At 44.5% G+C, this 246,226-nt stretch overlaps 7 protein-coding genes across 15 annotated transcripts; 4 read left to right on the forward strand and 3 right to left on the reverse strand.

The window, feature by feature from the left end:
• Positions 1-10,063: 10,063 nt before the first annotated feature.
• Positions 10,064-23,335, reverse strand: slco1d1 (solute carrier organic anion transporter family, member 1D1). The gene is made up of 15 exons (XM_077004748.1): positions 23,276-23,335; positions 22,158-22,214; positions 19,975-20,116; positions 19,666-19,798; positions 19,374-19,495; positions 18,759-18,905; positions 18,178-18,276; positions 15,910-16,170; positions 15,384-15,548; positions 14,967-15,162; positions 14,254-14,419; positions 13,247-13,431; positions 13,087-13,151; positions 12,858-12,975; positions 10,064-11,414 (listed from the first exon to the last, which is right to left on the reverse strand). Exons 1-15 carry the CDS (start codon positions 23,279-23,281, stop codon positions 11,195-11,197), a joined length of 2,082 nt encoding a protein of 693 aa, XP_076860863.1. The 5' UTR covers positions 23,282-23,335; the 3' UTR covers positions 10,064-11,194.
• Positions 23,336-23,955: 620 nt separating this feature from the next.
• On the reverse strand, positions 23,956-54,579 carry muc5e (mucin 5e). Its single transcript, XM_077004749.1, has 43 exons — positions 54,476-54,579; positions 54,290-54,322; positions 53,891-54,116; positions 53,461-53,590; positions 53,102-53,165; positions 52,826-52,911; positions 52,402-52,591; positions 52,190-52,309; positions 49,744-49,864; positions 49,506-49,641; positions 49,336-49,413; positions 49,166-49,235; positions 48,943-49,074; positions 48,688-48,837; positions 48,463-48,557; positions 48,249-48,381; positions 47,785-48,028; positions 47,399-47,439; positions 46,818-46,906; positions 46,223-46,377; positions 45,858-45,996; positions 39,243-39,341; positions 38,774-38,968; positions 38,280-38,522; positions 37,557-37,713; positions 37,069-37,179; positions 36,779-36,920; positions 36,663-36,691; positions 34,707-36,566; positions 34,376-34,579; positions 33,030-33,283; positions 32,391-32,577; positions 31,510-31,714; positions 31,063-31,241; positions 30,474-30,543; positions 30,178-30,287; positions 29,188-29,219; positions 27,986-28,136; positions 27,761-27,798; positions 26,117-26,224; positions 25,965-26,004; positions 25,620-25,728; positions 23,956-24,607 (listed from the first exon to the last, which is right to left on the reverse strand). Exons 1-43 carry the CDS (start codon positions 54,519-54,521, stop codon positions 24,448-24,450), a joined length of 7,161 nt encoding a protein of 2,386 aa, XP_076860864.1. The 5' UTR covers positions 54,522-54,579; the 3' UTR covers positions 23,956-24,447.
• Positions 54,580-58,559: 3,980 nt separating this feature from the next.
• On the forward strand, positions 58,560-105,222 carry slc2a13a (solute carrier family 2 member 13a). The gene is made up of 10 exons (XM_077004752.1): positions 58,560-59,427; positions 65,610-65,769; positions 70,165-70,373; positions 91,672-91,780; positions 100,348-100,511; positions 100,923-101,043; positions 101,702-101,827; positions 102,061-102,179; positions 103,158-103,310; positions 103,760-105,222. The coding sequence occupies exons 1-10, from the start codon at positions 58,866-58,868 to the stop codon at positions 103,984-103,986; spliced, it is 1,950 nt and encodes a 649-aa protein (XP_076860867.1). The 5' UTR covers positions 58,560-58,865; the 3' UTR covers positions 103,987-105,222.
• Positions 105,223-105,643: 421 nt separating this feature from the next.
• redic1 (regulator of DNA class I crossover intermediates 1) lies at positions 105,644-113,549 on the reverse strand. The gene is made up of 15 exons (XM_077004753.1): positions 113,292-113,549; positions 112,005-112,044; positions 111,773-111,914; positions 109,693-109,822; positions 109,546-109,609; positions 109,112-109,255; positions 108,715-108,821; positions 108,426-108,544; positions 107,809-107,881; positions 107,644-107,686; positions 107,279-107,309; positions 107,119-107,204; positions 106,700-106,840; positions 106,181-106,610; positions 105,644-105,983 (listed from the first exon to the last, which is right to left on the reverse strand). The coding sequence occupies exons 2-15, from the start codon at positions 112,032-112,034 to the stop codon at positions 105,760-105,762; spliced, it is 1,764 nt and encodes a 587-aa protein (XP_076860868.1). The 5' UTR covers positions 112,035-112,044; positions 113,292-113,549; the 3' UTR covers positions 105,644-105,759.
• Positions 112,849-123,131, forward strand: abcd2 (ATP-binding cassette, sub-family D (ALD), member 2). The gene is made up of 10 exons (XM_077004751.1): positions 112,849-113,998; positions 114,208-114,388; positions 114,712-114,833; positions 117,416-117,587; positions 118,728-118,822; positions 119,991-120,136; positions 120,574-120,719; positions 121,592-121,676; positions 121,764-121,889; positions 122,199-123,131. The coding sequence occupies exons 1-10, from the start codon at positions 113,054-113,056 to the stop codon at positions 122,413-122,415; spliced, it is 2,235 nt and encodes a 744-aa protein (XP_076860866.1). The 5' UTR covers positions 112,849-113,053; the 3' UTR covers positions 122,416-123,131.
• Positions 123,132-127,010: 3,879 nt separating this feature from the next.
• On the forward strand, positions 127,011-154,112 carry LOC143514027 (kinesin-like protein KIF21A). 9 transcript variants are annotated; one of them, XM_077004754.1, is made up of 36 exons: positions 127,011-127,327; positions 136,061-136,283; positions 137,225-137,407; positions 137,894-138,043; positions 138,554-138,685; positions 139,070-139,237; positions 139,950-140,065; positions 140,196-140,391; positions 140,775-140,964; positions 141,292-141,355; positions 141,465-141,653; positions 142,686-142,733; positions 143,193-143,268; positions 143,459-143,567; positions 143,794-143,985; positions 144,193-144,392; positions 145,094-145,201; positions 145,334-145,402; positions 145,586-145,731; positions 145,822-145,966; positions 146,236-146,430; positions 146,592-146,693; positions 147,565-147,730; positions 147,881-147,901; positions 148,637-148,694; positions 148,878-148,932; positions 149,017-149,210; positions 149,320-149,445; positions 150,048-150,080; positions 150,470-150,606; positions 150,727-150,901; positions 151,026-151,190; positions 151,367-151,484; positions 151,856-152,026; positions 152,967-153,166; positions 153,284-154,112. In XM_077004754.1, the coding sequence occupies exons 1-36, from the start codon at positions 127,287-127,289 to the stop codon at positions 153,339-153,341; spliced, it is 4,719 nt and encodes a 1,572-aa protein (XP_076860869.1). In that variant the 5' UTR covers positions 127,011-127,286; the 3' UTR covers positions 153,342-154,112. The 9 variants fall into 9 exon arrangements, with proteins under 9 accessions (XP_076860869.1, XP_076860870.1, XP_076860874.1 ...); XM_077004755.1 differs by having other exon boundaries at positions 143,797-143,985; XM_077004759.1 differs by lacking the exon at positions 150,048-150,080 and having other exon boundaries at positions 143,797-143,985.
• A 4,706-nt stretch (positions 154,113-158,818) lies between these two features.
• LOC143514028 (copine-8) lies at positions 158,819-239,673 on the forward strand. Its single transcript, XM_077004764.1, is given in 21 exon segments — positions 158,819-159,124; positions 179,348-179,388; positions 181,762-181,808; positions 185,458-185,561; positions 189,383-189,422; positions 195,996-196,046; positions 196,048-196,073; positions 209,568-209,631; positions 210,326-210,429; positions 211,615-211,719; positions 213,155-213,196; positions 215,281-215,356; positions 216,380-216,433; positions 216,719-216,780; positions 226,880-226,926; positions 228,281-228,462; positions 230,421-230,548; positions 232,558-232,660; positions 233,799-233,856; positions 234,488-234,561; positions 236,578-239,673. Coding segments are annotated over 21 exon segments (1,695 nt in total). The 5' UTR covers positions 158,819-159,026; the 3' UTR covers positions 236,767-239,673.
• The last annotated feature ends 6,553 nt before the right edge of the window (positions 239,674-246,226 follow it).

The raw sequence follows: 246,226 nt of genomic DNA on the forward strand, positions 1-246,226 counted from the left end.
TCTCAAACTTCTTTGAGAAACCGCTGGATATGAGTGAGACAAGTATTGCTAATGTTAGCAGTGATCAGAGTTCTAGCAATGAAGATGTGATCACCACTGGCTTAGTGTCACCTGTCAGTGACTATGTACCTTTGCAGACCCAGTCAGGTGCAGAGCAGGAATGCCAGCCCTGCCAGGCTACCACAGACCAGCAGCAGAAAGACCATGAAAGGAAAGTTGCAGATGTGTCAGACCCACAATCAGACCAGCCAGCTGCATCGTGTGAGTGTTGTTTTTCAAATGAGGAGGAAAGGACCCCAACTCCTGGTGTGAAACGGTCAACGACTCTGCTTTATGGCCCTGCACCATTACCGACCAAGCCAAGTCAATTCTTGTTAATAGAGGAGAAACTGCATTTCAAAACAGAAGTGCTAAGTACCCAGCCTCAGTCAGGGATCGAGGCATTGGGGGTACCAGTAGGAGCTTTACAAATGCTCTACTCAGTTGCTCTCTACCCAACGGGCAAACTGTGACTAGGCAGTGGCTACTTTACTCTCCTTCAACTGGCTGTGTGTATTGTTTTGCTTGCAAACTGTTTTCCAGTAAGCACAAAACTTTTGTTCATGGATTTTCTGACTGGAAACATTCAGAGCGGATTGGTGAGCATGAGGGGAGTGTGGAGCATAGGGCTTGCATGCTAGCATTATATAATCGCTCCAGAGGCACAGCAACAATTGATTCTGATATTGTCAAACAAATTGATGCAGAAAGACAATACTGGCGGGAAGTTTTGAAAAGAGTTGTTGCAGTCATCCAGTTTTTGGGGGAGAGGGGACTTGCTTTCAGGGGAGATGATGAGCTATTAGGATCAGCCCACAATGGTAATTTTTTGGGCATCATAGAACTCTTAGCCAAATTTGACCCATTCCTAGCTGAGCACCTCCAAAGGTTTGGAGGTAAGGGAAAAGGTTCTGTGTCCTACTTATCATCAACAGTGTGTGAAGAATTTATCCATTTGATGGGACAGAGAACAAAGCAGGCAATTGTTAATGAGATCAAAGAATCAAAATACTTCTCTGTTATAGTTGACTCCACTCCAGACCTTGCTCATGTGGACCAACTTACTTTTATTTTCAGGTTTGTTAATAATGACGGACATGTAGTTGAGCGTTTTCTAGCTTTTGAGCCTATTGAAAACCATAGTGGGGACAGTTTGGCACAGTGTGTCGTTGCTATGGTGGAGAATCTGGGCCTAGACTTATCCAACTGTAGGGGCCAGTCATATGATAATGCAAGTAACATGTCGGGAAAGTACAATGGAGTCCAAGCTCATCTTAAATAAAGAAACCCTTTGATTTGTTATGTCCCCTGTGCAGCACATTCACTGAATTTAGTTGGTGTCAATGCTGGGACAGTAGCCCAGAAGCTGGACATTTTTTTGACTTTGTACAGGCAATGTACACAGTTTGTGCATCATCTACACACAGGTGGGGAAAGGTTTTCCATGATACTGATATCAAACTCACACTGAAATCACTGTCATGTACTCGATGGAGCGCACGAGCTGAGTCAACTAAGGCTCTTTGGAAATATTATGCACAACTGAGAGAGGCATTGAATGATATGTCTAAAGATATGGAGGAGAAATGTGTAACTCGAAGTGATGCCTCTGCACTCTGTGACAAATTGGACACATTGGAGATGGCCTTCATGGCATACTTCTGGGACACAATACTACAGAGGTTCCAAGCCACAAGCCTGCAGCTGCAGAAGCATGATATTGACATATGTACAGCTACACAACTTCTCTTGTCTTTACGAGACTTTGTGGCAGCACAGAGAGATAACTTTGAGGTGTTTGAAGGGGCAGCTTTAAATGTCACCACTGCTGTCTCCCAAGAGTACAAGCATGACCTCCAGCGTACAAAGAAGCACAAAATTATGTCTGATGATAGTGCAGAGCCAGGTGTAGCATTTAACAGAAAAGACAAGTTTCGGATCGAAACTTACAATGTTGTCATTGACAAACTTGTGTCCTGTCTCAACCACCGTTTGAATGCATATACACACTTAACTGAGCTATTTGATGTTCTTTTCATGGCTGACAATATGTCCAACAGTGAGCTCACTTTAAAGGCTAACTCACTCGCTGCAGCATATCCTTCAGATCTGAACATGAGCTTGGCTGATGAATTGATACAATACAAATCATTCATAACAGAAAAAGAAAAACATCCTAGTAAAATGCTCAAAACCATGATAAATTTGAATTTACAGTCAACCTTTCCAAATGTCTACATAGCACTTAGACTTTTTTTGACTGTGACTATCACAAATTGTGAAGGGGAGCGTTCATTCTCCAAACTGGCTCGTATTAAGAATGAACTCAGGATTAGGATGCGCCAAAACCGCCTGAACTCACTGTCACTTCTGGCCATTGAATCAGATTTGGTCAGACAGCTTAATTTTGATGAATTAGTGGATGACTTTGCAAGAAAGTAGAAAGAAACATATATAAAATAGACTCTTGAGTTAGGGTTAGTTAGTGACAGGTTGTTTAATGTATTAATTTATTTATGTTTTTGGGGAGGGGCGGTGCGCGGGGGGGAATAAAAAATGCATGTGAAAAAAGTATATAATAAAAAATGTGTGGAAAAAAAAGTGCGTGTGTAAAAATAAAATAAAATTGCGCGTGTGAGCGTGCGCTTGTGAAACAAAAAATAAAAATAAAATGCGCGTGTGAAAAAAAGTGCCCGTTTAAAAAATAAATAAAATTGCGCGTGTGTGAGTGTGCGCGTGTGAAACAAAAAATAATGCGCGTGTGAGTGTGCGCATGTGTGAAAAAAGTGTGCATGTGAAAAAATTATATAAAAAAGTGCACGCGTGAAAAAATATATAAAAAATGGCTGTGAAAAAAGTGCGCGTGTGAAAAAAAATAAATAAAATTGCGCGTGTGAGTGTGCGCATGTGAAAAATAAAAAATGTGTATGAAAAAATGTGCACGTATAAAAAAAATAATAAAATTGCGCGTGTGTGAGCATGCGCGTGTGAAACAAAAAATAATAATAAAATGCGCGTGTGGAAAAAAAATGTTTAATGTGCGTGCGCGTGTGGAAGAAAGTGCACGTGTGAAAAAAAGGGTGCGTGTGAATAAAATATATAAAAAAGTGCGCGCGTGAAAAAAAAAAAAAATGGCTGTGAAAAAAATAAAAAATGTATGTGAAAAAAGTTCGCGTGTGAAAAAAATAAAAATAAAAAATGCGTGTATGAAAAAAGAATTACAAAATAATAAAATAAAGTGTGTGAGCATGCGCATGTGTGAAAAAAATGTGTGCGCGTGTGTGAAAAGGGTGGGGGTAGGGGGGGGCCCTGTGCAACCCTTTGCCCAGGGGCCCAGACTATCCTTAATCCGTCCTTGTCCCCCGCCGCACCGGACCTCAGGTCACAGGTATCTGCCAAAATTGGACCGCGCACAAGTTTAGTTGAGTACCCCTGCTCTAAACTCAGCTGATCTTACTATTAAACTTTTTAAACACCAATTTCAAACATGACAAAACCAGTTAAAACCTTGCTATTGACAAAAAGCATATGCCACCAAACAGCTAATTTATCTAATATTTAAAAACATTAAAATGAAAAATAGTTTGAGATCAACTGTAAACCAGCATGAAAATAATTCAGTTTTTTTAAAGATGATAATTACCTCAAATTATATTTAAAAAATTACCATGAAAGAGTTAACAGACCGTTCTGCTTGGTGTAAACTGTGTTGTGCGCTAGTTGTGCGTCTACAGAGCTAAATAACTACATTCCACCTTACAGAGACTAAGAGGAGATTAAAGCCAATGAAAGAAAAAACAACAAACGCAACACGTTATTTTATCCTTTTCTGACAACATAGACGACGTTCCTGTTTAAGTCTGTAGTGTATAAAAGCTCTATTTTACATGTGCTCTACTGCAGGGTTTTTCAAACTCTGGGTCGCGACCCTTGGATGGGGCACGAGCCAAAAAAAATGGGTCGCTCAGAAATAAATCTTAATATATTTAATAAATTATTATATTAATGGATTATACTTTTATACTGGTATGATGGGAAACCACCTGGGAATACCAGGTGCTGTAAGCTTTTTTTCTTCTTAGCAATATGTTCTGCATTATTCTAAGCTGAAGCTCATTATGCAAAAAAACAAAAAAAGTTTTGCCCATTAACACACAAAGAGAAAGAAAAGAAACGAAAGTTTATTTGTCAGGATAGTTTTACTGGTTGTTGTCCTAGTTTGTTTTCTGATTTGTCTGGATAATGTATGCACTAACTCACTAATGTCTGTCATGCCTCAAGCTATTGAACCCCTTGCAGTGTTCAAGCACCTGGCCATGCAGCTGAAGTAGCAAGACATATTCAAGTGAAATAGATATATAGGAAACTTTAGCCGGTGCTTTTTTCTATGAGAAATGAGATGAGAAAATAATGAGAAATAGAACTGTTTGGAAGAACTTGTTTAATTTATTGAAGAAGTAGCTTATTGCTGTAAATCCTGAAGCTGATCTTATGATGGTGGTCATGTCAATTGACCAGTAGGATGTGGTGGTGTTTTTCTTTATAGCTGATTCTATGATAGGCAGGGTGAGCGAAACAAAAAGGAAGCGATCATGCCAAGTCTCAGGGATAAAGTATGGTTTAATAGAAAAAGTGCCAAACCAAAACCCGTGACTTAATCCAAATGAAGGATATAATGACCAGCGGTCAACTGGTACAAAGACAAGACATATATAGACAAACAAACGACCATCAGGTGAGACGGATCGTGGGCTCCGCCCACCTGAGGAACGAACACAACACAACAACAACTGCCGCTGTAGATGGAGGCGACCGGTAGGGGACTTTCTTTTTTCTCAAACGGCGTCCATTTTTATCGATACATTTCAAAGAGAAGACAACAGATGTTATAAGTACTATTATTTTCTGTATATGAAAATGATAAGACTTTAACAGATGATCGATCTTTTGGGGACACAAATTTGTCCACCATCTTGACAAAGTCCTTATTGGTGGCCAAAAACTTTATGCAATTACGGGCATGGAACCTGAGGATACATGTTTTTAAATTACTCTCATGGCTCATTGATCAATTCTACGTGTTGATGGACACAGCGCTGACTCCAGGGCCATAGAGAGCAATGGAGCTGTCTACCTCACTTCCTGTCCAGCGTCCAGAGCCAATCAGCTGATGGCGGACAGGAAGCGCTCCGTGAGGTCCTTGCCCGTGAGCAGTTTAGAAGCCCCCTGCAGCTGAGCGAGGCTTTTGATATGACACGCTGTAGTCTTCCTCACAGTGGCGTTTCTGTGGCTGGAGGATTAAAGTGAAACACATAGTGAGAAATACATCTGGAGTTTGCAAGCACATGAACTCTGCTTCATTCTTACAAGAAAGACTAATGAATGTTTTGTCCTGCAAATAAATTGTTACTGCAAATCACTCCAGACTGCCCACAAAACTCTACTGTACTATAAATGTACTTCTGTCTTCTACTAAAAGCCTCTTTTGACAATGCTGTTTATTTTGGTGGAAATACTGCATGATTGTGTTGGTGAGGTGATCCTACCTTAGTCCTCCGGCCAGCAGGGCATGAATGGACCTCCTGGCTGAGCAGCTGTGCACCATGGCACTGAGTGCCAGGCCCACATCCTCCCTGATGAAGGCGCTGTTCTCACACGCCTTGTGCAGCAGGACGAGGGCGGCTTCTGCTGCCTCGGGGTCCATGGCCCTCCGCAGGTAGGTGAACATGTGTGCCAGCGTGGTCATGGCAGCACGTGAAACCATGGAGCACATGTTCTTCACCTGAGACAGTGGACACAGAAGAGAAAGACAGAGAGACAGGCAACCGTAAGCCTCAAGTTCCAGGCCAGGCCTCCACACCAATCTTATGACAAGAAATTCCTCTCTAAAACATTCGAAATTGACTATTCCACAGGTCAGAACATCCAAATACATAAAATGGAGCGTGTCCAGTTGGGGTAGCAAATGGTGAAGCTCATTCTCAAGCGCCTTGGCTATGATTACAGAATATTTAGTTCATAAGCAGGTTACTCACCTCCTCGAGCACGGCCAGGCACACGTTGTGGAGATTGGCCAGAAGGATATTGGCATGGTGTTGCACCAGCGAACGCACCAGTTTGAGCCCATTGATCTTCTTCTCCCTGTTCCAAAACACAGTGTTAGAACACGGTGTACATATCTGGTGTTATCACATGAGTAATGCTAAACAAGTTTCATCAATAAAAATCAACACATAAGCTATAGGCTATGTATTCCCTGTTAGAGTGCCCATTACTAATTATTTATGTTTATATTGCCAAAGCATGATATTTCCGTATTCTCAGGCATTATAGCTCTGTTCTGGCTGGGATAGCTTAGTGTAAACTTTGTTTGCTCGGTGTGAGGCAGACTGTCGGCTGGAGTTTGGTAAAAGCCTACCAGTCCTCATTCTCCAGCAGCTGTAATGCCTGGCTGAGGCCCAGCTCAGGTCTGGCCAGAGGCTGCTCCCTAACCAGTCTCAGAGTCTCTGCCACAGCCCCTTTGCCCTGGCTAATTTCTGCAGCTCTAGCGGTGTCCCTGTTCTCAGCAGGCTTGTAGGATGTCGCCAACCCCTGGCTGAACCGAGCCGCCTTCAGGCCGGCCTTGCCGCTGGCCGGTTTGCTGGGGGGTTCTGGCCGCTGCTCCTGACCGGATCCTGCTACATTTGGAGCGGAGCGGTTAACTATAGCCTCACAACACGCCACTGTTATTTAACTTTCATTAATTGTTTCATTAACTTTCTGTTTCTGAAGCTCTACTTGCAGGTTTCTTGTAAATATACAGTATTATAATTCATTACAGAAAACATCTATATTTGAGATACATGGGTAGCTGAGCATGGCCCCCGTGTTGAGCTTTGCTACTCCAGCTGACGATTTCCAGGAAGAGAACTCACCTGGCACTTCACAGGCCTTCTCCACAGGCTTGGCCCGCTTGTACAGAGTCAGCGGTCTGGGGAGCCTGCTGGGTTTGGCTACCGCTGGTGGGGGCACGGGTGTCCGAATAGCGGGCATGAGATCAACGGGCGTGCACGGGTGCTCCGGCCTGAAGGGAGACAGCTCCTGTCCGACAGCAGCCTGTGAGCCATGGATTCTGCGCACTCTCTGCGGCTTGTGCAGCGGTGCGCAGTGGCTCACTGAGGATACAGCAGAGTGGAAAGAGCCACTCTGACCGTTCCTCATGGGCTCCAGTCGGATGTTGTGGTTGATCCTGGTGGACTGGTGGAATGACTTGCCACATACTCGTTTAAGAATTGCCTCCTGTCTTTCTTCTTGACGTAAACCGATTTCCATCACCTTCTGAACACGGCCCGCCTGCAACTGCCGCTGCTCTCGCTCAATCATCTCCAGCTGCTTGGAGGATGAGATTATGGGGTGTTGCAATGGGCGGTCCCGCATGTAATCCTGAAGTATGGGACAAAACACAGAAACCACATGTAAATCATCTTATTTAAATTATTTTAAATAAATCCCTGGTTACATTTACATATTGCACACTCTATAAATTTTTTTATGATTTCCGATCACATATTTTACACCTGGATTAATTACACCTAAATTATATATAGAAATTCATTTATTCACAATCCTTTTTTTTAAACATGGAAGATTTTAACTGTTTAGATACAAATGTGTAGGTCTAAAGACCAATACATTAGGCTACATAAATAATACAACATCCAAACACTTGAATTAGTGCTCTCATTTAACGTATCCATTCAGACTACATCGACACGCAAAACAGTAATCACACTGAGGTATGACACAATGTTGAATAACCAAATCATTTTCATCATGGAAAGCAGAGTGATAAATAACATAAACAGTTATTTGAAGTAGGGTACCTGTGTGGATGCGCCGCCGTTGCTGCTACAATCCGACTTGTAATGCTGCTCAATCAAATCTCGGAAATCCATTTTGAACCGTAAGATGATCTTTAATTGCTGTCGATGTCCAACAAATGATAGTTTCTGGCTGTTGGAAAGTCCCTTTAGATGTGAATCCATGTGACGTCACAGTCTCAATTACCTTGTCGACGTAGTTGCGTTTGTGCGCAAGAATCTATATTAAAGTAGGCAGACTAGCGGTCACTCAGAGGATGTCTACTAAAATGTCTACTTGAAGTGCACCAATGTCTCATTCTCCCTTCTTAAATGGCTTGAAAAACAAAGTGGCAAGCATTTTTACAAATATGCAAGGACCTGGATGTGTGTGTGTGTTTTTTTTTATTTTTTACTAAAATAGCATTCAGGAAGTTGTGTCCACTTAACAAAATGTCAACAAGCTAGCTTGATATTCTGAAGCTACGCTTGTAAGCAGTTTGAGAAGTAGGCTATTTATTAATTCAACATGTGGATGGATTGCTAGGTTAGCTAGTTCACGTTATGCAGTTGAACATCGGTATACCTGTAATATAATTAGTTGGCTTGAAAGTTATGGGAGGTATTTCCTGCCAATAATAAAACTAAAATGAAAACACTAAAATGAAAATGAAAATACCGTTTTGCCATTTCTTTTTCCATACATGTGTGAAAATATTATGACAAAATTAAAAATAAAATGAAATCACTTAATTTGCTATTTAATTTTTCACTCGAGCACGGGTCATATGTGACAAATATAAAATGAAAATTAAAAAGGAGGATTGGCGCTACCTGCTGGTGATTTTCTTTTTCATTTTCCACTTTTCATTTTCTTTTTCCACTTTTCATTTTCGTTTTCAACTTCACCAGCATGCAAATACATGTAAATGAACAGTAGGCGGAACTACAACTACAGTACCTCCCGTGAAATAGTGATGGGATTTTCGGCTCTATTTTGAGATGCGGCTCTAATGGCTCTTCTTACTGTGGAGAGCCGGCTCTTTCGGCTCCCAAACGGCTCCCCATATATATATTTTTATCGGATCGGGGCTAGAAGCTATCGGACCGGGGCTAGAAGCTAGCGAACCGGGGCTAGAAGCTAGCGGACCGGGGCTAGATGCTAGCGGACCGGGGCTAGATGCTAGCGAACCGGGGCTAGAAGCTATCGGATCACGGCTAGAAGCTAGCGAACCGGGGCTAGAAGCTAGCGAACCGGGGCTAGAAGCTAGCGAACCGGGGCTAGATGCTAGCGAACCGGGGCTAGATGCTATCGGACCGGGGCTAGAAGCTAGCGAACCGGGGCTAGAAGCTAGCGAACCGGAGCTAGAAGCTAGCGAACCGGGGCTAGATGCTAGCGGGTAACAGATAGATGCTAGCGGACGTACGTGTACTCCCAGCCGAGAGCTTGATCTTTCAAACGCGGACAGCAACTGTTCCACTGAAACCGGCTGGGAACAGTAACAGTACTGGGAACAGTAACAGTACTGGGAACAGTAACAGTACTGGGACAGTAACAGGGAACAGCACCAACTTTTAGCCGCGAGCTTCCTGCTATGTAGTCTGCAGCAGTGAAATGCTGTGGCTACACACAAAGATGCTCCGTATCACAAAGTTTTCCCCTTCATCCCTCCTAATTGCACAAACCCATTTTCTTTTCTGCTCGTCGTCAGCCGGAAAACCATAGAAACTGAGATACGACTGTTTTTGCTTCGAGATCGAGCACCCTGGTGCACTGCAAAAGCTCTTGTTATTGGACTCTGCCATTGTTTAATGTGTAACGGAAGTAACTTTACCCTGCAACGAGAGCTTCCGGAAGAAAAAATGCGGAAGTGTGAAAAGGGCCTATGTCGCTGTGTGCTGCCCTCTCTGGATTTCACGGGAGGTACTGTAGTTGTAGCTCCGCCTACTGTTCATTTACATGTATTTGCATGCTGGTGAAGTTGAAAACGAAAAAGAAAATGAAAAAGAAAATCACCAGCAGGTAGCGCCAATCCTCCTTTTTAATTTTCATTTTATATTTGTCACATATGACCCGTGCTCGAGTGAAAAATTAAATTGCAAATTAAGTGATTTTTAATTTTGTCATAATATTTTCACACATGTATGGAAAAAGAAATGGCAAAACGGTATTTTCATTTTCATTTTAGTGTTTTCATTTTAGTTTTATTATTGGCAGGAAATACCTCCCATAGAAAGTTACCGGATCGAGGCAAACAGTTCCCGGAACACACCCTTCAAAATGAAAAAGTTCCCGGATCCTGTTCCGGCAGGATCCGGCTCAAATTAAGCCCTGGACTGATCTAAATAAAATGATCCTGGATCGGTCGATTTAAATTGGCAACAGGCAGTGAAAGCTAGTAGGTTTGTTGTCAACAGCGCCTCCTAATGGTCACATCATGACACTGTTGCGAAGCACTGATGAATTTAACACTTAATAATGTTTCTCTGTGGGGTTTAATAGCAATGATAAGATCCTGTACACATGGACATGAAAATGAAAGTCAGAAAGAATGTCTGTAAAATTGTACAGTTGGATCCACCAGTCTGTAGATTGGGCTCTACAAATATACAGCAGAACCACGTGCTTTATATACAGGTGTGTAATGTGACCAGCATTCACTATGTCTCGTTTACTTACCTGGCCCCTATAAAACAGTAGAATACAACAAAGACAACCGCAAGCTAAAACGATCAACTTTATGAATATATATCACTTTTATGAACTTATATATCACCTTTGTGAATACCATGACCTGAGCATTATACTCTTTAAATCAAAATACTAAGCATAAATGTGCTAGAAATGTCCTTGCACTAAACCATACAGTATGTAACAAGATCTGTGCTACTGTGTTCTGATACTAAGGTGTACATATCTCAAAATGATGTAGGTCTTTTTTTATCAATAATGTAACATTTTTGTGTATGTTTTGCATACTAACATCCATATTTAGTATAACATATTTTCTGGAACAGAGCAAAGCCCCTGAACATTTGCATACTAAAACCTAGATTAGTTTTGTGGCTATTTCCTAACTGTCTAAATGTGGTGAATGTAAGGAACAGGTAGTACCACAAAGTGGCCAGTAGGTGGTGCATTTGTTGCGTGTATGGCATTGTCATATATTCTCCCTGGACTATACGCAGCATTGTAAGGCATTCACCTCTACATCACAAACTGTACACAGTTATGTAAGATTTACATCACACATACAGCATCACAGTGGCCTAAATAGCAGATATGCATTTGGTATATATGAATGAATGTGATATATTTATATAGTGGTCTCCCTGTCCAGTTCCTCTTTGCACTTCACGAAGGCCGAGGAGGCGTTTCCGTTGCTGCTGGCCGTGCCCTTGGACTCCTGTTCCATGGCCTTGGCCTGGTCTTTCAGGGCCTGTCGCTTGTGTCGGCGGGACAGTCGGTAATAGAGCAGACCCCACAACACGTAAGACAGGGAGTACAGGCCGTAGATCAGCCCCAGGAATCTTGCTCTGGAGGGCAGGAGATTGATATTCAGACAGTAAACACCTAGGCTATGAGAGTCAGTCATTAAAAGGTATCAGACTGTCGCTTAAAAACACACAGTGAAAAATCGATTATTTATTTGATTATTAATGGTATTTAAAATTTTAACCTAACATTTTATCTAGAAACTTTGGGTGTCTAGATGATCAGTAAGGGTGCGATAAAAATCGTTTTACCTTGTAATCACTGTAGTTCATTTTAAACTACATTTATGTCTATCAATCTGGCAAAATATACACTATATTGCCAAAAGCATTTGCTCACTTTCCTCGACTTACATGAGCTTAAGTGACATCCCATTCCTAATCCATAGGGTTCAATATGACGTTGGTCCACCCTTTGCGGTTAGAACAGCTTAAACTCTTCTGGGAAAGCTGTCCACAAGGTTAAGAGTGTGTTTATGGTGATTTTTGAGCACTCTTCCAGAAGGCCAGGCTCTCTGTCTCCACTCTAATTCATCTCAAAGGTGTTCTATCGGGTTGAGGTCAGGACTCTGTGCAGGCCAGTCAAGTTCATCCACACCAGACACACCATGTCTTTATGGACCTTGCTTTGTGAACTGGTGCACAGTCATGTTGGAAGAGGAAGAGGCCAGCTCCAAACTGTTCCCACAAAGTTGGGAGAATGGAATTGTCCAAAATGTCTTGGTATGCTGAAACATTAAGAGTTCCTTTCACTGGAACTAAGGGGCCAAGCCCAGATTGTGTAAAACAACCCCACACCATAATCCTCCCTCTACCCAACTACTCTTGGCTTGGATGCAGCTGCTCAACCATCTAAACCCATTCCATGAAGCTCTCTGCACACTGATCTTGAGCTAATCTGAAGGCCACATGAAGTTTGGATGTCTGTAGTGATTCACTCTGCAGAACGTTGGCGACCTCTTCGCACTATGTGCTTCAGCATCTGCTGACCCCACTAACACCCCCCCCCCCCGACCCCCCCGACCGTTTACATGTCCTAACTTTGTGGCCGAGTTGCTGTCGTTCCCAAACACTTATAATACAGCTGACAGTTGACTGTGGAATATTTAGGAGCGAGGAAATTACACTACAGTTGTTGCACAGGTGGCATCATATCACAGTTCCACACTGAACTTCACTGAGCTCCTGAGAGTGACCCATTCTTTCACTAATGTTTGTAAAAACAGTCTGCATGCCTAGGTGCTTAATTTTATACACCTGTGGCTATGGAAGTGATTGGAACACCTGATTCCGATCATATGGATGGGTGAGAGAATACTTTTGGCAATATAGTGTAGCTGTTGCACAGTTAAAATGGAGACAATCATACCTTGTCTATTTGTCTTGTTTTTAAAATTCCTAAGCACATATTTCTTGCATCAGTCTTTTTCCTGCCTAAACAAACTAGTTTTTGAGCACATTTGCAAATTATATGCAAACATTCACCTAAAGGCATCAGAGTCATAGAGTCGACAAGCCCCTCGTCCCCCACATTGCTTTGTGCCCCATTTCAGACACGTCCTGTCAATCAAAGCCCCGAAATATATCGGAGGAGGAATTCCACCTGAAAATGACACAAAATTATTTGAAAGGTTTCGCCTGCAGCAGACCCTATAAATGGTCGTTACAGTTTTATCAAAATAGTGAGAGTGAGTGAAAAAGGCGTTTCTCTCACCCAGGGTCCGAACTATCAGTGTCTGCATCCCCAGAGCCAGAGACTTCAGTTCTGGCTGTATGGACCTAAGAGGAAAAAGGAAAACAAAGAGGTTTTCTCTAATAAAAGCCTGAACAGACAGGCGACAGCCATAGCAACGTTTCCGCCTGCACCATCCTACCTGAGCAGAATAATGCACCCGGGAGTGGCAGCCGCAGCAGAGATAAAGGCCGCAATTACCGACACCCCCATGTAGATCTTGAACATGTAGTCACACGAGCCGTCCCGAGGACACTGGCCCAGTACCACAGACCTGTTGATAGCTGGCATGAGAGCCTCTCCAACACAGGTGCAGTTGTGGAAAACCTTTACAGAGAAGAATTCCAAAGAATTCGGTGGTAACCACATTTGGAAGGTTTGTTCAAATATTACTATACTACCTGCTGTAACAAGAAGGTTATATTATTGTATCTGAAATTAAAAGGCAAGGCAAGTTTATTTATATAACAATGAGAAACCAATGAGAACTAAGTGGAGGAACTCATTCATGAAAACTCTGGGTTAATGTAATAATAATAATAATGTGCCATATTTGTCAATTGTGATTTTTCACTGCAATTGTCCTCCACTTTTTACCCATCTGTGCAGTTAGAACACACACACACACACACACACACACACACACACACACTAGTGATTACTAGGGGGCTGTGGTACACACGTGCCCAGAGCGGTGAGCAGCCCTAGCCCGGCGCCCGGGGAGCAGTTGGGGTTAGGAGCCTTGCTCAAGGGCACCTCAGTCATGTCCTCAGGTCTGGGAATCGAACCCACCTTCCGGTCACAAGACCAGTTCCCTACCACAAGACCATGCACTACTAATGTACTACGTCCATCCAAAAATATTCAAAACAGTTAAACCATTGAAAACATATAATTACGATGACTAGACTATGAGTTATTTTAAAATCTAAATTCAAAAAATGATTAAAAAAATTGCTGTGCTGAATGTGTCATGGTGTCACGGTTAGTTCCCCTTCTGTCATTATTCATGTATTTGTATTTGTGGTTATAAGTACTTGGTGTGATTTCAAACAATCCTGCGTTACACATGGACTAAATAAAGATTCTTCACATTTTTACTATAACAACCCAATCCTGGTCATGGCAACCCAAGACAGGACAGCTCACCATCTCTTTGCCGGCACCCGTGACGCTCTGGCAACCGGCGAGGCAGGGCGAAGAGTAGGTCAGGCCGTTAGAGGAGCACACCGGGTCCCAGTGCCTCAGAGAGCAGGAGCAGACGGAGTTACACTGGGACAGCAGGCTCTGCTGCTCGTACGACACCTGCCGAACACTAGGAGAAAAAAACATCGCCGAGATCTCAGAACCGAAATTTCTTGCGCGGCTGCACGAGGCACGCAACAAGTCCGCTAAAGTGTTTTATGACTCATTGCTTTGGGCACTTGACCAAGACTCTGTCTGGCCAAACTTCACTAGACCACAACTATAAAAGCCTCCAGTCTGTAACACAATAGAGACAGAACACAATGGAACTGGTTTTACTGGTCTAAAACCCTATAACAACATTGTTTACTCCTGCATCTGCTTTTTACATTCCAGTATGAACAGGTATATATTCCGCTATGAATACATTTATACATAAGGGATAAAGACATCGTAGAGATATATCGAGAAAGTTCCCAATATATTTCAAGTTTGTTTATTAATTAAACATTTGTCTGTCTGAGCATTATGCTTCTGAATTCACTACAAGGGAGTAACAAGTCTATGAAGACAGACACTAAGCAGTCACACAGTGACAAATCATGAATTTGGCCACCCCCCAGAGTGTTGTGAAGAGCTTGTGGAGTCAGACAAGCAAACAGCAGGACAGTATTTACCCCTGATAAGACACAGTGAGTCCGGCCACATCAGAGTTCTCACAGCTCAGGAAGTACTGGGTGAGAAGCAGGATGAACGAGAAGAAGGAGGAGCCGATGCAGATCTTGACTGCTCCAATAACGTTCAGCTTGAACCGTTTCATCACAAACCCCCCCATGATGATCCCCAAGGCCACCGCGGGGAGATTCATGGTACCTAGCAGGAGAGGGGGGTAGAATTACTAGCACAAGCACTCTGCTCCAAGACCAGCTATGGAACTAATGGAAATGTGTTCACATGCTGGTTTTAACATGATTTAAATGACGAATTCAAAGTGATTCAAAGTTCCACATACAAAATGACAATGACAAATGGAAATGGGGTTTTTTTTTTTGTCAGCGTACAAATCAAAGGCGTAAACACACGTGCACACGCACCTATCAGGAAGATGGCCTTGGATGCCGGCTGGCCATAAATCTGTTCCATGTACTTGGGCTTAAACGTGATCATTCCGATGAAGCCATTAACCTGTATTAGCCCCGTGCAGATGAGGAGAACATAGACCGAGTTGCTGAAGAGTCTTCTCAACGATGGCAGGAAATCTGTAGAATACCAGACGACAAGATGAACACACAGTTCCTCTTTTACGGTACACTTAACTGAAGTTAAGTGAAGTTCCTGCAGTGCATAATAAGAGAAGAAACTGGTATAGAGTTCTTTAAATTACCTATGAAATCTATTTAAAAAATAAGTGTACATGATAGAACATGTAATAATTAACTCTGTGACACAGTGTATAAAAGGGAGTCATTTTCAGATCCATAAAGCACTTATAAAACACGCTTTTTCAATGTGAGTATACAAATTCATTTAAATTTGTTATTTAAACTTCCAATCAAACGTAAAAATAATGTCATATTGAAACAACTTTCTACAAACACGTGAAACTTCTTTTGCAAACACCTTTGGCCAGGGTAGACATGGAGTCAGGGGCAGGTTTTACAGATGATGGTATGTTGTTGCTCTCTGTGGGGATGAAGCCATCCTGTTCACCCTCGGTGTCTTCATGACTTCTCTTGGCATTCTCCTCTCCTTGCTTGGACAGTGACCTTGGCAGGAACCAAAACGGAATACCGGCCAGTAGCATCACGGCTCCAGTCACAAGGAAGCCAAGCCACCAGGCACCCACCCAGCGAGAGTCTTTATAGGTGATGGAGATGGTGTCTGTGGAGAGGAAATGTAAAATAGGGTTCTCCAGTCCTGGGGAGCTCAGAGACGCTGTCAGTTTTCTTGCAGATTATCATGAACTTGAAAATACCATGAAAAGGTGTCTCAATGTTCTACCAGTGACAGCTACAATCTGTATTTGTGCCTTTCATTATATAAGATAAAGCACACTTACAGGACCCATTACTACATGTCCAGTATAAATATTAGAATGATTAGAAAATCATAGTAGGTATATAACAAAACCAGTCATAACCTCTGTTTTAGAGATAGAAGCAGAAATATTCAAAGGCAACGGCTAAGTCGCTGACCTTTAAAAATTGTTTGTGCAGAAACAGTTATACAAAAAAAAATGTGGGTTAGGAGTTACAGACAGATGACCTTTAAGACATTGCATACAAGTCGATAATCAGGATGTTACGAATGAGCAGTGAGTAGAATGAGGTGGAGAGGAGAAAGAGATCTCTGACCTACTGTCCATGAGAGATCTCTGACCTACTGTCCATAAGAGATCTCTGACCTACTGTCCATAAGAGATCTCTGACCTACTGTCCATAAGAGGTATCTGACCTACTGTCCATAAGAGATATCTGACCAACTGTCCATGAGAGATATCTGACCAACTGTCCATGAGAGATCTCTGACCTACTGTCCATGAGAGATCTCTGACCTACTGTCCATGAGAGATCTCTGACCAACTGTCCATGAGAGAACTCTGACTTACTGTCCATGAGAGATCTCTGGCCTACTGTCCATGAGAGATCTCTGGCCTACTGTCCATGAGAGAACTCTGACTTACTGTCCATGAGAGAACTCTGACTTACTGTCCATGAGAGAACTCTGACTTACTGTCCATAAGAGATATCTGACTTACTGTCCATAAGAGATCTCTGACCTACTGTCCATAAGAGAACTCTGACCTACTGTCCATAAGAGATCTCTAACTTACTGTCCATAAGAGAACTCTGACCTACTGTCCATAAGAGATCTCTGACCTACTGTCCATAAGAGATCTCTGACCTACTGTCCATAAGAGATCTCTAACTTACTGTCCATAAGAGAACTCTGACCTACTGTCCATAAGAGATCTCTAACTTACTGTCCATAAGAGAACTCTGACCTACTGTCCATAAGAAGACTCTGACCTACTGTCCATAAGAAGACTCTGACCTACTGTCCATAAGAAAACTCTGACCTACTGTCTATGAGAGAACTCTGACCTACTGTCCATAAGAGATCTCTGACCTACTGTCCATAAGAGATCTCTGACCTACTGTCCATAAGAGAATTCTAACTTACTGTCCATAAGAGAATTCTAACTTACTGTCCATGAGAGATCTCTGACATACTGTCCATGAGAGATCTCTGACTTACTGTCCATGAGAGAACTCTGACCTACTGTCCATGAGAGAACTCTGACTTACTGTCCATAAGAGATTTCTGACCTACTGTCCATGAGAGATCTCTGACTTACTGTCCATAAGAGATTTCTGACCTACTGTCATTAAGAGAACTCTGACCTACTGTCCTTTGCAGGATACATATCACTGCCTGTAGCTAATTCCTAATGTACACCATGACATTTCATGCTAAAACAAATGAATTATAAAATACTAGTTGAAAGTAAATTTAATAGCCACTAAACTGACAGGCATGGCTTCTAAATATCAAAGACATTGCTACTGTATGTGTTATATGTTTTGTAGCAGTGTTTCAAAATCTAGTTCACAGAGATCTCCCAGATTCTGGATTTATTTCAAACTAAACAATTCAATAATGACCACCTCCAAGTCATACGGGACGGGGACAATAATTCTGAATAAGTGAAACAGTTTCCTGGAAGCTTACTAGGTTTGAAAAGACTGTATTTATGTCTGTTTCCATTGACGGGTTATATTTGATTATCTTCTCTCAAATTATCTTTTTGTGCACCTGCTAGTCAGAGATCTTAGGGTTGTACTGCTGTGTTTGCTGCTCTTTTGGTAGTGGTGAAGGAGTGTTTACCCAAGTTCACTGCGCCAATGTCCACATAGAGTTTAGCACAGAAGGAGCCCAGCATGAAGCCGAACATGGGTCCAAGGATCCCAATGGTTTGTATGCATGCTGTGTTTGGAGTGAGAGGGGCAGAAAGAGAGTGAGGTATCAGTCATTACAAAACCATCGTTTACCACATCCCCCTGTACTTAACAGCTCCAACAGCTCTCAAAGTTCAAGGTCTACCAAATATTTTCTGAGAACAAAAGACACGGAGAGAGATAGAGACAGACGCTTCAGAGACAGATAAAGTGATCTCTATTTTGCTAGTACCAATGCTTTAAATCCAAACTACTGGTAAATGAATGAGCTCTGTCAGATAGCCTTGGCAGTGCTCCAACCCTAGTGCCAATACAAATAAAATCACAGCAATATGTATAATAAATAATAAATAAAATAAATATCCTTTGGCACATGAACTCTAATAGACACAACATAGTTACCTCAGGCATTCTAAGTCATACTATTATAGTACAGTAAGAATGGTAAGGGTGCCCAGTGTATCATCAGGGCTTGGTGCCAAGGGGAATGTTCATCCATTTCCTTCATACCAAGGTAGAAGGCTGTGTTCTCCTCTCTGGCGTAGTCGTCCAGGTAGGACACACCCAGGGGCATGACCGGAGTTTCTCCGATACCACGCAGCATGTTACCCAGAAACACATAGACCCACAGCGAGGATCCCGACACTTTCTCACACTCTGCAGGAGCAAAGGTCACATTTAGGCAGCTCCAGGCATGAACCCAAGACAGATATCAGGTAGCAGCGTCCCACACGCCTTTCAGTGATTGTTACTAAAGTCTTTTGGGCTTAGAAAGTCACAGGTCATTATGATAAGAATTTGTGCTTGACATTGATGGGTTGCTATGTTTATCCATCATTAGTATATCCATCTACCAGAGTTGTATAATCCAGGTTCAGAAAGTAAAAGTCCTCACCAGGATTTTGCTCAAGCTTGCTAGATTTCTAATTAGTGCAATCCAGGTAAAAATAGTGGAATCAACACAATCCAGGAAGCCTGAGCAAAATCCTGGTGAGGAATTTTACTTTCTGAACCTGGATTATACAACTCTGCCATCTACATGGTTAGTTATCCACAGATGCATGAGCAAAGTAGATTTTTAGGGAGTAGCCAATATAATAGCTGGGCAGGCTTGTTGTCTCTGACCTGCTTGAGTCATTGTCACGTGAGGGTCCATGTCTGGATGGCTCCCATTGGCTAGACATGGTAGAATGGTCTCAGACATATTTGATTCAGAGAAATGTGATATTGTTGTCTCATATTTGTACCTGTTTAAACACAAGTTAAAGCTCTTGTCTAGTAAAGCACTGAAAAAGACCTATCAACCAGTCAATATATATATATATATATATATATATATATATATATATATATATATATATCCTTAGAATATTGAATATATAGAAATAGTTGTGGTTCCACTTGTATTAGAACTTACGGTCCTTGGAAGAAGTGGGGAAGAGCAGTGATAATGGAGGAGGCGGCCATGATCAGACAACCTCCTCCTATCAGCCTGGGTCTGTGGAGCTTCGCCCCAAAGTAACTCACAAATGCTATTACCAGCAGGTTACCTACAGGAGCAATGAATAAACCGGTCAGTTACTGACATAAGATGTCAGACTCCAGCTTGTCTTCAGCACAATAGGCTGTATGTTCTTGGGATTTTGGCAGTTACAGTAAAATGTTCTGATCAGGTGTGATAGTGTATCGAGGTACTACATGGATGAAAGTGTGTGTGCCCCCTTACCGATCTCGAAGCTTCCATCAATGACGCCTATCAGGGAGCTGGGGATGTCAAAACGTCTCTCAATCTGTGTGACTGAGCTCTTCATGTAGCTTCCCTGGAACGCTTTGGCAAAGTAGACAAAGGACAAGGAGAAGAGAAACATCTAAGACAGACAAATGTTCACACACACATACACGCACACACACACACACACACGAATGCATGAGACATTAATACGCACGAAATATCAAGTAAACCTCTCTGTGGGGAGAGCTAAAGTAATCAAGCAAAAGTAACCTGCACCCCCAACCATGTAATCCTTATTGTGTGTGGGATTATATATATATATATATATATAAATTCTTTGCCAAAAGAATTCATTTACATTCCTTGACTCACATATGAGCTTAAATGACATTCCGTTCCCATTCTTAATCCATAGGGTTCAATATGACATTAGTTTGTTGGTCCACCCTTTGCACTTAGAACTCTTCTGGTAAGGCTGTCTACAAGGTTTAGGAGTGTGTTTATGGGGATTTTTGACCATTCTTCCAGAACCACATTTGTGAGGTCACATACATTTACATTTACATTTATGGCATTTGGCAGACGCCCTTATCCAGAGCGACTTGCATTTTTATCTCATTTTTATACAAGTGATCAATTGAGGGTTAAGGGCCTTGCCTAGGGGCACCTCAGTCATGGCCTCAGGTCTGGGAATTGAACCCACGACCCTCCGGTCACAAGACCAGTTCCCTAACCACCAGGCCATGACTACCCTGATGCTGATGTTGGACGAGAAGGCCTGGCTCTCAGTCTCCGTTCTAATTCATCCCAAAGGTGTTCTATCGGGTTGAGGTCAGGGCTCTGTGCAGGCCAGTCAAGTTCATCCACACCAGAGGAAGGGGCCAGCTCCAAACTGTTCCCACAAAGCTGGGAGCATGGAATTGTCCAAAATGTCTTGGTATGCTGAAGCATTCAGAGTTCCTTTCACTGGAGCTATAGGGCCAAGCCCAGCTCCTGAAAAATAACCCCACACCATAATCCCCTCCACCAAACTTTACACTTGGCACTTGCAGTCAGACAAGTACCGTTCTCCTGGCAACTGCCAAACCCAGACTCGTCCATCAGACTACCAGATGGTGAAGCATGTTTTGTCACACCAGAGAACACACCTCCACTCCTCTAGAGTCCAGTGGTGGTGCATTGCACTTGGTGATGTATGGCTTGGATGCAGCTGCTCGACCATAGAAACCCATTCCATGAAGCTCTCTGCGCACTGATCTTGAGCTAATCTGAAGGTCACATGAAATTTGGATGTCTGTAGTGATTGACTCTGCAGAAAGTTGCTGATCTCTTCACACTATGCACTTCAGCATCCGGTGACCCCACTCAGTCAGTTTACGTGTCCTAACACTTTATGGCTGAGTTGCTGTAATTCCCAAACACTTCCATTTTCTTATAATACAGTTGACAGTTGACTGTGGAATATTTAGGAGTGATGAAATTTCACGACTGGATTTGTTGCACAGGTGGCATCCTATCACAGTTCCACACTGGATTTCACTGAGCTCCTGAGAGAGACCCATTCTTTCACAAATGTTTGTAAAAACAGTCTGCATGCTATGTGCTTAATTTTATACACCTGTGGCCATGGAAGTGATTGGAACACCTGATTCCGATCATATGGATGGGTGAGAGAATACTTTTGGCAATATAGTGTATGTGTGTGTGTGTGTGTGTGTGTGTGTGTGTGTGTGTGTGTGTGTGTGTGTGTGCTCGCGCTTGTGTGCATATGTGTGCCCATGTGTCTGTGTGTATACATACAGTACATTCTTAAACATATGCCAATAAAGATTATATCTCTGATAACTCAAACATCTTTGCAACAACAGACCTCTCAATTATTATTCTAGCAATTGCAATACAGTTTCTGTTCATTCACATGAGATTTGCTGATTTGCTCAAACTTCAGTTGTGGGTTAGAGGCCAAGGTCAGAATGAGATGTTTACAGCCAAATATGAGACATTTATCTAAGCACAAATCCCACAAACAAATTTTTAAGAGATTTTATAAAAATAAAAATATGGCCAAAAGATAGAGACTCAACTTTACAAAAGAGAAAGAGACTAATCTTTACAAAAGAGAGAGACTCACTTTTACAAAAGAGAGAGACTAATCTTTACAGAAGAGAGAGACTCACCTTTAGCTGGGAGCAGCATGGTTGGCCTGGTGTTTTCTTCTCTTCACTCATGATGCCCTACAAGTGAGGGAGAGGCGTGTGGGCGATGAAGACCGTGTGGGCGATGAAGACCACACACTTCGGCTGGCACGCTTTGGCCAGCACTGCATTTTACGTGCAAACATTCTCTCTCACTTTTTTTAAAATCTCTATTGTTTGATTCAGTACAAAACATGTTGAAGGGAAGAGACCCTGTGGGCTTTTCAGGAAATACTGCACATTTCCTGGAAGAGGAAGGGTGCTTTGATTTTGAAGACCATGTGCATTTCCTTCAGTAAATATTGTGTTGATACTGGTTTGATGATAAAGACAATGGCTGCTGCACTAGGAGTGGTGACGAGGTCTTTGTAAATGCTTGTGTTCTTGTGAGATTGTAAATAAGTATCACTAATCATAGTCAACAGATTTTATTTTGAACCAAAAGTATATAGAAAAAAATTGAAGTAATATTATATATATACTACTTTTATGTCAAGTTTATTTAATAAAAATAATTTATTTTGTAATTGACAGTTTCTACAGTTTGTGTGTCATTTGTGCTCTTCCCACAGAGTGCGTGTGGCAGGGACAGATTTAATAAAAAAATTATATATATATAAAATAAAAAATTATATATTTAATAAAAAAATTATATATATATATATATATATATATATATATATATATATATATATATATATATATATATATATATATATATAATGTATAAATGATATTCAGATATGCATGTTTGGTTTTTAATGCATTTCTCAAACAGATAAAAGTTCATACTTTTAGGTAGTTTTTAAAACTAAAAATGAAAAAAATGTATTTAGAAAAAGTATATACATAGACAATATAAACAATAATATAAATAAATGTACTTATTGCAAGATAAATAATTTGAAAAGACATTTTGATAAATTTCACAAATTTGCATACTTCCAAGAAATAAATCTAACAGTTGCTACCTTTGACGTATCTAATCGCATAAACCTTTTAATATTTCACATTAAGCTAAAGTTCTACTGTCATACGTATAAAAATAAAACAAATTTTGGTCTATTGACATAAAGACAGAAAAAAAACAGACAATTTACCTGCATTCAAGATCCAGTTCTTCAGAATGGAGTTAATGGAAGCTAGATAGATAGAGAGAGAGACAGAAAGAGTAAGAGAGAGAGAGAGAGAGAGAGAGAGAGAGAGAGAGAAGGAGGGGGGGAGGCTTTCAAAGTGGGACTTTGCACCAGCATTTAAAACATGACCCCTGTATCAGTAACCCAGCAGCAGTGATGTGAACTTCTTGATCATGTCAGTTGATTGCTTTCAACACGAGGGGTTTTCATAGAGACGGAACATCCCACAGTGCAACATGTTTTACAGCAGGTCCAGGACACTGAACAAGCCAGTTTAATATAGATTATAAACATACGTGTTGTGTTTTCCTAGGTGTTGCAGTGTCTCTTACAGCAAATAGATTGCTTGGCTCATTCCAAGGACATGTTGTTATAGCTTTGCTGTGAAGCTACTGGAGACCTTTCACTCTAGTTCAAATATAACTATCTGCTTTTATACCAACAGACAGCACTGCAGTTCAAAGTACTAGTACTGCAAGAAATTCTGGATGTAGACCCGACTAAAGGAACCTTCCGTGTCTGTTGAGATAATATATACTACTATAGAACTTTTCTAAGATTATGTTTGTGTGATGGCTCTTTTAAATGACCTTATTTACATTGACATTTAAAATGAAATGACTATGATACACATTTATGTGATGTGATTTTAATTAGATGATTTTAATTAGATGATTACATCATCGGACACAATCATATAAGATCATTTACAATCATACTTAGGAAATGTGCATGAAACAAAAGGAGTTTAAAATAGAATACAAGAAAATGATAATAGGTGCATGTCATTTGAAAAAATCAATGCTGATATTGAGGAATTTATCTCTTTTCAGTACTCCATGTTATTTAATGGTAAACACATGCTGTGTGTAAAATACCAGAAGGTTTTTCAATTATCTTCAAACGCACACTTCCTGATTTAAATCTGGCACATAACAGTGGGAAGCAGTAAACCTCAGATATCACGTAAAAGGTGGTGCAGGAAACCAGCTAGAAGCTACAGTCACTATTAGTACTAAACAGTGAATCCAATAAACAATACGGGCAGTTCCATCAGGTCATAGGTCATAGGTCATAGCTGTGAACCATGCAGTTCTTTCTTCACATTAAAGTAAAGCCTCGAAGGCTCGGGGACGTCAACGGTCGGACTGGCACTCGCAGCCGGTGATGTGTTTGTAGGTGTAGCTGGTTGTAGCTCCGTTGCAGCTCAGGGACAGCTGCCTGGTCTCATAGCTGCTCTCCCGACAACACCGCGTGTTCTGTTCCAGCTGCAGGACCTCTCCTGATCTCACCCACCTGCAGAGAAGCAGGACACCAGCACAATACGTAACACGCGAGAACATTAGATCTGGAACACGTGGTGAGCTACATATAGTAAACAAACTGACGTGTGGTATGTGTAAATATTATTTCACATAAGATCTATCACCTCAAGAAGGACTTTGCAAAATGAAAGAAAATGGTTATATGAAAATATATGAAAAATGTTATTTATTCCAGTAACTTATTTATTTAAAAAAATATTAATTTAGTAAATTTAATTGACTGAAATAGAAAAATAGCCTAATGAAAAAATTAAATGATTTAAAAGGGAGAAATGCATGATAAAAAAAACCTCATAATATATGCCTATATAAGTTATAGTGCAAGAGAACAGAGGTTTAAAAGTGACTCTATTTGGTGCATATCTAAGTTTGTCTGTGGTTGGTACTAGTTATGTGTAACATAAGAGCTAACTGCCACATCACCATTAGACTCTACAAGCTGACCTTTGACCAAGAGTTGTACCTGGGTTTTTCAGAATTTAGTCAATTCCACAGCTAACTGGGAGGCAGTTTGGACATTTTGGCACGGGAAGAATGCATTCAGTAAACTCCTGAATCAGCAATCTGAATCAGCAGCTATTGAATAATCCTTCTGGTGAGTTTAGCCATGAGAGGATCACAGCAGTCAACACTGCTGGAGATGAAACATGTACAAGTTTCTCCAGATCTTGTTGGAGCATTAAGCCTTTGATTGTAGATATAGTTGCTGAGATGACAGAAAGCTGCTGTGGTGACTTATGATTTAAAATGATTTAAATGTGGCTGGTGTGTGTGTGTGTGTGTGTGTGTGTGTGTGTGTGTGTGTGTGTGTGTGTGTGTGTGTATTGGTGCCCATGTGCACATCTGTGTCTGTGTGTGTGTATATACGCACAGGTCCTAGACATGCACCAATCAGATTACGTTACATGAGTGACCCCTCAAAAAAACGGTTTTGGCTCTGCATTTGGCTCATCAACTCTACATCCCTCGTTCGTTTCACTTACATGGAGTTTGACTGGCAGAAGCCTTCACAGATGGGCAGCGTCACTTCCTGTTTGCAGTTTTCCACCGTCACAGACATCCTGGATTCTCGGACCGAACAGGCTGTGTTGCCTAGAATGGTACACAAGGTGAAGTGAGTGCCTCTCCGAAAGGCATCCGGGAAACCCCGTGTTATCCACAGAGGGTTTGCATTCAACCCATGCATGTGCCTTTAAACAAATCTAGCTCATTGAGTTGCTTAAAGGCTGACACCAGCCAGTTAACAAAGTTAGTCGCACCATAACTCACACCTTTATATATATATATTTCAACAGAAGAAGAATAGGACATGTTAATAGTTCACATACATGAATAGCAGCAGTGGTGCTCATCCCACACGCGGAGGTCCTAGACACGGGCCAATCAGATTACGTTACACGAGTGACACCCAAAAGCTCACATCCAAATAGCTGATGCTAAGAGCTAACGTCGCACTGCTGGTATGTTGTGGCGGGCTCACCTCAGGGCAGCTCTGTTGTGGACACACTCTCTTCTCTATTTCAGTGCCTTCACTTGTACAGCGTAGAGTAACACAGGGCTGCAACAGGTCGGTCCAAACATCCCCCACCTGGGCCATCCGTACAGACAGCATCAGTATCACCATTGCACACACATTTCCAGTACTACCACACCATATGACACATGGTTGCAAAATGAGCCTGGACAGTGCAACTTACACTGATGATGCATTGTGTACAGAGGACTCTAGATAGTTACACTGATGATGTATATTGTGTAGACAGGACTCTAGATAGTTACACTGATGATGTATTGTGTACAGAGGACTCTAGATAGTTACACTGATGATGTATTGTGTAGACAGGGCTCTAGATAGTTACACTGATGATGTATTGTGTACAGAGGACTCTAGATAGTTACACTGATGATGTATTGTATACAGAGGACTCTAGATAATTACACTGATGATGTATATTGTGTAGACAGGACTCTAGATAGTTACACTGATGATGTATTGTGTACAGAGAACTCTAGATAGTTACACTGATGATGTATTGTGTACAGAGGACTCTAGATAGTTACACTGATGATGTATTGTGTAGACAGGGCTCTAGATAGTTACACTGATGATGTATTGTGTACAGAGGACTCTAGATAGTTACACTGATGATGTATATTGTGTAGACAGGACTCTAGATAGTTACACTGATGATGTATTGTGTACAGAGGACTCTAGATAGTTCCACTGATGATGTATTGTGTACAGAGGACTCTAGATAGTTACACTGATGATGTATTGTGTAGACAGGGCTCTAGATAGTTACACTGATGATGTATTGTGTACAGAGGACTCTAGATAGTTACACTGATGATGTATTGTGTAGACAGGACTCTAGATAGTTACACTGATGATGTATTGTGTAGACAGGACTCTAGATAGTTACACTGATGATGTATTGTGTAGACAGGACTCTAGATAGTTACCCTGCAAGCTCTTTACCCACAAGTTTCTGAAATGTTTTTGTGTACTTTGTTCAGTTACAGTACTTTGCCAACATCTTAGGTCACCATTAGATATTTTTTAGTAATGGTATAATGATCATATATAATTAATTATTAACACAAACAGAATATACAGGCAGTATGCCAGAGACCCAGTTTTCTGAGCAAATTGTCTTCTACAGGCAAAGAGCCATGTTTAATTTGCCCTCAGTTGACTAAGCCCATCTTGGACTCTTTAGGGGAGATTGTCCTGAAGATTTGTGAAGATCTTCTCGTACTGTTCCACTCAGGTTCCAGTCCATTTAGGCTTAAGAGAGGCAGGTTCCTGCTATTGCTCAAGAGTAAGTGCAGGTCACATGAACTACTTGCCCCATAACCTATAGAAGCTGATTTTGAGGGGGGGTTCTTTTTCTTTTTTTTAAATACTGTATACAAATTTCCATTATTTTCTTCTTGTATTCTAATGAAGAGACTGAGAAATAATTAATCACTGTGATTATACTATTACTAAAACAAAAAATCTAATGGTGACCTAAAATGTTTGCACAGTACTGTATGTTAAAGTATACTGACAGAAGGTCTTTGAAATACATTGCAGCAGCAGATAAAAATAGTTTGAAACTATGTAAAGTATTTCCTTTACCTTGTATGCCTTTCCATTGTACTCACACGTCTTCTCAACTGTGAGACAAAGAAATATACAGTCTTGAAATGTACTTAATCCTGCCGTTAAGGGGAACGGCCTTTGAACATGGAATCAAGGACGGTTTGTTTGTTTGGCACTACATGTTTTTATTTTTGTAAGGTTCTGTAATACTTCAGAGTTTAGCAGTTCATGCGGCTTAGCAGACAGTGAGTTTTTTGTTACCACATATCTGGTTGTTGCAGCAGTCCGAGACCAGAGTGGAGTTTGCACTACATGTGGGGGTTGGAGTTGGAGGTTTTGGCCAGCACTCTTCCGTCAGGGTCTGGTTGTTACATGTGCATATGAAACAATTCGACTCCCATGTTGCTCCGACCTTAAAGACAAGCCAGTATATAAGACTTTACTAAAATGAGCGTGAAATGCAAACACTTCCTGTGACTATAAGCGAATGTTTTCCTAGCACTTGGGTTAATCATGATTTCACCATTATGTTTTTACTGCATGCGTGTGTGATTGGTGGGGGTCGTTAGCGGACTTTGCTTGTTTGATATTAATGGAAATTTTTTTTTAAATAGGTGATGTTTTTGGCCATGGTGGACATTTCCATAGTTTGAATGATGCATTAGTAATATTCTTTTGTACACACACACATTAAATATCACAAATCTACCTACATGCATCATGAATCTGCTTACATATATATTTAATGGTTCTACTCCTGTCTATAATAAAAGTGAAGTTTTAAAATTATTTTAATAGGCATTTTACATATTCTAGTTTTCATTTTGAATCTACCTTGCACATTTCTTCCAGTTTATATCGGAGACTTGTTTCATTTTGTACCCTTTTATGTGCAGGATGGTCCTAAAGCCCTCAAAACTTTAGATAATAGAAAATCACCAGGCCCCAATTTGATAGCTCCTTACTTTTTAAAAATAGCAGCGGACTTTGTGGCTGAGGCTCTTAACAATTCTTTTTAATTTAACAGTGGAAAAGAATTGTATTCCTTCTGTATGGAAATCAGTTTTGTCCTCCCATTATTAAAAGGGGGTGACCCTGGAACGAACTTGGGTGAAAGGGCTTTTGTCTACTCTGCACCTCATGCATGGAACTTGTTACAGAAAGACTGGAAATTAACTGAGTTAATTTCTTTGAACACTTAAGTCCAATCTGAGAGTTTTTGAGGCTGATTTTATGACGTGCACTTGTTTTTCATAGGGTGTTTGAATAATTTTGTCTTATGTGTAAAATGCAACTGTGTTATGTGTTTTCTGCCCTTTTGGCTCGGTCTCCCTTGAAAAAGAGATTTTCAATCTCAATGGGATATTTCCTGGTAAAATAAAGTTAAAATAAAAAAATTAATGAAACTAATGATACTGTAACCTCTGTTTCAACACTACATTACAGTAGGAATCATATCTCACCGGCATGGGTTCCCCCAGTGGACCTTTGCAGTCTGACAGAAAAAACCAAAGCATGTGTTTATACAGTCATACATAATAAAATATGTTTGTACACTGGTATACAGATGCCTCACACTGACATGTTGAATCTGGTAAAACTATTATAAAATGTTTAAGAGCTAATCTGCACTTAATTTACAGCATATTGATATAGGCTATATGTATCTAGAAACTAACAAATTGGATTAGAAATGAAACTAGGATAAATGCAGTATATCAGATTTAATCAGATTGTCCTTATGTCTGTGTTGGGTAGAAATCATATAGCTAAACCTTTTCAGAGGACTATATACGATCTCATTTGAAAAAAGCTGCCCAATTTTGTACATTTGCAAATCTTTTGCAATTGATAATTGCCTGTGATGACACACTGTTGACGTAAAATAATTGTCTACTAGTTTCCTAGGTACAGGTATAAATTGTCATGATTTGTCCCTTCCTGGTGTCTGATTACATAATTTCTGTCATAGTTTCATGTTTTCTATACTATTCCACGTGTTACCTGTTTTGGTCCCCCCCACACACACAGAGTCTATCTGAACCCATTGTTTGTCCCAGTCTGTTGTGTACAACATTATTACAGTCTGTAGTGTGTTCTTCATCTTGGCATGTTTCTGCTTTGCTGTTTTTACTTTCTGTTTTCATATGTATTCTGATTCTCTTCTTGTTAGCTTTATGAACTTGGACTTGGAGACCCTGAGTCTGGATTTATAAATCTTGCTCTGCTCTGCCGTTGCCTCATTACCCAAGATCTTAAACTGGCACCTGACCCATGGGAAGGTCCTTATAGTGTAAAGAGTTAAACAGTAAGTAAAACTTAATCTCATCACCAGCAATTCCCAGTAGCAAAGATGCACAATCAACATTGCAATCCATGCATTTGTACAAAAAGATACTGAAACTAGATGCTTTTTGACTGCAGAGCAGACATAGGGAAAGAGAGCCACTCACAGGTGCATTCAGAAACACAGAGCTTCTTGTGTCTTTCTGCAAGAATCTGGTTGTCTGGGCAGAAGCATCCAGATTGGAAATTGTCCAAATCTGTCCCTGCCACACGCACTCTGTGGGAAGAGCACAAATGACACACAAACTGTAGAACACCTGTAAATTTGATCAATTACAAAATAAGCTGTATGTGTACACACACACACACACACACACACACACATACAAATATAGATAGATAGATAGATAGATAGATAGACAGACAGACAGACAGACAGACAGACAGACAGGTAGGCCCTGACCCGCCTTGGCAGACATCATTTGTGGAGCGACGACATTCATCAAAATACATCCCCTCCGGACATGTGACATCTGAAACACAATCATTCTTTTTTCACTCATATATTAGCATAGAAGTATCTAATAACTTTCATTAACCCTAATTGAACCTAATACATACATTGTTTTTTTTTCCTGTCACCTGTGATACCTGAGCAGGACACTAGAGGGCCTTGTCTCTAGAATTTTGAACCTGTTTCCATGGACACAAAATCATCACACACACCTGCCTCATGTTATCTAGCTTAGCCTCACCTTTAAATGCCTCCTACCCTTACTCTTAGTGTGAGGTATCACCAGTTTCACAGCAGGGCTGAGTAGTTTTTCCACTGCCTTTCTCTTTATGTGGTTTTGATTGGTTTCTAGCCCCCACTTTGTCCACACTCTCACCCTGTTATTGGTGTTTTTACATGGCTGCCTCATTACTACAGACTGCTTATGGACTCCTCAAACCTGCCTAGGTCTATGTTGCTACAAACACGGGACAGAGTGAGAGACTCTGAGGGATTTTCCCTCCAGTTTTATGCGAATGGATAAGACCAGCGTCCTTACCACAGATCCCATTGGTGAGGTTTCTCCAGGAGACACAGACGCCCATCTTCTTGCAGTGCTCCGTCAGGCGCTCCAGTGGTGAACAAATGCTGCTCTCAGTCCTGGCCAAGCAGTAATCAAACCTGCAGTTCTGCACCAGGGCCTCCATATCGATATTCTCGCCACATTCGAGAAACAATCTGAGATAAAAAATAGACAAACCATGACCAAAAAAACCACACAAACCATGACCCCAAAAACTACAAAAATAAAGAATAAAAAACAAATCTGTGGTTCAAATACAATGCGGTTCAATACCAGCACTGACAATAAACACAAGCTTCCAAAGCAGGTTTGCAGATTTGTCATTTGTAAAGTGCCCCCCCCCCCCGAACAAAATGCCCCGCCCCTCGATCATGCAGGGCCCTCTTGACACCTTGACCCCAGGCGAGGGTGCGTAGGCCTTACTCATGCCGCAGGAGGTCACAGAGAGGAGCTTCGCAGCTTGGTGGGGTGGGGGGGACGATGGAACCACAGGGGACGTTCCTTGGGGCATCGGCACAATAGGGCTTTGCCGGGTCCTCTTCTATCCAATCATACGCAGTCTTACCACAGCAGTCATCGTTTTCTACTTTACCGCTCCTGCGCACGCATGAGTCTCCCCCACACACGCCTGCAATCCAGTAACATAAACAATACGTTGAAAGGACCCCTCAAACATAAACATAACCAATGCAGTGTAATCACTACTCTGGTAGCATCATACAGTACATAACTACAATAATACACAGTACAACATTTCCATATACTATGTTATGGTCACATAAAATAAACTCTTATATTGTAGCTAATAAATGATTTAGCACAAATCTTATGCAATTTAAATTATGCAATACCACATATAGAGTGCAAGATGCAAGAACAATGCACAAAGGAGGCACGGAATCCTGAGGCCACCAAACCGAACTCCCTCCTCCACTTGGCTACGCAGAGAAATTCTCTCCATAAAAGTTATGGACAGAATCGGTAATAAAGGGCAGCCCTGGCAAAGTCCAACTCCCACCGGGAACCAGTCTGACTTACTGCTGGCCATGCGAACCAAACTCATGCTCCGTTTGTACAGGGAATCGATAGCCCATAGCACCAGGCCCTGTACCCTACACCCCCCCCAAAGGAATCCCCAAGGGACACAGTCGAATGCCTTCTCCAAATCCGCAAAACACATGTGGACTGTGTGAGCGAACTCCCATGCACCCTCTAGGACCCTCACAAGGCTGAGAAGCTGGTCCAATGTTCCACGACCAGGACAGAACCCACATTGAATCTATAGTAAATTGATGGGCACCCACCACACTGTCCCTGAGTGTTCTTGTAGAAGAACTCCATTGCCAGAATGACCTCGAGTGTGTTGTATGGACTGAGGGAGACCCGAGAGCGGATCTTGTCGATGAAGACGGAGACCTGATAGTCCCCGCTCTCAAACCTGATCCCATTCTGTTCGAACGGTGGCTGCACCACAATGTCATTCAGAGTAGCCTGGAAAACACATCAGAGGAGGTTTGAATGAACCCCAAATCACGTGTCCTGATCCATGAACAGAAATCCTACCTTACTCCTTTTTAAAATTATAGATAATATTGAATTTCTTGATTCAGACTATTTCCTGATGCCAAAGCACAATGTTTTATCATAGATTGCTTATCTACTTTGTAAAAGTTAAAACTAGTCAGGCACTGAAACTAGAAGCTGATGTCACTTAGTCTTGGTCTCATTGTGTGTTTTGCTGGTTCAAAGTACATTCAACGACATTGTTATTATTCCATAGATATGAAACAAATGCCCAAGAAATACACAGAAATGGCAGTAGGTAGGTGGGTAGGGTAGACAGGTAGAGTGCACTGTATATTAAATCCTTTAAACAAAGTTTAACAAGCAAAGAGAGATGAAGCAACACTGACCATTATATTCAGCCATTCTCCTGAACCTACCTCCACTGTGGGCTCATCACCATTTGGAGATGGAGTCACTTGGAGTGTGACTATGTTGTTGAGGTACTTCAGAACGATGCCCTTGGCACAGGATCCAGATACCAGAGAATCACAGAAGTAATTATCGACAGTGATGCTGAGATGGTGACGTGGGTTTATCTCCTTCACCAGCACATAGGTGCAATTGTCCACAAAGTCGAAATCAGTTCCAGAAAAGGACACGTAGTGAGGGTCTCCATAGATGTCGCATTGACCTGTGTGATGGAAACAGTGAAACACTAGGTGTGGCACAATGATGGATCCAATGGTCATTACAGCTAATGTCAGTCAACAAATCAAGCTATGACCTCCTTATATGTTCCCTCAAGCAGAAGATCATGTGATTGTATTTGAGGAAGCTAAGCAACAATTCTGTCATTAAAATTGCTCAACCTGGAACTACACTATCCTGCATCTGCTCTCTCCTAGAACTATACTTTCCCAGATCTACGCTCTCCTGGAACCACACTATCCTGGATCTGCATTTTCCTGGATCTATACTCTCCTGGATCTACACTCTCCTTGAACTGCATTTTCCTGGATCCACTCTCTCCTGGACAGAGGTGTCAATTACAGGTTCAGAAAGAAAAAGTCCTCACCAGGATTTTGCTCAAGCTTGCTAGATTATCTAATTAGTGCAATCCCAGTAAAATTAGTGGAATCAACACAATCCAGGAAGCCTGAGCAAAATCCTGGTGAGGACTTTTACTTTCTGAACCTGGAATTGACACCTCTGCTCCTGGATCCACTCTCTCCTGGATCCACACTCTCCTGGATCCACACTCTCCTGGATCCACTCTCTCCTGGATCCACACTCTCCTGGATCCACACTCTCCTGGATCCACACTCTCCTGGATCCACTCTCTCATAGTTAATATGTTCTCTATTTGCTATTACTCATCCGCTGTGATTGGTTTTTGCACCCTGCCACTTTCATATCTCCTTCATGTCTCCAACACTCCTCCAAACTTCAGCAGGAGTGGTCGAGCCTGTGATCCAACCTGTATATATAAAGCTTATATATGGTGTATGGTATGGATGGTATTTAATAAGCTTACAGTAAAAGACACCCAGGGAATCATGTTTGGGATATTCTTATTGTTATTTCTTTTTATTATTTTAATAAGTTATATATGTATATACCGGTAACTATATTTTTATTATTTTGAATAAGGTATATATAGTATTATGAATAATGTAATTTGTAATATGTAATTTGTAATTACAAATGTAATTTGTAAGATATCTGAGTTGGTTTGTAGTTTTGAACAGAAAGGGAATATCCCAATGCATCCCGGTGCACTCACAGTCACACTGCCAGATGTCACAACAGCCCTGCTCATCCTTCACCTGCCGCATCAGGTCACGGGGGCACTGAGGAGTGTCCTGAAGTGGACATGTTACAGGTATCATCTCGATCACACCATTCCTGCAGGTTTTCCTGAAGCAATCTTCTGTCCACTCTGTACCACTGGGCCAAGTTTGGTTTCTCAACCGGTCCATGCAAAATGCTTCATGCCAAGGAGGAGATTCGGGAAAAAAATACATTTTTTCAGTCTGGTTAAATGCAAGTTTTCTTTATTTATGTGAAAAATTTGATGTAAAGGATGTAACAATAAGAACTTTAGAAGTACATACCTGGAATGTCAATGTCAATTTCAGGTGTAGTTATATATTCAGTTGTTATCTCTGAGGTTGAGGGTGTTGTGGTTGATATCTCTGGTGTAGTTGTAATAGTTGTAGTAGTTGGAATATCAATGTCAATTTCAGGTGTAGTTATATATTCAGTTGTTATCTCTGAGGTTGAGGGTGTTGTGGTTGGTATCTCTGGTGTAGTTGTAGTAGTTGGAATGTCAATGTCAATTTCAGGTGTAGTTATATATTCAGTTGTTATCTCTGAGGTTGAGGGTGTTGTGGTTGGTATCTCTGGTGTAGTTGTAGTAGTTGGAATGTCAGTGTCAATTTCAGGTGTAGTTATATATTCAGTTGTTATCTCTAAGGTTGAGGGTGTTGTGGTTGGTATCTCTGGTGTAGTTGTAATAGTTGTAGTAGTTGGAATGTCAATGTCAATTTCAGGTGTAGTTATATATTCAGTTGTTATCTCTGAGGTTGAGGGTGTTGTGGTTGGTATCTCTAGTGTAGTTGTAATAGTTGTAGTAGTTGGAATGTCAATGTCGATTTCAGGTGTAGTTATATATTCAGTTGTTATCTCTGAGGTTGAGGGTGTTGTGGTTGGTATCTCTGGTGTAGTTGTAATAGTTGTAGTAGTTGGAATGTCAATGTCAATGTCAGTTGTAGTTATATATTCAGTTGTTATCTCTGAGGTTGAGGGTGTTGTGGTTGGTATCTCTAGTGTAGTTGTAATAGTTGTAGTAGTTGGAATGTCAATGTCAATTTCAGGTGTAGTTATATATTCAGTTGTTATCTCTGAGGTTGAGGGTGTTGTGGTTGGTATCTCTGGTGTAGTTGTAATAGTTGTAGTAGTTGGAATGTCAATGTCAATTTCAGATGTAGTTATATATTCAGTTGTTATCTCTGAGGTTGAGGGTGTTGTGGTTGGTATCTCTGGTGTATTTGTAATAGTTGTAGTAGTTGGGATGTCAATGTCAATTTCAGGTGTAGTTATATATTCAGTTGTTATCTCTGAGGTTGAGGGTGTTGTGGTTGGTATCTCTAGGGTAGTTGTAATAGTTGTAGTAGTTGGAATGTCAATGTCAATTTCAGGTGTAGTTATATATTCAGTTGTTATCTCTGAGGTTGAGGGTGTTGTGGTTGGTATCTCTGGTGTAGTTGTAATAGTTGTAGTAGTTGGAATGTCAATGTCGATTTCAGGTGTAGTTATATATTCAGTTGTTATCTCTGAGGTTGAGGGTGTTGTGGTTGGTATCTCTAGTGTAGTTGTAATAGTTGTAGTAGTTGGAATGTCAATGTCAATGTCAGTTGTAGTTATATATTCAGTTGTTATCTCTGAGGTTGAGGGTGTTGTGGTTGGTATCTCTGGTGTAGTTGTAATAGTTGTAGTAGTTGGAATGTCAATGTCAATTTCAGGTGTAGTTATATATTCAGTTGTTATCTCTGAGGTTGAGGGTGTTGTGGTTGGTATCTCTAGGGTAGTTGTAATAGTTGTAGTAGTTGGAATGTCAATGTCAGTTGTAGTTATATATTCAGTTGTTATCTCTGAGGTTGAGGGTGTTGTGGTTGGTATCTCTGGTGTAGTTGTAATAGTTGTAGTAGTTGGAATGTCAATGTCAATTTCAGGTGTAGTTATATATTCAGTTGTTATCTCTGAGGTTGATGGCGTTGTGGTGGTTGTCACTGGTGTAGTTGTATATTTCATTGTAGATGTATATTCTACAGTTGTTTTTTCTGGGGTTGATGGTGTTGAGGTGGTTGTGGTTATCACTGGTATTGTTGGAGTGTCTGGGTGATATTGTGGCGCAGCGATTGGTACAGTTGCTGGTTTTGAGAATCTTGTTGTAATTTCAGGGGGACAAGGACCTGTGTAAAGAATTGGACAAATGCAAATGCAACATCCTCAAATAACAAAGGTGACATTACATATAAATGTTTATGGAATAAAAAATTACAACTCACTGCAAACAATATTGGCCTCGGTGCATTTACTATGGTAAAAGAAAAAAAGACATAATAATGTGTTTTTATAGGTAAGTTACATTTATTTTAGCATGGTAAATAAAACAACTACTAACCAGCATCCAGTAGGTGTAGTCACTGTATCACCATGTCCAATTATTGTGCTATTGAAGTAACAAGTGCACTTGTCCAAACTGGAGCACTTTCTTGTGTTCTCGTCATAAAATGGCCTCTCCGGAGGGCACCTTGGGTAACAACCTACGCCAATATAACAATAACCCATTTAAATCCATTCTTCATTACCTTGATAAAAATGCACATTTAATGCAATTTTAATGCTTTCTGACACAACAGGAAGGAATGAATATGGAATGAACTGAAAAGACAAACCATGAAGAATGCAAACCTTCAAGTTTTCCAGTAAAGGGGTTGTTTTTCCCACAAGTCTTGATCTGACCACATGGCTCATAATGCCAGCTGTACTGGCCCTCTTCATTGTAATAGTCACAATACACCGCTGTGGAGGAAAGAACACAAACATGTAATTTTGCCTGCACCACTAGGCAAATACTGAGAGAACACATTACCCCACAAACCAGGAAATAATTTCACTTTTACTGTGCTATACTTCTGGGAAGTTCTAACTTGGTTTGGTAATCATCAATGCATCCTGTATTTCATTAGTCTGCTATAGCAAACCAAACATACTCAAGCTTAGCTTGTGGATTCTTTGTGGAAACATTTAAATTATAACAAAACATTTTGGTTAGTTGACAAAAAGTGTCTCCAATCAACTTCCATGATGGGTATATTCTTGCAGGTATATTCTTTTCTACTGAGGAAGGCTAGTGCCTTTAAATAAAAGTTATAATAATATTGTTACAGGGTACGTACGGCACAAGTCTGGAGTTCTCCAGTTGATACAGATATTTTGTGTTGTGCAGGCCTCAGCATACGCAGCCACAGCTGTGCAGAACCCCAGAAACTTCCCCTCAAACTCGCAGGAGCAAGACTCCAGAACACACGCCTCATAGTACGGATGTGGATCCTCCTGTGAATTAGGGGAAGTCACCAAATTCAGCATCTGTTCTGAACACTACACCTTGCAAAAGATTTTGTAGGTTGCAACATTGCTATGTTCAGTACAAAAGCCTAATAATTCTTAGTTGTGTGTGTCTGAATAAAATGCCTACATGAACTGTATTTAATAAGCAATCCATTTACAGATCATTTTCCACACAATCTACAATAGGCTAACACAGTTACAATGTCGTACACCCCCTTAATTTCACACCTGTACATTTAGCCACATAAGAGTTTCCCTGCTTTGCCAGACATTCAATTTACGATTCACACCTGATACTCAAGCAGATGTTGTAACACAGTACTACTGGATTACTACTGGATTACTACTGGACTGTAGTAATGTCATGTAAATCCAAGGTACAAAACACAGCAGGGTTTAGTGATTTACCTGCACCAAAAAACTTAGAAACCTTACAATTAACTGATGTGTTCAAATACTTGAAGGAAATCCTGAAATTACTTCAACCCCTTGATGTAAATGACCAAAGATAAACATGCCAAGCCATGAACAATGTCATGTTGGTACAGAACCTTCAGGTGGCAGTCTTTGAACGTGTCACTGTACAAGATCATGCAGCGCCTCTGGGCCCAAGCTGAGCAGTACGAGTGACGCTGGCAGGGAAACACCGGCAGGGTCACGTCCGAGCAGGGAGGGACGGCTGCCTTCCAGCTATTCCCAAACTCCTGTGTGCTGAACACCAGCGAGGAGCTACTCGTCAGCAAGTCGTTCGTCACCTTCCCGTCGAAGTTGCCACATAAACCTCGAACTTGACCCTACCAGTCCGCACGCAAGGGGAAACAAAGCCAAAACTCATGAATACATTATCACGGAAATCCTTAATGGGTTAATACTTAAGTTGTTTAAGGTACAATTAAACACCAATGAAACACACGTCACCTAAATAAACAGTTCCTGGTTCATTTTGATAAAAAGGGTTGATAGTCTCATCCCATTGAAAACTATATTTGGTTGTGATGTACAAGGACTTGATGTGCAAGGAAGACAGAGAAATACAGCTGCTTACTTTCCACCTGGCATGCAACTGTACTTTGACTCTGGTGTGCCTGTCCCAGAACAGGGTGAACCCCAGCTCGGGCACTGAGATGATGATGTAAAGGCCCACAGTATGAACAGAGTACAATGACTGTGTCTGGAGATGCCAGCCAGCCTGCATCTTCTGGGTCACGTTCATATCACGCAGGGTTAGAGTCACTTCTTTCTGTTTAACCATGTTATAAAAGAAAGGAAAAATTTTGATTGACAGCAATTCAAATATGGCATATAATCGATGATTTAACAGATTAAACTTCATATGAGAGCAAAACATTTGCAGTTAGCAATTAAAGTTTTACTAGTTTGCAACTGCCAAGCTTGTAACAGGTTGGAAACAGAAAATGAATCAATTACATGTGCATCAGAAAAATCAGGAAAATACATTTAGAGAAAGAAACTTTTTAATCAAAATTAAATACGATTCTGCATTTATTTGATACCTGAAGCTCCACTGAGACAGAGCGTGAGCAGGTCAGTGCTTCATCGCAGCAAGGAACACTCTCCACTCTGACAGCAAAGAGTCCATTTTGACTGGCATCCTTATACACAGACAAAGTAATCCATATTACTGTAGGCATAGTCAAATACCACTATAAATTAACTAAATTCACTTTTGATTATTTAGATCTTTTTTTTTTTTACAAGGTCAACATATACCAGGCGTACTCAACTAAATTTGTCCGCGGTCCAATTTTGGCAGATACCTGTGCCCTGAGGTCCGGTGCGGCGGGGGTGGCGAACGTAAGTTGTTGAGCGGGGGGGGGGGGGGGTGCGCGAACGGTGGAGGCGTTTATACTTTCGCGAGCGTCACTGCAGTGTTCTCCGAAACGATAGGCGTTTTGTCCGAAACGATATGTGGTAGAAACACCCCTCAAGACAGGGGAATGAACATTTACCTGACCAATTTTAATGTTGCTATATGTTTCAGGTTTGAAAAGTGCTGGAATTTAGGTTAAAGTACTTTAAAATGCTTGAAATTGTAACTACTTGGTTTCACAACAAATATCTGTCTGACTGAATGGTTCTCTTGTATTAGGTTAACAAATACGAGCCTCTTGTAATTCCAGGACGAAACATGAGAGAACGTGAAGACGTGAAGATTGTGTCAGGGTTCGACCCAGGCACGTGACTCCTGCTGCCACTAGGCGGAGCCCGCGAGCTGTAACCAGGGGCAATCAAGCCCGATAGGTTGCACCTGTTCTACAGCCTATTTAAGACAAGCGACTTCAGCAACTCATTGCTGAAGTTGTTTGTTGTTCTATGCACACACAGCCCAAGCCAGTTTTCTCTCGTCTCCGGACTTCCTCTCGTTTCTCTAGTTCTCCTGTTTCAACCATGAGTGTTCTCAGGTTGTTTTTTGTTTCCTTCTGTCTTTTCCCACTTTGTTCTACGTTGGTTTGTTCTCCAGTGTTCTGGTTAACAGATTGACAGGTACCAGGTAGAAGCTATAGGTCTTGTCACCATAGCTTCCTCTTTTGTTTCTTATTTTTTTCCCTTCCCCTCTGACACGTCGAGTTTGTCTCCGTGTACTTTTCGTTTTTTCCCATTTTTCTTTTGTGGACGCGTTGTATTTCTTTCCGCGTGTTTTTTGTTTGTTTTACTTACCTGGTCTTTGCACACGTCGAGATTCTCCGTGTTGTCTTTCTGTTGTTTCCCTCTGGGGTTTTTGTTTTCAATTTTTCCCGCATTCGCGGAGGTTTCATTTGGCAGTTTTTTGCCGTTTGTTTTATCGGGTCGCGTTTGAGTCCTCACTACGTTTAAACCAACGCGTCACCGCCGAGATCGGCGGCGAGGCGTAACAGAACAACTTCAGCCTGTTATGGACTCAGCTGACCCGTCAGCCGACGAGGTGCGGAATGCCCTCGCTATGCAAGGGCAGGCTATCGGTAGGCACGAGCAATCTCTTCGGGAAGTACTTACCCAGCTCCAGGCTATCTCTCTCACGGTTCAAAAGCCAGATCCGCCCGTGACAGCTGCCAGCCCTCCGGTTTTCTCCGGAGCTGTGGGGGTGCTTGCCGATTCCCGTACTGAACCCGCATTGCCCGCTCCGGCACGTTATAGTGGTGATCCCAACGAGTGTAGGGGGTTTTTATTACAGTGCTCTCTGATTTTCGAGCAGCAGCCATCCCGTTTTCCCACCGAGCGTGCAAAAGTGGCTTATGTGATGGCGTTGCTTTCAGGGAGAGCACTGCGGTGGGCTACACCCGTGTGGGAGAATCAACCCGAACTCTGTTCCTCTTTCGAACGGTTTTCTAGGGCTATGCGGCAGACGTTTTTTCATCCGGCTTCTGGAGGTATTGTCGCGTCTAAACTGTTGCGTTTACGACAGGGCAGATCGACTGTGGCAGAATACTCATTAGAGTTCCGCACTCTTGCAGCAGAGAGCGACTGGGGTTCAGAAGCACTGGGGGCTATATACACAGAAGGTCTAAGCGACGAGATAAAGGATGAACTGTCCCTCAGAGAGCCACCCAGCGGTTTAGACGACGCTATAGAACTCACAGTTAGGTTGGACAATCGGTTACGGGAGCGCAAACACCGCCGTTTGTTCGCTCCGTCTAGTATTAAACCAGTGTCTCCTGTACTCAAGACTGCTCAGGGGAACAGCGAAACTTCAGAACAGCCCGTGCAGTTGGGGCACACTCGCCTCTCTCTTCAGGAAAGACAAACTCGCTTACGAGAGGGCAAGTGTCTCTATTGCGGCCAGGCTGGTCATAGGATCGCCGAATGCCCCGAACTTCAGGGAAAAGGGCAGACTCGGCAAGTTAATGGGGTTGCACCGACGGGTCATGGTGCTTATGTCCCCAACTGCGGTCTGATGCCCCACGTAGTAGTCTCATGGAGGGGTTCTGACGAACACCGGGTTGTGGCTCTCGTAGACTCGGGGGCCACTGGTAATTTCATCGACTCCAACCTCGTAGCTTCCCTCTCCGTACCTCTGGTTCCCTTAGAGAAACCTCTCTCAGTGTCCGCCGTTGACGGCAAGATGCTCACTTCAGGTGATGTTACCCACCAGACTGTTCCTCTAACGGTTACTATAGGGAACCATCACGAAACACTCACCCCTTATGTCATCGCTGCTCCTAAACTGCAGCTGATTTTGGGGTTTCCATGGCTTCAACGCCACAACCCTGATATTGACTGGCTCAACCTTTCTATCAACCGATGGAGTAAAGTATGCGAACAGTCGTGCTTGGTGCCATGCTGCAGTAAACCCGGGGAGAGACCAGAGGAAATAGCAGGTTTAGAAAAAGTCCCTGCTGTTTACCACGACTTAAAAGAAGTATTTAGCAAGCGCAAGGCGGGTTCCCTACCCCCGCATAGGGCCTGCGACATAGCTATCAATCTCTTACCTGGCACTACTCCTCCTAGGGGGCGTTTATTTTCTTTGGCACTACCTGAACGCAAGGCTATGGAAACCTACATTCAGGAAGCGCTCGCTGCGGGTACTATCCGTCCCTCTACCTCTCCCGCTGGTGCTGGTTTCTTCTTTGTAGGAAAAAAAGATGGGGGTCTCCGTCCTTGTATCGACTACAGGGGACTTAACAAGATCACCATCAAAGACCGTCACCCTTTGCCTCTTATGTCTTCCGCCTTCGAGGCCCTTCAACGGGCAACGGTTTATACTAAGTTAGATCTCAGGAGAGCGTATAATCTGTTGCGAGTCAGAGAAGGCGACGAGTGGAAAACCGCCTTCAATACACCCTCTGGTCATTATGAATATTTAGTCATGCCGTTTGGACTCATGAACGCACCCGCAGCTTTCCAGAGGTTCGTTAATGGTGTTCTTAGGGAGGCTCTGGACGAGTACGCCTATGTTTATCTCGACGACATCCTGATATATAGCCGTACCATCACAGAGCATCAGCAACATGTTCGCCGCGTTCTCCAGTTGTTATTAGAGAATCACCTCTACGTTAAACTGGAAAAATCATTGTTCCACGTCTCCGAGGTGGCCTTCTTGGGGTTCATAGTCGCTAAGGGTCACCTGGCTATGGACCCCGCAAAAATCAAAGCCGTTACTCAGTGGCCCGTGCCCACGTCCGTTCGTTTGGTTCAACGCTTTCTGGGTTTTGCCAACTTCTATAGACGATTTATCAGAAATTTTGGTTCCCTTGCTGCTCCGCTTTCTGCCCTTACTAGTAAGAAGTTGGGGAAATTCACGTGGACCCCTGAAGCCCAGAAGGCGTTCGAGACGCTTAAGGGTCTTTTTACCAGTGCTCCGGTGTTGCGGGTTCCTGACCCTGAGCTCCCTTTCATTGTTGAAACCGATGCCTCTGATTTGGGCGTTGGGGCGGTTCTCTCTCAGAGAGTCGGGGAACCGCCTAAGCTGTACCCCTGCGCCTACTTTTCACACCGGTTCACCCCCACGGAAAGGCGGTATGACGTAGGGGACAAAGAACTCCTGGCCGTTAAAATGGCCTTAGAGGAGTGGCGGCACTGGCTGGAGGGAGCTCGTCACCCTTTTCTGGTCTGGTCTGACCATAAAAACCTGACGTACCTCCAGCAGGCCAAGCGTCTCAACGCTAGACAAGCAAGGTGGGCCCTGTTTTTTAGCCGTTTCAATTTCACGTTGTCATATTGTCCGGGTTCTAAAAACACTAAGCCCGACGCTTTGTCTCGGCAGTGGGAACCTCCTCATGTTGACAGTTCCCCGGAAACCGTGCTTCCCCCGGGGGTTGTAGTGGCACCCATCAGGTGGGGTATAGAAAAAACCGTGCAGGACGAACTCGCCAATGAACCCGGGCCTAGTAGTGTTCCTCCTGGCTGTCTTTACGTCCCCTCGACCGTCCGGCGCAAGGTCCTCTTGTGGGGACACACTGAACGTTACGCAGCGCACCCTGGCGCTAGGCGGACCGCCGAGCTCATAAGAAGAAGGTTTTGGTGGCCAGCTATGGATCAGGAGATCCGTGACTTTGTAGCCTCCTGCGAGGTGTGTAACCGAAGTAAGGCGCCACGCAACAAGCCTAGGGGGTTGTTGCACCCGTTACCCACACCCTCCAGACCGTGGTCTCATATCTCCCTTGACTTCGTCACCGGGCTTCCGTCCTCTAAAGGACTTACCACCATTCTCGTGGTCGTGGACAGGTTTTCCAAGTTTAGTAAGTTTATCGGCCTGCCCAAACTGCCCTCCGCCCGGGAGACCGCGTCTCTCTTGCTCATCCATGTTGTCCGCAATTACGGGTTCCCTCAGAACGTGGTGTCCGATAGAGGTCCCCAGTTCGCCAGCAGCTTTTGGAAGGCGTTCCTGTCCCTTCTCGGCGCCTCCGCTAGCCTGTCTTCGGGTTTCCATCCCCAGTCCAATGGCCAGACCGAGCGTGTGAACCAGGACCTGGAGCAGACCCTCAGGTGCCTGGCTTCCACTAACCCTGCGTCCTGGGCTGACCACTTGTTGTGGGCCGAGTACGCCCACAACACGCTGTGGCATTCGGCCCTGGGCATGTCACCCTTCGAGTGCTTGTTCGGATACGCCCCTCCGCTGTTTGCAGCCCACGAACAAGCCGTGGCTGTGCCTTCCGCTGTGGCTCAGTTTCGGCGCTGCCGCAAGGCATGGTCACGGGCCCGTTCGGCCTTGTTGAAGGCATCCTCCGCCTATTGCCGCAGCGCCAACAAGCACCGTCTCCCTGCGCTGTCCTTCCGTCCTGGGCAGCGTGTGTGGTTGACGGCTGGAAACTTACCGGTTCGGGGTGGTACTAAAAAACTGGCTCCTCGCTTCCTGGGTCCATTTAAGATAGACCGTCGCATCAACCCGGTTACCTACCGTCTGGTTCTCCCTCCGTCCATGCGTGTCCACCCGGTGTTCCACGTGTCCCACCTCCGACCGTACTTGTGTGGTTCTTCTCCCGCCCCGGCTCCTCCTGCGCCGCGTATGGTTGGTGGGGGTCCGGTTTACACTGTGCGACGTCTTTTGGACGTCCGTTGGGTTATGGGCCTGAAGAGCGGTCTTGGGTCCCCAGGGCGCGCATCCTGGATCGTTCCCTGATCACCTCCTTTTATCGCGACAGGGCTGTGGCCCTGGGCCCGCGGGGACTCGGGCCCAGAGGGGGGGGTTCTGTCAGGGTTCGACCCAGGCACGTGACTCCTGCTGCCACTAGGCGGAGCCCGCGAGCTGTAACCAGGGGCAATCAAGCCCGATAGGTTGCACCTGTTCTACAGCCTATTTAAGACAAGCGACTTCAGCAACTCATTGCTGAAGTTGTTTGTTGTTCTATGCACACACAGCCCAAGCCAGTTTTCTCTCGTCTCCGGACTTCCTCTCGTTTCTCTAGTTCTCCTGTTTCAACCCTGAGTGTTCTCAGGTTGTTTTTTGTTTCCTTCTGTCTTTTCCCACTTTGTTCTACGTTGGTTTGTTCTCCAGTGTTCTGGTTAACAGATTGACAGGTACCAGGTAGAAGCTATAGGTCTTGTCACCATAGCTTCCTCTTTTGTTTCTTATTTTTTTCCCTTCCCCTCTGACACGTCGAGTTTGTCTCCGTGTACTTTTCGTTTTTTCCCATTTTTCTTTTGTGGACGCGTTGTATTTCTTTCCGCGTGTTTTTTGTTTGTTTTACTTACCTGGTCTTTGCACACGTCGAGATTCTCCGTGTTGTCTTTCTGTTGTTTCCCTCTGGGGTTTTTGTTTTCAATTTTTCCCGCATTCGCGGAGGTTTCATTTGGCAGTTTTTTGCCGTTTGTTTTATCGGGTCGCGTTTGAGTCCTCACTACGTTTAAACCAACGCGTCACCGCCGAGATCGGCGGCGAGGCGTAACAGATTGGGCGTTTTTTAAATAAACAACCATTAAATAATGTGATAAAAAGCGAATTATTTCGAGTATATGTATAAATATTTAACTTAATTATGTTTAACATGCTGGGAAATATTGAAATGGACCTTGAAAGTGACGTACAAGTGTTTTAATTCCACCTTATAAAGGTGTATGAACCCTGAAAACGTTGAGTACCGCCAGTTGAGTACCCCTGACATATACTGACTGATATGAGTATGTGTGATATATTAATTCATTTGTACCCATAAAGGGTATTGAATGACTTCAGTGGTACCGATATCACTTACCTCAACCAGTGTGTACTGACAATGGCCATCAAAGTGGTACCATTTAGAGTCAAATGTGTTGTATTCTCCATTGCCAAACACCTCACAGACCCCTGGGCATGGTTCACCTTGACAGTACCACTTTCCTCCGTTACAGACACTGTGAAATGAACGATCAAACCATTTATTGCTCACTTACTAAATCACCACAATGTAATTTTCCTTTCTTCCTTGAATACCATAGCACAACATCCAATGAAAAGCATTGCTAAGGACAATGAGAGTCGGGGAATCCATGTGAGCAAAAATAGGCTAAATTGTGCATTTGCTAATATGCTAACAATACATTTTAGATGTTGGGTATGTTTATTAGACAGTTAGTTCACCAGGATTTGCAGTTTGACTCCACGCTCTGCCCTGATGAGTAAACAGCCCCGCTGAATTCACATGTGCATTTGTCCCCAGTCACACAGTTGCCCCAATGGTCCTCATACTGGCCCTCTGGACAGTAACAGCCGCTGGTGCAGTTCTCCTCAGAGCTCTGCGAAGACACAGGCGGCCTCTGACACAGCCTGACACAACCTCTAACACAGCCTTGGACAAAGCTCCCCTTACTCAGCAAAGATACTTGTATAAAGATACTTTGTAAAGTTTTCTGCACCTGTGCAAGGCGAGTTCCTAGAGTGCAGTCCTAACCGAATTAACATGCAGCCTTTCTACAGCATTTCACAACTTTACCTCCCCCAGTTAATGGCTCTGGGTTATGGGCAAAATATCATAATCATCGCCATGATGATGCTACCTACTGAAACTGTTATATGCTTTGCTGCTTTTAGGTATGTTAGAGGACTCATTTACATATTAAGGCCCTCTGTTACTGCCCAGCCAATACTGGCCCCACATTCACGCTCTTTAGGGCAGAATGCCCTAAAATTGGTCAAAACAATTGGTCAAAATTGTTATTTTGACCAAAATACATACCAGTGGTTGGCTCAGGCTTTTGCAGGTCTTTTGAGCAGTCTTCACCGATTCTTGGGCACAGTACACACATACTTTTCCCTGTGGACAGTCTAGAGACCAAATTAAAAGACACAAAAGGCTCAGGATTATGTAGGACCATGTGTTAAAGTTAAAGATATTCTAGACTTTTCAGCCCCAGAAGTATGTAGCAACAGTTCCTAGCATATTATGATCCACTGTTGGTTAAGTTTAGCTACTTCCAATAGCATTTTAAGGCAAAGAAAAAAGTGAGTCTATTTATGTTGCAATCATATAGTCCAGTGATGAGACCACTACCGTGTAGTTTTACTTTCTTTTTCTGATCATATTCCTGGCAATTACCCTCATTTACACCCAAAGACTATTGCATTTAAATTGTCATCGATTACGGTGGATTACAAAAAACATATCACCATGCATCTTTAAACTTAAAAGTACAAATAGATTGTAGTTTTATACAAACAACCCTAGTCAAGCATGCTGGTTTACACTGTATAAATAGTCATCATGGACTTTTTACAAAAATGGCATTTTGAAACAGGGTTAATTAGGAGCTACTTTACCGCATGCTTCAGAACACTGGAGGTTTCCATTTTCACACATACTGCAAGACAAATATGTGCATCATTTACATCTATTCAATATGGAGACATTTCATTTCAAGTGTAACAAATATGTATATCATTTACATCTATTCAATAAGGAGACATTTCATTTCAAGTGTAACTTTGTAAATTTTTTGTGTATTTGTGTTGCACAATGCATATGTATATTTAAATATTTGAATATGCTACATCGTGCTCCCTTGGCTTTAGGGGGATTTCATCCCATTTCAATAAATAAATACGGTACATTTAAAAATAAATGTAAACTCTTCCGCCTTCAAATGTCCTGAAAGCATTTCTTTCAGAACGCCTTCTTTGAGTACGTATATGTCCGTAGGCCTTACCACTTCCGGCCATCGATGACGTGGTGTCCTGGTGGTACGGTTCCCCCGGGGTAGCTGCAGGGGCAGAGGGCGCGTGGACTGCACTCGCCCAGGGCGTTGAGGTGGGTGCCTGGCAGGCATCCGCACCCCTCCACGGGGTCTCCCGGAGCTTCACAGGTGGGGTCGGGTCCGGAGATCGAGCGGCAGGTCCTGTTGCAGGCCTGCATGGTGTAACTGAACCTCAGGTTGCCCTTACAGGAGAGGCCTGTCACACAGAGAAGGGCCCCCGGGGGTCTTACTTTGATGACAAAGCCCTCCTGCTCATAGACAAGCTCCTCTGAACTTTCAGGGCCTTTAAGTTCACGCTGACAAAAGAACTCGCACTGAACGGAAAGTGTCAACATATCACTGTATACTGTGACAACATTCACGCTTTTGTTTTACGCAGGCACATACGCGCATGGTCCAATCAGAAATGGACTTACTGCAGGACGACGCTTTCCTCCAATCACCAACATCAATCCCCTGACTGGCACAGGCTTTGGCATAGTTGCCGAGGGCAACACACAGGCATTCCTCTAGTCCGGAAGTACACTGGCAGGTCCTTTGAGAACAGGCCTGTAAACACACCGGCATACATATTAGTGTAATTTCTACATCTAAACCTGAGGTATCAATTAAGTATGAATTTAGTCGAACCTCAACAAAGCTGTTAACAGGGACATAGTCATGGCAACTGGCAAACACGCCGCTTGTGTTTGTCAACTGACCACACTTCTCTTCAGCAAACAACGCTGCACAGAAATGATGACAGGGCTCAATGCCAGGATCGTTACAGGTAAAGACATTGCACGTCACTCGCTATTGTCTATATATTTTATATACGATGAAATAGGAGCACTGGGCAAAATGCAGCAGCTGTACCGTTGTTGCTATTGATGCAAATGGGAAGGTCGTCTGATTTACAGTCGCCCACAGCCCAGGACAAGGCAAACGGCCGAGCAGAGTTTTCTACAATGCTGCTGCTCGTGGTGAAGTCATCTTCTGTGTTATTGTTGTAGGTTCCACAAAGACCTGTCATGATATAGAAAGCACGCACACACACACAAAAGAGCATTCACATAGCGATTCATCATTGTCTGCCTGCTCTGTATAACAAATGGGCTTTGTTGACAATACCTTTAGTCCTTTCAGTTGGTGGCAAATACAAGTAAAATTGAATTTCGGGAGAAACCTGGACTTGCATCTTCATGCCAAATGATGTCTGGACCAGGACGAACATGGAGGATTGCCAGGAGACGATGGCATGTTCTGGAAGCAAACCAGTCCAGTTACACACATGAGAGGCTGAGGTGACCACCTCTGGCCCACTTAAATATTTATCTCCATGCTCTGAACCCACCAGTCTGAGACAGGTCGGTAATTCCGATGTCACCAAGTTTTACACTGTCTTTAGCAAAAGTGTATCTCTCCTAGCAAAGAGCAGAGCATCGTTATCAGTTGTTGATTGGCTGAGAAACTAACGTATTAATTTATGTGGTACAATTGTAAAAAAGAAGTGGAAAAACATACATTGTACACATCAAGGTTCATTTCTTCTATAGACATGTCCGTCTGCGAGAACTTGATGGTCACGGTCCAGCTGAGTCCCTGTGAAGTTTGATACAATGAAATAATCTAATCAGATATGGAATTGCATGACAAGAAAAGTGCTTTTTTGGACGTGCTGAACTTCCACCTACCCTCGCGGCCACGTACGTGCATTTCCCAGGCAGAAAATATTGTTTGCCGTCAAAGGTGGTGACATGCTGGCCTTCAACGATGCACCGAGGAGGACAAGTGTTAGGAGTACAGGCCCACTTGCCGTTTTTGCACGTGCTATGACACAGAACAGCGGCACGCCGTCACACAGGAGACCCATATCAAGGCAGAGAGTACGAATGGGAACTACTACTAGCTGTACGAGGGATTCATTCGCACCATGAAAGGCACTTGGAGCTGATGCTTTGCCCCGGGGCGAACGTTCTCTCCCCATGCACGCACGGACAGTCCTTCACGCTAACGGCGTGGAAGCCATCGACTCGATCGTTCAGGACCATGCCTGCGAGAGAGCCAGAGATCAGATTTAACAGAATAAACAGGAAAGGGATGATCAGTGTTTGAGAAATGTGTTGCTCAACACTGTGACTGCACATCAACCAAGTTATATCGCCTTATATTTACTGTACCGTAATAACACAACGTAATTGTATCAACAACAAGAGTACTTGTACTACTATTTGTCACGGTACAGCCCCTGACCCCTCCCCTTTGGGCGTGTGTTTGTCGTCTACGTCTGGACGTCTGCGTCTGTGTATCTTCGTGGGTGTGGATGTGTCTGAATGTGTTCATCGGTCTCACCTGTGGCTCGTCTCATTACTCGGGGCTCATGTGGTTTTGTCTATTTAATGTGCGTTCGCGCAGTGTCCCGTGCTCGTCTTTGTCATGCCTCATACATGTGTATGTTTGAGGCAGTCTAATTAAATGTTATATGTGCACTGTCTGCGCTATTTTTTGTATCACAATAAAAGTGACGTTTGTGCGAAACGCTGGATCTGTGCCTCATTCGTTGCCCCGCGCCCAGCGTCACAGAAAGACGAGCCGACCAAGAATGCCAGGATCTATGACCCGTGCCAAGAAGGGGAAGGGGCCCAGCAGGCACCACCTTCCCCTGCCCCCCGCCGCGAGAACCCTGTGAGCCTCGAGGAGATGCAGCAAGATCCCGCAGTTGCGTTTTTGCTACGTCAGGCGCAGGCTACCACGGAGGAGGCTATGGCAGAAGACCTGCGCCAAGCAGCACGGCGGGTGTGGCGAGAGAGACACCTGCCTTCCTCCAGAGACCCCTCGCCTCTGAGAGTCGCCTCCGTTGAGCTTTATAGCAGCGGAGAGGACAATAAGACTCCAGAGGGTGAGTTCGAGGAGGAGGAAGGGTCAGAAGAAGAGGAGAGCTCCGCTCCGTCCGTATACTCGGCTCCTACCGAGTATTACGGCAAGGGTGAGGAAGAAGACGTCAGCCCTCCTCCATCACTGTGCTCGGCTCCCATCGAGCCTTACGAGGATGAAGTGAGTCCTCCCCCGTCCAAGTACTCGGACCTCACGGAGCGTGAGGACGAGGAAGACAGCCAGCCACCGTCTGAGTACTCGGACGGTGAGCCGTGCGAGGAGGAGGAGGACGTGAGCCCGCCTCCCTCGGAACTATCCGGTGAGACCGTGAGAGGGAGGAGAGGCCCGAGGGAGGGCGTTTCTCCGTGTTCATCAGAGGAGAGCGCAATGGACTACTCTCGGTGCGAGACCCCAGTAGGGCCCATGAAGTGGAGCTTAAGCGGTGAGGAAGAGATGGAGACGGAAGACTCCGCTCACACTGCCAGACCAGGGGAGCGATCGCCGAGAGAGGGCGAAGTCCTCGGAGAGGGGAGAGCGAGCGTCGGCAGACCTACCCTGCGGCGTGCTCCCCCGAGGGTTTCCACAGAGACCTTTAGCGCGCCCACCGAGAGGGCTGCAGGAACGTCCGCCAGCCACGCCGCACTCAGCGGAGGGTTTGCTGCAAGGGCGGGAGTAAGACCGCCCACCGCAGCGCCTGCAGCTCCCGGAGCGTTCTCACCTCTGGCAGCCCTTCTACAGGCGCGAAGCCTGGCTCCGTTTGTGTGTGTGTCTGTGCCTGTGTTCGTGTCCATCCCTGTGTATCTCCCAAACCCCCTTTTCCCTTTCGTACCGCTGTCTATTAATGTACCTGATTGTGTTTTCGTCAACGTCCCGTTGTGTCTGTCTAACGTGTTTTCCCCTGTCTTCCTAGGCAGGGTGTTCTAGGCTGTTCGTGGCGGACTCTCCACCGAGGGCGGTCATCTCCCAGACGCAGGACTGAGGGCTCCGGATCCGCCCATCAGTGTGGGTTCGGGGCGTTCAGTCCTGTTGGCCCCCCCGGGACGGGTAGTGCCCTTGATGGGGGGCTCTGTCACGGTATAGCCCTTGACCCCTCCCCTTTGGCCATGTGTTTATGTCGTCTACGTCTGGACGTCTGCGTGGGTGTGGATGTGTCTGAATGTGTTCATCGGTCTCACCTGTGGCTCGTCTCGTCATCACTCGGGGCTCATGTGGTTTTGTCTATTTAATGTGCGTTCACGCAGTGTCCCGTGCTCGTCTTTGTCAGGAGTCATACATGTGTATGTTTGAGTCAGTCTAATTGAATGTTATATGTGCGCTGTCTGCGCTATTTTTTGTATCACAATAAAAGTGAAGTTTGTGCGAAGCGCTGGATCTGTGCCTCGTCCGTCGCCCTGCGCCCAGCGTCACACTATTACTACCAGTACAACTAATATCACTTCACAAAACATTTTGCATTAATTATAGCCTTAGTTAATGTTAGATCTGAATATAAATATAATCTGACCTGCGGGTGGCAAACATGTGCTGATGAGGGAGTCTGAGTTAGCCTGGGGGTTGGAGCAGGTGGGCGGAAAAGCAGAACCCAGCTCCTGGTACTTCAGGTCTCCGGCACAGGAAGGTTGCTCTGCGGAGAAGTTTGGGTACGTGTGTTTGTCTTATCACTCGAAAAATTACAGGAGTGCTCTCATAACGAGCTGTGATGCAGGCTGCACTCACTACAGGAGGAAGTCTGTTTCCACCACGACCAGAGCTGAGACTTATTCCCACAGAGGTAAGCGAGCTCTTTGATGAAAGCACACTTGGCTTCGACGTGTACGTTGGGGTACATATTCTGAAGGCACAGCTGCTGGTAAATGTTGTAATTTGTTTTCAGGCATTCCCTGGCGAAAGAAAAGAACTCACAGTCCTGGAAAATGAAAGCGTTAACAGAATTGGTTAGCAACTTCGCTTACACATAACCGACTTTGTGAGCTTTCTGACAAGTGAAGGCAAATCCTTCTCTTTAGTTCTGTGATACTTAAGTGAAAAGCTTTTTCAAGCCCTCGTGAGTCACCGGCTGGTTTTGGTCTGAATGAATGGCTTTCAGACCGATTCCTGTTCTTCAAGAGCAAAAGTGTTGATTTTGTTCAGGTTCACATACCTGTGTTTTGCTTTGACGTTTAATATCTTCAGTCACACATGTTCCATCAGGGACACCATAGGCGGATACAAGTTCCCATAGATTTTCTGTTAAAAGCAGGTCAATACATTTAATGCTCATAAAACTGTATGAACTTCTAAGAAACATTTCTAAACTTAAGCAAAGTCATTGTTTCTTGATATGGTGCATATTCACTGTTCACAAACACAGGTGACTCTAATCAAAGGTTTTTGAAAAGCTTATACAATATTTTTAAAGTTGTTTATTTTATGTCACCTGTACTGTTTATTCGGCCACACATTCCTGTCATTCCATTGACTAAACTCTGGTCCAGCTGAACCTAGAATTGAAGTGCATAACCAAAAAAATTTGTCCCCATATGGTCAAACACAGGATAATAACAATGTTATAAAAATAAAGAGAACACAAACCCTTCCATGCTTTTATGTAGAAATACATTTTGTGATTAATAGACAGTAGATGCAATACAACACTAATACAACAACAAAATCAACAACACCAAATTTTTGATTTTGTTATTCAAATGATTGTTACATGACGGGATATCATATAAGAGTCACTTTTAAACTGTACAACGACAAAAATCAGTAAAGTTTAGTGTTCTGCCAACTCACCCAAAGTGAACTGATGCCCCCAGATGAATTGGACCAGGTGACAGAAAAAGGCAGAATTTTGCTTTTAAGCTTGATGTAGATGCCGTATCGGTACACATGCTGATATGTGTGGTCATAGGGAAGGGTAATGCTGAAAAAGCCATATTGTAAAGTCATATTTATAAGAAAATATTTCAAGATGAAATTTTTATATTTGCATTACAAAGGTGATAACAATTTGCTACAGTGTCTAATTATTTTCCAGAAAATATGTATTAGCAAGAATGAGCAACTTGCTGTGCAGCTTTAACTAAAACTTTAACTTTAATAAAATTGAAATTTTAGAATTTTAATTTCTGTTGGTCCAGATATAATCCAGATATAAATCTGTCCCTAATCAACTGATGGCATAAAGACCAAGATTGTGGTCATTTTGAAGGTGAAGAGGTACCTGTTTCCTTCCACACTGACCACGCCGTCCTGAAGAATTGTAGTGACCTTATTGACCATGATTACTACCCTGTTCATCAGGCCAGCCGGTCCACGCTGCACAGAGATGGAACAGTCCACCCCAGAAGACGTGAACCGGGTAAGCGTGAAGGCGCACGTGGACTTCACGTGGAACAGAGTCCCGTTGAAGGTCTGAAACACTCCACTCCCGAAGGTCTTGCATAAATCTGGAAAGGCAGAGAAAGATCACTCTACAGCTAAAACACCAGACACAACAGACATGGCAGTTTTAAGGTCAGAGGGCAGACCTTAAAAATAATATTTTTAAATGTAATATTAATTATAACCAGTGCAACATACTCAAACTGTTCTAATCATTTAGTACCATGTGACTACTTACTGGGGCCTGCAGCTGAGACAGCGTAAAATTGGCCTGGAAGAAAAGATTTCAGTGAATATTTAAGCACCGACTTAACATAATAACCAAACATCTAAACATCTTATAGTTCTGTAGTTGAAGACGTGTGGCTGTCACTTCACAATGAGGAAAATCCCAGCACCTTTAACAGACGCAGGAAGTGCTTACCAGAGAAGAGCCCCACCAGTGCTAAAAGTGCCCTTGTGTTAGCCATGTTCTGAGCTGCGTTCCCTGACCACCACCTACACAACACAGGTGTGGAGGGCTCCTTCTCACCGTGGCTTTTATACCCTGACCCAGGTCCTTCTGGGGAAGCGTATGAGGAAATGAACTTGGAATTAAGTATTCAAGTCTCTCCCCTCATTAATTCAGTGGAAATCCTAGACCGAATCCTGTAACACATAATCACCTAACACCTGAACGTGGAAAATCCAGAATCTTTGTGCTGGGGCCTCTCACGATACACCTGTGCATTGTTCTTGGAGAGCATATGCATGTTATGATGGCGTACAGAGCTTCCACGAAAGGAGCTTGGTATCGTTAAGGAACACGGATGTTTGTGTGTGACTGACTTACATGTTTGCAGAACATTCAAATTAAAGACAAAGTAAACAGGCAAACAAACAAACTTAAAAAAATATTTTAGACTAATTGTGTTAGTCTTTCTCATGTGGCTTTTTTGATCAATTTATCTGGTCCATTCTGTATATCAACCAGACCTTCTATTAGACACTAGGCACGCGTAGCTTGGAGTGAATGATTTTCAAGGTTTTCCAGTGGTTCTGCAAAATATTAATAACTAAGATGAAATGAAATGTCTAGACTGTTGAAGATAAAAAGAAGGTAATGTTTTTACGTGTTTTTTTTATAAATGGTCTTTTAAAAAAACAATTACCTGGTCAGTAATTCACCAAAAACGCGCCAGCAAATCTACACTCCATGTCTCAGTTCACTGGCACTAACTTAACGGTTAATATCTAAAATGAATGAATAACAGCTCTAAACCTCAAGTACCTTCCACACAAAAAAAAGGAATTTTGAAAACTCTCTAATTGTGATTTGTCTTTAAGTTTATCAGCACCTTTTATCTGGATTTACTGTTTAAGCACATTTTAAGGCATTCCATCTAATGCATTCTTTCTGATTAACATTTTTATTATTTCTTATAAAATTTCTTCTATAAAGGGGCAGCCATACTCTAGTGGGGAGGGTTCGATTCCCAGGCCCTAGGTCATGACTGAAGTGCCCTTGAGCAAGTCTCTTAACCCTAACTGCTCCCTTTATGTACTTTTATTCAAAGTACACACATTTGTTTACTACAAATGGCACCGATTCAAAACTGAATTCAAATATCACAGCCGTCGTGAGTTGATGTCAAATACATGGTGTTCAGTTGTTACAACCTACCCCACTACCGGGGTAGGTTGTAACACATGCTGGGGTAAGTTGTAACAATTAGACAAAAGAAGCAAAAACAGAGGCCACACCATGCAAAATGCTTCAAAAAGAGTTTTTTGGAATAAAATAATAAAATAAAAAACCAGAAAAATGTCTCTCTGTATGACTGACCATAACTCGTACATAACTCATATCTACTTTCTGTTTTATTCAGGTGTGTGTGTATGGAGGGGGGGGGTGTGTGTGTAAATTAGTGTACTAGAACAAACTTATTTAACAATATGTATGCTTAATGAACACTAATACAATGTACCTGTGTAAAGAACATGTAAAATGTGTGTGTGTGTGTGTGTGTGTGTGTGTGTGTGTGTGTGTGTGTGTGTGTGTGTGTGTGTGTGTGTGTGTGTGTGTGTGTGTGTGTGTGTCTGTGTGTCTGTGTGTGTGTGTGTGCGTGTGTGCGTGTGTGTGTGTGTGTGTGTGTTACATGGCAGATACCATGTGCCTTCACAACTGATCTGACTGACTTGTCCTTCTTTGTGACCTCATCAGATGCTTCTTTTAAAAACATTTGCAGGCACACCTCTGTCAGTCTTTCTTTAAAATGATTAAAATCAAGAAAGTTTTCTTAGTTGTATGTAAGGTGATGGTTGTAACACGTTTTAAAGCTGTGTTTACAACCCACCCCACCCCTGTCAGCCAATGTTTAACTAGTTGTAGTAGCGAGGGGATTTGAAATTAACAGGGGAAAAATGCATCACAATTTACCTGAGAAACTACAGTTTAATGTAATATAATTCATATGGTTTTATCTGCAATAGTATAAGTACTAAACAAAATATAGTCTTGATTCAGTCTTGATTTACTTTCTCACCTCAAAATCAGTTTTTTATCCATGGAATCTGAATGTGCCTGTTTTCAGCCTTGATATTCACCATGTAGGATTAGGGAGGAATTGGGTAAATACTGGAATGATCATATGACTCCTATGACTCTTATCTGTGATCGGTGGAATTGATGGTGTTACAACTCTCCCCATGTTACAACCATACCCGGTCTCCCCTATAGCTATTGTATGCCAGCACCATCACCTCTCATCAACGTGCTAGTTTTTGTTTTTGTTTTTTTGTTTTTTTTCAAGAGAAATGGAAAATTAATAGTACAGTCAAATTCAAGCAGGACTTGTATTGAAAGTAAATGGCGAATTACAGTAATGATATTGTGTCATCACAGCCCCAAATTACATTTAAATTCACACAAATCGTCAGAAAAGATAAAACGTTGACGAAGGTGGTTGCATGTGTAGCCAGCAGATGGCGACAAATCCTCCCTTTTGTCACGCGGTTTGTTACTCGCAGAGAGGATAACTATTTTAAGCTTAAAGTGTACTATGTTTTCTTTTCAAATGGCCCTTGAATAAACCATGAGAATAATCCTAACCTATCACTCGCGTGTCTGTCTCACTCTTTCATCTGGATTTTTCCACTGTTATATGTCATGAATGACTAGTCAGATAATCTTATTGGATTACCTGAATAATCAGACAACGAAACCAAAATATGCAGTTGTATAGGCTAATAAAACCAATGGCTACTTGACATTTAGTTTACATTAACCAGGCGTACCACTTAAAACACGCGGATTACATTTCCAGACCAATAATGCACACAAACTAGCTGTAATTAAGACACAACTACTTTAGCAATACCAACGTAAGCTCATTAAATATATATATAAAAGATATGAAGTAAAGCCAGACCCACAAAAGGTCACATCCTTGCACTTTATATGTTAAGAGTTTTTTGACGTTTCTTAGTATTGCCAACCCAGATTAAACTCACCAGTTAATCATCCAATTTGAAACAAATGAACGGCAGCGGATAAACCATGACTACGTACAGTACAGCACCTCCCGAGCACTATGGACCCTGCTTTAGAGGGTCCAACTCATCACCCCAGTGATCATTGGCCTTTTACCAAACCCTGTGTAACGGGACTAATCAGCGGCCATTATGAGAACCGCTCCTGAAGCCACTCAGACAACCCAGATATCGATCCTGGAGCGACGATGGACCAAACGGGGGATGTGTTGGACCCATTATAGCACTGTCAAACCATTATTCTTTTGAAAACAAACAAACAAACAAATAGAAATCCATGCAATTACAAATGTCTTTGCCGTTGTACTGAATGTTATTTCCTCATGTAAACAGTCACACTGTGTCGTAGTGGATTTGCCTGTAATTTGCACTGAAAAGCCACCATCTAATACCAGCATGTAATTAAGAAAATGCCAAAAAGCCCGACTGGTTCCTGCATCCTGTTAAGACATTGAATACCATTTAAATGCATTACCACACCATGCTTTGCAAACCGACGTGGATACAAACATTGCTGACAAACACTGAGTAAATGAATGAGAAATATACTAAATGTGAACACTGAATAATAAACAAATTAATATTTGCTTCGACTATCTACAGGTACACACATGCAAGTTTATCCAGACAATTCACGTTTTTCCTGTTAACATCATACGGGAAATCTCCATATAAAAGTGAAAGAATATTGACCAAATATCATACAAGGACATGACCGAGTTTAGTATTTATTTCGTTTTTCGTCTTCTTGACAATTATGGGTTTATATAAATGCATATTAACTGGACTACAACCTATGCAGGCATACAAGACTGGCAAAATATGTAACATACGTGGATTAACATGTCATATTACATCCCAGATAGTATCTAACCAAGGTAATACCGATGCCATAGAAGTATGAATCACAACATCAAACTGCATCCCGTGTTTGGGAGCACAGATAGAGCGCGAGCACGAAGACACCCGTGAGAGACGCTCCCTTCACGTCACAGACGCGGGTGATGACGAAGGCGGCCGACGCCTCGCGCGCGCGTCTCGCGCACCTTCGCTCTCTCATCAGCACCGCGCAGCGCCCGCTCGGACCACAAGGATGATGCTGGATGCAAGATGCGAGTAGTGCAACTCAGTAAGACACAAGTAGGAGAACTGGCGCTTCGAACATAACCAGGCAGTAAAAGTGCGAGGACACAAAGCCGCCTGATAAGACTTTTTTTTTTTTTCAAATTAAACCACAGTTCATCCAGTTCGCAACTATTGGACATCTCCTGTGGGTTTTACCCATGTCCCGCAAATCCACCGACAATGATTACAACCTTCGTAGCATGAACAGTCTCATGGGCGAGCGCAGAAAGAAAGTGAGCGACGATGGAGAGCGCAGCCTTATCAAAGCTCCGTCCAACGCGAGCATCAGCAGCCAGAGAGGAGCCACCACCACCACCACCACCACCACCGGTTCCTCCGGTTCCGCCGGGGACTTGGAGCGAGCCGCCCGCAAGCAGTTCCAGCAGGACGACACGCCGGCCTTCGTCTACGTCCTGGCGGTCTTCTCGGCGCTGGGAGGGTTCTTATTCGGATACGACACCGGGGTGATGTCCGGGGCCGTGCTACTGCTGAAGAGGGAGATGAACCTCACCGCGCTCTGGCAGGAGCTCCTGGTGTCCGGCGCCTTGGCGGCCGCCGCGCTGTCCGCGCTCGCAGGCGCGTCTCTCAACGCGCTCCTGGGGCGGAGGGTGTGCGTCCTGCTCGCCAGCTCCATGTTCCTCGCAGGGGGGGTAGTGCTGAGCTGCGCTCCCGGTAAAGAGGCTCTTCTAGTCGGCCGTGTGATAGTCGGCCTCGGGCTTGGTAAGGAGCACTTTTAAAACTGGTATGCATGAGAGTTTAAAAAAAAAAAAGAAAGTTAGACTGATGAAGCCTTATTATCCATCACAGGGCAAAGTTTATAAACAAGTCAGACTAGATTTCTAACGTTGCATAATATTATAACTACCCAGCTATGAAATGTAATAATTTATGTTAAATATTCTCAATATATATCCAGATATCCAGAGAGCTAGAAGCGCCTTGTTCAGCCCTGTGGAGGGGTGGAGTATTGCACTTAATTATATTTACACTCTACTACCCTATAGTTATAGCCAGCTGTAGGTTTTTACTAATATATCTAGGTTAGTTGTAGATAAATAATGTCTCTGACACGGATAACGATCGACAAATGACACATATAGGTCGATTTATTACCATAACGCTCAATATGTACTAAAATATGTATGATAGGTAGCCTATCGCGATCACGTTTGGCTATGAATATCTATCTAGCTGATATAAAAGCGTACTTCTGCATTAATACATTGGACAAACGGCGAAAATGAGATATTTGAGATATAGAGATATTAAACATTGCAACCCGGTAAAAAAACAAACGTTTTTGCGCAAAGTTCCCAGAGAAACTGGATGTCTGCTTCAGCTGTTGAAAGACGTGTGTGTGTGTGTGTGTGTGTGTGTGTGTGTGTGTGTGTGTGTGTACATTAATACATGTACACCTCTCTTAGAGCTTGTTGAGGTAGTAACTGCTTTACTGGAGTTGGCATTAGATACGTAGTTAGCTACATAATCAGAATAAACTACAGACCGTTAGCTAGCTTGCTAACTCTCAGAGTTTGTCTTAAAAAAACTTTTTTGGTGATTTCAGAGGAGAATTTTAAAAAGTCAGCTAACCTCCTCTGGTGTAGTAAACCATGTTTTCACGTTTTCTAGTCATGTAATATACAGTATCAAAATAGTGCAGTCTATGTTAATTGAATCTTATCTTAAAGGTGGTTAATAGATTGGGTTCCGTGGTTCAGTCCTTTTTTGTCTTCTGCATAACATTAAATCAATTAATCTATACCAATGTCAGTAATATGACCCAGTGTATTATTATTGATGACTTTGCATATTCTAATAGATGAAACTGACATCACAAAAGTTTCTTGAGAAGACCTATAGTACTGGACCTTTTACGCATAGGCTACCTTATGTCTCAAACATTTGAAACCTGCTAAATTTAATGGTTGTTTTTTAGTATTAAGTGCCACAGGAAGTTGTAAGCTGTATTTTGCCAGATTTTATGTTCTGTGGTTTTATTCCATTGTTTAATTGGACTAATTACACATAACATCATGTGTTTGATGACATATTGCACTGTGCCTTCAAAGTAAAAATTCCAGGTCTGTAATTAAGTTCTATATAAGTAAGCAGTATGCTGTGTTCATTCAAGTGATACATCTCATATAGAAAGGGCCTAAAACAAATCTTGACCCTGAGAATAACCTGAAGATGAAAATAAGATGAGACTTAATGAACTCTCCTTGAGTTAGTGTCAATTTAGCAATATATTTTTTTATCACTGAATACTAAATATAGCCTTAATTGTTTCAAATCCCAAATATTAATTACAGAAAATATGACTTCTGTGGCTTGTGTCCATCTCTCAATGACTCATCCCCCACAGAGGGAAAGATCTCACTTTTACACATTATGTTGGGTAACAGAGAATACTGTTATATTAAACCAAGGGAACGGGAATTCTTTTTTGACTGAGATAAGCTAATGTGATATACACCAACACTGCATATATACACTATACACTAATGCGATATCAACTGATTTGTCAGTTGACATCTGTGTCCAATCAAGCATCTGAGATAGGTTTTCCGTTTTCCATCTTAATATTTTGGGGCGTGTTTCATCAGTCCACTTTAATCAACACGTTGACTTTGATGAACAAATTGCTTAGCATTTTCGGTTTCCAAAAGGTCAACCCTGGCTCTGAAAGGAGGAAATGTCATACCTTTCCACGGACTCTCACCACTGGCTTCCGGTTTGAGCGTTATGGCCCAATTATTTGCGAGCTGCCCTTTTGTGGCTGCACACCAGTGGACCGGGCCGTGCTGATTCAGGGCTACTCCAGTCATGAGAATTGATGACCTTTCCCCCATCCTCATCGTTTGGCCTGAAGATATCCAGATAAAGGCACAGCGAGGCATTTAGAGTTCATTTACCACACAGCTCATTTCACACTTCACTCATTCTGCAAGCTCACGTAATAGTTTCTTCTCCATCATGAGTTGTAATGCTCCTCGGTGTCTCCAATTACTCAGGCCGTATGAAAGCAGCAAATGACTTTTGCTCAGTTTCCCGACTCTAGGCGGAAGAAAAACAGCATTTCTCCCTGGTCCCCAGCCGTGTATAAAGCAATGGTGGAGGTAGGTAGCAGGGAGAGGTCATTAGCTAGGTGGATGGACTTTTCCCTTATGGCCCAGGGTAACACTCCACTCCTTCAGTCTCCCACTGTTGAACTAAGCTCCAGTAGGAGAGCTCTGAGGGGCTCTGGCAGATAACAAGAGATCACCATTGTTCCCCCCACAGCACCACTTACTTCTCACAGTTCTCACAGTCTCACAGTGGAGGGAGGAGAGATTGTAAATTATCCTGAGAAGTACAGATATGGGCAAAAATATTTTATTAACTGTGCTATATAAGAAGGACCAATCTATCTATTCCTGAACAGATAACATCTGGAGATGAACAGGCTTACAGTAGATGTTTTTAATTGTAGGATTACCTTAAAATAGACAAGTCATACAGTCAAACGGGCTTGTGATAAATCTTCCAGCCTACCAAAAGAAAACATTTAAACAATCATGACATTTGTCTGCACAGTTTTAAAGACACCAAATTCCAGATGCAGTGTATTTTATAGTTTAAGAAGTAAAGTCAAGCTTTTTGGTATACCTCTAAAAGGCTTTTAAAGAGGAAAATCATGGTTAGCCATGTTAGCAACATATACCTTTCAATGTACTTAGAAACATTCTTATGTATTTTTAACACTTCAGGCCAGTTCTACTTTTGTACACCACTACCCTTGTTCTACGTTTGGAAAATTAGGGGCTGGGCTAATGACTAAACCCTGCATGTCATTATTTGTTGATCCATGGTACTTGAGTCCATGAGTCCCGTGGTAGTTGAGTCTCTTAAAACAAGCATAATGGCATTATTAGTAATTTCCCAAAATGTTTTTCTCCATAATGGTAAAAATCCTTATTTCTTTTCTTTTTTCATCTGTTTTCCAATTTCAGTGGTTCAGCTGTTAATATGTCAAAGGGTGTTTTAATGTCTTCTATGTTTTTGTGAACACATTTTAAATAGTGATATTTACTTGCTATTCTAAAGCACTGTGCTTTAATATACAGTATAGGTCATTCAGTGTTATGGGTAGGAAAGAATAACAGAACATAATTAATTGAGGTATTGGACTCAAACTCAAATGAGAGATGCTTGTGCATTTGCATGTCCAAAAATCAAAGAAGACTTTGATTTGGTGCTGTTTAGGGTGTTGGATGCCAGATACTATTAACATGTCTCATTTCTATCACAAACTCACATATGCCAATTATTTCCACAGTTTGAAACGAACATCTTGTTCATTCCTGATTGACACAGTAAAGCCACATCGGTTAGGCCCAACACTTCCTATACTGCCAGAAGTTTCATTAGATAGAAAAGTCAGATCCCTTCCCAGATGTCCACTGGACATGAAGGCCTGGTAAACGTAACAGTTGTAGATTTTTCAGTGGAGGAGCACGTCTCCACGTACGGAGACGACGCTTTTTCAGAAGTCTAACTAAACATCAATGGGGGCTGTCGTCTAAGACTATTGATTAAACTCCTGTGAGCAGGCAGCGAGGGGTTCCCATGGTAACAGGTACGTTGTCTTCTGGGCAACAGGAAGCAGTGAGCAGAGGGGCTATTAATAGACCTTACAAGCAGGCGGTGATACCGTGGCCCTTGTCGGATAGAAAGCACATGCTGTTTGTTCTCCTGCGTAAATATCATGTAGACGTTAGATGTGTCACACTACAAGGCTTCCTGCCTACATCTTTAGCAGAGTCTTGAATCAATTGGTGCTTTGTTGTTTTTCTAATATTCAAGTGTCCTTAAGTAACATTAGCATGTATTACCATAATACGGCATCTCTGCACTCTAATGCGCTAAGAATTTCTAAGTTACCTTTTTTTTTTTACTTGTAGAACATAACCAGAAATCAACCATTTCTCTCTTTTGTTGCTGCTGAGACCATTACCTATGCTATTGTGACTTCCAGAATTGACTAATGTAACGCGGGGCTATATGGACTTCCTGATTGGGTTTTGAACAGGCTACAACACGTGCTGGATTCAGCTGCGAGGGTGTTAATGCACACTAGGGACACTTGGAGCATATTAGTTTGATTCTTCAACATCGTCGCTGGCTCCCAGTACTGTATCGCATTCAGTGCAAACAGTTTGTTTTGGTTTTTTAAATCTATGAATTTGCCCTGTGCTGTATTGAAAGTTTGCTGCAAGCATGCTCTCCAGCTCGGAGTGTTCGCTCCAGTAATATTCTTCTGCTGAGAATTCTCTCCTCTTCTCTGGTAACAGAGAATTTTGTCTTGATGGCCCTATGCTGTGGCATACCCCCCCTTTTAAGTTACATCCTCTTTAGCATGTCAAAGCTAGTCTCCAAACCTACCTCTTCCAGTTTGCCTTTGCCTGTGGGTGAGATCAAATTGAGATTTTTAAAAATTCTGTTTCAGTTGTTTTATTTTTTTTTCCTCTTACTCTTGTAGAGTGTCCTTGGGTGTCTAGAAAGGTTCTTATCAAATAATAGTTATGATTATTATTAATTGGCAGAGGATGAGCAGGACTGGTTGGCCTGTCATATCACATTGCATAAATGTTTAACAATGTGTTTCAGCTCATGTTAAATTAATGCAATTTACTCAAATTCTTTTGTTCATTATCCATGACATACAATTTTCCATTCACAATAAAATGTGCATTTTTACCTTTTTCTGAGAACCTTAGAATGAGTGAAACATCAGGCACTTCAAACTATACACTGACCTGTGGAAAATCATACAAGAAACTATTTCTTATAATAAACTTATATTTATTGTTCCCAATAAAACCATTAGTCCAAATCATAAGCATGCTATGTTGTAAGCCAAAAGGTTTAGAGCCATTTTGTGCATTGAGTAATTCGGTGTAAGTTCCATCTGTATGGTTGTGTCAGTAGCCCTGTCAGTTTGGAGAGGAGGGTGCATTGTCATCTTCGTGACACAGTATCAGTGCTTTAGAAATTTATGGTCAGGTGCATGACTAGATTAGTAAATCGAATATGATTTATTGATCACCTCAATCCCCTGTGTTCCTTCTCATAAAATACTATCCATTCAGTCCTCATCTCTCCAACCAAATGACATGAATTTGTAGTAGCCTAGCCTTCGTAAGAAGAGATAAAATCCCATTTCTGCCATCACCTCCAGGTAATGGCTTTGCTTTTGGGATAAATCACGTTTATATTTCACTGGGTCCTTGCACTGTGCCCTCATAATGTTTTTATGTGTTTGCTCTCAAAGATAGCCTTTCATTTCATTAAAATAGAGGCCTAGGATTTAGCTGGCCACTGTTTGCACATACGTTACATGTCTGTATTAAACCACAGAGGTTCGTCTGAAAGGTATGGTATATCTTATATACCCAAGGATTCTCAAATAAATCCCCCTTCAATTTCAACAACTTCAAATGAATATTGAAAGTAAACACCATTGACAGTTTAACACCATTGGACAGGTGAGACAGGAACAGGAGCAGAGGGTTATTCAATAAACTGGTGAATGTGAACGGATGAGTGGTTGTGATTTGTGATCGGTGGATCTTTTGTTGACTGACAAGGGGGGGGGGGGGGGTGTGATAATACAATATAATAAAATATAAATGGAACATGAAATATTTAAACTGCTTATTTAGATCACTCGCTTCATTCTTTCTTTCCTAAAGGGGAAATGTGCTTTCCAGCAATTCCTCTAGCGTTTCAGAAAATCCAGTGCTGGTTCCATCACATTGTCATTCAGAAATCCCTGACCGCACACTTAATGAGCACATCTCCAGTTAGAGAAGCACTCTCGCACATATTTTACATAAATTTCCATCTCTTCACCCATGCAGGTATTGGCTCCATGACCGTGCCAGTGTATATTGCCGAGTCTTCACCCCCACATCTGAGAGGACGGCTGGTCACCATCAACGCGCTCTTCGTCACAGCAGGCCAGTTCGTAGCCAGCCTCATTGATGGGGCCTTTAGCTACGTACACCACGGAGGCTGGAGGTTTGGGCTCTTCAGATATTCAGTGATTGGAGCAGTTACTGTCTCGCTTGCTCTGTGCTAGAGCCAGTTCTCTTGGGTTGTATGTGTGGAATATTGTATAGGTGGGAAGTAGTGGCTGATCTCAGGTCAGACGGGGCTGCTTTTGGATGAATCTTATTCATTTATGACTTCTAATACTTCCTGTCTGGTTTTCTTAATTTCATCTTTGCATGCAACTTCACACTCTCTCTCTCTCTCTCTCTCTCTCTCTTACCCCTCTTCCCCATAACCTCTCTTACCCCTCCTCCTCTCAGATATTATATTGGAGTGCTTCAGGTGATTAACTGAAAAATTACATTCAAGTTGAATCAGTTTTAGGAGCCACTGTAATTTAAAATTATTACCAACTAAATATGCAATTTAACCAACTAAATATGTAATTTCTTTTCCATATGCCACATTTTTTGAACAGTTTCAGAAGTAACTCCAAAGCATAGTAGCTTATGTACTTCTCTGAACACAGTGCTTTTAAAAAAAATAAGTCCCATTTGAATTAACATTACCAACAAATGCCTGTTTTAGTGGCTGAACGTTGAAATGAATCATGACTTTACAAATGCCTCTTATTGTCAATGTTTTATATGGTAATCTACATGATTTTAGGGTATGCCTTATTTAGAGGAGAAGGAAAATGAAATACCTTGAAAGATCCTCTTAGAAAATAATTACCATCTTGTTGGCCAGAGTGAGTGTTATGTTCTTTATCCAACATTGCTTTGAAGTTATGCTACGTATGTATTTAAATTTCACTTAAAAATTGAAGTTATGCTACGTATGTATTTAAATTTCACTTAAAAATACGATGCACTTCCAGCGTTGGCGGATTAAGTACACAAATCATGTGATACATGCTGCACAAACTGCTAAAGTGAAATGCAGAATGCAGAATATAGTTTAGTGAAAGTGGAAACGTTTTAAGAAAGAGCAAACGAGAGAGCTGCACACAGATGAAATTCCCCCCTCTTACCCACATGACCCAACCCATTACCTCGCAGTCCTGAATACTTCATCCCCATCTTCATGTTCCTCATCAGTGTTCCCTCCTTTCCAAATATGTAATTTCTCTGTGACGGGCAGGGAGTGCGAACGAAAAAGGAAGCAAGTCTCAGGGAAAAAGGAGGGATTAATGTATAACGTGCGCAAACCAAAAACCCGTGACACGATCCGAATTAAGGATATAATGACCAGCGGTCAACTGGTACAAAGACAAGACATATATAGACAAATAAACGACCGTCAGGTGAGGCGGATCATAGGCCCCGCCCACCTGAGGGACAAACACAACACAACAAGACAACTGCCACTGTATACGGAGGCGATCAGTAGGGGGCCCGCCGTCCCGTGACATTCTCATCATATAAATGATTTTGTATATTTGTGTTCATAAGCATTAGAACTATAATAGTATGTAAATATTATTCACAGTATTGCAAAAGTGTAAATATTTGTCTTTAAACAATTTTTTTTAAACTTTGCCAGACTATTCAGTGAGAGATGTATTTTCTCACAATTTCAACCAAATACATGAAGATCTACTGTTGTTCAAAGCTGCAGACATGTAGAAATGCATGCAGTATGTGTGCAGGTAGTACATTCACTATCATGCATACAGTTAGCGCATTCAACTTATGATAGAATTCAATACTGCTATAGTCAGCTGAACCTTTGGCAAACCTAAATATAATGCCTAGTGTCAGACAGCCTGTATGTTTCCAGACATCAATTTTGACATTAGTCATTTTTTTTCAGAATGTAATTGGTCACGTATTGATGAATAAGTGAGTGAATGTCCTCCTTAGAGTCGAATTTCTAATATCAGATGTGAGATTTGCTAATGTGATTGACAAGCCTTTCATAAAACTCACTTACTCAAAACTCCTCAGTGCAGAAGCTGTAGATATTTTGGCTTGATATGGAAGTCACATCACACTCCATCACCACAGTGGTTACAGACATTTGATTCCAGTTGAATACTGTAAATCTGATCCCCATTCCAGTTGTTAGTACAGGAGTATTTAACATTTCGCTCCTCTACCCCTTAGGTTACAACTGTAGAACACTTGAAAAAACAACTTAAGTGCAGTAATACATTTTTAGTGGTGTAATGATGCAATCTGCACATGATACTGGATTCTCGATACTGGATTCATGGTTATATTTTCTCATGCTATTTGAAACTAAATCAAAAAACTTTTTCTGAAGTGTAGAAACAGTGCAAATAAATCACATTTTTGTTTACATTTTTTAAATAAAAAATAATATCTTTATTCCCTTGCAATAAAAAAAAAAACATTTACAAGTGTAAACAAAATGTAGCTTCACTATATATTAAATAATTGTGCAATTAATTGAAAATACAAAGAAAACTGATATCAAATGTGTTGGTTTATAACGTGATATTGTATTAAAATGTCCTATTGTAACAGCTGTGCCATAGGCCAAGACCTTTAATGTTCAAGCAAGGCAACTGCATTAGATGGCATAATAACCAGAACTCCATATTATTTATTGCCACGATGTACATTTCTGCATCGCGATAAATTGGGTCATGATGCATAATTACACCCCTATAAAATGACATATCCTATGTTACTGTTTACTACTGCCTCCAATAATGTTTTATCTAATGTTTTAGCCTACATGTGACTATTTTGGATGTTATACCTGTAGCTTATCCCATATGAATCAGCCAGAGAAATCCCTTACAAATTACTCGACCTCACCTGGGCTTTACCAGCTGGAACAGAACCTTCTTATGAGGGAATATAAATCCCTTAGAAGGGTCTGGCTCTAACCCTGGTGAGCTTTCCCTTGTGTGTGTGTGTTGTGTGTGTGTGTTGTGTGTGTGTGTTGGCACTCCTTCCCTCGTAGTGAAGCCAGATCGAGGCTGCCATGCTTTGCGGTGAACGGATGAGTCGTGCGCTAACAGGTCCCCCTAGACGGGGGGGTCACAACTTGGAGTGTGTTGTACATATCAACCAGAGAAGCTGGGTATCTCGGAGCATGGGAGTTCTCCCATAGTGGAAGTAGCCATGCTACATCAGTACCCCAGTGTCATAACCCTGGCCAATGATAATGCCTGCAACGACAAACATGGATATATAGGCTACATCTGTATCTCATACACAAACACACACACACACACACACACACACACACAAATGGTGTATAAGACATGAAGTTCTGCCCATTACTCTGAAGTAATCTCAGGTGTATTACAGGATTGGTAAGTGTTTAGTGGCGAACGATATACACCTGCATTCCTCTCCTTTAACTCTAGTTTTCACCGTGGGAGAGGAATACATATCACACGAGATCAACCTTATCCGAACACCGCCCGTGGTTTATCAGCTCCGTCTACATCTCAATCCAGCACAAAGCCCCCACATCATGGGGGATTTACTGCTTATCTGGAGCCCAAAAAGAAGAGGGAGAGTGTGTGTGGGGGGGGGGGGGGGGGGGGTTGAAGTCTCAGTTCCTTGTGGAAACATTCCAGTTGCGAACACCACATTGCTCTCTTGTTACAAATGATGATGGTCTGCTGGATCTCAGTAGAATTTACACAGAAATTATTCTTTTTTTTATTGGTTTGATTAACTCCTGAAGTGAATATTGCACCTCCAATAATATTGGAATGCAGTTCTAATTATAATTTATTTAGATTAATAAAGCAGATGCTTATGGATTGTTGCACAACAGATGCTTTGGTTTCTGTCTAACGTTATCTTTAGTTTAATTGGTGTTTAATTAAGTGATGACTTGTTGGCGAAGTAGTGTTGAACTGTGATTGGCCAATATAAATGAAATGATGTTGTGTTTTTAAATTGTACCTACTCTACACAGACTATTTTTGGTATGCACTCTACATAAACGTTCCATGTACCAACTCTAGACGTGTCAATTCAATGAGTTTCTTTGAACACTGGATACTGGGTGCTCATTATGCTCTCTGCCAACAGTGGGTGCAATGAATTGTTTGTTGAATCTGTTTAGAGTGGTACTTCTGTGGACGACTGCAATTACAGGATTCATCAGAAATTACAGCCTTATTAGTGAACTCTTATTGGTGCCAAAGGTATGATAAACTGTATAAGATTACAGAGAAATGTAGGTTCTACAGAACAGATTTGGCGATTAACTTCCTGGTGAACTCAAAACAATTTTATTTGACTTTTAAAAGAGATCCTAAATGAACGATTTCCTGTGGGAGCGTGTCTCTTTCTGGGCAATGTACATCATGATTCATGACTTGGAACTATCTCCTCCTTCTCAGTCTCTCTCTCTCTCTCTCTCTCTCTCTCTCTCTCTCTCTCTCTCTCTCTCTCTCTCTCTCTCTCTCTCTTGGTCTCGGTGCAGGTACATGCTGGGTTTGTCAGCAGTGCCTGCTCTTGTACAGTTCCTGGGTTTCCTCTTCCTGCCAGAGAGCCCACGCTGGCTTATTCAGAAGGGTCTGACCCAGAAGGCCCGGCGGGTGCTGAGTCAGATCCGCGGCAGCCAGAACATCGATGAAGAGTACGACAGCATCAAGAGCAGCATCGAGGAAGAGGAGAAGGACTGTGGCGGAGGTGAGAAACGTGCGTGTGCGTAACACGCACACACACACATACACAGACACTTGTACAATTTTTCCCCCAAATCACTCCATTCCAAGTTCTGAACCAGTTAAGCCATGCTTGTGATGTTCTTCAAGTGCTCTCTCCTGAACACACGAACCGTTTTCCTGGTTTGATCATATGTCAAAGCAAAGGGTTAAAGCAAAAGGGGGTCATGCAGGAAGGGCAGAAAGATCGAGAAATCGAACAGGGCCCGTGCACACCTGGGCCTGAAGCAGGGTTCAGTGGTGACGGAGCTATTCACCCTCAACCCCATCCTCACAGGAGGCCACGTGCTGCTGGTTTTACATTACACTCCCCTCAGTACACTGAGACACAGAGCTCCTGCATCCAGGCCTGGATGATCGGCCTCCGACAGAGGGACACACGATATGCATCTTTTCAGTACAACATCAAGACTGGCTTAAGATAAACCCAGAGCAACAAACAAGGGCAAGAACAACACGGAGAACTCTTCACCTGTTTGAGTCAAACGCCGTCATAACGAAACACCCTGGAGACGATAAATCAGGCTTTTTTCACTAATATCAACGAATGGCGTCTGATTAAATAACGGAGCGGCACGCCGCCTTGAGCGTTTCGATCAAGCCGAACACAGACGTGACTTTGTACAATGGGCTGCTGATAAGTTGGCCAATTGCTCGCAATCTTGTGTTCCATCCCAGTCTAAACCCATCACATCGTGCACACTGCAGCCCTGACAGCTGTCTGGCAAATGGATCCGATTGTGTGCGGCGCAGACCTGATTTGAGCGCAGCACTTTGAAACAAGGACGATTTGACTGTCTCGAAGACCAGACCAGACTCCAAAGCTCTTCCACTCTCAACTGATGAGGAAACTGTAAGCCAAAGACCCGGGGGGCATGAGACACAGACACTTACACACACACGCGCCGTGGAGACAGTGACAGATACACCTCACATCTCGTATGTGTAACGCCAGTGGCCGTTTGGATTAAATCTCCACCCAGCGTCTGCCTAGGAGTGTGTGTCAAACCTACCCACACCTGCAATTGCAAGTCTGCTGTTTTCTTCTTATCTAAAGGTACAATTACATGTCCAGAGAAAAATATGATGTCGTGTATGTCAAAACTGAATATTCTCACATAAGTTAGAATGTGATTTTAGTTTGACATGGGGACCTCCTTGCTGGGAAATGCTCCTTAAAGTATAGCACACAGTGATGTATGTAGGTGGCAGAGTTGCCAAGGTGAACAAAATATGTATAAATAAAATATGTATAAAACATTAATCAACATTAATTATCAATGCCAATTTTGGCTTTTTAATCACATAATATAGTTCCCCTTCTTCTCCCCTGGAAGTGTAATTACTAGGTTTGCTTGAAGTTGCAGTTGAGAGCATCTTTGACATTAGGGCCCAAGATAGTGTAGACATGCCCAATGGAAAATAGAGAGAAAGAGAGAGAGAAAGAAAGAGAGGGAGGGAGGGGTGGCAAAAGGGTGATATAAAAGCCAAGACTGGAAAGGACTGTTTTCCTGCTTTCCTTATCTTCTATGATGAGAACTCAATTACCGGTCTAGAATCAATGGCACAAACACAGTTAATCACAGTTACTCATTTTCAGATCGCAGTTAAAGCATCTTTAAATAGGTTCTATAAAGATACATTTGAAGAATGAATTTACAGTGTCTGTAAATTGGTTTGGCAAAACGGAAGGCAATCTCCCATTGGAGGAGACAGGCTCTGTGCCTTATTTTGGCTGATATAATTTAGCGTCATAAACAATCTTCATCTGGGTGATGATTCATTTCATGGGCATCTGATCTCTTTGTGGTTTAATGATAGAGTCTATTTATATTTTTGATGAATATAGCATCTAAATTCTGGCCCTTATATTTATTTACCACCAGTCAAGAAGCACTTTTGAAGCTTGCATAGTGAAACACAGCGACTGAAGAGATTGTATTAGACATTGTTCATGATTTAATGTATTAGGCAATATTAAAGATTGTTTTCATAGGGAATTAATAGGAATTAGTGAAATTAGAGTGCATAGTCTGATGACACTGGTTTTCAGTCTTCTTATGTTGAGTTTATGGGAATGTAAACCCTGCGTGTGGTGTGCATTCTGTTTACTCAAACAACAAGCTTTGCATTTCACACCTTTCTAATAACCTAATAACCTCACGCTGCCTTCACCAACATCATCATTCTTTCTCTGGAAACATTTGATAGTTTTACTTAGAACTTGCTGTAATTGAAAATTAAGATGTGGGAAACATGCTCTTCTAATCCATTTCAGCTAATCTAATTTAATCTTGTTTAAGATTATTGTTTTCTGATATGCTTTTCTTCTATTTACCCAAGAGAGGAAAACATGTTTTTTAAGAACATATGCCTTGTTTCCTGTTTGCATCTTTTTGTTTTTTTTTTTTTTAGATTATTTTTTTCTCATGACGCACAACTTGTCCTCTTCGGTAGATTACAGGAAGGGGCACTAGTAAAAAATAATCAAGCATTTTTATACTTTTGTCTATTAACTTCCCACCAATGGTTGCAAATAAAATGCCAAGGCTAATCACCAGTTTACTAGAAACATCTACTTTGTACTGACACTAACTGAATGCTGCATTGGGTGCTGCTGTATTATAGGTACGTTGTATGGGTGTCTAAGTCCTACCCTGTAGTGCTACATATAGCATGGTAGTGGGTGTTGTGTGCTAGTGGGAGTGTATCAAGGAAAGTCAAACTCAAATATATTTATATTGCACTTTACACAACAGCCACTGTCAAAAAGCGGCTTTACAGACGTCTGAGTCCAAGCCCCGAGTGAGTAAGCCAAAAGAAACGATGTAAACGTACAAACTTCTTAAGAGCAAAGAGCAAACCTAGAGATAGATAAATGATGATGATGATGAAGAATCAAAGGAGGAGCCCATCCTCATCTGATCAAAACTAGGCACAACAACAGCAACAGTGTAAATAATGTAAGACCAAATAAGTAATAAGGAGAAGTGGGCAATGGAAGACTACGTTTGATAGGTGTAGGGTGTCTGAAACCCACCTGCTGCAGGAACGGCCCAGGAACGTCTGTCCAGGGCTCTGGAGAAGTGGGAGGCTGGGGTGGAGATGGAAGCAGACACAGTAGCTGAGACAAGTGGAGGCCCAGCACCAACACGGGGAGTAGATGTACCTTCTCAGAGAGGGTACATTATTAGACATACTCAAACAGTGATGAACAGATGTGAACATCTCAACATCTCAACATCCCAGTTTATGCTAACATTTAGTGCCACAAACCCTAGAGATGTAGAGAGGTAATTAATAAAAACGCATGACTAAATGAATACGTTTCTAGGGTTAAATATTGAGACTGAGTCCCCAGATACCAGGAGGTTATTCCATAGTGTAACCCCACCCTTGCGTCTGTCACTATAAGACAGTGTTGAGTATCACCTAAGAACCAAGGGTTGGCTTCACATGTAGGTTCAATGAGGAGACTGCTGTGAGTTACCTGCCTAATTACTGAATTAGGCCTGTAAGGTCCACCACAAATACCATACATACGCAATAGACTGATAACCTGAGAGAAATGTATTGACTTAATAAAGGCATTCGCAACACAATGAAAATTAAATTAAAAAATCAAATTAAGAATGAGTACTGGACAAAAAAGTAAATAAATAAACAAAACAGAATTACCACATCACTTGTATTATCTACCCAATGTTAAATTTGCAATACACAGATATTTGTATAATGACAATGTTTGAATCCTATTTGGCCAATTAAATGTATTTTTTCTTGAAACAAATAAAATGTCTGAGATCTCAGGTATATAAAAAATGAAATAAAATAGTCCCTTCAGTTCAAAAATCACCTGGGGTACCCAAATTCCTACCGCCCTTTTCCACTGTGAATGTCCGAGATGGGTATTGCAATGGAGAAGAATATGAAGATGTGGATTGACTCTTCCCTCCCAAAGGCGAGTGGCAACGGCGAAGATGCAGACTGAAGGAAGCAGAAAATGGCGGAAGAACCGGGAACCCAATCAAAGGACTCAAAAAAAAAACCAGCCGAGAAATCTGTAGCTCAAAAAAAATATCCAAAATCCTACGCTGTCCTATTTGGTCACAGATCGATCACCTTCTCTGGGTCAGCGTCTGATAAATCGCCGAATTCCTAGGTGTGACGAATTCTCAGAACTATTATAAAATTATATTGAACTTTTCTTGCGTTCAGCAACTGCATCCACAATGCGCTGACAGAAGGAAAAGAAAGAAAAACTCACAGACGTCTATCATCCCTATCAATTCGCGCGCTGAATGCCCACGTGACAACCTACAAATCTAAATTAAAGTAGACATTAATATGTACTGCTGGCATCTCTACTCAAATGATTCCCTTTTTTTTCTAAAAATAATGAATTTATATTTAAAGGGCCATGGTCTTTTAAACTACGTAAAGCAATAAAAAAATAAAGCAGAAATAACCTGGGGCTCAGAAAATCCAGGTTACACCCTCCCCCTCTTACTGCATGAGGCCCTGCATGCACACTAAACCCTACAAGAGACTTCATGGGGGGTACTAGACACTGGACCAATGAGATCTTGCAGACTCTCAAAAAATGAACTAAGGGCAAGGATCAAGGGTTTCCCCAGTTCATCATACAGTTGTGAACAAATTTATTCAACCCCCACTGAAATAAAGTGTTTTGGCCAGTTTGACATTGATTTTGATCATTTCAGTCATCTTATTTACAATTATATCAAAGAGGCACTTATAAATTAGACAAACATAACATAATATTTATGATGGAATAACCACAAATGTCTTTACTGTGCTCACATCATTATCAGTTTTATTCAACCCCCTAGTGACATTATTTTTTAGTACTTAGTACAACATCCTTTTCCAGTTATGACAGCTTTCAAGCGTGAAGCATAGCTTGACACAAGTGTCTTGCAGCGACCTATGGGTATCTTAGCCCATTCTTCATGGGCAAAAGCCTCCAGTTCAGTCACATTCTTAGGCTTGCGCACTGCAACTGCCTTCTTTAGGTCCCACCAGAGGTTCTCAATTGGATTTAAGTCTGGTGATTGCGATGGCCACTCTAGAATGTTCCAGCCTTTCATGTTCAACCATGCTCTAGTGGACTTGGATGTGTGCTTCGGATCATTGTCCTGTTGGAAGGTCCAACGTCTCCCAAGCCGCAGGTTTGTGACTGACTCCATCACATTTTCCTCCAAGATCTCCTGGTACTGAAGGGAATTCATGGTACCCTGCACACGTTGAAGCTTTCCTGTACCATTAGAAGCAAAACAGCCCCAAAGCATAATTGACCCCCCGCCATGCTTCACAGTAGGCAAGGTGTTCTTTTGTTCATAAGCCTGGTTCTTCCTTCTCCAAACATAGCGCTGGTCCATTGTCCCAAACAGTTCTAATTTAGTTTCATCTGACCACAGTACACTGTTCCAAAACCTTTGTGGCTTGTCCACATGACTTTTGGCATACTGCAGTCGACTTTTCTTGTTCTTTGGAGTCAGCAAGGGGGTGCGTCTGGGCGTTCTGGCATGGAGGTCTTCGTTATGCAGTGCGCGCCTTATTGTCTGAGCTGAAACTTCAGTGCCCACATCTGACAGGTCTTTTTTCAGTTCCTTAGCAGTCACGCGGGGATTTTTCTCCACATTACGCTTCAGGTAGCGCACAGCAGTCGCGGTCAGGATCTTCTTTCTGCCACGACCAGGTAACGTTTCCACTGTGCCCTTTAACTTGAACTTGTGAATGATACTTCCGATAGTGTCTCTTGGAATATTTAACAACTTCGCAATCTTTTTATATCCATTGCCATTCTTGTGAAGAGCAATAACCTCTTCTCTTGTCTTCTGGGACCATTCTCTTGCCTTCACCATGCTTGGAAACACACCAGTAGATGTCTAGAAGGAGCTGAGTATCACAGTCCTTTTAAATCTGCCTAATTGGTGCTTATCATGCTTGATTGCTGCTCGTTGACATCCACAGATGTTTTCAATACCTGATGGAAAACACTGGAATGAACCTCTGTTCTTAGGAGTGGTAGTCGTAAAGGGGTTGAATAATTGTGTCAATGAAGAAATCACAAAAAGGCCATTTAATACTTTATGACAAAAAAAATTGATGCTATCTTAGTTGCATTTAGTTCTTTAACAAGTCCTTGTAAGATTTCATTATGAACACAATTACAAATGTGCACTGAATTCCATAAAACCCTTCGCAGCATTGGGGGTTGAATAAATTTGATCACAACTGTAGGTGAACTTATGTGGAACACGTCTTTCTCTGCTAGAACGCCTGGGCTCGGGGATGTGCTGTTCTTGAATGACACTTGTGTCCTCTTCAGGTCCTCGAGGGACAAGGTCATGGTCATGCTGCTGATCAGAGGGGACTGCCTCACTTCCCTTATGACCCGGTGTACTGCTTCCACTCCTGTCCCCTTCTGGTGTGTCACACTTGGGAATGTCTACAATGACATACTCCCTGGATTGGGCAAAAGGTGACTCAATCAGTTCGGTGGATTGTTCAGGACTTAACTGTTCAGATGTAAACGAGTGTGGGGTGTTAAAGTTAGGGACATTTGGTTTCAATGGGGTTGGAAATTGTTTCTTGGGTACATATGTTATTTCCTGAATAAAAGGGTCATGAAAAGTAATTTGCGTGGGTGCCTCGAAAATACAATCAACCTCCTCTTCATCTGTAAAATCCCCTTCTGAAACATCACATTCTGCCAAGTGTTTTTTTAGCTTATTCCTTCTCGAACCTACCCTCTTTGCTTTATTTGGCCCTGGCCCCTGCTCTGGAGTTTCCTCAACAGGCAGAAATCCACAGGGCAAAAGCAGGTCTCTGTGGAGAGTTCGATGCGGCCCACTGCCCTTCTCGGGCTTGACAACATACACAGGGCCACCATCGATTTGTTTCAGAACAACGTGAACTGATCGCTCCCACCTGTCGGCCAACTTATGTTTCCCACTAACATTCCTCACCAGGACCCGGTCACCTTCGACTAACTCAGCAGCTCTGACTTTGACATCAAACCGCAGTTTATTCCTTTCCCCTGCTTTCTTTGAGTTTTCAGCCGCCAGAGAGTAGCTCTCATGGAGGTTTCGACGCAAATTCTGCACATATTCTGAATGTGTCTTATGGGTCTCGGTAGGAGGGCCAATGCCCAAGATGAGATCAACTGGAAGGGTCGGCTGCCTGCCGAACATCAACTCGTAAGGGGAGTACCCAGTTGTGTCATTCCTTGTGCAATTGTACGCATGCACAAGGGGTTTGACAAAATCCCTCCAATGTTGTTTGTTCTTTTCCTCCAAGGTTCCGAGCATGCTTAACAGGGTCCTATTAAAGCGCTCCACAGGGTTTCCTTGGGGATGATAGGGTGTAGTACGCACCTTCTCTGCCCCAATCAGCAAACACAGCTCTTTGATTGTGTGGGATTCAAAATCCCTTCCCTGGTCACTGTGAAGGCGACTAGGAAACCCATAGTGGACAAGGAAGTTTTCCCACAGGGCCTTAGCAACCGTCCTGGCCTTCTGGTCCTTAGTTGGCACTGCCACAGCAAACTTTGTGAAATGGTCAGTTATGACCAGAATGTTCCTCATATCATGGCTGTCAGGCTCAAGGGACAGGTAGTCCATGCAAACCAACTGTAATGGGTAAGTTGTTTTAATGTTGACCATCGGTGCTGCTCTCTGCGGTTGAGCTTTCCTCCTGAAACATCTTTCACAGGTTTGGCACTTCTTGTCAATGGATTCCTTCATCCTTGGCCAATAAAATCTGGCTCTAGCCAGACTTAGCACACGCTCAGGTCCTAGATGACCAACTTCATCGTGTAGCCCATGAAGAGCTCTGTCTCTATATTGCGCCGGCAACACGAGCTGATAGACCACGTCTCCTCGATCAAGACACTTCCTATGGAGGATGCCATCCCTAAGTTCAAGCCTTTTCCACTCTCTAAGGAGCAACTTGACCTCTTGCGGCTCTGCGCTTACAGCTTTGAAGCTGGGCTTTTGTGCACCGCCCATTAAGGTGATGACCTTCTGAATTGATGGGTCCTCCCTCTGTGCCTTATACCAGCATTCCTTTGTCATGCCAGGCAGGGTTGTTTGGCCTTGGCCAGTAAACATTTCAGGCACAGACGAAGCATCTGTGGCAAGCGACTCTGCAAGAACAGGGAGCTGCAGTGAGATGACTGTATGACGTAGACAGAGGGCAGGAATTACATCTGTGGGGATCTCCCTTTTCTCCCCCTCTAAAATGCGCTTCGCCATTGCCTCAATCCTCTCCTTCTCCTGTAGGAAGTCCTCGTCATCTTGAGGTGGGGCCTGTGGACGTCGAGACAGACCATCTGCATCACTGTTACTATGTCCTGCTCGATACTTGATATTGAACCTGTATGTCGACAGGGCAGCCAACCAACGGTGTCCTGCCGCATCGAGCTTAGCAGAGGTAAGGACATAAGTGAGCGGATTATTATCTGTCAGGACAGTGAAATCAGTACCGTAGAGGTAATCATTAAACTTTTCACAGATTGCCCACTTTAGAGCCAGGTACTCTAGCTTGTGAGCTGGATAATTTCGCTCACTCTTTGACAAGCCTCTACTGGCATAGGCTATCACGCGGAGCTTTCCACCTTGCTCTTGATAAAGAGCAGCTCCCAGACCCTCACGGCAAGCATCCGTGTGCAGCACGTATGGAAGCTTGGGGTTGGCAAAGGCTAGGACCGGAGCAGATGTTAACTTGTCAATAAGTGTTCTGAAAGCAGACTCACACTCAGGTGTCCACTCTGCACTGAAGGGAGAGCGAGGATGGACACAGCTCTTTGGCCGGTCCCTCTTGTAGACTTTTACCTCTCTTCTTGGCTGGATAATATCCAACAGTGAGAGAGTTGAAGGGCTTGGCGATTTTAGAATAGCCCTCCACAAAACGCCTATAATAACCTGCAAAGCCCAAAAAACGCTTTAGTTCTTCTCTATTCACAGGACGAGGCCAGTCCTTGAGAGCAGAAATTTTTCCTGGATCAGTGTGGACCCCTTGGGCATCCACCACGTGACCAAGGTACTTTACTGATGACTTAAAGAACTGGCACTTCTCAGGTGACAATCTTAGGCCATAGTCCTTGAGTCGGTGTAGTATCTTCATGAGTCTCTCCTCATGCTCCTCAAGGGTTTCTGAAAAGACTATAAGGTCATCTAAGAACACAAAAACCTCACTCAGATGCAAGTCTCCAACGCACTTTTCCATGAGGCGTTGGAAGGTGCTCGGAGCATTGGTCACACCCTGCGGCATGCGGTTGAATTCATAGAAGCCCAAAGGACATGTAAATGCTGTTTTTGGTTTGTCCTCCTCTGCCATCTCCACCTGATAATACCCTGACCTGAGATCCATCACTGAGAACCACTTTGCCCCACTCAATGCCGAGAACGTCTCCTCAATATTGGGGAGGGCATATGCATCTTTTATAGTGCGGGTATTCAGCTTCCTATAATCGATACACAGCCTAATCTTCCCATTTCTCTTCCTTACTAACACCACTGGTGAGGCGAAGGGACTCTCTGACTCACGTATGATTCCAGCATCAAGGAGCTCTCTGAGGTGCTGTTTCACAGCCTCCCTATCACTGGGATGTATGGGCCTCGGGCGCTCCTTAAAAGGCGTTGGGTCCTGCAAGCGTATACGGTGTTTCACAGCAGTTGTATGACCCAAGGAGAGCTCATCAGCAGCAAAGACCTCTGGGATTGAATTTAGCAGGTCTGAAATTTGTCGTTTCCATTCCTCAGGCATAGGGGAGTCATCAAGATTGAACGCAAACTGCTCACCTGGAGTCTGAGAATTAGTGGCAACACACTGCATGGAGTTTAGGGGCATTGCACTCTGAGCAGCAGATATCTCACCAATGACACACCTCGGAGGCAGAGTGACATTGTGGTCTGTTATGTTTCTAAAAGTAACAGGAATCTTGCTGGAGGCCTTACAGGTGATGTTTATAAGTGCACACTCAAGGAATAGCCCACCTGGTATGGAAAAAGATCCAGGGGGTTCAAGGACAAAACACGTGCTTGGATGCTCGTTCCCAACCCTGACATCCCCAACCACACATAGCTTATGCCCTGCTGGGATGGTGACGGGATTTCTCCCATGCAACTTCACAGGATGAGGTTGATTTAGACTTTTGCACATTTTGGCAACATAATGAAAGAGCAAAACGAACTGGTCTGACCTCCTCTGGAGGCTCGGCCTGTCATGATTCATCCCACGCTGATAAAGTTGCAGCAGAACATTTGTGCCAACCAGCATTGGGACTTGGCTGTTAAACTGGCACTCGGGGACAACAAGCGCTAGGGTAGTTAGCCGCTCCTCCGTACCAGTAACACCATGTGGGAAAGTTAGTGGGATCTCAATATAGCCCAAATACGGTACAGATTGACCCCCAGCCCCCTCAATCTCGAGCAGATGACAGATGGGCTGGATAGGAAAGGACAACAGATATCTGGAACAGAAAGTCTCTGAGACGGTTGTGACCTGGGACCCGGTATCAAGAATGGCTCGGCACTCTATGTCCCCTATGGAGACTGTAGAGACACAGCGAGGGCCGATCAATCCGGAAGGTAAGGCATTGGGAGATTCATTACCGCTCCCAGAGGCTTCAGTTTCAATTTCCACACTGTGGATCATCGCTGCGGGACTTGTCTGATTGACGTCCTCAGCTCCCGCTCGTCCCACTGCAGGAGCCTCTACAAGTTTAAAGATGATCCGGCGCCTCCTTGTCGTGCCCAAAACCTGTTACGTTTATCTCGGAGCTCTGCATTCTTTTTACGAACAAGGCCAGGGTTAGGTTCATTGGTGCATTTTACGGCAATGTGGCCATCTTCTCCGCACTTAAAGCAGAACCATGGTTTTGGCTGAGTGGGAGTTTGGGGTGTCGAAGGACTTGTGACATGGCCAGCTAAACTTTCACCTCGTAAGGGTGCTTCCTTCTTTGGTGAATCACTCAGGGGCTCTTCACGCTTAAAATCTTTAGTCTCCTTGTGTATTAGCTGTGCAACTTGTTTCCGAAGTTCTGCAACTTCCCTTTCAATCTTGGAACTTACATCAGGCTTTGTGGGAATTATGGCAATAGGTTCCTCATCAAACACTGGTAGACTCAAGACTGAGTGAACATGTGCTGCAGCTTTTGTACTTCCCAGATGCTTTTTCATTCGGTCCATCTTGGCAGCCCGCCGATCCTCCTCTGTTCTCAATAGCAACAGTAATTCTGGAAAAGACGGGGGACTAGTTTTCCTGTGCTCTAGTTGGAGGCCAATGATCAAACTCTGGTCCCAACATCCTCTGCAAAACTGCCTGAGTAAATACTTGTCTGATTCACCAGGTGAAACCCCCCCTCTAGAGATGGCTTTGGTAAGAAGCGTTTGGAGACGGTTCAGGTAGATAGAGGGCTTCTCCCCGGAATTCTGGTTTGAACCCAAAAATGTTGCAAAGAGCTCTTCACCATCCTCTACCACCCCAAAAGCAGATTCAAGCTGAACGAGGTAAGCTTCAGGTGGTGCATTTGTTCCAAGTGGCTTGACCACATCAGCTGCAGGGCTGAGCAGACTCTCCAAAATCCTTCTCACCTTTTGGGAATCCGATAGTGAAACATCCTTGAGGAGAAGGTCTACCTGGGTGCGCCAGGCATCATAGTCAACCTCGCCATTTGGCTTGGGAAACCGCCCAGAAAAGGTTCTGACTCTGCTCTGACTAAAGTTAGATGGTGAAGCTTCATTACGAATGAAATGCTCAACAATAACTTTCTGGACTTGAGGTGGGTTGATGGCACTTGCATTCAGAAATGGAGAGCTTGTAGGGGAGCTGAGACAGGGAGCATTAGGAGCTGGATCAGAACGGCTTGGCTCAGCATTGTCAGGGTGATCCCCATCAGTTGTTCTATTGTCGCTACTGGGTGTAGGAGTATCTGACAACTGGAGGTGAGTATCAGGGCTCGGGAGGGGGGCAGCGTCAGGTTGGACTGGTCCTAACTCCCGCTGAAGCATATGCCAAAAACCAGCTTTACTTCTCCCAGCGAGAGTGCTCAGTTCGGCTAAACATCTCTGGGCTAACTCTCTACCAAGCTCCTCTCGACACATCTCGCGAATGGTTTTAACATGCCAGGTAATGTTGGGATCACCAGGGCTAGGTACCTGGCCAAGGTTTGCAGGATCGAGCCTCAAAATTGACCGTTCTGATGAATACTCTACAAGGGCTCTGGCCCTCGGCTGATCTGGCACGTCAGGAACCCTGACTATTTTTTTTACATCTCCATTAACCTTAAAGAAGTCGATTATCTCACCATCGGTGTACTGTTCATCTATGCCTGTAATGTAAAGGCTACTAGGTCCATGTACATCAAACTGGTTGCACAGATCCATTTTATCAGGTGTTAAGGTTTAACAATGGTTTGGGTCTATCTCAATAATATTTTGACAATGGGTTGAGTCTAAGCTCCTGCTGTGTTCCTGCACATCAATTTTTTTTTAATTATTATTAATTAATTAATTATTATTTTTTATTTTTTTATTTTTTGAAAAAATCTATTTGGGGTGGGACCTAGCTTAACTGCAGCAGTCTCCTGGCTGGCTCGCCACTTTGTAACCCCACCCTTGCGTCTGTCACTATAAGACAGTGTTGAGTATCACCTAAGAACCAAGGGTTGGCTTCACATGTAGGTTCAATGAGGAGACTGCTGTGAGTTACCTGCCTAATTACTGAATTAGGCCTGTAAGGTCCACCACAAATACCATACATACGCAATAGACTGATAACCTGAGAGAAATGTATTGACTTAATAAAGGCATTCGCAACACAATGAAAATTAAATTAAAAAATCAAATTAAGAATGAGTACTGGACAAAAAAGTAAATAAATAAACAAAACAGAATTACCACATCACTTGTATTATCTACCCAATGTTAAATTTGCAATACACAGATATTTGTATAATGACAATGTTTGAATCCTATTTGGCCAATTAAATGTATTTTTTCTTGAAACAAATAAAATGTCTGAGATCTCAGGTATATAAAAAATGAAATAAAATAGTCCCTTCAGTTCAAAAATCACCTGGGGTACCCAAATTCCTACCGCCCTTTTCCACTGTGAATGTCCGAGATGGGTATTGCAATGGAGAAGAATATGAAGATGTGGATTGACTCTTCCCTCCCAAAGGCGAGTGGCAACGGCGAAGATGCAGATTGAAGGAAGCAGAAAATGGCGGAAGAACCGGGAACCCAATCAAAGGACTAAAAAAAAACCAGCCGAGAAATCTGTAGCTCAAAAAAAATATCCAAAATCCTACGCTGTCCTATTTGGTCACAGATCGATCACCTTCTCTGGGTCAGCGTCTGATAAATCGTCGAATTCCTAGGTGTGACGAATTCTCAGAACTATTATAAAATTATATTGAACTTTTCTTGCGTTCAGCAACTGCATCCACAATGCGCTGACAGAAGGAAAAGAAAGAAAAACTCACAGACGTCTATCATCCCTATCAATTCGCGCGCTGAATGCCCACGTGACAACCTACAAATCTAAATTAAAGTAGACATTAATATGTACTGCTGGCATCTCTACTCAAATGATTCCTTTTTTTTCTAAAAATAATGAATTTATATTTAAAGGGCCATGGTCTTTTAAACTACGTAAAGCAATAAAAAAAATAAAGCAGAAATAACCTGGGGCTCAGAAAATCCAGGTTACAATAGCATGAGAGCTTTAAAGGAAAAGTCCCTCTCCCATCAGTCCTTCTCTTTATTCTGTAGTAGGTACTAAAAAGAGCCTGTTCTTTTAGATCTACACATGGCAGACCATAATGCACAAAAGGATCTTTAAGGTGGCAGCAAGATCTTATTCAAAGTATTTTATAATCAATACAAATTTGTACAGGGAGCCAATGCAATGTAACTAACATAAGAGTAGTATGATCAAATGTTCCAGTTACAGTAAGAACACTGGCTGCTGCATTTTGACAACTCACGTTTGTTTATGCACTTAGTGGTGAAACCAGATTATAAGGCATCACAGTAGTCCAATATGGAGGCAATGAATGCATTGCCTAGCTTTTCTACCCTGTAATGGTGTATATTAAAATAGTACATTTTTAATCTTTGTAATGCTCCAGAGGTGGAAAAAGAATATCCAAAAAATATTAACGTGATTAAGCAGTATGACAGAGCAGTGCTGATAGACTTGTCGTCAGAAGTTGACCTTTAACAAAGAGTTGATAGATTGACACCAATTGTGCATGTCAACAGATGGTCTATAGTCTATAATTGTTCACCTACAAGGTGTTTCTAATAAATAAAGATTTTTAATGAAGGCGGTGGGTGTAGACCTAGTGGTAGATGCCAGATAATTTGCCTGAGGGCCGACGGCTCCCTTTGGGGTCTAATCAAAACCTGCTACTGGCCTCCGCTTGCAGTGGTGAATGAATAAAACCCAAACAAGCGTTAGCAGAGTTCGCCGTGTGACAGAGCAGCCAGATGAGACACGGTTAATTAAGCAGCTCTTTGAATTGCCCTCATCGGCTTTAAGAGCGTGACCACGAAGGCACTTGCGCACTCAATCAAAAGCACAAGCATCTGCGAATTAGGTGCGTACTGCTGAAAATTTTCACAGATCACGCCATGAGAGGGGAACCATGTGGCACGGAGCTCCACTTTGCCAATCCTACTTTAGAGATATTTATGAAGGGGTTATTGGCAGTGGGAAAGAGCTTGCTGGCATTCATTGTGCACCCAGAACCTTCCATCACACCTGGGGCTCGGGCAGGTGTGAGAAAGAAATGGATTACAATGGCTGGATGGATTTACTTTAGGACACTACAGTTTGTGATGGTTGTTTGAAGCACTGCATTGCAATGGCTGCATTTTGTGTATTAGTACTATAGGCTTGACTTGAAGATTTAAGACTCTGAAACAGGTGTTCATCTCTGTGGTTTCTGTGGTTAAGTGCTGTCAGTAATTATGGAGGCACCATGTCCAGTGCTGATGGGACGTGATACTCGGGGTTGGTTTTCTAAAACTGTCACTCATACTGCTGAGAGAACGCAGTGCATTTAAAAGTAGCAAGTCTAACTCTGATTCTATGCACTGACGCAGTCTCCCGCCGACCAAAAGGCAAGTAATAATTAAATTTGTGGGTCTACCTAAGGTATATTTTGCTAACGCTTGCGTTGACGAAAGACTTAATGATCCAGTTCAATCTCGAAACCTGAAAACATCAGGGCCAATTTGATTGTGCAGTACTCGTACTTACTGCTAGTTATTATTAGCTAACCAGTTATAACAACTGTGGCCCTGCTAAAATGTTCAGCTCATCTGTTTTTACCACGCTGTCTCTGAGCACAGGGATAATGTTACGATGTTTTGTCCATTCCTGAGTTTTTAAACGGGTGTGATTGTTGAGGCTCGTCATGTTTTCCTCTGCATGGAGCCATGGCAGTATTCTCCCATTCAGTTCTCTTCTGCAGGCTGTTAAGACTCAGCGTCTGATCTTGAGTGTGAATCAGACCCAATTCACTCTGCACAAAGTGGAGCCTTGTCTGACCTGTCAGACGCGTTCCACTCAATCAGTTTGGGCTGAATCAATCGATTTTTTTCCCAGTGCCATGTGTAAAAAGAGGTGATTATCTATTTATTTGTTTGTTTACCATCTGCATGTAAAGCTCAAAGGCTCTAAGGTATATTTCATATACTTCATATTTCACATACTATAATATTTCATATAAAACATTCCTGAAGTACCGGACTATTCAGCTTTCTATACCTTTGGTGATGAAATTCTCAGTTTCAGTACCCGTCCTGACATTTTTATTTAGACATATTCTTTTTCTTTCTCTTTCTTTGAGTCAGTCATAAAGCAAACTATTATTTCGTCTCACTTGGGGAACATTTGTGCATTGTGTTCATCCTCTATTCAAAGCAGCGTGTGCAGTCTAAAAATGTTACCTTAACCTACGTTCCCTCTTCTCGTCCTGGAGTTCACAGCTGCGGTCCTCATTTTCCAGGAGCGCGGTATTCATGTGTAGTTCATTTCCTTTCCAATGTGCAGCGAGGTTGTTGTGTAACTCAAAAGTTTGTGTGCATGGAGATACATCTGTATTCTGGTTTAGGGTCTCCAGTACTGAGACTGGAGGTTGTCTGGCAGGCCGTGCGAGATGGATTCCTGATTGGCTTGTGGCTTTTTTTCTCATCTTGCTGGGTTCAGCTCTGGGAGCAGTGCACTATGGGGAAAGTGAAGCCATGTCACAGAACACATCAGGTGACTGCATCTTCATTCTCATGCTCAGATGATTAGAGATTGAGAGGGAGAGGCAGTATTTGAGCCTGTACACGTGTCTGCGTGGGTGCACATAAGTGCTTATGTGCTTGAGCACAATAGCTGTCTCCCGAAACTTCCATTTCATACAATAAAGGATAGAAAAAGAGCAAAAGACCCTGCGGGTTTTTTTTTTATTTGCATGCTTATTGATATGGAATGAACAGAGCATTATATAGCAGAAGCCCCATCATGTTCCTGGCCGCCTGGGCTCATGAGTAGGCCCTCCGCCTCCATCCCCCACACCTCGGCAAATATAGGAGCACGATTAGAAAGCCTTTCCTTCCTCCCAGGACTGCAACCATTCTACCCAAATCCCAAATGCCCGGAGGGGGGTGGTTGATTTGTTATATGGTGCTGTAAGGACGCTTGAATCAGGTGTCTGTCTTTTTCGGGGGGGGGGGGGGGGGGGGGGGTATGACAGAGCAGGATGATGAGAAGATAATGTACTTGATGTGACCACAAGGGCATTAGCTGAGTGGATATCCCAGAGGAGAATCTGGACCGAGCTTTCTCAAACTTTTGGTTCTCTTAATGTTTTTCCGTCGAGTAACGTCCCTCATTAAAGAAGGAATCCAAGTACTGCCTACAAGCCTCCATCTCCCAGGGGCCACAGAAAATCTAGGCATAGATATAGGCGCCAGAAACTGGTCTAGAAGAGTTTCAAATGGTTCTGTTCTATTAGAAATTCTGTTCAATTAGAAATTCAGTGGTTCTACCTTTCAGGCGTGCAAATTTGAACATCAAAAGCCATAATTAGGCTGCTGGCTTCATGCTGTCTTTGCTATGCATCTAACATTACACATACAACACATACCCTGAGAGCAGACGCAGCTGTACACATGAGGCCCCCTTTGACAAGATGCCCGGGAGTCTAAAATGAAGATAATAACTAGAATAGAGAATAAAAAGAGAATAAGTAACATATTGCAGGGTTAACTGACCATCTGCTAACACTATGGCTCCGGTCACTTTCCAATGGTTGATTGCTTGAAGTGGTTCTGAGGAACATAGACGTACAGTACATGTCTATGCTAACATCCGTCCTACATCTCTGTTATTTCATACAATGGTATTAATAATTTAATTTTAATTTAATTAAAAATGTAATTATAAAAATTATAATTATGTAAACATCTGCTGTATGTGGCAACGTGCAGCCTGTGGCCCTGCTATTTGCTAAAATTGTTGTACTAATTTTATAAACAGTAATTATAAAAAATAATGTTATTACAAGCAAGTTACTTAGGAGTTTGAAAATGGTTTAGTCCTGACTGTCAATTAATTCACAGCGGTACATGCATTGCATAGGTTACACAGATTAAAAAACTTAGAAGAGATTTATTTGTGATTTTTGATAGGAACCTCCTGCTAATAAACAGCATGCTAAAAACATAAGAACATATATATCAGGGATGTAAAAAAATAACAAACACACACAACAACACAAAGCTAATTCAGGGTTAGCATTAGAGTAAATGAGAGCCATGAATGCAAATTCTTAGCATCATTTGCTACCAGTGTGTAGTGGTCATATTTGCCCTTCTCTGCTATTCTTGCTATTCATAGCACATGTCTGGATTCTCACCTCCCCCTCTTTCGTCTTCCCTGTGCCTCCCCTCCTCTTTCTAGACATCCAGCATCACACATCCCTCTCATCACACAACAGCTGCTGTAAGTGATCACATGACATCTATCCAACGAGTGAATCCAGATGAGTACAAAGTATAAAATCTCAGTCTTGACCAACAGGTTTAAGAACGTATAGAGATGAAGGCAGCTAGGAGAGACAGGTACCGAAACTTCACATGTGTAGTTTTGTGGATTTGTAGTGTCGCTGTCACACAGTGTCAAAAATAATGTCAGTGGTTTCACCGTATGACGACAAGATAAAAGGAAGACATTATTCAAGAGTGGCATTTTCCAAAGCCTGGCAGGGAAGAGGAGGACCTAAGCTACCAGAAGGGGGTGGGGGTGGGGTGGGGGGTGGGGGTGGTGGGGGTGGGGGTGGAGAGAGTGCATACGCCTCATGGGTCCATCTGTCTGCCTGATCCGCAATTGCTCGCTCGCGGATCCTAGCAACCGGTGGCCCCCCGAGCGCCCTGAGACAACGAGACAGGCGCTGCGGTGCATCCGTGGGGAACAGAGGCGAGTATAACAGAGCCCATCTGAGCCCAGAAAGGGTGCTGGGCCAGCCGGGGTTCGCTCACCGATACGGTCCTTCGTTCTGATCGATGCGGTGGCCGCGTTCACGCAGAACCAGGGAGAGTTCTTATTACAAGCCGTAAATAAGGGGGGGGGGGGGGGGACCCGGTGGGGGTCACGGCCCGCTCGAACACACGTGCGGCTTGATGGATGTAATTGCATGGCCCGTGGAGTACCCTTCATCGTCTGTACACGGGGCATCTGTTAACTTCATAGACAGGTATTGATTCCAGGAATTATATGGCCATTATAAGCCCCGCTTTAATGACAGTGTGACCTGCAGCTTTGATGTACTTGTCTGAAGAATGTTGACCTGGAGTTGATCTGAAAAGCACCAATCCCCACTGGACTTGAGCTTAATATATAGAACGGCTTCAGAATGTGAGTGGAAAAAAGGGATTCACGGCAGATTACATTGGGCTTCAGTGCTAGCAGTGCTCGGACACTGAATAGAGTCACTGAGGTCATCAAAAGGGTCAATTCATAATTCTAAGTACTGACTTCATAGATCTTGGCAAACAACAAAAAAAAAATTACAATTTACAATTGTTGTTGGAGGTGCACAGCTGTGAGGCACTACAATGTTTTTTTTTTTTACTGGTGACAATTGCATTCACTGGGCTGGTGCTCTGACCTCACTTTGCCTCTGTTGCTCCGTGTTTAATAAACTGTACCTCTGACATTCGAGCATTTGAGCAGACGGGATCAAAAAAACGCTCGCGGCGTTAAAATAGTAGTGAGGGGTTGCCATGGAGATGAACAAGAGCAGATCTTCAGAAAACGAAGTTATACATTTAGTGGGTATACTGTAAGGATGTGCTCGATCGCGCTCGCCCCAACGGTCCTTCTGCATCAGTCTCGGACCAGACGCTGTCGTCTGGAACGTTCCTTCAGCGGGCGAGAGCGGTACCGGTCCCGGATCAGCAGTACGCGATAGCCTGTCAGCACAACAGCTGCTACGGTGCCACGTGCCACGGCCCCGGTGAACGCCCTCCCCTGTTCCCGCTCTGATTGGGTTAGGATAAGGGATGTGTGCACACTTGTAGGTAGCGACCGCACATCTGTGGGAACGAAGTTATTGCTCCATTGTGAGCGCCAGCCCAGGGGTCGGTCGTCTGTGTCACGACAGTCCATGAGACCGGGCTTTGGGGCAGTAATCGAATGAGGGCCCATCACACCTGCGGCTGGGCTCCGAGCAGTCAATACTCACCACGTGCAGTATCTTTGGTGACTCCGACAACGTCACTGTGCTGAACCACAGCTTCTCCCTCATGGGGGGTTTGGACTTTCTGTTCACTTCTTATGGATGCTGTGATGGCAACAGTAAAGATGGTTGAACAGGATAATGGAAGGAGTGATCAGAGAGTGTCCATTTGTGGGGGGGGGGAAAAAAGTGTACGAAGATTGGTGTGAGGCATCAAAACCAAAAGTAATGTAAACAAAACATTTCATATTCATCTAAGGCCTTTGAAGAACTTCTCACTGCTGTTGTAGGGTGAGTGAATGAAGAAATGGAGAAATGACTGGCTCACAATCTCAGTGATCCCACTGAGGTCTTAATCACATCTAGGGTCATCTGTTGAGGAATGAACGTTTCTTACACCGTTTGATGTGTTGATGTGATGTGCCCGGTCCGAGGTCCCTGTTCCTCATGGTCTAGTCTGGAAGCTTAAGACGTTCTCAGATGGGCCGCCCACTCACAGCTGTTACCCACAATGCAGTGCCCCTGCTAAACCACGATAGCCTGCTCTCCTGACCGCCACAGCTTTCAGATGGCTTGACTTCACAACACAGATGAGGGTCGATGCTCTGATAGGCATACGGAAATTAGAACAGTGGTTGTCACCCCGCCTACGACACCGACCATTTCAACGTTGCTAAATGGTGACAATACATTTCAGGCGAACAATAAACCGTTTTGCATTAAAACACCTTTAAATGTACCTTTTTGCACCTTTGTTCTGTTTGCATGGATCCTGAGACGGATTTGAGCATATTCCTGTGTGCCACTACGGACGGCAGCTCAGAAAGTGGAAATTAGTGAGCAGGAAATTCCGAACACCATTATTACAAAAGCAATGAAAGGAGTGGAGCAGCAAGATTCAATCTCAGAGGACAGTTCCTTCACAAAGCCTTCATTCAAATTATCTTCACTTTTAACTAAAACTGCCTGGGCTCTTGAGAAGCTCTGAGAATTTCTCCAGGCAAATGGGCTGTCTTTGTCTCATGCCGCTGAACTTTGAATTAGTCTCCACGGAAGCTGCTTAGTCAGTAGTCTGAGCTTCTCACAGGTGCCCCAAGAAAACATCGACGTCTTCTTCTTCTTCTTCTTGAGAGAAAACCTGTCTTCACATGGTATTGAGCAAAGTAAATAAGTAGGTAATGAGTAACATGAGAAGATGTAAAAAGATAAACATATGGTGAGATGGAGTACTATTATATTATGCTCAGCCTTAATAGAGGAATTGTGGGGTTGTGTTGCAGAAATGTTGGACGGACCTGTTTTGAAATTAGTAGCTATACATTTTTCATCTGTGTTCGCGTGTGTGTGTGTGTGTGTGTGTGTGTGTGTGTGTGTGTGTGTGTACGTGCGTGTGTGTGTGTACGTGTGTGTGTGTGTGTGTGTGTGTGTGTGTGTGTGTGTACGTGCATGCGTGCGTGCGTGTGTGTGTGTGTGTGTGTTATCCTCCCAACAGGGCGTCCAGTGCTGTGGTCTATGCTCTCTCATCCTCCAGCGCGTCGTGCTCTCATCGTGGGCTGTGGACTTCAGATGTTCCAACAGCTCTCCGGCATCAACACAGTCATGTAGGCATCACTCTTTCGCTCTCTCTCTCTCTCTCTCTCTCACACACACACACACACACACACACATTCACCTACTATGCCACACAAGAAGCTAGCATTGCGCGCTCACAGGCATTGGGGTCGGGGGTCAGGCCATTGGGGTCTTACTCACAAATGTTTATTTAACATAAAATACTTTCCCTTTTATGAGTTATGTTGGGTGGTGTGAGCAGTGTGTCCCCCCACAAATGAAACTTACATAACTCATACCATACTTCAGATAACTCCAAAGAAGACTTTAGCCTTGGAGCAAACACAGTTGTGTTCATTCGCAGGCATGTGTGTGATATACGCTAGTAGTGGGCTGTGCCTATGTCACAGTTCACACACTTTCACACACTCCGTTCGTTTGCGTAACCTCTGTTCATTTTGCTGCCCCACCTTATATGATGAGCTACTTCTCAAAAGCCGTAAACGATCTTGGGATGTGTGCCGTTGCTTGGCAACCTCTCGTGGAGCAGGCAAAAGTGTTTGTATTCAAGAGAAAGCAAAAATGTGTGTGCGCTGGTGTGTGTGTGTGTGTGTGTGTGTGTGTGTGTGTGTGTGTGTGTGTGTGTGTGTGTGTGTGTGTGTGTGTGTGCGTGTTATTTGCTTCAGCTGTCATTCTGTGTGGTGAGAAGGTTTTATCTGACCTCTGAAAAGACCCAATCTGACTGTGGGTGTCTGACCCTCGTGTGCTTTGACCTAACGAGAGCCGGCTGGGCTGTTTGGGCTGTAATAACACCTATAACAGCAACTGTGATTTTACTATTATGGTAGAATTATGTTATGTGACACACAGAAATACACACATATTAAACTGTACAACACCAACAGAAATGTCAGCTACACTTATGAGGTCCTGCTTCACCGTTTCCCTGCTGTTCTGTTCTGAGCGCCTGAAGGGTGTTAGATGGGAATCTCCACACGCTAGCGTCCCAGCTCAGCTGTCCGAGAGACGAGCTTGTGTGTCATGCCAGGTCTCCGGAGGCCGTCTGCAGAAGCGATGTCTGCTGGAGATGTGGATCTGAGGTAGCGGCTGGAGATACGTTTGATGAGCCGTCACAGGGCACACGACCTCCTCCTGTTCTCTGTGCGGAAAACTACAAATGTTATCTAAAGATTATATTTCCCTTAGTGCTGGACAGCGGGCTAAGCTGTCCGTCTAATGCTCTCTCACACTCTCTATCTTACTTTTTTCTCTCTCTCTTTCTTTTTTGTTGACTGCCTGATGTCCATTGTTCCTTCACTTGTTGACTCACCGGTGTCTCAACAGTGTCTCACCAGTGTCTCACCAGTGTCACCAGTGCTTGGCTGGGGAACAAGAACCTTAACCATAACTCTAGCACCACCTTTTGTCCACATATACTTTTGAGTCTTGGTCATCCCGAGGTTTCTTCCTAATCCCCACCACCATAGGGGAGTTTTTCCTCGCCACTGTGGCCTCTGTTGCTCATTAGGGATCTGGACCTATATGATTGTAAAACTGCTTTGTGACGTGTTGTGAAAAGCGCTATATAAATAAATTTGACTTTTACTTTGACTTTGTCTGGTCAGCCTGAATCACGCATACATGGCTCACAAAAACAGCAGACTCATCCTCGTCTGGTCTCCTTCTCTTCATCCTCGTCTGGTCTCCTTCTCTTCATCCTCGTCTGGTCTCCTTCTCTTCATCCTCGTCTGGTCTCCTTCTCCTCATCCTCGTCTGGAGGAAGGCACAGCAGGCCCCCCTTTATCAGCGGACAGCCGGCTTATCTTTACCGAGGCGATGGCGGCTGATTCCAGAGCGCCCGGCATAATTTGGCTGTGACGTAGCTGGCGTCTCACCACGGGTGGATGACCGTGCGCGCCACACACCACTTCCACTCCGTTCTCCTTACCTCCACCCGAGGCGTTAGCTCCACCACCCCACCACCTTTTCATTGTCTTCATCTGTCCGGCAGCACCTGGTAATCGGCACTTTCAGGCCAATAGCAAGGGGATGACACGGAGAGGCCTGTACCGGCTCTGTCAGCCTCGTTGCATTGTGGGTAACGGAACCGCAAGCCTGTGTGTAGTTCTGTGAGGGTGTGTGCACACTTGTGTTTGCGCATTTGCGTCTTGTTTCGTGTAATGTCTTCAAAGTACAGATAAATATATCGTTTAGTCTGCTCGATGCCGTTGGGGTCAGACCAAAGGGTCTTTCTGATATCACATGCTATGTCCTCTCACAGCGTGGGACATCTCCTCTGCTCTGGTGAACCCAACTCCGGAGGAGATCTTAAGGCTAAATCATTCCAGGACTTCACCACTGCACAAAACAGAGCGTAGAGATGTTTGTCACATGCTTAACGTGATCACAAATGATCACATAAGAAGACTGAGCCTGTCCCTCTGTGCTTCTCTGATGTCCTGATGATGGATACCACCGGGAAGCGTTATGTTTGATGGAACTCGCTGGCCAGCTGCTCTCGTGGTCATGCCGTGCACCAGCACACGGTCAGTAGCTGTTGCTCTGATGTCAGATGTCCTTTGGCGTGATCGTCCTCTTCCTCCTCTTCATCTTCCCCTGCTCCCCCCCTCCCTCCCCCTCGGCGTTCCGTGTCACACTGTCAGTTGCTTTCTGTTAAGCTGTTGAGTAAATCTGCAAATATGTGAGTTATCAGCGTGGCATGTGAAGTATGGCTATAAAGAATTGTATTTCGAGTATCGATTTTAGTGTATTAGCAGCTGTAAATCTATACGTTCCTTCCGCAGATTGCGGTCAATCCGCAGTTCCGCAGACTATGTTTCCAACTGCTTGAGGAACTATAAAAAACCTATAAGCCGATATATGTTAATAATGCAAAGAAAGTACTAAAGCAAATCTTGAATTTAGTCGAGTTGTTTTATTTATTTACTCAGCTTTTGGATAATTTGTGTGTGTGTGTGTGTGTGTGTGTATCTTTATTATTGTTCTATACTACGGATAATGACTTTAGTCCTCACTGCGATGGCAGATTGGAACATGTGCCACTGCAGTTTGCTCAGTAAAAGCAGATGCTTGCTGCGCCTCTGGTTAGACCACATTGTCCTGGTTCCCCTAGTGGGCCGGGCCCTGAGCCAGCTCTCTTTGGGCTATTATTGAGCACACCGGGTCTGGTTATCCTGGCCAGCCATTTGTGGCGACTGTCACTTTTTCCCCCAGCTTTCTGCTGTGGTGTTATCAGCACAGAGCCATATGTGTGAGTCAAGGCGCGCGCTGGTATCTCCTCAGAGAACTGTAATGGGGGGCTGTGTTGACGGAGCTGTGGATTCCGGTGGATGGAGGTACCGTTTCTCATCCATGGCTGTAGATTGCGACGAGGCGTCTTTGAGACGGTGTCTGTGTCTTCTAAGTGCATTTGTATGTGCATGTATTGCGAGGTTTAGCATTGTTTAACTCCACTAATGTGTATGTCAGTGGAAATGCCACACATACCACGCTTGTGTGTGTGTGTGTGTGTATCTGTTTATGAAGGTGCGTGATCTTAGTGAAACTGGTGCAGATTATTGTTCGTGTCTCTGCGGTACTCTCTAGCATCTGTGTGTGGTTCTGTGCTCATTCGCTTTCATTAGAGAAATGGGTCAGTTCCCATGGGGGAACTACTCTCTCTCTTTCTCTCTCTTTCTCTCTCTTTCTCTCCTTTCTTTCATGCTCTTTCTCTCTTTGTTGTTATACGAGTCCCCACATTCATTTGCTCCGTATATGTGTAGACTGTTCTTCTGCTCTTACACCTGGATTAAGTGCACTTTTCACTGTCTCTCTGTCTGTCTCTCTGTCTGTCTCTCTGTCTGTCTCTCTCTGTCTGTCTCTCCTGAGTGTTCAGGTTGTCTTTGTAGTAGATGTCATCAGCTAAGGCTGAAAGATTTTAGGGAGAATGTAATATTGAAAACATTTTTACATATTACATTGAAAATATATTTACAATACACATTTACACTTACAATATTTAAAAATAGAGGTAAAATATGCCCATATAAGAATATTCCTAAATTGAGCTAATTATCACTCTGGCAAGGAAAGAGGGAACTCATTGTGCTGTTGAAGTCCACTTAATTTTACATACTTAAAAACAGGCCATAACTACTCAGACCAAATAAGTTACATTTATTGTATCATGCAAATCAAGTACAAATTGCTCTTCTGTAATTAGTGTGATTGGTCAGAAGGCACACAGCACACACACAAAAAAAATCGTTTGTTTGAGGGCGAATTTGCATATTGCATATTGGAATAGCCAGTTAACATGCTCTATTACGCAGCCCTGTCACCAATGATCTGTTGGCGTGACTCATAAGATCTTTTTATTTAACTGCACCTTGAAGGAGCAGCTGTCTGCTGAGATGTTAGCCATCACTGTTAGATTCCCTTCCGTCTCAGCAATCGCATACTCACTGGCTGTAGCCTCTAACCACTTCTAAATAAATCAAGACCTTGCAAACGTATATAACCTTCGGCGTCTGCAGAAGAGGAAAACAAATTAATAAAACGCAGACTCTCAAGGCCTCTTCTTCATGATCAGTATCTCCTGTCACGCTTGTTAAGCTCAAGAATGCCAAAAAGGTGCGTTCTAGGGAGATTTGTTCAATCGTCGCTTAGAAAATTATGCCCATATATGTATAATCATGCACACGGATTCACACGCACGTGTGCACGCTGGTGCGCACTCCTTCACACACAAACGTTCACACGTGGTCATCGTGACATTTCATGCTAATCAACCCCCCGCCCACAGCTCTGGTCCGTGATGACTCATTGGGGTTCTAGTAATTGTTATGCTTGGCCCAGTCCTGTTTGGGTTCGTGCCTGTGAGTGTGTGTGTGTGTGTGGAGAGAGAGAGAGAGAGAGAGAGAGAGAGAGAGAGAGAGAGAGAGAGAGAGAGAGAGAGAGAGAAAGGAACCTAAATCTCTTGCTCTCTTGCTCTGCTGCTAGTTTGGGGAGCTTCTCAGCCAAGTGCCTCTGGGCGGTGGGGTGGGTTGCCGTCTGTAAGGGGGGCGGGGGGTTGACAGGCCAGTACCAGTGTGAGCTCTCCCCACCACAGAACGCTCTGTACCAGACGGCGGTCAGACCTCACCACTGTGCCACAAACAGGAGCCATATGGGCGTGTCGGCCATCACAGCACCACGCGACTCGTCTCCGTCCAGCTCCGCCCCAGCCCGGCTCTAGACGGGCATCCGCGTGTGAAATATCAGCTAAGACCAAAAGAAAGAAAAAAAGCAAGAAAGTGCGTGGTCTCTTAGCGTGAGATCTCCTGGGCGCACATGTCTGACTGCACGTTCCAGCTCCGGGCTTTTAATAGGCTCACCCGTCTCATCCAGACACTCTCCCCCTCCCCCTGACGTCTTCACCGCCCTTTCACCCTTTCACACACTCTCTCGCTTTCTGTCTTCTCATCCTGTCTTTCTCTCACTCTCCCTCCCTCTCTCTTTCATGTACACACTCTCTCTCTCTCTCTCGCTTTTCCTGTCCTGCCTTTTGCCGGCGTCCGCTGTTTCATCCCCTCACGTTGACACAGAGGGGTGTGAAGGCGGCGTGTCACACCGCACCCGTGTGGCCTTTCTTCCCGCCGCAGGCCGTGATCCGAGGAGGTCTCTGGTGCCACGGCCGGGGGTCGGCACAGGGGCTGTTCATTACGCCATTACCACCTCTGAGCTGTGGACCCGTACCCGCAGGGTGCAGCCCGGCTGCCTGGCTTATTTTCCTCTACCCGCTTCATAACAGACCTTCATTTATCATTACCATCGACCAAGACGTAAGTAAGAAACCGCTCACGTCCACATCGTCCATGTTGTTGGGCTCTTCAGTCTCTTTCTTTGTTCGCCGGTCAGAAAAGCAGCGTGGCGAGGTGAGGAAACCGTGTCTGCTTGGAGAAGCGCCGGGGTCCTGGTCTGACCAAGCGCGCCGGTGAGGGCCGCCTCCCCACAGGCCGAGGCAGAAAAGCGGCCGTCGTGATTGGCCGATAGACCCTCAGCACGCTGCTGGCTTTCCTAATGGATTTCTGCACCTCCTCTAACTTGTGACTTATTGCCAGTCTGCTTTGGGCATGTGGGACAGCCAATTAAAAAGTGTTTTTTTTCCAGTAAGAAGTTTGATCTGACAGCACCCTGACCCACAGGATCAGGAGCTGAGGTTTAAAACCCACAGCTCAATATTTCTCTGTCTCATGCTCTCTCTCTCTCTCTCTCTCTCTCTCTATTTCTCCCTCTTGAAGAGGTTTAATAAGGGTCAGCTCACAGCACTCTAAAGGCTGGTTTAACACATTGTGCTTTGGAGAACGGCTCAAACTGAATGGAAAACCTGGTAAAGTCACAGATTTTTTAAAAACAGTAGGTTGCTCTAGACCGTTTGCTCGTTGTCCGTGAAACAAGAAGGTTGGAGTGGTGAACAGCAAATCAGGAAAAATCTGGCATTCTGTAGCTGTACGTTCAAGTAATATGCTGCCGTGCCCCAACACAGATGGCAGCCAAGAACCTCACATGCTTTTGTAACTGAAGGGATTCCTTCATGCAGTGAGCTCACCCGTGTTTGGTACGGCTCTCAGCCTAACCCTGCTGGCCACACCCCAGATTCAAAGACTCATCCCATCCACCCTCTATCTTGCTTCCTTCCCTCTATCTCTTCCTCTCTTGCGCCCTCCTACCCTACTCTTCCTCTTCTCTGAATGCACATCCACTAAATGCAGATTAGCTCAGCAGAGCCCCCCCGTCCTGGAAGCAGGTAAACCAGCCGCTGTAATAGAGATAACCAGAGCTAGAGTCACCGGCTCGTGCCCCTTAGATACAAAAGAGCACAAAATAAAGACAGAACTCCCCGCAGCAAGGCTCATTCAGGGACACTTCTTCACCGATTCGGGTCTATCCGCTCCCAAATTGACACTTCCCTCCGGTAGTGCGTGCTTTACGTCACGTCTCCCACCTTTACGGTGCGTAAAGCACAAAGCCCGGAGCTCGTCGGCCACCCCGCGGCCCTGTTTCGCGGGCGACGGGAGCCGCGAGGAGCTCGGAGAACGTCGAGGCGCTGGTCTTCTATCCCGGGTCGAGCTTGGCGAGGCTCGAGCGAGGCATCTGGAATCTCGCCTGCTCTGTGAATGGGAGTTTCCGCAGTGGAGGCGGTTCAAATCAGCTCCCTTTGTTTCCTTTGAGTCTTTGATATTCGAGATCGCGGCGTGGTGCCTCGTTAGCCGTGCCGAGGGCATAGATTTACCGCATTCAGCCGCCTTTCAGATCCCGCTTGTTGCACTTCTAATGTACAGTATTTAGTTTGTTTCCTGTGTTCCAGGTTTGGCTTTCTGAGGCTGAACAGGCAGCATCAACGTGTTTTAGCACGGAATCCGTTTACGGAGCTGTTTATGAAGCTCTAATGATGCAGGAACATTTGACCTGATGTTTAACTCCCAGACAGCCTATGTAGATATCCTAAGACATACCAATGTGTCTTAAGATGTACCGATGACTTCATAAGAGCACCATTCAAAGTAATGATAGCAAACACAAACAACATCTAAAAACCAAAATGCATTTTAAAATAATTACGTAAAGATAAGAAAAAAAGAAAGAGTAAAAAAAATGTTTGGCTAGTATTATTTGTCTTGCATAAAGAAAAGGTGTGTGCACGTCTCACGTATCTGAAGGACGGAAAACAGAATGCAAATGCGGCACTGTTGGGGAGGAGGAAGTCCTTTGTCACTCTTAATGAGCGTTTTGCTTTGCTACTGTTTCAAGCACACAAACAAGGTTACCTCCTGTTTTTTTATTCCACACTTAACCTGCAGATACTTATTTCATATTCACAAGACGTCAGAGGAGAGCAGCAGGTGTGTGTGTGTGTGCGCGCGCGCTGTAAAGACATCCACTGAGCTGCTTGAAATCCCTTCTCTAGGTTCCCATGGCATTATGGGCTCTGCCCGTTGTGACTCGGAAAACCGTCAATACCATAAGCAAGGTATTTTAGGTCGCTGTCAGGTCTAATGGGTAATCAGTTTGAAGAGAGCGCGCTGGATACTGTGGAGAGGGTACTTTAATTAATGGGGATGGATTGACATCAGCGTGATGGAGGTTCCTGAGTTTGATTGCGCGACCATTGTCTGATTGGCTAGCACTTGGTTTGAAGTGGCTCTGATTGGTTAGACAAGTTGGGGAGAGGGGGAGGATCCTCTCTCTAATTAGAGAAAACGCTTCCTCTCTTTCCATTTCAGTTTAAAATAACTGGGACTGCAGACCTGCAGTTAGAAAGACACATTTAAAGGTTTCTCAGGATACTATGCTGTTAAACTGAATATGCGTTGCTTAAAATAATCTAATGTTTCATTATATGATTAAATGATTTGGTAATTTAATATACTTGAGTTTTTTTTTCTCTATCATGTGCACTTGATTGTGTACTGCTCAAGTTCAACCATAACCACAGAACAACAAACATCCACATAAAATGCAGAATTCATCCCCTTCATCACTGATTCCATTCAACACCATTTAACACCGATCAGGTTCCCTGATTCTCCTCACAAGGCCACAGTGACACCAGGAAGCCGTCTTTGTCTGTCCGCAGGTACTACAGCGCCACCATCCTGCAGATGTCAGGAGTGCGGGACGACAAGCTGGCCATCTGGCTGGCCTCGGTGACCACGTTCACCAACTTTGCGTTCACGCTGCTGGGCGTGTGGCTGGTGGAGAGAGTGGGTAGACGGAGACTGACTCTGGGCAGCGTTATCGGTGAGGACCCCGCGCGTGCGACGCCAAAGCCTGCCGCGCGAGAACGAACGTAGCTTTGCAGGTTAGCCATAGGTCGGAAACGTTGCCTCATTGCTAAGCAACCACGAAACTAAGCAGAAGCCTTGGTGACTAGCTAGGAGACAGGCAGCAACGAGGAAGAATGAGTGAGTCAGAGCAGCTGTTTGCAGATTGGAGACTGGATTGCATCTGCATTCATCTCAGCACAGGTCCATTATTAATCTCGGGGTATATTACTCGTGCGCTGCCATGAGTTATTCAGCAACCACATTAAGCCTAACACGAAAAAGTCCGGAATGGAAGTCGGCGTTGAGGTTCGTAATGTGTTTTTATCGTCTTCGTCGTGGGGACGCGCGATGCCTGCGCCATGCGCTACTCTCTCTGTGTCCGCAGGCACGTGTCTGAGCCTGAGCCTCCTGGCCGTCGGCTTCCTGCTGTCGGCCCAGCACTCACCCCCCGTCACCCTCCGCCCCAGCGAGCCCTCCCTGGCCAACTCCAGCTGCACCTCCTACCTGTGAGTCGGTGCCGTGGGTGTAGTCACACTCCCACGCTCAGGTCCCAAATAACATCCCAACACTCCACACTGACAAGCTGTCACCTCCATCACCTCCGTCACCCAAAGATACTTGGCAAAAAACATTTACTGGGGGAAATTTTTTTTTGTCTCGTATTGCCCTCATGGAAAATTGACGGCAAATGCTCGAACTGAGTGTATTCTTAGTAATCCGCGTATAACACAACTCTAATCAAGGGATGATTAAATGGTGACTGGTATCAGGGGTGCTGGTGAACACCTAAGACTGTTGGCTGGGAAGGTATTGCAGGTTAAGCTTGAACATCGTTTATGAATAATTCACTCAAAACACATGCAGGTTAATCAGCTCTCCAACCTTAATTGGCTTTACGCTGCTACACCATCATCAGAAGGCAGCATCAGCCTGAACACAAACGAACCTCCACATACAAACCTCATCCTCAAACGAACCTCGTGCTCAGCTCCGCGGTCGTAGCAGAGGCCCGTGCCTAATGGCCGCGCGTGCGTTCGTAATGTGGGGGTCCGCGTGTATGAGCGCGCTCTCTGTAACGCCGCTGTAATAAAAGCCTGTGCCGTGCTTTTATAAAAGCCTGTGCCGGGGCTTGTCTCGCGTTCACAGCTGGTCTTTGTCCTCCAGCTCGTGCGAGCCGTGTATGCTGGACCCACTCTGCGGCTTCTGCTACCGGGAGAACGGCACCGCGGTGGTGGCCTCCTCCTGCGTTCCGGTCGATCAGGCGTCCAGCGAGAGGGCCGCGTGGGGCAGGTGAGTCATATTTACAGGGCTAAGTGAGCCAGTGTGCATTACTGCTTATTTCGCTTGGTGGAACTCCACAGTGTGCCACACGTATCCTGTGTGATGCACATACTTTAAAGTAGACACATCCCCCCCCGTGTCTTGCAGTTATTTTAGTAACGTTTGCAAAGCAGTGACTAAAGGATCTTGCACGCGTGTGGCTGCGAGCTTAGACACCAACATGTGCTTCAATTCTGCTACAGATGCTCCAACACAACGGAGGCAGCGGACCACAATCTGTGGGCTTATAATTTCTGCCCCACCTCTTTTTCTTGGCTGGTGCTCCTGGGCCTTATCCTGTACTTAGCTTTCTTTGCTCCAGGTAAGAGGACCAAAAGCAAAGGAACCAAAACCCAGATCGGGTCAATAAAGAACCAAAGGTCCAGATAAGATAAATACCAGTGGGTTTCCCGAAACGGTCGTAGCGCTAAGTACTTCGTAACCTCGTATGAAATGTACAAGGTTAAGAAGTACTTAGCGCTACGAACGTTTCGGGAAACTCACCGCAGACCTGTAATGCTGGGGTGATGGAGGCTGGATGCAAGTGGGGACAGTCCAGCGGTTTAATGAACAGATTAACAAAATTAACAACAGTACACAAACATGAAACAAAGACAATACCAATGCTAACCAAGAAGACGTAATAACACTAACAGAAGACACTAATACACTGAGTGGAATAAAGACATGAAAACAGCAAACTAGCAAACCACATTCAAACTCATAATACTTACAACCACACGCACAATCAAACAAAAACAAACCAAGAGAAATAACTGATGAGAACAAAGAAAAGAAACACTAACAAATAGAAAATACAACAACAATGAGCATGACAACATCTATAGAGACAGGAGTGAAGTGCTAGAAGCATAAGCAGAGCATTAAACTTTTAAACATGAATACAGGCAATGATTAATGAATGGTAAAACACAGGACTGAAATATACAGACAACCCAAGAACCACACGAGACACACCTGAAGACTATGATATGATATTTTTTAACGAATTTCAAAATAAAAGCACACAAATGGGAAAACAGGAAACAAACCAAAACAAGAGGGGTTGCCAAGGGGACCAAGGCCCAGATGAGTTAAATAAAGGACCACGGCCCAGATCAAAGGACCGAGGCCTAGATCAGTTAAATTAAGGCTCAGCTCAGTTCAGGACCAATACCTAGATTACTATTAATGTTCTATTTATTTATTTATTGGTAGGTGGGGTTGTTTATTTGTTTACCTAAATACATTTCTTGGAATCGTGATTACTTGTTACAATAGGCTGGTACTGTTTTTTCAGGAATGGGCTCAATGCCGTGGACTATTAACTCTGAGATTTACCCTCTGTGGGGCAGAAGCATGGGCAATGCCTGCTCAGCGGGGGTAAACTGGACCTTCAGCGTACTGGTGTCCCTCACATTCCTTCATGTGGCCCAGCACCTCACCTACTATGGTACAGTGGAAGCAGGAATCAGCAGCACTACAGGACACCATAACCAGACGCCACACGTTCACTGCCAGCTCTGATTACCACCCCTGTAAACAAAGCTTTGGGGGGGGGTGGGGTGGGGGGGCTGTTAAAATGAAGTAATGTTAATACTTTGAAAATAACAAAAAGAAGCTTATTATGCACATACGTAAATACCCCCCACTATGCACTATTATTTAATTTATGTATCTCATACACTTAATGAAGAAAAGTACACCTATACAATTTTATTACACTGTGATGTTCACAAGAATAAAAACAGCTTTTTCTTTAGCTCCATATTACATATTAGACTATATTTTATGCTAAAAGGTTTTTTTCTTTTTGTATTTTGTGTTTTGAGGACGCCATTCAGTTTGTGTTTAAAAGTCTCTGTTCCCATTATGGAGTGAGCTTTCTTTATTACCTTGCAGGTGCATTCTTTCTCTACTCGAGCCTGGCTCTGCTGGGCGGCCTTTTTGTTTACGGCTGTCTCCCTGAGACCAAAGGCCGCCGGTTGGAGGAGATCGAATCACTGTTCGAGAGCCGTCTGTGGTCCTGCGGTGCCTCGGACTCCGACGAGGGCCGTCAGGTGGAGTATATCCGGGTCAAAGGTTCAAACTACCACCTATCAGACAACGACGCCTCAGACGTGGAGTAACTGCACTGTGTAGCTCGGAGAATGAATCCTTGCTCCGGCCCCCCCGTACAGGGCAGTCGAGCAGGGCGGAGAGAGAGTCAGTCTTCATCCTACCCCGACCCTGACGGGTCCATCTATGCCAGTCAGGTTGCATCTTATGCATACAGTAGCCCACGTTGCTTGAAGGAAAACGGGAGTGCGTTTGCAGAGCACGCCCAAGCACAGTCACACGCGTGCACGCACACGCTAACACGTAGTTCCCCACTTTTGGCTGAGGTTTTTAAGTACACAGAGATCTGTAGTATGCTGACAGATGTGGCATCAACGTTTTTGTGCTCATTCCCATGATACGAGATATTTGCTGTACAAAACATCAGTCAAATATGACAGTCTTACATATCAGTCGATATGCTAAGCTTCCTGGCAAACCATTTGCACCACAATGTGGAGTTAACCTCTGTAAACATACTCAGATTTGAATATAATCCATGGAGAAGGCTCAGCGGATGTGCGATAACCCCTGAAAATGTTGTCTGTGGTGAGCTGGAGAGTAGATGTGTCTTTTGCAAATGTTAAGGCCCTTAAACATGTAGCATACCACATATGGGTTGTAATCTTGTCTTTTGACTTGGACATCAGTTCAAGACAGCCATTACCAAGACATTACAAGTAGGCTTTAGCATTTTCAGCTTAGAGTATTTTAGATTACCCAAAACAGTTTATAGTTTAATAATGTGCAATGACCTCTCTAATGTTCTAATTTTACCAGATTTTTCATCAACTTGTCTCTTGCAACCGATTGTGTCCCATTGCTAATATGAAACTGAGTTTACCCGTTTTTTTTCTTTGTTGGGTCTTCCTTCATAGCCCTATGTACAAATGACATTACGTTAAGTAGCTCTTGTCCATGTAACAAAGTGGAATACTTGTTTCAAGAAGTAGCATTATATCCAATGTTATGTTTAATATTGTACTGCTGTCAGTATACACCTTGGTAGTCAGGTACACTTAGGTTTGTGCCAAGCTGACTTGTTGTGGCTGTGTGTGTAACAAAGCAGTCGATAGACAATGTAAAAGCAACAATATCAAGCAAACTAACACAAGTACTTTTTTTTTACAACAAGCTGTTTAATGGCTGGTGACGTGACTACACACATCTCGCCTTTATGTATTATGTGTTTTTCCTGTTAGCACAGATACATGATTGTGTACACTGTTTCCCAGAAGGAGAATCACACTGTAGACCAATGGTTTGGTAGTGTCATTTTAATCAAACATGCTCATTACAGTTTGATTGTGGCATTAAGAAGACAAATACAGTAAAATACATTTTGCCAGTTTTTTTTCATGTTTTTAGAATGTACTTGACGCCGAAAGATGCTCAGAGCTGACAAACGACTGTGTTACTCTGAACAGATGCATCTATTGTTTCTAGTGTGCATTTTTTCTATGTGTAATTATGTTTACTATCTAAAACAGTGTTTCTACAGGCAATGCAAACATAGTGAATACAGATATATGTATAGTGTTGTACAGTCAATTTGATTAATGTTGCGCTAAATGTTTTGCTAGATTTATATTCTATAAAACTAAATATATTCATGACATTTGAGAATTTAAATAAATCGTTTCAACCAAGACTTTTGTATTGTGCTGTACGGTAAAGAAGTAGGCCTATTCCTCAAGAAGCCATCATGACACACGAGATTTTTAATACATTTCTGAAAATGCAAATCGGCAACAGATGCTAACTCCTAACATACAAAGAAGGGCTCAATCTCCGCTGGCGGGCTTTCATGCGTGCTTATTTCTATACTTCAGCATCAGCAGAATGTTTGCGATTTCATGGAGAGTTTCGGTCTCCTCAGAGACCCAGTTAGCGCCTCTCTTAGCACCAGAGCCATTGGCGTGTTCCTCTGTGCCCCCGACACTCCTGGTGGGGTCTGGATTTTCTCTCCCCTGCTTGTGACCTTCACACCCTCCTCTTCCTCCTCTCGCTGCCGCGTTCTCCTGAGATTCTGCGGATGGAAAACGCATCTTGCACAATCTGTGCTATTTTCCATCTTGAACAAGTGGCCACATTCAAATAGTAAACTCATAAGGTATGATTAAAAATGTATCATGCTCCACTGAGATTCATCATGTTCCCACTAGTCATTTTAATAGTTTGGAGAATGTGTTTCATGCAGTTTCACAGGTGGTTAGTTATTAATACCTGGGGCACTGGCGTGAGAGGACTTCAGTGGGGATAAGAGTTTCTTCATGCATGCTTGGTTTTTGGGTGTGCATGAACTTTCTTGTCCTGTGATGGCTTTGTGTGTCTGCTGTTTGGTCTCTCTTGTGGGTAACATCTTCCAGGGCGTGTTCCACATCCCTGTGTGTCTTTCTGCCGGAGCACACCGAGTGCCATTCAGAAGACCTTCACAGCTGTAACCAGTCTGCCATCTAGTGGTAGCAGGTTGCCCTTCATTACACGTACCACGAGCTGTGAGCTCGGTGGAAGTATTCGTTTTGTGTGCTTTTAAAAGAGAATCCTGTACTACAGCATCACAAGAAGCTGAAGTGGAATTAGCCACAGTTTGGGTCCCTGTGTCTTGGGTCCTGAGAGATGCTTTGTCATATATTCCAGCATTTGTAGCATCTGTCTGCAGTCGAGAGAGAACAAACAGACTCTCGTCTCAGTCTTGTCTCTACATACCTTTACCCTGTCACTGCCAACACAGGTAGATATTACCTGCTGTCTGAATGGCCCGACTGGAGAGAGGCTTGATGTAGCACTCATCACTGACCAGAACGGGCTTTCTGGACTGTGCTGACATTGGCATATACGCATGAGGGGAGCACTAGTCCGTATGCACTGCTCACGGCCCTCTTCCTGTGACGGCAATAACACACAGCATGGGGACGCACAGGGGCATGCAAACATGCACAAAGCAGTGATTTTAAACTGCTAAACAAACTGATAAAAAAGATTAACCGAAAGAGACATCGTAAAACAGTAAAAGTAAAGTGTATATAACAGACAGAACCAAATTGTACACTCAAAAATGTTACTCTGTAATATCTGTCAAGTCCAAAACAATTATGGTATCTAGAATCATGTAACAATTTCCCAAAAGCATTCAAGAGCTTGAAAAGAGCTTCTGTAATTACATCATCTGAGCTGGCACAGCCCTCCCTGAGCGAACAGTATGGCGGTGATTCAGAGGTATTCTTAGTGTCAATTGTGTGTATACCGCCTGTGGCAACAAAGTTAATTTAGTCTCTTTTCAAAATCAGATCAGCACATTACACATAAGAGTAGAAAACTCACATGATCTGCAGTCGTCACGTCTATGTATCTGCTTCAAAATGAGGATGAACAGAATATAAAATATAAGCCTTAACAATATATTTTCAACAAAGAATGGAACTTTAGTAGTGTGTACCACAGGGGGCAGCATGTCCTAATACACTGAGAATGTTACAGAGAGATGACTGTCCAGTGACTGCAAATTCTCCCCGATCCCAGATGCATTTACAGGTAATATACCTGTGTTCTTTTTACATCTGCATGCTCTGAGTGTGCCCATATGGACATTATAAATGTACACATATATGAGAGTGAATATATTAAATAACATGCTTGAAAATGTTTTGGTTGATTATTAGATGTCTGCAAGCAATACCCCATATTACCTGAGGTGAGAAATCACCATTATGGTCTGTGCTGCATAACTCACTGAAATCACATTTAACAAATAACCTAAATTATGACAGATCTATTAGGCCTACAGATACAACCACATGCACTTTTGTAGTGATAAAATGGCATTAATACATTGAATAATGCAGGTTACTAACTGGGCTGCGGTGAGGAGAGTGGTGGGTGTCTCCTTCTGAAGATGAATTCTGTGTGTTCTCTTACTGAAAATGTCTGCAGTCATGAAAAGGAAAGAACATTCTATATAAAACTTCGGTTTTATTTTAATGCTAACTGGTCAATTTTATTTTATGTATGTATATACATAATGCTTGTGTTGCTTTAATTTCCTTGTTTTAGCCACGCCCCTTGCTGATGGGGCCATCACACCTTGCTGGTGCTTGCTCGTTGATGTATTTAAACCTTCGTGACAGCCATATACTTTGTCGGTAATCGTTCTCACATTGTCCTGCCTACGCGTTGTGCTACCGCTTTGGTATTTATACGTTTTGCGTTCTGTATTTACAGTTTATAGTTCGTTGCTCATGTTTTACTTTGCAAACATTTTAAAACTTTCGACAATAAACGCTCCTCTGCTTTTCAACTCCCGACACGTGCACAAATAGTTTCATAATTAGACCTACTGCTGTGCGTGCACTAATTAGCTCATCCAAGTGATTAGAACTAAATGTACACTTATTTGCACTTCATTTGAAAATCTTGAAAAAAGACCCAAACGCATAAGCAAATCTAAAAATATGGTGATCTACATTAGCACCTTCAGGTCTGAACTTTTCGCAGCTGAACTCTAGGAAAAGTGACTCTTCTTGATGCTTATGCTTTTCTATAGGCTTCTGAAGGTACTCTGACTCCATAAAGGGCATGTTGGTTTCTGTGCTGTTGGAGAGTATGATACAAAACAAAATAACATGTGAAAAAATGTAAAAATGAAAAAAACAATCTATCTAATAAACAATAATTTAAGATGTCCAGAAAATAAAAGTTGCAGGCACTTGTTTCCCTTCTTCACAAGCTACAATTAGACACTTGATTAAATTGTAAGATACCTGTGTAAGCTGCTCCCAAACTGGACTCCCATTGGTGGGCTGGGTTGGGGGGTCTGTGTTTGAAAAGACCTAGCTGTACAGGGGTCATATTCACATACCCCCTCTGGCTGGGAAGAAGGGAAAACTACAAGTTAGGTACAGATTTTTAAGATAAAGGTCTGCCAGTATATAAACTTAAGACATCCTAACAAATTTACCACACTAAAAAATCAGTGATGAATTATGATGACAGCTGGACACACACTGACACCATAAAAATTAAAGTTGTTATTAATTTACTGATTACAAAGTCTAGGACCTACAGACATGTTCCTCCCATAACAACTATTTCAAACCTGAATCAAAATAACTGAATGAGAAATCCCTTTAACTAATTCTAAATATGTTTTCCATATACCTGAGGTGCATTTGTGCAAGAGGACGTCCATGGTGATGGGCAGGAGATACATGGTGTGAGTCTGGGATGAAGGTTATACGTCTCTGAAGAGACTGAGGAAGCTGAAGAGCACAGACTGAGGCTACATTCCTGCAAAGGGGACATCTTAGACCAAATAAGACACATAAGACACGTTACAAAGGGGACATCTTATGTCAAATAAGACACATAAGACACATTACAAAGGGGACATCTTAGGTCAAATAAGACACATAAGACACATTACAAAGGGGAAACTTAGGTCAAATAAGACACATTGGAATATGTTTTACATGCTTCATATAGTGTGTGCAAATTACCATAGAAAATGCCAACTCATAACAAATCTGCAGTGTCCTTGCAGACTAACTTAAATAAAACTCAAAACAGGAGAGATTTTGTAAAAAGACTCTCACCACCTTGAATTTGTACTCTTCAAAGAGACTGCTTTTTCTTTTTTTCAAACCTGGTATATGGGGACTGACAAAATAAAAAGGTTCAAAGTGTCATATTGCATTATAGGTTGTTTGACTTTGTACAGTACTTGGAAGAGTAATGGGTACCTGCACTGTGATTGGCTGTTTGCCAGGTTCAAGGCTGATGGAGAGCAAGGACTCATTGGCAACTCTAAGGGCCTCTGACTCATAGATTTATGTGGTCCCTTTAAGTCTGCCTGATGTATTTTAGGTTTACCTAAAATGAAAAATCATGGAAAATCATATATATGATTGGATGAACCTAGAATGCACTATAACCTCTACAGTTGAACTTAGTGTGACCTTCTCTAAACGTTTGAATGCACATGTCCAACTGTTCAAACTATTCAATGTTTCAGTACTTTTTGCACAACTTAGCTTAGGCCACTGAGCTTAGATTGTCACAGAGTGTCATCAGCAGGTTTCAACAGAGATACAGAGACTGGAAGAGTCACAGAAAGTCATAGAAGGGGACGTCCTTTGGCCACATCCTACAATGATGACCGCTTCACTGTGAACAGAGCCCTGTCGAACCAGATGATGAAGGCCACACAACTCCAGGCACATTTAAGAAAGGTGAGTGTCATGTCAGACCATCCAAAACCAATTACATCACAATAGTCTGCATGCTAGACCTACACCTACAAAAGTACGTGACCACACCACCAAGGACAGACATCATCGTCTGGCATGAGCCAGGGAGCATTTATGTTGTACAAGAGACCTGTGGGCCTCAGTGCTGCTAATTGAGGTATTCAATTCAATGTTGGAGACATCAAGGAGAGTGCTATGCATCCGCCACTGTTGTCACCAGACAAGCGTTGGGGTTGGTGATGTTACAGTATGAGCAGGTGTGTCTCTAGTCAATACAGATCTTGCACATCTTCATGGACAACAATGTTCCAGCTCATCGAGATCGTATCATTAGAGAACGGCTGCTGGAGACTGTGGTACCTCAAATGGAGTGGCCTGTGTTTCTCAAGACCTGAAGAAGAAGTGGCCATGCCATGCCTCACCAGACACTAAGTCGACTTGTGAACGGCATGAGATGTCGTTGTCGAGCAATCGTTGATGCTCAAGGACACGTGATGACAAGTTATTGAGACATTTTTGTTGGGGTTTACCCACCTCTGTTGCCTTTTGTTTCAATAAATTGTTTTGAGATGAAGAAATCCCCATTGCATGCTTCTACATGCCATACTTCCATGATACCACAGTTGTATGAACTTGTTACATGTTCCATAAATTTCACCTGAAATCCAAATATCCATAACTTTTTGTGAGGTGTATGTGTAATATTGTGTGTGTGTGTGTGCGCATATATACAAACACACATATACACACACACACACACATTTTATATATAGAAATGAAGATGAAGATTTCAGGTAAGTGTACTTGTGTACAAGTGTAATTGTAGTGAAGTACACAAAGTTTCCACTGTGATGTGGTTGATTGTCTAGGGCCATCTTTACACAGCCTGCATCTGAGAACCTACATAGTATGATCCCAGCCTCTACTGATCTTGTATTCAGAGCTTGTTCCTGTGTTGCTATGAGTGCCTCAGTACCGTCTTTAAATCCAGCCCTTTCCGGCTATTGGTAGGATTTCTACATATCACGCACTCCCATTATTTACCGATGATACATAATGCGCAGGTGTTTATCCTGCCATGATGATTCCTGCTCCACTTCATTCTCAACCACCTCAAGTTTCTGCTTTGTGAGGTATTAAGCACTTCATCACTTAAGGCCATCCTCCTGGCATACTCCTGGATCTTGGATGTTTCATGCTCTGATGGTCACTAATCCTCGTCCCCCTCCCTTCTCATTAGTATAGTCTCAGCGTGCTGGATTTGGGATGAAAGCCCCGTGCATTGTGAGGAGTTTCCTTGTCTTATTGTCAGTGGCTTCTATCTCTTCTTTTGGACAGCTTATTATGTCAGCAGAGTATCTGGTGACTAGTAGAGCGTAGGTGTTGATTGCCCAGATCTTGTTCTTCCCATTCAGCTGACTTCTTAGGACTTGCCTCAGTCTTTCAGTCTTTCTAGGTATTTGGCTATACCTGCTTTCCTTGTGGTCTCATGATTCCCTGATTCCCGTTTGCCACTGGGCTTCCAAGGTATCCATGTACATACATATACTCCATATCATATATTTACATTTACCAGTGTGTTCCTTCTTGAATGAAATTTGGTTTACAATAAACATTGTAAGCAGATCCATATTGACAGTATTGCCTTCCTTGGGTGATGATGGTGGTCTCAGGTGATTCTGTCTTTTCTGCATTCTTCTCTTTTCAAAAAACTCCTTGAAATCAACATAACATACTGTCAGCAAAACACCACATTAAGTTTAACGTCAAATAAGTAATTGGAAGAATACACGTGAATTGGTTACCCTTTGTTTTTTTGTGTCACTCTTTTTCATAAACCGGCTCCTGTGAAATAAAGGTAACGTTAAGTCAAGGGCTCCGCAGGTACAACTAAAATGGCGTCTGCTAGCCGGACAGCTAACTCGCTAGATAACGTTAAACCTACTCTAGAAATACACAGGGGACGCTATCCTGTTCAGAAACTTACCGCGAACCTCCCACCCAGTTCATGTTATTCACTGCTGTTACTTGTTTACCTTTAAGTGAATAAATATAACCGTTATTTCGTGTTATTTCGTCTTTTCGTGTGTGATCTAACGATCCGTCGTTAAGTGTCTCTACCGTTTTACCGCCACACGGTTACTCATCACGAGCGCGCGGACTGGATCTGAAGTAACACGTACAATTTAACGATTTTACCACCAAAATATAAACACATTTGTGCCTCGGTAAAAATTACATATGATTTCTTACAAAAAAGTGGATATCCATGGTTGGATATTTAGTAAAGGTTGTAACAAAAATATTAATCAGATAAATGTAGCTATGTGGGTGTCCTGAAATAAAGCAGTATGCCACTTCGGCTGTAGTAAACTATTGTTTTTAGTCTCCTCGTCTTTTGCGCACCTATGAACGCGTCCATCCCCGAGTTATTAATCTGTGATTTTGCATGTAACCTTTTAATGAGATGAGACAATTATATAATCTGATAACTGTCACTTTGTGTTTAATTGAATCTGTAATCCGAATGGGCACATTATTAAATGCATTAACAAATAAAAATATTTTTTAAAAACGAGTTAGCTACGATTTTAATCCATACCACTGACAGTATTATTTGCTGTAGTCAAATAAAAGGCGAAAGCTGGGCGCCGTCACGTCACCGGCGCACCCAATCCTCTCAGAACCGCAGCAGAACCAGGTGACCGGGAGACCCAATCCCCGCGATGCTGGCACATCCTCGCTCTCCCAGTACCGGTCTGTAGGATTTGTGAACCAGAAATCGAGCAACCGGATGGATGTGGTTTAGAATTACGGCGGCGAAAACCGATTTTTATCTGCCAGATACACAAAAATGAGCACCATACTGCACGCAGCGTCCAAGGTGAAGTGGGACCGGAGCGCAGCGGCGAAGCGGGCCGTGGTTCTGCTGGCGGCCGCCTACGGCGTCAAGACGCTGCAGCCCATCATCTACAGGCGGCTCGGCAGACGCAAAGAGCCCGAGAACAATACAGCCGGTAAAACGGAGCAAAACGGACTGACATCGCCGCACAAACCTTCACCGGAGCCCGTTTCTGGTCACAAGAGATCACCTGGCGTGAACGCGGAGTTCTTCAAGCAGGTGCTGGAACTGGTGAGAATCGTGTTTCCGAATATTTTGACCAAAGAGCTGGGCTTGCTCTGTCTGCACTCCCTGGCTCTGGTTTCGAGGACGTTTCTGTCTATTTACGTCGCCGGCTTGGACGGGAAGATCGTTAAAACCATCGTGGAGAAGCAGCCGCGCAGCTTCATCATCAAACTGATGAAGTGGCTCCTCGTCGCCATCCCGGCCACGTTCGTGAACAGCGCGATCCGGTATTTAGAAGGCAAACTCGCGCTCGCCTTCCGCACCCGACTGGTCGACCATGCCTATAAAACATACTTCACCGACCAAACCTATTATAAAGTTAGTAATATGGACGGGAGGTTGGCCAACCCGGACCAGTCGCTCACGGAGGACGTTATGATGTTCTCGCAGTCTATTGCGCATCTGTACTCCAACCTCACCAAACCCATCCTGGACGTGATCCTCACGTCCTACACCCTGATCCAAACCGCCAGGTCCCGCGGTGCCAACGCCACCGGCCCCACTCTGCTCGCAGGACTCGTGGTGTTCGTCACCGCCAAGGTTTTGCGGGCTTGCTCCCCGAAATTTGGGAAGCTTGTGGCCGAAGAGGCGCACAGGAAAGGGTATTTGCGTTATGTGCACTCGAGGATAATCACCAACGCAGAGGAGATTGCTTTCTACAGAGGGCACAAGGTGAGTGTGAGATCCGTACAGGTGCGCCTGCGGGTTATTTGAGATGTGATGCGAACGAGATGGGCCCGAGCACGCCCAAACCCTTCACACATTAGTGATTAGTTGTCATTGACGTTATTAATCGCACTAACTGTACCAGTTTTTCACTCTGTACTCACAGAACCCTTTTGACTACTGTCAGGTATGTTTTTTTTTTGTACGTGAGACAGGTTGAGAGGCGACAGCTACAGAAATGCTACGAGGCCCTGGCCGAGCAAATGCACCTCATCCTGTCCAAGCGCCTGTGGTACATTATGATAGAACAGTTCCTCATGAAGTACGTGTGGAGTGGGAGCGGGCTGGTTATGGTCGCGGTGCCCATCATCACCGCCACCGGCTTCGCCGACAACGGTAAGGAGCCTCGTGAACTTAAGTAACCTGTAAATGGGAGGAAGCCATAAGCTTCACTAGCTTCACTAGCCACTAGCTTCACTTCATGTTTGGTGAAAGACACCCATGGATCATACAGTAAGATGGCATGCACTGTAGTCATCAGTCATAAAGAACATACGGATAAATCCTCTGATGATTCCCTCACAGACTACCTTGCCAGTCAAATTGACAGCCAATCATGCAAAAAATTGCACGTTTAAATGTTTGATAACAGTAAGACTCTAACACTGAAGTGTGCACTTTGGTGTAAAGCTGTCTGAAACTTGACTCCTTCCTCACAGAACTTGCTGACGGCCAAACTCAAGTGTTGGTGAGCGAGAGGACAGAAGCCTTCACAACTGCACGTAACCTCCTGGCCTCCGGGGCTGATGCCATCGAAAGGATCATGTCATCCTACAAAGAGGTAGCAGTTATACACACTGTGGTGACTTTAAACTAAAGACAAACAGGTACAAACCCACTCAAGATATAGTTTGTTGATGTTTACTATCTAACAGCAGCTACAAAAGGAATTGTGCAAAAATACTTAAACTATGATAAAAGCTCAAATCCCTGATTGACAAAATGATGTGATGAATCCTTTTCATTGTCACTGGAGGCTTAGACTTTGACCCTAAAGCTGGCTTGTGACAAGAACTGTTGTAAAAAGCGCTATATAAATAAATTTTGATTGATTTTGATTGAAGAATGACATATCTTCGAGGGAATGTGTGAAAAAGGCCTTACACTTCATTACAGATGGCCTGTTTGGCCTTACAAAACAGCTTATGAACGAACATACAGTAAATACTGCCAAAATGCAGCCATAATGGCTTGCATATTGTATTTATCTAGCTATATATCCCCTGTTCCATCAGCACCCATCAATAGTTAATAGGAACATTCTGGACTGGCAGCCTGTGCTGTTCATTGTCCATCATCACTGACAATATGCAGTGTCCACTGCTCTGCTATATGATAGCAAATTGGTTTGTAGCTGCTTAGCCTGGTGTTTGGCCTTTTGTCATTCCACTTGTGATAATGTATATGATAATACGTCTTATTAAGGTGTTTTGTGTTAAGGTGTTAATAAGGCATTATTACATTGCTGTACATTAATGATTCATTATTAGTAAATTGCAAACAATTAGGCCTATTGTGATAGGTAATGGGATGATACCGGTAACAACTTGGTTAATGCAAAGTGGACAGTGGACAGTGGACCCTCACAGAGTTAATAAGTACAAATGAGCTCCTAGTTGTTTCTTTGGTAATGCCGATTCAGTAGTCACCAGTCCTGCTCCTGGAAAAGAACCTTCCTGCAGAATTTAGCTCAACACTCACCGAACACACTTGATCCTTCTCATCAATACTGTCTCAACCCTGTCTGATTGAGTCAGGTGTTAGATGCAGGCAGGAACTGAACTCTGCACGAAGACAGAAATAGAGCTGGTGACCACTGACCTGACTATGTCTGCAGTGGACGTTCTCAGTTGTCTTACTGGCATATCATGAAGGGTGTGCAAGGTGGTGTTCATAATAGCTAACATTTCAATCACGCTTCCTGTGTCTAACACAATCTCCATGAATCCATAAATCTCCCTTGTGTCTAAGCATCTCTTGATTTGACGTACGGACTGCAGCCAATAGTTCAGAAGAATGTAACCGCACCCACCTCAAACAGATAAAATGAATACAGCTTTGTGTTGCATGAGTTAATAGGAACTTGGCTAAATCGTACAATGTCTCTTCTTTGTAAAGCACCTGTGTATTCAGCATTATGTCAAGGAGAATATGTTCAAATACTTGCTCCCCAAGTGTTTATACGTTAGGCCAACATTTGAATGTAATCAGTTAATGGTGACAAATATATAGGGTGGTTTTCTACAATCCATGACTTTCTGTTTTTTTTCCATAGGGAATGTTTGCTTGCTTTGTTGGCTGCCAAAAAAAAAACTCTTCCCCAGTGTTATTGTACTTTCCCTCCCTCCTATACATCCCATTATTGCAAAGTCATGAAAACTACAGCTGACGGCATGACTGCCAGTCCGATCAAAACACTGCAGTAAACTCCCCCAATATGAGACGGACGCACACCGAGTTTATATGTAGACGAATCAGAACAGTTCTCCGCAGGCCTGTACATGCCTCGAGGTCTGCATTCCTGATACCGAGTTAGCTCGCCAACACGGCAGAGCCGCTGGTAATAGAAATGGGCCACGCGGTGTTTCCAGAATCCCAAGCAGGTAAAGGTGATGTCACAGCTACAGGCCACACCCCCATTTCTTTCTCCGTACCGTAGGGCAATGAAAGCTGCAGGTCCTCTGTGCTAGCCCGTTGCGTTTGGCCTGCCTCTCTGATGGCCTCGCTGGGTGATTTAGACTGCTGCCTGTCTGAGTGGAGAGCACAGTCAGCTCTCCATCGCAGACGTCCCTCCAGACTGCAGATCATTATGGAGAACTCAACTCAGCTATTAAAACAACTATACGAAGTCAACTTGGTCCTAAGTGGTTTTGTATGTATAAATATAAGATGAAGATCATGATAAGACCCTTTACGTTTCTGTTACCTATAGCCAGACGGAGTGAACTTCCTCAGTATCACCACCATATTAACATGGACGCGGCATTCTAGCTTGTTGACACTCGTTGCCATTCCTAGAAGATGTTGATGCATTCCAGCGTTGACGGTCTTCGGTGAGCCAGAGAGTCTGAGCTGTTGGAGGTAGAATAAATGAATGCTGGAGAGACATCACACGATGCTTTTGGTGCTTCCACAAGTTTATGCTAGCGTTCATTCCACACGAGGTGCCCTCTGTAGAAACCCCATTGCAAATGGCTATGTAAGTTCATGAAGTCTGCATTCTCTGGTCATTTTCCAACGAACAGCGGTCGATGGGTATTATTGTCCTAAGCCAGACTCTGGACTATCTGCTGTTAAATGGTTCTGACCTAGAGAGTTACTGTAGGTCAGCGTGACATCTGGATTCTGTCCTATGTCCTGTAGGTCACAGAGCTGGCTGGATACACGGCTCGCGTGCACAACATGTTCCTGGTGTTTGGGGAAGTGCAGAGGGGGGTGTACAAGCGATCTTCTGTCTCCGCAACAACAACCACTGGGGAGAAGTCCAGAGGGGGACGTCCAGAGCTGCACATCGATGGGCCCCTGGAGATCAAAGGTACAGCATTAATACAGGGTGTAGATACGAGCATGTAGCTTTGAGGGGACACTGTTGCCTCAGTGAGAGGCTTTCTCGACAGAAAAGTACAGAAATAGAAAATTGAACTAAGGGATGTAAAATGGTGAAAATATGAAAGGGTGGGTGCTGAAATTCAGAATCTTTCAAGGTTCCTCTGGATTCAGTGTGTGGAATTAATGTGATAGCCATTCCTCACCCAATCCCAATTCATTCATGTATTTTTTTGAATCTGTAGAATCTATAGAAACTGCATCTGTTCAAGTAACTCAAACTCTAAATGCATTTTGATATGAACCTTCGAATTCATTTTCATCGCAAATAAGCAGACATCTCTGATACCAAAAAGCCTTTATCCAGCTAATTTCTGAATACATTCTGAGATAATGTCACTTTTATTTGACGTTTTACTCTTTACAATAGATGGATCATGTGAATCGACTATACATGCTCGCATCTCCACACCTTAGGGTGTCGTTAAGGAGACGTTTGCTTTGTGAATCAAGCTAAATAAACTGTCCCATCCAGAACATATTACGTGTTATAGCTGGCTTATAAATTGGTGCCACTTCTCTGAAAGGAAAGTGTTTATTCTCACATTAGACACACATTAGAGGTGTGGTAGTACTTGCACCGGCAAAAAAGCAACATTAGCAGTAACTGCATTAGTTAAACAGGCCTCTGGAGACAGTAACTAAATCTGCGATGGTGGTTAAAGCTACTTCTCCTTTCCCCTCCCCCTCTGAAAAGTTCCACTTTTTGTATGATTTTTGTGCACATAGGTTCTCACAGAAATAACAGGGAAACTTTATGCAGTTCTCATATTTGATGATTCGATGTCTTGAACTTGAAGTACTGCTTGCCCTTTTGACAATGAGGCAGCCAATGAAAGCAGCAGCCATTACCACAAAATCAGCCGCCTGAATAGTTTCTTCACAGTGGGAAAATTACAGAGAAATGGACAAACACTGAATTGGGGAAGGTTTTTTGTTGTTTTGGTAGTCTTTACTGATGTCTTTGAAGGATCACTGAGAACTATGTTAAAATTATGAATACAAAAGACTAAAATATGTTTCCTTGTTAGGATTAATGCCACCTGATCTCACTTGTGCTCTTTCTAAGGGAAAGTCATTGATGTGGATAAGGGTATAGTCTGTGAAAACGTGCCCATTATAACTCCAAATGGGGATGTGGTTGTGTCCAGCCTAAACTTTAAGGTGAGATCAAATTTAAAATAATATACATTTTCATAGCTGAACTATGAACATGCACATAGTTCAACGTAGTTCATGATGTGTAGTTTAAAAACAATGAATTCATGCATTTCTATGTTTCATGCGATAGGACATTTTTATTGAATGGAACTTGCCAAGGTGCTGTAAGCCTATAGGTGTCTCATTGAACCTACGTGTGTGTGTGTGTGTGTGTGTGTGTGTGTGTGTGTGTGTATTGGTATTTGTGTGTGTGCGTGTGGGCATATGTGTGTGTGTGTGTGTATTGGTATTTGGGGTGTGCGTGTGTGTGTGTGTGTATTGGTATTTGTGTGTGTGCGTGTGGGCATATGTGTGTGTGTGTGTGTGTGTATTGGTATTTGGGGTGTGCGTGTGTGTGTGTGTGTGTGTGTGTGTGTGTGTGTGTGTATTGGTATTTGGGGTGTGCGTGTGTGTGTGTGTATTGGTATTTGTTGTGTGTGTGTGTGTGTATTGGTATTTGGGGGGTGTGTGTGTGTGTTGGTATTTGGGGTGTGTTTGTGTGTATCTGTGTATTGGTATTTGGTGTGTGTGTGTGTGTGTGTGTGTGTGTGTGTGTGTGTGTGTGTGTGTGTGTGTGTGTGTATCTGTGTATTGGTATTTTGTGTGTGTGTGTGTGTTTGTGTTTGTGTGTGTGTATCTGTGTATTGGTGTGTGGTGTGTGTGTGTGTGTGTGTGTGTGTGTGTGTGTGTTGGTATTTGGTGTGTGTGTATGTGTGTGTGTGTGTGTGTGTGTGTGTGTTGGTATTTGGTGTGTGTGTGTGTGTGTGTGTGTGTGTGTGTGTGTGTGTGTGTGTGTGTGTGTGTGTGTGTATGTGTGTGTATTGGTATGGGATGTGTGTGCGTGTGTGCGTGCGTGTGTGCGTGCGTGTGTGTGTGTGTGTGTGTGTATTGGTATGTGGTATGTATGTGGTGTGTATTGGTATGTGGTGTGTGTGTGTGTGCGTGTGTGTGTGTGTGTGCGTGTGTGTGTGTATTGGTATTTGGTGTGTGTGTATTGGTATGTGGTGTGTATGTGTGTGTATTGGTATGTGGTGTGTATGTGTGTGTGTGTGTGTGTGTGTGTGTGTGTTGGTATTTGGTGTGTGTGTGTGTGTGTGTGTGTGTGTGTGTGTGTGTGTGTGTGTGTGTGCAGGTTGAAGAGGGTATGCACCTGTTGATCACAGGCCCTAACGGCTGTGGGAAGAGTTCTCTCTTCCGCATCCTCAGCGGCCTCTGGCCCGTGTACGGTGGCCTGTTGTACAAACCTGCTCCACAGCACATGTTCTACATCCCACAGAGGCGAGTGCATTAACACACACATGCACACGCATGCATGCAAACACACATTCATTCACATTCCTTTAATCAAACATACATGCAAATGTGTTACTTCAGTCATTTCAGTTACACCATGCCACTGCATCCACTCATTCTCAATGCATGCGTACTGTATCTGTCTCCTTCACCCTCTCCCATGCTGAAGGAGACGAGAGACACAACTGCACCTGCGAAGGAAACCGGAGATCTCACTAGTGAAATATTTACCAGACTCTGCAGGCTCATACACATGACCCCGGGGAGCAGTGAATATTTGATAGGATGCCGGAAGGGAAAGACCGGAGCGCAGGCCTTTAGGAATGAGTCGTTCCTCGGTGCTCACCTGGGTTCCTCCGGGGTTCCTGGGCTCAAAAGGGAGCCCCTGTCTGCTCGCTCACCGTATGCTGACCTGTGTTCAGGCCTTACATGTCCATCGGGACTCTGCGTGACCAGGTCATCTATCCAGACTCTCTCGAGGACATGCATGAGAAGGGCTGCAGGGACGAAGATCTGGAAGGAATCCTGGACATCGTTAACCTAAACCACATCGTCACCCGGGAGGGAGGTGCGTCCCCATCCTGGCCTTTTGCACGAGGATGCGGCTTCATTGCTCAGGATGAAAGTCAATGCGTGGGCGTGCGTGCGTGCGTGTGCGTGTGTGACAGGAGTGCTTTCTAGCCAAAGATAATTCAGCTAAAGCAATCGTAATCCTGACGGTCAAATATCAGGGGATATATCTGCTGTTGAAAAAACAGGCCTACATGCCAGTGCTACACACAGTGTTTCAGGTCTTGATGTGGATTAGAAAGCATTAGATTGGCATTGTCAGACTCTACCTGTGATAAAAGATTTAATTCTGTGGGATATGTAAGAGAAAAAACCATGAAGAAAAAAACCATGAAGAAAAAACCAGTGTTAAATAAACATCTACTTCCAAAGGTTTACTAATTGTAGGAAGGTGTAGATTAAACACCTGGGTTTACAATTATACTGTAAGTAAATAAAGTATCACATGGTCATATTGCTGTGGCTGTGAAGCTGTAACTCTTTATATATGCAGGCTTTACTTCTTATGCAGTGAATCATATTTGTATGTTATCTCTTGACTATCACTTCTTATTCTTTGCAAATTTTATGCTGTATACGAACTGAACCAGCTTACAGTAAATTATTACAACAGTGGCACAAAAATTCCTTGAAGTTGTATTCAGAGGCATTTTATGCACTGATGTGGCATTTTCAGTAGTCTTGTGCCTTAAACAGAACAGCTAAATATGACGATGACGATGACTATGGTAATGAGTACATCTCACATTTAACACTTCTTCCGTTCAAAGGCACATATCTCTTCAGTACAAATCTTTGGTAAATCTTACATGACCGTTCCAGTCTTGGTAAAGGTTTCAGAGGGCTTGACTTCTTTTTTCCCCTCTGCAGGCTGGGAGGCGGAGGTCGACTGGAAGGACGTTCTGTCAGGAGGAGAGAAGCAGCGTATGGGCATGGCCCGAATGTTCTACCACAGGTAGGACGCCTCCTGGCAATGAGAAGTTCACCCGTGACCACCCACGGGCCAGAAAGCCTGACCCTAAAATCGGAACCTTTCTTGCAGGCCCAAGTACGCCCTGTTGGATGAGTGCACAAGTGCCGTCAGCATTGACGTGGAAGGCAAAATATTCCAAGCTGCAAAGGATGCTGGGATTTCCTTGCTGTCTATTACCCATAGGCCCTCTCTGTGGTGAGATGTAAACACAGCACATTTGAAATGAGGATCATTGGTGTAGGATTGATGAAAGTTAACATTAAGGACATTATTGTAGTTACAGAAACAGAAAGTGCGATAATCATTACTATGTATTCCCGTGTATTAACTTAAAGGTTGTTAACAGGACTGTCTTGCAATGCTATATGTTAATTATTATGACATGACATTGACATTATTACCACCCATTGTTGATATGATTTATGAATAGATTCTTGTGGGTAATTAAGCCAGTGGATCTTTTTCTGCATGAGTTCACCCGGAAGTGTTTGTTCCCTCTGACAGGAAGTACCACACACACCTGCTGCAGTTCGACGGCGAGGGCAGTTGGCGATACGAACAACTGGACGCAGCTACGCGCCTCTCTCTGACCGAGGAGAAGCAGCGTCTGGAGTCGCAGCTCGCAGGAATTCCCAAGATGCAACAGCGACTGAACGAGCTCTGCAAGATCCTGGGCGAGGACTCCGTGCTCAAGACAGCCGAGGCCGAGGAGGCGGAGTGAGGGGCGGAGCAAGGGGCGGAGCCACAACGGTGTCACGAGGCTGTCGAAAAAGGAATGCCTACATACAGTGTTAATTTTAAAGCATGTCACTTTCTAAAAAGTCACTTTATTATTTTTTTTTCTTTTTGTGAGATTGACAGTCTTGGGTCTCTATCTCAGTGTTTATCTCAGGATTTAATTTTCCTTTGTTTTTTGTTTGGTTGTTTTTTAACAGTTATGATAGCAGTTATGAGTGTATTTTGATACTTCTAAAAATGTGCAAGATGGCAACATTTTAGCAGTTATTAATGTTTATTATATACAGTAAGAGTGACGGTTCTCAGTATTTCTTTTAGGAAACATGTCTATGTGCTTTGATGCTCATTTGTAAGGGGATTTCATTGATTTCTTATTTGACATTGCAAAGTATGTCCTGTGGATTTGTTTTATTTATTAATATTTTTTGTTTGTTTTTATATTTTATCCTGAACAACCGAACCCCACCCTAAAACCTGGAAACTGACTCTGGGTTCAATCTGATTTCAGTTCCACTGTGTCAGCGGCTGTCGTTGGGGTTCTCTAGGCTCAGGTGAACAGACAGTCTGGGTTTCCCAAAAGCATCGTGCAGACAGAGACCATGCGCGTACCTGATCTTCCAGTCTGCCATGACCTCTGCTTTGTGATGCGTTTTGGAAATCAAAACCAGAGCACAACGTGGCAGATGTGGTGGTGGTGGGGGGGGGGGGGGGGGTGGGGGGGGGGTAGCCACATGCTACGGGAGCGCTGCCCCACAGAGGCAGACTCTCGCACCTGCTCAAGACGGCCAAGACAGAGTAGGTGGTTTAGGTGTAATACGGCCGTCAGAAACGAACAAACACCCACTTGTGGTGTTTAAGTTAAAGCTCCTCTTTTCCACGTGTGCCTTGAGCACTCCAGCAGTACCAACATCATCCATGCACAGCGCCCATCAAAACTCTAAGGACGAGCGATTCAAAATGAGATTATTTTTTGTCCACTTTCAGTAGTGTGTTTTAAAGAAAACAATGTCACAAAACAATGTCAGTGTGTAGGCACTAAATGTTTGTGAGAATAACTAAAACCAAACTATGTCGATGAGAGAAACTTCTGATCGTTCCCCAGCCATCCACCCACACTGATTCTCAGTCTACACCCACCAGTCACACACTCCAACCACTTCTCCTATTTGTTTGCTGTCTGCACCTCTTTCCTGTTCTATTTTCTCTGCTTGTTCCTGCGGGTCTACGTCCTCGGGGCTTCTTGTTAGTCTACAGGCTTGTCTAGATACTTGTTAGACTCCAGGCTTGTCTAGACTCCAGACTTGTTTAGTCTCCGGACTTGTCTAGTCTCTGAGTAGTCCCCAGGCCTGTCTAGTCTCTCGTTAGTCTCCAGGCTTGTCTAGTCTCTTGTTAGTTCCCAGGCTTGTCTACTGTCTCATTCTCATTAGTCTCCAGGCTTGTCTAGTCTCTTGTTAGCCTCCAGGCTTGTCTAGTCTCTTGTTAGTCCTCAGGCTTGTCTACTGTCTCATTCTCGTTAGTCTCCAGGCTTGTCTAATCTCTCGTTAGTCTCCAGGCTTGTCTAATCTCTCGTTAGTCTCCAGGCTTGTCTAATCTCTCGTTAGTCTCCAGGCTTGTCTAGTCTCTTGTTAGTCCCCAGGCTTGTCTACTGTCTCATTCTCATTAGTCTCCAGGCTTGTCTAGTCTCTTGTTAGTCCTCAGGCTTGTCTACTGTCTCATTCTCGTTAGTCTCCAGGCTTGTCTAGTCTCTTGTTAGTCCTCAGGCTTGTCTACTGTCTCATTCTCGTTAGTCTCCAGGCTTGTCTAGTCTCTTATTAGTCCTCAGGCTTGTCTACTGTCTCATTCTCATTAGTCTCCAGGCTTGTCTAGTCTCTTGTTAGCCTTCAGGCTTGTCTAGTCTCTTGTTAGTCCTCAGGCTTGTCTACTGTCTCATTCTCGTTAGTCTCCAGGCTTGTCTAGTCTCTTGTTAGTCCTCAGGCTTGTCTACTGTCTCATTCTCGTTAGTCTCCAGGCTTGTCTAATCTCTCGTTAGTCTCCAGGCTTGTCCAGGGGGCCATCAGGTTCCTTGTCCTAGCTTCGAGGAGCCTGCTCTGCAGTCGTAGGTCCACTCACACTTTGCTCACTGGTTCCAGCTCCATCACCGCTGCCCCCACTTCCTTCGTTCAGTGAGTTAGCTTTTTAATATGGTTTTCCAAAAATTGTTTAGTAAAGCCCATTATTTTAGGCAAAATAAACCTTCCTTACTAAGGAAGATACGTAACATGAAGCTGAGTTTTACAAAATATAGGCAAGGTGTCAGTTAATATGTGTTTTATGTTAATGAAACCATTGCAGGAATATTTTTTCTTATATCTAATTTGTAAATGTATTAATTTCTTATTTCTAATTTTTTAATTTATTAATTATAAAGTTAAAACTTTTCCAAAGGGGGGCATTGTGTCCCTAGACTTTTGATGGGCTGTGGAGGCAAATGCTGTGAAAATGATTGTGATTATATACTAGTGCTGTCCAGTATAGCTGTTTTCTAAAATACGGACTGCAGGCCAGTGTTGGATATTGACGTTTCCCTTTTATGTTTGTCATTGAATTTTGTACAAATCATTTTCTCTGTCGTACCTGTGCTGCAGACTGATATACTGTGAAATCTGACTGTATTTCATGTTTCATGTTTTGATTTTAGGAGAAAACTGAATGCTTACATGTACTGAGGTATGAAATGTGTCTGTATTGCATCCGAAACACATAACGAGTCCCTTAATTATGTGAAAAATTAGAGCAAGATAATCACTGGGCTCCTATACTTACCACATAGTCAGTTCTGGTATATGAAACAAATGTTGGATGCCAGAATCATTAGTATTAGATAAGTTTAATTTATTTGTTTCAAGTAGGCAATTTTTAATTTTTAGAATTATCAGATCAGGAACTAGGAAGACCTAGAGTACTAGGGACAAGAAGAATGAACGAATATTGTGTATCACATGGTCCTTGTAATTTACGTACAAGTTCCAACATGCAATGCCAGCAGTGTAAATAGAATGATTTTTATAAGTCTGGAACTCTTGTATGAGAGTCCTATATTTTGACATGAGGTCCTTGTGCATATTTTGCATACGTATGATTATCAGAGGCATTTTCCTTGTGTGATGAATTTACAATTTTACGAAGCGGTATACTAACTTCCTCGTGTGTTTGTGAGGCATTAGAAGGCATGTAGACACAATCACAGTTACCTAAAGACAAACGCCTCTTGCGAATTTTCTGCCAGGTATGTACACCAACTTTTTATCTCAAAGAAATTTAACTTTTGCATGTTATAAGGCTATATATACACACATCACCTGTCTGGTTTTAAAGCAATGTCCATAAAGTATGCCATTTTGCTAATACAAATTCTAAAGGTCAAAGGTTAACAGGTAATGTAAACAAACTGAAACGTTAGTTACCCAGTAAATAAAAGGTTAAGCATCAATGTGTGATAAGCTTGTCTTGATTATTTGGTATTAAAGGTCGTTGTAAGCAGGGGCGATTTTAGGATCTGGTCTTTAGGGGTGCCCAGCCCCCAGTGCTCACAGAGGCACAATACCAAAGTATTGCGCAGGTGCAGAGCAAGGTTTTTGCATAATATAATATTTTAAAAATGTGTTGAGCCAGGGGGTGCTGAGCAACTTCACGGTGGTGCTCTAGCACCACTAAAAATACCCTAGCCTCGCCCCTGGTTGTAAGATATTGATATTACTTTCACGTAATTGTTCATGAGCAAACGTGATGTACAGGTACCAGATTGCCTGTACAGTGTTCATACTTCATAGTCATTCAGTTTAGCATTTGTTAAAAGACAAATGTTGAAAGAGATAAAGGAAATTAACAGCCATTCAGAGCCTTATCCATTCAGTAGAACACATGAAAAAAATGAATAATCTGAATAAATGAACTGCCTATGTAATTCCCACGTACTGCAGAACTGCACAATACTGTACATAAAGCGCCCTCTATTGGTTGGAAGAGGAAATCTTTCATTTCTTTTGCGCATTTCTTTTGTTAAATGTATTGAAGCCATGGCGATACCCGATCGGTTTCTTCTCTGGCCTGCATGTCTAAATTCTTTAATGTAATGTCAAAATCGGGTGATATAGCTTAACCCAGTCAATGAACTATTGTCGAACCGCGCAGTACCGACTGACAGAGTGGCACTGATTTCAACATAATGAACGGGTTTAAAAAGGAGAGCCCACACGTCGTATTGCTGCCTATGAATAACGCTGAAGACCTTATCTGCACATCTTATCTGCACATCCAGGTAACATGGACCAAGGGTTTCCTTAACAAACGTCTAATACTAAAACATCTAATTAATGATTCATACAGGATAAACATAATCGCAGTCGTTGCACACGTGCCCCATCGGCTTGCTAAAAGAATCAGAACCACGTGGTATATAACGCCCTGTAATTTAACTGATTTGAAAGCTGAATCAATGAATCAAAGCAATTGACAGAGATAAACAAAGCGCGCGCTGTTGATGCGGGCCTGTAGGGGCGTGGCCTGGCGCCCAGGGGCGTGGCCTGATGACGCGCCGGGCCCGGGGGACCACGCAGACGGACGGAGCCGAGACGCTCAGCTGGGCTCGGTGTCATTGAACATGCAGCACTCCGGACCGCGCGATGACCGAATCACGATTATTTCCAGCAACAAATGAAACGTCTGCGTCCTTTATTCTCCCATCTGGAGTGAAATGGTAGAATAAGAGGAACCGAACCGAGCCGAGCACCAGTGGAGCGACGCCGATACATGCTAAGGACAAAAAAAAACACCTTGGGATTATTTTGGGGTTATTAAGGGTCCGGATCGGTTAGGATGAGCGGACCGGACGACAGTTCCGTGGGGGTGGCTCTAAGGTAGGGGCGAGAACCTGCAGAATTGCCGCTGTTCTCACGCTGATGCTGGTGTGGGTCACGCCTCTTTGTAATGTACCTGTTATGGCAACATGATCATATCTTACATTTATTTGGCTTCATCTTTGATGTAAACGGCTTTAAACATCTTTATGAGAAATATATATTCAAAACGCCTTGTGAATGGTCGGATTCTAGTTTAAAGTCACTTTGGAAATACACAAATTCAGTGTAGTTGAATAATAGCTCATCAGCATTTGGCCAGAATATCAGAGCAGCTGGTTCCTCTTTAATCTTCAGGTCTGTGATCACTTCGTTTCTTTGTTGACCTTCTTCAGTTCACGTGGTTGAGGATGTTTAGTATATCCACACTACGATCATACTACGATCATACGACGATCGATATATTTGAATGTAGTCTATACCATTTCCAGCCTATCAAAACAAATAAACAAACATAAAACAAAGACAGCCCCCCTTCCCCCCTCCCTCCCAAAAAAACAGAATTAAAAGCCCTTCCCGCAAAAATAATGTACTTTAATAATGTTCCGGACTGCAGTGACTGGATCAGGACCCAGACGGGCGTGTGTTGTACTGGGCTGTATTGTCACTGAAGAAGACTCGCTTCAAGACAAAAGCGCTGCTCACGTTACATTATTCCGGTTCGACAGTTCCACTCCAGTTACCATCGGCAGACTTTGACCCAGCACGTAGTTTGCTAAATGTCTGGACTTAGACACAGTGTAACCCGCCCCACCTCCGTGTTTTGTAAAACCTGTGACATTCATATGGAAACATGTTCGGTTTTTTTTTTTGCATAGCAAATGCAGCACACTAACACATACAGGTGCAGTCAGCATCTTTGTGGATGAATGGATAGATGTTTAGTTAATGTAACACACAAGATATTGGGATATTTGTGTTGCTCCTGTTAGCTTTTATGCTACTAAGAATGTTATAAATGTAAAGAGAAGTAAATGTGAAATAAAACCAGTGTCTTATGACATATGGTTTACTTGTAATAAGATAACCGTGATAAAAGTTACTCCTGTGAGAAAATGTGTACATTTTATACAAAAGTGTCCAACACATTGATAATTCAAAGTGGTATCAGCATTCTGTGACTCAGCTGATTCAGCTTTTGTTCTTAATAATAATTAATCACGATGGTCTGTACAGAATCAGTGAGGGGTGAGTCTTCTGGCTTGTGGGTCTACCCACTAATCCTCACGGTCCTGGATAGGAGACTAAGCTGTTCACATTTAGACTAAGACCCTAATCCCCTTCTTTACTTCACACAACACACACACACACACCCTCATGTACACTCCTACCAAGGCCTGACAGATTTCGCTTACATAGCGAATGTTATGCCACTACAACAACCCTGAAGGTTTTAGTGGAATAGTGGATGACACAAGGTGCCTGAAACAGCTATGATATCTGAAGGACATTAGCATTGTGTATTTTCTGCAACGGCCTGATTCCATTTTTAAACATGAGGTAGCCAGACTAAGATTAAGACCTGTTGTTATTACCGTGAGGCATTACAGTCGAAGTCACCATCATTCAAGATGCGTAATCTACCTTGAGTGCCCCTCTTTGTGAAAGTGAAGTAGCAGATACCTTGTAATTAGCACTAGTGCTGACAGTAGCAGTCACTACTGAATACATCGGCTGCTGTGTTTTTACAGTTTTATAAAATAATACATCATGGTCTTTGATTCTGTTTCTTCCACTGTTGGTTGTTATGGACACAGGGCCTGTCTCTACCTGCTGGCCTCAAGCCATGTGTTGAACACCTGATTCATCTTGGATTCAAATGCAGGATTAGATTCAGATTAATTAATCTATAAACTCACTGGTGCTTTTGTTTTCTTATCCTTGCTTTCGTGTCTTTGGGTATCAGCGTTGTTTTAATCTAATCAGCAACTGTCTGAACATTCCTCTGTGAAAGGCAGAAACACAAATGATTTGTTACATTTCCGAATGTATATCTAAAAATTAGCTGAAACAAACGAGCTAAACCTGGGCCCCTCTGACAGAAAGGAGCTCAGTTCGGGGACAAAGCGTCCAGTGAGGTCCAGGCAGCTCGGGTGCCCATCTCTGTAAGTGCATGTAGTGGCTGAAAAGCTGAAGTGAAGGGCCAGACTGTGTCTGTCTGTCTCACGCCGGGTACACGCAGCTGCAAGTCCTCGGAGTACCAGTTCACTCCAGCACGCCACAACTGAGCAATTAATAATGGAAGGCCTCCAGGCTAACAATGGTATTCTTTGTGAAACTGATCTTTCAGTCAACTAAATTACAAGTTTGCTCTACGGACAATGCTGTTTTCATTTCTAGTCTAAGGATAATCTTGTTTTGATGGGTGTGTTTTGGTTTGTTTTTTGTTTTTTTTCTTGTTTGAGGACGATATGTGGCAAAAGTTGGTAGTGCAGTTTTTCTTGAAGAATATGGCTGAATCCCTATAGATTTATAAGCTCTGCCCATGTGAAACATTCAGTATATTTATGTGGCTGAGGTAAGCTTAGTGCTGTTTTCATTTTCTGAGCTTTTCAATATGCATTGTGTCTTCGCAACAGTCCTTTTAGCTGATTGGTGGGGCCTGGTGTCTGTCACAGCTTGTAACCAGACCTTTTGTCACTGGGTGGATTACGCTGAGCGGCCCACCTGCTGTCTTCTTCTGCTGTAACTTTGTAGACTCTCATATCAATATTCATGAGCCCATAGCAAAGAACCGAAAGAGAACTGCTTCTCTGAAACTCATCTGTCATCTCCAGTGCAGGAAGTCAGTTCGGCTGACATGTTTTCCGACAAAGTCACCTGGGAAAATAAACTCTCAGTGCGTGGCAAAAGGAGGCCTAATGACTCTCAGAGCCGGTGACACTCACCGCCAGGACTTGAATAACTCGCCTTGAAGTTTCTCTTGAGATTAACCTTATCTCTTTCCTGTTCTTGCTAAACTCTCGGCAGGGAGACCTCAGCTTAAGTCTCTGGCTGCTCCTGCGTGTGCTGCGTTTTGTCCTTGTTTGAAGGTTTTATGTGCCCTCATGTCACAGTTATAGTGCACGGTATACTCTGTGCCCTTACAGGAAATATGGTGAACAGTCTGATCTTTGGAGCTCATTCACAAGCTGCCAGACTCTAATCCAGATCTCTGTCTCCTGTTCCACACCTTCGACAGCGCCTGCGGTATAGATAAGTGTGTTTCCTATACTGCTCCTTTATAATGGCACGAATCACCCAATTTTATATTTGTCGTGGCTTTTGACTGTACCGTTGGAATGGCAAACATATCATTCCAGTTCGGTTCTTACCACACGCAATGGCGACAGGATTCTACAACTTTCCTTATCTCGTGTTTTTTCAGCATTTCCTCTCCGTTCACAACCAGCCGGTGTCAAATCATGCTTGGATCAACAGTTCTGTGCCGTTTCTGGTGGTTGGAGCGTTTAGGGAGACGAGGTTACTGGCTGTTTTGGACCCTTGTTTTTCTCCACAGATTTTCCACTTGTTGCCCTGAGCGATGAGGCAGTCTGACAGCCCCGCGCTGCCCTCTGCCTCTACTTCCTGTGGCTGACTGCGGGTGCACTGCGACCTCTGACCCAGGAAGCCAGGCGAGGTTGATGAGGGGCCACAGAAGCTCACCTAAGCCGCATTCTTTAAAGCGGACGAACACAGCTGAGCAGGTCAGAAATCCTCTGTTGTCGTTATGGACGAGGTCAGACCGAGAGCCATCTTCACATCCCATGCGCTTTGTTAAAGATGTGAGTGACATCAGAGCTCAGAAAGCTGCTGCCTCCAGTACTTTTTTTCCCATGCCGCTGTGGTTTGTGAGGTAATATTAGAATCAGGCTGAGGTGTGAATTTGCGCTCTCATCAAGAACGGACTCGTTTTTTGTCTTTTTCGTCACCCCGTGCCTTCAGGCTGAGGTAGGCTTGTTCCTGCCTGTTCCCCGGTTCACACCACTTCATCGTGGCAGAAATTAGCTCTACAACTCAGCACCAGGCTGTCAACAATGGAGGTCCTTGAACTGAAAACAGAAGGCCAAAACAGTGAACGGCACTCTCCCTCTTCCTTGTCAGCCGGGGCTAATCCCTCGGTCAGAACGCTGCAGACACCTGCGTCTTGGCCAGGTAATGGATGTCACATATGTAAACGGAGATTCTAGAAATCACAGTGGCGATGACAGATCAGGGCCTGACGTTCCCACAGATTATGTCGAGAGGGGAAAACCTCACGCTCAGATTCTGTGTCTCTCTTTTTTCCCCCCGTTCCTTTTAATGTGGCCACTTATTGACTTAGGAGAGCTGTTTTCCCATCACATTCAGAGGAGCAGGTCGGACAGTCTTCAGCCCTGAAGAAAGCGGCCCTGTCTCGACACTAGAGGTTCTCCGCCACATATCTGAGAACGGATCGTGTTCCTCGGGCCTTATGTTTAAACATAAGGGGGAGGTTCTTCATTTACTTTCCTCACCTTTTTACTGGAGGATTTTATTTGGGACACAGAATGGTTTGTTGGGAAAACCCGAAGCAATGAAAGTGCTTTGTGTGTGAATGAAAATGGGTTCTGTAATACTCCAGTTCATGGCTGGTTAAGCACCCAGGCAGATAAAAGCTGAAGACCTTTTGCAAAATACTGTATGTTAAGCAATTATATATACACCTCAAAAACATCTGTCATTTTGTCATGAAATGCTGCATTTGATGTGCTTGTCATTTAAGACTGCAGTGGACTGGTCTTGTTGATTATTCGGAATCAAACAGGTCCTCAAAGGTGAGCAGGTGTGTTTGTTTATGTATTATGAGGGCTGGCATATACTGTAATGCTGAGTCACAGTCAATAATCAGTAATGTTCTCTGTATGCTTTGGAAATCCTTAGTTGAAAATTCTATATTCCATGGTGAAAATTCTTAAAATTCATAGATCCATTCTTAAAATCCATAAAAATATGGCTTTGTAGTATTGTTTGTAGCAAGAGCTCAATAATGTGGAGAACATTCCACCAGCATCCCACTGTGTGAGGTGGTCCACTTGTCGTGGCTGCTCTTCAGGTAGTGGGCCTGATCATGACGGAAAATTGCAAAGTCACTGCCTTTCTACGGGAGTGACGTAGGATAGGGTGATCTGTGGGAGGGCTGCTGTCTCCGCTACAGACGGTGAGTCAGCTGTTAACGAGAACAGGAAATCAAATCGGCGATCACATCACAGACCTCCCAGGGGAACCGGTTTGGATCAGCACCTCCTGATATTGCCATCCAGTCAGTTACTCCTGCTGTAGAATTATCTTCTTCTATGTTTTTTCTTCTGTGATTCACACTAACAATGATACATAAAAGCTCCCCTCTCAATCTGGATTAGCCTGCGGGAAGGCTGTTGGTTAATGTAGAGATCGCAGACTGGCAGAATGATGCACAGATTTGCGGAGGTCTGAGGGCCCCAGAAGAGGTGCACAGAACTCTGGGAAAAGGGGAGGGGCACAAGAGTATTGGCTGTGGGAGTAATCGCTGTAATGAGGCCTGAGGCTTGATGCTAAGTGGCGCTGTCACATGTTTAGTGGTGTGACATGGGCTCCTGAGCTCCGATCAACCCCTCCCCCTCGACTTAACACCGCCACCTCAGAGTCCTCAAAACAAACCATCCATTAACTCACCCGTAGGAGGCTATTGATTACGCTTCCTCACTTCCTGTGTTCCAGAATGAACGTAGTTAGCAAAGTTATCACAAATTTGTTGCAGTTTTTTTGTATTAAAGGAGCATTATACAGGGACAAAGGTGAAAGAGAAAGGCTGGTATAAAGTGGCTCACTTTGATGGTATAAAGTGCCATTAACTGTTTTGTTAATGGCCTGCAATATCTTTTTAAAGGACTCATAATTACAGACACCACTTCCATGCGAACTGCTCTTTTTGTGACCTTCCATGAGTTAGTGGGCTTTCAGAATACTTGTACAAGACATATTCACCACAGTACTTCATCGTGGCTCAAACGTGGCTCTCGCATGCTGTAATAGTTTATCTCTAAATTGTGTGAAGGAATCAGGCAGTCATTGTTATCTGCCATTTTTCAAATGGCACTAATGTATGTATATGGGCCTTTGTGTGAAGGACATGAAATGACCGCTATAGTGCCATTGAAAAATGGCAGATAACAATGACTTCAACCACATGCAAATTGTGGAGAAGTTTGAGAGTTTAACAGCTGGCGGGAGGAGACATTATTAGAAGCTTTGGGATGCCACCCTGAAGGTCTGAGGTGGATGTGAACGCCTTATCTGTCTTTGTTGGGCCTGGCACTGGGGAGGGCATGCACAGGGCCCTTTAGAGGATCAGACGGCTCACTGCCCTGGGGCCCCAGCTCACAGCCCCGAGGGGCCCAGAAACACTGGGAGAGAAACACTGGACCAATCTGGACATCTGAAGCCCTTCTGTGTTTTTGCCAGTCTGACAAATGACATATGAAAGTTGGCACTGTTGTAGCGAACTTGACCTTCTGCTGTTTTCTGTGAGGACGCCCTTCCTGCATGAAGGAGCTTACTGGAGGAGAACGGAAAGAAGGAGGAACAAAACAGAGGGAGACTACATCTCTAACATTTCTGTTCTCTCTTCATGCGTGTTAGCCGCTAACAAGACAGATATACCGAGCCCTTTGCCATCGTAATATGATTTAATCGGTTGTGTCAACGGTGCTTGTAACTTCTTGTAAGCTGTAAGTCACGCCGTGATTTGTGATCCAGACACGGCCCTGGAGGCCATGCTGAGTTGAAACACTGCCTGCCAGTGTCTTGGTGCGGATTGCGACTCCGTTTCAGGTTCGGTCCCTGCGTGGTACGCGTGGCGAATGAACAGCCCATCGCCCCCTGACCTCGGTCTCCCGGTGAGGACAGGGGACAGCGTGCCTTCTGATGTCATCCCACTGGCCTGATAGGCTTGCTGGTGCCACGGGGACCGTGATTTGAATTACGCCTTATGCGGACCTGATATCATGACGCCTGTTCTCGTGTGTCCATATGACCTTGTGATGGGAGAGAAGCTTAACTGGGAAGCTCACATGACTAAATAAAATTATGTCTTGTGTACACTTGAGTGAGTCAGCACATTTCTGTGGATCATTAAACTCAAAACGATTTTATCGTCTGCCTGTATTTATGATGTAATCACAAAATTCGAGTTTTCCATTAGCACACCGCCTCACACTTATTTACTTAACAACATGACGTCAACTTAATGTAGAGGGCTGCATCCTAGCTGTGACACCACAGTAGTGCGAGATCAGGACTTGCGCGACCTTGACCCCCCCATTATGAATGGCACCGTTCTTAACCAGAGGGCAGTTACTCAAGCGCTCGCGGCTCTCATAAGGAGGTTCTGATGGGTCGTGGGGGATAGCAAAACAGCTCCAACTTTCAGCCGCGGCTCAGTAGACAAACACTTGAAGAACGGACTGGAAGCATGGCCAAAGCCCCAGAGAACATTGATCGGTGCTTGTCCTGAAGCTCAGGATATGCCACGCTGCATTTACAAAACTTTACACATTTTTACAAGACTGCTAAATTGATTTTTGTATTTGATTTCTAAGGCACGTGAAGTGTCCTGCCCTTTATCGAGCCAGACGCTTTTTTAAGTCCACCATGATGTCGGACGTCTCTCTCAATCCATGTCGTCTCTCCATCCGTGTCCATGGCGATGGGTGCTCAGAACAGAGATGCTAAATAGCTGAGGACTGACATCATGAGCATGCTCAGTAGCAGTGAGCTGTTGCTAGGACTACCACTTTAGCCCCACCCTCACAGCTAGGACCCAGCATCTAGGCATCAGCGCAGATGTGTAAAAGATACTATGCTATTAATTATGCATTTCATTAGTTTGGGGGCTACACTCCAGTGACTCTATAGGTGTCTATAGGTGGAGCTGGTTATTTTTGCTGTGTGATCGCTACAGCTGCGCTCATTCATGTGTGGTGGTTTAGGGTACAACACAGACCTGGTCAGTGTGGGCTGGTGTGGTAGGAAGGACCCGAGTGAAAACAAACAGAAAAACATCAAGTTAATGAAAGGCAGGGCGTGTCTGTCTAAGTTCCCCTGCTGCCTCTGAACACAGAAAGCTCTGTCTTCATAAGATGGCAGGAGTGACCTGGGCGCCTGGTAGTCCTATAATACACACACCCTCTCTATCTCTCTCTCTCTCTCTCTTTCTCTCTCTCTCTCTCTCTCTCTCTCTCTCTCTCTCTCTCTCTCTCTCTCTCTCTCTCTCTTTAACCTATTATAAGGTTATTGTTGGTTATTGTTGACATGACCGCTGTAGTATGTCCGTACCCATATGCAGCCAGTTTGTCTCTGTGCAGAGTTTGTCCCTGCGCATGACTCTATAATTCAACAAGCCTTTGGAGTAGATTACCTCTGCAGATCGGTAATGAAGAAGCCCCTGTTGAGAGTGTGGTGTAGTGTGCAGTAATGCTCTCTGGCACTTTCTTGGCGAGTCATAAGCCAGACTTTGCCAGGGTGCAGCACAGACCCATACCTGCTAACAGCCGCATACCTGAGGTCCAAATGTCAACACATTAAAGCATTTAATCAGTCCGGCGTGGGATCATGAGAGGGTTTATTGTCTCCGTGGCAACGAGAATGACTATTTTTTTCTCTCTCTTTCTCTCTCCCAAACCCTACCCCCCCCCCCCCCCCCCACCCCCCCAAACACACACACACACACACATACACACACACCGCTCCTGGCAGAATCCGTCCACAGTTAGCGAAGGAGAAAATTGAAGGATGCCACATTTGCACCTTTGTGACCCCGGGTGAACCCCAGGTGGTTCTGGGTAAGGACAAGGCCTTCACATACGACTATGTGTTCGACATGGACTCCCAGCAGGACGCCATCTACTCCAACTGCACTGAGAAGCTGATCGAAGGCTGCTTCGAAGGCTACAATGCCACCATCTTCGCCTACGGCCAGGTAAGACAGGGCCACAAACCGGTTAGTGCTGAAGGAAGACAAACGGACCCTCCCACAAGGGCGGGCCGAGTCAGCGCAGCTCAGCTCACGCCAACGATGACTGGCATAAATGTTAAGCGTTCGTTCTCCTAATTGCCCGTTACCACCGCCACGTCAAGCCTGATTCAGTTTCTCTCTGTTCCGGGCAGCAGCGTCACACGACAAAAAGGTGCTCACCGCTGTGCTTTTCTCTGGGCGGCTCGTTCCATATCAGCTGCGAAGAAAAGCAAACACGTGTCAAAACCTCTGTCAACACTGCAACGGCAGATATGTTTCAACAAGGGACCTGTAAAGTGGTGGGGGAGGGGCAGGGGCAATTGGCTTGATAAATGAATCTAATGGGTAATTCTTAGAGGCGCATGGGGGCTGACTGTCAGATAGACTTTGCCTGCTTCTTTTCAGACGGAGCTCTTTATATTACAATTACAAAACCGCCCGAGAATTCCTCGGGGCAAGCCAGGGGCTCCTCTCCGGTCTTCTCAATTCTCACTTCATCTTTTGCTCGAGTTTGGTCCCGCTGTGAAGCTCTTTCAGGAGCTGCTGTTGGGGGGTTGGGGGGCGATGACGTTCAAACTTGGAACCGGCGTCTCATTCCTCTCTCTGTGGCCATGACAACGGGGACCCCCCCCACACACACACACCCCTACGCCCGAGTCTGTTTTGTATGTGCGGTCACCCTGCTCCACCTCTGCAGACAAAGGGAGCCCTCTTAGAAACGAGCACTTGCTAACCATCAGTCATCTTCTACCCATCACAGGTGCATAAGCACATATTAGGCCCTGCTAAATGCTGACAGCCCGTATACATCTGCAAATTCTAGCACATTCTAGCATTTTCCATGTGCTGTGAACTGTTGCGCCAGTGTGCGTGTGATTGGCTTCCCACCCCTGTGCCTCCTCCAGACGGGCTCGGGGAAGACGTACACCATGGGCACCGGCTTCGACGTCAGCATCAGCGAGGACGAGTGCGGGATTATCCCGCGGGCCGTCAGCCACCTCTTCCGTGGCATCGAGGAGAGGCGTCGGGCGGCAACCGAGCAGGGCCGTCCCGTGCCCGAATTCAAGATCAACGCCCAGTTCTTAGAGGTGAGCGCAGCCATCCCTACCCCGCAATCTCCTGGGCCGTGAAACGAAACAAAACAAAAACCAGGAATCCACTATCAATGGCACGGGGTTATCATGAGCCTGAGAAGCGAACTAGCAGCTTCCTGGAGCTATGGACCTCCAGATGGTGACGGGAGGTAGTGTTATTTCTGGCCTTGGTGAAAGGGTGGGAGACCCTCATTATCAACAAAGCTTTAAATTTAACTCCCGGACAGGCAGTGAGTAGCACCTACTGTGTCAGCACATTCAGAATGACGTTGACATGTTGAAATAGATTCCACTGTTATCTTTGCATTTGGAGACACTGGAGAGACGTCCTCCTGAGTTATCTCCAACTGTCTCAATGTCTGATCATCTCCTTATCCAAGGCTTGTGATGAAGCAGACTCTTGACTGACACCACGCGTGGTTAGACAGAACTTGTGAAAATAAATAAAAACCATGGGAAGTTCTGCTCGTCGCCCTACAGTTGTACAACGAGGAGGTTCTGGACCTGTTCGACTCGACGCGGGACGTGGAAGCCAGGAAGCAGAGGTCGAATATTAGGATCCACGAAGACGCCACGGGGGGGATCTACACCGTGGGCGTCACCACGCGCACCGTCACCTCTGAAGCTGAGGTTAGGATGTCACAGAACAGTGTGTGTGAGCGTGTGTGTGTGTGTATGCACGGTTCTGTTCATGCATACATGTGTTCCTGCACCACTCCCCATTCCCACCTGATAGGTTTCGTAAACAGATGTAAGTTGTAATCTGTCCCTCCCCTGTTTATCCCTGTAGCCAAGTCCTGTGCTTTATGTAGGTTGTGTCCTGGTGTTGACGAAAGGTCTGTTAGCTGAATTCTTTTAACATCGAATTAACACAATACTGTGTGCATTAGCAAACATGCATGCAAACCCATGCTAATTAATACAGCAGCTGACTTCATATGCACACAAAATAAATATTCGTTGTCATGTCGCGGTTTTTTTTTACATAAAAGAGACCACTGGCACAACTACGTACAGACAAAGACTCGTAGTCAGCGTAAATCCGAGGACGTCGGACGTCAGACAGATTAGTGGCGCGTTCGTGCTGTTGTAATGACCCGGCAGGCCGTCTCCTCACCCGCTGTCCCCACGCTGTCTCAGATGATGCAGTGTCTCAAGCTGGGGGCCCTGTCTCGCACCACCGCCAGCACCCAGATGAACGTCCAGAGTTCTCGTTCGCACGCCATCTTCACCATACACCTGTGCCAGGTCCGCGTCTGCAGCCCCGCCGAGGTGGGTGTCGCCGCTGGGTTGGCCCCGCCCACAGACCTGCCTCCTTGAGGGCAGTCATAGACCATGCTACTTCTGTGTTGATAAGATTGTGTGGCCAAAATCTGATAAAGTCATTGATTGTAATGTCTATTTAGAATTTAACACCAGTACTGAATTTTGTTTTGTTTTTGGTTTTGTTAATGTTCTGTTAAGGATATATGTAGTATTAAAACTATTATGAATCAAAGGGAAATTGCAAGCCTAATGAAGCTTTTTAAAAAGATGACTGGGGTTTACTACAGTCAGACATGATTTGACTGATTGGACTGCCATTGTGTTGTTCTTGAAGCAGTCTTGATTACTATCCCATAATGCTTCTCCCATCTTCCATCACGTCCTGCCCAGAGCGACGAGACAGACAACAGGCTGGCCGATGGCTCGTCTGAGATGAACGAGTTTGAAACGCTCACCGCCAAGTTTCATTTCGTGGACTTGGCCGGCTCCGAGAGGTTGAAGAGAACTGGGGCCACGGGGGACAGGGCCAAAGAGGGGATCTCCATCAACTGTGGCCTGGTAGGCCAGGCTGCTTTACCCACACTCAAACATTTGAGTGCTTTTTGAGTGAATGGAGTTTTGAGAAGGTTGGAAGCCATTGGTACAACTTGCTGGGGACGAGGGTCTTGTATCCAGTTCAGTTCTGTCGCAAATTCCCTTCACAAAAAGTTTTTGTGTGTATTTGGAAATGAACACCATAACTGAAAGATTTCATGGCTGTGTCAGGACATCAATGGTTCAATATTTTTGTCCATTGGATGCTTTTTTTGTGCCTTCAGAAAGCAAGATATTTAATTACATGAATTAAAATGGTGGGGACAAAACCAGGTATTTCAATAAGTGGTGGTGACATCGCCCAAGTGTTTTCAGTATAAATGGTGCCTAGGGATAACGTTTCCATCTGATTTTGCTGCTTGTATCAAGCTTGGTTTCTGTTTTCTTGTGTGGCAGTGGGGGTTTTGTTTTCTTTTTTGTGAAGTGAAAGAACTAAATCTTAATAAGGTTGCACATTTCTTCATGAATAACGTGTTTGCATCGATGGCTCTGCTCTTTGAGGACAATTTCGTCTGAGAGGGCTGACTTTGTTTTCCAATCATTCAACTTCACTTTGGAGCTGGCAACAACAGCTCCATCTAGTGGCACTTAGAGGACATGCATGGCAGCTCAACCTTCATAAAAAGTTGACGTATCTATGTTCGTTTTGCCTCTTCTGTTTTGTGTGTGTCTGAAGCTCGCTCTGGGTAACGTTATCAGTGCTCTGGGAGACAAGAGCAAGCGATCCACACATGTGCCTTACCGCGACTCGAAGCTCACACGTCTCCTCCAGGACTCCCTGGGAGGGAACAGGTCTGTATCTCTTCTCATTTCTTCTCATTCCTAGCTCACGAGAGCTCATGTGTGACGGAGGACAATCTACCTCTGTCTCCAGCTACGTGAAACCGTTTTGCTGTTTCTCTTCTCTGTCTTCTCGCTCCAGTCAGACCGTGATGATCGCCTGCATCAGTCCCTCCGACAGAGACTTCATGGAGACGCTGAACACCCTGAAGTACGCCAACCGGGCGAGGAACATCAAGAACAAGGTGGTGGTGAACCAGGACCGGGCCAGCCAGCAGATCAGTGCCTTGCGTACGGAGATAGCACGCCTGCAGATGGAGCTGATGGAGTACAAGACGGTGAGAGAGGGAGGGCGGAGAAGGGATGGGTGACTGCAGCTGTTTGAGTGTTTAAGTGTTTGAGTGTTTGAGTTGTTTGAGTGTTGAGTGTTTGGGTGTTTGAGTGTTGAGTGTTTGGGTGTTTGAGTGTTTGAGTGTTTGAGTGTTTGAGTGTTGAGTGTTTGGGTGTTTGAGTGTTTGAGTGTTTGAGTGTTTGGTTGTTTGAGTGTTGAGTGTTTGGGTGTTTGAGTTTTGAGTGTTTGGGTGTTTGAGTGTTGAGTGTTTGAGTGTTGAGTGTTTGAGTGTTGAGTGTTTGGGTGTTTGAGTGTTTGAGTGTTTGGGTGTTTGAGTGTTTGAGTGTTGAGTGTTTGAGTGTTGAGTGTTTGAGTGTTGTGCACACACAGGGCAAGCGCGTGGTGGGCGAGGACGGCCTGGAGAGCGTCAGCGACATGGTCCACGAGAACTCCATGCTGCAGGCGGAGAACAGCAACCTACGCCTGCGTGTCAAGGCCATGCAGGAGACCATCGACGCCCAGCGCGCCCGCCTCACCCAGCTGCTGAGCGAGCGGGCCAGCCAGGCTCTGGCCAGGGCAGGTACGTTTGCCGCAGACAGGGGGCAACAGGGAGCGATCTCCACGCACACCGTGCTGGTGTGCTGGTTGAAGCTGCCCTGTGGGGCCCTGGTGATGGTTGTAGAAGGGGCACAAAGTGGGTCATAATGAGTCAGGAGTTATATTGACTCATTATAATGAGTTTGTCAACTGGATTTGAAGTTACTGCTACAGCAATCTGAACCTCCTGTTCAGTGTGTAGCTTACTCAGGTTATATGATCGTCCTGTAGGGGGCGTGAGATGTTTTCAAGTCCTCGCCTGGTAGTTTTTGTGGTTCAGGGGGGTGAATTTCTTTCTGCTGTCCCGCAGGTGAAGGAAATGAGGAGATTGGCAACATGATCCAGAACTACATCAAAGAGATCGAGGAGCTCAGGTATTATGGTGGGGAGTTGGCCTCCTTCCTCTGTGGCCTTTAGAGCCTCAGTAAAGAGTCTAATGTAAATGAATGTGTGTGTGTGTGTGTGTGTGTGTGTGGGCCACAGGGCCAAGCTGCTGGAGAGCGAGGCCATGAACGAGAGCCTGCGTAGGAGCCTGTCCCGCGCCTCCACCCGCACCGCCCTGTACGGAGCACCCGCCCTCCACGCCCCCGAGAAGGAGACCTCCGACATCATCGAGATCGCCAAGAGGGACCTGGAGAAGCTCAAGAAGAAGGAGAAGAAAAAGAAGAAGAGGTGAGGGCGCCCCCTGCTGCCCCGCCGGGCCGGTGCAGAACGCTGGGAGGTTTTTTTCCCGCTGGCTCTGAGCCGCACTGCTGGTTCCCTGTGCATACCTGTCCGAGCCACTGTAACTACACTCTATTACCGAGAGTGACAGCTCTGATTATAACCACAGCCCCGACGATGGTTATTTCCCGTGCCGAAGGCGTCTGAGAAAACCTGCCGAGCTCTCGTGTAGGAGGGGCTTCCCCTGTGCGTCTCGGTAAAGACTCTTTCTCAGACACATAATATTCTGATGCAGGCAACGTCCTGACTGTTTACATGTCCCGACAACAAAGGGATTAAGTGAACATTCCATTTCACATGTAAAAGATATGCGTGTTTGTAGATAGGTGGATAAGACGTGAGTAAGAACTGAACTAAGATGACATACTCCAAAGAGCGCAGTAATTCAGGTCAGATTTGATGGGTACGTTAGATCTCTGAGCAGTCCTGTTCAGATCAGCTGGCTTCTAACCTTTCTGATACATTAATTAGCTGTGATATTTTACAACAACCTTGATTCATAAATCGTTTACGTTCAAAGCCACCTCTCTTAGCATGGAGACTATTTTCCCGCACCAACACAGGATTGCTACACAACACAGTGGCCTTTTCCCCGTTCTGCAACCTGCCTGATTTCAGTCCAGCTATTCTCGAGCTCGGTTCTTCCCAGATAGGTGAAATGTTAGCTTGCGAGGACATGGTGTGTCAGTGTCGGAGCTGTTCTGGAAGGCTGGCCTGGCTTCAGTTGATCAGAGACCGTTCCTGGTGCCACTCCAAGAGACTTGACTCACTTCTTCTGGTGTGACTCGAATTTGCGTTACACGTGCGTCTCACGTGCGTCTCACGTGCCCTCGTGCTGATGTGTAATTGTATCACACACACACACGTGAACATGGTAACGAAACGTCAGAGGGCTCTTTCACTCACCTGTTGTTCCTGGCTTTACCCTTTCACCCCCCCCCCCCCCCAACACCCCTCCCCCTTCTCTCTTCTCTTACGAAGACTTCAGCAGATGGCAGAGTGTGGCCACGACGACTCTGTGCATGAGAGGTTTGATTGCGTTGCTCCGCCCCTTTTGCTCTGACCCTTCTGTCCACTGATTCCACACCTACACGTGCGGGTGGAGGCAGGCCCGGGGCGACGCCCAACACGTGTGGGTGGAGCCCCTGCTGTAGTGCTTCAGCTGACCTCCTGTAGCATCAGCCATGACCTCTGGCTTCCTTCTGCAAATAACGCTTTCCCCTGTATGACCCTAACGTATACAAATCCTTGTTTTGATCTAGATGCGTCTTAGAGTTATTTTTTCTCTTTTTAATCACTAAATGTTCTCTCCATCTAATAAGAGAAATCTGCTAACCCACTTACTGGTATTATGACAACCATTCAATAAAGATTTTTGGACTGATTTTGTTAGTGCACACACTAACCACCAAGGCTGTTAGCAGTTGCCTACAGCGATGCTCTCACGGTACTGATTTCCTGTCCTGTTTTGAATTATGATTTGTTTAGTGTTATCAAGGAGGAGGGGCCTGACAACGATCAAGACAAAGACACTTCTGACAGAGCCAATGAGGACGCGGATGCGGTATGTTTATATTCATCATGTTTTGGTCAGGTGAGGCACCAATCAATGCCACACTTTGTACATGTTTAAAATTGTGTTACTGTGTTACATTCTCAGATGTGGTAAGCTCGTCGTTTTCTTAAACCGGACAGGGTTGAGGACTCTTACGAATCATGCGTAACATTCATCTCACTGCTAATTTATGCTCCAGGAAGGAAGCGAACATGAAGACGGAGATGACGTGGAGGGAGAGGAAGAGGAGGATGAGATGGAGGCCGACGAGAGCTCGGATGAGTCCGACTCGGAGCTGGACGAGAAAGGTAAAGACATCACGTTGCTCTATAGCTGAGAGTGTTATTGTTTACAGTGTACATTAATGAACATACCGATGTCCCTTCATGTTAGAGTTTGACCATAATGATGCTTGCAGGGCTGTTTATTATAATTATAACATGACGCATTATGCGTACGTCGACATGTGTGTGTGTGTGTGTGTGTGTGTGTGTGTGTGTTTGGTGTGTTTGTGTGTTTTTTCACGGGCACCAGCAGAGGACTTCCAGGCCGACCTGGCCAACATCACGTGCGAGATCGCCATTAAGCAGAAGCTGATCGACGAGCTGGAGAACAGCCAGCGACGTCTCCACACGCTCAAGCAGCAGTACGAGCAGAAGCTCCTCATGCTGCAGAGCAAGATCCGAGACACGCAGCTGGAGCGGGACCGTGTGCTTCACGGCATGGGTACGGCGCCGAGGGCCTGATGTGTTTTCACCACCACCTGGTGGTCAGATTTAGAATAGCTCGATAGCTTTATAGGACTGCTTAAATGAACTGAAGGAAATAGACGGAAAGGAGCAAAGAGGACCTGAAAGTCGCCGGTGAGCTTGTAGGCGTACGGCTGAGGTGCCGGCGTTGACGGTGCTGTTGACGGCCGACTCGTACCCGCAGGGTCGGTGGAGACGTGCACGGAGGAGAAGGCGAAGAAGATTAAGGTGGAGTACGAGAGGAAGCTGAGCTCCATGAACAAGGAGCTGCAGAGGCTCCAGTCAGCCCAGAAGGAGCACGCGCGCCTGCTGAAGAACCAATCACAGTACGAGAAACAGCTGAAGAAGCTGCAGCAGGACGTGTCGGAGATGAAGAAGACAAAGGTGTGTGTGTGTGTGTGTGTGTGTGTGTGTGTGTGTGTGTGTGTGTGTATGCGTCCCTTGAAGTGTGAGGGGTTAGTGGTGTTTTTCTCAGTGAGTGTGGTGTTTGAAGAGTAAGGGGTTAGTGGTGTTTCTCTCAGGTGAATGTGGTGTTTGAAGAGTAAGGGGTTAGTGGTGTTTCTCTCAGGTGAGTGTGGTATTTGAAGTGTGAGGGGTTAGTGGTGTTTCTCTCAGTGAGTGTATGGTATTTGAAGTGTAAGGGGTTAGTGGTGTTTCTCTCAGGTGAATGTGGTGTTTGAAGAGTAAGGGGTTAGTGGTGTTTCTCTCAGTGAGTGTGGTATTTGATGTGTGAGGGGTTAGTGGTGTTTCTCTCAGGTGAGTGTGGTGTTTGAAGAGTAAGGGGTTAATGGTGTTTCTCTCAGGTGAGTGTGGTGTTTGAAGAGTAAGGGGTTAGTGGTGTTTCTCTCAGGTGAGTGTGGTGTTTGAAGAGTAAGGGGTTAATGGTGTTTCTCTCAGGTGACTGTGGTGTTTGAAGAGTAAGGGGTTAGTGGTGTTTCTCTCAGGTGAGTGTGGTGTTTGAAGAGTAAGGGGTTAATGGTGTTTCTCTCAGGTGACTGTGGTGTTTGAAGAGTAAGGGGTTACTGGTGTTTTTCTCAGGTGAGTGTGGTGTTTGAAGTGTAAGGGGTTAATGGTGTCTCTCTCAGGTGGGACTTATGAAGCAAATGAAGGAACAGCAGGACAGGAGCCGCGCCTCAGAAACACGTCGCAACCGCGAGATCGCCTCCCTCAAGAAGGACCAGCGCAGACAGGAGGTGACTAGCCCTCACTACACACACTCCTTCACACACACTCACCGATACACACACGTGTAACAGCACACATGTACAAGCAGGCATTCTAACTCTGACTCCAATGACTCACTTTACCTCTCTTCTCTCCAACAGCATCTGCTGCGGCAGCTGGAGGCTCAGAAGAGACAACAGGAACTAATTCTACGAAGGAGGACAGAAGAGGTCAGAGAGAGACACACAGAGAAACAAAAAGAGCGGGGGAGGGGGGTGTCTTCTTAAAAGCTCATTACTCATAATCCACTGAGAAAAGTGTAACAGTCATTGTCAGGAGGACATGGAATCTGCCTACCCCATGGCTACTCTTAGGTAAGCATTGTGTGAAGGTGTCTCTCTACTGTGGGGCAGGTGACGGCTCTGAGACGACAGGTCCGACCCGCCTCGGGGAAGGTGAGCCGTAAGGTCAGCTTACCCGAGCCTCTCCACGAACCCGCCACCCGTAGCGGACCCTCCCGTCCGCACGCTGCCGGACCCGCGGCCCACAACGGAACAAGGTACCGTCAAACCGACCTCCAACCCGCTCACCTCCCACCCTTTCTAACACGCCTGTGACTCCTCTGAGTTGTGATTGGCCGATGTCACAGGAAGGTGCTGTCGAGAGCGGGGGCCGCGTACTCCACCAGGATGGCCCGGGCCAAGTGGCAGACCCTGGAGCGCCGTGTCAGTGACATCATCATGCAGAAAATGACCATCTCCAACATGGAGACGGACATGAACCGCCTCCTCAGGGTATGGCCTGCTCAGCTATGGAGGTTCAGCGGTGTCAAAAATTCTGCAATCTGCTACAGCAAGGAATGCTATTAGCTCAAAACATTATCTTTAGTTCAGCTCCAGAAGTGAATGTAATTCCCAGACAGTGTCCTTGTGTGATGACTTGCGATATCTGTACAAACGAGGATTAACTAGCAGTAGCAGTTGTGTTGTCCGTAGCAGTGTTACCTGGGTAGTTGTCCGTTGCTGTGACATGTGCAGTGATGCTGTTGTGTGGGCGGGGCCAGCAACGGGAGGAGCTGACCAAGCGAAGAGAGAAGGTGGTGCGAAAGAGGGCCAAGGTCTCGGCGGACGGCGTGGACGGCGAGCGCACGGTGCTGTCCCTCGGCGAGGAGGCGGAGTCTCTCACCGCCAACATCGACTACGTCAACGACAGCATCGCCGAATGCCAGGCCAACATCATGCAGATGGAGGAGGCTAAGGTGAGGGGCGGAGCTTAGCATGTGCAGTGTGCTTTAGACACATCATGAATTTAATCATACGTGGCTGTTGTCAAGTCTGAAAAGGTCGAGGAATATTAGCGGATGTTTAAGACGTGAGTGTGTCTGAGCCCATGTGTGCGTGCTCTCTCCATGCTGTACAGGAGGAGGGAGACACGGTGGACGTCTCCGCAGTGATCAGCTCGTGCACCCTGTCCGAGGCCCGTTTCCTCCTCGATCACTTCCTCTCCATGGCCATCAGCAAGGTGCCGCACAGACACAGCAGTGGCCAAACACACACGCATGTCATGGCAGCTCCTCAAGGATGCAGCTACTTCTACAACATTACAGTGTAGCCAGCACCCACCCTCAACCTCTACATCACAGTCAGGCTAGCACACACCCTCAACCTCTACATCACAGTCAGGCTAGCACTAAGCTAGCACACACCCTCAACCTCTACAACATCACAGTAGTGCCAGCACACACCCTCAACCTCTACATTACAGTCAGGCTAGCACACACCCTCAACCTCTACATCACAGTCAGGCTAGCACTAAGCTAGCACACACCCTCAACCTCTACAACATCACAGTAGTGCCAGCACACACCCTCAACCTCTACATCACAGTCGGGCTAGCAGAAAGCTAGCACACACCCTCAACCTCTACAACATTACAGTCAGGCTAGCACACACCCTCAACCTCTACAACAGTCGAGCTAGCACATAGCTAGCACTCACCTTTTTACATCTACAACATAACAGTCGAGCTAGCGCATAGCTAGCACACACCTTTTTACATCTACAACATCACAGTCGAGCTAGCGCATAGCTAGCACTCACCTTTTTACATCTACAACATCACAGTCGAGCTAGCGCATAGCTAGCACACACCTACACTTACATCTACACTACACTTTTTTCACAGTGGAGCTAGTACACACTTTATATCACATCTAACAGAAAGCGGTGGCCGAGTAGCTACTGACCACTTCACCGAATATTCGCAGTGATCACTGATTTGCTAGCCCATCCCTGGTTCCCTGATGTGGAGAGAATCATTGTCAGACTACAGATGGCTGAGCTGAAGCGCTACACCCAGGCGGTGCTAAACGTGCCTCCACCACCACCCACAGGGCCTGCAGGCGGCACAGAAGGAGGCTCAGGTCAAGGTGATGGAGGGCCGCCTCAAGCAGACGGAAATCAACAGCGCCGCCCAGAACCAGCTGCTCTTCCATATGCTGAAGGAGAAAGCTGAGCTGAACCCGGAGTTGGACGCCTTGCTGGGGAACGCGCTGCAAGGTGCCACACACACACAAACACACAAACACACACACACACACACATGCACCATCCAGCACCAGGCATGGGTCTCATCTTCTACGCCCCGCCTACATCTTCCAAGGTTCATCTTCATTTGCTTTTGTCTCTTTGTCACCCGAACTTAAACAGAGCTGGGTAGCAGCGCGGCCGGTAAGTAGAGCCCCCCCCCCCCCCCTCCCCCCCCGCGTTCACCCTGCAGCAGTGCAATAGTGCATGTGCCTCCCTCGCACTAACCAGAGGCCGCACCGGTGACCTCCACGTGCATGACGACTGCCTGCCCCTTAAAGTGCTCAGACTTCCTAAAACCTGACTGAAGAAACTCTGGATGCTGCTTCTCTTTAGTACACTAACGGGGTTCGGGGGTTACGGGCGTCCGTCTGTTCTAGTCCCGGTTCTAGTCCCTGTTCTAGTCCCTGTTCTAGGGGTGACGCTTCTTTCAGTCTTCTTTCAATCCCCCAGAGATACACTTGAGGATGCAGTGCAGTGGATGTACTCGGAGTGACTTATTAATGACTTTCTGGTTACTGTCCTCTCGCAACCTTTACACGCGTCCACGTTTAGGGTTGCAGGACGAAGTGTTGCCGTGGGTCGTTCTTGTTGCTTTGCAACCGCAGCCTTGTTGTGCTCGTTGCTGAATCTTTTTCCGTCTGTGCTCAAGTTTCATCGGAATTTGGTTTGTGTAAGAGAACAATGCAACTGATGTCTTATATTTATGTGTGTGAATGCTGGACTCAGAGCGCCACCATATGACACTTTCAAATGGAGCTCTGGAGCCTCTCAGATAGCTGGAATCATTAATGTCCGTGTGTGTGTGTGTGTGTGTGTGTGTGTGTGTGTGTGTGTGTTCATGTTAACTGTCTGGTGGTGTCTATGTTCTTTGCTCAGAGACCAGGGATGACAGCAGCAGTGATGAGTCTGACCGTAGTCCAGCTCCTGAGGGCAGGTAAGCTTTTCCACCAGCACATCGCCGTGGTGATTGTTTTACTCCTCCCACTTTCACACTTTCACGTGTCATAATAAAAGCGTGGTACTAGTGATCTAGTGTTTCCTGCCTGTCTTCAGGCTACGCAGAATATCACCCCACATTTAAGAGTTCCAGTTTTAATAGCTCAGTGGTCTCTTACAGTTCTCTGGCCTCAGATCTGTTGAAGCTCTGTGGAGAGCCCAGACCCAGGAGTAAGGTGGGCCGAGTCTTCTCACTTCACATGCAGTCCAGTGTGCTGAAGGCCGGCACCTTCACCGTGGCGTCTCGCTTCTCTCCCCAGGCCCGCAGAAGAACCACCACGCAGATGGAGCTGCTGTACGCCAACAGCGCTGACCCGGACGCGCCCCCGGACGACTTCTCCACCCCCCTCCTACCCGTAGTCCCACGCGTCTCAGAAGGTGGCGGGGACCCAGCGGCGCTCGTGGGGGACGCAGAACTACAGTCCCCCTCCAGTACTCACCGGCCTGTCGCCGGGTAGGTTTTTCTCGGCCGTGTGTTGGTAGAGATTAAGATGGCGGCTGTGGTGACGGTGGAGCCCCTGCTTCCACTGAATTTTCTTAATTAGCTTGTTTGTACTGTGCAGCTCTGGCATCAGGGCTCCCGCAGCAGCAGAGAGGAGATCGGTGGAGCGTTCGCCGCTGACTCGGAGACGCGCGCAGGAGAAGACTCCCACCCCTGTGGACAAGCCCAGGGGCTCAGATGGAAAACAGTACGGGCTGCTCCAAAGTGCTTCCACACCAGTTAGCTACACGTTGCGTAATGAGCCGTTACCTCATTACAGAGCACACACTCAGGCTATTTATTTAATTAAAGCCTCAAATATATCCTTTTATAAACCTCTAACTCGTTAACTCCAGAGTTTGGAAGTGCCTTTGTTCGTCAAGTCATCGATTGTAATAAAAGATTTTCTTGGAATACGTTTTTATCTAGACATTAAACCTTTCAAAAGGTATTTATCTCCAATCAGTGTTATTATAAGTGTTATATAAGTTTTATTATTATCAGTGTTATTCTGCCTAGAAATCAAATAAACGACCATGGAACCGCATGTATTTAGATGAGTTTGAATTTTAAAGCACTTAACACAGAATGATTCTTTTCTTCAGTGTCTTACAAATGGAAAAAATGGATTTGAGTCCCCAGTACTTAACAGCTGTTAACGTTGCATCAATTAGACCCCAAAGGAGGCAGAGTTCCTGGTCAGAGCCACTGTGTCCTGCATTGCCCCGCCTCTGTGAACCGCTGCGCTAGCTTAGCCGCCGTAGCATTTCTGGAGGCTGTACTGTTCTCAGGTCTGCTTTTCTCTTGCAGGGCTGACGACACTGCAGTTGTGGAGATGCGAAGGTAGCCGCTTTTGTAGCTCATCTCTTTGGCCCTCGAATCCAAATCCACCTCTTCCTTAGTTTCGTCATTAATACGAGGGCGGGTCCTTTTGTTCTGGAGACTGCTTGCTGCCTACAGCCATTAGGCTTGTGAAAGGACACTATTTTTACAAACATCGGGCTAGTTGTGATCTTTAACGGTGAACACCCCCCTAAATCCCAAAGTCCCTTATGTATGAGGCTGTAGCATATTCACCACACTTCATTTAAGATGGACATCATTTTTCTTCATGAATGTTATTCAGTTTCTGTCCTTATTCTCTCTCAATCAGCCTGTCCCAGGACCCCCGACCCAGCACTCCTCCATATCACCGTCCCTTAGTTCTTCACTTCCCTGTGGTGTGTGTCCAGGGGTGTGATTGGCCCAGTAACGTGGCCGAGGGGGTCCCAGGCCGCCAGGCTGCAGTGCGTGTACGCCGCAGAGGGCCATTCCAAAGCCGTGCTGTGCGTGGACTCCACCGACGACCTGCTCTTCACCGGCTCCAAGGGTAACGATATATGGGCTTCTGAGTGCACTTGGGACATAATAACGCACTGCTGAAGGATTTCTGATGCTCTGAACGCCGGTCGATCAAATGCACGTGTCTGTGTGTGTGTCCGGTGGCCAGACCGTACTTGCAAAGTGTGGAACCTGGTGACCGGACAGGAGATCATGTCCCTGGGGGAGCATCCTAGCGGGGTGGTCTCAGTCAGGTACTGCTCCAGCCTCGTCTTCACCGTCTCCACCACCTACGTCAAAGTGTGGGACATCCGTGACTCCGCCAAGTGCATCCGCACACTCACGTGAGTCCCACGCTGTCCCGCCGGGGAGCCGTTTTGACCGGTGGGAGGATATGAGGATATGAGGAGGATATAGTTAATGCCACCAAAGCCCCTTTTTTTCAGCCTGCGTTTAATGATGTCATAGGTCTTCGGGCCAGGTATCTCAGGGTGATGGCTGTGCTGCCCTGGGCAACCGAACGGTGGCCATCGCTCCTGGGGAGAATCAGATCAACCAAATCGCCCTGAATCCTTCTGGAACCTTCCTGTATGCAGCGGCGGGCAACTCAGTCAGGATGTGGGATCTGAGGAGGTTTGTAGGAGGCACAGTGGACCTGAAGCAGGTGGTCTCAGCTTCTCCGCTTCAACAGGACTGCATGAAGAATGTTCAGCTTCAGATTGTCGGTGTTCTTTGGGCCTTTGTGAAGGACGATGTTCCTCGTTGTGATCTCCAGGACAGCCTGCTCCAACCTTCTCCTCTTCCTGCAGGTTTGTTTCTACGGGAAAACTGACAGGTCATCTGGGGTCAGTGATGTGTCTAGCGGTGGACCAGGTGGGGAATGGTCAAGATGTGGTCATCACAGGGTCCAAGGACCATAACATGAAGGTATATGCGCACACACACACACACACAGACACACACACACACACACACACACACACACACACACACACACACCCTCTCACTGACACACTCACACATACACCCTCTTATTCACACACTCAAAGCACTCCTGACTGAGTGTCAGTGCTCTGAGGGCTTCCAGCATGTAGGCTGGAATTAATTGCTACCTTTCAACTTCAGCTCACTCACAACAGCGTAGGCCCTTGCAGTTAATTTGTAGTTTGCCGAGCCTAAACAATAGCTTTGAAATGTTAATGAAGTGCACTTGTGCACCTATTTATTATCAGTTCTGTCCAATTACCACAGCCCACCAGGGGACCTGAAGTGTGTGTGTGTGTGTGTGTGTATTTCAGATGTTTGATGTGGTAGAGGGGGCCCAGGGAAGTATCAGCTCTACTCATACCTTTGAACCAGCCCACCAGGACAGTGTGGAGTCCCTGATCACACTGGGGGATTCAGCATACAGCGTCGGCAGAGACCTCTGCATTAAAAGATGGGACCTGTCCCGCAAACTGCTCCAGCGGGTACGAGGGGATGACAGAGGGAGAGAGAGAGAGAGAGAGAGAGAGAGAGAGAGGGGGGGGGGGGAGGAGCAGATAGAGACAGGCGAAGAGACAGAGGGATAAAGAAATACAGTTGTCATCATGGACAGACTTACCGGCCTGTTCTTGATTGAACATGTTGGTGTTTGGGCCACACTAATAGTGGTTAACATATGGAAACATTCAAAGCCTTCACAAGTTCATTTTAGGCTACTGAAGGGTTCAGCAAATCTCCTAGAGACCTCCCCAGCAGTTCCTTCCTTGTGTCTACACATTAATGCTCAATTTATATATGCTTAGATCGTACTTAGGTCTTTTCTTTTTAACTCATAATGTGAAAGAGAGGGATACATTGTACTAAAAACAGAGTTTTTCTCTTTATCTGAATGTGTGTGGGTGTGGGTACACTGAAAGGCTTACTGAAGTTAAGGCTAGGCTTATGTTTAAGGGTAGGCCAAGACAATGGCTGTGTTCGAAATAGTCTACTACATACTACTGGCGTACTGATCGAGCCCCAAATCAGTATGCCGTATGCAGTATGTGACCAAAATGAAAATTTCCAGTACGCGAAACATACCCGGATGACTTACTACTTCCGCAAAATATTCCAGTACGCGAACAGAGCTATCTTCGTGGTGTACTGCATCCCATCATGCAACGCTACGTTCACGTGACCCCGTAGTGTGCTTTGCTTTTGTCGCATACTGGAAACTGTACTGCATACTACTACGAGGACCAGTATGCAGTATCCAGTATATACTGAGTCCAGTATGCAGTATCCAGTATGTAGTAATCTATTTCGAACACAGCCAATGTTTATTAGCTATGGCTAATTACATATATAATGCATGTGATGTAGGACCCTATAAGGTATGAAAGCAAAGTTATGAGGATGTGTGTGTGTGTGTTGTGCACTCAGCAGCAGGTGGACAAAGTGCACTCAGACTGTGTAAGTGCCCTAGCTCTGGTGCCAGCCTCCAGGGTCCTACTGAGCGCGTGCAGAGGAGGCCTGCTGAAGGTGTGGCACTCGGAGACACTCAGACCTCTGGGAGAGCTGAGGGGCCATGACGGTGCCATCAACGGCCTCTCTGCCAACAGCACTCATCTCTTCACCGCGTCAGAGTGAGCCCTACACACACACACACACACACACACCTACAGATACTCCACAAACAAACTCTTCGGCACTCACGTTCACACACATCCTTTGTATGCACTGTTGCATTTGTGTTGTTGCAGAGACCGCACGGTCAGGATCTGGCAGATCAAAGGTTCTCTGGACGACGGACTCTACTGACCCAAGCACGGTGCATGACAGAGAGACCTAGCCACGTAAACTATACAGAAGAATGCCAGCACCCTTTGTCGGCCATTTTGTTTCTTGGGAGTTTGCTGGTTTCCTCACTAAGTGCTTGAATGCTGAATCGTCAACAAGCGTCCTGCTCCACGGCGCCCTCTACAGTGCAGTCTTATGCAGCTGCCACTGGTGTTCACAGTATCAGACAGGTATATGTCATGTGTTGCTTAAGCAGGAACCAAAGCTGGGCTTTGGATTGTGTAAGCGCAGTTAAACTGGCCACCCGTGAGCCTTGAACCAGTGTATATGTGTGTTAACATGACTTCGTATTTACTGAACTGGACCAACATGCTCTTAACTTGAACGGATGTTGATGTCAGTACTTTTCAGTGGTTGGTGACCAAAGTGAAAAAGCATTTGCGTTGATGCAGCAAAGAATAAAACAAAGAAAGCTTTGCCTCAGTATGTCTTCACAGTGAATTTCATTTCCATTGGTGCAAATCCTTGTGCACCCATGTTTAAAATAATGCCATATCTTCTGTATTTGTGATGTGTGTTACAACGACTGTGTCAGGTTTCTAGAATGTTTCAGATGTGGAGACACTCTCACAAATGGCATACGCACATTGTTTCTCAATGCTCAGAAGGCTTTGAGTTGTACATGCCGTTATCTGCTGTATTTAAGACACCGTTTTTTCCATGTCCGTTTAGTGCTGTGTCCGCATCCAGGTCAATACACTTCATGTCTGAATTAAAAGGATGTTTCTGGGCCTTTTTATGTCTTTGTTTTAATGATTTTGCAATTTCCTCACATTTATTTCTCTTACTTTCCCAGTATGCACTATTCATAAGTAGTAAGTGGATACTGCACTGCAGCACACGACCTATAGGGGGCAATGTAGCAATATGAGAAACGCAATAGCGTATTTGCCTGTTTCTATCAGATATATGCTGAAATTCAGTATCTGCTGCATATCTGCGCGAAGTTCTTAGCAAAAACTTCAACAGTTGGTGCACCTTCACCACAACGATGCCACTTAGTTGTGCTGATATGTGAAAACACTAAACCTCCCAAAAGCCGCAGCTTAACTTAGGTTACTTCTACGCTTTGTGTCCTGTAAGGACACAACTACACACGAGACAGGTTTGTGATTGAGTTTCATTGGATTTTTAATCAATACCATAAAATGACTTTTTCCTGTTCTTAATAGCAGATGTTTAGATGTGATTATGAATTATGGGACCTTTTCAGCTCTACAGGGGACCTATGATGAAGCTTACCTTGTTTCTCTGTGTCTCGGTGTCCCTGACTATTTATCTGTCATTCTCTGTCTCTCAGGTGCAGAGTGGATTGCTTAATCAAGCACAGCTTTTAAATCAATCAGAATGTCTCACCAGGGAGAGAAACGAGCTTTGATTTGTTAGTCAGACTCTCATTAACAGTGAGATTGCTAGAACTTTGCTCACTTTGATCAGAACAGCTTACAGTGCAGTGTGTGTGTGTGTGTGTGTGTGTGTGTGTGTGTGTGTGTATGTGTCCTACATGCCTGTTTTTCTACAAACTGTTTTTATAATTTCGCCAGTGTTTCCCACACCTACCTTACCTCCAGTAGGAAGACCTCACTACAGTCTCGGCCCTCCCAATGTATGTGGCAGAGCGTACATCAAATGCAGGCAGGTGAAAGATGAGCTGGATTAAATTGACAGGAGAAAAGCTTCCCCTCTGCTCCATCCGTTCTCTGTACCATCTCTCTTCTGATATCTTCCTCTCCACTCACCCTAAGTCCATTTCTGAGGGTCTACAGCAATGATTTGGCTTCCAGAAGGAGCTGCTCTATCTCAGATATTGTCGAGCTGGTGAGACTTCAGGTGCACTGCCAGCATAAATGGACATGCTGGAGAAACTCATGGAGACTCGTGTAGACTCACGTAGAGTTGCTCCAGCACACGAGCGACTGCTCGAGAAGCTCCTTCAGGCCCTCTGGCTGACAATGCTCAGGAAACGGGTATGACTTTGACAGCCAAAATGTTTTAATCAGATTCTTGAGAGGGCACAGGAAATGGAGGAAACACATGAATATGGGACCTGGATGAACTTGGAGGGGAAACGGGGCTTGAGCTCATCCTGAAGATATTCAACCCTCTGCTGCAGGGTGACCAAACCAGCAGTGAGCAGCCCAAGCAAGAAAGACTAACTGATAATTGGTTGTATTTCTGGATGTCCAGGTTTGGTTGGCAAGCACATTGCTTGTGGATAGATGGTATTTAACAACCTGATACATGGGTCTGTATACTATTATATCTCCTCACATAGACCAGTGGCTCAAATAGCCTGTATCCATGGTGGTGGATATCTTTGGTGTTATTCTTAATATGATAGAATGTGCAATCCTCATAAGGAAAACAGACCTGCCCCCCTTGAGTGGAGTCTGCCCCCCTATAGTGGAGTCTGGCCCCCTAGAGTGGAGTCTGCCTGCTATAGTGGAGTGTGGCCCCCTAGAGTGGAGTCTGGCCCCCTATAGTGGAGTCTGGCCCCCTAGAGTGGAGTCTGCCTGCTATAGTGGAGTGTGGCCCCCTAGAGTGGAGTCTGGCCCCCTATAGTGGAATCTGGCCCCCTAGAGTGCAGTCTGGCCCCCTATAGTGGAGTGTGGCCCCCTAGAGTGGAGTCTGGCCCGCTATAATGGAGTGTGGCCCCCTAGAGTGCAGTCTGGGCCGCTATAGTGGAGTGTGCCCCCCTAGAGTGGAGTGTGACCCCCTATAGTGCAGTCTGGCCCCCTATAGTGGAGTCTGGCCCCCTAGAGTGGAATCTGGCCCCCTAGAGTGCAGTCTGGCCTGCTATAATGGAGTGTGGCCCCCTAGAGTGGACTCTGGCCCCTTATAGTGGAATCTGGCCCCCTAGAGTGGAGTGTGAAGTGCAAGTCCCCTGTGAGGCTTGAGTGACAACAGATCCTGGTCCTGACAACGTACCTGGAAGATCCTGCCCACCACTACGCAGCCATGTAATGTTTTGAACTATACCGTGAACGTGAAGTAGCCTTAAGTGATTTAAAACAATTACATTTAAATACTTTCAGTACAGCATTCTAACATAGGGCATCCACTGCTGGCAATAAACTAATGGCTGTTAATAGTTATCTTATTTAATGATAGACTTGAAGGAGGCAGACATTAAGTGCAGAGGAGAGTGAGATTTATTTGGATCAAATTCATAATCAGAGTTGTTGTCACAGTCCAGGGAGATATCAGGAGGTCAGTCAGACACAGAACAGTAAGCAATATGTAGACATGATGGACTAAAGCAAACACCATAAACATGATAGACACTAGAACAGATACTGTGAATCAAAACAAAACAAAACAACATTTAAATACACAACTAAACAAGGTACTACACTAGACACAGGTGAACACAATGACAAAGGGCGGAGATACAAACAGCAAGGTGGGGCGGGCTGACGTAATAAAAGCACATGACATCACTAAATAGACCACCAAAACAAGACTGACAGATGGGGGCGGAGCCACGTGTGGCATTATAGCAAATGAGATACAACAATCACACTTAAAAGTTTGTTTTTGTAATTTATTAATAGTAGGCTATATAGGAATTGATATCGCAAAAGACCAGAAAATAAACGCAAGCATTTTATATATGGAACTAGTGATGCTAATGCTAGTAAAAAAAATCTTCTAAATCACACTTTATTTAATTTATTCAACAATTAACTATTTTAGGAATGAATCCATGTCAGCCATACATTGTTTTCCGACATCCTACTGCTTTGAGAGCTACACCAATCGTTACATAAAGAAGTTTGGCAGTACAAAAAGTACTTTTGTAAAAGCCTACAGTCCACTAAAAACCTTTCTTCATATGCAACTCGTGATACTCTCCTAAACTCCCAGGATGCTGTCTGGGCGGGATCCAGAAACACTCCGTAAAAGCCTGTGGTCCAGTAAACGTTGATCTTTGCTCCGCGGACTATTGTATGTGGAGCTGCTAAGACCTCCAAATACAAAATAAAAAAGAAACAATTGCAAAGTAATGATGCAGTGATGTGGGCTATACTAGACCATTAACACTTTACATTCCCCCAAAATACTTGCAGTGAGTAATGGACGCGCTGTTTACCACTTCCCCGAGGAAACAGCGTTAAAGTGTGTAGCAGCCTAACGTTAAAGCCGTCAACCCACTTCGCACAATATTCACAATTAATGTCGGATTAAACAAAATAACATTTTATGCACTTTGGGGTTTTGGTGTTTCACTTTTACCACATAAATTTGACTTCGGTCTTGTTCAATGAATTATACTGTAGGCTACTTTGTCTCCTCCCAACACTACTTTGAATTAGCCTATATTTGTGTTCCTTTAAATAAACAAAACTATGCATTTAATATATGCTAGAAAAATAGCTACTAGAAGTATTACTATATGCAGGCAATAACATGACTAATGAATAATTCTTACTAATGCCATTTCTATAATATTCATCTACCAATTTATTAATATTGTAATAGCTATATTTATTAACACTTCCTTTTTCTCATCAAATGTTTAGTCAGTTAGAATGCTAACGTTTTGGATATAATCCACCTATATAATTAACTTTAATGTATCAATGGGAAAAGTCTTTTCTGTCTTCAGAACTGAAATAATAATATTCTTGTACATGCCGCCACCTACTGTGTTTGGTCGAGCATTTCAGAACTGTCAAAACAGTCTGAGAGACCAAAATAATAATAATAATAATAATAATAATAATAATAATAATAATAAAATAAATAAATAAATAAATAAACCTTGCACAGAGGTGAATATTTGTTGTTTTAAAAATTATTTTAAAAGTAAGTCATTATAGAATATATAGAGACTTTATAGCGTTATATATAAATAGGTAATCTTTGTTGTTTTACAGGTGTAACCTCCTCAAGAGGCAATAAGAATAAACAATAACAGGGTTGGTTCCCCCAAGAGGAAAAACAGGTTTGGTCAAATGAAGCGTTCAGTGTCTGTGTCTCCACATTTTGGCTTCATGAATAATGGAGTTCAGTAGCACCAGCACTGCCCACCTTCTCTATACAAACTAACATCGTTTCTTTATCGCGGAATACCTCAGTGGTAAAGTGTAAAAGACCACGAATGTCAGGTTTTCTGATATTGTCTCTTTAGAAACACATAATTTCTGTTTCAGTAATAGTTTAGCCTGCATGACACCAGTATTCAGGTACAAAACAAATCAGGCTAAACAGTTAATAGTTCACCTCCCTAAAACCTCCACCACCTCCTTAAATGTGTATTAAGCAATTCAATTTCCAGAAGATAATAATACATTATTTTTGAAAATTGTCGTTTGTAGTTGATTTTGTGGGTTTATAGATGTTTATATTGAGTGTGTGGGTCGGCACGGACAGTGTTAATCTTGTTGGGCATCGTTACACCGGAGCGCTGGAGTCTTCCACGGTGTAATAGTCGGTGATGTGCCCGGTGTGGCGTCTCTCCTCCCTCCGGCACACGCTCCCCATAAACGGGGCTGTGTTGTGGAGCGACACCCCCCTCTCCACCACAAGCCTCCAGCAGCTCCTCTCCCACCACACATGCACTCACTCGCAGAGGCGGTTGTAGTTACTCCACCTTCCCATTACTGAAAGGGGCTGGACAGAAATACATTTTTTCCCTTCACGATGAACAACAGCTTCACGAACATGGCGACGATAGGAGACTTCGACCCGCTCAACGCCACTATCCCCGCCACGAAAGTTGAAATTACAGTTTCGTGCAGGTGAGTTATTAACATGGCTTGTAACCTCGTTTTTTTAGAAGTGTGTGAATGTGGTGCGAAAATGAGCCGAGTTTGGGTGTTGCAGGTGGGGCGAGAATATCACGGCGTGCCTCTCAAAGTTACAAGAGCCGAACGGAAATAGTTTCACCACCACGGTTCGGGAATCTGGTCCAGGTGTCGAGAAGTTGGGTGATAAGTTAGGAAGTGAACGAAGTTGAGGAGTTTGTTTTGTGTACCTGTATTTGTTTGTTTTGAAGTGTTTATCTCTGGACCTATGTGAGACTATCTCTGGTAAACATGTCAGAGACAGTATTGTTATGGACAGCTTGGTCCTGTTTACAGTAACTACACGTCCACTGTGTCATTTTAGATCCACCTGATACATGAAACCATGTCTGCGTCACTGCCAGAGGTGAAAGTCAGATTATCTGATTTTCGTTTCGGTTTATTAGCTGTTAATTTGTAGCTATCAGGATTCCTGAAGACCATTTTTCAACTGTGGCTTATTCAAGCTTGTTTTTACATTGCAAAGTGGGCTGGGTGGTGTGATACTGTTGGTGATTCACTGTGGGTTTTCAGCATCCCCCCCCACAAAAGGCACGACTTTGAGTCAGACTTTGATCAGTTCAGCTGATGGTTCCTCTCCACAATTTCATAACCATCTGGAAAACTTTTTCTTTTTACATTTAATAAAGATGGGTGAATAACCACTGAAGACAGACAGCGTCTGTGAGAAGGCCTGAGTTTGAGCCATGCTTAACCGTGCGTGGTAGTGCTCACTGACACTTCTAACGTGTCCATGTCCTAGTGGGCGTGGAGGATAATGCTTGCAGTCATCGTGCAGGTCTGTGTAGGGTGCGTTGTGTGCGTTGTGTGCTCCCAGACCCCTGGAGGGGGCTTTGGCGAGCTTCTGGAAGACTGAACACACGGGGCAGAAGGACAGGGGCGCCATGGTTACCGCCGGGCGCGTGCCTTTACTGTAAGCAAGGGGCACTTTGTCACCATGGTTATCATTAAACGCGATCTGGATGGAGAAGACGGAAAAAAAGAGAAGCGCAAAGGAAAATAACCTGGAAGAAGGAGAGAGAGAGAAGAGAGAGAGAGAGAGAGAGAGAGAGAGAGAGAGAGCAATTCAGCTGTTTTCTTTCTTCCTTCGAAACATGTCAGAAATGTGTGAGATGTGTAAGATGCCCAACTGTATGTGAGAAAAGCCACACACTGGATTCATTCTGGATTCAAGACAGCACCGATCGTGGTTTTCACATTACATTTTGGGGTGGGTTTGTGTTGATAGACAAAGTCCCCCCCCCAAAATGTAATAGCTAAGGTTATTTTAGGACCCATGCGCTCCTGGGTTTTAGAGTAGTTCCATTTTCAGCATGAGCAATTCTTTGTCCATGTACTTATCAGAATTGCAATTACTGGGGGCTATACCACACCACACAACAGTGAAATGTCCAAAATAAGTCCAGACGTTGCCTGCAGCACCACTGGTTCAAATATGGCTTGTTTATTTTGCTGTGTTAGCCTTCACCTCTGTGCTGTTAGCTCTTCTAAGCCCGAGTCATTAAAACTATAAGTGGGATCAAACATTATAGATATTATTAGTTAGGGGTAGAATTTTTGATAAATTTCAAACAGATAAAAATACCCTTATTCCCAGTTTGCACTGCATGTAAAGTGCACATAATAGTAAACTCTTTTTATTGTATTGAGAAATCTTTACAAATCAATTTACCACCACTGTCCCGCTTCAGGGTGGAACCAATCCATACAGCTCCAGAAATAGTCAGCTTTTTTTCTTTCCTTTTGTGATTGAAACTTTTTCTAAAGCTGCAGTTACCGAGGCTCTGGTGTCTGGCTAAGTTAAAGGCATTCTTTGGACTTGGGATTGATTAGCGAGGCAGTCTGTAGCCCTTGATCAATTCTGTAGTCATCACAGTCATAGCAGGCTGAGTTCCATTAGCTCAGCCGAGTTGCTGTCAGTGTTTACACGGAGCATGCAGTAACACCCTTATGGCTCGTATATGAGCCATAATAACAATGTCATAACTTCCCTGAGTTCAGAGTTCAGTTTTGTCATTATTCTTAACTGCGGTTCTTTGCTGACACTGTATCCCAGCTGTGTCATAACTAAGACCTTGCGATTTTGGTTGTTATTTCAGCACAATCTGAGAACTGTTTTATCGAAGGAAGCATCTGTTGGGACCTTGTTTTGCAAGTAGGCGTTCAGTTAACAGCCAGGAATTAGCGTAAAGTGTTTTTCAAAATCATGACTAAATTACCTACAGTTGCCTTATGAGGCATTTGAAAAAAACAAAAAGACAGAAAGAGCCGAGTGTTAAAGATTCGTATGAAGTATTACAGACTTGCAGCTAGTGTGAGCCTCAAAAATTCATTGCTTTCACTCACTCAGGAAAAGGTGTGTGTGTGTGTGTGTGTGTGTGTGTGTGTGTGTGTGTGTGTGTGTGTGTGTGTGTGTGTGAAGGATTCTAGTTCAGTGGGGAGGTCCCAGTTCAGAGAGGATGTCCCTGTGTTTTGAAGAAGTTTGAAGTGTGTGAGCGCCACTCCGGCCGTACTGCACTGACTGGGTGGAGCTGTCTGCCCTTATTAGCTCAGGCTGTCCAGCACTGTCCATCATGTCCAGGACAGATGGGACTGTGGCAGTTCACTGGAAGTGGAGTCAATTGAACACAAATGCTGGCGTCTCCCTTGTGCAGTGTTTGAAGCTGGTCTGATTTGTGTGTTGGCATCAGAGCTGAGAAGAGATTTGTGTGTTTACCTTTCATTTTTACTTTGAACACTAAGTAAACACACGATTATAGAAGTAAAATGTGAGTCAGTTGACATTGAATATGAACTGAAAATTCATAGAAACAATTTATATATGTAAATTATTATATATATATATAAAATTCTTTTCATAAAGTGTGATTACATTATAAATCATGAGCAATTTACTGTTGTGTTACCTATCATTCTATGCATATTTCTCATGTTTTCTCGTGTTGATGTTTCTCATGTTTTCTTCCTTGTGTTTCGCATACCCTTGAAATTTAAGCTTAAATCTCCACAACCTCACCTCCTCAAGTGCCTCAAGGGCCCCAGTGAGAAATGAGTCAGGGACTGTTTAAATTAACACTAGCAAAACAAAATAATCTGAGCTAAACTACACTAATCCCACCTGCATGTTTTGAATACATCATCCGCCGTGAAGATCAGCTCCTGCTTTCTGATCTCAGCCACGCTCATCTACATCTGAATCAGCTCTCACTCAGATGTCTTAGTGCTCAGGCTCCACACTGCCTCTAAAACAGCCCCAGCCACGCGCACAGTCTCCTGGGAATCCCGTAATGGCCAGAGCCCTCCAGAGCCCTCTCGCCTGCCGTCTGCGAATTACACTGGAAATATCCACTCGTCAGTCCGAGCAAAACTGACTCACGTTGGCTGATGGCTGGTGACACTTTTTTAAGCTGGTAGTCAACATGGTGTTCGGGAGCACGCAGGTGTTTCAATATATATGTCTCACAGGGAGAGCGAGTTACATTTCCAACTGTTTTAGTGTGGTGTCTGAAAATGACGCAGTGTTTGGTTTCTAGATGGGCACACTGTGCTCAGAACTGTGCCAAGTTGGAAATCCCCCCCCTGCTTGTTTGAGTTGGACATTAGAAGGAATTGGCCTGAATGCCTGTAATAATGTTGCTCTGGATAAACAAAACTAAATACCCTGCTTTCTTAGGAGGCTACAAGACCGGTCAGATTATTATTAGCAATACAAACATGTGTTGGTAGGAAAGGTGAGATATTGACTGAAGACAGGTTGAGATGACTTGCATGTCATTGTGTACGTGACGTGTCATTGTGTACACCTGAGCATCAATCACACCTTTTTCTCCCACTGTTATGAAAACAGAAAAGCTGGTGGTCTTTTTTGGGTTTGTGGACTTGGTTTGTGGACAGATTGCATACTGCATAAGCACAGCCAGTAATTAAGCAAGACAGCATCACTTGACCTGACCAGCAACTGTCCCACATTAAATGCTAGACACAACAGAGCAATCATTCTGCCTATCCCTTATGATCTTTTGGCATTTAGAATAGGGTAGTTTACAATTTGTAGCAGCTTAGGTCTATTTAGATGTTCAAAAATAACCCTTCAGTAAGCATTGATTTGCATGAGCATCGGTGCCTGGGTTTTGTACAATGATGGTGGAAAAATGATGGTTTTGGAAAATTCAGATGTTGAATCAGAAGTGGTGGTGATGGTTAGACTGGTGAAATGGTGCAAGCGCCAGGAGTTTGACAAGTCGTGTGAAGACTAGCAGATTAGAGTGCCTCTTTACATCTCTGACGCAGCACAAGGGCAAGTATAGTGTGTGTGTGTGTGTGTGTGTGTGTGTGTGTGTATGCATGTATTTTAGAGAAACAGGAGACAAGGAGAAAATGTCACATTGTCATGATTCTGTGACTAAACTATGCACAAACAAATAAATATAATAAGAAACAGAAGGGCAATTACAAAGAGGGCACTTTGTGTGCTTTTTAAATGTTTTTAAAGCATGTATTTGTATTTGTTTTCTTTAAACTGAAAGGAAATCCCCCACACGAACACATCATCTGATTGGCACTGGCTCGAGCATCCGGCAGATTTGCGAGCAGTAAAATTGAGTTGAAATGTGACTCACTGGGGTTGTGAACCTTTTCTGGGCTTTTACTCCCCGGGCATTATGGGAAATATACTGTGCTCCGGAATTCCACATTACTGCCCTGCTTAGCTCATATAAATAAGACGTGTTGCGTCCAAGAGGAGAAGAGCAGGCAGGAACACAAAGAAGACCACAGAGCTGCGAGTCGCTCTGGAAAAGAGCGTCTGCTAAATGACGTAAACGTAAACCACAACCTCTGCTGAGACTCACTATCTGGCCACTGCAGCTCTTTGAACGTACCTTGGTTACATGTATGACCAATTAGAACATTCTCGGAGGTTAGATAAAACGTCCTGACTTCCTGAGTCACCTCTCAGATCACAAGCGGTTCAACCGAAGTGATACAGTACAGTTCAGATGACTAGAGGAACATAGTGACGGCCCCGCAGTGATATTTTCCGCCACACGATCATAGCCATGATGAGAGAAAGCCTCTGGCTTGGCCTTTAGACCCATAAACATCACATAATGGGTATTGTTGAGAAAAAAGGACAAGTGTGTCTGAGTGTATTGAACAGTGACAAGCCGCCCACAGAGCCCCCGCTCAATGGTTCGGTGGGGAAGACAAAAGTGCCCCCCTCACAACCAGCTGCTGAGAGAGCAGGTTGCTGTTAGCCAGTGATTGACAGCACATAATCAATGTACACTTGTCTCTTTGAAGGAGCCAAGAGGCCAGACAGCACTGTACCGGCGGGCTGCACTGTACCGGCGGGCTGGGCCCAGCACCGGCAGCTGGGATGGAGGGTGAGGCGCTAATCGGGTTTGGGGCACTTTGCTCAGGCCCTGACGGTCCAGCAGGGCCCGGCGGCACAATAATAAAACTACACCACTGCGCTTTCACGTGGGTGGAAAAATAAACACCATCGCCACCACAGTTCGCCAGCACAAACAGGCCGAAGTCAGTTTTTTTATCATTGACGGACTGACACCTGCTCATTTTGGGGGGGGGTGGATAATGTATTCCTTTGTTAATGCCAGATCAGTCTTCAGCTCCTCCTATCGCAGGAAGGGATCTCGCTAGATCAGATTTGACTATTCATCCGAGGACAAAATGTTGGTATTAAATTGGTGGCTTGTTTGGTCTTTCTCTCAGACTCTTTGTAATGCAAGTGTGGTTGTCGTTTAATGGAAGTGTGTCATATTTCAGGGACCGGTGTCGGGACTGGGCTGCCAAAGGCATGACACTATGCAACACTCTCAGTACTGCTGCGAGATCCTGACAAGTACAGCCAGCCTGCACCTACCCAACAGACCCATGTGTAATTATCCTTATGGCGGTAGAACACAGTCAAAAACGTTGCAAAATAGTGAAAATGTTGAAATATGTCTGTACACATGTTTACGCAATATATCTGCACCCAGGCACACGCGCACACACACGCGCACGACCGCATGTGCACACACACACACACGCACACACACACGCACACACACACACAGAGTATTTGCATCTGGACAGTTTAAAACTATACCAAGAACTATGGTGTCGTTCTTCTCAACAAATGTAGTTCGTGGTTCTAAAAATTCTGTGAAACGTCACTATAAAAGTGTGCGGTGAATCTCCTGTGTAACCGATTCATATTGCCATGTTTGCTGTAATGTAGCAGGTAGCATGTAGCACAATGTCCGTGAGCACTAATTGTTTCTTAATAACTCGCCTTTAACCCTGAAGGTTAAAGAATCTCACAACACACTTGTTCCATTAACTAATGAGGTTCATGCAGCAGTTGAATCTCCAAAGCCGTGAACGCACCGTAATGACCGTAGTGCTGCCTTGGCTATGGCCTACACTATTGAGAGCCCACCATGGTTAGTAGTACTAGTACTAGTACTGGTTTCTGCCTATACTCTCCCACCCAGATCCAGGGCCCTCCTCAAATTAGTACCCACTCCTCTTTTCACACCATCTGCTTTACCGTTCCTGTTGTTTTTAGCTGGTAACGTGCCATTCAGAAGCGGGTAGAAGTCTGATATCTCTATAAATAGGATATAGTGAACGCCAGTTTCTCCATTTCTTTCAAACAAACACACAGTAAACAATCTGGTGGTCAAAGCCTGAATACGTAGACATGAGGTTTAGATGATCTATTCAGGCCCAAGTGAAGGTGTGTGCTGTGGAAGGTTGAGTTCTTCTCCATGATGACGATGGCTTTTTCCGTGATGATGATGACGGCATTATCCGTGATGATGATGGCTTTTTCCAGATATGTGGCGGGTGTGAGTTCGGACCACGTTGATTCCGATCATCAACAGGAAGTCGAAGGGAGGGAAGTGTGTCTGTCGCTTTTGGCTTATACAGGTATCGTAAGAGGCAACCGGCTCCGTCCAAAATGAGGTGTATTACCGCCCACTTTTCCGGTGTGCACACGCGTGTGCGTCTGTGTATGTGCGTGAGTGCACCTATAGTCATTAAACAGCATTTCCACTCTATGGACCACCTCCATCAAGCCATGCTGCCAGTTCCCTGACCTCATGGACGGTGGACCACGGCGGTAATCAGACATCAGTATAACCCGATCTGTTCTCCTCGGTGGAGTCCAAGAGGGCTGGAGAGGGCCGGAGCGTGCTGATGAAGCTGTCTCCAGTCGGGTCACATAGCCGAGCTCTTCGGTATTCCAGCTGGCTTGCTTGCGGCGCTCCGATAGCCCGGGAATCTCCCGCCTGCGCTCTGCCCCCTTCCTCTGGGAATGGCACTGTCAGAAACGCTACACCACTGGGCACGGACAGTTTCATACAAACAGTAGAGGTGGTGGTGTGTGGATCAAGCAGTGTGTGTGTGGACTACGTTTGGTTGCTTTTGTTGTGTGTGTGTGTGTGTGTGTGTGTGTCTGTGTATATGCAGGCTCACCAAGAGCCAATTTAGCTCTGTGCGCTGCGTAATTCTCATAATTTTTCATGCTATGTTAAGATCCTCCATAGTGACTGTACAAACCTGTTTCATTCCTTTGATAGTGAATGTGAAATGATGTTACTGCATGACAAATCACCCCGTGAGCTGCATTAATCAAACAGCACGGTGCGAGTAAATGTACTGATCGATTATTCCCCCTGAAATACTGCCTGGCTCACGCATTTCTCATTAGCAGGAATGGTGCTACCTTCAAAATAAAGGTGATTTAGGCCTATAAATAACTGCCAAGAAAGGTCGGGCCGAGGTCACGGTCAATTTTGTTCAATGTCCTCCACGTGGCTTGCGTGTGGAAGTCTGAGTTGTGGCTCAAAGGTTTTAAGGCAATAAAGATCAAACAGCCAAGCATAAAACCGCCTTTTTTCCAACTCGGTCAGTTTTCCAACTCGAAACAGCTGACAGCCACGGGTGGCGATGGGAGGTTTAGATGGAAATCCATTTAAGATGTTTCATCGTCTCATGAATTTTGAATGCGGTGGGTGTGTCAGTCAGCCGGCGTGGAGTAAAGAGCAGCGCTGACAGCACTCTGCTTTCATTTCGCATTTTTTTCTGTTTTCACTTTAATTTCACGCGGCTAATGCTGCCCCTCCTTGTGGTGTTTTTTACCTCCAGCGGGTGTTGTGCGTTTTCTTGGATTTCACGTTGGATTTCACGTTGCTCTTACGAGTTAAATGCGATTGGAAAGCTTCCCAGTACAACGTAGCATAGAGGTGTTAACGCGGTCTGGCTTTTAATCCTAATCCATTTCTGGTTCATTTTAAAATCCGAAATAAAATAAAAACACTGCCACAGCGGGTTCTGTGGTGTCGAGGTGGTAAAGAAATCTCACTACGCCGCTGTACCAAGATTCTTTATAGCATTGTATGTTTAAAAATTAGACCTTGAAGAAAATGAGGTTAGCTTTTCTTTTGCCTGTTGTTTTCTGGTTTAGTTAAAAACAAGCAAGTGGTCTTTCAGAGAGAGAATCAGTAGGGGAAATTCTGAGACGAGATGAGACGAGCCTTTCCTGAGATCCACCCTGTGCCAACCACCTCCTGCCTAACCAGCTGTGGATGAAGCATCAGCCCACTGCCCTGGCCCCTCTCACCACCCCGAATTCTCCCCTGCTATGGCTGTATCTCCGCAGACCTGGACTATTATTACCAACTATCAAGAAGTTTAGGACTGAATAGGAATTACATAGAGAACTCATGTATATAAATACACACAAAGATGAGATTTATTTATCATTTCCATCTTTTCTTTGTTTATGTATCTCTCTACTTGTTATGGTGACCGGTGTCAGCCAGAGGAGGATGGGTTCCCCCTGAGTCTTGGTTCCTGCTCTCGGGGAGTTTCTCCTTGCTACTGTCGCCCCTTGGCTGGGGGGCTTGGACTCGGACACTTGTAAAGCTGCTTTGTGACAACTGTTGTAAAAAGCAATAGATAAATTAATTTTGATTGATTGATATTATCCAGGCATATGTATGCTAATCTTCTATCTGCCTGTATATTTACTAGGACTACACAGTATGATAAAAATGGTTTGCAGCTATGAAATGGAAAGAGTGCAAATTATGGGAACTTCACATTTTGATACTCAAACTCATACCTTCACTCCACGGCAATCACTGGTGGGCTCACAAAATCTTGGAACCGGAAAACAGCGGGCTGGCCAGTACATGCACAGCCAGGCACGTTTCCCCGGTGCGTGTGTAAGCTCATTAACAGAGCATCTGGCACGCCGCTGACCAACACACGTGAGTCTCTGCCTCTCACGCAGCTGACCAACACACGTGAGTCTCTGTCTCTCGCCGCTGACCAACACACGTGAGTCTCTGCCTCTCACGCAGCTGACCAACACACATGAGTCTCTGTCTCTCATGCCGCTGACCAACACACGTGAGTCTCTGCCTCTCACGCAGCTGACCAACACACGTGAGCCTCTGCCTCACGCAGCCCACCAACACACGTGAGTCTCTGTCTCTCACGCAGCTGACCAACACATGTGAGTCTCTGCCTCTCACACCGCTGACCAACACACAAGTCTCTGCCTCTCACGCAGCTGACCAACACACGTGAGTCTCTGCCTCTCACGCAGCTGACCAACACACGTGAGCCTGTCTCTCATGCAGCTGACCAACACACGTGAGTCTCTGCCTCTCACGCAGCTGACCAACACATGTGAGTCTCTGCCTCTCACGCAGCTGACCAACACACGTGAGTCTCTGTCTCTCATGCCGCTGACCAACACACGTGAGTCTCTGTCTCTCACGCCGCTGACCAACACATGTGAGCCTCTGCCTCACGCAGCCCACCAACACACGTGAGTCTCTGTCTCTCACGCAGCTGACCAACACACGTGAGTCTCTGCCTCTCACGCAGCTGACCAACACACGTGAGCCTCTGCCTTACGCAGCCCACCAACACACGTGAGCCTCTGCCTTACGCAGCCCACCAACACACGTGAGTCTCTGTCTCTCACGCAGCTGACCAACACGTGAGTCTCTGCCTTTCACGCAGCTGACCAACACACGTGAGCCTGTCTCTCATGCAGCTGACCAACACACGTGAGTCTCTGTCTCTCACGCCGCTGACCAACACACGTGAGTCTCTGCCTCTCATGCAGCTGACCAACACACATGAGCCTCTGCCTCACGCAGCCCACCAACACATGTGAGTCTCTGTCTCTCACACAGCTGACCAACACGTGAGTCTCTGCCTCTCACACCGCTGACCAACACACATGAGTCTCTGCCTCTCATGCAGCTGACCAACACACGTGAGTCTCTGCCTCTCACGCAGCTGACCAACACACGTGAGTCTCTGCCTCTCACGCAGCTGACCAACACATGTGAGTCTCTGTCTCTCACGCAGCTGACCAACACCTGTGTGTCTCTGCCTCTCACGCAGCTGACCAACACACGTGAGTCTCTGTCTCTCACGCCGCTGACCAACACACGTGAGTCTCTGCCTCTCACGCAGCTGACCAACACACGTGAGCCTCTGCCTCACGCAGCCCACCAACACACGTGAGTCTCTGTCTCTCACGCAGCTGACCAACACATGTGAGTCTCTGCCTCACACCGCTGACCAACACACATGAGTCTCTGCCTCTCATGCAGCTGACCAACACACGTGAGTCTCTGCCTCTCACGCAGCTGACCAACACATGTGAGTCTCTGCCTCTCACACCGCTGACCAACACACATGAGTCTCTGCCTCTCATGCAGCTGACCAACACACGTGAGTCTCTGCCTCTCACGCAGCTGACCAACACACGTGAGTCTCTGCCTCTCACGCAGCTGACCAACACATGTGAGTCTCTGTCTCTCATGCAGCTGACCAACACATGTGAGTCTCTGCCTCACACCGCTGACCAACACACATGAGTCTCTGTCTCTCACGCAGCTGACCAACACACGTGAGTCTCTGTCTCTCACGCAGCTGACCAACACATGTGAGTCTCTGCCTCACACCGCTGACCAACACACATGAGTCTCTGCCTCTCATGCAGCTGACCAACACACATGAGTCTCTGCCTCTCACGCAGCTGACCAACACACGTGAGTCTCTGCCTCTCACGCAGCTGACCAACACATGTGAGTCTCTGCCTCTCACACCGCTGACCAACACACATGAGTCTCTGCCTCTCATGCAGCTGACCAACACACGTGAGTCTCTGCCTCTCACGCAGCTGACCAACACACGTGAGTCTCTGCCTCTCACGCAGCTGACCAACACATGTGAGTCTCTGTCTCTCATGCAGCTGACCAACACATGTGAGTCTCTGCCTCTCACGCAGCTGACCAACACACGTGAGCCTGTCTCTCATGTAGCTGACCAACACACGTGAGTCTCTGCCTCTCACGCAGCTGACCAACATATGTGAGTCTCTGCCTCTCACGCAGCTCACCAACACACGTGAGTCTCTGCTTCTCACGCAGCTGACCAACACATGTGAGTCTCTGCCTCTCACGCAGCTGACCAACACACGTGAGTCTCTGCCTCACGCAGCTGACCAACACACGTGAGTCTCTGCCTCACGCAGCTCACCAACACACGTGAGTCTCTGCCTCACGCAGCTGACCAACACACGTGAGTCTCTGCCTCTCACGCAGCTGACCAACACACGTGAGTCTCTGCCTCACGCAGCTGACCAACACATGTGAGCCTCTGCCTCTCACGCAGCTGACCAACACACGTGAGTCTCTGCCTCTCACGCAGCTGACCAACACACGTGAATCTCTGCTCCTTACCGTTTCACAGAGGCCACAGTCGCCAATGGGATTCCTGCTCGCGGAACGGCTCGGCTCTCTCGCCGGCCGGAATGTGGGCGTGCGAGAGTCATCTCAGCTCGGCTCACGTTCTCTTGTCAGGAAAAATTAGGGCAGGTCCATTCACGGCACTGAGAACTTCTACGCTGCTGATTCTGCCTGTGTGTGTGTGTGTGTGTGTGTGTGTGTGTGTGTGTGTGTGTGTGTGTGTGTGCGCGCCTGTGTGCGTGTGTATGTGCATATGTGCATGTGTGTGCATGCTTCCCCTTCTGTGTATCCGCATCAATGTCTGCATGAGTGTGTGTGAGAGCGTGTGTGTTTTTGCATCCATGCGTGCATGTCTGTCCGAACTCTGCCTGCTGACCTTTTGCCGGACTCTGTCTGCTGACCTAAATACTTCTTGCTCCACATTCCAAAGACTGCCATTATTTGCGTTACTTATATGCCAGACTTGACGTTTTCCGGCGACGCCGTTTATTTATTTATGTTGTTACGCCAGCGTCTTATCGCTGTCCCCCTGTCCTCCGTCTCGGGGCGTCCCCGGCATTACAGCGGTGCGTCTGTGGGTGGGGTCTGCCCGTCCTGTGTTGGGTGGTGAAAGGCTGCATGGTGTTGGCCAGGTTGCGGGTGCGGCCCGAATCTAGTTCAGCTGCCGTAGTCTCTGCGGAGATGTTATTCAGGTCAGAGCCGGAATGAGAGAGAGGGAGTGTCTCGGATCGCACCCAAGACCCAAGAGCAGACCAACACCCCCTCACTGCCTCCCCACAAATATCAGACAGGGATCTTCTATCGCCCCCTTGCAAACCTGTCGTTTGATCTGTCTGTTTTGCCTTTCAAGCCTTCTCTCTTCTCTCTTTTTTTTCTCTTTTCTTCCCTTGTCTAATGTCCTTCAGTCTTACTACTGGCAACCAATCCTCAATATGACAAAACATACCCCAAACCCCTTCAGTAGTTTAATGGGAGAACAATTCCTGTCTGCACTCCAATTTATCCCTCATCCTGCCTGTCCAGGTGAGGTCCCTGGGGGCCATGAGGGGCTCTGTGTGTCTCCAAGGTAACACTGTCATAAGTAGCCAGCTATGAACCATCCTCGCTGCTGGTAGACCAATCAGAGTGACAGGCTTGGCACGCTCGTTAAAGTCAGGGCAGAAGCGGGTCAGGTGACAGCGTAGCTAACGTGGACACAGCGTCCTCCGGACTTCCTTCTAAGCTGTTGTGTCCCCGTCCCATGTCCACATGGAGGAATGGGGCGAGCCTGAAGCGGCTAGCTTGTTACCCTCCATTGTGTCACCTATCTTCTGGAGAATTAAAAAGAACAAATGTCATTCAGGAAAGCAGCAGATTTGATTGGTTGCTGGTTGCCAGGGCAACAGTTACTGGCCCACTGAGGCGAACTGACGGAGGTCCCACTGGGAGCTCTGACATTGTGGCACGAGGAGGGACACGACACACACCAGCCTGGACTCTCTCTCTCTCTCTCTTGCTCTAACTGTCTCTATCACTATTTCTCCCTCTCTCTCTCTCTCTTGCTCTAACTGTCTCTATCACTATTTCTCCCTCTCTCGCTCTCTCTCCCCTCTCTCGCTCTATCTGTCTCTCTATCACTATTTCTCCCTCTCTCTCTCATTCTCTCTCTGTCTCTGTCTCTCTCTTCCTCTCTCTCTCCCTCCCCCTCTCTCTCGCTCTATCTGTCTCTATTTCTCCCTCTCTGTCTCTCGTTCTCTCTCTCTGTCTCTCTCTCTCTCTCTCTCTCTTTCTTCCTATCTCTCTCTCTCTCTCTCTTCCTCTCCCTCTCAGTCCCTCTCTCAACTCCTACGACTTTTTATTCCTCACTTTCGGTTGCTATGTTTTCTTTTTTTCTTCACGTTAATCTGTTAACGAGAGTCAGGTGTTCAAACTACCGTCATGTGTGTTTCCTCTTTTTTGGGTCTTGCCCCCCTTGTCATTGGCTCATTTTACGTAAACGAAACAAATGTTTCCAGGTCGCTTGAACCCCTGCTTGCCTTCGGCGGGTCTCCCACGGGCGCCGCTGAACGTCTTCGCCCTGATCCTGCCTGGCGTTCGTCATTGAGCTCCCGCTGCTGTAGCGTGTTCAGGGAATCACACAGCTGACGCTACTTATGCCAATCCATCTAACACACGCGGAAGCCTGCGTGGAGATGTCAAAGCCCCTTCGCCCTATCCTTGACGGGGACGATTCGTTTGCCTCTCCCACACACACCCGTTTGCAGAGTTGTATAATCCACGTTCAGAAAGTAAAAGTCCTCACCAGGATTTTGCTCAAGCTTGCTGGATTTTCTAATTAGTGCAATCCAGGTAAAATTAGTGGAATCAACACAATCCAGGAAGCCTGAGCAAAATCCTGGTGAGGACTTTTACTTTCTGAACCTGGATTATACAACTCTGCCCGTTTGTATGTGTCCCATCGGTTGCTGGGTGTCCCTGTTTCTTCTCTTCCGAGTTTGTTGCTGCGGCTTCTCTGTCCTGTAACTACATTTGCATTTACACTTACAGCGTTTGGCAAACGCTGCTATCTGGAGCGATATGATTCTATTTATCAGTGTGACAGGATGCGTGTTCCTAGGGAGGCAGCCTATGACCCCGGTGTTACCGTCACCTTGCGTTCCCTGCCCGGCCGGTTCTGCTGCAGGAACACTCGTTCTCACTGTCTCTCTCTGTTCTATAACTGTCCTGTCTTCCTCTATCCTTATCTGGACCACACAGCACAGAAATATTTACTTACTGTCTCAGTTTAGTTCTGTTTAGTGAGGAACTCTTAAGGAGGTTGTTGTTAATGAGAAACACTTCTTTCCTAAATGTTATTGCAGTGAGCTATGATGAACTATAACGCTGAGCTGGATCACACACACACGCACGCACGCACACACACACACACACATACACACACACACACACACACAGCTTGATCCACACGCCACCATCTCTACATTTTGTATGAAACTGTCCATGCCCAGTGGTGTAGCGTTTCTGACAGCATCATTCCCAGAGATTCATTCATGAAGTCATTTTCAATCCACTCATCAGCATCTTAAGCTCATATTTGGGCTAGTTCGCAGCTGTACTGCGAGTGTTTTGCATCAATCCTCCACTTTGTCACTGTTTCCCGGGCGATCGGTGTATTCAGATATTTAGCCTCCACAGCAGACGTAATCTTTCTCCACACGCTGAAAGACCTCCATGTTCACGGGAAGAAAAGACCCGTAGAACTGCACCATCGCTGTCTCTTCCCTTTGGATGGTCACTGGCATCACCGACTCACTGCCAAGTTGAAAATCCACCTAGTTTACTTTGTTTGCAGAGCTCAATGTTCAAGTTGGATATTTTTTTCTGGAGTTATACGCAAGCCTCATCTTCAGAAGCCACACAAAGAAATAACGTCTGCTGCCTAAGAGGTTTTATATCCAAACAAGACCTAGACAAACTCATCCTTGCAGTGTAAACTACAGCGATGGTCTCTTCAGTGGTCTTCCCTAAAAAGACCAGCTGCAGCTCATTTAAAATCCAACTCTGAGAATGTTAATCAAGAGGACCAAAGACACTCCCACAAATCTCGTCTCCTTACACTGGCTTCCAGTTAGTCACAGGAAAGGCTCCTGTAAAGTGGATCACTAAATGGCATATGGCCAGAATACATTTCCAATATGTTTGAAGAATGCAAAACCCCGAGGCTTCTCAGATGGCGAGGGGCTCGGTGTTAACACCAACCTCCACGAAACAACCCTCAGCTTCTTTGTAGCTCACAGCTGGGCCGAATTCCCAGAAGATCTGAGATGAGTTGTTTTTAAATCTAGGGTTTAAAAAAACCATCTGTTTTTCACACCTTTAATTAAATTCTCAGGTCAAACACGACCCTCCCCTTCTCTTACATTTGGTGATTAAGGTCTTCATTTATCACATCTTATGTCCTAATCATTTATTTATTGATATTACAATGTCTTTTATGCCTTTATCTTTGCATGTATTAAGACATTATCTATGGATTATCTATGGAATGTGCTCGACAAATATTCTAGTCTCGCTGTGTTTTAAGTGTTCTTTCACTCTGTTGTGTAGCTCTCCTTATCCTATAACTGGCTCACTCTTCCAAGTAGCTGTTCCTCTATATCCAGTTTGTAGCTGTCTTTGAGTTTAAATATCTTATAGCTTTCTCCCTTTAAATATTCTGGATCTCTCTCTCTCTCTCTCTCTCTCTCTCTCTCTCTCTCTCTCTGTCTGTCATCTGCCTCATCCTCCTGGTCATCCCGGACAAAGTCAGCTGTGATGAAAGCACAGTGGCCATGGCTCTGGGCCACAGCTTAAATGGTTAAACGATGCTCGCCGGAGCCTCCGGCTGTCCCCAGCTCTCCCGTCCCGTGCCAGGGGAGAGGGCACATGGACCTGGTGCCTTCCGTTTACTGGAGCACACCACAGAAAGATCAGGCACTAACCAAGCGCTTCCTCTGCCTAATACACTTGCGGGTATAAATTACCGAGGCGTCGCTGGGTTTAATTTGTGTGTGTGTGTGTGTGTGTGTGTGTGTTGGTATGTGGGTTTGAATGTGTAAAAGTGGTCAGGAACTGGTCAGGGAAATTAAAGGAGTGCAGAGTGTGCCTTATCTGTCCATGTGCATCTGGTGGGTGTGTGTGTTTATCCTCCAGATGGTAAGATGTTATAGTGTGAGTAAACGTTGCTCCAGTATGTCTTGGCTGCTCCCGTGCCAGATTCTTTTAGAGATCACACAGGCTGAAGTAATGCATGGGCTAGTTTTATACACATACACAAAATCATACACACCCACTCACACACGTGCACACACACCCACAAGGAGAGATGGGTGAGTGTAAAGGAGAGAGGTGGGTGAGTGTAAAGGAGAGGAGGGTGAGTGTAAAGGAGAGAGGAGGGTGAGTGTAAAGGGGAGAGGTGGGTGAGTGTAAAGGAGATGAGGGTGAGTGTAAAGGAGAGGAGGGTGAGTGTAAAGGAGAGAGGTGGGTGAGTGTAAAGGAGAGGAGGGTGAGTGTAAAGGAGAGGAGGGTGAGTGTAAAGGAGAGAGGTGGGTAAGTGTAAAGGGGAGAGGATGGTGAGTGTAAAGGAGAGAGGTGGGTGAGTGTAAAAGTGAGAGGTGGGTGAGTGTAAAGGAGAGAAGAGGTGGGTGAGTGTAAAGGAGAAAGGTGGGTGAGTGTAAAGGAGAGAGATGGGTGAGTGTAAAGGAGAGAGGAGGGTGAGTGTAAAGGAGAGAGGTGGGTGAGTGTAAAGGAGAGAGGAGGGTGAGTGTAAAGGAGAGAGGAGGGTGAGTGTAAAGGGGAGAGGTGGGTGAGTGTAAAGGGGAGAGGTGGGTGAGTGTAAAGGGGAGAGGTGGGTGAGTGTAAAGGAGAGAGATGGGTGAGTGTAAAGGAGAGAGGAGGGTGAGTGTAAAGGAGAGAGGTGGGTGAGTGTAAAGGAGAGAGGAGGGTGAGTGTAAAGGAGAGAGGAGGGTGAGTGTAAAGGAGAGAGGTGGGTGAGTGTAAAGGAGAGAGGAGGGTGAGTGTAAAGGAGAGAGGAGGGTGAGTGTAAAGGAGAGAGGTGGGTGAGTGTAAAGGAGAGAGGAGGGTGAGTGTAAAGGAGAGAGGAGGGTGAGTGTAAAGGAGAGAGGAGGGTGAGTGTAAAGGAGAGAGGTCCATCTGGATCTTTTTCTAAGGGAGTTCCTCAGGTGCCTCAGGTTCAACTGCAGACACCATGAGTTTTGTATTTCAGCTTGTTATAGACCAGCATTGTGTGCATAATGATGTGTTTATGAGGGAGAAACACAATGCCATGTGGATCTACAAATAAGGGAGCACAACAGCTACACTTCACTGTCTAGAACTCTCTCTCTGTCTCTCTCTCTCTCTCTCTCTCTCTCTCTCTCTCTCTGTCTCTCTCTCTCTCTCTCTCTGTGTGTGTGTGTGTGTGTTTGGCACTCTGTTTTTCTCCCTCTCAGATGATAACTCTACTGTATGAGGTATGACAGCTGCAGTAAAGGCTCTTTTGGCCCCTCGACAGACACACACAGTGATTTGCACCCAGCGTTGTGCTTATACAGTGATGCTGTAATAACGCTCTGCCTGAGGTTACTTCCCCCCCATAGAGCTGCAGTCACTCTCTCTCTCTCACCGTCTCTCCCTCCTTCTCTCTACCTCTCTCGCTCTCTCTCTGGCATGCTCCGAAGATTTTTTCCCCTCTCTCTTTTCACTCTGCTGACGAGTTTTTATCCGCCCACTGAAACAGCTGAAAGGGAAAGTGCCCGGTGTTTTTTGTCCTGCGCTGCTTCCCGTTCCCCACTGTGTCAAAGACTCTGGGAGTCGGGAGTGACTTTAGTGCGAGTCATCTGCACACCTCAGCACCAGGAGGGCCCAGGCACCCGCTGCCGTGGGTTACGATGACACAACCCATCCTGTAGGATGAAGAGCAGGAGATTCATAGAGGTCTTGTGTCCTGTGTCTGTTGGCGTACTGTGGGGAATCTTCTCACACTTACTGATACACACACACATGCACACACACACACACACACACACACACACACACACACACACACACACACACACACACACACACACATAAACACACACACACTCACACACACACACACACACACACACACACACACACACACGCATGCACATGCATGCAGACACACACACAAACACACAAACACATGCACATACGCTTACACACACACACACACACACACACAAGGAAGTCCTGCTCCAGCCTAAGGATTTGCCGTGTATATCATGGGATATGGAAGTATCTTGTCATAATGGCCCCGTGCGGTTTGAGCTGTGGTTCAGGGGTCCTCTTCCCGCACCCCCGCGGGACCCATTAAAGCTCCCTGAGTCTCCACACTGCCTCTCAACTGCTGCCTTGTAGGCGATCAGCCGAGGAAGTGACACGACCGGGGCCGTCCCCACAGGCCTACACTCACATGTCCTAGCCTTCCTGAGGGCATGACCGCTGTCATACAGCCACGACCTGCACACCAGGGGACATATATGTGGCATATGGGACACGTCAGGTCCCTTATGCCACAGAGCAACATAAGGATCCATTCCTAGTCCTCTAGAGTGACATAAAATTGTCACGTATCCCCAAAAGAAGATTAAGCAGAGTTCACAGGTGACGCGTCGCACGTCCAGGCTAAATGCAGCACTGGCAGGTCAGTGGGAGAAACTCAAAGGTGAATGTGCCATGTAGAACTGTCAGAATGCGTGTGTTCACCTGTTGATAGGCCTGTGGGAAACGTAGTTCTTTTCACTCAGTAGTTCTCTTGGGTTCAGAGTGAGTCATGGCGGAACAAAGCTACCAGGACTCCTTGGTTAGTCATCGTACCTGCACCTTGCAAGGTCTGGGATGCAAGAATGCCTCGTGTGAATACACGGGATCTGGAGGCATCCCACACACACACACACACACACACACACACACACACACACACACACACTGCACGCAATAGGCTGCCATGCATTTTTATCTTGGTATTTCCATCTTCAGTAGTCTGCACAGGTGTGGGTCTTTTCATGGAGATTTGACACAGCAAGCCAAAATTGCATTTTTCACATTATCTACATACCGTGTGTGAGAGGTAGTGTATGTGAGCACAGGACAAAGGTGGAATTTGAGCAGAGAACGAATATATATACGACATTTAAGAACTCAATGCTGTCAGTTCTGGTGAGGTGTGTGTTTGTGTGTGTGTGTGTGTGTGTGTGTGTGTGTGTGTGTGTCCCAGTTCATGCTTCAGTCTGTCATATCGTGTTTCATGGCGCCCCTTCCCCATCTCAAGTAATTCGATTAGAAGGCCAAGAGACATCAGTTGATGATGATTACAGCCAGTCTGTTATCTACCAGCTCTTGTCTACATCATTTTAAAGCATCCCTCGGCAAACCTTAGCAGTTGTCACACACGCACACATATACATCTACCCCCACTTCCCTCCCACCACCACACACCACCACCACCACACACACAAACAGGAAACACACACATACCCACACTCCTGCATTTACGCAAGCAAGCACACATGCACACAAACACATGCACACAAACTCTTGTATGAAGTTTGTGGGGTATTTCCACTGAATGGTGTATGGCAGTATGTGTAAATTGACCCGTGTCCAACCACAACCTTTATCAAAGTAACAATTAGCTATTTTTATTTTCTTCAAAGCCGTCTTTGCTTTGGAAAGCTCCTTGTGAGGAAGAGCAGGCCAGTGTTACCACGGTGACAGTCTTCCTTCTTAGACACCTTTGGTTCCCTAGTGGCACAAGTGCTCATGACTCTACATCCGATCGTTACTACAAAACTGTAAACGATGTTCTTTTTCCCTTTCGCAGGAATCTGCTCGACAGGGACACGTTCTCAAAGTCAGATCCAAGTAAGATCACATTTATTACGACTGTGGTGAACTTCTACCAAACCTGTGTTGCTGCTCCTGCTAAACACGCCGTATTATTTTCCAACTGTCAGCTGAACCGATTTCATGTTTCTTAAAACAAAAAGGCAGGACAACGCTCTCTAGTAGAGTGCTTCCTTGTTCCTGGTTCCTGTGGTTTCTCACTGAGCCCCGTGCACCTGTCTGATTACGGCCGTTACTGCCACATTCACACCCTCACGCATGCACACACACATATGCGCACACGTCCATTAACACACCCAGGCAATCACACAAATGCAGCTTCTGTAAGCAATCGTTATCCGATGGTAGCTGTAAAATCACCCGATCCTGCCTTTATAAAGGCAGGATATCATCACAAACACAAACCCTGCACGATTCCTCGGTGAGTCACACGCTCCATCGGGTATTCTCACACCGTCTGAGTGAGGAGTCCATGGTGACTAATTCTGATCTGCATGTTGTGGGGCAGGGATGGGGGGGGGGGGTCCCTTCACATATAGAAATTCGGTGGGCGGGAGATCTGAGGCGTTAATCGAGGAACGCACAGAGGGAACCGCTGGCTGTGCTATCCAGTCCGAGCGCGGGCACTAAAGGGCAGCCCTCACGTTACTGCTTTCAGTTGTGTTCTCCATTCAAGTTCCTGTCAGTATAGTGGCAGTTTCAATAGGATTCACACGAGCTTCAGATGCATCACGAAGTCTCCGTCTCCGGAGGACGATGCTTCGACTATTTCTTGAAAAACAATTTATTTATTTATTTATTTACGAACATCGGTCGTACTTTAAATTTGTAATAATAATAATAATATGTAATCTTATACAAGTTCCTTTTCACTGCTATGTGAGTTATGGCACTAAGCATGGCACTTATCCATCTGTATCCGGCTCCCCTCAAAGGCAGGCACACGCATATCCCTTCCATATTAAACTCATCACAGCTGCTTAACATGTATTGCATTTCATAATAAAAGCATGCTGACTGGTGAGCATGAGGTCTGGATGTGTCAGAAACGTACGGCAAGGGTCCGGAAGTTTCCGGGTCTGGAGAGGGTCTGGAGAGGCCTGCGTGCGGCTGTCCACCGAGCCTACCCTGTCTCTACCCGCGCCTCTTCGTGTCTGGGTTCTACAAGCTTGAACACACACACACACACACGCACCACACACACACACACACACACACACACACACACACACACACACACACACACACTTAATATGTATCGCATGACTCCCCATGTCAAAGGTCACATTCTGTGAGTAAAAGCTCATTTTCATATTCATATCATATTCATTATGCTAATAACTGTAAACTCAAACACTGATCTGATTGCTAATGATAATTAAGTAAGACAAACTGACCTCAGTGACCAAACCAGATCAGTTAAGGGCCCTAGTTTATCTGCTAGGTACATCGTGACTGCCGGTTTATATTTAGCTGTTCAACATGGTAGAATATGTTGCAAGCACAGTGTAACACTACACCAAGACATTCAGTAGCAACAGAACTGAGAGAGGGGTGGAGAGTGGGATAGAAAGAGGGATAAAGAGAGGGATAGAGAGAGGGATAGCAAGCATGGGTCACAGGGAAAGAAAGGAGGAGAATAAAAGGTTCTCAACAAGGCAGATAAAAGCAGCAAAAGACAGAGAAGATAGAGGGAGAGAGAGTGAAATCAAAAAGAGGTTTCATAGTCTCTGTGGGAAAGAGAGAATCTCCCCTTCAAGCCCAGAGCTGCTTACTATCACAGCACAGCATTGAGGTTGTGCGTTGGGCTGTGTTTACAGGCTGTGCCTCGCTAATGCATCTAACTCTGGTGGCTAACTTTGTCTTAAACAGACACACACACACACACACACACACACACACACACAATCACAACAGTGCATGTTGGATGGAACTCCTTGCGAAAGAGAGGTGTACTCCTCAGACGCCCCTCAGACACTACACACATGTTTGATCTGATCTGTATCTGGGGAGTCGCGTTTCGGCTGAGGTGTTTGTGGCTTTGGCTCTCGCTGTGTGGGCAAACAGCCAGCCGTCATATCCGTCACTCACTCTGTTACCTCCGTTCCTCCACTGTAAAGCACAGCTCACATCTTTTGATATCAGTAGATAATTGGGGTGTTTTATTTCCATATTTTACTTCCTCACTGTATTCCTGTTACACATTATATTCTGTGAATTACAGTACTGTACAATGGAATAATGTACAGCATATGAGAGTCTTCAAATGTTTGAGACACTCCTTAGTCTCCGGCCTGTATTAACAGTGTCTCCCTCCCCCTGTCTTCCCCCTGTCCTCCCCCTGTCCTCCCCCTGTCCTCCCCCTGTCCTCCCTCTTGTCCTCCCCTGCAGTCTGCGTGTTGTACACCCAAGGCATCGGCAACAAGGAGTGGAGAGAGGTGAGTGGGACGGGCTGCTGGGGTCCTGACACGCGTCTCACGGGCGTCTGCTGATGTGCCTGCATGAATACGCAATCGTGCGCATGCCTGAATTATTTGTCAAGAAACACTTTAAATAATTCATGAAGTCGATTTGCGCTCACTTTTTCTCCCGCCCCTTTGTCTATTTGGCCAGTGAGAGAGAGCTGCCTCTCTCTTCACAAAACGATTAAGAGGCGTTTCTGTGTATTATCATCTCTCACTGTCTGCTGAAATAAAAGAGGTGTGTGCCAGGAAGGCCCCCATCGTCTGAATATGCCGTTCCGCAATATCCCGTTTTGCAGTATTACCCATCTGACGACAGGTAACGTGTCCTGTAGGTCAGGTCTTCTTGGGGCAAACCGCACAGGTTTTGTCACAAAACCACATCACTGTGCACCGGTCCTTTGCTCAGTACTCCTGTAAATCACACCTCAAAGTCATAATCGCCAGAAAAAGGCCCAAAATACATGTTCTGGGTTACAGTCTGGGCCCAGCTGGTGAGTGAGTATCTTCTGATCTGACTGCTTTAACGGGTCACGGGCATATTTTACTACCATGCTTTTTCACAGATGTCTAATGATAATTAGCACTGCAGATCTAAATCAGTGTTATTCTGATAGCTAACACCACCAGAAGGGTAAATTACACAATTAGACATCATCAATGAGTGACAGTATCAGTCTGCAGTATATAATTACATCGCTAATTTGGTGTGAACATAGAAAAGTCATGCAAGACAAGCGGATCCGAGGTGCCCAAGTCACAACGAGCTGATATTACGAAAAAATTTATGAAAAAATTTAAATGTAGATTGAATACAGTCTGTAGATACCAGGCTGTATGGCTTGATAATGCGGAATTTGCCTGTCCAGCATTGGAGGATTACTGAAAACATTAGTATTAACAGACTATTCCACAACACTGTTAATTTCAATCAAGTTCCAGTGAAACTTGCTTTTGAAAATACTGGTGAATGTTAGAAAAAAATAGAAACTGTCCAAAAACTGGGAAAGTAACTTAAAATTCCTTTTCTGGCTACCAAGTGCTTCCTAACAGAAGGTCGTTGGACTCGTTAAAGACAGCTTACAGATGTCTAGTGCATTCTCAGAGTAATCAGTCACTTGACACGTTCTCTTTTGTTATTTTTTTGGCTCTGAACTCCAACATAATGAAACAGTGGCAGCAAAATTAAACCAAAGGATGTCAGCTTTAATTGGAGTACATTTGCATATTAGCCAATACGGGCATTGCAGTGTTTTACCCATAATCAGTTGTGTCTTGACTAGCTTTAGGTCGTTACAACATTAGATTTGCGTTTGGATTATGACGCTATGCTCACTCATATAATAAGTGCCAAAGAACCGTGCCGATAAACCAGGCCATCACACGGCTCTCAAGTGTCATGCAGTGGTTGTAAGACACAGGCTTTTAAAGCAGTTGGCATGCTCACACACCCACCAAGGTGCAACACTATTTATTTTGTTGTTAATGTGGAAAAGCAGACTTTGGTTTCCTTCAGAGTAAAATCAAACCCCCCACCCCACCCCCTTCGCACTCAAACACCACATAGAACATCCCAAACATCCCAAACAATATGAATAGTACCTCATCAGTAAAACATGCAATTATAGTACCTTATAGATGCAGTATGAATAGTACCTCATCAGTGAATCTTGCAATCATAGTACCTCACCAGTGAAACATACAATCATATTACCTTATAGGTGCAATATGAATAGTACCTTATCAGTGAAACATGCAATCATATTACCTCATCAACCAAACATGTAATCATAGTACATCATCAGTGAAACATACAGTCATAATACCTCATTGGTGAAATATGCAATCGTAGTACATCATCATTGAAATGTGCATAACACCTCACCAGTGAAACATACAATCATAGTACCTCATCAGTGAAATAGTCATAATACCTCATCAGTGAAACATGCAATCATTAGCATGAATGGTAGCCACAGTCACTGTTTCACTTGCCCTCACTTATGTCATGACAGCTGACAGCCTCAGAAAAATGCTTTCTGAAGAATTCACCTCGGCTCCAGCCAAACAGCATTGAGATGTATATTTTTAAAGGAATACGAGCAGGTGAAATGTTGTTAAGTTGTTAAAAATATGGAATATAAAATTAGTTAAGTTGTTCATATTATCCAAGTCTCACAGTGCATGAATTTACTGTATTACTGAACACACCACAAGGCAAAATGCCTCAGGACCAACCAGGAATGGGAAAAAGCTGCACTTAACGGCTGCACTTTACGTCTGCACTTTACGCCTGTAAATGGTAAACTCTTCGTTTTATTTCTGTTAGCCAGTTATGCTGTGACACTTTGTTGTTTTGCCATCTTGTGTGCAAGTGTGATTTTTCTGCCTTGCTATATTCAAATGGGAGCAGCATTTTGTAGTATTTTAAAAAATACATTCTCTTTTTTTGTTTTGGATTTCTGTTCATTCATTCGTTTTAATTCCTTGGTCTCTATTTTAATTAACGATTTGAAAAGTTTTGGCTCTTCTTGTCCATCGTTAAATATTTGGTATTTCCAGTCCATATTTTCTTCGTCCATATTCCAGCCTTTCTTGACTTGTCTTATGACAGCTGGCTTTTTCTGGCCATGTGAACTGACAGAGAATGTCAGAAATGTCATTGTAAGTGTAAGTTCATAAAACGTGCTGTCTGTAGCTAGCGTTATAGACAAGCCTATCTTCAGCCGTACTAGCTGTGCATATTTGGAAACTAGTTTTGATACTTGGAAAAGGCTAAAACAGAATGGATTAAACTAAATTGTAAATGGATATCATTAAAGTTAATTACTAAATAGCAAATTAAAATAAAAAATTTGGGAAAATTGGAAACAGGAAATTTAAAGGGCAAAACAACAAAGGCAAAAGCTGAAACTGACAATCATATCTGTTTTCGCATTCCTTCTTTTTTTTGAGTAAAGAACTTCATAGGATCTCAATGTCTAAGTATATTATACATTATGGCGTTTTGTCAAAAAAGCACCCAAATCTAGATTTATGTCAAGAAAATTACCCAAATCTCCTCATGATAATGGTGCACTCAAAATCAAATCTCTGCTGCAATGCCAGAATATCTGGTTGTACCTGACATGTTTCTGACACTCTACCATTAACACAATATCTGGAGACCTGAGGAAGACGATACAGGTCACTTCGTAAGGAACCACAGTGAGAGTTTGTTAGTTTGACTCTAAAAACAGACTGAAATGGCCCTGGAAACTATATTTTATAAAAACCTGCGTCACCTTCCAATTCCGTCCACTGTACGGGAGTATAAATATATTCACCTAAGATCTCCGCTCGTCTTCCAAAACATTAAAAACTGTAGGTAGAAATAAAGGCCCGGGTTTGAGTCTTTAAACAGAAGAGGATGGTGGGCTGAAGTGGTTTGGTGATGGTTCTTATATTCCGCGCACTATTCTGCAGCTTCACGCGTCTCTCACCTCTAGACCGCTGGCAGGATTTCCAATGTGAAGGGATTTTAAGATCAGCAAATCGTGGTGGATTATGGCATTCCGTGAATTGCTGACTTAATTTTTTGTGCATATATGTGTTTGTGTGTGTGTGTGTGTGTGTGTGTTTTTAGTTCGGGAGGACTGAAGTCATCGATAACACCCTAAACCCAGATTTTGTTCGCAAGTTTATTCTGGACTACTTCTTTGAAGAGAGGCAGAACCTGCGGTTTGATCTGTGAGTATAGTGTGTGTGTGTGTGTGTGTGTGTGTGTGTGTGTGTGTGTGTGTGTGTGTACATCCAAAGGATAAGTGTATTTGTGCCATTACTCATCTCTCTGCTAAATGTGCAGGTTGGCTATATGATGCCCTTTATGGGAACACTTATATGTGTTGCATAATAGTGCACAGTGCTTATGCTAAAAGGACCAAGCATGCATGCATGTGTGGATGAATGGTTTTAGCATGTCTGCGTTGTGCAGACCTCTGTCTAAGAGTGCTTGTATGCATGGTTGTCTGTGTATAGGTTTGTTTATGTGTGTTTTCAATCTCAAAAAACAACATTATTCCTGCTCTGCGTTGAGTCACAGAATACACAGCAGACATGAGAGGACTGTTGTTTTCACCTGGGCCTCTCTGGTGTAGTGATGGCCTCTACTGTCTTTTTTGGATATGTCCTGTTATGGTGAGGATCATTATTCAAACTGACACATCATATAGTTTACAATTTTATACAAATAGGTTTCTATTTCTCTCTCTCTCTCTCTCTCTCTCTCTCTCTCTCTCTCTCACATACAGATGAGCGAGAGCCTCACAATATCACACTCAGATCTCACAGGCCTATCTTTACATGTGTATCCCTGATACGACACGTCTGAATACTTCCACAAGTGATTCAGCAGGAAAACCCACACCTGATGACTTCTGCCTCTGTTGTAGTCCACCTGCTAACATGCGTGGCAGGAACGCTAGAGGGGGGGGGGGCAATGTTTGCTCGGGTTGTCATGTGTGCGGACACGTGCAAGTGCCCGAATGTGCATGGCTATAAATAGCATGAGGAGAGACAACACTAATGTGGTTCAGTCAGGCAGAGAGAGTGTAAATGGGGAATTTTCTGTGTGTGTGTGTGTGTGTGTGTGTGTGTGTGTGTGTGTGTGTGTGTGTGTGTGTGTGTGCATATCTTCGCCTAGAGGCTTAACTGGATGTAGGAGCAGTCATGCTCTGGTCATACTCCAGTCATACTCCAGTCACACTCCAGTCACGCTCCAGTCACACTCCAGTCACATGCCGCACACCGTTATCTTCTGTTACATACATGTGTTAGGAGGTGTGTGTGTGTATGTGTGTAAATTTGATTCGATTTGATTTGTTGGGCTTCTTTGTCTGCACTGTTAACACTTTCAGTAGCTACACAAAATACATTTCTCAATCATTCATTACACGTTTTTATAGTTAGTTTTGGTTTAATCACTCTTGCCGTGTAAGCCTGGAACAATACAATGTTTAAAAATTTGATCTGAATTAATTTATATTGCCACAGAGTTTGTAGTTATTGTCCTCTCAGGCGACACCGTTCAATCGGGCACACCTGTTCCCAATTACTACCCACAGGGTCTTGGGCTATTCTGAGCTCGGTGGGCCTGCCTAGTGGCGTGGTGTTCTGGGTGCGAGTGTTTCATCGTGTCCAGCTGCCTCTGCTGCTTTTTCTTTCACATTTGTATTTGCCTGCTGTGTTTTTGTCCTGCTTGTTTTTGTGGTTATCGGGTTCCCCCTAATAAACCAAACTCCCAACATACGACGCCCCCACAGCCTCCTTTGTGCTGCATCTGTGACTTATGAGCTAATTTCTTGCGTGATTAATTTTGGATTTTTGTGCATACGCGTCTGTCTGATTTGACGTCAGTGGTGGTAACTTTTTAGAATCTCGGTACAAAGGATTAAAAGCGTTTTCAGGCGCAGTTGCAGAGTTTTGTTTGTTATATCATTGGGTGGTGGGATGGCAGAGGAATCAATGGGCGGCCATGGCAGGCTTCATTTTGGTCGTTTCCCCTGCTGGTTACCAGTGTGTTTCCAGCTGCTGGGACAAGCTGCCTTTTCATTTCTAGGCCCAGTGTCTGGGGCAGAATTTTCCAGAGGGCGCTTGCGTAACCGGCCCCAGATGGACGGGCGGGGGCGTTGAGGTCAGCGGGATGTTTGCGGACTACCTGTTGGTCGGTGTAAATGCCAGCGTGTCTATAGCTTTATTAGAGCCTGGGATTCAAGGGGCCGCTGTTGACTGGAAGTGCTGCACTGCTGATCTCAGAACAGCCTCCCCATTTTTTGGGCGAAGGAACAAATGCGAAAAGAAAAGCGAGCGTCTGTGATCATCAAGGTGGAGCCTTCCTCCACCCTCTCTGGCCCTCAGGTTTTCCCTCTCCACCCGGTTCACTAACCGGTCTCCACCAGACACTCGCTGCCTTTGAAACGCAATGTGTATGCCTCAGTGTCTGAGTGGGTGGGGGCGCGCGTGTTTGTGGAAGTGTGGGTGGGTGTGGGAACAAGATGTGCATATAGCTGTGTGCCTATGTAAACCTGCCCCGTCCTCAGTCACTTAAGCAATGAAGTATTTATGGACGTGGGTGCAGCTGGACAGAATATGAGAGATGCTTTTAGATGGGCGTGCTCCTCCTGTAACTTATTCATTCCTGGGCCTCATCACCACATGGCGTGCAGGGTTCTTCACTGTCAGAGAGAGTGTCCACCCTGGCTGACATTTAGTATAGGAGGAGACCACCCCTGCACACCAACACGCTTCATCTGCTCATGGCTGGGCTTCCGTTTCCCTCAGCAATTTGATTTTGAAGGTCAGGACATGGAAAAGACACGGCAGAGATATTGATTTTCTGATAATCCAGACCTCTGTCATGTGGCTATCCAACAACTTCTTAGAAATAAATTACAATGCTGAATGATGACATGATAACAGTCCGAAAAGTTTTCGTGTTATGCTAATTCATTTTTCATTGTTATTTTTGGCTCCATCACTGTAACAACATATGGCAAACAAATTGGTTGCAAAGATGTTCTAGAATTAAATCTGCTTGCACATGCATTATGCTTGCACTTTTCACACTTTGGGTGGTATAGTACGTCTGTGCATTGGATTAACTATCATTTTGTTGGCATAATGAAAGACAACAGATGCTACATCCTAAACATGGAACTGTGGAACTGTAAACTGACAAATGTTATGAGTTGTAGTATTGCATTAAACTGGAGATATATATATATATATGCGCTCTCGTGCACGCCCATGCACTCGTGCACGCCCATGCGCTGTTGTGTGTGCCCATGCTCTCGTGCGTGCTCATGCGCTCTCGTGCACACCAGTGCACAACTTTGCGCTCGGGAGCACAGGCACACAGCGAGGACACAGAGCACAGAGGTTGGAAATAGCTGGAAGAGAATGAAAATGACCCCACGAAGTGCGTGCGAGTATGTGCAGATGAAAGGGAACAGCTGGCTTTTATCTCAGAGCCACAAGTGTGGGGCTCCCCAGTAACGGCGATGAGATCCCGTCTCCTCATTCACCAAACAAACACGGCTTCCAATCACCTTCATGACCTTCATCATCTCATATGGCATTTCTTGTTAGACACAATCATTTCAAATGTATCGTATATGTCAGACCTCGGGACTAGGCCCCTTCTTACACTCCCATTAATACAAGAAATCTAAAAATCAATGACTTTTTATTGCCTCACACTAAATTGCCTCAAACGATATGCCGTGTTGCCTTAAACAGGCAAGCCTTACCATATTGAGATTGTATCACCAGTTAATAAGCCTGTAGGATTCCTTATCTAGCTAATGATCTGTCTAAAATGAAGAAATGGTCAAGTAAGGGTAACCTAAATTCCTTTTCACACGCTTCTCTTCTCTTTTGTACACACACCGAAGACTAATTGGCTAATATCATTGCTGTAGGACTGTGCAGCTAATGAAGCCTAAATCTAGTCTAGAGGGAAATCTTGCTAATATGCTTAACAATTAAACGTCTTTCTCTCTTTCGTTCGACAGGTATGACGTGGACTCAAAGAGCAGCAACCTTTCTAAACATGTGAGTAAAAGATTATGTTCCAGTGTTTGAAATCTATGAAATGACATGCAATTTACCTCCCATAGGTTTCCACTGGGCACACCACTGAATGTACCTTTGATTTTGGTATAACCACTATCATAAAAAATAAAAAAAATATAAAAACATTTCGGGAACCTCACGTGCTTTGCAAAAATGTGCATAAAATCATAGTGAACGTGTTCACGTTATATGTCCGTGCCATGCTGAGATGAGCGTGAGAAGTCCTCTCTGGTAATGAGGCACTACCACATACATTGTGTTCTTCAGCAGGTCTTACCAACAGTGGGAATAGTACCACACAGGTGGAGAGTATTGTAACACTACATTAACAGTAGGTCAGAATGTGTAAAGCAATTTTGCAGTCACATTTCCTGCTCTCTGTAGAAGCCCATGAGAGATTTTACTGTACCCTGCTTTAGAATCATTTTCCAAGCCCCCAACCCTCTCAAACCCAGACAAAATCAAATAACCAAAAAAAAACATACTTTTAAAAATGCTGTGAAATGCACAGAAAATAGGTATTTTGAGAAAAATGTTGACACCTTCCTTTAAGCTGTGCTGATATGACAGCTTGTACAGCACACATTCTTGGGCCAGTGGGAGCCTCAGAACCTTGTCAGACAGTATCGCGATGGTTCTTTAGATTGAAAAGTCAAGTGGTTCTGCTTTCAAGCCATTCTCACAACAACCTGTGTGATTCCAGCAGAGACATCGCAAAGATCAGACACGACATCTGGGATGCCCTCACACACACACACACACACACACACACACACACACACACACACGCACGCGCACACACACACACACACACACACACACACACACGCACGCACACACACCCACACGCACACACACACACACACACACACACACACACACACACAACCCACACACGCACACACACACACCCACACACACGCACACACACACACCCACACACACGCACCCACACGCACGCACACACACCCACACGCACGCACACACACCCACACGCACGCATGCACGCACACACACACACACACACATATACCGGTATTCATCTCTCCCTGGTACAGCAGCTGTAGTGTTTCTGCTCACCCATATGTGAATCCTTGTCTCCACCTTCCACAGCTTGCTGGCATATCGCCTTTGTCTAAGCTGTTACATCACCCTCCAATATTACTGATATTATTCCCCACAGTGTCGTATTATGCAAATGAGTGTTTTGCATGGGGGAGGCGACGCCACGGCGGTTCACGGCCCCTCCCTCTCAGCTCCCCCGGCCCGGGGTTTGTTGTGGTCATTTGAGCGGAGCGCCCTCGCCGTGCTGCTCTCGCTATGGGGGTTGCGTGACGTTCGACACATGCGCTGACCTCGCCCTGGCCTCTATAGCTGCAGCTCGCTGATGGAGACAAAGCCGGGATCGCGTAGAGAACGCCGGACGACTCCCTGGCCTGAATTCCTCGTCTGGTGCCTCGCGTTATTCTGGCTGCTTCCTTTTTCTTTCCTGGTCCTCGTTGTTTCTGCATTTGTGTTGTTCCGAATGAGGCTTCATTTAAAAAGCACCCCCCCCCCCCACTCCACTCCTGGAGAGCCTGTGGTTTTTATCTTATTTATTCAACCAGGTTAGTCTCACTGAGATATAAAACCGTGTACCAGGCAGACCTCCTAGCCGAGGAGTTTTACACGCAGAATAATACCTAATCGCAAGAAGACAAAAGAGCGGCAAATAACCCCGTAACAGAAAGCAGGTGTGACAGCAGTAATTGTGAGGCACTTGTGCAAGTCACTCAGGACAAGAACTGGAATGTGAACGCAATGTCGTTGAGGCCTGACTGAAGTGCGCAGGGGGGGGGGGGGGGGGGGGGGGGTGCACTGCCGTTGTTGGGCTAAATGAGTGGCAGTGGGTGGGCTCAGAGGGTAACTGGGAGAAACTGTGCGATTAAGCATATTGTAGCTTCGACTTAATGACAATGATTATGTTATTTCTGACAGTTATGCTGTTGCCAACGCACATTTCACTCTGCCATGTTAGACCAGTCCGTCCGTCCCCCCCCCCCGTCAAAATGGAGACGCCATGTCACACTGGCCATGTCGTCCTGTCGTAATTATAAGAAGAACCGAACTTCACTTCAGTGAACTCTCAGTGAACTTTCACTGAACATAACCAGAGCAACCATATTACTGGAAACAGTATTGTTCAGCTAATCAACGCTTCATTTGTTTACACACTCTGGTAGTACAGAAGAAGGATCCAAGCAACTAGATAACAGTCACTCTGGTGGACATCTGGCATGCTGATCGTGCACCCAGTACTTCAAAAGCTACATTTAGACAATGCGTGTTCTTATAAGCACTATATGTAATGGACGTGAGGAGAAATTAGTTGAACATATAGACTGATAGTAGAGTATAGATGTAGTTTTAAAACATTGTATTAAACGTGTGTGTGTGTGTGAGAGAGAGAGAGAGAGAGAGAGAGAGAGAGAGAGAGAGAGATGTTCCGGTAGCTCTACTGCACTGTCCATCCATCCACACTTAGAGAAGCCCCTCCACCTATTATATTCCGTTCCAGCCTCGTCTGGTGATATCAGGTCCTTCTGCTCAGTGCTCTCTCTAAACCATGGCTGTCCTGCATCTGTGCCAGTAATGTTTACCCCTAGAGGCACAAAGTCACACACAAACACACAGACACTCTCTGTCTCTCCCACACACACACACACATGCACACACAGATAGATACAAGAAGACACCCAAGTAGCTCTGAGGATTAATTGAACATATTCCCAGAGACTGCAGTTACTCAGTCAGGCTCCATATTTTTGCACGGTCTCCCTCCAAATGATTCCATAAATCAGATACGCTCCTACTCCGTCCATCACCAAAAACATCAGTATCACCCCTCCCCCTTGCCCCACTCCTCCACACCTGCCCCACCCATCTGCCTACCCTGCCCAAGACTAACTAAGAGAAACAAACCCCCTGGGGATTTGTGGATGTGTTAACACTATCAGGGGTAGTGTCAGTGGCAGCAGGTGAGAATTAAAGGGAGGTGACCATATGGGAAAGAGTCTAATTTATGTATTTATTGCCCTATTGGAGAGAAAGAGATGTATATATATAGAGAGAGAGAGAGATAAGAGAAATGCATTTCTTTTCCTTTATTGGATCTGACTGTGGGGATTCTAGAAGCAATTGTTAGTGCTTATGGGAATGGACGGGTGTTGCATTAATGTAGAGTTTTATAAATAGCCATAACACATCAATGAGAGGCCAGCCTCTTCACCACTCTTAGAACCACGCGACGCAGTGCTGAAGAAAGCTTCGTTAACACCGTGTGCCCTTTGATTAGGGCATTTCGACTTCAAATGTCACCGTCGGCCGCCGGGAGTGCTGTGTATTATGTTTTATAAGGCACTGTCAACTCACAGTTTCATGTGTGTAAGCGCTGTGATTAAGTGTTTTGTATATGGCCACCTGAACCAGTGTGTATGGTGTGTAAGCAAGCGAGTTTACTGTGTTATTAAACATGTGCTCTACGTACTTTGCATGGCAGAATAAGATCAATATTCAGACACCTACCACAGAACATATTTGATTACAACGCAGCTCAAAAAATGCTAAATTGACTATTCACTACATCCTATTACTCAGTACACTATAGGTGGTGTGAAAAAAACACTTTGAGATCGATTACACTTACCACCCAGGTTCTTTGAAACGTATTTATTAGAAACACCTTGTAAATGTGCACATACAAACACACAAGGCTTCTGTTACCATATGTGATTTGTGTTAGCCGTCCTCCAACCCTTTTATCGGTGGTCAGTGTCAGTGTTTTTTTTTGGGATAGCAGGCTGTTCTCAATCTAGCTGTGACCTTGACACACACAGAAGCCCTGGCCATCCCCCCGTACCCAACACAATCGCACTCGCACAACACCCACTGCCAGACTGCCCTCGGCACTACCGAGATTAACCACCAGTCAATCTGAGGTGGTTCCATTCAGAGGTGATTCTCCTGTCCGAACCTCAGCAGCAGAACAGTGATGAAGGCGCTAAAGGCTGAGAGTCTATAGCAACAGATGCACTCTAGTAGTAGAGTTCCAGTGTGACTCAAAACTGCACATACAAGATGGATGTAACCAGTAGGTGCAAGATGGATGTTGCTAATGAAGGGACTGGTTAGTATATACAGTATTGATTACCTGACACGAGCCAGTTTTATATATGCATGTAAGGAATACCCATTAAAAAGGTTAACTTATTAAAATACATGAGGGCAAGTGACAAAAAGGCTGTGAAAGTCTGAAGGGTCGTTCATGTCCCGGGAAGACTCCAGAATGAAGTTAATGTCTAGTGAAGACTCCAGAATGAAGTTCGTGTCTAGTGAAGACTCCAGAATGAAGTTAATGTCTGGTAAAGACTCCAGAATGAAGTTCATATCCTGGGAAGACTCCAGAAAGAAGTTCATGTCCTGGGAAGACTGCAGAGTGAAGTTCATGTCTAGGGAAGACTCCAGAATGAAGTTTATGTCTAGTGAAGACTCCAGAATGAAGTTAATGTCTAGTGAAGACTCCAGAATGTAGTTCATGTCCTGGGAAGACTCCAGAAAGAAGTTCATGTCCTGGGAAGACTGCAGAGTGAAGTTCATGTCTAGGGAAGACTCCAGAATGAAGTTTATGTCCTGGGAAGACTCCAGAATGAAGTTCGTGTCTAGGGAAGACTCCAGAATGAAGTTCGTGTCTAGTGAAGACTCTAGAATGAAGTTCATGTCTAGGGAAGAATTCCAGAATGAAGTTCATGTCTAGTGAAGACTCCAGAATGTAGTTCATGTCCTGGGAAGACTGCAGAATGAAGTTCATGTCTAGGGAAGACTGCAGAGTGAAGTTCATGTCTAGGGAAGACTCCAGAATGAAGTTTATGTCCTGGGAAGACTCCAGAATGAAGTTCTTGTCTAGTGAAGACTCCAGAATGAAGTTCATGTCTAGGGAAGAATTCCAGAATGAAGTTCATGTCTAGTGAAGACTCCAGAATGAAGTTCATGTCCTGGTAAGACTGCAGAATGAAGTTCATGTCTAGTGAAGACTCCAGAATGAAGTTCATGTCCTGGTAAGACTCCAGAATGAAGTTCATGTCTAGCGAAGACTCCAGAATGAAGTTCATGTCTAGCGAAGACTCCAGAATGAAGTTCATGTCTAGGGAAGATTCCAGAATGAAGTGTATGTCTAGGGAAGACTGCAGCATGTAGCAATCAGCTGCAGAGTATTTGCAGCCAAGTACAATGTAGGAGGGTTTTATTATCTTAATTATCTTAATAATATCTTTGGTCAGCTTAAACGGAGAGACTATGTGTGAAGAGATCTGTGGATTGTATTTGGCTTTATGTAGTTGTGAGCACTTTCTGATCAAATTTGATATTCTGCACCCCAGTTTTATAACCACCGTTTTCATTCGAAATCCACTGGAGAAAAACGCAAAAGTTCCAGAACCATCCAATTACTGACTATAATGTAGCAACCCATATTCAGCTTGTGCTTGAGAGCAAATACATATCACAACATAGCAGTATATACACTATTTTAGATAAGATTTTTTGTGTGTTTTTTATTGTGTGTTTGTCTGTTTCTTTGTTTATTTATTACATTTGCATTTCTCAGTCTTTAGGTCCTGTCAGGTAGTCCACTCATGAGCTCCAGACCTGTATGGGGTATTTTACTGGCTTGGTTCAAGCGTGTGGGGAGACGGGTGATGCAGAAATGTCTGGTGGATCCCCAAGGGTTAACCAATTAGTTAACCAGTCGCACTGGCCAATGAAGACAGAGCCAAGCCCTGACTGGGCGTCCTCTCAGCTGTGTTAGCCAGCGTCTGTGTGCTGCTTTCGCTCAGCGAGCACTTCCAATCAGCCAAGGCTGGTTTCCCCCAGTGTGGGCAATGCCAGCCACACGTCACTCTTTTATGTATTGGCACACATCAGAATTGTCGCTGTTGGAGCAGAGGGGAGGGACCGCACGTCCCTTTACTGCTCTGCCACAATTAGCCCGTGCTGTGCTAACAGCAAATGGGGTTTCTTCCCATTATGAGTCTGGTGTTCCTAATAAAATGGCTTATGTATACGTACAAATATATGGAGAGAGAGAGAGAGATGTCAACATTCTTTGCTTCCAGCACAGATAGCATTAACTAAGGGAACGTAAATCTTATTCTGAAGGCCAATTAATTCCTCTTGCTGTGCTGGGATCAGCTGCAAGAAGGCCACTGTGTAATCATGGCCTCCAGGGCCAGCCAGAACTATGCTAAGAGCAGCGCACTATGCTGTGATGTCTCTGTCATTTCTGTCCTTTTCATGTTTCTGTTCTCAGCACATGTTGTTTTGTTATGCTACTTTTGACAATTGGACTATCTGGAGTGATGGCCTTCTGTCATATGTCTAGTTGTGTTTTCATGTAGTGCTGCCACATATTGTTTGACAGGATTGCTTAACTCTCTCTCTCTCTCTCTCTCTCTCTCTCTCTCTCTCTCTCTCTCTCTCTCTCTCTCTCTCTCTCTCTCTCTCTCTCTCTCTCTCTAGGACTTCCTGGGTCAAGCGACCTGCACTCTGGGGGAGATTGTGGGCTCAATGGGGGGGCCGTCTGGAAAAGCCACTGGGGTGAGAACAAGCACTAAGCATGTTGGTTTATCTGTGCTTTTTCATCTAGGCCATTTCAGGACCTCATATGCTTTATGCTTTTTTATCATCTGGTCATAATTTATTTTCTTATAAAAGGCTATTCAGATATAACATAAGGGTGGATACTAGATGATGAAACTAGAGAGTATTCACTCCTTTGTGACAAAACATGTCAATACATGTTCTTGATGAGCTGATGGAGCGTGATCAGAAAGTGTGTAAATATTCGGAAATGGTTTCTTGAAATGGTTTTTTTGTGAGGAGCACAGACACCCTGACTGATCTTATGAAAATTAAGTGTACCTTAAATCTTGCATCAACACTATGTGGAAGAAAGACCTCATAATGCCTTAGAGAATTCTTTAAGCTTAGGGTTAATATAGAAGTGAACAGGGTGATGTGACCTTTAGAGAAGGAAGCTGTGCAAGTTGAATCTGTCGAGTGAAAGAGACAGTTGAGATGGAATAGGGGAGAGATTGTGTGTGTGTGTGTGTGTGTGTGTGTGTGTGTGTGTGTGTGTGTGTGTGTGAGTGTGTGTGTGTGTGTATTTTGTACCTGTTTGTGGTACACCAGTGTGTATAAATGAGATACAGTTCAAACCCACTAATGAGCTGCTTTCTTGCTACTGACTGTTGTGAATGTTCTCGTTAAAGTCTTTATTCCAGTCCCTCAGTCTTGAGACACTTTCAACTTTTAATGCAGATTTTTCTCTTAATTCACATGTCACCTGTGAGGAACACATTCTTGTGCAATGCTTTATGAGCCTGCGCTGCTTGACAAGACAAGTATGCTTTGTTTGTGTAGCCAGTAATTGAATCAAGCTCGTATGAAGAGAGAGCAGCAAAGAAAGATTGGAACAGAAATAACTGTAGGGGAGTAGATTGCATATGGAAAATATTATCCTGGAATATTAACTCAGAACAGCTTGATTTAGTACTAATTTAAAGCCACCTATGTATTATATGTACTATATATATATATATATATATATATATTACACGCTGCAAAATAACGGGAACACTGAAATAACACATCCTTCACCTCAATGAATAAAATGTGAAAATCTTTATTATATGTAAATGTAAATAAAAATTATTATATCCCATGAAGAGGTCATACTCAAAATGACAGGCTGATCCAACTTCAGTGGAAATTCCTCCAAGACAAAACAAGTTAAAATGAGGCTCAGCAGTGTGTGTGGCCTACATGTGCCTGTATGACCTCCCTACAACACCTGGGCATGCTCCTGATGAGGCTACAGATGTTCTCCTGAGGGATCTCCTCCTCCTGGACAGTCTGTGGTGCAACTTGGAGTTGGTGGATGTAACGAGACATGATGTCCCAGATGTGCTCAATAGGATTCAGGTCTGGGGAACTGGCAGGCCAGTCCATAGCATCAATGCCTTCATCATGCAGGAACTGTTGACACACTTTAGCCACATGAGGTCTAGCAGTGTCATCAGAAGGAACCCAGGGCCCACTGCACCAGCATATGGTCTCACAATGTGTCTGAGGATCTCATCCTGGTACATAATGGCAGTCAGGCTACCTCTGGCTAGCACATGGAGGTCTGTGCAGCCCTCCAAAGAAATGCCTCCCCACACCATTACTGACCCACTGCCAGACCGGTCATGCTAGAGGATTTTGCCCTCATATCCCCCTCATGGAGTCTGTTTCTGACAGTTTGAGCAGAAACATGGATGTTGGATGCCTGCTGGAGGTCGTTCTGCAGGGCTCTGGCACTGCTCCTCCTGCTCCTCCTTGCACAAAGGAGGAGTTGGTGGTCCTGCTGCTGGGTTGTTGCCCTCCTACGGCCCCCTGCCTGTCTCCTGCTATCTGCTCCATGCTCTGGACACTACACTGACAGACACAGCAAACCTTCTTGCCACAGCTCGCATTGATGTGCCATCCTGGATGAGCTGCACTACCTGAGCAACTTCTGTGGGTTGTAGACACTGCATCATGCTACCTCTATGGTGAGAGAACTGACAAAATGCCAAAGTGTAAACGTAAATGTAAACATGTCCAAAACATCAGCCAGAAAGGATGAGAACAGAGAAAAGGTCTGTGGTCTCCACCTGCAGAACCTCCTTTATAGGGGGGGGGGGGGGGGGGGGGGGTGTTCCCTAACAGCTGATGTACATATGTACATGCACATATGTGTAGAGAGAGAGAGAAACAGACATCAACCATGTTTACTTTCTAGCACTGACAGTATTAACTAAAGAAATTTACATTTTGCATTTAAAGCCAATTAATTTAGTCATGTACAGGAGAAAATGACACACTAACATGTTGCAGATGTAAAAGTTAAACATCTCTTTCAGACTAGTGGGGACTCTAACATATACGGGAACGTCTCCTGATATAGAGTGTATACATTAATATTCATTAATAATATGTTCACTTCATATATGCGACTGCTTCTTTACTGTATTGCCCCCCCCACACACACGCACAGATACAGCCAAAGCCTGAATTAATCTGCATACAAACAGAATTGGGTCCAGTGGGCTGAGCCTGCTACAATGGCGCTGTACCATTACCTTTACAGGGCACCTTTCCTTTCTCCCTTGTGCTTTTTCTCAGAGGCTGACAGTCTGCTAACAGTCAGCTGATCTGAATGAGTGCAAAGTCTTCACTTCTTTACGCGTAACATTAGAGATGCCACGAGGTCATTTTAACCTCCACCGTGTATTTCAAATGCACAAAACTATATTTTTAAAGGGCTGGTATGACTCATCTTCCTTCTGTCTTCATAGAGTGTTTTATAACATAACATCAATTATAACTGTCATAGACTGGATAATAAATATGTACATATGTGATTATGCCACCCTGAGTAAACCTGGGCATCCGGTCCATTTCTTAATGCTTAGCACTGTCTGCTTAACACCTGATCAGCTCCTGTAGTTTTGGTTAATTCGTGGAATATTAAATATTAACATTTCTAATTGTTATTCTTTACTTAAAATGGTAGTCAGTATATTGTGAAGTGGTTGTTTTATATTGTTTTAATTAATTTGACATTGTTTTAATTGTTCTATTGTTTTCTTATGACATAAAATTCTACATTTACCATCTCTTCAAGCACTACTGCCACAGATCTATGAGACTAATGAGCTCTTTTCCCCATATTATGGAACAGTGAGTTGTTAGGAATGGCCAATACCACAAAGGTTCTTTTTGATCTGATCCCACAAGGCTGATATAATGATACCAATACCAGCACTTACAGACACCCGCAATAAATCAGCTTTCATAGATCAGATTTTGGTTTTGCTTCTACATTATAAAATGTATTTTAAAAATAAATTCTATTATCAGTAATATTTTTAAAAAAATGGGCCCTTAAAAAAAAAAATTTAAGAATCATATCAGCTGCGACATTTCAGAATGACTCAGACTCCTTCTAAGATGGGTGTATATATTATTATTATTATTATTATTATTATTATTATGCATTATGTATGTATGTATAAGTGCAATTAAACCTCCCTTTGAGTTAAGCCTCTACCTTTATAGATTTCCCCATTAAATTATAAATTTTGGATCAGAAACCACCATATGTTGACATTCTCAATTGAGTCTGATCCTTGTGCTGAGTTAGATGGCTAACTCTCATGTCTCCTCAGAGCACTGATAAAGCAATCATTCCCAGGTGTTGAACTGCCAGTTTGCATAGAGAAGGCATGTTTGCTCATATTCATGCCAACAAATGAATTTGGCCCGCATTGATTCCTCAGCCTGCCTCCGTGTGTGTGTGTGTGTGTGTGTGTGTGTGGAGGGGGGGGGGGGGGTGGTTGGGGGGTTGAAGTCAGACAAGTAGCTCCTTCTATACATCTACAAAGCACATGCATGTAAATTGTTGGGTGATGTGGAATATAGATAGCAAGGTGTGGGCATCCACTGTTCTCAGCCAGTCAAAATGTTTGTCTCATATCTTTTAAGCCAGCTGCACAATGCCAGACGTTAAAGACTATGGGGGTAGTGCACAGGCAGAAGATGAAAAGTACAGTGGCAGTTTCCAAATGTAAAGACAAGTGTTTGAACATGGTTAAACCCCTGGCAATTTATATTGGTTTATTGGTTTACTGCACATACTGGCTTCTTGAGCAAAACAGATTTTTGCAGCAAATGCGTGTCTGATTTAACTCACAGACATTTCTATTTAATTATCATGCAAAAGTGCACATCATTTTTACATTCAAGCATTTCACAATAAATATGTGCGCATGTGTGTTTGGATGCTAGCTAGCATTACTTTACATAAAGATAAATTGTTCTTGTTATCAATGGGCTGTTTACTGTTAAAGATTTTTGTATGCTGCCAAACATTAGCTGTGAAAATTGCTAATAAATGACATGATTCGTTAGCTAAATAGAGTTTGCTCCGTATTACATGCAATATTCAGTCAAGTAGCTAACATATGTACAGCTATTTATTTCATGCTAAAAATGGCAACTAATGATAAACAAGCAGATGCTGTGAATGGCCGTGTAAATTATGATATATGATGATTATGATGATTATGCTGGCTTCATTACGCTTTATTGTGCTGTGCAGAGACGCTCACACGCAGAGGAAGGGAAGATCAAGGCTAGGCAGATGAGAAGGAGATCGAGAAGGTTCTGTTGTGGCAAACATCATAGGGAGTTGGGAGACAGCGGAAAAGAGGGGGTAGTGGAGGAAGAGAGACGTCAAAAGAGTCAGAAAAACAAGAGACAACAGCAAGACAGGGAGACTGAGAGTCGTGTTAAAGCTGCTCTCCGCTAGGAGCCCAAGGGATGCTTATTTATATATTTTCCACACACTACACTGTAAATTATAGTTTAGAACAATTTGTACAAATTGGGAGTTCGGCCAGCAGTGGTTTGAAGATGAATAGAGGTGGGAAGATGGATAGAGGTTTGGAAACAAATGCAGAAACAGTAATTAATCACTAATACCTCCTTCATTCTCATTTCAGTGTATATTTCTTTGTAGGTACTATGGCAAAATCTCACAGGTATTAAGAACAGGAATTAAGAGCTATGAGGCCAGAGCAGTAGTTACATGACACGGTCGTGCATCTTGCAGAAAGGTGAAAATGTAATTTTGTCCTGTTAATAATTAGATGATGCTGCCCCTTTATGTGCTGTTGAACCACCCCCACCGCCCACATCTCACCACCCACTGCGTCTAGGAACCCTACATCTACAACCCTGAAAGCTTAACTGATACACTTGTGCATGAGGTACACACACGACAAAGGTAAACATTAGCAGCCATAACAGGGGGGTACCAGTGGATTGTTAAACTACAGCATGTTAAATAGAGAAAGAGATGGTCTAACAGACAGTAGAACTGCGTACAGTGCAATGATGGAAAATGGAAATATTGTGTCTGTGTCCTGTGTTTCTTCATCCAGCTCTCAAAAAGCTATAGAGCTTTACCTTTGAGCACTGTGAGATTCACATCTCTAATTCAAGGTAATGTAGGTGAAAGTTCTCTCATTGAAGAAGGTGTGGCACCATCTTGCAAATTATGCTAGTTCTATAACTGTTGATAATCATATACATATACTCATCTGCCTGAAATCCTGCCATTTAAAAGTGTACATGAGAAGAAAAACTGACGAAATAAGTGTTCCAATCTTACTAGAAAATGTATGTTTCCGTTACAACAAAGAAACTTATTCTGGTGTTCAAGTCTGTTGACAGGATGACCCGATGGCGCTCCTAGTGTTGGGGAGGTGGTAGTGCATGTTTGTGTCTCGTAGCTGTGCTGAACTGGAGCTCCGGTGAGCTGCAGTAGTTAAAATGGATGTTGTCGAGTGTCGCGGAAGTGTGGCGGGGCTGTACACCTGCACCACCATACTGACGGGGGGGCACCTTTAACAACACTAATGACTGTTAATTACAGATAATTATACAGTTTAATCAGCACTCCAGTCTGCGTTTGGGAGTATGTGCGTGAGGGGAAAAAACAGGGGAGGTGGGGTTATGGGATGGAAATAGAGAGAAGACGCACAGCTTGCCTCCGTACTGCTATTTTCAGCCCTGTCAGCAGATGGCAGGAGAGAAGGAGATGAAGACGAATGCTTGCGTGTGTGTGTGTGTGTGTGTGTGTGTGTGTGTGTGTGTGTGTGTGTGTGTGTGTGTGTGTGTGTGTGTGTGTGTGTGCGTGTGTGTGTGGATGAACTAAAGTCAGCGCACCCTAATTCTGCTGTGTTGGAACAAGGATCGGACGCTCCAGTAAACAAATCCGTGTGTTTATGTGAGCGTATGTGTAGCTGTTTCCTCCCAACATTGGCGTGCCCTAGTTTTGGAGTCTGCAGCCATTTTCCCCTGGATGGGTGCGTTTGCTGTACAAGTGTGTGTGTTGTGGGGGGGGGGGGGGGGGGGGGGGGGGGGGGGGGCATCTGGTGTAGGCAGACACAAAAGGATGTAATGAACACTGCACATTGTAGATTATGAAGCTCTATGTCTCACTCTTTGTGACAGCAGGATACAGTGGCCCCGGAGGGACACACATCCTTCTTCCTAATATTCTATTTCTCAAACGTCTCACCTTTCTTGCTCTGGTGGATTTTTTTTGTATCTGGGAACTCCAGTGGAGTTTAATTTAGACCGTCCTTTCAAGGGTCACTCAGCGGTGAGACATGAAGCTGTTTTCATGGCATGAAGTCCAACACTTCAGCTCTTACACAGTGACCTTGCTTTCTTTCCCATTCATCAGTTTCTCTCTCTCTCTCTCTCTCTCTCTCTCTCTCTCTCTCTCTCTCTCTGTTTCTTTTGTGCACCCATTGTTGTTTAGTTTAGCAGGGCCTCACTGTTACATTTTGGGGTTACCCTGATGCCTACACGTCTACGGAGTGCGTAGGAGAATACTAAGTTAATATGCTAATCCACAAGCTACGTCTAGGCAGTAAGACTCCTTATAGGGAGTTTATCTCGCAGTACCACCGAGCCAGCGGTGATAGCGGTAACTGTCAGGCTGACTGTAGTAGCATGTGCAGGAAGAAGCTTCTGGGGAGATCCAGCGATACCTGTAGAGCGGACGTCCCCAGCTAATGCTGTCGGCTTCCTCCTGACGCAGAAACGCTCCGACGGTTCTTTTATCGTTGTCGTTTGTTTTAAAAAGAAAGTTTTTTTTGGAGAGTGATGCAAGCAGTTCATAATCTGATGAAACCACGGCAGCTCTCATGGGCAGTATGGATCACTGATACTGTATGTCCAAAACCAGACATGCCAGACAACCTCTGGTTTCTTTTTAAACGGCTCGTCGGGACACGAGCCCTCGGTAAGCCGGCCACCTGTCTTTGAAACGCCGAGGGCGTGTAGCTAGGCCAACCGGCACCCGCAGGAAGTGAGATCGACGTTAGCCTGGCTGTGTGAAAAGGCAGGAGTGCAGGCCTCGAGCAGGAAACAGTGGCATGATTACTCATGCGTGCGCTGCAGTAAGCCCAAATCAGGCCCTCTGTGGAATTCTGAATGAGCTATATTTAACAGAGATGTAAAGGTCACTTATTTAGTACCTCTGAAACAGAATGAGAGAGAGAGAGAGAGAGGCGAGAGAACGAGAAAGAAGGGAATGAGAGAGGAAGAGGTACTTGAGCTAAGCATGTAGATTGCTTTTAATGATAATTGTTATTTCATTCAGGTCTGTCGATGGAGGGGAGATAATTACACATGCACCAACAGCAAAGAGAGCCTTTCTGCCACGTTGTCGCCGGCGCTTAATTAGCTTGCGCTCTTGAGACGCTGATTACAAATTCATGTGTCTTGATTGGCACTTTCAGGAAGCTAGTTGTACAATATGAGTTGGAAGGATAAGGGGGAATGAGTACGTATGCATAATTTGTGTGTGTGTATGTGTATGGATGGAAATACCTTGAGAAGCAGCCTTTGTAAGGTGTATATCATCGCCATAATAAAAGTCCCGTCAGTCGTATTTGACCACATCTCCTGCCTTTGTGCATCCTGACCAGTGCACGGTGCTGTTAACGTGTATCATTCATGGATTTTATTGCAGGCTGCATACGCGTAGACCAGATATGGTGGACCAAACGCCGATTGCAATGCAAACATGCCCAGCTTTGAGATCTACCTTTTCTTCCTGTAGCGGGGGAGAATCATCTCAGTGAAATATGGATGAGTTCATGTCCAGGAGGAACCAGTGCAGAAATATATTCATTATCTCTGCTGGGGTTCTTCACCTTTTGCCATGGTTAGGGTTGTCATGGAGACCCAAGTTTCTCTCTCTCTCTCTCTCTATCTCTCTCCCCCTTTCTTTCTCACTTAGTTTTCCAGGTCAGGTTATGAACGGCTGAATGCTCAGCAGGCTCGGGAGACGGATGGTATGCACCAGTGTAGCCTGCCACCTGTAGGCTGCTTTAAAACAGTCTGCCAGCGACTTTCCCCAGTTCTTTATCACATCTGTGGAGAAGACTACAAACACTCCAACATCCTTCATTTGGACTCACTGAAAAACACCACTTAACTGCAGATATGGAATAAGTGCCACAAACTGACTTGTTTTGGAGAGAAAACATATGTCAAGAGAAACCGTTCAGAGAGGAGCTGAATTTCATTGAATCTTTTGAAAAGAAATCAGATTGCTTGGTATAACATTGAGCCATCAATACCATCCAGCTCCGCTAATGAAGCTGGGGTCAGGCAGTCTGGGTTGAACAGCCTCCTACTGTTTCCTGGCACTACTTGATTTACTCTCAAACAAATGTCTCTGAGTTTCATCCAATTTATGTATCAGACGTCCTTCAAACTCACCCGCCCATGGGGTGACTGTATCGGTTTTGAGGCGTGGGGGGAATGAACACTGTGTCCTGACCATACATATGTATATACACATGTGTAAACACATAAGTGATATATATGTATGTATGTATGTATGTATACACACTTGTCAAAACTTGAACAGAAAAGGAAATAAAAATAAAATTATTAAAGTGCTGAGACTGATAAAATGCAGTTAAGCTCTCCTGTGGAGAAGTGCCATAGCTGTCTCCCGTCGAGCACTTCCCCTGCCATTACAGTGACAACGGACGGAGGATTTACCTCCATTCTTCCACCTAGAAAACCACCAGCTGCCAAAAAAATGTACATCCGACCTGGTCCCTGCCTCTACAGACGACAAACCTGACATCCTTTTCGAGCTTTCTCAGCCCACTAATTCCAGATCAGACGCATTGGAGAAAACAGCCGACTTTGCATGTGCTTAAATAAAATAAAAAAAACATACAAATCTGAGAGTGGGGTCTGGAGGCTGGCGAACAGCTATTCGCGATGGTGGAATCCTCGTCTTCTCGAGGTACCTGAGGCTAACGCAACGGATGTTTGCCAAGACGTCGTTCTCATTGGCCAAGCTGTTTTACCTGAAGAGAACTTGAAGCTGTTGCAGGCTGTCAATACGCCACATTGTCTTCGCTCCAAGAAACCGGATACGTCTCTAGTCCAAATTCCTAGAGGAGTAGTTCTTCATTGTCCATTAGGACAATGCTGTGTGAAAGATTAACGTCTACATTTGCTATTTCTTTTCAACAAGAGGTTGCGTTTTTTGGAGGACAGAGAATAAAGGAAGTGACTAAGGAAGTGCACCTATGGGGAGAGTCAGCGTATATTGCTATCGGTCAAGCCTTTTGAACTGAGGGCAGTCTTGCACCGTTACACTCACTGAGCTTGCCTTCTGACCATTGGTGCTGTAAAGCATCATTAGCGCTCTGAGGCTAATCTAAGTTGAGTTGGCCATTGCTAAGTGTGTGTATCTCATTTTGCCAGTTAAAGCTGTTTTTCTGTTATTTCATTTAAGAATTTCATGGTAGCTGGTAGTTCTTGCATTTGTCCCTCACTGGTTTACACTTAATTAATGGGTTAAGGCAACTTCTGGAGTGCAAATCATTCTTTTAATTTACTAAGCAACAAAAGGCAGTGTTTTTTATTCGAGACTCGTTCAGTTACATCTGACACAAACTTTTTGAGGTCACGATAGGACGTTGACATTTGGTTCGCCCATGGTGCGGAGTTCTTAATTTGAGGATCAGGTTTCCTGGGGATGTTTTACATACCGAGTGTGATCTGGCAGGTCACTTCCTGTGTTGGCTGATAAAGGTTAATCAAACTTGGGTGCTTATTATTAATATCTATGGGTACTTTTCCAAATCTGTAAAGGTCTGTTTGGAGCAATAGAAAATCATGTTCTCCACTTCTTCACAATTTCCCAGCGTTTTCTTTCTTCTTTTTTTTATTGAGGACTTTAATCTAATGCTGGAAAGCTGTATTAAACGTTGGCCATACAGAATGTCTACTGGCTAGAGTAGAAGATTCAAGCTTTACCTTATTAGACATATTGAGACTTCAAAGATCTGTTCATCCCCTTTGACCAACAACATTTGTACCAGACAGCCAAGCACAGATTTCTGGTTAGTATGAAATAGTGTAAACATAGGTGACACCTTTGTCAACATTCTTCCTTAGGGTTCAAATCAGTCTAATGGACAAATTAAGAAACTTTAAGGCTTAAAAAACTTTAATTACTTAACTGATAAGGAAGAGACTGAGCTGATAACCCTGTGGTGTGGGCTTGATAGGAGGTTCAAAGCTGTGAAGAGTGAAGGTGAATTTATTAGATCCACGAAAAGGAGGGTTGAAGGGAAGGAACAAAATTCTACATTTTATAGACATTTTGTTTTAGACGTTTTCAATTCTCGAACTAAACATTAATTGAGTAATTACTGAAGTACTGTGCATATTTTTATTGCATTGTATATAAAATACAGTGTTATTGAATCTTGTGTTGCTTTAGCATAAAATCAGCATCATCTGTATTTTTACTTTGGGCTCTAGTTGTTGAGTCTAGTACATTTCGATTGAGGAGCGTGCGTGACGTTTCGTAGAATTGTTCCAGGAGGAAATCTGCCTGTTCCTGGCGCTTTTCGAGGTTTGTTGCTCCTGCCACATTACGCTCAGGCTATTTAGAGGAGGAAGAACTCCCTAATGAAGATACGAGGCCAGTATTAAATGACCTCGCTACATAATTAAAACGTGTGAGATTTTAATTAAACCCCTGAAATCAAACCAAAAATAGTGCAGTGTGACACGTGTGATTCATGGCGTGGACACCAGACATGCTGGTTTTTTTGGGGAACGCTCACACTTCCCTCCAGCAGAACAGGTTGATTGGTTGACTGGATGAATAATAATGTACTCATACTACCTTTTGTAGATCCTGAATTCATGGAGCATGGATTATATTTTTAGATCTACACACTTCAGTAAAGGATCATGGATTCAGTTTTTAGTACAGCAAAGCAAAATGGAAGGATAAACCATTTTGCCAATTTGCAAATCAAAAATCTGTATATTCAGTCATTACTATCCCACTGTGTGTAAATCTACAAGAAATAGCACCCTACGCTGTTGCCATCATTAGAATACTCATAAATATTATATTGCGCAAAGGATTTGCGTGATTTTGTGTGATATAGTGGTTAAAAGGTCAGAACATTGGCTCTATATGGAAAACATGACAGTGTTATAGAATGAATAGTGGTGAGGTCTTCATGACATTCTGTGAAAATGTGTGCATGGATAAGATGTTAAAAATATCCACATTCACTATGTGGTCTTTATTCAATGGAACTGTATAGCATAACACCAGTGCCAGGACACGCAGACCTTTCTGCTTTTGACAGCACATTACTGCATCAGCTTACAATAAGTAGCATGTTCGAGGCTAATGCAGCTCCCTGGCAGAAGCTGAGAGACACAGGGGTGTGGACGTCATAAAAACACGCGGCAGGTGCGGGACCACATGAGACACCGGAGGAGATGAGCCCTGTTCTCCAGATCCACAGCTCTCCATCCTCGTCCTTCCTCACACCCTGGTCTGTGTTCCTCACTACTGCTCAAGAGTTCGTGGAGACAGGAGATGAGGGCGGATGTTCACCTGTCAGTACGTTGTCCTGTGTGTTCGTGGATGACGGACAGGCGGTTTGTGCTCGGTTCTGGCCTGCTGGATTTCAGGATTTGTGTAGTGTAAATCCTCATGGGTCACAGTTGACATTCTTCACTGTAATGGTCACTGCTTCACATTCTGTAAGCTGTAGTATGAAGCCAAAAGAGGCCAGTTATGAGTATCCAGTCAGATCGAGCAGTGGTAGGCTGTAGAATCTGCAGTATACTACAGTTGGACCAGTGTACTACAATTAAACCAGAATATTCCATATAAAAACTGAAAATGCTGGGAACGTTATTAGTTCACTTGTCCTGCCCACACCAGCAAAAATTATTATGAGCTCAGTTGCTCAGGGTTTCATTTTGAAATCTGAAGGCTCTCCATTAGCCTTGAGACTCCCTCCACAGCACTGCTGACAGCAGGTCCCCCCCCATCAGTCCTTTACATAACCAGCACAGGGAGGTGGGGGGAGAATCCATCTGGAAAGTCAGTGCTTTATATAAAAGCCAAACTGAGAATGATCTTTAATTAATGTGTGTGTGTGTGTGTGTGTGTGTGGGGGGGGGGGGGGGGTTTGACCTGCCACACGTCAGAAGCCACATTTATGTCGCGTACCGTGCTGGACTCTCTGGGTTTTATTTCAGTAATGGTTGGGTGAATCACCCAACAAGGTGTTTCTGTTCACTCCCCAATCACCTTTTGCTCAGCACTCTCTTGGGTGCTTAGACTCCAGGACGATGGGTGGTTCTCTGGAGACAGATCCAACTCGCCCTTTCTACAGTCATTGGTTGAGTGATGGTCTGTGACAGCTTATAGGCACTGCTGTCACTGAAAAACACAAATATAACTTTTTCGTACTCACATACTTGCTGGTTACAGGCCGTTACCCTGGAAACTGCTTATTAAAGGTTTGTTTTGACATTGCTTCTGTGTTTGTTTGACGTGCAACAATTCATAGTGGTTTAAATAATCGTTCATTTTACAAGAAACTGTTCCATATCAACCTCTGGTTACAGTCTTCGATCTGTCTTCGATCCTAATATGCAACAAGTCGACTTGAAGCTCAAACCAGTTGGGCTATGCACACAGACATCTGCATATGTCCACAATGGCAGTCATGCATAAAAGACCACAGATAACAGCGAGGGCTTGTTTGTTTTTGTTTTTTATTTGGGGGGGGTCAAGACCTCATGATGCCATTGCTAATAAAAACAGAAATAAACACAGCCAACATTCACCGACTTGCCAGTCTTTGATGAATAAATAATGTTGAAAAATGTGGCCCCCAGTTGTTGAAGCGAGCAAATCTGTCACTGCTCCGTTACACTACGTGTGGTGACTTAAGGCCACGCGGACTGGAAAAGCTGGGCATAAATAGCAGATGGAGAGAAAGAGGGAGAGAGAGAGGAATAGAGAGGAAGAGAAAGGGAGGGGGGGAGTGGTGGCAGACCTGCAGTCCAGACATTACGTTATCTGTGTATCCCCAGGTCTTGACAGGCTTGTGTTTCCTCCTGCAGGGGTATTCCCAGCAAGAAATGTGGCACCATTATAGTGAAGGCTGAGGAGTTGAGTAACTGCAGGGTGAGTGCGCACACACACACACACACACACACACACTCAGTTCTGCTATCACTAAACTCCCTGGGGTCAGATGGTTCATAGTGCTTGACACTGGCAGGCTTTATTGTTTGTTGTAAATTGCTAATTTCAGTAATAAAGAGTGGAGTGAATGATAAAGCTGTAATAAGGTGATAAGGTGTGTGTGTGTGTGTGTATATATGTGTGTGTGTGTGTGTGCGCACACCTGCTGTGTATTTGGCTTAACCCCAGACATACTGATCGCCGTGATGGGCCTGAAGCCTCAAATCCCCCCAGATAATACTGCTACAGGCTAGAATCCAGCTTGGGCACACACACACACACACACACACACACACACACACACACACACACACACACACACACAGGCCCTCATGCTTATGTGTCTGTTTTTGTGCTCCTGTCCCTGTGTTTGCATGCATGTTTGCTTGTCAATGAGATTCCTTATTTCTCTTTAGCTTTGCCATCTGGATACAGTTAAGCAAATCTGGAAGACCACGCGGGGGACCATTTAGCATTTACTCCATGTAATTTGCCTAAGAAGAGCCTGTTGCTCAGTTAATGCTGGTACTGGCATGAGCTTAACCATCAGCATAGCACAGATATCCAGGCACACTCTCACGTGCTCCCATGAACCATTTTTGACTTTGTCTCTGCAAAACATCCTGACCTCCAGGAATCGGTGATGATGCAATTCTGTGGCAACAAACTGGACAAGAAAGACTTCTTTGGAAAGTCAGACCCTTTTCTTGTGTTCTACCGTAGCAATGAGGATGGAACGTGAGTTCAACTGACACGCACGTACACACACACACACACACACACACACACACACACACACACACACACACACACACACACACACACACACACACACACACACACACACACACACACACACACTTCTCTTTGGATCTCAATGTTACTCAGCCCCTGGATTTCCTTAAACTCCACCTTGTATAGATTCTCCAATCATCTCCAATCCCCCATCCCCATCTGAGCATTGCTCATGTAGGCTGTGTGTGTGTGTGTGTGTGTGTGTGTGTGTGTGTGTGTGTGTGTGTGTGTGTGTGTGTGTGTGTGTGTGTTGTAGGTGGGCATTTCCAACAAATACATCTCAGAACACCTCAGGGAAAATCTTGCTATACTGACTCTCTGTCTCTCTGTGTTTCTCTCTCTGCCAACACACTCACTTCCTTGTGTTTGCGCTCACGTATTTGTTAAATAAAAGTGAGGTGTTTTAATTGATCCTTCCTACAGCCTCTGTCACATAACTAAAGCTCAGTGAGGGTTAATTCATTATAAATTTAACCAAAAGGTTCCATGTGCAACTGTCTCTGTTCTCAGAGCAGTGTGAAACGATGTGCTTATCAAACCGGACAGGAATCTGTGAATTCTGTGAAATATTGACATATTTTTATAAGGGCCAGTTAAAGGAACACATACTGTCTGTTACTTTAATCATGTCAAGGTTAGTGGCAAATGGATATGTCATTATTGGATTCTTTGAGGTGGCCAGTAACTGAAATGGAGATTGAAGATGAGATAGATGTGGGTAGTTAAAGTAAAGAGCTAATTGAATCTTTCATGGTATGTCAGGGAGGTCATTTGGTAGATGACATATTGAAACCTTGTTCATGAAATTACACAAGAATCAAAAACCAGTTGCTTCAGAGCCTCGGTAACTTCCGCTCACACAGTACATGCTGGGTCCTGTAAAGATTGGGGGAATTTTATCATCTCTGCATTGTTGAACATGACTAGCAGACATTATTAAAGTCAATAACAGGAGAACAGGAGACAATGTGGCTTTCAAATAAATGGTAACTACTTTAGTATGACGGCATATAAACTGGAAGCATCTAATATGTAAACGATCAGAAATTAGCAAAGCTTTGATGCTATGTTTGTCCGTGTGTTGGGGTATTGCGGTGTTTCTCAAAGTTTTTTGCTTGCGTCTGCTAGATTCACCATTTGCCATAAGACAGAAGTGGTGAAGAACACCCTAAGCCCTGTGTGGCAGGCCTTCAAGATTCCTGTCAGAGCCTTGTGCAACGGAGACTATGACAGGTAAGGCAAACAAACCTGGCACCTCTGCTGTTAGCCTAGAGGACTACAATACCCATAATGCAACTGGGAGCTGCCACTGGCCACACATTAGTTCTAGATGCTGAAATGAATCTAGCATAACGGCAGTGAACGGCTGAATGAAAAGTGACATGTGCTGAGTGTCCGAAAGTAGCAGGGGGATATCAACAGAAGAGAGAGAGAGAGAGAGAGAGAGAAGGCAAGAAAGAGAGTGAGAGCAAGAGAAAAGAACATCCACCTCCGCACACACGTTCCTCACCGTCCGTTGAACGCGGCTCCACGCTGATAAGCTGTAGAGGCTCAGCTGTGGAGAGGGGCGCTGATTAGAGCCCCATCACTCCCACATTATCTGTCACCGGCTGATTGGATGTGAGCGATGGTGGGGGACCACGATGGGAGTCTGTCTCTGGAGATAAGGCCCTGTGGGAGGCCGGGGAGGCGTGGTGGAAGGGTAAGGAGGCGGGAGGGTTGCTATGGAGCATGGGTGAGCATCCCGTTGCCGTGTTAACTCGCATCGCGATGGAACGCCCGCGGATTCCGTTTCCCCTGGAGACGCTCTGGTGCGAACGTTAATGAGCTACTGTCGCCGTGGCTAAAACGGTCTAATCTGGTCCAATACGGTGAAACAGATTTGCAACGAGAAACACGAGGAGACGGAGGCTGTAAGCAGTTATTAGTCGTAATGCTAAAGAAATGAGATGGCATGAGGTGTAAAGGATGAAATTTGAGAATGGAGGGTAAACAGAGCTGGGTGTCATGGTCTTTCCGAGCCTTAATCTTAATTCATTCTTAATCTGCATCTCTCGGGCCCTAATTCCTGCCTCCTGCTCCTTCACACTGCGAACACTGCAGGGCTCGCGTGGCTTAACCAGTTCACATGAATGGTAGCGGCACCAAGCACTTCGAGTTCTCTGGCTTTTTAAGCGCCCTTGCGTAGCTCTTAGAAATCCTGCCACTCTCCAATGGCACAAGGAAACAAATTCGCCGCTGACTTATTCACCTTGTAATGCGCTAACACTAATGACTAGCTTTTGTAGCAAAGCAGCCCACAGTTCATTTGTTCTCTCTCTCTCTCTCTCTCTCTCTCTCTCTCTCTCGCCTGGCAGCTTGTGCATGTCCCTTACCCCAGCTCTTGGCAGGATGAATTGTAAAAAAGAAAATGGCTGTTAGAGTTGGGGCGGCTGTCAAAGGGGAAAAGGTTCACTTGCCGCTGAGAGAATGATCCTTCAGCTGGACATTTGTGATTGCAGCGAGGCTGAAATAAAAGCCCAGTTTGAAATGTTGGATATTATTGTTGCGAGGTCAATGAGGTCCCCTGTGAACCTTATTTCTCATCTCTCTCTCTCTCTCTCTCTCTCTCTCTCTCTCGCTCTCTCGCTCTATCTATCTATCTATCTATCTATCTATCTTCATGTAGAACAATCAAGATTGAAGTATATGATTGGGACAGGGATGGGAGGTATGACACACACACACACACACACACACATACACACACTCAACACACACACACCCCCACAAAGACATAGACGGCTCAGTACAAAGGAGAGTGTTCAAACCTTCTCCTCATTTGTTAGGGAGCCAATGCAGCAGCATCCGGCCAATAAATGAAAAGTACACAGCTCACAGCAAGTGTCTCATCCATACGATGTCTATTTTAGTCATAGTTATAAGCCATATTGCTTGTGTTTACCTGAGCAGATCAGCCAATGATTAGTCCCCAGTCAGCTTACCAAGTGCACATAATACCATCTAATTGGCTGTTTAAGTGAGCGTGTTCCTCGTGAGGAGTGTGTGCTCAATGCCCTGCTTCAGAACCCAAACGGAACAAAGGTTCTCTCAGCCTCCTGCACCTGTGTCCTGGTTCAGTCAGTGTGCTGTACAGGACACCAGACCTGCTGATGGAGGCTCCAAGATGTGCTTGGTGCCCCACGTTGGGCCATTTCTGCAGTCCGAGCTCATGTCTACATTCTGAACCAAGCATCGTATTCAGAAACACGCTCCGAACGTCGACCATTCACGAGCCCACTCATTGGATATATGAAGACTTTCAGTGCTTTCGGTGCAGTGTTTTTAACTGCATGTTAATGGTGATTTAGTGAATACGTCACTGTGGTTTGGGTTGGTTTGTAGAGCTAGATAATATCAGAGCTGGAATCACACCACTCAGCAGAAATACACTGTATTGCCAAAAGTAATCGCTTACTTTCCTTTGACTCGCATATAAGATTAAGTGACATCCTATTCCTAATCAATAGAGTTCAGTATGACTTTGGTCCACCCCTTGCAACTAGAACTGCTTCAACTCTTCTGGGAAGGCTGTCCACAAGGATACTAAGTGTTTTTTTATGGGGATTTTTGACCACTCTTCCAGAAGTGCATTTGTTAGGTCACATACAAGAAGGCCTGGCTCTCAGTCTCCGCTCTAATTCATCCCAAAGGTGTTCTATTGGGTTGAGGTCAGGACACTGTGCAGGCCAGTCAAGTTCATCCACACCAGACTCCATGTCTTTATGGACCAGTGGTGCACAGTCATGTTACCATGTTGGCCAGCTCCAAACTGTTCCCACAAAGTTGGCAGCATGGAATTGGTCAAAATGTCTTGGTATGCTGAAGCCATAATCATAAAGCACCATAGTCCCCCCTCCACCAAACTTTACACTTGGCACAATGCAGTCAGACAACTCCTGTTCTCCTGGCAACCGCCAAACCCAGACTCGTCCATCAGACTACCAGATGGTGAAGCATGTTTTTTCACACCAGAGAACACACCTCCACTGCTCTAGAGTCCAGTGGTGGTGCATTGCACTTGGTGATGTATGGCTTGGATGCAGCTGCTCGACCATGGAAACCCATTCCATGAAGCTCTCTGCGCACTGTTCTTGAGCTAATCTGAAGGCCACATGAAGTTTGGATGTCTGTAGTGATTGACTCTGCAGAAAGTTGGTGACCTCTTCACACTATGCACTTCAGCACCTACTGACCTCACTCCAAGAGTTTACGTGGCCTATCACTTCATGACTGAGTTGCTGTCATTCCCAAACACTTCCATTTCCTTATAATACAGCTGACAGTTGACTGTGGAATATTTAGGAGAGAGGAAATTTCACGACTGTATTTGTTGCACAGGTGGCATCCTATCACAGTTCCACACTGGAATTCACTGAGCTCCTGAGAGAGACCCATTCTTTCACAAATGTTTGTAAAAACAGTCTGCATGCCTAGGTGCTTAATTTTATACACCTGTGGCCATGGAAGTGATTGGAACATCTGATTCTGATCATTTGGATGGGTGAGCGAATACTTTTGGCAATATAGTGTATATCCAACCCATGTCAGAGCACTGCCTCTAGACACATTCATAACAGATAAAAAATTTGGAACTGTTTACGTTGTACATGACTTGGTTTGGCTTAAAAAATGGATTAGATGAATGCTCATAATTTTGATCATGGATAATCTAGAAGAGATCACATTAAAATAAGTGTTTCTCTTCTCTGGGTGTGTTTGTGTGTGTGTCCGTGTGTGTGCATACACCTACAGTCACGACTTCATCGGCGAGTTCAGCACGAGCTACAGAGAGCTGTCCCGGGGCCAGTCTCAATTCAACGTGTACGAGGTGAGGCGTCACGAGACACTGAGGCTCCTCCCACACCTCGGTTCCCAGAGCAACCACTCACAGGCCCTCTCCAGGAGAGGACCAGATGAAACAAGGGGGTGGAGCTATGTTGGCTGATATGCACACGCCCCCCCTCTGTGACTGACTTTGCTTGTTAGGTAGGCTAGCACTGAACAGCCTGCTCCTCCCCAAATGTTACACCATGTACGATTCCATAGCTAAAGCATAATTGTTTATATAGCATGGCCGAGATTGTGGCGTGTGGTGATTAGCGGTATGAAGCAGCATGCTAATAAGAGCGACAGTGAACACGGGATCAGTTAGGGCGTCTTAATGCTCCACAGTGCAGATGTGCTGGTGCACGTGCGTGCTAGTGCCCGTGTGTGCTGGTGCACGGGTGTGATTGTCACTCAAGGTTAGCTGTGTGTTTGTAAATATGGTAGAGTGCATTTTTATATATATTTGTTTGTGATTGTGTGAGTGTGTGTGTGTGTGTGTGTGTGTGTGAGAGAGAGATGGACAGAGAGAATTTTCCATCTGTGATTCTGCAATTGATTGTCTAGTGAGGGTTTATCTGTCCAACACCTCTAACTCCCCCCCGCCCCCCCACACACACACACACTTTCTCTCATGGTTTATTTATTCAGAATGACAACCTCTGAAGCAAAAGCCTTTTCAGACCACTTTTTACCAGTGACTCCCTGCCACTATTTGTTCTGCTGCACCTCTGTGTGTGTGTGTGTGTGTGTGTGTGTGTGTGTGTGTGTGTGTGTGTGTGTGTGTGTGTGTGTGTGTGGTTAGGATGTTAGGACATTTAATGAGGACATTTGCATGACCAAAAATGTATGTTTAACAATCTCTCCTCTAAAGCAATCTCCCCTCTAACACAGCTCCCAGATACATGTTACATGAACATAATCCAGGAAAACACGACGTGACATTGCCCCTCGGTCTACTTCTGTAACCATTAAAATGCGTTAACCCTCAAATATCCAAATATAATCACTCTGTCCATCTCCACAGGTCATAAACCCCAAGAAGAAAGGCAAGAAGAAAAAATATCTCAACTCTGGAACGGTAAGCCAAACGAGCCTCGTGTCCTGCACGTACAGTACTTCATGCCGTCCGCAGTGTGATAATGACGCCCTCCTGCAAGTCCTGCAGTCTCCCCACCGCCCTCTCCCACCATTTTAAACTGCCCCAGTCACATTAATGAAGCTCTAATAGCATTTTACAGTAAGTGCAGGTTATTTACTGTAAAATGCAATACGATGTTTAATTGGAATGAATCACCCTGAGTGGGTGGCGGCTTGTTGCCGAGCTGAACCCCCCCCTCCCCCGTCTCCATACTCTGGTCTACAGGTGACCCTCCTGTCATTCCTAGTGGATATTGAAGTCACCTTCCTGGACTACATTAAGGGCGGGTGAGTGGCCATTTAGCTTACATCATTCTGTGTGCTTATGGGCAGTAAGTAGGATTAAAAAAATAGTGCAGACCATAGCAAGTTCAGCACGGAGCAAGCAAATTTCAATCGCTTTCATTAAAAGTGCTGCATCATTTGGCGAGGTCTTTTGCTGGGAAGTCAAACGCTGGCACGAGCATGCACGCGCACACACACACACACACACACACACACAGGCCACTTTGTGTCTGTGTGTGGAGGGGCCATCAGCCGATCTTTTGAATGTCAGACAGGCCCCACTGAGAGAGTGTAGCTGAATGAATACATTCAGGCAAAACCAGACCTGTGGGAGATCATGTCCATTCAGAGCGGTGGAGACGTATGCTTGTTGCTAATCCTAGCCCAACTGCGTGTGTGTCTACGTGTGTGTGTGTGTGTGTGTGTGTGTGTGTGTGTGTGTGTGTGTGTGTGCGCGCGTACATGTCTTCTTTTTGAGACATGCAGACAGGTTTCGCCCATCTGTGTTTGATGTAATGCCCACATCGATGGAGGCTTTCATTAGAAGGGAGTCTACCGCCACGTCCTCTCTGAGATCCCGCTGCCCAGTGGTCATTTTAATGGCACCAACCACTTTCACTTTAGTCTCTCATGCTGCTGCAAAGGTCAATGCACTCCGGCTGAATTTATCCCCTCATTGTCAGTAAAGTCTCTCTCTCTGGATATATCAATTTGGCCCATGGCTGATGAATGATGGGTGCTGGTGGCCATTTGCTGTCAGTTCCATGCTGAACGGAGCGAACTCCTCTAACCCACATGAGTGCCATACGATTTATATAATCAGATGAACTTTTAATGGCCTTTTCCTGAACCACCCGTGCATGAACAGCACTCACAAACAAGCCAGAAAGATCCGGGAAGTGGGTATGGCGACCCGGAGAAGGGCGGCCAGCAGAGACGCATCTCTGGTGAACAAGCAGCACAGGGGCCAAACCTCCTGACACAAGCTCCACCCCTTTTGTGAGGTGGGAGTGTTTAGGTGGACACACTGCATGTTGCTTTTCAACGTTATGGGGCAATCGTGCATCCAGTCAAGTTCTCGTTACTGTGAGGTTTTATAATGCTGTTGGTCATTGTACACAGAGTACTAGCGAGAAGCTTATCGTGATGTAGGTTTAATTAAACTGTTCCCTGCGCTCCGCAAAACTGTCATTGAGGGTTTATTTTTTTAATCCGCACAGGCATCAGAATAACATTGCATAACCTTCAATATTATATGTTCTGAAGTGAAATCTCATTTTGTTTGTTTTTATCAGCGCTAATTACCGCCGCTGTTCGTTAAGGCTCTCTGTGCCACTGAGGCCTTATCTTTGGGTTTACTTGTTAAATCCAGCTCACACATTTTTGATGTTTTTGTTTTTGTTTTTTTTTAAACATTAATGGCTGGTGCTTCTGGCGCGTTCCTGTCGCCGGAACAGAATGAGCCGAAAACGACTTACTTTCTTACTTTCTTACTTTCTTCCCTTTTGTTCCCTCTAGCTGGGCCACTTTCTTCATCAGGTTGTCAGCGTGGGTTGCTTTTTCTGCTCACGATGCAGCGCCCAGGCTGGTGTTTGTTGTGTGTGTGTGTGTGTGTGTGTGTGTGTGTGTGTGTGTGTGTGTGTGTGTGCGTGTGTGTGTGTGTGTGTGTGGTGATAACTGGTTTTGATCGTGGGTAAAAGTTTGGCTCCATAGTTAGGTTCCTGTAGGACCAGCGTAGGATCAAACCATGCATTGAATTAAGAATTGATAGGTGAGGTTTTGCACAGCTTGCGGTAAGGACAAACGCACGCTCTCTGATCCCCCACCGTGGCTTTTGAGCAGAGCGTTTCCCATTTGCTTATTTATTTTTCCTCTTCTCTGGTCGACTTCATCCTTCGCTCGTCGGGGTCCCTGACGCTTCGCTGCGTTGTGATTGGTGCGTTGTGTGAAGTATAACTTGTTATCTGAGTAGACATGAGCAACCCCCCCCCCCCCCCCCCCCTTCATTGTGGAAAAGAGCAATCCAATCAGCTAATTGTCATTAGGGAGCTCTTGCAGATAACAGCTCTGCTAACATCTGCAGTGGTAAATTGCAGCATTGTACGGGGTGATTTCTCAAATCGCAGTGCCCCGTACACACGTGTGTGTGTGTGTGTGTGTGTGTGTGTGTGTGTGTGTGTGTGTGTGTGTGTGTGTGTGTGTGTTTGCAAGTGAGAAAGAGATCTGCAACCAACTGTCACTTGTTTAGACATTAACATAAACATGTAAAATCATGTATACTGGCCTTTGCAATACAATGTGCAGAGGGCTGCCACATGTGAACTAGATCATCATTTTATTTTGCACTGGTAGTCTTGACCATCCTGAGTCGATAGTCCTGTAGGTGTTTGGATAGTTTACCTGTAAATTTTGAACAGATTGTGAAACAAAGCCCAATCCCACTGATTACACCCCGATGTGTCCTACTTTGGGCTGACTACTGATTACGCCCCAGTGTCCCCTAATCTGCCTTTTGTCAACAAGGCCAGTCTCAACAAGACACAAGCTGATCAAGTGGAAAGGACAGCTACTCTATTTGTAGTCTTGGAATCTGTCCTCAAATCCATCTACTCCTTTTTTCTATTGGGGAAAACCTGTACACACATCCATAATCACAGTTGTGCATGACAAATCTGAAAGGAAACCACCCTGCTAGTTCCCCGTGTGCTGGAGTACACAAGGAATGTGGCCATTATGGCGGCGATTCCAATCCATAAGGAGAAAAAGCTGACATGAAGACATCTTCAAATTGTTCAAGGAACGTCCTAAGCAGGAGGTTTACACATCAGTTTACACATCAGTAATCACGTGTCTAGTCAAGATTTGAGTTGAGGCTGCTGGTGGGGTCATTTTTGGAGAGCAGCAAATCACTATTTGCCATGGGGTTCCATGTGTGTAAATTTAGACCTCTATCTTTCCTGGCTCCACTGTCACGATTGGTTCCCTCCTAAAATCCTGTTTCTCTGGTTTCCTGTCTTGTGTCTTTGTTTTAATTTATTTGATCTTGTTGAGTTCTCTGCCCCTCGTGAGTTTTACCTGTGTATAGTTCAGTTCTCATTAGCCTGTGTATTTATACCCTGTGTTTTGTTAGGTGATGTCAGCATACCTGTCCTAACCTCTGTGCTTTCATGCTGCCCCTGTTTGTTTCAGCCTGTCATGTTTTGTGAACTATGTCTTTAGCCTGTTTCCACGTAGCCTATTTCATTTGCTTCTCTCTGCTATCCTCTCTGTTTTTGTTTGTTTGTTTCAGTTTGCATGTTTTTACCTTTGTCGTCATGTATTCCCATTTTGTTTCCATGTCTTCTTGTGTTGGATCCATGGCCCTGGACTCTCTCTCTAACACCATAATATTGGATGTGCTCATAATAAACCTTGCTTTTCTCAGCACTTGCATCTGCATCGCTATCACTATCACTCCATGTTACACCCTCCATGTGTCTAAAGGTGTTCCTCAAGGCTCAATATCTGGTCCCACTCCATTTTCCATCATTATTAATGATATTTGTCGTCTTTATATGCTGATGATACGGTCTTGTGTGCCAGTGTTCCATCCTCCCATCGCAGTGTTAAAACCACTTCAGCACTTCCTGGAAGTTCAGCAGGTTTTTACGAGCCTTAATTTATCACTAAATGCTGAGAAAACTAAAGTTGGTTTTGTTAGAATGGGTATGTGCTTTCCCACTGCTGACGTTACCATTGGTGATGAAACCATCCTAGGGCAGGTAAACGTTTTCAAATACTAGAAATATGCAGGATTTTGGCTAGTGTATTGTCCTCTTTTCACATGTAACTGCATTGGGAAGGTTAAAGCAAAACTTCACGTCCTGTGTAGAGATTGTCCCTCCTTTACACATGCTACCAAATGCATAATTGTTCAGACTATTCAATTTATAGATCTGCAAGTCAAAGCACCTTTCAAAAGCTTCACACCATTTATCATTCTCCTGTTCGATTTGTTACAAAAGCCAACTGCAGACCACACCCTTGCTCTTTAACACTTCTAGGATATTCAACCCCTATTTAAAGTTTGAGGCTGGTTTCATGTCAGTCAGCTGCTGCTAATAAAGCTGGCTACATTTGTTCTCTTATTTATCTGTGATTAAGAGCCACCTTACAGACATTTTTCCTTCTGTCTGAACTGTTTTCTCATCTGATTAATTAGTCTTTCTCTAATGTCTTGTGTTGTCTTGTGTTATTTCTTTGTAGTTTTTTCTCCTTTCATACATGTGTCTACTGGCACTTGCTGGACTATTATTGTACATAATTTGTCTTGCCTGGCAATTAGTGCGCTAGGGTAAATAAATAAAATAAATATTGGCTAATGTGAGCTGTCGGTTCGCACGTAAAAATACAGGATCCATAGATGTTCACTGTACAGTGAACTGTAGCAAAATTAGAAGTGAGAAAACACAAAATACATAATGGCTTCTGTGCGAGGACATTGCAGGACATTCTGAATAAAGGGATTTAGACAACTGCAATTCTCTTGGCCCGCATCATGCGATTAGTGTGTGGGGAGTAGGGGAACTGTTCAGGGACCGTGTGACATGGCAGGCAGCTGTTGTGCTATCAGCGACGTGGATGGCATGACAGGCATGATGTGATGATAACAGGGATTATCCAGAGGAGCTAAGCATCATACATCTTTCTGTCAATGGCTTTTCACCATTTCATGCATTGCAAAACTGCTTCTCGAAGACAAGTATTCTATTTATCCATGCAAGTGTAATATTTATTCACACAAGGGTAATAATTTGAGAATAACTGTACAAAGGTAGCCTGTCCCATCTGGTTAAGGAGCAGGGGTCTGGTCAGGGGTCAGGGGTTACCAGACAGAGCACGTCCACTCACCTGCAAGCATATGTGGGGTGTGTCGTGGGGTATTACCTTGGGTGGCCGACCTATGCACATGAAATCTCTCACGGTGGCAGGATAAAAAACACTAATACCCACAGCCCCACTGCTCACCCTCCCCAACTGAATCGAGGTGAATCCTTCGGGGGGCTTTCAGGTGTAACCACAGACTCGTGGCGATGAGGTCTACACCTTAGCCTGCCAGGCCTTCACGAGTTTCCGAGTCCTCTTTTCTCCTCTCTTCTCTCCATTTCCCTTTCACTCTTTTAATGAGTAGCTAAAGACCAGGTATCAAGTGTGAGGTGAATATGAGGGTGTCGTTTTGCCTCCACACGGAGCTCTTCTCATCTAACATGCCCACTGATTTTTTTACCCAACACCATAAAACTCTTTTGTAGAGGCATTTGAAAGGTCACCTATGCAAGGACCACCGCATAGAAAGAGCAAGATCAAATTTGACGAAACCCGCTGCCATGCCTCTGCCTCTTTTCCCGCCTCGAGCAGGTCGTTTGCTGCCAGATTACTGCTGCCTAATGTGCTCATGTAGCCAAACTTTTCTCATAGATCAGAGCTGTCAAATGGCTTAAGGCCCTTCAGTAACATGACATTTCAGGTGCATCTCCGGAGCACCATTTTGCCCCCTGTGTATGCAGTGCAAAGTTTGCAAACTTCCTGCAACTGGGCCACACAATTATAATCCATATCTTCTACGCCACGTTCTCGGAGGCAGTTGTTGTCAGGATTGGGGGGGGTATTTAACCGTGACACGTGTCTCAGCAGTGCCCGTGACAGCATTCATCTCTCATTGTCATTACCTATCACCGCTGAGTCACAGTCTCACTCCCAGATGGTTGCGTTATCCTCGAGGGGGGCTCTCTATTCTGCTCACAATTGGTCATCAGCTACAGCACATGCAGCTACCAATTGTTGAATTTTTTTTTTGTCTCATTGCTAGAGGCAAAACTGTGTGTGTGTGTGTGTGTGTGTGTGTGTGTGTGTGTATTGGTTTTATGAGTGACAGTGGTGCAACCAGCTAATCACTGCATTTTCTCTGTTAGCTAATGAGCTTAAGAGTATCATCCATTCACTTCTGTCTCCCTTCTCCCCCAATGAAGCTCCATGTTCTAACTCCATGTTCATTGGCCCGATTTCACACTGGCTAATGAAATGTGTCCATGTGTGTTTGATGCCAGGGTAGGTTGAGTTCGAGGGAGCTAGGGGTCTCTGTCTGCAGTGTGGGCTGACAGCGCCTCAGACTCTCAAAGGAGTGTGTTAAAAAACAGCATTCTCTCCCCCTATTCTCTCTCTCCCCTTCTCTGTCTCCCTCTCTCCTTCTATCTCCCTCTCTCCTCCTTTCACGATCCTCTCCTCCTCTCTCTTCCTCTCCCTCCCAGCTGCATCTGTTTTTATCTCATCCTCTCGCTTTCCACCAGCTAATGACTCCCACAGGTTGTTAAGAAGATCAAAAACCAAACGTCTTGTTTCAGTGCTGCGTTGCCTGTTGCAGCGGGCGCCCAGAGACGGTTTTACTTTTCCTCCTGAGATTCTGCAGGCACAGGACTTTATCTTTGAGCGGCCCAGTCATTTTCCCCATTGAGCTTCGTAGAAATACATCAACGAATTGTAAGAAATAAACGGCCTGATCTCACTTCCGTACCTCGAGGTATTATGTGAATAATCATTAAGTGTTTTTCAAAACCGCTATGGAAGCGCTCGCTTTTTTGATAACGGCCGTGGTTGATGAGTACCCAATTACCACAAGCGTCTTGCTCCAAAGAACGTGTGTGCGAAGACCGATATTCCCTTGACGAGCTCGTTTCTTTGAGCAGAACACCAGAGCGCTGGTAGCACGCTTCCATGGAGCTGTATAAGGCTTCCCAGCCCGTTTGCCTGGTTGGAGCTGCTCAGCCTGCCAGCCCTGTAATGGTGTGTGCAACCACGATACCGACAAGATGAAACTCGCAATTTCACACGCTGGATCGGTAAAGCGAGAGTGTATCTTTTTTGAGAAGCATCCATCGTTCGCACTCGCGAACAGACTCGTTTGACACGTTTCCAGCTTCGGAGCTTTTTCGGGGAAGGCCGGGGACGACTTTGCGATCGTGCGCCAGATGCATCGCAGCTGAACTGGCGTGTGAACAAGAAGAGGAATGTTCTGCTTCGCCCTGTCAAACACACCTCACCCTCCGCCCCCAGAGCCCCTCTCGCACCTGGATGCCGCGCTCGCGGCAGATGGTTAGGCTCTGAGCAGGCCAACATCAGCATATCAGCTTCTGCTCACGGAGAGCCGTGCTCCTCTACCCCTTTATTTCCCAGCGCTGTGTTTACCAGGCCGTACACCTGCGAAGGCACCAGACCTGCTGCGCTTCACCTACTGTAACCAAATCATCCTGCTCTCTCTACCCAGCATGCACTTTGTTTTTTTCCAAACTGACACCTTCCAAGCTCTTGACTTCTTCAGGGGTGACTTATAATGACTGTGTGTGTGTGTGTGTGTGTGTGTGTGTGTGTGTGTGTGTGTGTGTGTGTGTGTGTGTGTGTGTGTGTGTGTGTGTGTGTGTGTGTGTGTGTGTGTGTGTGTGTGTGTGTCAGGGCGGAGAGACCACCCCCTTAGTCTCTTAACACAGCCATTCTTTTTCACAAGCCCTCCCCTCAGAGAGATCCCCACACAGCACCTCCCCTCATAAACATCTTCACACTACACATCCACTCACAGTGATCTCCACTCAGCACCTCCCCTCACAGAGATCTCCACAGATCACCTCCCCTCAAATAGATCTCTACAGATCACCTCCCCTCACAGAGACCTCCACAGATCACCTCCCCTCAAATAGATCTCTACAGATCACCTCCCCTCACAGAGACCTCCACAGATCACCTCCCCTCAAATAGATCTCTACAGATCACCTCCCCTCAAATAGATCTCTACAGATCACCTCCCCTCACAGAGACCTCCACAGATCACCTCCCCTCAAATAGATCTCCACAGATCACCTCCCCTCAAATAGATCTCCACAGATCACCTCCCCTCACAGAGACCTCCACAGATCACCTCCCCTCAAATAGATCTCTACAGATCACCTCCCCTCAAATAGATCTCCACAGATCACCTCCCCTCACAGAGACCGCCACAGATCACCTCCCCTCAAATAGATCTCTACAGATCACCTCCCCTCAAATAGATCTCCACAGATTACCTCCCCTCACAGAGACCTCCACAGATCACCTCCCCTCAAATAGATCTCTACAGATCACCTCCCCTCAAATAGATCTCCACAGATCACCTCCCCTCACAGAGATCAAAACCTTCTCATCAACTCTTCAGCTGCTGTCAACAAATGGCCTTAATAATGAGCTTAACACCTTGGACAGAGAATGTTAGTACAAGTTCATCTTCAGAGAGATCTCTCATTGTTGTTAATCTGGTTAAGCCCATCATCTGTCAAACCAAATATTCAGAATATATTGCATTAAAGTCATTCTCTTTAGGATCAGACATGTATTTCTATTGTAGTATTTGTGTATGTGTATGTGTGTGTGGGGGGGGAGTATTTGTGTATGTGTGTGTGTGTGGGAGGAGTGTGTGTGTGTGTCGGAGGAGTGTGTGTGTGTGTGTGTGTGTGTGTGTGTGTGTGTGTGTGTGTGTGTGTGTGTGTGTGTGTGTGTGTGTGTGTGTGTGTGTGTGTAACTGCAGCTGTACCTTGGTACTGAGTGATACTTGTGGCATGAATCTAGTCTGCTGTGTAACTTAATACACACAGGCTTTCTTGTTCTCATCTTCTCCTAGCATCTCTCACACACACACACACACACACACTGTAAATATTTTACTTATCAATAGTGCACACTGTGTGTCTTTGGCAATAGCGAGCGGGGTGCAATTTGTGTTTATGTTCACCCTTTTCTTCTGGTTAACATTAGTTATGGAGTTAGGGGAGTGAAGTGTGTCTTTTTTGATTTGGTTCGGGTAGAGCAGGTAGAACACTGTCTCTCCTTATGTGTGTTATTTGACCTTGTGAGCTCCGACAGCTCAATCCACTAGTCAATAAAACAAAAGAGGCATGTGGAAGATAGCCTCACCTCTCCTCTGCTGCGCTCGGACTACAGACCAGGCCCCTACACACCAGGAGAACATTTTGTAAAGAAGCATTTGCAGTTGGGATTTCACTTTTTTTTGTTTATATATAAATCGAACATTCATTCATTCATTCATTCATTCATACATTTCACATCGCTTCAAAATGAGAGAAAAATCAGTGCAGAGTCCTGCAGACACAGTAGGTCCAGTTAAATATGACTATGAGTAAATTCTTCAGTTTTTTTGCATGTAGACATGTTTCAACAACGGTTTCCATCATTCTGAATGCTTAAAGCAGTTTCAGCGCAAAGCATAGTGTTTCAGAAAGATAAAGGAACAGCGCTGAGAAGAAGAGCATCTGAAATCACAACAGACCATGGCCTATATGTACTCCGCGACCTCATTATTACAGATATGTGTTTTTGAGAATCTCTTCGTAAGTGTACAGTTAGAGATCACAGCCCATCTGTTACTATGCAGTTTATGTTGGTCACCCTCCAGCTCTTCATTCGTGGTCAGTTTCTGACCACAGAGCTGCTATTGGCTGGATATTTCTGGATGGCAGACCGTTCTCAACCCACCAGTGACACCGGCGCATGCGAACCCTCCAGCAACACTGCCGTGTCTGAGACACTCATAGCAGCACAACACCCACATAATTTCTGGTCAGAACTTCACCGGTGATTAATGGGCTAGAACATGGCTAATAAATTGTGCTTGGCAACAGAGGGACCGCGCTCTGTAACCACACACCCACAAAACGCATCCTTTAGCTCGGCATTAGCTAATAAGAGCAGCCAAACTGTGGCTTTATGGTTGGTGTTTGTAATGAGCATAGCACCTTTTTCGCATTGAAAACCTTTATGATTCAACCCCACATATTGCGTAGTTAATGGACGACATTTGTTTCGCATGGGCTGACTATCATTGAATTCTAATTTATTTAACTGGCCCTGACCTATTATGGTTTGTTTGGACTTGTGAGCAGGAAAGTATAGGATGTTTCAAGTTGATAATGTTGTAAAGTCCTAATATTACTTTTACACGGCCTCGAGATTTCCTGTTATGATGTGTGGAAGGCTGCAGACTGAAATAAATGGTCCCTTTTCTCTCTCTTTCCTTGTTCTGCAGGACTCAGATTAATTTCACTGTGGCAATTGATTTCACCGCCTCAAACGGTAAGTGCAGAAGTCCTCAGTGGGCTGCTGGGAATTATTGAAATATATGCAAATGAGGCACAAATATCAGCCAGTGATAACGCTCCTCCATCATAATGAGCAAGGTAAAGAGGCATGATTAGGAGGACGGGTGTGGATTTTAGATCCATTCACAGAGGCACACAGGGAGCACCACGGAGTTCAAAGTGTGGCAGAATTAAAGAGCCACTTTATCATATCCACTTCATGCCGATTATGAAGCGCCGTGACCTCTGGGTCCACGCCGTCCCAGTCCTGGGGCAAGTGTTAAACTGAAATCTGTGGACTGTAATAGTGCAGGATGAAACTCCTGATTAAATTCAACTTTGCAAACAACTGAAGTTCTTCGCACCATCAGGGCTGTTAGTGATGGTGCATTTCATGCTATTCACTATTCAAAGGTTCTGATTTTTTTTCAGTAAAAAATTTTTTAAATCCCTTTTGTTGCAGATACAGTTTAATACAAAAATAATACCATATAATTTAATTAATAAGAATTTAGCTGAAGATTAAACAACATTTCTGATCTGTATAAATAAAGAAATTTCAGAGCTGTCCAGAAGGATGAAAAGCAGTGTGGATAATTCTAGAATGACAGATGAAGTGAGAAGTTGATGAGACTGTTCACATGATTCTGTTTTGTATTTAATTACGTGTAGCTCTCTTCCTAAGAACTAATACTACAAATAGTTGCATGCGAATGGATAATGCATGTAAAATGTCTTCAAAATATGTGACTCCAACTGATTATTATTGCAAATTATTTGGGAAGAGCAATTGTTAGTACTTAGCTAGCTACTACAAATGTAACGTCCCCTCCTGAAAAATCTTGACAAAGAACCACCACTAACCAATCAAAAGTGACCATGTATGACCACCATCAACCGGTATAGATCAACCATCATGTATCACAAACACAACAACTCACACTTGGTAAGACGTTGATTTGCAGACCCGAATAACAGTTGACCATTAGTGGTGGGGCAGGGCCAAAGTGACCGTTGTGATCACCTTTATTACCAGGCTTTATGAGAGACCAGGGATATCCATAGCCATGGGGATAAACAAAGAAGAAACACCTTAAAGACCAGAATTTGGCTTATGGTAGCATTGAGAACAAAGTTATGAGAAAATATGGCAGTTAAATCAAATACAGCAGGTGCAGCCAGACTTATGAATAGTTGTGTTAGCACCCCACACACTACCAGCACAATCAAAAAGTAATATTGTACATAATGATGCAAACTTTTTCGAGTTATCTTGTGGGCTTAATCTCGTAGGCTTTTCTGTGTGGACTTGTATTTACTTTCTTTCTTTTTCCTTTTGCGGTTTCTAGGCAACCCTGCCCAGCCAACCTCTCTTCACTACATGAGTCCATACCAGCTCAACGCCTACGCCATGGCCCTCAAAGCTGTGGGCGAGATCATTCAGGACTACGACAGTGACAAGATGTTCCCGGCACTGGGTTTTGGTGCCAAGCTGCCCCCGGATGGTCGAGTGTCCCACGAGTTCGCCCTGGTGAGTGACCTCGCCCGGGTCAGCAGTGCGTGAGACTGCTCACGTGACCCTCTGCGACCCATGAATTTGTGCCATGTAAACAAAGCTACACTGACACGCTGATAAGTTTTTTATGCTCTATGATTCTATTACTAAGAGTTTCTTCATGAATCTGTACATGCATTTATACAATTAATTCGTTGAGTTGCTCATTTATTATAAAGCAAAAAACATATTGTGCTCAATACCTACTTTAAGGGGACAGTGCATTTCTAGGTTGAAACCAGTGCATTTCTTCTGAAACCTCACAACTGAATTATGAAATGCACGTTATTGTACTTTTGAGCCTCTCAGATGATTTTCTCAATATGTCACAGTATATGAATATGCAATCACAGCAACTTCCTACACAAAAAAGGGAAAAAATAATAAATCATGAAGTCGTGTGATTAAAGGAGACGTGAAAGCTGAGGCTCTCTGGGCCTTCTCAGGATAATATATTTGCAAAAACTGAATTAAAACATTTTTATAACCTCAAAAATAACCTGTCTAAAAATCTTTTTGACGACATGGTCATAAAAATTTATTTACAACAGATTAAAAAAAAATCTATTATCAGCGTATTTGCTGTCGGCTTTATGAAACAGGCTTTCTGCAATAGACAGCAGTTAGTTCAGATCCTCCGTGTTATTGGTTTAATTGTGAATATTACATTGCCTTTCCTTTTCGCAAAAAGGTTTCTTGTGAAAAACAAAGGAGTTGGCCTTTAGCAGAAATCCTTTCTTCTGAGATTCCTGCAGCTCAAGTAACGATTGCTCGCTGCACCGTGACGTGTTTGTTTTTGTTTATTGTCGTAATACAAGTGCCTCAATTTTCCATTCGGTGTTTTCCCGTCTCTCGGAGCCCCGTGATTCTGATGCTACTAGATTAAAGAGAAGACGTGGGGCAAGTGTACGGCCACGGTGCCACGGTAACGAGGGCATGAAACAAGATGAAAGAGAAGCTCAAGTGTGCCTGTCTAAGCCCCTTTTGATTGGAGGGGTTCAGGATTCATACACGCCACATGCCATCTCTGTCCAGGGTGGAGGGGTGGGGGTGGGTGGGTGAGGTCTCAGTTCTCATCCCATCCCACGTGCCATTCTTTCCTGGATGGTGGGGGTGGAGGGGGAGTCCCATCCACACGACGTCAGGCCTTACTGGAGGGGCGTTAATCATGTGCCGTAAAGCTCCCTTCATTCCTTTAATATGAAACGAGCACACGCATGTCCTTTCGATTAGACTTTGAGAGTGGGGGCCTATTTCTGCCAGACTGTGTCACCTTCTTCCTCTGGCTCCGAACCCACGCGCGGAAGTGAAGGGGGCGAGAACGCTTGCTGCGTTCTTAATGGCAGACAGATGCCCGCACCATCTGGGCTGCGTGCACTTTCCGAACAGGAGTAAAAGATAAGACAAGTGGTTCAGCAGTGATTCTGGAGGGTCGGTCGATCGACACTTGAAACGTATTACTTTGAAGCGAATGTAAATACGTTTGGTTGGGAGCTGAGAGGTGAGAGTTGAGAGGTGAGAGGGCTAAGATGGTGCCATCCATAGAGCAGAAGGGCTCCACTGACATTTTGCGAGTCCACAAAACCCCAGCGGCAAACGTAGGAGGCGGGGTCCATGTGAGGATGCTACTCAGAATGCGCTTGCTTCTAAGTTGGCAGATATATTTAGTGCAAGCGGCTCAAAGCCCGGACCCAGAGGGCCGGACTCCAGCACAGTCTGATGAGTTCCCTGATTCAGCTCATCAGTTAATTACCAGGCTTTGCCGTACTTTGACACTGCTGGCTTTGTATTGGAACAACCCCCGTGCTCAGCAATTGATGGGTTCAGTGCGTTAATCAATCTATTGATCCAACAGTCATTCGAAGGGTCAATAGATTTACACGAGAGTGCCTTAGTGATATACATACACACATTTAACCCTTTTGTCTTTGCAGAACGGGAACCCTCAGAACCCATACTGTAATGGTATAGACGGCGTGATGGAGGCGTACTACCAAAGCCTGAAGTCTGTGCAGCTCTACGGCCCCACCAACTTCTCCCCTGTCATCAACCACGTAGCCAGGTGCACACACGCACTATTCTCCAACCCTCACACCCCAGGACTCACGCTCCCTCCTCTCCATTCGTAATACAAATACATCCCCAAACACATCCCCACCCCTCGCCGCACACACGGGCAACGCACGCACACAAATGCGAACCTTTCGCGGGGACGAAGCTCGGGCAACCGGCGAAGGTGCGACTTTCGCATTGTGAATCATGACGGGAAAAAAGAACTTAACAAACTGGAAGCCGTTGAAGTCACCGCTCCGCTCTCTCTCTATATGTATGGTAATATGAAACGCACTCGGGGGAGATCAATACGGAGCATGAACCGTGCGAGAAGCTCAACCTGCGCAGGTCGGAATGAGTTTACGCCAGAATCGATCGCTTCCTGTCGGCCCCCGGGGATGGACGGTTGAGCGCGACGGGGAGATGCACAAGTTAATTAGATGTTTTACCGAGGACATGGTGCAGTGCTGCTCGCTCTTGACGGCAGTATGAATCTGAGGCAGGGAGTTGGCACTCTGCTGCTTAACGATTGCTAGCTCCTTACATCAGCAGGAATGACTTACAGTACCTGTTTTATGTTCAAATCTTTTTTTCGTATATTTGTTTTTGTTTTTCAAAGAAAGCATATCACAAATGACACAACAAAGGAGTTGACAAAGGTATTTTTAGATACAGAAACAAAGTACATAAAAGACTTAACCATAGGTCTGGTCTGATGGTATGTTTTCATATAATCCATAAAGTATTGCCCTATTTTGTAAAAAGTTTAATTGAATTAATGAATCAGTTGCCTGTGCCTATGCCTGGAATGTAAGGTAGATGTCACACCATCTCAATATAGGTCACACAATTGTGCAAAATTCCCAAATCTGTCTCCCATTTAATTCTAGATTTATCTGCTGCTTGCACACATCACGTTGACATAATTGTTTTATATACACCTTAGAGACTAGTGATGTTCTGTAACGGCTGGTGTGAGGAGCGGAGGTTTTAATCGTTGTTTATGCGTGGTAAGCAGAAAGCTTGCGCAAATAAAAGTTGGAATTAAATGCACGGGCAACCCATTCGAACATTAGCGTGTAATAAACAATAGTAACCGTAATTTCGAAAAGCCTGGCTGCTCGTTCAACACGCTTACCAAGGCAAAACTATTTCACATGGACCATGCAGGGCTTACAGCAGTCTTTGTTCTCATCATGAAAAAAAAGCTGCACTGGCCAAGAATAGAGACACAAATTATGCATTTGTCACCAAACACGAAGTAAGCATAATCCGGTAAACAACGTGAACACCTAGCAAACTGGAGTTCTTCCCTTTTCACAAGAAAAACAATATGTCCTTCCACTTTAGTTTTTCTTTTCCACCGTATAAACTCTTTGAGCCCAGACTGTTTTTGTACACACGCCTGCCATGCTGATTATGTGTTAATTAGTCTGGATTAAAGAAATAAACGAGTCGGCCATGATGTGATATGGCCGTCCGGCCGTCCCCTGAGTGACACCATGTCGGCCTGAACAGCTAACGAACACAAAGTCGTTAGTGGCCGCTAACGGTTGAGTATGTTTGGTTCTTCCGTGTGTCTGCGCCTATTCGTAAATATCTCCCATAACAATGTGTTCTGCTAACTTTAGCAGTGAGTGGAAACAGACAGAGGGAGTTGGGTTTCTTTGATGAAGAGGCAAAGACAAGACACCCTCTGTTTGTTCCTTAAATAACTCCTGTGCCTTTGGGAGTAGACGGGAGAAAAAGGTTATACACACATCATATTGGAGAAAACGAAACCTCGAAATAGACAAATAAAGGGACATTGATGAGCATCACTGGCTATAATTAGCCTACCTCAAGGCAAAAAAATCTGTTAGTTTGGACATGGTCAGGGTTAGGGTTACTCATACAAGTGAGTCTTTTATGGCTCTTCTGAAATACCTACTCTACTTCGCATTTAATCTTTTGATGTGCGAATGCTGTTTTAGGCCATCGGGTTAAAGATGTTGACGAGTGAGTGTGCTGCTTCTGCAGGTATGCCGCCTCAGTGAAGGACGGTTCTCAGTACTTCGTCCTCCTCATCATCACAGACGGGGTGATCTCCGACATGGCCCAGACCAAAGAGTCCATCGTCAATGTGAGCATCACAGCAGAGCGCCAATCTCTCTTAATACATGGTTATGGCAAGGGGAGCCCTAACCATGTATTAAGGGTAAAACACATTTGACAACACCTTTGTTCTTATGATAAAGGCGGGGGGAGACAGCTATCCAATAAAATATTCAAGGAAGGGAAATTATTTTCCAGTAAGGTAAGATAAACAGTCTAGAAATGCCTAATTAAACTTGCAACAAGAACGTTTATCTCATGAAATCGCTTACAAATGAGAAATGTTAGATATGCCTTTTTGTATTAGTCTGTCTCGGCCTTTCAGGTGTCTGGCTTGAATGGCTCTGTATGCTTCAGCTGACGTATGTTAACACATCTGGTTAAAACGGTTTGAAAAGTCGCCTGGAACCAGGTTGCTCAACAGTTCCACGAGACAAAGGTCATTGCTTGTTGGCGGAATTAACATCAGGTGTTTAAACACCTTTTCAAACTTTAGACTGATGTGTTAGGTCGTGTTCATTTGCAGAGGGCTTCCAGCTCAAATACGTTCCCAAGTCAGAAACACAGCACACATAGTAGCTGATGTAGCCTATACATTTATGAACAGAAGAGATTGAGTTTTAAGAACAGAGAGATTGAGTTTTATGAGAAATACTCTTCTTATATGACAGTAAGACCAATAGCATGGCTGACTCCCCTTATATCAGTCATACCTGTCTCTCTCCCTCTTTCTCTTTCTTTCTCCCTCTTTCTCTCTCTCTACCTCTCTCCCTCTCTCTTGCTCACACACGCTCTATCTTTCTCACTTCTACCAATGTCCATCATATGTAAGAAATGTCATGGAAATTGCTCTTCGCGGACTCTCTATTACTTTTTAATGGCACATCAGCTGAGTTCTTCTGTCAGAACCCAAAGCACGGCCCCGTCCCCACGGACGGGCTGTCACACGCAAGAGCCATCCAGCCCTCCGCCGACGGAACTGGCCCTTGTACATGGATTGCATTTCACGCTCACACGAGCCACCAATTTGATTTTTTTTATTTATTTGTGCAGGCCAACCTTCTTACAGGGATATTTCCAGCTATTTATACCCAGGATGGCTGTAGCTGCTTGTTTTGCTTTGTCATGGGTAGTAATTATCTTTGTGTTTTGTGTTTTCGTTGAAGGCTTCGTGTTTACCCATGTCAATTATCATTGTTGGTGTCGGACCGGCAGAATTTGACGGTAGGGCGGACCGCCCCATCTCTCCCACCACTTTTTGTGTGTTTGTTGTGTGTTTGTAATGTTTCAAAATTGCGACGCTTTCCGCTTTGTGTTAACCGTTCCCTGGTCACGCTTTTTTGCCAGTGTCATGTGGCGTCGCCTGTCCTGTGTCTCTCCACGCTGCTCCACCCCCAGCTACACCTCCGCCACTCTCGCTCTTGTCTGTCTTTATCTCCCACCCCCTCACACCCACCCCCCACACCCCCACCCACCCACAAGCGCCTCTCTCACTTGTACGCAGGGGGCAGAAAAGCGCATGTAATGTGACAAATGACGCTCAGAGCATCAGAGTCCCGCAACAGCCTCCGGTGCTGCGCGTGCATTGACAGTAACAGAGATGGCAGGATGAACCATAAAGAGCGCCTGCCACACACACACACACACACACTAGCACGTGCGTGCACATGGGGCCGTAGATTAGCATTCTGCTAGTGTGTGTAGCCCTTACTCTGTCTTTCTGTTCTGTGGCGTCTTATTATTTTTCTGCCATACTTGTCTGTCTGACTCTTAAATCTTTCTTCACACACACACAAAAACACAAACACACCACTAGCTGTTCATGTATTAGTGAGCCGATTCTGTTTGCTTGCAGCCATGATTGAGCTGGACGGAGACGATGTGAGGATTTCATCGAGAGGCCGTTACGCCGAGAGGGACATTGTGCAGGTACGGTGTGGGTGTGTTATCCGCACTTTCTGTGGCCTGAAGCACTTTCGCATATGGCCTGAAGCAAACACACACGTACACACACAGCACACACATTGCTTCATGGTGGGGGAGGGAATACAAAATAATGTACAAAATGAAGGGAATTAAATCCATCCCCCCATTTATCTGTTGTTTTCTAAACACGCTTAAGCATAACCCTTTAGATCAGAATGTGGATTATGATTTTAGATTGTGAATGAAATACATTCATTGCGGTATGTGTACACTTGCTGTTTTGATCGTTCCCACACAAGTGATTGTGATAAGTGAGAAATATTTTCACAGCAAATGTTGTCAAGACATCTCATTATTATAGCACTGGCTTCTGCGTTCGGTATGAAGACCTTCTCTGAACTCCCTAACACCTCTTTTACGTCGCCGTTCCACCTTCACGTTCCTGAACTCTCAGCTCTTCTAATCAGGATTCACCCAGCCTACCTGGTTTTCATCTCTTATCCAATAACGGCAGATCTTTCAGTTGAGCCTCAACCCTAGCTCCTCCTCTAGCACCTCCTCTGAGCTCCTCCTCTAGCACCTCCTCTAAGCACCTCCTCTAGCACCTCCTCTGAGCTCCTCCTCTGAGTACCTCCTCTAGCACCTCCTCTAGCACCTTCTCTGAGCACCTCCTCTGAGCTCCTCCTCTGAGCACCTCCTCTAGCACCTTCTCTGAGCACCTTCTCTGAGCTCCTCCTCTGAGCACCTCCTCTAGCACCTTCTCTGAGCACCTCCTCTAGCACCTCCTCTAGCTTCTTCTCTGAGCACCTCCTCTAGCACCTCCTTTAGCCCCTCCTCTGAACATCTCCTCTAGCTCCTCCTCTGAGCACCTCCTCTAGCACCTCCTCTGAGCTCCTCCTCTAGCACCTCCTTTAGCTCCTCCTCTGAACATCTCCTCTAGCTCCTCCTCTGAGCACCTCCTCTAGCACCTCCTCTGAGCTCCTCCTCTAGCACCTCCTTTAGCTCCTCCTCTGAACATCTCCTCTAGCTCCTCCTCTGAGCACCTCCTCTAGCACCTCCTCTAGCTCCTCCTCTGAACATCTCCTCTAGCTCCTCCTCTGAGCTCCTCCTCTGAGCACCTCCTCTAGCACCTCCTCTAGCTCCTCCTCTGAACATCTCCTCTAGCAGCTCCTCTGAGCTCCTCCTCTGAGCATCTCCTCTGCTTTCAGACTCCACGTCTCTCACTTTCCATCCATTTTGTGAGCTTTCAGCCAAACATTGTGGACATTAAGCTTTCATTATCGCATGCATTAACGGCCATGTTCCTCTTTTATCCCGTTTCCATCTTTCTAGAATCTTCTCCTCCCCTGTGACTTCATCCCTTCTTTTTCCTCTTCCATCCTATATTTTCCATATTAAAATGGGAGCCACTGTGGCTCCTTCCTCCAGCCTATTAACAGTCACCCTAACATGATGAAGGTCTGATCCGATTACTCATCATCGCTGGCCTGAGAGGCCTGTCTGACTAAGTGCATCGTCAGACACATGCGCGTGCACGCACACACACACCCACACACACGCACGCGTAACTGCTTCTGAACCTCTCCCTCCACTTACTGGAGTCCCATCCCTCACAAATAAACACTCAAATAAACACAGAAATAAGGCTGTGAGTAAAAGCTGTAACTCTCAAAGTCATTCGTCTCTCATTTTGAGAGGCTTTTACCCTGATTGCCGTCGTGTGTTCGAGGCATCACTAGCATTGTTATGCAGATTTTGCTTCTCTGAATTCCATCTTTGCCAGATAATTGTTTTCAAATCAGCATTGCAAATTTCCCTGGAAAGTTATGGATGAATACCACTGTCTTGGTGTGCTAGGCTACCGTGGGTATCTCTACTTCCTGTCTCCTACCCTGTAAGGGACAGATGCTGCACTGAGCTCTCAGTCTGGTAGCCCTGCAATTGTTCAGGATGTTATGGTGTTGCACTCCTGTCAGTCACCCACCTCCTGACCTAAATATGTCTGTTTCTGACCCCCAGTTCGTCCCGTTCCGCGATTACATTGACCGCACCGGGAACCATATCCTCAGCATGGCCCGACTGGCGAAGGACGTATTGGCCGAGATTCCAGACCAGTTCCTGTCCTACATGAGGACCAGAGGCATCAAGCCCTCCCCCGCGCCCCCTCCCTACACGCCTCCGGGACACCCGCTGCAGACCCAGATCTGATCCGCTAGCGTCTCTCTCTTTTCCTTGTTCCCACTGTCTCTCTCTCTCTGAATCAGCCAGTGTTGTGGAGAGGCCTCTGCCCTCCGTGCGTCTCTCTCTCCCTCACTGCACTATGAGCACTGGAAGGATGAAGACAGTGTTGTCAGTCGGGGCAGGTGAGGGCCCGTTTGCTCTGTTACAGGCGTTCTTTTGTCAGGGTCTCTCTGTGTCTCTCTCTCTCTCTCTCTCTCTCTGCCTCAGAGCCTGGTTGGCTTATCTTTTGTGTCCTCACTGAAGTGGACAAAGGCTTTGCCTCGAGCTCACTCTTATACTTAATTGAGTAAAGGAGAGATCAGATGACACCGTCGATCAGGCGTCCATGGTTTTTTATGAGAGGGGCAGAGGCTCAGCTCACTTTGGGCACAAATCACTCTTGACTGTTGTAAATATTTCTGGAAATAGATATTTCCTCTTATTTATGTATATTCCTCTACCTGTCCTCTCTCTCTCTCTCTCTCCCTCCCTCCCTCTCTCTCTCTCTCTTTCTAAACTCTCACTCAGTGTTTACACGTTGATGACTTTCTTACTGTTGGATACTTTTATAAGCGTAAACTTTCAATATGAACTTTGGAATACGACTCCTCTTCTCGTGCGGTCTTTCCCACGTCTCACGATAAGCGCATCTTTTGCATGGCGTGGAGTAACAGTCAGCTCCGACTTGTGCTGCATGGTCGCCATGATTCGAGTATTTGTCTTTACCTTTTCTGGTTGTGTATTTTTTCACATCACCCTGAGACATGCAGGGTGTTTGTGTGTGTGTGTGTGTGTGTGTGTGTGTGTGTGTGTGTGTGTGTGTGTGTGTGTGTGTGTGTGTGTGCACACGCATATGCCTGTGTGCATAAGTGTATTCCATTGCATTATAGCAGCTGCTCTCAGATATTTTTGAGACTATGAGCCCAGTGGTCAAAAACACAGATGCCATTGTTTTCTCCCACGTTTTTTAGATTGAGTCTCATTGTGTAGGTGTGTGTTAATGTGTAAATCATCTCAAAGTTTATACATCAGATATTTACTGATTCTATTTTATCTCAGAATTGTCAGTTGGCCAAAGATGTGGATAAAAGCACAGCTTGGAATTTAACTGGATATCGTATTTGCAGGATTTCATTTGAATACTAATATCAATTTTACCATTGAGAGAGTCTGTCTTTAATGGTTAGCCAGTTGACTCTCTTTCTCCACCACACACACCTCAGACCAAACCCAGTCTAAACAGATCACAGGAACGAGCAAAACATCTGGTTATGAAGAGTTATGAAGAAATACCAAGTGCTTTAATCACCAGTCACTCCTTGTTGTCTTAAAATGAAATAAATGAAGGCAGGGACCTTGGCTTTAGAGCAATTCATGTCCTGTACACCTGTTCTTGTTTCTATTGCAGAGGGTTAACAGTAACTGGTTCTCCACGGATAACCCTCAGTTAGGGTTTCATCCTTTCACCACCCTTTACTGAAACACTCTGAGTCCATTTGTAAAGGTTTAGATGGTAGAATATTTTTCTCAGCATCATTAAGAGATTATGACAAATTGCCTTCACACACTGAATGATAATAATGTCTGGTGTGTGTCCCTGTAACTCACACCAGAGTTGTATGATAGCTAAAATTGGTGTAAAAAAATTGCTGGTAAACTGGTAAAAATGTTTTTAAAATGACGCCAGATCAGCAGATCACCCCTGGTGACGCTAAACACTTCCCTCCCTTTACATTATGAAAACTGCACAGTATGTAGCAAATAGAATTTAAAAAGACCTCATTACAGAACTGAAATTTCTTTTAGCAGTCAACTGAAGTGTAGTGAAGTTTCTTGGGGTGACAAATGTTTGTCTCTTGTTTCCAGAATCTTCCATGTTGCTCTGCTGCTGTGAACGCATGTGTGGTTTGCCACTTTCTTTTTCACACTTAAGGTTGTAATGTAGTAAGATGAATTTAATTGCTGATATGCTTTCATCATATACTGCAATCAGGAATTTATACAGTGAAAACGGACAGACTCACACTACCACCGAGTCTCATTCTGAGTCTTCTTATAAGGCTTGATGAATATAATTCATATTTAAATATACAGCACATTATATGGTAGCACTAGGAACTAGCTGTTCAGATGAATGCTCTGTGTGTGTGTGTGTGTGTGTGTGTGTGTGTGTGTGTGTGTGTGTGTGTGTGTGTGTGTGTGTGTGTGTGCGCTAACATATATTGTTTGCTAGTACCACAGCTTCTGCCAAGCTGCCACACAAAGGTGTGGTGTGTGTGTGTGTGTGTGTGTGTGTGTGTGTGTGTGTGTGTGTGTGTGTGTGTGTGTGTGTGTGCATGCATGTTTGTGTGTGTGTGTGTGCACACACAAGTGCATGTGAGTTGTTGTATGTAAGAGCTGATGGATGCCAATGGCAGATTTCATTACAAGGATCAGAGGGTTAAACGTGTGATTCCATTCACATGAACTCTGTTTACTGAAGATATCCAAATAATATATCGTATGCTTGTCATATCTTATTATGATGTGCACTATGTTTGCATGTACAGTTTTACAGGAGATGCACCAGTTCTTTTGTTATTAATAGTGTTTTTGAAAAAAAATAAATATAAAAAATTAAAATAACTGTACAAAATGGCCTTAATCTCTTACTGAATTCTTGGAATTGTGATGCCTTCAGATATGAATTGTTCTATATTTTGTGTTGGTGTATAATTGCTTTCTAGTGTATATTTACTTTGCACAATTCATATATGGATCATGTTGTACTTTTGGAAATCAGTGATTAATCAGAGAAAGCATGATTGCAGTACTGATTGTCTGGTAATTCCATATGATTAAATAACTATTTCTGTATTGAAGTATTGATTTTGGAATAAACATTCTTACTATACACACTGCACATAAAGGCTCCGTCTGTTTTATGAAAGTGGAGGAGAAACCCTTGATTGTGTTTGATGGTGATAAACGTGATTGTCAGACAGTAGTTTTATAGGAATTAGTCTGGAGCTTCCAATGAAATAGCTGCGTTTTGATCTGTTTCTCTGGTTTGGAACCCCATTAGGAGTAATGTCTATCTTTCCGTGCTGGTGTGACATCCTAATAGTAGAAGGAGAACATTGACTAACTGGCGGCCTCCAATTAAAGCGTGGCGGGTCCTGTGATGTGGGGGGGGGGGGGGGGGGTTGAGGTCATGGTGAGGTCTCCCGCTCTTCCCGCATCATTCGCATCACTGGTCTCGCTTTTAAAGAAAGTTCCCATCGAACGCACGGCTTCCATCGACGGGGCCGAAGCCCGCGGTCATTTCGTGGGTTCTCCCACGCCCCCGCTCGGCGCTCTCCAGCATGTGCACGCACTTGTGCTTTTTCCAAGCGGTGCTAAAAAGTTTGCCGCGGTGATCTGGAAACCTTTGACTGGATACAGAGACAAGCCAATTATTTGGACTCGTAAGTTGCTTGTACGCTCCATAGATGCCCTGCACAGACTGAGCACCAATAAACCTTCGTTATAATGAGAAGCTTCACGGTAAACTTCCTCTGGCCACAAAGCACCACCGTGACGAAGACACACACTGTGATAAGTCCTTGCCAATGCCAGTTTCTTCTCACCTGTTTAGTGTCCCTTTTTCAGCAGGTAGAAGACAGTCTCCAAATATAATTAGCAGCTCAAGCAGGAACTTCAGTTTGACTTTGACTGGAACATTGGACTACAAACACTGTTAATTGGAACACCCCTAAAATGGGCACTTTTATTTACTACTTTCTCACTATTTTAGTGAGTTGAAAACCAAGCAATAAAAAGAGAAAGATAATGGTAGTTCACTTTCTTTAGTTAACTCGCCAAATCGCCAAATAACTCCTTCTGCTTCCCAGGGCAGTCAGACAAGTGAAATATCTGTTGCAAGATCTGTAAGTAGATCTGCAGACAGACAGCTAATCAGGTCCACATCCAGAAACATCTGCAGTGGAAGAGCCAAGCAGCCTGGTGTCCGATGCTTCCCGCAGGCTGGAAGACGAACGGCAGCGAGCCGTCGGATTACCGGACTGTCTCCTCTAATCCCTCCGAGGAGGCAAGACAAGGAGATCTTTCTTGCCGTGAGCCAAAAGCACTCCCCCGGCAGGCAGCGTGGGACGAGCTGTGACATCATCCCACAGCCCGCTCCCAAACGCCACTTAAGATTACTACGGCTACCTGACGGGATATTTATAGAAGGAGCTTTCATGTTTCGTTCCTAGACGTTATTCTGAAGAACGCGTTGCTGAGGAAACGATGTCATCCTGAGCTTATATACGTATATGAACCTTCGGATTGGTTTAATCCAACAGAGCGGGCTGATTTGATCACAAAGAAGCCATGCCACATATCTTCAAGTAACCTGAAATCCACAGTGAGAAGAAGAGGTACACGCAGGTAGAGGACAAGAGAGACGTGTTTCTGTGGCACATTACACAGAGCAGTGTCGAGCGTTCACATAAGGAGCAAGGCCATGTAGCCAGAGCCAAGCAATGAATATGATGTTGTAATGAAGCCCTTTTCATGGTTAAGGGCTTAGGCTGGTAAAACACTCCCTATGCATGTAGAATTCAATCCCTAGCCCAAACCAGACAACTAAACACACTCATGCTTTATACACACATTTGTTTCACTTGTGTTACCATGATTCTGTGAGTTCAACAACCACACTCTGTTCCCTCTCCAAAACACCCACTAAAATCATACACACCCACTAACAGTAGTGTTTTTATGCATTATAGCTCATAAAATGAACTGGTAAAGTTGATGTTGCCATTACATCAGTCTTCTCTGATCTATTTTTGGCTTAAAAAATCTAAATGTTTCCTTGCTCTCAGATCTGAGACTGGCAGCTTGATGTTAAAACACAACAGTAACCGGGTGCACATTTATAACATGCTGTAATAAGAATCATATTTGAAAACAAATATACAACCAAAAAAACTTATTTCGCTATAGAAAAGAGAATGTGTTATTTGGTAATGAATGAAATGTGCCTTTTGTCTTTTAGTGTGGATGACTGAAGTAAGGTTTCACTTTGTGTAAGTAAATAAATCCTGTACAATTAAAGTATATACAGTACTGAGTATATCAAACCCATACATATAATTATTAGTAGACAGTTAAATTTTGTGTTTTTGACATTTGACAGGCATCCAGAATTACCCTTGTGTCATTCTGCTTTCTCTGCATCTTCCCGCCCCCATGCCCCCGAAAGAACTGAATACAACTGAAAGCAATTGATCACTTTGTAGTACAGTGACTTAAACCACATGTGTAAATCTTCTAAACTGACAGGTAAATCGTTCAGCCCACACTCACGCATTCCCTGCACATTCCACGATCGTCGTCCCTGGTTAGTTTCTGATTTTAAATGCAAGGCAAAAACATAAAAAGTTATGCACTCAAAAGACAGACAGAATCCATTTTGCTAGAAGCATCTCCAACAGCTGGTTTCTATTTATAGAGCCATTTGCATGACATTAATTCATGTAGAGGTCTGTGGTATTATGATAAGTGATGTTCCTTAAATAATTCACTCTTGCTACACACACAGGAATGCATTTTTTAAGAACATCCCATTTTGCCACTTGCTGCTCTATAATGGGTGTTGATAATGATTTTTTCAGCGACAACACTACATGGCTTCAACCACTGGAATCCGAAATGTCAGTGTATTCTCCATTACTGTCTTTCTCAGTTCAAAGAAATTGTGTTTATTAGCACAGCTTACAGGTAACTTTTTGTGTGCATAATTATGAGGCAGCTGTCGAGGGCGAAGGATGCAAACGCAAATCTTCAACTAAAGAGTTGAACGAGATGAACCGAACGGAACCGAAGATTAAAATGCAATAACAAGAACAAAAGAAGCCAAGGTAACACTCAACGAGCGACAACGCATCATGAAAACAAAAGGGGTTTATAAAAGGATAAACGTAATAACATAACGACCCCCAGGTGGTGTGGCAAATGAGGCATAACAAACACCACCTGAGGGAGACTTGGCAACAAATAAAATACACAAGAGCACATACATGTAAAACATAGAAACAAAGGTCACATACCATCACCATTTAACAGAGGCTACTGTAATTATTGTATCTGTGGGTTTTTGATCTGCTTGTGATAAGCATCAGTAAGGCAGCCATGACTGCCTCCCAAATCCTGTTCAAATTTGGGAGGCAGTCAGAAAGACCCTCACTGTAAATCTCATACTAGAGAATTGCCCAGAAGTTCTCAGTCATATTTTAGATTATAATACATTTGGTGATGCAGTAGGTTTGTGAGTTGATCTTCATCCCAAAATGGTCCAGCTAGCTCATCAATAATCATGCCAGACCACAGCTGAACCCCTCCTCTACCTTACTGGTGCCTCACTCAAACTGGTGCTCTGTGTACTCTAACTGGCCACTTTATTAGGTACACCTTGCTAGTACTGGGTTGGACCCCGTTTTGCCTTCAGAACTACCTTAAACCTTTGTGGCATAGATTCAACAAGGTACTGGAGACATTCCTTAGAGAGTCTGGTCCATATTGACATGATAGCATCACGCAGTTGATGCAGATTTGTCGGCTGTACATCCATGATGTGAATCTCCCGTTCCACCACATCCCAAAGGTGCTCTATTGGGCTGAGATCTGGTGACTGTGGAGGCCATTCCAGTACAGTGAACTCATTGTCGTGTTCAAGAAACCAGTATGAGATGATTTGTGCTTTATGACATGGCGTGTTATCCTGCTGGAAGTAGCCAGAAGATGGGTACACTGTGGTCATAAAGGGATGGACATGGTCAGCAACAATAGTCAGGTAGGCCGTGGCATTGACACGATGCTCAATTGGTACTAATGGGCCCAAAGTATGCCAAATATCCCCCACAACACTGCACCACCACCAGCAGCCTGAACTGTTGGATGGATCCATGCTTTCATGTTGTTGACGCCAAATTCTGATCCTACCATCCGAATGTCGCAGCAGAAACCGAGACTTATCGGACCAGGCAATGTTTTTTCCAATCTTCTATTGTCCAATTTTGGTGAGCCTGTGTGAATTGTAGCCTCAGTTTCCTGTTCTTAGCTGACAGGAGTGGCACCTGGTGTGGTCTTCTGCTGCTGTAGCCCATCCACCTCAAGTTTCTGCATGTCTCGGTTGTAACGTTATTTGAGTTACTGTTGTTCTATCAGCTCTAACCAGTCTGACCATTCTCCTATGATCTCTGGCATCAACAAGGCATTTGCGCCCACAGATCTTCCGAACATTGGATATTTTCTCTTTTTCTGACTATTCTCTGTAAACTCTAGAGATGGTTGTGCGTGAAAATCCCAGTAGATCAGCAGTTTCTGAAATACTCAGACCAGCCCGTCTGGCACCAACAACCATGCCATGTTCAAGGTCCTTAAATCACCTTTCTACCCCATTCTGATGCTCAGTTTGAACTGCAGGAGATCGTCTTGGCCATGTCTACATGCTTAAATACATTGAGTTGCTGCCATGTGATTGGCTGATTTGACATTTGCAATAATGAGCAGTTGGACAGGTGTACCTAATAAAGTGGCCGGTGAGCGTTTATTGATGATCCAACCAAAGCCCCACCTAATTGGTCTATCTGGAGAACATTGTCATTTCATCTGTCCTTGAAAGTCAGATATTGTTTTGGCCTATAACACTTCAGCAAGTCTTGTTCAGGGGTGGTCACATTTCAGCTGTCTTTACCTTCTTCCCATATTTTTGTCCTTACATGTGTCTCTGAGAACTTGACCCCTGTAGTCCTGGACATTCCTGGAAGGCTGCTGTTCTGAAATGAGGTGGCACTATAGGCACATAGGCTCCTGGTAACCTCACAGTTTATTTTTAGGTCTTTTGCAATCACTTGTGCTTTTTCCTCTTCACATGTTTTTTGTGACTCTTTTGAGTATTCATAACAAAGTGTTTAATTACCCGGTGGCCATGCCTCAATAGTCTGTCAGTTAAATATTAAATCCACCTGCAATAAAAATTTTAGGGTACTTAGGAGGCCTGCAGACAGGTATTAGTTAAACCATCTGCAATAAATAGAACCTTTCAGAATTGCACAGAAATATTCAAAATGGTTGAATTCCTCAAATTATAACTGCTTCCAGTGAAAATAGTGCAGAAATGTTCCACTTTTACTGTTAACATGTAAGGCATTTATAAAATTAAATTCCGGATGAGTTGATCCAATGTACACAGTTGTACTGCTACATTTATACATGGAGGTCTTTAAAGATGATAATATCAAGTCTGTGAGTTGCAATGGAATTAATGACTTGCTTGTAAATTATGTTAAATTAATAAGACCCTACTAGACAATTTGCATGGGTTCCATGCTCCATGATCCATTCTACATGCATCTATAGATTGGATAAAGTTCATCCACAGATCAGATGCTAATTAAGACACGGATGGTAAAGATTTTAGGCATTCGGGGCCCAAGATGGTTTTGGTTGGCTGGTTGATTTAATCACTGAAGCAACAGGGACCCAAACAATATCAAGATGCACCTGCTGCATCTGGAGGGCAGTTAAAATCACTGGGTGAGTATGAAGCATCTTCTGTTTGAACATGGTGAACACCCGAGATGTTTACCTGGCAGTTGAGAAGCTTGTCACGTTCCACAACATGTTGTTGGGTTCCTCTGAGGTGGTCAGATGCAGGTGGATGATATAGAAGCAGAGGATAGCAGAGGGTTGGGAGAGCGGAATCATGCTTAACTACTTCAAAGTTGAGTCTGATCAAAGTATGGTCTCCTATTAGAATCAGACGCTAGGACCTCCTTGTCAAGTTCATTCAGTGTTGTTAGAATCTCTCAGTCTTAGGGACAAGGTGTCGTCTGTTCTCCAGAGGTCATCCACCAAGCAAGTTCACGAAACGCAATGGGTCGACACCACTATCACCTCCATTGAAATGTCTGTGATGCAACCAGGTGCAAGCTGGTGAAGGTTCCTCACCTGGTGTTGTGTGTTATGAACAATAGGTTCCCTGAATGTCCCCACGCACCACAGCAAGTGATTGCCCACTGCTCCGAATACGTGTGTGTGTGTGTTCACAGTGTGTGCTGTGCCAACTGTGTGTGTGTGTGTGTGTGTGTGTGTGTGTGTTCACTCCAGATTGATTTAATGCAGAGGAATTTCCCAAAGGAGATCAATCAAAAATATCTCTCCTCTTGGTTGATTCTTCCATCTCTTCCTGTTCTCTCTGTTAACCACAGTATCATAGTCAGGAAGACCCAGGACCAGAAGTGAAGGATGTTGGAGAACCAGTCTATACAGCCCCTAACCCATTGGAAATTAGAGTGGTCTGTAACCACTGGCCAAAGCTGTGATCCTATATGCCTGAAGTGCCAGGTAGGCTTTGCTAAGAAGCTCTTTCACCATCTGGATGTGACGTTATGCCTCACCATAGCTCTGAGCAAAATTT

This window comes from Brachyhypopomus gauderio, chromosome 5 (assembly GCF_052324685.1).
Source record: "Brachyhypopomus gauderio isolate BG-103 chromosome 5, BGAUD_0.2, whole genome shotgun sequence".
Lineage (NCBI taxonomy): Eukaryota > Metazoa > Chordata > Actinopteri > Gymnotiformes > Hypopomidae > Brachyhypopomus > Brachyhypopomus gauderio.

Bases quoted from the DNA above. Each gene is read 5' to 3' on its own strand.
- slco1d1 (XM_077004748.1), bottom strand. The intron at 19,496-19,665 runs GTAAGTTCTAAT...GTGTTTAAACAG, and splicing joins CCCCACTTCTTCCAAGGACC to GTACAAATATGAGACAACAA. The intron at 14,420-14,966 runs GTAAATACTGTC...TTTTTCTCCTAG, and splicing joins CTCACTGTGTCTTATCAGGG to TGTTCGGCAGGTGTCGTACG.
- muc5e (XM_077004749.1), bottom strand. From the start codon at position 54,521: ATGGCTAACACAAGGGCACTTTTAGCACTGGTGGGGCTCTTCTCTG. The intron at 46,907-47,398 runs GTAAAGTAGCTC...TTTGGTCTCTAG, and splicing joins CCAGTGTTCTGAAGCATGCG to ACTGTCCACAGGGAAAAGTA. The intron at 38,969-39,242 runs GTATCAAATAAA...ATGGTTAAACAG, and splicing joins CTGTCTCAGTGGAGCTTCAG to AAAGAAGTGACTCTAACCCT.
- slc2a13a (XM_077004752.1), top strand. From the start codon at position 58,866: ATGTCCCGCAAATCCACCGACAATGATTACAACCTTCGTAGCATGAAC. The intron at 59,428-65,609 runs GTAAGGAGCACT...TCACCCATGCAG, and splicing joins GATAGTCGGCCTCGGGCTTG to GTATTGGCTCCATGACCGTG. The intron at 102,180-103,157 runs GTAAGAGGACCA...CTGTTTTTTCAG, and splicing joins CTTAGCTTTCTTTGCTCCAG to GAATGGGCTCAATGCCGTGG.
- redic1 (XM_077004753.1), bottom strand. From the start codon at position 112,034: ATGAAAAAGAGTGACACAAAAAAACAAAGG. The intron at 108,822-109,111 runs GTATATGGAAAA...CCTTCTTCCCAG, and splicing joins CTTGCACAAATGCACCTCAG to CCAGAGGGGGTATGTGAATA. The intron at 105,984-106,180 runs GTATTAATAACT...TTCCATCCGCAG, and splicing joins CTCTCACGCCAGTGCCCCAG to AATCTCAGGAGAACGCGGCA.
- abcd2 (XM_077004751.1), top strand. From the start codon at position 113,054: ATGAGCACCATACTGCACGCAGCGTCCAAGGTGAAGTGGGACCGGAGC. The intron at 114,834-117,415 runs GTAGCAGTTATA...TATGTCCTGTAG, and splicing joins TCATGTCATCCTACAAAGAG to GTCACAGAGCTGGCTGGATA. The intron at 117,588-118,727 runs GTACAGCATTAA...GCTCTTTCTAAG, and splicing joins TGGGCCCCTGGAGATCAAAG to GGAAAGTCATTGATGTGGAT.
- LOC143514027 (XM_077004754.1), top strand. From the start codon at position 127,287: ATGAGCGGACCGGACGACAGTTCCGTGGGGGTGGCTCTAAG. The intron at 139,238-139,949 runs GTAGGCCAGGCT...GTGTGTCTGAAG, and splicing joins TCTCCATCAACTGTGGCCTG to CTCGCTCTGGGTAACGTTAT. The intron at 142,734-143,192 runs GTTTGATTGCGT...TGATTTGTTTAG, and splicing joins GACGACTCTGTGCATGAGAG to TGTTATCAAGGAGGAGGGGC.